The 288,358-nt window shown below is 43.5% G+C and overlaps 5 protein-coding genes and 1 pseudogene across 13 annotated transcripts; 3 read left to right on the top strand and 3 right to left on the bottom strand.

The window, feature by feature from the left end:
* The first annotated feature begins 102,117 nt into the window (after positions 1-102,117).
* On the top strand, positions 102,118-218,256 carry CDON (cell adhesion associated, oncogene regulated). Of its 2 annotated transcripts, none has more exons than XM_037841902.1 (20): positions 102,118-102,271; positions 143,787-143,923; positions 145,508-145,780; positions 147,055-147,201; positions 148,004-148,147; positions 148,809-149,093; positions 150,414-150,683; positions 159,560-159,913; positions 164,650-164,948; positions 167,204-167,378; positions 169,519-169,650; positions 172,862-173,065; positions 175,066-175,247; positions 175,734-175,833; positions 182,111-182,233; positions 185,940-186,161; positions 188,759-189,039; positions 191,717-191,796; positions 208,154-208,425; positions 214,482-218,256. In XM_037841902.1, exons 2-20 carry the CDS (start codon positions 143,848-143,850, stop codon positions 214,643-214,645), a joined length of 3,783 nt encoding a protein of 1,260 aa, XP_037697830.1. In that variant the 5' UTR covers positions 102,118-102,271; positions 143,787-143,847; the 3' UTR covers positions 214,646-218,256. The 2 variants fall into 2 exon arrangements, with proteins under 2 accessions (XP_037697830.1, XP_037697831.1); XM_037841903.1 differs by having other exon boundaries at positions 102,122-102,241.
* LOC119538757 lies at positions 124,231-125,513 on the top strand (annotated as a pseudogene).
* Positions 218,257-219,271: 1,015 nt separating the features above from the next.
* Positions 219,272-228,731, bottom strand: VSIG10L2 (V-set and immunoglobulin domain containing 10 like 2). The gene is made up of 12 exons (XM_037838059.1): positions 228,650-228,731; positions 226,752-227,102; positions 226,255-226,530; positions 224,612-224,887; positions 223,812-224,060; positions 222,878-223,138; positions 221,370-221,660; positions 220,709-221,005; positions 219,958-220,080; positions 219,669-219,693; positions 219,509-219,561; positions 219,272-219,369 (listed from the first exon to the last, which is right to left on the bottom strand). The coding sequence occupies exons 1-12, from the start codon at positions 228,729-228,731 to the stop codon at positions 219,272-219,274; spliced, it is 2,382 nt and encodes a 793-aa protein (XP_037693987.1).
* Positions 228,732-254,944: 26,213 nt separating this feature from the next.
* On the bottom strand, positions 254,945-268,698 carry DDX25 (DEAD-box helicase 25). Its single transcript, XM_037838957.1, has 12 exons — positions 268,623-268,698; positions 267,901-267,967; positions 267,603-267,647; positions 266,962-267,097; positions 265,784-265,876; positions 265,570-265,672; positions 263,945-264,059; positions 262,477-262,654; positions 260,963-261,200; positions 259,633-259,795; positions 257,342-257,530; positions 254,945-255,204 (listed from the first exon to the last, which is right to left on the bottom strand). Exons 1-12 carry the CDS (start codon positions 268,683-268,685, stop codon positions 255,143-255,145), a joined length of 1,452 nt encoding a protein of 483 aa, XP_037694885.1. The 5' UTR covers positions 268,686-268,698; the 3' UTR covers positions 254,945-255,142.
* A 1,344-nt stretch (positions 268,699-270,042) lies between these two features.
* Positions 270,043-280,519, top strand: PUS3 (pseudouridine synthase 3). 6 transcript variants are annotated; one of them, XM_037841897.1, is made up of 6 exons: positions 272,004-272,092; positions 276,566-276,788; positions 277,558-277,970; positions 278,079-278,638; positions 279,563-279,753; positions 279,890-280,519. In XM_037841897.1, the coding sequence occupies exons 3-6, from the start codon at positions 277,596-277,598 to the stop codon at positions 280,198-280,200; spliced, it is 1,437 nt and encodes a 478-aa protein (XP_037697825.1). In that variant the 5' UTR covers positions 272,004-272,092; positions 276,566-276,788; positions 277,558-277,595; the 3' UTR covers positions 280,201-280,519. The 6 variants fall into 6 exon arrangements, with proteins under 6 accessions (XP_037697821.1, XP_037697822.1, XP_037697823.1 ...); XM_037841892.1 differs by having other exon boundaries at positions 277,554-277,970; XM_037841893.1 differs by lacking the exons at positions 272,004-272,092; positions 276,566-276,788 and adding an exon at positions 270,043-270,072 and having other exon boundaries at positions 277,554-277,970.
* On the bottom strand, positions 272,127-285,017 carry HYLS1 (HYLS1 centriolar and ciliogenesis associated). 3 transcript variants are annotated; one of them, XM_037841899.1, is made up of 3 exons: positions 284,886-285,017; positions 276,866-276,988; positions 272,127-273,445 (listed from the first exon to the last, which is right to left on the bottom strand). In XM_037841899.1, exons 2-3 carry the CDS (start codon positions 276,877-276,879, stop codon positions 272,515-272,517), a joined length of 945 nt encoding a protein of 314 aa, XP_037697827.1. In that variant the 5' UTR covers positions 276,880-276,988; positions 284,886-285,017; the 3' UTR covers positions 272,127-272,514. The 3 variants fall into 3 exon arrangements, with proteins under 3 accessions (XP_037697827.1, XP_037697829.1, XP_037697828.1); XM_037841901.1 differs by having other exon boundaries at positions 272,127-273,442; XM_037841900.1 differs by lacking the exon at positions 284,886-285,017 and having other exon boundaries at positions 276,866-279,355.
* Between the last annotated feature and the right edge of the window lie 3,341 nt (positions 285,018-288,358).

Below are 288,358 nucleotides of genomic sequence, written 5' to 3'. Positions count from 1 at the left end.
AGGATTTGCAGGTGAAAATATCTGATGGGGAAACTAAGCCCTGGAAGTTGTTAGAAGAGGGAAGTTTGTTAGCCTTGTGTTCTAGCAAGGCAGTCATGGAGTCGGGGCTGGAACCCAGATGTCCCCACTCTCCAGCTTTGGAGGTCAGAGGATGGGAATAGCCTGAAGGGCCCCAGGATACCTGAGTTCTGGCTCAGGCCCTAACTTGCAGAATGAGCATGGACCAGAGTTTTCTCCTGCCTGGGTCTCAGATTTTTCATAGCAATGGGAGGCTATTTCTGCTTTTGAAGGTATTCCAGATAAGTGACTGCACGGCAAGGTGCGATGATTACTAGCAGCCATTCATACGGAGGTGGAAGGGTTTGAAAGCATTTGGTGGTGGGGCTGAGCTGCAGTGTTTTGGGTTTAAACACAGACAGTTCCTGCGGAGAGGTTGTTGGCCCTGGTTGGCAGGGTTCAGGGTTGATGGTGACAGCGCTGACCTAGAGAAGCTTGCCGTGACATGAATGAGCGAGCAGGTGCTCTTTCCAGGCAAGCTGTTCTAGAAGATTTGTTTCCGCTCCCAGGCCAAGTCGGAGGAAGCCAGGCTTTGTGGGCACAGAGTCTAGAAAATTGCTCCTTGACTGTTAGGGCAAACATGAGGTTTTAAGGTTCGTGGCCATTCAGAGGGGGCCCTCTGGGACCTCCCCCCTGCCCTGTCCCCGTCTTTCCCTCTCTGATCTCTGTCTTTCTGTCTCTAGGTTGTCTTTACCTCCTGGGCCACACTGTCTCCCAGTCTGACTTGCTCTGTGGGAAACTCCCCCTTTGGGACCCAATTACTGGAACCCCCAGGAAAGTTTAATTGAATATTTGTATTGAAAACAGGAGCCCACGGTCCTGATTAGAGCATGCAGGGGGACAAGACCAGGGCTGTGTTTGCTTTTCATTCTGGGTTAGGGGCCTTTGTTCTGAGAGCAGTGATTGGGGCTGGGGGATAATGAGTCTGAAGTTTGTTTGCTCACTCAGGCCGCTCCTCCCTCTCCACACTCTGTAGGGAAGGGGTGGGGTGCAGGCTGGCTGGAGGGGTGGGGGCAGGAGCCCCTTGCAGCTGCAGCCCACTGGGCTCTCTGGGGCTCTGGGGCCCAGCCCGGATCTGAGAAGCTGGAGACGACCTGCAGGCCTGCCCCATGGCGAGGACAGCGTGTGTAGGTTTTTATATATGTGCGGGCTCTGGCCTGGGTGCTTGGCTATGGTCCATCCGAAGGATCCTCTGTGCATGCACACCTCGGGTGTGTGAGAAAGATGCCATTGTCCAGGACCCCCAGTGCTCACCCAGCTCACCTGCCAGGTGGCCACACATGATTTATGGAGACCGAAAAGTACCCTAAATCTCTCTCCCTGGAAGGCATCGGATGCCATTCTGGTGAACCCCTCTTTTCCATCCCCTTCCCCTCAGGCCACGGTGGGGATGTGCAGCTTCTTGTTCTGGCTCATTCCTCTCCCCTGGGAGCACGGCATTGACTGGACTCAAACTTTCAGAGTGGAAGCCGTCATGAATCCTGGGGTCCCATGTCCCCATCCATCTCCCCAGACCCCTTTGGACTTAATTCCTTATTTTCTGGGGAGATCTGAGAGCAGATGCAGATCCTGCACTGATTCAAAGGCTTCTGAGCCCCAAGGAGAGGGAACCACCATCTCCCAAGGGCCTGCTGCCGAGAGGGGCCACCATGACGCATCGTCTCACCTCTCAGCTCTCCAAGTACGATAGGTGTTGTCAGCTGTGGGTTTATAGCCAAGGAGTGTTCAGCCATTTAAGCCACTTGTTAAGGCCATACAACTAGCTCTGGGCAGCACTGGGATGTCAACCCAGGCTCGTCGGCTTCCAAAGCCCATGTGTGTTCATTTCTTGGGGCTTCTGCAACAAAGTTCCAGGAACTGAGTGGCTCAACACAACAGAAATGTATTGTCTCACAGTTCTGGAGTCTAGAAGACTGAAATCAAGGTGGCAGTGGGGCCAGGCTTCCGTAGAAGTCCAAAGGGGAGAACCTGTCTCTTGCCCCCTCCAGCAAGCTATGGTGTTCTCTGCCTCAGTCCTCAGAGAAAATCCACGGCCACCTTCTCTGTATTTGTCTATGTGTCCAAGTTTCCTCTCCTTATAAGGCCACCAGTCGTATTAGATTAGAGCCCACCCCAACCAGTTTGGCCTCATCTTAACTAATAGCATCTTCAACATGCACAAGACTGGGGGGTTGGGACTTGAGCGTGTCTTTTCTGGGAGACACAATTCAATCGAGAGTATCATACTTTCACTTTATGGCATCCTGAGCAGCAGAATCAAAGGGAAGAGGGACAGGGGCTGAAGGATTGGGTTGGAGATGAGGAAATTTCTCTACCTTTTTTTCTAAAGAAAGATTGTGAAGAGAGCTGTGAAATTCTCAGCACTGATTGCAGCCTTAGTCACGAACCATTTGGAGCCTGGGGAGAAATGAGAGCCACAGCCTCCACTGGCCCCTCTCCCCACCCACCCTGGGGTGCCCGGCCTTTGTTGAGATAGCAGCCACTGCCCTTACTGAGCACTCACTACCTACCAGGTCCATTGTGAGTGCTTTACATGTGTTAGCATGTTTAATCCTTGCCAGTATAGAAAGTCATTCCTTATTCCAATTTTAGGGGGGAAAGCAGAATCTCAGAGAAATTGAGTACCCTGTTCTGGATCACTGGGGTGGGGAGCCAGGCTTGGCAGGCAGACTGCCTTCAGGTCCTGTGTGGCTGCCAGGAGGCCTGAGGGCCCCCAGCCGGCTCTGCCCACAGGAGCCTGCGCCATGTTTCAGGGCAAGGCTTGTGGCTACCATTTTCTGGTTATTTCCCGTAGGTACTCGCAGTCCATAAACTTAGCCCTGCTTTGGATGGGGAGGCCACTTCCTCTCCCATCCCGTCTTCCTGGTAGCAGCAGGGTGACACCATGGGTGGCTGGGGCTCCAGGGCTGTGAGCTTCCTTAAGACAGCAGGCCCAACCTTCCAGCAGCTCCTGGGCTGGGATTTCGGCTTCTTTGGGTCCAGCTAAGAGAATAAGGCAAGGGTGGTCTGCGTTCCTGTCTGATGGTCTGGGACAGCTCCCATCCTTCCAGTGCCACCTGCAGAGTCCTCTCTCTGCCACCCTTCCCCAGGGCTGGGCTCTGGCCTCACTCAGCCTGGCTCGTCCTTGGGAAGGTCACTGAGAGCAACTTGGGGGTGGCTGTAGAGGTGTGGGGGGCAGGGCGGGGTCCATGCACTTCCAGTGCGCAGCCTTGCAGGGAGATGAGAAGACACTAGGAAGCTCCTATGGGGTTCTTTTGCCCAATGAATGATCGAACTGGCCTCCATTCTTAAGCCCTTTATCCCTATATTGGCTTATTTATAATTGGGTGGGATAAAGGATGTTTGGAAAGAACAGAACTCAGAGTACAGAGGGATGGGAAACTAGGAGGAGACTGGATAAAGGATCCAGTAAAGGATCCAGGAGTTTAGCGCCTCCCCCTCCTCCCCCTTCCCGCTCTACCCCCCCATGACGCTTCCACTCATCAACTAGCCCTTGCTCTCCCAGGCCAGCCAAGCTGAGCTTAAAAACCCACCACTGAGGCCAAGCCGAGCTGGGAGGGGGCTGGAGCTGGCTCCCTTTGCAGTAAACAGTAGTAGAAAAATGCAGCTGTTTGCGTATAAACTAAAGCTTGTGATAGTACTGGAAGCTTCCGACTGGGGGGCCACAGGCTTGGAGCAGAGAACGGTGCGGGGAGAAAAATCACGTGTGAGTTGTTACTGCTGGACCCCAAGGATTCTGCTTTCCCTGCCCCCTCCCCCACGCCCTCCCTCCACTCCCTGGCCCTGCCCTCCTGCTCTCTCCTCACTCCTTCCAGAGCCCAAACCCCCAGCCCAGCTGCAGGAACAGCAGCCTGGCACTCCAGTCTCCTCAGCTCCTGCACCACCACAGCAGCTCTGGGGATGCTGGAGGGGGGCAAGGCCGGGAAGTGGGGGTTTGGCTTTGCTCAGGGTATGCCAGAAACGTGCTAGAGGAGGGTCACAGCCCCAGGGCAGAGGTGCCCTCTGGCAGGGAGCAGACACCCAATCCATGGTCCACGGAGGCCCGGAGCAGCCCCCACCCTGGGGACAGGACGGGAGAAGCGAGTGGAGCGGGAGCTGGGATTTGGGCTCAAGCCCATGCTACTGGGGCCCGGGGCAGAAAGTGGGGGAAGTCCTGGGGGGAAAAAGTTGGTGACTCAAGGCCACTGAGGAAGGCTGCAAGGGGATGGGGCAGTTCCTTCCATCTTGGCCTGGACTGGTTATGTAAAGAATAGGATCATTGGCTCTTTATTGTTGTCGCGTCAATAGCCAAGCATTTTTCATCTCTGAGCTGAAGCCTCGGGGGTCCCTGGAGTTCCCAGAAGGTCGCAGGGTAGAAGGTGGGAGGCTGGCGGCTTAGAAGAAGGAGGAAGGGAATCCTCGCTTTCCTCTGCCCAGGAGCTGTCACACGGAGGGCGCTGCAGTGGGGACTCGGCAGCTCCCACAGTTGCAGGCCCGAGGAGAGGGATGGGGCAGGGAGGACTGTGCCTTCCTGATGGATGAGCCCTGGCAGCAGCTTCAGCAACCCTACTGAGGCTGGGGGGGCCCAGGCTGGGCAGAGCAGGGTCAGACTGAGGCCGGGTGGATGGAGCTCCTGGGATCCGAGGCTTCATGGCAGGGGGTGATCAGCAGGGGCTGGTGGGTGTCAGGGTGTGGCCCAGCAGCCACCTCATGGAGGGAGGAAGACCAGGGCCCCGTGGGGGAGGGGAGGCTGTTACGCTCCCGGGGGCATGGCAAGAGGGAACCGTCTCCAGTTGTGTTTCTCATCTTTGTAAAGGACTGAAGTTCCTGTGTGTCTCCTGGGTGCACGTGGGGGAGGAACGGGGTTGGAATGTGGTGTGCAAAGGAGCAGATATTGCTTTTTTTGTCACCACCCCCTACCTGGCCTCAAACACACACACACACACACCTTCCTTTCATTTTTTTAAAAATAGAAATCTAATTTTCACGGAAACCTGGCTGTTTAGGTAACTGGAGTATCTGAATTTACAGTCTTGTGTGCAAATAATGTCCCTCCACCCACCCATTTCTCCAGTGTCCCAAAATACAATGTATAAATTCCCACCTGCTCAGAAGCCCAGAAAGTCCACTCTATCCTATTCAAGTGCCCCAGCACCACCCCCCCACACACCTTATATGTCCAAGAGTATGGGGGTGGGAAGGGCCTGGGAGCAGCCCTGCCTGTCCCTACCTCCCGCGGAGGAAACCGGGATCCTTGGAGGCTGGACACGCAACCACAACCAGAGACAGTCACTTATCTCCGGTGAGTGTCCAGCCCTGGAGAAAATTTGCTTGTGCCTGAGTTGGGGGTGAATCGGGTAGGGAGTGAGTGGTAGGCGGTTTTGGACTTTTGTGAGAATTCAGGAAGTTGCTGCCACTGTCCTCTCCCTTTCTGGCTAGTTCTAGAATCCGTGTCTTGGCACGTGCCTCAGTTCCCAGAAGCCCCCCCCCCCCCCGCCAAGTATCTGGGGTCCTGGGCACTTGCCCAGCTCACCGGCCAGGACCAGTGGGTCTCATCCCAGCAAGGAGAATGCTGGCCAAGATGCTTTCAGGATTTGAGGCAACAGTGTTGGGGCCTGGCCAACAAACAGACAGCTTGTCAAAGCCGCTGCCCCCTCACTTCATAAATTCCCCTGCCATTTCCCAGGGATACCTTGAGTCTGACCTCGGTGCAGGGAGCAAAGTTCTTTCTTTGTCTCCTAATAAACAGCCTCGGTGATTGCTGGCGTCCAGCTGTTCTTTGGCCCTGTCGGCCCCACCTCCACTCACCCAAGATGCCCTTTCTCCCTGTGAAGTCTCATTAGCGGGAGGCTGGGGCCCAAGGCAGGGCTCTTGCCGCCCCCTCTCCTGATTAGTGCAATCATCTCTGGCCAGCGTGACGGCCTGAGCTTCTCCCAGGAAGCCTGTCTGCAGAGCAGCTCCTCCGAGGCTGCTGGAAAACCCGGTCCTGTGTCCCCAGAGTGACAGGGCATTTCTGTCCTGCAGTCAGTAACCCAAAGCGGGCATGGGTCTGGGGGATTCCGGAGGGCTTTACAGGACCTACACAAAAGCAGCTACTGATGGTTCAAATCCAGGAATGGTAGGTGGTGCCTCCTTCCTGAAAGTTCCCCAGGAGGTGTGCCTCTGTGTGTCCAGCCCTGTCCCTGACACAGCTCTCTCCCCACCTGAAGTTCAGTGCAAAGCCTCAATGGGTGGAAAAATCTCATGAAGGAACTTGGGATGAACTTCTCAGGGGGGGTTTTTCCAGAACATCCAAGTAGGCAGCTGGATTTTAGACTCTTCTCTGTCCTGGTCCGCCTCTCCTGTAGACATCAGTCTGCAAAATGCAAAGTGCCTTCTACTTCCTCCTTCTAGAAAGAGTTGTGTAGCGGTTACGAGTCAAAGATCCACAGTCAGTCAGGCCTGGGTTCAAATCCCGGTTCTGCCACTTACTTGGGGGGCACAGGGGAAAGTTTCCCAAGCTCTCTGAGCCTCAGTTTCCATTTCTGGAGCATGCAACTTGTCATCTGGGGATGACAATTTTAGTGCTGGTCTTAAAGTTACAAGGAGCATTATAAGAAAGAGTGCATATAAGACACACAGTATTAGCGATTGTTTCCCTGAGGACAGTGGAGTCTCAGGGAAGATTTTGCTATTCTGCATGGGCCAGGAATTATGTACTTTTCTTTTCTATGCAGGCAATGCAGCATAGAAGTCCCAAAAAATGGCCCAGAAAGTTCGCTTCTTTTTAAAGAAGACATGCAGGTAGGATGTCTCTGGAAAGCAACACAGCCTTGGTAATACTGGCTTGGCTGTCTCCAGGAAGGGGAGCTAAGAGTGACAGGGGCAAGAGGAAGACTTTCCAATATATATCCTTTTGATTCTTTTTGTTCTATGCCTACGTATAAAACCTGTTTTAAAAATTAATAAAATCAATCAAAAACTTATTAATGTTAGAAAAATATAAAAGAAGACACACCAGAAAAGACGTGCCTCAACCTTTCTTAATTCTTGAGAGCTCAAGTGTTTGGCTCCCAGAGTTAGGCAAAGGACCGTCTGAGGAGAGAAAGTTCTGGGGGTACTGGATTCAAGGCCATGGGGAGGCTGTGTGTGTATGATCGGAGTAATTTCTTCTGCTGGTTATTTTTTCACCCAAGTGCTTTGTCTCAGCACCTCTTCTGAGAACTGGACATGAATCCTCTATACTTTTCCCCATCATATTTTATATTAGCCTAAATCATTTGGATACCTGTGTCTCCTATTACCTTTAAAGCTCCTGGGGACAAAGACCATGGCTCATTCACATCTGCAAACTCTAGAGTTCCTAGCTCAGTACTTAGAATGTAATTAATTCTCCATCGGTGTTTGCCAGTGCATGAATGCATGAGTGAGTGAGTGAGAGAGTAGCTTCTAGGCTTCAGAACCTTCTGGATGGGCCCTGGTCTGCCCTGACTCTTTGGACCTCAGTTTTCCATCTGTAAATGGGGATGGTAATTTCTCACCTAGGCTGTCCTAGGGGTTCCCAGCGGCCCTATTGGTCTTGATGGATGTCCAGTAAATTTGGGCAGTGCTGGCTCTCCTTTGAGACCTCCTGCAGTGGTTTGCATACAGACCTTGCCTTCTGAGCACTCCCCACAGGACTGCTCGATCTCACAGTCATAAACTTAGCTGGACACCTTGGAGCCTATCACCCCCAAGCACAGAGAAGTGACCCTAAGCCCCCTCCCACAGCACTGTGCTCTTCCAGAAAGCCTGCCAAACCATCCACTCTCCAGTGGGCCCTTGATGCAAAGACTTCCTGTCCCTGCCCTACCTGCTGAGGGTGTCAGGGCCTCATGCTTGGAGGTGGGTGCTGTGAGGGGCTGGTCTGGAGGCCTTTGGGGAGCACCCACCTCTGAGCAGATTAATGCCATCGTCCTGAAATGCCAACCTCATATTCTTCCTTCCAACCCCCTCCCATTCCCAACTCTTTGCTTTTCCTCTCCTGTTTTCCTCTGCTCCCAAATTTCACCCAGCTTGAAGCTGCAGACGGAAGAGGGGCAGATCAGAATGCAGGTAGAAGAGGAACTGGGGTGGGCAAGGAAAGCACCACCAGTTCTTTCATGGACCACCCATCTCTGGCCCATCTTCTGGTCCTGCTCCTAGTAGGTTGTAGGTTATAGTGAGTGAGAAAGTGTCCTTTTTATACTATGAGTCATTCTGCTGCATCCTCCTATCTCTGTCCCTAGGAGGCCTGCTGGAATAGGGGTCCTGCAAAGATTCTTCTGTAAACACAACTTGTCTGGGTAATGGGTATGAAGGTCTTAGACTTTGGGTCTACAGACTCCATTCATTCCACCACAAATGAGATCACAGTCTTTCTTTCCCCATAGTACAGTACCTAAGGAGTTGGACATTGTGGGGTTGGGGGACAGAGTACAATGTCACCAAAGTTGGGACTACCACCAATATAGGGCTATGTCTTTTGCTTTCCCAATCACAGAACAAACTCCCCATATCCCCCAGAGTAGCAGAGACCCAGGGTGAAAGGAACAGCAGCTGGTCAGAGTGCTACACCCTGCACCCGTAGCTTTGCCCTGGCAAGTCCCGTCTTCCTTTGCTTCACCTCTATCTCTCTGGCCATCCCCAGCCCTGGCCAAAGCACCTTCAGATTTATGTGGTGCTATTTACTGGCCCTCTGCCAATTAGTGACACTTTGAAACTCCCTTATATGACACACTGCTGCTCTGACAATAAACAAGTCATTAGCTGGGTCGGAGGGCAGCCTTCCAGCTGGTTTTGATTCATTGTTTCTGAACCGGCTCAAGAGGCTCATTAAGATGCAGGGTCCCCAGTCCAAGGCTCAGGAAACCCCAAATGCTGGAGGCAGACAGGTTTCTGGCACCCAGGCACTGGGTCACGGTGTCATCTGCTCTCCCTCAAGGCCCTGTGAGGCTCATCACCCTACCACGGGAGGGGTGCTAATTGCCACCACAGTCTCCACCCCCATTTCCTAAAACACAGACTAGGGCAAGGAGGCAGACAGACTTGAAGGAACATCAGGGAAAGATGAAGGAGAGGATTAGGTGCTGGGAGGAGAGTTAGGGGGAGAAATCAAGCTCCAGTGGGTAATGGGGGGTGGGCAAAAGATGGGAGACCTGAGAGAGAGCCAGGAGAGTCATGTCCACTTTTTGCTCTTAACTTGTAGCCTTCAAAGCTGTCAGACCTGGACAGGATCTTGGGATCTCCAGGCTTTCCCTCCACCTCCATTTACAGATGCAGAAGTCAAAGCCCCAGGAAGGCAAAGTGACTTTTCCAAGCTTACCCAGCTTCAGACTAGAATCAGGTCTAACTCTTGTTCCAAATCTCAACTTCTGGCCCTCACTACTTCCTAGGAAAGAACCCGTAACTCTGATCCCAGGCTAGTCCTTCCTTCTGCCTTTCCTCCTTTCCCCTCTTTCCTTTGATCACCTCGCACACCCCAGTGGCTTTCGGGATTCCCCATCCATGAAGAGGTTGCATATGGATATCTAAGGATGTGGTGTTTGAATGGATATGTAGGCAGCTTGTGACCGAGCACTGTAGGCATGGTGGGAGAAACAAAAATGAATCAGACAGGATTTTCAAGGAGTACTTGATCCATTTGCAAAAACTCACGAACTAGAATACAAAGCACGGTGAAAAAGTGATCAGTGAGCAATGAAGAACTTAAAGTCTGAATGGTAAATCCATTAGTTGAAGTCACAGTGATGGTGCCATGGGGGACATCAGATTGGATGTAGCCCTAGGCACAAAGGACTGTAGTCTTGATGCCAAAAGGGGGTCAGGGGGCATGATCTCTATTTGATGAGAGGCAGTGAGCTAAAATTGAGACCTCTGCAAAAACTAGGACCCTGTGAGGATGTGCACTCCGGAAATCAGGACTAGGAAACTAGTCCTCACAGGCTCAGGATAGTGACAATTATGCTTGTCCCTTCTGGGACTCTGAACAGACAAAAGGTATCCTGTAAGAAATAGACACTCCAGGTTTGAACCATATGTGATGACAATGTCTAAATGTGCACTGAGAAATTAATGTGAAAATAGGTCCCAGACCAGTAAAAATCACGGGATATGACGCAGAAGGAAATGCGAAACTATTCTGGAAGAATGCACCTCATAGCAACAGCATTCTCATGGCAAAATATAATTCCCTTTGAAGTTACACTAACAATAAAAAATTACAAACCACATAAGGAAATGATATGCCATTATGAAAAGTCAGCAGACATATCAAACTGGTTTAGTGTACCAATAACATAAAAGAATATAGCAATCTGAAAGAGACTTCAAAATAACTTTGTTTGAAGTGATTAAAGAGATTAAAAGGAAATAGAAACTATAAAGAAAGCATAGGATATTTTGAAAAAGAATCTGCAAGTTTGTAAAAAAAAAAAAAAAAAAAAAAAGCCAATAGAGCTTTCTAGTCATTGAAATAAAAGCTCAATGGATGTGTCAAACAGCAGATTAGACAGTACTGAACAGAGAATTAGTGAAATGAAAGATAGTTTGAGGAAATTACTCCAAAGCACAGAAACATAAGGAGACAGAAAATATGACAGAGAAGCTAAGAGGCATAGAGAATAGAACATGAGGGTCCAAACTACCTCTACAAGGAAATGCAGAAGGAGAAGAATTGAGAGAATGGGAGAATGGCAATATCTAATTTTCCAGAGTTGATGGAAGACATTCATCCTCAGATTGAGGAAATACAGGGAGTTTTGAGGAGAATACATAAACAATAAATCCACATTTAGATATGTTATGGTGAAACTGCATTCAGAGAAACACAGTCAGTGTGTCATGGGACTGAAAAGAAAGGAGGGGTTACTTCTGTCCAGGAATATCTATGAAAGCTCATGGAGAACTCACACTTGAAGGTTGAGTAGGATTTGAAAAGGCAGAGAATATGGTGAAGCTGGTGGGGAGCTATAAGAGTTGGGGGGTGGGGGGGGGTGTGAGCATCCATCTTGTCTGACTAATTTCCTAGCAGTTTTTTTTTTTAAACCTATTTTTTAAATTGTGGAATATAACATATATACATAGAAAGGATAACTTTCCAAGTGCAATTTAACAAGTAGTTAGCAAATCTCAAAGAATATTATGGGTTACGGTCCCACAGTTTCAGTTATTTCCTTATTGTGAAATATAACATATATGCAAAAAAAGGTAATATCTTTCAAAGTATGACTTAACAAGTAGTTATATAGGAAATTTCTTAAGTCTTTATGAGTTACAGTACCATAGTTTCAGTAATTTCCTTATTGTGAAATATAACATATATACAAAAGGTGATATCTTTCAGTTTACAATTTAACACGTAGCTATAGAACAAATTTCAAAGGATGCTATGGGTCACAAATCCACCATTACAATTCTTTCCTTCTAGCTATTCTAATACCCTAGCAACTAAGAAGAAGAAAATTATATAGAAATTCAGTATTCGTAATCCTTTGTTAAATTCCATCTTGTCTGTTTCTACCCCTTCCTCTCGTTTAATCACCTTCCCAGTCTTCAGGGGTGTCCAGGAAGTGACCACCCTAACTTGTCCATGTCCGGGCAGGTTTTAACACAATATGTTTTGACTTAGGTTACCTGTCTGTTAGCTAAGGGTCTCAGGCTACCTCTGTCTGCCTGTACCTTCACTTGAACTTAGTCTTTGTTCTCTGTTGGGTCCCCTGCCCTGTCTTAGAAGCCACCACACCTCGCCCCTGCCCCTCTGGTCATCCCAGCCGACCCTACACCGTATTGCCCTTTGAGGCCTCCCCTCCTCTGGGGGAGGAGTTGATACTGGACCATCCAACCCTCCTTCTGTCTGTTCACCATCCTTTGGGACAAAGAAAGCCCCTGCTCCGAAGTGGACACCAGGCACGCCCTGCCCCATCTGTGTCTCGTTACGGTGTCAGTGGCTTCAGAGAAAGCAAACCTGGGCCTGGTAACCGGTTCATGAAAGCTGCGTGTTGCTGGAGGGGGAGGGAGGGCGCCTAATGGGAAGCAAATGCGTAGAGCAGCCCCATGCGGACCCTCCCGCAGTGCCCCTAGCATTCCTTGGACACCTGCAGGCACTCAGAGCTGGCCGGGGCTGGGATGTGCCGACTCTCTCCCCGCCGGGGCACAGAACAGAAAGATGACGTTTGGTTCCAATTAAGGGGGCAGGGAGCAGTGGTGGGCGCCGAGCAGGAGACCCCTTTCCTGTATTCTTTAACAGCGCGTGCTTTGAGTCGGCAGTTGTCAAGTTCTGCTTCACTTTATGGTCGCTTATGGTGTCTGGGAAAGAGCACTGGGCTTGGGCAGGAGAGAAGCCTGGGTTTGGACCCCTTCCCCAGCTTTGCAAGTGCAGGAAAATGGACCTAATCTCAGCGTCTGCCTCTATGAGAATAATGAGGGACTAAGAGCTGCTGAACAGGGTTACTGAGAAGGACAGAAAAGGTAGACCACCCGAAAGGGCCCAGAACAGCTTATTATGGGATGGGCACTCAAGGAATATCAGTTCTCTTTATTCCTGGGTTGTAAGTACATTTAGGGGAAGAACTATGTCTTATTTGTCTTTATAAATGTAATGTCTGACATGCCTAGCACAGTGCTAGGCACACATGAGTGAGTGGCGCTCTGCACACCCGCTGAGCTCCCCCACCCCCACCCCAAAATGGTACAGTTCAAAGGTCAGCTCAGAAACCCGGGGTGCCAGGACGGAAAATGCCTAAATCCTGTCACCTAGTCCCTGAAGAATCATCAGAATCAGCATGGTGACGAGGACTCTGGCCAACCAGTCAAGGGAAGTATTACGGAACTTACTCCACTCGAATGCCCGGAGACTCTAGGTCCCTCCTGAAGAGAAGAACCTGGGGCTGGGAAGGAGGAGACCGCTTTGGCAGAGGGACCCAGCCTCCTCCAGGAGGGGAGCCCATCCTTCTCTCCTTCTCCCTGCTGACACCCCACACGTGCAGGTGCTGGGTGCAGGTGAAGGGCTAGGCTTGCCTGAGGCTGAAGGTGGAGGGAATGGTCTCGGGGGAGGGCTCCCCTCGGCACAGAGGCCTCTCTGGCTGGGGCTTGAGTCCACCTGCTCTCCAGCTGTTGCTGGTGGAGCCCTTGGTTGGCCGGCATCTTCCACGCATCTTTAAGCTGTCTTCCCTGGGTGCCAGACATCTGTGGAGGGGCCACGCCAGCCAGCCAGCCGTTTATTTTCTATTTATCTTGGGTGCGACAGGACGTCCATTCTTCACTTAATGACTCTTCTCTTTATTATTATTGTCTTAACCACTCTGTTTATTTGCTTTCTTCCGGCCCAACTACTTTCTCTCTCCTCTCCTAGATTGGCTAGGACCCCTGCCAACCCTCCCTGCCTCCTCCACTCCCCCGACTCCCCCTCCCCCCCCAAAATTCCCAGCCTTCTCCTCTGGCATTCCAGGGCCCTGCTCTGCCTGCTGGGAACCTCACTCCAACCAGATGTGGCTTGCTTCTCCTTCCCCTGATTTGCTAAGGACTGCAGGGGGTAGAAGGAGAGGAGAGGCCCTCCACCCACATCCTGTTCCCTTCCCCTCTGCCTCCCTGCCCAGCTCTGCGGCCCACGCCAAGGAAGGGAGGGAGCGAGCAGTGCGTAGCAGGACAGCCACTCAGTGCCAACCGTGGGTAGCAGCGGGGGATGCTGGGTAGGAATCTCACCCTTGGCCACTCATCAGCAGAAGGCCTTGGCCCCCTTTTTGCAACAGAGCTGCAGTGGAAGGGTCTGAGCACAATGCATGCCATCAGGTATCCTTGGGTTTTACCAAAGGCCTCTTTGCGCAAATATTGTCTGATTAGCAATATCTTACAACTGTTTAGTACTCATTGGCTTATGAAATGCTTTTACATCCACTGACATGCAGGCTCTTTTTTTTTTTTTTCCCCATCCCACCCTGTTTTTCATTCAGGTTTTGTCCCCATTTTTCTACTCATCCATTCATACACTGGATAAAGGGAGTGCCATCCACAGGGTTTTCACAATCACACTGCCACCTCTTGTAATACAATTGTCTTCAAGAGTCAAGGCTACTGGGTTGGAGTTTGGTAGATTCAGGTATTTACTTCTAGCTATTCCAATATATTAAAACCTAAAAAGTGTTACCTATATAGTGCATAAGAATGTCCACCAGCGTGTCCTCTTGACTCCGTTTGAAATCTCTCAGCTACTGAGGCTTTATTTTTGTTTCATTTCTAGATGCAGGCTCTTTTAACAGATAGAGTGTGGGTTTGGAGACCTCAGCCAACCTGGGACACACCTCTCTGTTTCTGGTATTCTCTCTACCTCTGACCACAAAGAGTCATTGGAATCTGACCTCTCAGATTAGCACAGTGATTGCTAGTGGTAATGTTAGCGCTCCCACTGTGCAAACAATATTGGACTACACAAATGATGGGGAATGCAGGAGAATTTGAAGGTGAACATCTCGTTAGAGCTGGGAACTATGACAAAGACCTAAGACTTTACAAAGAGTCACACATCAACTAGCTTAACCCAGGACCAATCCAGGTTCTGTGGGCTTCTGCACTTTGGGAGGGCTCTCTCTAAGAAAAAGAATTCTGAAGTATGAACAGAAGTTTACCGGGGCTTAGTCCAGGGTCCTGTGCAAAGGTCATTAGCTTCCTGGGAAATCTGCCCCCGGGTAGAGTTAAAACAGGTGCAAACTAAGTACGTGGGCAGATTGGTGGTTAAAACCGTAGTTTGGAACAGATGAGGACAAGGGTTCTCAATAGTTCATGGGCCCAAAAATCACCCGGCTTGTGCTTTTCCCCCCAGGGAGTCTACTTTAGTAGATCTGGGCTGGGGACTTTAGGTCTGCGTTTTTAATGAGTCCTGCAGAGGATTCTGATATTGAACATCTGGGGACTAAATGCTAAGAAACACCCATTGTTCCGGTTTGCTAATGCTGCCGTTTTGCAAAATACCAGAAATGGATTGACTTTTATAAAGGGGGTTTATTTGGTTACAAAGTTACAGTTTTAAGGCCATGCATATGTCCAAACTGAGGCATCAACAGTAGGGTCCTTCACTGAAGAACACCAATGGTGTCTGGAAAACCTCTATTAGCTGAGAAGACACGCGGCTGGTGTCTGCTTGCTCCTATGTTGTGTCTCAAAATGGCTTTCTCCAAAATGTGTCTCTAAGCTGCAGCTGCTCTGAGGTCCTTCTGTTTGTGAGCTTTTATACGGCTCCTGTAAACTAATCAAGACCCACGCTGAATGGGTGGGTCACACCTCCATGGAAACAACCTAATCCAAAGATGCCAACCTAATCAACACTAACACATTGGCCCCAAAAAGATTGCATTAAAAAACATGGCGTTTTGGGGGACATAATACATCCAAACCAGCACACCCATCCAGCCCAAGGAGGTTCTGAGGAAGTGATCCTGGAGAGCAGAAATGCCTTGCCCACAGTTGGAATGGCTGAGGCAGAACTAGAACTAAGTCCTGCAATCGCAGTTCCCTGTTCTTTCAACTTGCCACGCTATTTCTGATCAAGCTCTCCTTCCTGAAGTAGGTGGGTTATTCGTGTGGGGCAGGGATGTGGGAAGCAGAGTGCAGCTGGTCAGCTGAGGGAGGGAGGTTCAGGAGGGAGTCTGTCGGAGGGCAGATGGCTTGCTTGGGCAGCTTCCCTGAACAGAAGCCCACAACCAGGTTACTGGGCCCCTCAAAGGGTGAGAGACCCCAACATCCCAAAGGAGGGGCCTGGGTCACGGGGAGGGGACCTTTAATTGCCGGCAGGTGCCTCAGGAGCAGGCTGGGTGGAGCCTCTCCCAGAATAGAATGCCAATGGAATGGCAGTTCAAAAGCCTTCCGGAGCTCCCCAGGCCAAAGGTCACCATCAAAGACCCAAATGTCAAGGCAACACTCTCATTGAGTCAAAACGCCGATTTGTCTCTTGCATGAACTTTATTTGTTTCGTTAAGGCTGGAGGTTTAGTCTAAATGTATAAATGACGCTCGTGCACTGATTAATTAATCTCCTCTTCCCCAGAGTCTCTCCTGAAGACGCTCTAGGCTGGTGTGGAGATTTGAAGTGAGGGTAAGGTGACTGGAAGTTGCTCCTCATTGTCCTAAGTTGTGGAGGGAACTTGAGGGGATGGGGACAAGGGACAAGGGAGAGAACCCCGGGCTGAAGACAGACACATCCACTTGCCTTGTGTGTCTGAGGGGCTGCTCCTGGCTCGCCCCTCTTCAGTCCTGTGTGTTTGAGGGGACACCCCATGCCTGCATCCCTTCGAGGCTCCTCTAATGAGTTGGGGGGGGGGGCTGAGAGCCAGCACCCTCCTTGGCCCAAGGAGGAGGAGATTGCCCCAAATTTCACAAGGCCTGGGGAGCCCTGGGCCTAGAGGGTCGGGCTGTGCTGCCCTCCACCGGGGTCTCTTCATTGCCCACCCCAGGGAGCACCTTCACGAACTATTTTGGGGACCACTGTGACTCCTTGCCTGGTCACAGGAGCAAAGTGCAAGGAAGGGAAGAGCCAACCTGCTCTGCCGCCCGCTGCGTGCCGGGCCCTGAGCTGGGCCGCTGAGATGGGCGAGCGGAGGGGAGGCCGCCGGGGGAGGGCCGAGCCCCCTGAAAGCTGCTATTGTCTGAGGCCCCTGCTCGGAGAAGCCCCGAGTCAAAAGAGCTTGTTAGAGAGGGGCAGGCTGGAGACAAGGCCCTCTCAGAGAGCCAGTGAACCGTGCGAAATGACTTAAACTAACATCCCTGACTGCACCGGGCCGGGACCCAGGAGTCAGGGCCGCGCGCTCATCAGAAATTCATAGAAGGTGCCCCACAGCTCGGCTTTCTCTGGCTGCCTTGTTCCCTGAGCGTTTTTTTCTTTCCAGGCCCGCGGCTCTGAAAGGGAGACAGGGGCTGCCTGATGGGGAGGACCAAGTGGCCTTTGAAAACCTCTCTGGGAGTTTATTAAACCCCGGGGAAGGGGCAGGCCAACCTGGAGGCCCAGCCAGGCCCAGCTCCGCCTGCCCCGGGCTCCCTGTGGGGAACCTGTCCAGCTCTCCTGTCCCGACCTGGGCAGGCCCGAGCAGGGGGACAGGGCTGGGAGTGCGGGGTGCTGGGGAATGGGGGGTTCCGAGGGAACAGCACTGGGTCTTCTACCAGAAGAGGGGCAGAAAGGAAGGCCTGTTGCTTTTCGGGAGCCTCCTCTCCCTGGGCCCCAGCCGACACCCTCTGCTCCCTGCAGGAGCACTTCTCTGCACGACCTCTCCCAAGAGTTGGTGCTGCACACAGAGGAGGGAAGGGACCGGAGGGTGTCCAGGCTCAGCAGCCAAGGAAGGGCAGTGATGAGGCTTCTTCTCAGAGGAAGCCTGAACCATCCAGGATCTTGAAGCCCCTCAGAGGGACTGGTAGGGGCTGAGAGGGCCCACAGAACCACCCTGTGAAGGTAGATGTCCAAAACCCAGAGAACTCCCCTGAAGGTGAGGTGCTTTGTAAACTGCAAAGCTCTGAGTCGATATAAAGGAAGCTCATTGTAGATTCCTTCATCTCACATGTGTTTACTGGGACCTTCTATGTCCCAGGCCCTCTTCCAGGTGCTGCACATACAGGGGTGAGTGGAGCAGAGGACCTGGTTGGGAACTGAGGGCCACGGTGCTGCAGAAGTGTCAACATTGTACTTGGAGCCAAGTTCTAAGTCTGGCTGGATGACCCCAGGCAGAAACTGCCCTGGGCGGGGAGTGAGGGGTGAGGAAAGTGGGAAGGGGGGGGACATCAGGGCCCATTCTCCACGTTGAACCAGAGCAGCTCCTTTTTACTATTGTTCTAGTTTGCTAATGCTGCTGGAATGCAAAACACCAGAGACAGATTGGCTTTTATAAAAGGGGGTTATTTGGTTACACAGTTACAGTCTTAAGGCCATAAAGTGTCCAAGGTAACACATCAACAATCAGGTACCTTCACTGGAGGATGGCCAATGGGGTCCGGAAAACCTCTGTTAGTTGGGAAGGCACATGGCTGGCGTCTGCTCCAAGTTCTGGTTTCAAAATGGCTTTCTCCCAGGACGTTCCTCTCTAGGCTACAGTTCCTCAAAAATGTCACTCTCATTTGCACTTGGGGTATTTGTCCTCTCCCAGCTTCTCCAGAGCAAGAGTCTGCTTTCAACAGCCGTTTTCAAACTGTCTCTCATCTGCAGGTCCTGTGCTTTCTTCAAAGTGTCCCTCTTGGCCGTAGCTCCTCTTCAAAACGTCACTCACAGCTGCACTGAGTTCCCTCTGCCCATCAGCTCATTTGTACGGCACCACTGATCAAGGCCCACCCAATGGGCAGGCCAACACTCCATGGAAATTATCCAATCAGAGTCATCACCCACAGCTGGGTGGGGTGCGTTCCAAAGAAACACCCAAAGAAATCTAATCAAAACTGATAACATCTGCCCACACAAGATTACATCAAAGATAATGGCATTTGGGGGACACAATATATATTCAAACTGGCACAACTATTTACTGGTTTCTGTGCGGGAGATCTGAGATTTCTTTTGAAAAGACAGTTCTGCTTACTTAAAAGTTGAAAACTCTCAATCTAATCCATATCCCCGCCACCCCTGACACACACACCTGTAACACACCTTTTTTTGTCTTGATTCATTTAGTGGGCCCTCCCACTCTCCCCCACCCCCAAATTGTTCCTGAGCTCCCCGCTTTTACTCCCTATGCCCCTTTGCTGGATGCTTCCAATAAAATGAGATTGATCTTTTCCAAGCCAGCCTTGGATTTGGAAATCAGTTCTGTGTCTGTCTTTTTTTATACTTCCCCTTTATACAAGTTCAAAGATATTTAAAGTTTTTCCCAGCAGCCTGTCTCTCAGTAACCGCAGAGAATAAACAGATGGGGACCCTCTCGAGATACAAAGCTAGAGTTCAAATTCATACACGGTAACCGCCCCTGAACCTGGAAGAGATTGCAAGGTGTGTGAGATATGGCCGTGGTTTCCCTGGACCTCTTTCTCCTGGCAGTTAAGGCCAGGCCCAGTCCCTTGTTGGAAAAATGGACCAACAACTTTTCCTAAAGCCAGGAACCAGGACGGACCCTGGCACGGGTGACGATGGTGTTTGTCCTTCCACCTTGGCCTTCTTGGCGTCAGCCAGCCGAATCTGGGCTAGCAGGGAGGTTTCGACTCATGCACCAACTCTTCCTGGAGGGCTGTCAAGAAAGGTCCCAACACCGTTGTCCTGGCTCCGTGGGAGCATGTTCTTGTGATTAGTGATGTCTGCCGAGGGCACAGACTGGAGGAGTGAGTGGTGGGATCCATGCAAGAGAGGAGGGTTACAAACACGCATGCCGATCACAGTTTCTGAATAACAAACAACAATCACAAACCAAGAACAAATGATCTGGCAGCAGGCCAGAACATTTGAATCTGGGAACTGTGCCCCAAAGTTGATACGTGTGTGTACTGCATGTCCTTTCATTGAATCGTAGCTCTTAAAGCTGGTGGGGAATCCCAAGAGAAAGTATACCTTAGTGGTTTCCAAATGACTGAAAAACAACAACAAAACAAGAGCAGGACTTTCTTTCAGGGAAGTCTTACACAGAAGCACAAGCAAATAAAACAGCTAAAAATGAGCTGCTCTGGATGAAGCTGGGACTCGCAGTAAGACTCCTGCCTGCTTCTGAGCCCCTCCTTGCCCACCGCCACCTGCCCCTGCCCTGGGATGCCCTCAGAGGAGCTTCTTGTGCTCCAGGAGCCTCATTTGAAAACCACTAATCTAGCCCACTCCCTGCTTTCAGGGGGGCTGTTTAAAAATAACTTTATAGAGATGAAGTAATTGAGGCTCTGGAAAATATGGCTGAGTTAATTGCACAAATATAAATATCCTAGTGGTTGTCTCACCTTTACACAGTTCGCACACACCACCATTCCCCAGACCAGCGTCCCCAGACTCTATAGTCTCCTACTCCCAGGGAGTGAATGACCTTGGGCTTTTTGTATTTTGTTTGTTTGTTTTTTAACACATCCATCCTGGCTGCTCCCATGCTTTGCTGTACACACACTTGGGATATTGGATGTCCCCCCTCCCTCTCCAGAGTCCTGGTCATCAGTCTGGGCTGCCTCTTGGTATCCTGGAGGCCCCTTCACCCTCCCCACCTGTGTACCTGGAATTTGCTGAGTGTGGTGGGTGAGGGGCAATGGTGGCAGTCTGGACAAGCTTCTGGCCCGGTGCCCACGCACGCCCTCCTTCTCGTAAGCCTGCTCTTGGCTCTTTACCCATGCTCACTTTCTGCAGGCACCATCCCTCTGGTTCTCTTACCCCCTAACCCGTGCTTCCGTCCACTCCACTTCCCAAAATGCCCTTCTGGCCAAACTTTTCTCCTGTTTCATGTAAGACCCTTTTGCAAGTCAATTTCTTCCCAAGATCCTCCGTGGATTGAAGGGAAGTAAAGCTATTTTCCCCCATAGTGCAACCCATTTATCCTTCCTTAGCCCAAAACCCACCGGCACACTGGGCGGGCATCCTGCCAGCATTCATTTATTTTATTCATGGGTGCTGAGCTCTGATGTCTTCCTGATTTATTTTGCGGTCTGTCTGTCCTTTGCGTCCATCCGGAGTAAGCGTGGCTGTTTGAGCCTTTACCCCCCATCGGCAGGGTTCAGCCCACCATTCCACTGGTTAGACATTTAATAAAGAGAGTAGGACGAGGGAAACAAACAGGCTACGTCTGCAGAGGGAAAGTGGCTGTGCGTGGGAGGAAGTGGCCTGGAGTGGGCGACTTGTGTTTTAGGCTCTTCCTCCTTGATGGGGAACTTTGGGTCTATGTTAGCTGAACTTCACAGATCCCATGCAAGTCTCCACATCCTGATTTGGGGTCAGGGACCCAGGCTTTGCTGCCAGCCCTCTATCTACCTCCCCAATCTCTGCCTTCCCAGAAGACAGCAAGGGGCTGGCTGCAGTTCAGTGCCTGTCGACTAATTCAGTGGGAAAGAAACATTAAACACTCCAAACTCCGCTTATTGGCGCTGGGTAAACTCAGCACACCACAGTTTACTTTGCTGTCAGAAATCCCTTAGCTTACCGCAGAGCAGAACCCCCCAAGAAACCAGACTCCCACCTTTCGGCCCTCCTCTTACCCCAACCACCACCTGAATCCTCCTCCAGACTTGGCTTCTTTCAGCAGCTAATGTCTAGAGGGGTTCACCACCAGCAGGAGCAAGGGGAGATGAGGTCCAGGCACTTCTTAAGAGGCAGAGAGAGATGGGGAGTCACCCCCCTTTCTGCTCCCTCATTCCACACAGCCCTGGGCTCGGGACCATTGACAAAAGAGAGGCATGAGTTCAGGCAAAGAGGAACTGGAACCTGGGGATTGGAGGACATTCGGATGAGAACTAGGGGAGGCAGCTCTGCTCCTGCCATCCCCTGGGTAGGTGCTCCGAGGACTTACAAATTGGAAAAGAGGGTGTTGCAGACTTTGGACCTAGTTTTTCCATTAACTCAAATGGCCTTCATCACGACCCGACCCCCATCTCTCCTAAGAGATTTGCAGCGGAGCCAAGGTTTTCTCTTTGGCTCCACTCGGAACTGCAAACCTTGTGAGCTTGAGATGAAACATATGCTGTTCTGGAATGTGGCTATTAGCCAAGGGAATGCTCAGAGGCCCCTGCAGAATCTGCAGCCATCTGCCTGGAGTTGAGCTGTGACGGGGAGAGGAGGGCGGGAGACAATTTGGGGCCAGGATAGAGCAATGGAGGGCGAGGACCCCTTCCTTTTGTCCACTCCACTTAGGACCCAGTGTCTTTTACAACACACGAATGGGACTCAATGGACTGTGTTTCCTCCCCTGGGGAGATCCAAAGCCAGGCTCAACCTCAGATGCATGAGCCCAAGTGTCTGGCTCCAAAGAGAACAGGTGCTGATTAGTGTGGCATTTTGCATATTCTTTGAATGTTATTCATTTCCTGCTCCACCCCACCCCACCCCTCCAAAAAAACCCTCAAAAAATGTCCCCTGCTCCTGCTGTCCTCCCTTGGGAAACCACCATGTTTTTTTACTCTCCCTGTCCAGCATCTTCCAAGGCTTTTGCTGATCCCTTGACTATAAAGATTCTGCTGTCCTCACAGCCTCTGCTGGCCCGACCAGGAAAGCTCCCGGTGGGATGAGTTCGTGGCACCCAGACTCCCCTCCCCAGTGTGGCCAGGGAGCCAGGCTCAGGGCCCAAATGGACCTCTCAGAAGCTTGGAAATAAATTTGCTTCTGGAAGTCAGGATTCCTGCACCCCCTACTCCCACCCGAGCCCCTGGGAAGGCCCTGGACTTTCTTGGAGGGCTGGAGGGCTGGGCTTGAGAGCTTTGGACAGGAACTAATCACCGGGGATGTGTGGTTTGTCATGGGAAAGAGGCAGTTGGCGGAGACCCCACCAAGATCGTCAAACAGCTCCTTTCTAACACGGTTCTGGGAAATTGGTGCAGGGGGCAAGGATAGAGACTTAAGGGATTCTTAGGGGTTAGAAGGGAACTTAGAGATTATTTAATTCAATAAAAATTTCTTTTAAAATGGATATCCTAAGGCCTAGAGAAGAAAAGTGATGTTCCCAAGGCCACTCATGGGTTAGTAGCAGAGCTAGAATCAGAAGCCAGGATTTTTGAACCCCAGCTGAGTGCTATTTCCCCAGGACACTATCTCCTCAAGCTCTCTTGAGAAATTTTCCCTATCCCGGAGTCCATAGAGATAGCGCTTGCTTTGTTGGAGCTGCTGCCCCCCACCCCCCACCCCCAGCTTTTGGCCTCCGACCCCTGCCTCTGCGGAGATGGATGGATTCACTGAAGATGGACACGGAACACTCTTTGTCCCTCTGATGAGCACCGAGTGGGTGTATTAGGCATGGCTTGAATGGGATCCCACTTTCACCTGCTTCAGGAATTTGTTTCCCCACTTTCAGCCCCATTGGTAAATAAACATGTTTTGTACCGCATATTTCACTGCTCGGCCAAGGCTAATTGAGCAGGAACAGATATCCAAGGCCAGCCAATTTATTGGCTAGACAGTTATCATTTGGTTCTTCTTTCTGAAGAGTTTGTAATTTAAAAAAGCACAGATTCTGTAGCCATTTAGTTGTAGAGAACGAAACTAAAATTTCACATTCAATGAGAACTAGAGTCAGGGCCATATTTCGAAATCATAGCTGAACCAAAATTTGGAGAAAAGATGAGACAAGAGTCTCGGTTGCCGGGAGGAGAGAGAAGAGAGGCCTCTCTTAGGTTGGTTTCTCTGAGGACTGGTACTTTATTTGAAATCCCTTTATCCTCATAATAGATGACTTGTTATATGGGCTGGTGTGAATGTGTTCCTGCCCTTGCAACCAAGAGCATCGGAACAGAAGTGATGAGCATTTCAGCATAAAATTCCCCAAATGAGCCCAACTTAAATAGGGTTGGACAAAAACCTCTGATGGGCAAGGCACGTTCTCTCTCTGTCAAGGCAGAGATGGGACTTCTGAGGGTGGAGACCCGGGGACTGGCGCTTTCTGATACGGTACCAAGGGAAGAGAAGCCAGCCGCTGGTCACTGCTCCCACCCTCCATCTTCCTTTAGGGAAAATGCTTGGATGCGGTGAGGTAAACCCTAACCCGAGAAGCCTCTGTGTCCTGTTTTACCTCCATGAGAAGTGTCGCAATTAATTCTTACCAAGTTAGGAAACATCTAGTGTTTTTGTGGCTGTTATCCCTATTGTCCTCCTCTCCCCTGGAAAGACAACTGTGTGTGTGTGCATGTGCATGCATGCATGTGTGCATGTGTGAGTTGTATATACGAGACTGTGTGTGCATGCATGTGTGTGCACGTGTGAGTGTACACGTATAAGTGTGAGAGAGTGGGTGCATGTGCCTGGGTGTGTGCATGTTGGGAGATGGTGGGGGTGGAGGGTCAGCTGATTGCTGATGAGGGCACCATCAATTATGTCTCCATTGCCTCAAGGACCCCAGGGTTCTGGAAGGAGGTGAGAGACCCAGGAATGTGCCCCACACTGGCTTCAAGCAGAGAGAAACCAGTCCTACCTCCACATTCCCAACTTCCCTCCATCTGGAAGACAGAGCTATCTCTAGCAGCAAAGCTACATCTGCCTGCCAGATGAGTGGTACCTGTAAAAACTTCCTACATCAAGTCCTGTGGGGCTAATGCCTCTTCCAGAGCCTGCTGACAACAGGAAAATGATCCCAGAACTACACTTCCCAAAGGATTCAGAGATTCCTGCCCCTGGAGCATGGAGTGAGGAGTCTGACCTTGTCCCCAGACATCTCAGAAAGGATTGGTTGCAGTGGAAGAGGACTAGGATGAACAAGATGATGGATGAGGAGACAAGAGCAGATTCTCAAAAAGAGGTCAATAAATATCATCTGGTTGCTTAGTATTAGTATATAGTGGCAAAAACACTTACCATTTCCTGAGCACCCCTAACACATCCAAGCCCTTAAAGACATCACTTTATTCAATTCTCACACTCCTGGTGAACATATATTATTATCCTCGCTTTACAGAGGAGAAAAGTGCAGCAAAGACCACAGGAGTGCACCGTTCCTACCACTAAATATCTGAGCAAAACTGAGTGGAGGGTTCAGGGAGTGACTTTGACCTCCCAGACACCAGAAGACTGGTTCAGGGCAGCATTTATAATACTGCAGCTCAGAGAGAGAAATACAAACGCCAAACCTTGCTCTTCGCCCTCTTGATAGTCTAAGAAAGAAAAGAATGAGTAAGAGCAAAGAGTTCCTGAAAGTAACATGAGTGTCTTTTTTTAATAAACAAGCCAAAGCTTGACTCTGCAGAAACACGTGCTATGCTTTTGCAAGCAGGCCCCTTGTAAAGCTGTATTCTATCAGAGCTCAAACATTTTTAGAGCTCTTCTCTGGCAATTGCCTTCAGAGCTTGCGGCACATTCCTTTGAAAATCCTCAGTTGTGGCAAATCTTCCTTTTCACCCTCTGGGGCAGATTTGATTTTTGGGCAAGAGCCAGAAGTCGTATAAGATTTGGGTGAGTCTTCAAACTGGATTGGGTTATTTAGGGGTATAGATGAGGTGTGACCCTGATGCAGAAAAGTGCCGAGTGCTGGATAGAAACACAGGAGTCTTGGGGCTCGGTGGCGGGATGAGCCCAGGAACCCCACAGGGGCAGCAAGGGCTCCTTTGCCACGCCCTCCACCCTCCAAGGGGCACGTGGCGGGGGGGCCTTGGTCGAGGTGGGAAGGTTGCTCATGGGGGAAGGCGATCGAACCCAATCAGGGCATAAGTGAAAACACACAGAGTCCCATAAAGTGGCCTGGGAAAGACGCCATGTTCATAAAAGGCAAAAATGCAGAGGAATGTGTGAGGAGGGAGCTGTTAAGAAATCGCAAGTGCCTATAAACTTTGCTCTGCATGCAACTCCCCCCCCCCACCTACCCATCATGGCTCCAACTTTGCTTTTCATTAGGACTCAAGAAAAGCCTTAAAGAAACCAGACTGCTCCGCAGAGGCAGCAGGGGCTGGAGCTGGACACCTGGGCTCACGTCTCGTCTGTGCTGACCCACCCCGTTTCCCTTGCACGGCTACTTCTCTTCCACATATCTCTGGGCCTGACTGCCCCTGAGTGATTCTCCTCCAGGAATGCCTTTGGTCTCGGCTGGACAGGATGCTAGGTGCAAGGGAAGAGGATTAGAGGGGATTAGGGTACAGGCTCAGGGACCAGCCAGTTGTTGGCAGCTGGCCAAAGACTTATCGCATTTCCAGTCCCCTGGACAAATAGGAAATGGGCTCCAACTGTTGTATGAGGGTTAGCTCTCAGGTGGCACTTCCTGATAGTAATCAGAAAGGCATGCACCAATAGTTCAGAAAGGAAGGAGGAGACCTGGTCTGCACCCTGGAGGAGCTCCCAATATATGGACTAGGTAGGAGAGATGCAAATACGAGAGTAAAAACAAAAGTGGCAGCCAATGCCTGTGCATTGCAAAGGTAAGTACATTTGAAAAAAATATCAAGTAAGCGTTTAGTACTTAGGAAGCTGGAAAGAAAGAAAAATGCAAATAAGTAGTCAAGCTAGAGTCTCATGATATCATAAGCAACAGTTTGGGGAGGAAATGGGTCTTATGGCAGAAATCTGCAGCCAAGAAAAGGAAATGGAGGAGGATATTTCAGTGTGGGGGATCTGTGGGCAACATCTTGAGAATGGAGGGGAGCTGAGCTGGGGAGACAGGCAGTAGGTTATGCCTTGCTGAAGGGGAGTGTTCAAACTAAGGGTTGTACAAGTGGCTTGACTGTGTGGGGAAGATTAGAAGATTCCTGTCAGAGTGGTTGAACACCGAAGAAGGGAATCTAGGAGCCCACAAAATCATATTCCCAAAGATTTCTGAAAACCAAACTGTGCTCCTGTCCCTGTGCCTGGCTGACATGCCAGAGGCAGAGGACCAGGGGCCCTTGATCCTTGGGGTTCTTTTCCACCTGGGAAGACTGACTCCCTCACTCTGAGATGATGGTAGACCTCTTTCCATGCCCCACTCCCACCTCCACTTTCTGGGGACTCATTGTCTTCGCTTAGGAATCTGCTCTGAGTCTCAAGGAAGCAGGAAGCAGCTGAGATGCCTCCACTTAATACTGCAACCCGAACACTCCCTAAAAGAGGGCTCTGTGGGAGACCTGACAGAATCTGCCTTATTCCAGCAGGACAGCTGGGAGCAGCTGCAGGGCCCCCAGGGTCTCCCAGAGCAGGGGGTTGGTGAATGACCTTGAGCCCAGACTTGCAGACATCCTGATGAGATCAGGAAAGTGCCAGGCTGTCTGGGGTGGTGCCAGGTGGGGAGACAGTCATCCGTCAATGAGAATTGAAGACAGAGGACTTTAGGAGCTCAGGATCTTACCTCAAAGCTCAGAAGGCTGGAAAAAGGAGCCAGGAATGAGGGGACCCGTTGGGGCAGGGTTGGGGACAGGATTTGCCTCTCATCACTGGAGCAGCTCTCCAAGTGCTGCCCATTCCCAACCCAAGCTCCAGATGGCATTGAAAGGGCAACAGGCCAAGTCATTTTGCCAAGAGGGAGCCCAATCAGGAGTTGAAGCTGGCTAGTTTCAGAGCTAGAAGTGATCTCAGCGTCCATCCAATCTATCACCTCCTCATTACAATGCCCAGAGAAGTGGGGTGACCTGCTCAAAGTCACCCCACTCGTTCATAGCAGAGCCAGAACTTAAAGCCCACGTCTTCTGACTTGAAGGCAGGTGGACGGTCCTTTGCTAATTTGGAGGAAGCTGATCACCTCGACACTCCAGGGACTGGCATGGGAGAAGACAAGTCGACTGGAGTGGGAATCAAGCAAGAGAGCATGTATATTTCAGCATAAAGTGATCAACATACAAATGAGACGCAAAATTAGAGGCAAATGAGCATTATAGATTTGGGAGAGTGAGAAATGGGAGAAAGAGCATGGGGTTTTGAGTCAATAGACCTTGGTTTAAGTTCCCCTTTCATCACTTGAGAAATATGTAACCAGGAAAACCTTAGTTAATCTCTCACAACCACAATCTATTCATCTGTTAAATGGGGCTCAAAATATGGTATTACAGGATTATCGTGAGAAATAGCATATGTAAAATTACTTTGTAGACAGTAACGGGCTTGGCAACTGTTCGCCCTGGTTATAATTATTGGGATTATCAAGGGATAGGCTGTTGAGTTTGTAGGCTGGAATCGATTAGAGCCGGGACTCCCCTAGCACTCTGAGCTTTCCAGGAGGAGAGAGAAATGCAATAATTGACAAGAGTTTCTACTTCATCTTGGACCTGTGCAGATGTAGCAACAGCAGCTGAATTGGGCTGAAATCCAAGGCCCAGCTGGAGGTTCAGTTCCACAAAGAGGAACCTTCACAAGGAGGGTGCACAGTCCCTGGTTTCTGCCCCAGGTGTCCTGAGCCTTCCTGGAAAGGGCGACTTTTGCAGAAAGAATGAAGCTCAATGCTTTTCAACCTGGATGGGCTCTCTCTGAACTGGTGTCGGGTGTCAGGAGAAGAGGGGAGGAAAGGGGGCTGCTTGCCATGAAGGCCACGTTCTTCAGCCAAAGCCATTCAGATGGGAAGAGACAAAAGCACCCACAGGATCTTCCCAAGCAGGTCTGATGGCACTGCCCTCCTGACATTTGGCACTAGCCATAGGTGGGAACTTGTGAGCCAGGGATTAAATTTGGGAGTGCAACATGGGGTACCTAGAAAGGGGAGGGTTTGGAGAGGGTAAATTCTGGGCAATCCAGCCCAGAGCAGCGGCTTTTCATAGGTAAAAGCCCTGCTGTGCAGGCTGAGGTCATTCCTGGCATGAGCTCCCCACTCTTGTAGCAGACGCCTGCAGGTCTGTTTTAATATCTGTAGCAACTGCATTCCTAAGCAGGGTGGGTAAGAGACTTTCTGGACAAGACTGCTTTCCATCAGAAATTATTCCAATTCACCAGGGTCAGATATTTTAGAGAGAGCTGGAATTTTTTTTTTTTTTTTAAGGAGGAAAATAAAAATTCAGTGGAAATGACTAAATGCAGGAATGAGCAGAGCAAGGTCCCCTGAGGACCGAGGCAGGGAAGAGGGATCTGGGATCCAGCGAGGGAGAGAAAGGGACAAAAGATATAGGCAGTAGGTACTGGGAAAGAGCCTCTCTTTGAATCTAGCTCCAGCCATGCTTTTCTCAAGTCAAGATGAGTCTACTTATTAGTCACCATCATTCATTCATCCACCCATCCACTCAACCACACTTTACTTCCATTCTATGCCAAGTGCTGTGCTATGAGTACCGAGAAGTTGTATTGATTGTTGGTTATCTATTGCTGCGTGACAAACTACCACAAAACTTAGCAGCTTAAACAAGACACATTGGTTACCTCTCAGTTTCTCGGGCCAGGAGCCTGGGCACAGCTTAGCCTGGTCCTCTGTCTTAGAGACTCTCGCAAGACCAGGGTTGGGGTCTCATCTGAAGGCTTGATTGGTTGATCCTTCAGGTGAGACCAAGCTCCTGTGGTCATGGGCAGAAGCCAACCCTTCAAGGGTTCTTGGACTGAGGGCCTTGGTTCTCAGCCTGCTGGTATTCTGAGGCTGCCCTCAGTTTCTTGCTACGTGACTGTCTCCCACGTGTTCCCTTGCTTCATCAAAACATGCAAGCTGAGAAAGCGATAGGGCGAGTCTGCTAGCCGGACAGAAGTCACCACCTTATGTAGCCTAATCATGGAAGGGACAGCCATCACCTTGGCCATAATCTATTGAGTAGAAGTAAGTCTCCCACCCACACTCTAGGGGGGGAGAACCACGCAGGGCGTGGGTACAAGATTGGAGGATAATCAGGTCCATCTTGGAGTCTGCCCCCCACAGAAGCCCCTCAGGGAACTCCAAGTCAACAATAGTGACAGTTTTAATCGTGGTTGTCTAACGATAATAATAATAATGACCAATGCAATGTGTTTGTGCTTATAATGTGCCAGGCAACGGTGCTAGAGTCTTTTATTCATGCTTTCTCTTTTAATCCTTGCTAAGTAGGTACTATTGTTACCCCTGTTTTGGGGTGAGGGAACAGATCTCAGAAAGGCCCATCATAAGTGAGAGATCTAGAAGTTTCTGAACTCAAATTTGTCAAACTTGAAAGTCTGCGCTTAACCCCTTCATGGTCCACTTCCAGGATCAATGGAGATATAACATGAAAAGGGCTATAATGGCCCTTCTGTTTGGGGCTCAGGGAAGGCTTCTCAGAGGCGGTGACATGGAAGGAGCACTGGCCACTGCAGCCTGCAGGACGGTGGTGCGAGGTTCAGGGGACAGAATAAACACAATCCTTTGCTCTTGGGGAGCCCTTGGGGTTCGAGAGGCAACCAAACACAAACACAACTCCAAGGGCACTTGGCGGCAGCAAGTGCAAACTGAACAGCTGTTTGAAAGAGCTCTGAAGAGCTCTGGAAGCCAGTAGCTGTTTAGATTAGTTTTCTAATTGGCCAAGGGTTAGCAAAGCCTCTTGTGTATACAATGAGAATAGCTAATCTTGTCTATTTGTATATCCACTCATGTTCTTTCACTCCCTGATCCTCTCCGCTTTATGATGGCTTAGACCTAGAGAGGGTTTAAGTCTGCGGGATCCTTTCTGCACAGCCCCCAGCACGGTGGGCAGCAAGAGGAGAGGGACAGAGAGGAAGATGGGGGGCACTCCTCCCATCCACCCTGGCCGCTTCTGCCTGGCTTGCTGTAACACCCCAATCCACAGAGCCCAAATCCCCTCGCACTTATTCCATCCCGGGCACCTCGGTGCAGTTTCAGTCATCATAGTCCATACATTTGCATCAAGGGGACTTCTGTGTGTCACCTCCTAGCCTCTCAACCAACCTGGAAGTTAGGCTTTATTTTTCCAAATAAGAAAGCCAACAATAAGTATCATGCCCAGCGTCACTTGCACAGCCAGTAAAGGGCTGAACCAAACCTTGAATATGGGGCCTGCATTCTCTCACCTTCCTGCACTGTCTCTAACACCAGGTTCATCATCTGATTTCCTGGCTCCAGAAGCCCTAAGGCTCATCTTTCAGTGACCAACCCTCCACGTGCTTCTGCCTTCCTCGTAATTGCTCCCAGGCCTTTCCCAACGTGCCCCGATGTTGACCCCGCTCATCTCCACCCTGAGCTTCTGCTGCAACGAGGCAAGGCTCTGATTTCTCTGAGAGAGCCCAAATTTGTGTGTTCTCACTAATCAGACCAGGTTATAAACTTCTTCCACCATAATCCAAACCCTGGGACAAAGCGAATGTTTGTGGCTTGATTGATAATGAAGAGGGAAAAATGAAGATGAGCTGGGAGGACGTGTAAGGAGATGGAGGTCCTCTTTCAGATGTAGAAGTGGCTCCTGTCTACACTGTCATGCATTCCCCATCCCATCTTGTCCAGACAGTCTTCCTTGGCCCCCTTGGGTCTGTGAACGTTTTTCTCTCCATGACCTAAGTGTAGTCAGATCGCTCCTCATAATTGCTCAGTCTCAGCTGGACAAATGTACACTTACACATAGGCATTTTTTTTTTTTAGGAGGGTGAGGTTTTTATCAATGCTGATAAGCCTGTCAAAGACTTGGGGATAAATGGCAAGGAGAAGGTCCATTATTCAACAACCAAATGAGAGTGCCGTGAGATTTGTTTTGCGGGAATATCGTTCAGAGAATTATAAACAGATGAGGATTCAAATGAGATTAACAGAGTATTGGAGAGGGGTCTTTGTAGAGGGGTTGACTTGTCCAGTCTCTACTGATCTTATATACAACTGTAGCTACTATTGATGAAGTACTTTCTATGTGCTGGGCACTTTATTAAATGCTCACAGAAATTATCATCTTTAATCTTCAAAACAATTCTGTAAAGTAGCATTAATATTATCCCTACTGAAAACTGAGATTACATAGATTGTTCAAGATAAGAATGAGCCAAGACTTGAGCCCAGACTTCCTCCAAACCTTTGTCCTTAATCCCTGACTGCAGTGAACCTCTTTGCAGTTTTTTTGCTGAGAGGACTGGAAAAAATCACCTATTGCTCCTCTGAGGCTGGGAGAGAGAAGAGAGAAGCTGGGGTTGAGGTCTTCCCACTTGTAGGAGGGGGTCTGAGGTCTGGGTTCCTTCCTCCATGTAGCACAGCCCTCTCTCTGCTTTGCAACTTTGCAGAAGCAGGCAGCTGGCAGGAGAGCTGCATTTTTCAGGCCCCAGGTCATGCCTTCTTATCTCAGGGAAGCTTGATTTACGTCCCTCTATCTTATCTGAGTCCTGGCCTGTAGTGATGGATTTCACCTACAGCATTTGAAGCGGCTGCTCCTTGCCAGGGGCACTGCCCCGTAGATGTAGATAGATGGAGAAGGAGACAGCTCTGGGGCTCCCTGCCTTTTGGTTCCACCCTGCACCTCCTGCCGCTCCCAGTTCAGATGGAGAGAGGAGGAGGATGCTGGTTCTGATGGGAAGGGTGAGATTAGGCTCCCCAGTTTAGCAAGGATCAAACTGCCTTTCCCCAAAGCTGGGTTTGGCCCAGGCCTGCCCTTATTGGAGCTGTGGTAGGAGAAGGGAAGAAAGAAAAAACATAATAGCAGGATTGCTGTAGCATTTTCCTCCCTATTGTGATTGTTCAGATGTCTTTTCAAATTTAACCTTCATACCAACTAAATGAAACGGCTTTTGTGTTCTACTTTACAGGTAAGGAAACTGAGATTCAGTGATCATGCAGGCAGTAAGTCAAGCATAGTTTGGAGTGAGTTTGTTTTTTAATTGAGGTGAAAGTCACATTACATACAAGTAACCATTTTAAGGTATGCGATTTGGTGGCATTTAGTACACTTACAACGTTGTGCAACCACCACCTCGCTCAAGTTTCTAAAGTTTCTCAGCACCCCAGAAGGACAACCTGAGCCCTTTAAGTAAGGGTTCCCCATTCCCTGTGCACTGCACCCCCCAGATCCAGCAACCACTAATCAACTTTCTATGGATTTGCTTATTCTGGATATTTGATGTAAAAGGAACCATACAATATGTGACTTTTGTGTCTGACTTCTTTCATTCAGCATGTTTTCAGGGTTCATCCAAGCTATATCAAGTGTCAGTATTCTATTCCTTTTCATGACTGAATAATATTCCATTGTGTAGATAGACCACAATTTGTTTATCCATTCATCCTTTGAATCCTCTGCCTTAAATCCTGGGTGTTTTTCATGATATACCAAGGAGGAGAGAGTTTTCTCTCTTGGGACTCCAACTCCCCTTCCCCTATTATTTCCTCTTTTTCCTTCTTCAAAACAGATAAAATTGTGGCTTATATTCTGGCAGCTCTTGCGATGGTGGAGTCAGAGGGCAGGAGCTTGGCCAGCGGGAAGGAGTGTTGTATGGAGCCACAGTCAGAGGACCTAAGTTAGGTAGACTGGGAAGTCTGAGAAGACTAAGTTAGGTAGACTGGAGGTGGGAAGTCACACTCAGAAGGCAGACGGTGAGAACCCAACCCCCCTGCTCTGTGCCTGGGAGGGAAACAACAGTGAAACCCTTTAGAATGTGCCCTGCTGTGGGCCACCCAGTCATAAAAGACCAGAACTCAGGAGAAAGCAAGGCAGGTAGCATTTATTGAGGTCTCCCGTGTGCCAGGCATGGAGCTGGGGAATTCGCTTCTACGATTCTCACAAGACCCTTCCCTATAAAGGGAGTTTCACTATCCACATCTCAGAAGCTGAGGCTCAGGAAGATCAGATAATTTGCCTATGTTCTCTTAGCTGCTGAGTTGGACCATAATTCAAATCTCAGTTTCTCTGAGTCTAAATCTGTTGGTAAAATAGAAACCTCTTCTTAACATGGGTCCTAGAGTGGGGGAGCGGAGGGTGGGAGGCCTCCCCTCCAGAACCCAGAATAGCACCTAGCACACCCTAGCTTGACCTGGTAACCTCTGCTTCCTAAACTGCCCTGCAGAAATCTTGAAGATCCTGGGGGAAAATGGGTCTAGTGAGCAGGAGGGGCTCACAGTACTTGTCATGAAGAAATCCAGAAGCTGCCTGCTGGCGGGGACTCTGCTGTATTCACGCAGAGCAGGGCCATAGTAGGGGCTCGGTAAATATAAACTTCTGACTCAAACCAAGGAAACCTTAAGGTCAAGAGATGGAAACTTCTACCCCATGGAAGCTACGATTGCAGATGGGTCAAAAAGACATGAATTTATTGAGCAGTACCAGTGAAAGATACTGAAGGAAGGGGGTGGTGTGAGGAAAGAGAAAGGGGACAACCCAATGGGAGGCCTGGAGGCAGCTGGTACAGGAAGTGCGTCTGACTCAGGACGTCTGGGTTCTAGTCTCGGTTCTGCCACTCACCAGCTGAGGGATCCTGGGCAAGTTGCTTCCTCCCTGTGAGCCTCATTTATTGTTTTATGAATTGGAGGGTTGGCTCGGCATTTCAACTTTAACATACTATGAGTTGTGTGTGTGTGTTTAATTCAGTTTTATTGAGATATATTCACATACCATACAATCATCCAAGGTATACAATCAGCTCATACTATGAGTTTTAAATAGAGCTAGGGCCCCTCAATAGATTCCTGGGGGTGGGGCTGGGATGGGGAGGATGGGGTAGGATAAAGAAGCTTTTCTTTTAAAGCGGAAGAGGCTTGAACTTCCAACCAGGATGAGTTAGGGACGGTCCTACCTGTAAGTCCCAGGATAGGCTAGATGATGACATTAGCCAGTTCTTTTCAAGCCCGGGAGGGGCCGATTTTAAAACAGATAGACCCTGCCATTCTTAAGCACCGGTCTCTGTAGATAGTTTGACTCAGCCCTTGGAGATACCAGAGAAGCTGCAGTGTGCAAAGACAGCCCGAGAGGGGAAACCGCCACCCCTCTGGGTAATTCCCAGCTCCCTGTGCTGACTATCTCCCACCAGGCTTAATTTGCACTGCTAATCTGTTATGTCTTTCCTGGTAATTTAGCACTTTCAGACAGTTATGGTTAGATTCTGTTTATTTTTCTAAACCTCACAAAAACCTTACAATACACCAAGGGAGCAAGCTGAGGGGCCAGGGGAGGAAAAAAGGGGAGTTTTTCTAGAAATATAAACTTTAAGTTTAAATGCTCTTTCCCATCTGCAAGGCAGCTGCTGCAGTGTCCCGTCCATCTGTCCGTAAAGCCCCAGCCTTCCATTTCACGGATCTCGCACGGACTCCCCGCCCACCACCATTCCTTTGAGAGACCGTGGCCTTGAGATCAAGGCATGGAGAGTTGCCAGCTTCCACCACCTGACACAAAACCTCATCACCCTTCCCTATCTCTTCCTCCTGTACCCTCACTATGGGCTCAAGAAGTGGGTCATTTCTTCCTTTTATTGGCGGTAAGGGCAGGGGAAGTCAACGATAGGAGAAGAGACTTCTCCCTCAGTTTAGGAGGAGGTGTAAGGTCCTAATTTAATTTCTGCCTAATTCTTTGGTCCCTGGAGCCCCGGATGGACTTATTTTCTTTCCCAGGAGTTTACCCAGCTCTAGCTGGAGTGGTGGAGGGAAATTGAGGTCAATGAATGTTTGCTGAATGAATGAATGAATAGCAGTTTAGAGAAGTGACTACATTTTGAGCAAGAACTAGGCCTGAGCTGGGAAGGGAAGGTGGGCATCTTCCAGTTCATTGCATGCCCTCCTGCCCCTTGAGAGGAAAAAAGATGAATATGGAAGAGGCAGAAAATGGGCAAGTTTAAATTGAGACATAAAGGACATAGTGCTAGATAAGTTAGATCCGAAAAGGTCCTTAGTCATTGTATTAGTTAGAATTCTCCAGAGAACAGAACCAGTAGGATATGTGTGTGTGTGTGTGTGTGTGTGTGTTTATCCATATAAATAGAGAGATTTATTACAAGGAATTGGCTTACATGATTGTGACGGTCGTCAAGTGTGAATTCCAGGGGGTATGCCACAGGCTGGAAATTCTGGTAAAGTGAGGTTGAAGTCTTGAGTGTGAATTTCCTAGCTGGAACCCTAGGGAGGTGTGGTGGATATAGTTTTGAGGCAGAATTCACTCCTCTTTCTAGAACCCTTAGTTCTTTGCATTTAAGGCATCCAGCTGATTGACTGGGTCCCACCCGCATTACTGAAGATTTCCTTTTCTTAAAAACAACTGATTGTTGATATCAATCCCATCTACACATATCTCCATAGCAACATCTAGACCAGTGTTTGACCATAACCTAGCCCGGTTGACACATAAAATTAACCATTGTGGTCGTCATTGAATCCAAATCTGCTTTTTCTCCGGTAAAAGCACCAACACTGAGAGGGCATAGCGATCTCCTTAAGAGCACAGAGCCAGCGAAAGAACTTGGGTCTCTCGACTCTTTACTTTGTCTCTAACAAAACATTGGTGTCCCCCTCTCCACATTCACCCCAGATTCATTCATTTCAGAAATGCACCTGCCATCTGTGGGAGTCCAGGTCCCAGGGCCTTCCCCAAGTGTCTTGAAGGGAAAGGGCAGTGCTCAAAAATCTCAAAGCAGAACTGTTTCCGTGAAGACACTACGATGTCGCACTGGATGTCTTGGCTTGAGCTACCAATGTCCCTTCTCTTCCCCTTCTGGGACACCCATGACATGTACATCCATGTGCTTCATGTTCTCATTCAGTTCCCTAAGACATCGCTCATATCTCTCCATTCTTTCCTCCATCTGTTTTTTTGTGTGTAGGGTTTCAGATGTCCCATTCTCCAGCACAGCAGCTTGCTTGACCTAGGACAGTTAAGGTTTGACCTACTCTCCTTGTAGGACCAGGCCTCTGGCACTAAGGTGCTAAATGTAATCCCTAGCTTGCCTCCTCCCTGAAACTCCCTGAGGTACTATTATCTACAAGATAATCAATAAGCCTCCCCTCTTCCCTGTTGACTACAATCCATCCCTCCCTGCATCACAAGACCCCTGCTCCTCTCACACCCATTTGAATGTATTTGCCCTAACCCTTATAAACTACCCCCTGCTTTTGCAGAGTATCTTCATGTTGAGCTCTGAACCTGCCGCCATTCAGAGCAGTTCCTGAATCCATTCAGAGAAGCTCCTCAATTTAGGCAATGTGACTGACTTCCCACCCTGTAGGTAGGCCCCAAAATAAAAGCTCATGTCTCAGAACGTGTCCAGTGCTCTCTTTAGTCCTTTAGCTGCAAAAGCTCTCTTGGGCTGTAACAGCATCTAACTTGGAGGGGTCCTCATTTTTGGACTTCTGAAGACTAAAGAAGGGATCCAAACTTACATGGATCTTATTGTCCTTGAGGTCATTTTGGCATCTTCCCTGTGGTCCCGGGTGTGGCTCCCACTTAAACAGAAAGAAGGGATGAAGGTAGCGGAAGTCAGCCATACAGTGCTAGCTTTGCCCCAGGCTGGCCCCACTGGAGGTTTGGGTGGGGTTAGTAACACAAATCTAGGTACACAAGATTTGCTTCCTAGGCATTGGGCCCAGTGGCCTGGAGTGTGGGAACTTATGCAATCTTGAGCAGAGGTTTTCAGACCTTGCCCTGAAATCCAAAGACTGGGACATGAACACACATTTTATCCCTTTGCAACAACTTGAGTGTCCCCAACAGAACTCATCACTCTCAAGTCCCAGCTCTAGGATTTTCTAACCAAGTATGTAGCTACAGGAAAATTTAATCCACATGTATCTGACTCACTGATCTCTAAATCATCCTAAAGTTTGTTTCTGGGAATGTACTCTGCTTTCTTTCAACTTTTGGAAGGGTGAATTGGCCCAGACAAAATAAATGGCAGGCCTGAGAGATGGGAGGAAGCTTTGAGTAGAGAGGCCTTGCCTGCAGAATGCTCCCCCAGGCCTAGCTGAGGAAAAGAAGCAAGTGGGCAGGGCAGGGAGCAGGCCAAAATCCCATAAACACACCCAAGAGTAACCTGAGCCTCAGCTCCTCCCTGCTGGACTTCTGGGCTGCAGAGCCTGTGCCAGTTTGGATGTACTATGTCCCCCAAAACGTCATTATCTTTAATCCAATCTTGTGGGATATTTGGATTAGGTTGTTTCCATTGTGATGTGACCCACCCAACTTTGGGTAATACCTTTTATAAGATTATTTCCATGGAGGTATAGCTCTGCCCATTATCATGGATCTTGATTAGTCCACTGGACCCTATAAGAGCTCAGACAGAAGGAACTCAATACTGCAGTTTAGAGAGACATTTTGGAGGCGGCCATTGATAGAAGACTTTTGCTGACATGTTGGAGGTACTAGCCCAGAGTTTGCCCCAAGAAGTTGATGCAGAGTCATTTTGGAGAACACCATTTTGAAATGTAACCTGGGAGCAAGCAGACACCAGCCACGTGCCTTCCCAGCTAACAGAGGCTTTCTGGATGCCAATAGCCTTTTCTCAGTGAAGGTTTACTCATGTTTAGGCCTTGGTTTGGACACTTTTATGGCTGTAGAACTTTAACTTTGTAACCAGATAAACCCCCTTTGTAAAAGCCAATCCATTTCTGGTATTTTGCATAATGGCAGCATTAGCAACTGGAACACAGCCTTACCAAGGAAAACCACCAGTCTGCAGATGGCGTCACCACGTATTTGCGGAAGGCAGGCAAATCTTTTGCTCCCGCAAGAGATCACAGTGAACCCCTCACGTGAGTCCCCAAACTCTCTTTCTCAACAAATTTCTGTTTCACAGAGAAAAAGAAGTTGAACAGAAAAGAATCTCCCCAATTGTCTGTCTCCCTCTTCAAACCTAACTGCCTCAGCAACCCTTCTCAAATCCTTTGTCTCAGAGGACAAGTTGTCTTAAATTCCTCTCAAGCTACCCACTACTTTCCACTTAGCTTTTCCTTTAGTATGTATTTATTGAGCCCTGGCACGTGAAGGGCCATGGTACATAATCCAGGCCTAGTTCACTCTCAGAAGGCTGTGAATCTGATGGGAAAGACCAACTCTAAACACTCGCCATACCCTTATACTGAACTGCAGTTGCAATCAATTCTTTGGAAGAGAAGGAATAAATGCTCCATGAGGGTGTTGCTGAGCAGGGGCTGGAGCAGGGAGTGGGAGGGCATAGTGACCTGTGAAGGTGTGCCTGGGAAGGTCACACTTTGGCTGCTCGCTGAAGGATGCATGGAGCCAACTAGAGCTGGTGGATGCCATCATGGGCCTCCCTGATCCTCCTGCAGGACCCAGGCACCCATTCCTGCAGCTGCTGGAAGCAAGGAGGAAGGGCATCTCCTTTGGCCAGAGAAAGCTGCACTGCCTAAATTCATGCCCCCTTCCCAGGACCAGCTTCATTCAACAACTGTGTGGAGCTGCAAAGGCCCATCCCCTCCTCAGTTAGGGACATTTCAGAAGGGGTAACCCAGCGTCAGAGCTGCCCGTGGGATCGGCTAATACAGCTGTTCTAACTGCATCATCGTTTGACTTCGCTTTCGGCTCAATTCTGCTTTCTTTGCTCCCTCACTGCCGGTGTTCCCAAAGGCATTCCCCAATAATTCTTCTGCACAAAAATCGCAGAATCTCAGACTCTGTTTTCTGGCAGTATTTGACCTGATACGGGAAAGAGTGTTTCAGGCAGAAGGAACATCTGTCTGGATCCCATTTCTGCCTGGGTTCTTTGCCATTTCCTGCATTATCTCATCTTTTACGTGATTGTCAAGTTCCCCCTTGCCTTATGTGTATGTCATTTTGTGCCACTTTGGATATATTATGTCCCCGAGAAAAAGCCATGTTCTTCAATGCAATCTTATGGGGGCAGACATATTAGTGTTGATTGGGTTGGAATCCTTTGATTGTTTCCATGGAGATGTGACACAATCATCTGTGAGTGAAACGTTTGATTGAATTATTTCCATGGAGACATGGACTCCACCCATTCAGGGTGGGTCTTGATTTAATCACTGGAGTCCTATAAGAGAGCAGCTGAGAGACACATTTTGGAGACAGCTGTTGAAAGCAGACTTTTGCTGATGCTTTGGAGAAACTAAGAGAGGACAAACTACCCCAAGAGCAACATTTTGAAGAATGCACAAGAGCTGAGAGTGGAGCTGGAACACAACCCAGGATCATCAGAACCATGTGCCTTCCCAGCTAACAGAGGTTTTCTGGACACCACTGGTCTTCCTTCAGTGAAGGTATACTCATATTGATGTCTTAACTTGGACATTTTCATGAACTTTCAACTGTAAATTTGTAACCAAATAAACCCCCTTTATAAAAGCCCATCCATTTCTGGTATTTTGTGTAACAGCAGCATTAGCAAATTGGAATAGATTTATTCAAGTCCTTCCCATAGTAAAGAACAAAAATATTAAAACTTCCTTTCAAATGAAGTCCCTCTCTGGCTATTGCCCCATCCATGTTCCTTTGCTTGGTCAAGTTCATCCACTCCTCTACCCACTGTCTTCTGAGAAATCCGCTCTCTGAAGCCATCAGCAACCACCAGCGGTTGCTGTTCAGGCTTTCCCTTACTTGTCGTGTCAGCAGGATTTGGTGCCATTGACCTTTCTTTCCATCTTTACATGCTTTCCTCCTTTGGTTTCCATGATACTGCTCTCTTCTGGATTTCTTTCTACTACTTTAGAGGATTCTTTCCAGACTCTTCTGTGGCCCCTCTTTTTCTGACTAGAGTTGTAAACACTGGTTGGGATTCCCCATGGCTGCCCATGGCAGTTCATGCCATCTTCTTTTCTCACCCTGCACACTCAGCTAAGCTACACCCTCATGCCAAGACCCCAAATCTGCACTCCTGGCTAAGACCTCTCTTTTGAATGTCGCCTTATATTCTCTTGGTCCAAAGCAGGACTTGTGAGGTCCTCTACCCTCTGAATCTGCTCACCTTTCTGAAGACCCTCATCTCAGGGAAGGGTGCCAACATGTCCCAGGGCCTCCCCCTGACATCCGATCAGTCACTGACTCTTGTCAGTTTTACCCTTTGTGGTGGTTTGGAGCGGTATGTACGCCAGAAAAAAACATGCGCTTAAACTTAATCCATTCCTGTGGGCGTGAACCCATTGTAAGTAGAGGACCTTTTGATGAGGCTCCTTCAGTTAAGGTGTGGCCCGCCTCATTCAGGATGGGATGTACTCCTCTTACTGGAGTCTTTTATAAATGGGATGAATACAGAGAAAGAGAGAAAGCCAGGAAGCAAGAAGCTGAAATCAATGAAACCCAGAAGAGACGGGAGAGACTGGCAGACACTGCTGTGTGCCTTGCCATGTGATAGAGGAGCCCAGGATCACTGACAGCTGGTCTTTAGGAAGAAAGCATCACCTTGATTTGGATATTATCCCAGCCTCAACTGTGTGTGAATAAATTCCCATTGTTTAAACTGAAGCATTTCATGGTATTGCTTTGAGTAGCCTAGGAAATGAAAACACCTCTTAAATATGGATCCCTTCTGCTCTAGCCCTGTTCCTATGGCTTTTGTTCAGCCTTCATTCAGGCTCTCATTTCTTGATGGCTACTGCTACCATCTGCTAACTGATTTCACTTCAGCTGGTCTTCACCAACCCCAGTCCGCACTACACATAGCAGCAAGAGTGATATTTTTATGGTACAAATCTTATCCATCACTCCCTTACTTAAAATTCTGCAGTGGCCTCTCCTCACCTTCGGGATAAAATCTAAATTCTTCAACATGGCATAAAAGATCCTTTCCGAGCCAGTCCCTGTCTGTCAGTACAGACATATCTCTCATCCTCCCTCCAGCTCTTTATGCTCCAGCAACACTGAAATTCCTTATTTTAATGCCAAGAGCAAATCAGTTTTCTCATAGGTCTGTGATTGGTATTTGCTCCTTGCTCGGCCTATTAGAAATATCTAATACCCTTTCTTGACTGGCCTCCCAGAAAAATTTCTAGTCATCTTTCAAACTGCAAAGTATGTGCTGCCTCCTCCTGGAAGCCTTCCCTGATTTCTCAAGGCAGATAGATCTGCGCACTCTTCCCCCCATCCCCATCCCTCCACTCACAGCACATCATACTTGCCTTCGCTGGAGTAATGATCACACTGAACTTTAATTGCTCATTTGAAGGAGAAGCCTCTGCCCACCCCTTAAAGTGTAAACTTCTTGAAAGCAGTGTCCCTCTATTTTCATTTTCATACCTCCTGTACAAAGCATAGGATCTGGTATATAATAGGCACTTGATAAGTGTTCAATTAGTAATAATGCCCAGCTTTTACTGAGCACTTTCAATAAGGCCAGGCAGAACGCTAAGTACTTGAGCATCCATTATCCCATTTAATTCACACAATTATAATCACCCTGAGGTAGGTGCCTCTATCTCTATTTTATAAATGAGAAAACTGAAACGTAGAGAGATTAAGTAATTTCTCTAAGCTAGTAAGTGGGTAAGAAGAGAGGTGAGCCAGGTTCTTCACTGCCAGTGTACACTGCATTTGCAGTCATGCTATCAGCATGTGGTCTGGGGTGTAGACCTCAGGGTCTGGTTTTCATGCTGTATGCCATGTCCCATGTCATCCAGTGCATCCATGCACCCCTACCCAGGAGGCCTGTGCTAAGCAAACAAAATCCAGGCTTCCCAACTTATCCAGGCTTTGGTCCCACATAAAAATGCTCCCTTGCTGCCTTCTTCCAGACTCTTCCTGATCTGCCTCCTGGTTTTCTGGTCTCCTGGCTGAGAGTTCTGCTTCCAAGTCCTTGGACTTGCCTAGCCAGTAGTCTGTCTGGTCTCAGCCTGGTGGGCACCCCAGCTCTGCTCTGACCACCCCCAGCTCAGGCCTCCCTCCCCACCTGCCTTCTCACCAGACACCTGCAGTTGGGGAATGCACACCTGGTCTCCTCTGTGGCCGTGGGCCAGCTTTGCAAGCTTGCTTTCTGGTCACTGCTATGTTCTTGTATAGCAAAATTACAACACAAGTAAAAGGCCTATGGTCTTGACTAACAGGACTCATATTTTGTATTCAGTTTTTATTGCCATGTTAATGATGATTCGCACCTGTCTATAATTATTATATTATATTATTAGCAATTTACAGTCATTAATGAATAAGACAGACTTCAGGAGCACGTGGAGGTCTGAGTAATCTGAACTGTAAAACTATTTTAAATAATGCCTTAATTTCATAGGTCATTTTTATTATAGTGCACTTTCACTCATATCATCTTGTTTTTTACTCCGTGAATGGTTTTTCTTTTTCATCCATCACAAGGGGAATAGCGTTAGCGTTTAAAATCATACATATTCCTCCTTCATCATGACAGGATCAGCCATAGAGCTACAGGTTTATTATACAGCATTTTATTAATGTTTACGGCAACCACACAACAGAGGAATTATCCCCAGTTTAGACACCAAAGACTGAGGTTAGGTAAATTGCTCAGTGTCCCCACTAGTAAACAGAAACTTGGAGGTCTGAGGCCAGATCTCACTGATGCTAAAGCTCATGTGCTTTCTGCTGTCCATGGATGTCCCATTTGTCCCATTTGTCTTCCATTGTGCTCTGAGCTGGCATACAGGATTAAACCTCACCCCTCCCGTCGGTCATCCTGCGTTACCTTCCGTAGTCAACACAGCTTCCCCGTGTTCACCTCAGTCCCTTTGGCCTTAGGTGACTTTGCCTTTCCTATCCCTTCAGTTGGAATGTCAGCTCTAAGTGTCTGGAACCCTCTCACCTGCCTTACAGGTGGGGCAGGCTCCTGTCATTGTAGAGCTGAGCGTCATAGGAAGCCAAGTTTTCCCAAGAAGACAAGGGCACTGCACAGGGCTGACTAGCGTCCCCTTCCCCTAAAATTCATGTTCATCTAGAATCTTTGAATGTGACCTTATTTGGAAATAGGGTCTTTGTGGATGTCATCAAGTTAAGATAAGGTTGTACTGGATTAGGGGGTTTAAGCCACCTGGTTTATGGTTGTTTGCTGTGGTAGCCCTAGAACACCAGGGGCTCCTCTGGGGAAGCTCCAAGATGGGGGTCAAGACAAATGGACAATGTGGTGGGAAGGCTCTTCCTCCATGTTTCTTTGGCCTTGTGGAGAACGTCCTTCCAGAGTCGGGCAGGGGATTTCACTTCCTTATGGTCAACCCTTGAGACTTTGCTTGTCCCCTTTCTTATCCCCACCACCAACGGCAACAGCTAGTGAAAATAAACCACAGGCTTGCAGGGGAAGGGTCCTTTAGGTGGGAAGTGGAAAGAGTTCTGGCCAAGAGTTCCAGTCCTGGCTCTGATCAGGCCTTTCTTGAAATCTTGGGCAAGTTGCCTTCCCCCTCCCCAGGGCTGTTGTTTGTTACAAAAAGGGTGAGTGAACTAGTCACTAGAACATCTGGAAACTCCCTTTACTTCTGTGATGTTCTGAGTTTCTAGAATCTCATTCCAGTGGTGTCCCCAGGGTTATAGTTCTCAGAAGAGATCCTCTCTGCTGTGCTCCATGGGGGTGCTGGAGCAAGCCTCGCACCCGGGGCCTGGGTCTGAGGTCCCCAGGTTGTCCTGGGATCCCAACGGAAGGTGGCAGGCTTGGACACAACTTGGAACGTAGCCTGTGTGTTTGAGCCTGGGGCCCGGTGGGGGGCTCCGTGAATGGCAGGGAGCAGTCCCTGGTGCGTGTGTGTATCTGTGAGTGTTTGTTTATTCTAGAAGCTGTTGCTAAAGTGGGGGCGTTTGCCGGCGGAGCTGCCTGAGTGCTGTGTTTGTTGACTTAACAGAGTGCAGGAAAGGACAAGAACGGGGACAAGTGCAGGCTAAAGCCGTCTTGGGGGCCACATAGAAGCAGAGTTGGTCTTGGGGCCATTTTGAATGGTCCCTCCTATGGGTGTGGCTGACTCCAGAGAACCCCATCAGGGACACGGGCTCCTGATTGCCTATCCCCATCTCAGCCAGCGTGGAATCACTCCTTCCCCACCAGGACGGTGACACAGCTCCCTTCCGTACTGGGGGCATCCTGGCTCCTGAGTTCCAAGGGCCTGGAAAGGAAGTGGAGGGAAAAGGGAGGAGTTGGGGGTGTAATGACAGGGCGATTAAATTCTGAGTCTTGGCTCCACTGACCAGTAACTGCACGGCCTGTGGCAGGAACAAGTTGCTTATTTCATGGGCCTCAAATCCCTCTTCTGTAGAAAGAGGGTGAAGTCAGAATTTCCTTGCGGCCACACGATTTATTCTTTCAAGATGACTCGGTGATGTGCACCAGCTCCTTCCCAGCCTGCTGTACCTGTGAGCACAAATCCTCCTCTGTAGTCTCAATGCCACCCCTGCCCTAACACTGACCAGTTCCACTCCCTTGGCTTGGACTAGGCTTTCCCAACAGGCGATGACATCTTCACGCGATGGAAGGCTGTGTGATCCTGGTCCTCTATCTTCCAGATTATGTACTCTCTGCCTTCAGGTGAGGGAGAGAGAAAAGACAAGCTGACAACCCACCAGGAGACCCTCCAGCTTCCCTGTGCGCCCAGGCCTGGAAGGCTTGTTTCCCCAGAGGCTGAGTGAGTGAGGCTGGCTGAATTTCAGGGTCAGCTCTTCCCAGCTGGGTGACCCCAAGGACTCCCAAGGCCTCTACCTCCCTCCGCCTGCCCACAGCTCCAGCAGGGCGTCTGCAGTATCGGAGGCTGGCTGGCTGGCAGCTGGGGGTGGCACTCTGGCTCCCACACCCGTCAGATGGGGTGGCAGGAAGGCACCGTGAATCTCCCAGGGAGTCTCCTTGGCAAATGGAAAAAAGTGGCCCCCTGCACTGTGTTCCTTCCCTGCGGCCGCAGAGCACTGAGGCCCCAAAGTCTTCTGGGAGGCTCAGTGCTGCCATGTGCCCAGGCTGGGGTCCCAGCGGGGCCCATGGGCTAGGGGAGGAGGGCTGGGTTCCTCCTTCTTGCTTGCCCTAGATCCTCTCACAGAACTCTGTGGAAAGCAGGTAGGGAGGGCACTGTGCCCCAGGAGGTTCCAGTCTTCTCCAGCGCCTTGACCTTCCCTGGCAGTGTTTGGGAGGCTACCAGGGCTTTTGGGCTCAGGGTTACTGATTCTGTAGAAGGGGCACTTCCCAAATCTGGGTTCATCGCTTGGTGCGGCCAATAGAAGTCACACGGAACCAGGCTGAAGAGAAAAGAGGGTCTATTTTCTCCAGGCTGGGGTCAGGGGAAGCTTTCCCAAATCTGCCTCCCTGAAGTGTTTCTTCAATTGGTTTTTATACCCAGAGACAAAGAGAGTTAATCATTTAATTAAGATGCAACAAATGTGATCCGACAAAAGGCTTATCTATATCTGGGAGGTTTGGGGCCATCTCCCCAAAATGATTTTTTAATTGGCTAAACCCATTAGAGACAAAGGGAGTTAATTATTTTAGTTAACATGTAACAGGTTTGGAGAACTTCAGTAATTTGTTATTTCCTGTTTTCTTCAAGAACTAGGTGACACCTGGGAAAGGTGTCTCCAGGTGCTTAGGGACCTAGATAAAAAGACTTTATTCATATCTGGGTGCAGACTTTACATTTGCATACTGCTTCAGACTTTACATTTACAAATTGCTTCTTTGTGAGAATAAGAGCTTCCATTACAGCTTTGAAAGTAGCATTACAATTTCCTGCTTGCTTACAGTTTTGAGACTACATTTAAAAAGTAACTGTTACAATTCCTTCTCCTCCTCCTTACCCCCCCACCCCCATCCAGCTCTGCTCCCTACACACGCTTACATGCTCACTGTCATACACTCTCACACATACTCACATGTGCACACACTCCCATGCACACCCACACGTTTATACACACACACCCATACATGCTCACACATCATCACCCTCTCGCACTCCCACACACACTCACACGTTTATACACACACCCATACACGCTCACACATCGTCATCACCCTCTAGCACACTCCCACGCACACTCCCTCATGTCCTCTCACACGCACTCACACCCACACACAGCCAGCCTTCTGGCAGTGAGCCTGTCTGTCCTGCTGGGACCACGTAGAATCAGATGACGAGCTGGAAAAATCACCCCAGAGCCAAAGAGCATCAGGGTGGAAAAAGCTGGGGAGGCGACTGAAACTAGATACAGAGCAGGCAGCCCCTTGGAAATAGGGGCTGGGAGGGGGTCCGGACCCAGCCTGGGTCTGCCCTCTTCTCTACACATCCAGCTGGCCTGGCACCTGGGAGGGGCTGTCAGCTTCCAGCTCCTCCAGTGGCCCAGCCTCGCCTCGGGTCTGGGAAATGGGGTTCCTGACCCCAAAGGTGATCCCTCCCCGTGCTTGGCTTTTTCTGGATGAGGCAGGAACCAAGGCTTGAGCCATTTCTTCCTTTCCCCTCCCTTTCCTTGCCTTACCTCTACCGTCATCCCTCCCTGCAGGTTGCCAAAGGAAAGCATTGAGCTTGGGGGTTGAGTGGGGGTGAATTTTGCACTTCTCAACAGCAAAGAGGAAGCAAACTTGGTCTTGGAGGAGGCCTGGTCCTTGGTTTGTGAGATCTCCGCATTTCCAGTGGAGCTGGTGCCGTCCCCCGACTTGAGCCTAGAGGGTCATTTAAGGGCTGCATCTGGGCCTGTCCCAGTGCTCCCAGTGCAGGAAGGGCTGCCATTATGGCCACTGGAGAGGGTCAGAACCGTCCCCTGATGTCCCCAGGCCACGGCTGGGTTCCGGCATCCCCAAGGGGCATTCTCCAAACCAAGCAAGTTCCTCTGTGTCCAGGTGGACCAGCCCTCAAACCTGTTGCTATCATGGATCATTTCCCAGAAACTTTCCAAGAGGGGAAATCACAACTGAAGATGGTTGTTTGGATCGGAAAACCTGGGTGTAATGTCGTTAGAGAAACCAGTAAGTCTCCTCACATGAACCTTTGCCAGCAACCTCCCCCCGTGTCCTTGGCCTGTCCACTCCTCCCCGCCTGAGTCACGAGGGCAATCAGCAACTTGGACACAGAATTTTGCAAAGTGCCAAGTGCTCCCCGCTGACCCTGACATTTACTCCTCCCAACAGTTATCTCCACCCTACGGAGGGGCCCTGGCCAGGTTGTATCAGCAGTAAGTGGCAGGTCCTCTGACTTGAAATCTTGTGTTTATTCCACAAAATTATTTCCACTAGCAACCCCGAGGCATGTAGAGGGATTTCCAGGCCCTCCACATGGAAGTGCTACGTTGACCGGCTTCCAGCTGAGTCTTTGGTGGTGGCCCTTAGCCCTCCCAGATCCCCAGGGAGCCTTCTGAGAAGCATGGCTCTGTTCGGAGACCCCCTCCTTCCTTCCAATCCTTCCCCAGATGCCCTTGTGTGTGCATATCAGACCAAAACCTGTCCTTGTCTTCTCTTTCTTGGTTCCACCTGCCCAAAAAAGAACCCCTGCGCCTCCTTCCTGCCTCTGCTTCTTCCCACGGTCATCGTAGCCCTTGCTTTGCAAATGGGGTGGGGGTCCCACCAATGGAGGTGCCAGCATCCCAGGGTTCTTGGCTCCCACACTCACCTGGAGGGGAGACAGGCTGTCCCAGGAGCTGTCACTTTAGCTTTGGCATCACCAGGGAAACTCAACTCCTTAGGGCTGCTTTTTGGACTCATAGAGAACCCCCCAGTACCTTCCCTCTTCCCTCAGCCTGGCTACGTGACTGTGAACAGAATTTAGACCCTTCAGACCTTTGTGTTCTGGGGCCGAAGGATGTGGGTACCCAAATCTAGATGCAGGGAAGCAGAAGTGAAGGGAGAGGCAGGAAATGCACCTTTTTTTCCTGAGCAAAAATGTGCTCTGGGGGCCCACCTAGCTCCCTAGGCGGCTGACCCTTTCACCCGGTGACCCTGGAGTCCCACCCCGGGCCGCTCAGAGAAGGTGACTGTGCAAAAGCCAGATTTACCCAAAGTCATGTGCGAGGATGTTGGAGGGGGCAGGGTGGGTGGGGAGGGAGGTTTTATCCAAAACACATGTTCTTGCCACTATTCTAGTTATCTTGGATATTTCCTGCATGTTTGTCACCATGGCAACCAGCTCAGTGGGAACCTCGTTTGCCAGGCCCTGGGGCCGGCCTAGTGTGGTATCAATTTGGGCCTCTCCGTACTTTTCTGTCTGTCTGTCTGTCTCTCTGTCTCGCTGCTTTTTGCCTTTGTCTCTGTCTCCACTCTCAGCCTAGCTCTGGGCCTCTCTGTTATCTTCTTCCAGGAAATGGCTGTTCTTGAGTCTCCAGGTGGTCCAGGTGGAGATGGGGCCCTGCCCTGCCCACCCCAAGCACCCCCACCCCTCTCCTGGCCATCCTTGATGAAGGACACGGCAGAAGGAGCGGGAGCACAGGGCTGCATGGCACCCCAGGAGGTGGGCCTGGAGTCGAGAAAGGACCTGGCTGGGTTCTGGGCTGTTCGTTTGAAGCAGGTGGTGCTGCCTGCTTTCTGGGGTGGGTGCTGGAGGCCCAGAGGGGAGGGTGGGCTTGGGTTCTGTGGAGAGGCCGCTTAGAAAGATAGGGGCTTCTTCAATGGACTTTCTCTGTGTGTGTGTGGCGGAGGGGGTGTAGGGTGGGGTGGTGTATAACCACCTCACTTCTCAGAGCCCTTGTTCCCTGGGCTTTGGAGAAGAGATTGGGAGGGTGGCAGGGAAGGGGAAAAAGAGGGGAAACTCAAAGGAGGAAAGCAAAGGAGAGGTGAGGACAGGCTTGGCAGGCATGGGGCTGTGGGGGTTCCCGGATGCTCTTGTCTGCCCTGGGGTGGCGTCCCCACCATTCCTAGTCCTCTCCCTCAGGGTTGGGGGGTGTGGCAGAGCCATGGCAGACTGCAGTGTCCCTCTACAGTGCAAGGGAGTGGGCCTGTGAGCAGACAGAGTGTAAACAGGCAGCTCTGCGGGAGGAGAGGGCAGCTCCTGGGCCCTGCTCCTCCTCCAGGTCTTGCTTCCTTCCGTGCCCAGGGAGCCCAGGACTGGGCAGCCCCTGCCAGCTGCTGGCTGCCAAGTTCCTGCCTCCACACCCATCCCGAGAGGCCTGCCTGAGCCCACCTCCCCAACCTGATCCCTGAGGGAGGTGGGCCTGGAAATTCCAGTGAACCCCAATCTCCAGGCAGGGTTGGCATCCCCTATGGAACTGCTTGAAGGAGAGAAGAAGAGCCAGAGCCAGACTGTCCCCATCACACCTTCACACCTTCACACCTTTGGCAGGCTCAGCCCCAAGGCATGAAGGGACACCCAGGGAGAGAAGGGGAAGGCCAGGATGAGGCAGCCGTTTGCCAGGCCCTGAAAGAAGCATTCTAGTGCTCTGTGGCCAACATCCAAGAGGCTGTGGCAAACCAGCCTTTTTTCGGGCCAGTGTCATCCCAAGGATGTCCAGGCTTATGGATGGGGCAGCTACTTCCTGACTTGGAAGCAGTCAATTGGGTGCAGGAGTCAAGAAGACTTTGGGGGCCCCAGGGGCCAAGTGCCAGTCCCAGGAGAAGGGACTGCCAAGAATCAGGTGGTGTGCGGGGCTCAGTCCTGTTGGAAGGGATTCAGGAAGAGATGCAGTCTCAGTGGGGAATCGAAAGGCCAAATGGGAAATGGTGGCAGGACCATGTCAGCAGAGTTTAGGACAAGAGAGTGGGTCAGCAGTTGTGTTAGCCGGGGTTTTCCAGAGAAACAGAACCAGCAGGATTCCACATTTAAGGTATAATATATATACTGATTATTATCTTAAGGACTTGGCTCATGTGACTGTATTTGACAAGTCTGAATTCTGTAGTGCAGCCCGCAAGCTGGAAACTCCAGTAAAGGTGATGCTGAAGTCCTTAATCTGACTTCCCAAGGGCATCTGGTTGGCTGGAATTTCTGGTAAGAGCTGATGTTGAAGTTGAGTCCAAATCCCTTTTTTGACTTCTGAAATTCTTAGTTCTGGCTTTGAAGACCTCCAGCTCTTTGGATGAGGAGATGTCCCATGTTGCTGATCAATCTCCTTTGTTCATTGTAGATGCAATTAACTGATTATAGATGCAAATCCCATCTATGAAATACCCTCACTATGGTAACAAGCCATAACCTTGCTGTGCTGGTTTGAATGTATTACGTCCCCCAGAAAAAGCCATATTCTTTGACGCAATCTTGTGGGGCAGACATATTAGTGGGGATTAAGTTGGAATGTTTGGATTAGGTTGTTTGCAAGGAAATGCACCCCACCCAACTGTAGGTGATAACTCTGATTAGTTATTTCTATGGAGGTTTGGCCCCACCAATTCAGAGTGGGCCCTGATCAGTGGAGCCATATAAATGAGCTGACGGGCAGAGGGAACTCAGTGCAGCTGTAAGTGACATTTTGAAGAAGAGCTACAGCCAAGATGGACACTTTGAAGAAAGCACAGGAGCTGCTGATGAGAGACAGTTTGAAGACAGCTGTTGAAAGCAGACTTGCTTCGGAGAAGCTGAGAGAGGACAAATATCCCAAATGCAACTAAGAGTGACATTTTTGAGGAACTGCAGCCTAGAGAGGAACATCCTGGAAAAAAGCCATTTTGAAACCAGAACTTGGAGCAGACACCAGCCATGTGCCTTCCCAGCTAACAGAGGTTTTCTGGATGGCATTGGCCATCCTCCAGTGAAGTTACCCGATTGTTGATGCATTACCTTGGACACTTTATGGCCTTAAGACTGCACTGTGTAACCAAATAAACCCCTTTTAGAAAAGCCAATCCATCTCTGGTGTTTTGCATTCTGGCAGCATTAGCAAACTAGAACACTAGCTATGCTGGTTGTATACATTATGTACCCCAGAAAAAGCCATGTTCTTTGATGCAATCTTGTGGGGACAGATTGATTAATCTTTTTGATTAGGGTGTGACCTTTTGATTGGATGTTTCCATGGAGATGTGACTCAATCAACTATGAGTGAGACCTTTGATTGGATAATTTCCATAGAGGTGTTACAATTCAGGGTGGGTCTTAATTGACTCACTGGAGCCATATAATAGAGCTGATAAACTGAGGGAGCTCAGAGCAGCTGAGAGAGACATTCTGAAGATGGCCGTTGAAAGCTGACACTGACATTTTGGAGAACCCCATTTTGAAATGCAACCTGGGAACAAGCAGACACCAGCCATGTGCCTTCCCAGCCCACAGAGGCTTTCCGGACACCATTGGCCATCCTCCAGTGAAGGTACCTTACTGTTGATGCCTTACCTTGGACACTTTATGGCCTTAAAACTGTAACTTTGTAACCAAATAAACCCCCTTTATAAAAGCCAATCCATTTCTGGTATTTTGCATAACAACAGCATTAGCAAAGTGGAACACTAGCCAAGCTGACGCTTGAAATTAACCAGCCTGAGGTCACTGTGTTAGAGAAGAGGGTCCCACAGGAACGTAGGCCTAGAGTGTAGAGGCAGGTAGATGCACGAAGCAGGTAGCAAGAGTCAGAGTGTGAATCCAGTGGTGGGGACAGAGTGAAATGCACATGGGATAGACAGCTGGGTGAGGCAGTACAGGCTCTGGGCAACATCTGCCAGCCTTGCTGTCTGACTCTGGCCTTGTCCTACCGAACTAGATGTGGGGATCCAATGGTCCAGGCTGGCAGACATGTGCTGGGGCCATACTGATTTCAGGAACATTCCCTCTTTCAAGTGTCTCCAGCCAGAGTCTCCAGTTCTATCCAATGTCAAAGGTGCAAACGCAGGGTCCTCCCATGGCTCTTTTACCTGGAGGGTGTCCATGGTCCCCCGTAGGCCTCTATCTTCCTGTTTGACAAATGCAGCTGGGGTGAGAAAGAAGAGAGGCATAAAGGGGAAGAGGCAGTGCTCTTAGAGAACAGGACGGACCCAGGAGGTAGAGCTCAGAGGAAGGCACCGGGGCTGTGAGGTCGGAAATGCAGCTGCAAAGGACTCCTGAGCTGGGAGACGGGGCTCCAGCTTCCTGTCCCGGTGGAGCTATTGGAGGGAGGGCTGGAGGGAGGGGCTGTTCACTCCTCCCCACCCTCACAGCACCACCACCCCCCGCCAAGACCCCAATTACAGACCCTGGAGAAGCCCTGCTCTCCCCTCCCAGTGACTCAGACTTGGGCTGCCCCTCCCTTGGCCTCCTCGGCCACCCCACCCCGCCCCCAGGGCCCTGTCCAGTGGCCCCAGACCATGGAGGCTTGGGGTAGGGGGCTCAGGCAGAGAAGACCTTGCACCTTCCTGGCCATGTCACCCTGGGCAGCCTCAGGATGTGGCTTGGGGCTGTGGCGGGGTCCGTCCTCCCCGCTCTGCACTGAGTACAGGAGGCCACTTCTTCCTCATTAGCAAACTGGGGATGTCGCCAGAGGGTGGGTATGCATTTTTGTCCTATTTGCTGGAGCCGTGGGGAGATGGGAGTGAGGGCTGGGGCCAAGCCACCGGGAGGGCAGGGGAGGTCGGGAGAGCTCACCAGGGCCCAGGGGGACTGGGTGGGGGCTGTGTCCACCTAGGGCATGGCCACTTGGAGACCCAGAAACCACCATCCCTGCTGGGACCCAGGTGCAGCTGTGCTGAGATACAGGGGACAAGGAAAGGAGAAACTGAAGATGCTCGTGGTAACAGTTGTTGGTAACTAGCATTTACTGAGGACGAGCCTGTGCTGGCTCATGCATCTTACTTCTCTAATTTTCACAATGATTCTATTTTATAGATGAGGGACAGGGGGCTCAGAAAGGTTAAGTAAATGAGCTCATTTCACAGCAATTAAGCATCAGAGGCAGGATTTGAACCCAGGTCATTGGATCTTTCTGATGTCTTCGTTCTGCATCGCCTCAAGCTGGGGTCTTAACCTTTCTGTGCCATGGACACAGTCTGGTAGGACCCCTTCTCAGAATAATGTTTTTGTTAAAGAAAAAATACACCTACATTTACAAAGGAAACAAATTAAATCGAAATACACTTATCAAAACACTAAAGAGCAAATGTATGATATAGTCACACAAGTACTTCTTTATCAATGCACTAAATCTAACAGGAACTCATAACTGCCATAGACGCAAACACTATTTTGCAAAATCTGCAGTAACTCTTATATGTGATTTCTAATGATGACAAAGTCATGGGTCCTGCTCTCCCCTGTATGCTCTCCTCCTTTTTTTTTTTTTTTTTAGGGGTTTCAAAAATTTTGCTTTATCCAACAAAGCTCATAACTATACTCAAAAACACATAGTGTTTGCTGTAATATTGTGAAGAGATGCAGAAGACACAACTCCTTGACTCTTTTCCTGTGTTCTTAAGTGAAGGAAATATGAAGGAAATTATACCTTTATATATTATTGTTATTATATATATTAAAGGAATAATATATTTGTATACCTTTATTTTTCTAAAGTTAGAGGGTAATGAAGATAAAGGTATAAAGTTCACTGACCCCTGGAATTCTGTGTATGGACTCCGAGGGGGTCTTTAGACTGTAGGTGAAGACCCCTGCTATAGAGGGGAGTTGTTACAACCTGTGGGTAGAATGCTTGGGCTCTCAGAGCTCATCTGGTAACAGTGCGTGTATACTGTTGCCAGGCTGTGGAACTTTGTACCAGTCAGGGAAATGTCTAGTGACTCTTTGGCCCGGCTCTGAACAAGTCTGCCCCTATGCCAGGCTGGTCAGAGTCATGGTAGCCCAGGATTTAGGTTTGCCAGATTCAGAAGAGAAAAATACAGAATGTCCGATAAAATCTGAAATAGAGATATAGGCAGCAGATAAATTTTTAGTGTAAGTACGTCCTGTGCAATAGTTCCACTTAGTTCTGTGGCTGTGTAACAAGCAGTCACAAACGGAGCAGCTCCAGCCAGCACAGATTTCACAGTGTGGGGGTCAGAAGGGACATACAGCCTGGCTCTCCTGGGTCTCCTGCTTGGGGCTGCACAGGCTGAAACCAAGGCACTGGCTGGCACGCATTCCTTTCTGGAGGCTCTGGGAGGAATCTGCTTCCAAGCTTCTCCAGGTTGTTGGTTGAATTCCTTCCCATGCGGGTGATAGGACTGAAGTCTTATTTCCTTGTTCTCACCTGGAGGCCCCCCACATTCCCCACCGTGTGGGCCCCTCCACCAGCATGTGCTTTTTCTCTGTGACTTCCTTCCCCTCTGCACCTGCTGGAGAAAGCTCTCTGCTTTGAAAGGGTTCTTGTGACTCCATTTGGTCCATGCAGAAGACTTTGTAGTGACTCCAAAGAGACTGAAGTCATGGGGGCCATTAAAGAATTCCACCTACTACACTTACTCTAGAACAATTTTTGTTGTTTATCTGAAATTAAAATTTCACTGTGGGTCTTGCCCATGGGCTGTGGGTCTCACCTCATGACTGGGGCCGACTCGTTTCTCTCGGAGCCTCAGTTTCCCTCCCTCGGAGAACTCAATTTAATTCTTCTAAAACCCACATGTATGAATTGGGCACAAGCCACCCGGATCACCACATGCCTAAGGCACTATTTCTGCATGGAAAGGAACCCGGGCACAGCAGCTGGAGGATGAGGGCTCCTGTTTCGTTTGGGGGGGATGGTACATGGAGGGGGGTTAAAGTGCAAATGAGAGGCAGGGGTCAGACTGGGGCCTTGACATCCCCACAGTTTGCAGAGAGCTCATTTGGGCACTGAGCTCTGTGGAAACGACACGCTCCCTTGGCTCCGGCAGGAAGGAAGGCTGGGACGGGGCCGTCAGGAGGCAGCCTTACGTGGTGGGCAGAGTGCTGGCTGAAGGGCCAGGAGTCCTGGGCGCCTGCTGATTTGAGAAGAGCAGATGTGGGGGGCATGGGGAGCTCACGCAGGGCCTCACAGGCCACCAAGAGGACTTCAGCTTTTATCCTGATCAGATCTAAGTGTTAAGTGGTTAATGGTGGCTGCTGTATGGAGACCAGATCGTGAGGGAGGTTTGTGCCTGGCAGTGCCAGCAGGTATTTCCGTCCACAAAGAACAAGACACACCCCAGGCAGCGTGGGGCAGTGCTTATAAGCCAGGGCTTTTAAGACAGAAGGATCTGAGTTTGTGTCTTCCTGGCACTCCTTCCTGCCTAGAAATTTACGCAAGCTCTCTAGGTCTCAGTTACTTCAATGGGAACGTGGAATTACCCCCTACCTGTGGGGTGACTGTGAGGACAGTCTCACTCTCTAACACCTGGCACAGAGCAAGCACTGGGACAGAACTAGGTGCTGGTGCAATCATTTAAATGTTAATACAAAATTGCGATAAACTCTGTATGAAGGTATCATTGGAAGCCAACCTCCTCAAGGCCAGGGGAGAGATGGGACCTCCAAAGACGGTGGGAACCAGGTGAGGAGAGGGGGGCATTAGAGGACAAGCATGGAGGCAGGAAGGAGTCCAGAGATGTGAGTGTGAGGGTGTGTGAAATTGCAAAGCCTAGAGAAACTGGCAGGCGGGGAGGGCTGGGTGTTAGGTGTTGGATTAAGCTGGTAGGAAGGCCAGATTCTGAAAGGCATGGATGTGAATTACCTAATTGGAGGTGACATGGAGCAGGAGAGGGGCTAGATTCAGGGGCAGACAGGAGGAGGGGGGCATGGCAGACACACAACCGGGGCTCAGGGCTTTCCCATTCCGGGGCCTGAGGCAGGGGTCCAGAGACACCCTGGGACTGCTTTGCAGGCAGAGGTAGGCCTGTTTTTCCTGAAACCTGATCTTTCAGGCAGCTGTCCCCCTCAGCCCAATGGTCTGCGGGACATTCCTTCTTCCGAAGTTGTCACCCCCACAACCTCCCTCCAGGGCAGGCTCACTGAGAGGACAGGAATGGGGGAATGGAAACCTCAAGGCACCTGGGCACCATCTTTGGGTCTGTGCAGCCTCTTCAGGCTCCAGGCAAGCAATCCCCTACCCTGGACACTCCAAGTGTGTCCCTGGAGCTCATCATGGAGGTTGGGGAACTCTTTTCAGTATTTATTAAAAAAAAAAACCAAAAAAAAAAACTTGTAGAAACCATATATTATATTTTCTGCAATAAGGCTAGCTCCTACTCATCCTTCTGCTTGAACTGAAATGTCACCCTTCTGGAAAGCTTCCAGGGGGACTTCTCATATAAGTCAGGAACAGACAGCTGGCTTATTCTGGTGGGGAAATTGAGGGGCATTTAAAGCCTTTGGCAGGAGTAAAACACCAGCAAGGGGTGGTGAAACAGCAGCAGCAGCTCAAGCCCTCACCCACCCTAGCCTACAGGGGCAAGGGAAGGGTGTAATTTCTAGAACCCTGTGAGACCTGTAGCCCACAGAAAGGGCTGCCCTGCAGCAGCTGGGGACGTCAGCCTGGCCACAGGATCTGATCAGAGAGGCTGACCTCACCTTCCTCCAGCCAGGACCTCCCCTTGGCAGGATCCAAGTGGAAGCAAGAGGGCAGGGGAGCTCCGGGGTGCCAAGCAAGGTGGATACGGGCTTGGAGAGGGCTGCAGAGATGAAAAGAGGGTAACTGGCACACCTCCCAAGGCTGCCTGCTGCTCCCGTCCTGCCTCGCGCTTGCTTCCAGCATGCATGACCAAACTGAATTGTCATTGGCCACTTCCTTTTCTGCATCTCCTACAAGACTTAAATCTCTCCATGGGCAGGGACTATGGTCTGTTTGTGTGTGCTGAGTAAAATGTATTGGGAGAAAGGAACAAAAAGCCTGTTCGGACCAGCAAAAACCTCACATTGTTTTGCTTTGGCTGGAATTAAATGATCTCCACGTGGTAACCTGTGATCCGCGGCTCCGATGACCAGATAGGCCCGACTCCTACATCCCGCGACAACAAAGTTAATTTGTAATTTAATGAATTCATTCGTTTAGTAGACAAAAATCCTTCAGAACAATTCACGGGGTGAGAGGGACAGCAGTGAAGGAGTCCTCGGAGCTGAGCTGGACACCTCTGGTCTGGTCTTCTGACAGTCAATGTGACGCGAGTTAAAAATACCCCCCAAGGTTATAGGTCATTTTTGTTTTCTCCCTTTTTGCTGCTCTGTGCGCCTTATTATTATTGAGCAAACATACATTGTGTATGCCATTTTAAAAAACAAGTTAAATTTTACAAATCCCCCATCTGTTGGGAAGGGCCAACCCACCGATTACAACCTGGGTTCAGACAAGCAGCCCCAAAGGGCCTGGATGCTTCTCTCTCTCTCTCCCTCCTGGCCCCTGCTGAAGCCCAAGTCTCCCACTTGCACCTCCAGCCTGGACCCCACCCCCCACCGGAGCCTGGCGAGGCCCCCCATCTTCCATTCCTGGCCACCCCCCACCTCCTGTCTTTTTTTTACCCAGTACCACTGGATCCACTCATGCTGCTGGAAACCTCACGTGGCTGCTCATGTCACTCAGCATACAACCCAGCATCCTCTCATACCTTAGATCTCAGCTGAAATGTCAGCAACTCAGAGATGCTTTCCCAGAGCCCCAGAGTCCTCCGTTGCAGTCCCGAGATACTCTGTGCTTATCCATTGTTGCACTCATTGCAACTGGAGAAACATACATACCTGTGTGTGATGGGTGAGGGCCTGTCTTCCCGCGCCACTGGAGGAGGTGAGAGCAGTAACGTTGATTGCTTTCTTCCCTGCTGAACCCCTGCACCCTGTGCAGCTCCCTTCAATACATATTTGTTGATTGAATAACAAAGTAAAAGGCCTTTCCTGGATTGCCAACCAGCTGCTGGGGGGACAGAGACTGACATATAAAAACATCAGAACAACACAGGGCTGTCTGGGTAGGGATCTCTGCTGAAAGCTGGGCCTTCATTCTCAGGGCTTTGGGAGTTAAGGGAAAGGAGTAAAGGAGTATTAAGAATCAAATGAAGACTGTTCAAAGCCACTCATTCCAGGGGGAGGGGAAGAGGACAGAGAAAGGAATATTTTTCATGTACCTATGACATGCGAGAAACATATTCTATAATCTCTTATTTAGTCTTATTTATCCTGGTTTTACAAATGTGGAAACTGGGACCAGAGATGTTAAGTCAGTCAACTGAGGTCACACAGCTAGTGAGTGACAGAACCAGGATCCAAACCAGGCAGGTCAGATGTCAAAGTTGCATTCTTTTAAGAAGGCACAGGACAGGAAGGGGGGGTGGTGGTGGTAAGCTCCACTGCCAAGCTAAGTGGTCAATGGCTTAGACGGGGGCTGATGACCAAAAAGCATCTTGTCTGTGAAGGCTGGGCCTGTTCTGATACTGACTGCAGATAGGAAACATTATCTGGGTACCTGGTATGAGGGTTCAGAGGGGTCCGACAGCAAGCAGGGTATAGGGCCCACTGCAAGTCCTTGGAGGTGGTCCCAAACTGGACGAGCCCTGGAATGAGGGCCTGGGTACCTCTCCCAGCCTCTGACTCTGCAAGGAAGCAGGAGAGCTGTGGTTTGGGAAATTTCCTTCCTCAACTAAGACTCACCTCAGCCTGTGAAGAGGGATGCAGGCAGGTAAGGGGACCTAGGTGGTGTGGGGTGGGTGGCTCTGTCCCCACTGTGGGGGGAGGAGGTGGGGGTATGCAGCCAGGATGACCTCAGCTGGGTAATGTGATCAGTCTGTGATGGCTCTGAGCCCTGCTTTGGGAAGAACAAAGAGGCCAGGCCCCTCTGCCTCCTCTGGCTCAGGAATGCAGCTGGGGGCCAGGCCGTGACCAATTGGGAATGCAGGTTGGGAGCGCAGCGAATGCAGTTTGCACAGCAAGGCTTTCATGCGCTGATGGGAGCCAGGCTCACAAAGCCCGGCTGACATGCCCCCACGCTTCCAACTTTGATATCCCAGCCCCCGCCTCGGGGGAGCCGTGCACCCCCAAGCTGTCTGGCCCCAGGACTGGCCTGCTGTGGCCCTCGATGTGGTAGTGGGATGGTGGGGGGAGTGCAGACTCTAAATCCATGACCCACCTACCACCAGTGTTCCCATGCGCCAGTGTCCCCTCGTCCATCACTCTCCATCCTCGGGAAATCTAAGAAATAAGCAGGGGGGTGGGTGGGGGATGAAGGGGCTGCTGCTGAGCCTCATCTCTGCTCCTTAGGGGTGGGGAGAGATGGATGGATAGACAGACAGACTGACCATCAGAGAGTCTGCCAGGCCTCAGGCTGTGACTGTTCTGAGCAGCTCACAGACACCTCTCAAGGCCACCCCCTCCCCAGGGAAATGGAGAAAGTTGGGGTTGGGGGATCTGACTCCTGGGCTGGACATCTGGATGCTTTTTGCATTCCAGAGCTCCTCATTCCCCTCCCGGGCTGTAGCCATCCATTCCCACTGGCCAGTTTTATTGCTGTGCTTCCTGTCTTGCTTGGTGCTCATGATAGCATGACTTCACAGTTTACCGAGCACTTGTATAGACTCTGAATCATGGGATTCCTAGAAGACTCCTATGAACTAGGTGCCCTTATCCTCATTTTATGCAGGAAGGGAAGAAGGAAGGGAGGAAGTGGAGTCTTCTGGAGGGGGAAAGTTGAAGGGTTTGCAGCATGTTGGATGGCACGCTCACAGGGATGCTGTAGATGCCCCCATGACAGCAGTTGATGGAGAGGATGCTGGTGGTCCAGGGGCCAAAGCTTGGTAGACGTCCTGCCCGTCTTTCTACCTGCTTTCTCCAACCCTATGCCTAGAGAGCTGGAGGTGCTATACATGTTTGTTGACCAACTGACCGTGTCAGTGTTCTCAGGCTCTCAGCCCTCTCCTTATAAAAGTTTGCTCTCAGGAAGAGACCTGGAACCAAGCAGGAGCCAGAGCTTTCAAATATCACCTCTCCAAGAAGATGGTTCTTAAGTTATCAATGGAATTTCAATGAGGAGATCCTGGAGAATTTCCAAGAAGGACAGAAGGAAGGGTTTCCCTGAGAGAAATCTCTAATCTTCCAGGAGCTCAGAGGCCCCCAGCCAGGATGTTTGGGACATTAAAATGGGCTACATGGAGGAACCTTGGGGCTGGAGAGTCACAGTGACCCTCAAGGGACTCCAGGCAATTGCCCCATCTTTAACCACCCTCCAGTGTCCTCTCACACAGTCACTGAAAGTTAGAAACAAAAGTGCCCTTAGGGGTGATCTAGAACTTTGGTTAAAAAAACCAAGTCTTCCAGGTCTTGCCTGCTCTCCTTGTTGACTTCAGTCTCTCAGGCCTTCCAGCAGCTTCTCGGTTTTTGTTGTCAGTGCTTCCCAACCAGAAGGAACACAGGGCTTCTCTTTCCTGGCCCCAGTGAGACGGTTCTGGGAAGGGACCCTGCATTGGCCCAGCATGAAGGGGGTCCACCACGCTTGGACCACCACGATGGCCCTGCAAGCAGGATGCCCCAGGGCATCTTTGGACCACAGGTTAAAGGACTCAGGAGAAAGCAACGGTTCCCCCAAAAGAAGGCGAGTGTCACAGGCCATGCCCCTGAGGGAGTCATGAATTTGAGTTGATCCCAAAGCAAATTTGTTACAGCATTTCTTGTAATAACAAAATTTTTAGAAATAGTCTCCATTTTTATCAACAGGGAAACAAGAGAAGTTATGGTACCTCCTGTGGGATCCCATGCAGCTGTTAAAAAGATTGAGGCAGAACTGCACCTATTTAGATGGAAATATCTCCATGGCATTTTAAATAAAACAAGTAAGGTTCAGAGCAGTATGTGTACTTTATCTCATTTACATAAAACAAAGCAAAACAAAACTGTACACATTTATACATTTATGTATTCAAAATTCATTTTTTAAAAGTCTGAAAGGATATATACCAAACTGCTAATCTCAATGACCTCTATATAATTCTATATCTAATTTTTTTTTACCAAAGGCAGATATTATGTTTGTATTAAAAATAAATAAATAAATAAGGAAAAGGAAAAAAGTCCATCACTTGTATTCTGTAAGTAAGGAATATGTAGTACAAAGGAAGGAAATGACCTGTACAAGATAACATAGAAGAAACCAGTGGTGTTTAGGACCCTGATCGTCTACACAGGAAGCAGACTTTCCCTAAGCATCTGTCCAGGCTGGCGGCAGGGAAGGGAGGCACTGGGCTTTTTTTTTTTTTTTTTTTTAATTAAATTCAGTTTTATTGAAATACATTCACACACCATACAATCATCCATGATATACAATCCACTGTCCACAGTATGATAACATAGTTATGCGTTCATCACCACAGTCTGTCTCTGAACATTTTCCTTACATCAGAAAGAACCAGAACAAGAATAAAAAATAAAAGTGAAAAAAACACCCAAATCATCCCCCCATCCCACCCCATTTGTCCTTTAGTTTTTATCCCCATTCCTCCACTCATCCACACACTAGATAAAGGGGGTGTGATCTACAAGGTCCTCACAATCACACTGTCACCCCTTGTAATCTACATTATTATATAATTGTCTTCAGGAGTCCATACTGCTGGGTTGGAGTTTGGTAGCTTCAGGTATTTACTTCTAGCTATTCCAATACATTAAAGCCTAAGAGGTGTCATCTATATAGTGCATAAGAATGTCCACCAGAGTGACCTCTCGACTCCATTTGGAATCTCTCAGCCACTGAAACTATTTTGTCTCATTTTGCATCCCCCTTTTGGTCAAGAAGATACTCTCAGTCCCACGATGCCGGGTCCACATTCATCCCCGGGAGTCCTACTCTGCATTGCCAGGGAGATTTACACCCCTGGGAGTCGGGTCCCACGTAGGGGGGAGGGCAGAGAGTTCACCTGTCGAGATGGCTCAGTTAGAGAGAGAGAGGGCCACATCTGAGCAACAAAGAGGTACTCAGGGGGAGACTCTTAGGCACCATTACATACAACTTCAGACTCTCCTTTGTGGTAATGGCACTGGGCTTTGAGGGAAGCCAGGCAAGATGGTGGCAGGGACACATCCCCGAGGAAAGAGCCAAGGCTTCAAGCTGAGGAACGTGGCGTTATTTCTTTTCATATCCTGCTGATCCCAAGGACTCCTGCCTCCCTCTACTCTCCCGGCATACACTGGCCTGACGACATACACATCTGAGGGCCAGGAATGGGTTAAGCCGGAGCCCTTGCCCGGAGAGGGAGAGGCCTTGGTCTCCAGACATGAAAGGCACTCAGGGGCTCCTGGTGGTAATAAGAAGTGAAGAGGCTCAGGTCTGAATCAATTAGAGTCACCGTCTGAAATGCAAACCAGGTTTCTAACCGATTGCCCCCTGCCCCTCATCCTGGTCCTGGAGTCCCAGAGAAAGGAAAAGAGGACAATTCAGCCCTTGGAGGAGCTGCCTGATGGGAACCCTGCCCCATGGGGAGCTCTGGCGGTTCAGCCACCTCCCTTTCTGGCTCTGATGTCAACCCCTCAGTAGCCAGGATTGTCCGTCCTGACTCCTTCCAGCTCCAGAGCCCCTTCTAGCACCCAAGGGAGAGGCAGAGAGATCTGGGGCTCAGAGCAAGGCCGGATGCTGGGGTAGCTGTGGCACTAGAAACCCCCAGCACTAACCCCAGATGCCTGAGACTCTCCCAGCCCCACCTCCCCACCCCCGCTGCCGTGTTTCCACAGTCCAGGGCACTCAATTTACAGTGCCTGTGTAGCCTGATGTGGTTTGGGCTCCATTACCTTCCCCACTATTCCACTTTTCCTTTTTGTTCCCTGGGATCCTATCCCTTTCTCATCCTCACTTCAGACATCACTAACTCTGAATCAGATGTGGGAGAAATTTCCATTCCAGCACTTGCCAGCTGTGTGAAAACCCATGGCACCCACACAGCATTTCTTAATTAACCTTTCTGGGCTCCAATTTTTCATACAGAAAATGTGGGTTAAATAATATCTATGTTGTAGAATGAAGGTGAGGAGTAAATAAAGGAATGTCAGTAGAGCACAGCCCATGGTGGAGGCTCAGTCAACATCAGGTCCCTCTTTCACTTGCTCGTCTGAGCCTCATTCCCACTGAATTAATAGAACCTGCAAAAGGACAACTGAGCAGCTGGGGAGAGGAGACTTTTGGGGATTTGGGGAGCTTAAATCAAGAGAGGGCATTTCCTGAGTGAGAAGGTGGGGATCCTGGCTTAGTGAACCCGTGGGTGGGTTATCCCAAAAGCAGGGTGCAGTGGGCAAACTGCGAGAGCTCTCCCTGTAGACGTGCTCAACCTTCACAGTTGCTGGGCAATGGGATAGAAGATCTCACGGAGACTCTGAGGTAGTTTTAAGCATGTGCAAATAACCTAAGAGAAGAGGCAGCCACTGGGCGTGATTGTAGCTGGCAGGGCAGGGTCTGGCCCTCTAGGGCCAAGATGCAAAATGAAGGTCTTGAACCCCAGGTTCAGGTGGGAACCACAGGGAAGAAGCAAGAGGAGACCAGGGCTCAGCCACACTCTCACTGTGCAACTCTGAGCCAGTGACACCTCGAGGGTCTCCTCTGTAACTTAGAAAAGGGTGGCTGCTTCAGGGTGGTTTTACAGCTGGGTTCTAAGGAGGAGGTCCCACAGCCCTGACAGGTGTTCATTGTCTACCTATAGGGCTTCCGAGCCTAAATTTTGTTGGAAAACCCTTTTGGGAGCAAGAAACAAAGCAGAGTGATGAGATGGGGAGTTTATACATGAGAAAGTCTCATGAAGAAGAAAGAGAATCTACTGAGAAGACAAAATAGTCATCAGGTTTGGATTAGAAGAGAGGAGTATGCAGAAGATGGAGGCAAGGGACATCAGAGGAAAATGGGACCAGGTCAGGAGCTCAGGCTCAGGGCCAGACTATCTCTTCTGAGTCCTTTGCAACTGTGTGACTCTGGGTATGCCAGTTTAAATGTATTATGTCCCCCAAAACATCATTATCTTTGATGCAATCCTGTAGAGGCAGACGTATTAGTATTCATTAGATTGTAATTCTTTGATTGAGTGTTTCCATGGAGTTGTGACCCCCAGCTGTAGGTGATAACTCTGGTTCGATAATTTCCATGGAGATGTGGCCCTGCCCATTCAGCGTGGGCCTTGATTAGTTTACTGGAGCACTGTATAAGCTCAGACAGAAGGAGTGAGCTTGCTACAGCCAAGAGGGACACTTTGAAGAATGCACAGGAGCTGAGAGAGGAGCTGCAGATGAAGGACATTTTGAAGATGGCCATTGAAAGCAGACTTTTGCTCCAGAGAAGCTAAGAGAGGACAAATGTCCCAAGAGCAACTGAGAGTGACATTTTGAAGAGGAGCTGTGGCCTAGAGAGGAATGTCCTGGGAAAAAACCATTTTGAAACCAGAACTTGGAGCCGATGCTAGCCACGTGCCTTCCCAGCTAACAGAGGTTTTCCGGATACCATTGGCCATCCTCCAGTGAAGGTAACCAGTTGTTGATGCCTTACCTTGGACATTTTATGGCCTTAAGACTGTAACTGTGTAACCAAATAAACCCCCTTTATAAAAGCCAATCCATTTCTGGTGTTTTGCAAAAGGGCAGCATTAGCAAACCAGAACACTGAGCATGACTACTTTCTGTGCCTCAGTTTCCTTACCTGTGAAAGCGAGATAAAAACACTTTCCTTCCAGGGCTGCCATGAGAGTTCAATCAGGAAATACACATAGAGAAAGAGACAATCAGATATTAACAGAAGGGTAGGGACGCAGAGAAAAATACAGTCAGGGAGATGAAGGGCAGAGCCATGGAGAGACACAGAGAGAAGTCACGAGGCAGGAAGATGTGTGCAAATGTGCACTGGGGCCACAGGACAGCACTTTCCTCCCCTCACCCCAGACTGTCTCCACAACAGGGTCTCCCAAGTCACACTCACCCCAGGACACACACACACGGTGGGGCGGGTTGTCCTTCTGTACTCTCTGTTCTGGTGCCTTTTGTTTGTTTGTTTTTCTGAATGTTTCCTATTTGCTAGACACTGTGCTGAGGGCTGAAAAATGCATTTATGTTATATAATCCACATACTAACCCTGAAAGACAGGTGGGTACTATTAGCTGCATTTTTTACAGTTGTGGATACCAAAGCAGAGAGAGGTTTACTCACTTGCTTAAGATCACATAGCTGGTAGGTAAGAGGTGAAGCCAGAGTTTGAACCCAAGTCCTCCAGAACCCACTATTTTAATCCCTAAACAATTCTCTAAGTGTTCATTCAGGCTTCACTGGGGTAGGGGCCACCAGGCTTTCACAGTGAGCTCAGCTAGAGTATACGATTAGTGATGGCTATATGCTTAAAATAGTGCCTGACAGATCATAACATCTTAACAATTATTATTATTATTATGAATTATTCTATGGGCCTGTTTCTTGGGAGGCAATGTACAGTAGTGGAGTTCAAGTTCAAGCACTGGCTTGAACTTCTGGTTAAAGATGGCAGACGAAACCCACTCTTTAACTTCATTTCTCCTGAAACCCCATTAAAACAAAAGTAAAGAATCTTAAAAGTCAATAAAAGTATAAACTCACAAGGACATGGAAAGGAGACAATAGCAACAAAATTTCGGTATCTAGAAAGCACATTAATAAATACCAGTGTGGAGGTTTGTGGCAGTAATAAGAGGTAACTGTCTAAGCAGACCTGAGAAAGTTGAATCCTCACTCAGACATGGAGCATCCCAAATGATAGCTCAGAACCCCCAAAGATTCTGGAATTGGCGGCACAAGTTGCCTCGGGAAGGGGGAGGGGTGTTGTTAGCCCTGAGAGGAAGGATGGTTGAAAGTATGCTAGAAAAGCTGGTAGGCCCCTAGACTCTTTCTCCTTCCCCATGTACGCATCTCTAGCAAAGACTAGACCTCTACTTCTAGAGGAGGTAAAACAATTCATAGATCGGAGGATTCCAGGCACAATGAAAGGAATGTGAAAACAGGGCAACCGAGTATACATTTATGCACCAAATTTGGAAAACGCTGGCCTTCTTCTCCGGAATGGTGAAGGTTAGGTTTACTCTCCCTGGGAAACCTGATCAACTGTCATGAATGTTTCCACAAGGGAAGGGCCTATCAGATCACTCTCCAACAAAAACTTTGGTTGGTGAGCCCTACCCTGACTGATAAGCATGACCTCACAGATTTTTAGTACTCTGTTCATAAACACTCAGGCAAGAGCCACCAAACATTTGAAGAAGACATCTTAACATGAAAAACAAAGGCCCCCAAAAAACAAGCTAACAGAAGAAAAATATCTTGGAGAAAACAGAATATGCAGAAAGATATGAGATTGCGTCTCAAAAATAAGAATTGGGTGCTACAGAAAATCAATTCTCAGAGAACAAAAAGGAGCTCTTGGGAATTAAATATGGTAGGAGAAATTTTTAAAAATCCACAGATTGAAAAATAAAGTGGAGGAAATTGCTCAGAAATAGAAGGGAAAGTTAAGAAATTTTTTTTTAAAATGAGATACATTCAAGAGAGCTAATATTCTAATGTTAGGAATTCCAAAAACAAAGAATAGAGAAAATGGAGGTCAAAAAAATAAGTAAATGAGTGTCAAGTTTGGGGCTGTCTGTAAGACCATCTTTGCTTCTGACACCAACTGAAGTTTTGGGGGTCTCCAAGATGACCCTCAGGTTTTATAGTTTGCTAGAAGGACTGACAGAACTCACTGAAACCTTCATACTCATGGTCATGGTTTATTACAGAGAAAGTAAACAGATTAAAATTAGCCAGGGGATGACATGCATGGGCCAGATTCTAGCAGAGTTCCAAAAGTGGAGTTTCCAATTGTCCTCTTCCAGGGAGGCATAAGTGGCACTAACTTTTCCTGGTTGAGATGTCTGACAATACACATGGAGTATTGCCAACCAGGGAAGAGCACCTGAAGTTGGTATCCAGACAGTGTGTTGGGGCTCAGTCATGCAGACATGGTTGGCTGCCCACATGGCTGACCTTCAGTCTCCAGCCCCTGTGGAGGGTGCACTGACAACACATACCCCATAGCCCTCACCACAAGTCACATTGTTGCCCTCTGTTTGAGTAAGGTTAAGTCTTTACTATAATTGAAGGTACAATTCAAGAAAAGTTCCCCAATCTTGGAGATATGTGTTTCCAGGTTGCAGTAACCCACTGAATGCCCAGAACGGTTGAAAAAAAAAAATCCCACAAAAAGGCACATCATGATGAAATTTCAGCATAGTAGAGACAAAGAGGATCATACAAGGTCCCAGAGAGAATACACAGGTTTCAAAAAAAGGAATAGAATAGCTGCAGATCTCAGGCAGCAACACTGGAAGCCATAAGACGATGGGGAAAGTTCAACTATTTCCTAGCTAGAATGTTCTACATAGCTAAACTCTCAGTCAAGTCTGAGGGCAGAATAAAGGTATTTTCATACCTACAAAGTCTTCACCTTTTGTCCACCACACGTTCTATCCCAGGAAACTACTGTGAAGCATATGGCCCACCAAAATTTGGGGAGTAAACCAAGAAAGAAGACACGGGGCCCAGGAAAAAGAGGACCCTGTAGAAAAGAGAAGGAAAGCACCAGTAAGATACCTAAGGAGACCTAAGGAGATTCAGTATTTGAGAAGATTTCCTCACTTCAGGAAGAATTTGGGGTTTAATTAGTAACAAATACATAAATAACTAAACAAATAAAAAACAACCAACCATTTTAACTTCAGGAGGAAAAATTAGCAGGAAAAGGAAAATAATGTACTTACGGTTTGACTGTTTATAGTCTTTATGTATTCATGGTAAAGTAAATATTGAATGCTGATCTAACCGAAATTATGATCTAATTATATGGGCAAAATGGCAGGCTGGGTTGGAGCAGTGTTTCAGTTTGCTAAAGCTGCCAGAATGCAATAATCAGAAATGGGTTGGCTTTTACAATGGGGATTTATTAACTTACAATTTACAGTTCTTAGGCTGTGAAAATGTCTCAATTAAGACATCAACAGGATGATACCTGGACTCTGAAGACGGGCTGCTGCCATCCGGGACCCCTCTGTCACATGGGAAGGCACATGGCTGGCATCTGCTGGTCCTTTGCTCCTGGGTTTTGTTGCCTTCAACTCTGGTTCCTCTGAGGCTCCTCTTTTAACTTCTTTGGGGCTTTTCTCTCTAAGCTCTCTCGAATTTTTCTGTCTTCCACCCTCTCATAAAGGACTCCAGTAAAGGGATTAAAACAACCCACCTTGAACGGCATGGTCACATCTCAAATTGAAATAACCTAACCAAAAGCACCCACCCACAACAGGTCTGCACCCACAGGAATGGATTAAAAGAACATGGTCTTTTCTGGGATACATAACAGCTCCAAACCAGAACAGGCAGAAAATGTGTGTGTGTCTGTGTGTGTGAGTGTGTGGGGGCAGTAGATTTGGTGAGACATAACTCCTCTTCCATAATGGGAAATAAAGAAACACCTACAATAAGGGCATTTAAAAAATGCCCATCATGGAAAAATTAGGAAGTAGTAATGGAAGCCTGCTATTTATCATGATGAAAGTGAAGAGTCAGTGGGAAAGAATTGAAGCGGTTACTCCTGGAGAGCAGGAATGGTGGCAGGCTTGGGGACTACTGAGCTTCTTAACAGACCCTGCAGATGCTTTTAACCAGGCTATGAAAAACTTGGATTAAAGAAATGTGCTCAAGGAGGGAAGGAGGGCCAGGAGGAGGAGGAAGAAAAGAAGAAGAGACAATGCTTGGGAGAGTCCAGTAGTCTGGGCTCTGATGTATGTTGGGCAAATTATTTAATGTCTCTGATTTCCTCCTCTGAAAACTGGGATGATAGTATAGAAATCACAATGTTCTTTTTTGTCTCTGTAACTCTTATTATTGGAATTACAGATCAGTCCACCAAAGGATCAATTCATGGGTTTAGTTTACTCCTCTGGATGGTGGGGAGGGATGGATAATCATCAGCCTCAGTAAGCTGTTGTGAGATTAAACAGGGAAGGAGGTTAGACCTCAGATTCACTGATGTCAGTGTCACAACCAACACAGCACCTGCTAACAGTGCTGGTATGTGTTGAGAGTTTACTCAAGGTAGGTCTCTGTGCTGGATGCTTCACGTGTGATTGCCCTCTATCTTTACAGGCAGAATGCTCTTAATTACCAGACCAGCTGCCTGCTACTGGGGAAACAAACAAACAAAAAATAACCATTACAACACACACGAGGAAGCACAACTGGACAGGGTGTAAGGCACCAAGGCCAGAGGAAAGCGTTCTCCCTACTGTGCAAAGCATTTATTATTTCTACTTTGCCTACTTCCAAGACAGATTTGTGATGGCATCGCCAAAGGAACCCAGGGCTTAAAGGCAGAAAACCAGCTTCAGATTCTGTGCCGGTTTGAATGTATTATGTCCCCCCAAACGCCATTATCTTTGATGTAATCTTGTGTGGGCAGACGTATCAGTGTTGATTAGATTGTGATTCTTTGAGTGTTTCCATGGAGATGTGCCCCACCCAACTGTGGGTGATGACTCTGGATAATTTCCATGCAGGCGTGGCTCCACCCATTTAGGGTGGGCCTTGATCAGTGGAGCCATGTAAATGAGCTGACAAACAGAAGGAACTCAGTGCAGCTGAGAGTGACATTTTGAAGAGGAACTACAGCCAAGAGGGACACTTTGAAGAAAACACAGGAGCTGCAGATGAGAGACAGTTTGAAGACAGCTGTTGAAAGCGGACTCTTGCTCCAGAGAAGCTAAGAGAGGACAAATACCCCAAGTGCAACTAAGAGTGACATTTTTGAGGAACTGCAGCCTAGAGAGGAACATCCTGGGAGAAAGCCATTTTGAAACCAGAACTTGGAGCCGATGCCAGCCACGTGCCTTCCCAGCTAACAGAGGTTTTCCGGACACCATTGGCCATCCTCCAGTGAAGGTACCCAATTGTTGATGTGTTACCTTGGACACTTTATGGCCTTAAGACTGTAACTGTGTGACCAAATAAACCCCCTTTATAAAAGCCAATCCATTTCTTGTGTTTTGCTTTTCAGCAGCATTAGCAAACTAGAGCACATTCCCACTTCACTCTCTGGGCAAGTAATTTCTTGAGATGCCACTTCCTTAACAGTAGATTTAATCTGATGATACGAATATTGATCATATTATATGGTTATCATGAAACCTTATATGTATATGTGTGTGTGTGTGTATATATATATATATGACTGCTTTGTATATAATAAATTATTATCCAAGTGCTTGTTAGTAGCTGTACTAGAAGTAATGGTAATGGTAGAATACATTTATAATAATATATAATATTATATTTTATTGTATATATAATAAGGCTTAACATAAAAACAAAAACCAAAGCCATATAAGGAGAAAGAGGAAAGCAAAGCCTAATCCTGTATTTAGTTTAGTCGGGCTTCCTAGCAACTAAATGAAAATGAAAATACCCTGAGTCTCATTGATAAAAAGCAAACAAAAATAAAACTCCTTTCCTGCTGCTAAATTCAAAGCAGTTTATCCTGAGTCTTTCATCTAGGACACTGAATGAACGACATAATGGACAATGTCTTCAAACTAGACTGTTTCAAAAGATGCAGGATATGTCTGATAACTTGTTAAGATAATTCTTGATACAAATTGGTATCAAAACATTGAAACAGATTCTACTTTGTAAGAAATATCTAAAAGTAGGCAAATTAATAGAGAAAGAAAGTAGATTCGAGGTTACTAGGGGCTGCAGGGAGAGGGAATGGGGAGCTATTGCTTAATGGGTACAGAGTTTCTGTTTAGGGTGATGTGCCAGTTTGAATGTATTATGTCCCCCCAAACACCATTATCTTTTATGTAATCTTGTGTGGGCAGACCTACCAGTGTTAATTAGATTGTAATTCTCTGAGTGTTTCCATGGAGATATGCCCCACCCAACTGTGGGTGATGATTATGATTAGACAATTTCCATGGAGGTATTGGCCCACCCATTGGGTGGGTCTGAATTAAATTACTGGAGCACTATATAGGATCAGACAGAAGGAGCGAGCTTGCAACAGCCAAGAGGGACACTTTGAAGAAAGCACAGGAGCTGCAGATGAGAGAGAGTTTGAAGACAGCCTTTGAAAGCAGACTCTTGCTCTGGAGAAGCTAAAAGAGGACAAACGCCCCAAGAGCAACTGAGAGTGACATTTTTGAGGAACTGCAGCCTAGAGAGGAACGTCCTAGGAGAAAGCCATTTTGAAACCAGAACTTTGGAGCAGATGCCAGCCACATGCCTTCCCAGCTAACAGAGGTTTTCCGGACGCCATTGGCCATCCTCCAGTGAAGGTTCCCGATTACTGATGTGTTACCTTGGACACTTTATGGCCTTGAGCCTGTAACTGTGTAACCAAATAAATCCCCTTTTATAAAAGCCAATCCGTTTCTGGTGTTTTGCATTCCAGCAACATTAGCAAACTAGAACAGGTGATAAAGAAGTTTTGACGATAGATAGAGAAAATGGTTGCCCAATATTGTGAATGGAATTAATGTCACTGAATATACACTTTATAATGGTTAAAATGGCAAATTTTGTTATATATATTTTACCATTAAAAAACACATTCCAACATTGCTTAACAAAAACTTCTCTCAGAAGCATGGCCAGCATTTTACATGCATTATTTCTTATCCTCATGACAGCCAGCAAGGTAGGTGATATTATACCCTTTTTACACAGGAGAACACAGAGAGGTTAAGCGAGATTGCCAAGGCCATGCAGCCAGTAGCTGTTGGAACCGCCATCTGGCTCATATCCTTTCCATTAAACCAGGCTACCTTAATCTTGATACATAGATTAGGTTTATAATATGAGTGACCAGAATGCCCCTTAGCCTATCTTCTCAAAATAGCAGTGGTCTCTGCCAGGCTTCAGAGAAGAACTGGACAGCAGGCAGTTCGAGGTTCAGCTCCCTAGTAAGTGTGCAGGGCTCAGATACTCCCCTCAAATGGAGAGCCTGCAGCTTCTTTTTTGTTTTCCCCTTACTCAACTTTTTGCAGCATTTGATGATACGGAATATCCTTTCTGTCCCAGAAATAAAATTAAATTAATTGTCTTTAATAACATTGTGTACAATGTCTTCTTAACAAATTGTAGCTTTGTGTTTCCTAGGCCAGTAGTTTATGTGAGGAGCAATCAGGGATTTGCAGCATGGCCACTCTCTGTCTGTGATTGAGAAAGAATCTGTCAAAGCCAATATAAGATTGTTTGAGGCTTTTACTAGCGTTTCATTAGCCTCAACTCAATGGACATGAGGTGGATCACAGGAGAACAGTACAGACCCCTAGTTACTAATGTTCATATAAAACCTGCATTTTGATACCACCATGAGCATCAAAGTTCACAGGACCATTTCCCGACAGAACAAATAATGGTTCAGAGCACTCTGAACCAGAACAATATTTTGATCCCTCCTTTTTCCTCTGGTCCCCACCCCCCCCCCCTTAAAATTTTAAGTTTAAAAATTGTAAATACTAATTACCTGCTCTTGGGTTATTTATAGATGGTGCCTTTTCCTTTAGAAATAGGAGGACAAGGAGTCCTCTGAATGGAGATGTGATTGACATAATCTAGGGGTAAACTCAGGGGACCAAGGACCCTGGTTATCTACCCATAATCAGGAAGAGCGACAAGGTTATCCTACAACAAAATTACTAGTTTAGGCAGATATTTTCCATAGTTGAATTGAGCCCCACAGTATAATCCCACAGATCAGGTTGATCAATCCAGCGATTTAAGGGTAACCTTATGATTTATTTTCCTGGTAGAGTTATCAGAACATGGCCCCAAGCTAGATTTTCCATGGGAGCATTTTTGAGATTTTTCTATGGCTGTGTGGGGCAGTTGACTGGCAACATTCCCCTCTGAACATTTTCAAGGCCCAGATAATTTTGATCGTTATTTCTGGGCAAATGTTTCAACTGGAGTTCATATAATCTGAGGGAAATATGCAACATACTAAAGGGTATACAAAGCCACAGAACAAGCATAGTTAATATACTAAGAGCATCATTTTATTTAACATATTTAGAGAAAAATTTCAGTAATTTAACAGATAAGGACTTTATCACAAGTATGGTATAAAGTAGAAAAAATGTTTTTGTGCATTTTTAAAGTAAGATGTGGAATTTTAAAGGGATTTCATGCTAAGGGCAAGCTCTTTCAGGTGAGTGGTTCAGGTTCCTTAGGTTACACAAAAGATTCTCTTTGTTGGAGAGTATGGATCCTGGAAAACGGTCACTTAAAGTGAATCCACTTAAAATGGGAACTACTCAAAATTAACCAAATATTTCCCAGTAAATAATAGGGGAAAGATGGCTCTATACTGAAAATTAAACAAATTTATGAGAAGTAAGTTCATCTTATCTTAGGTTTAGCAAAAGTTAAGCTATAATTGCAACATGCAGTATTTTTTTGTTTGTTTGTTTGGTTTGGTTTTTAATGCATTTTTATTGGAACTTTAACATATATACATAACAGTGATAACTTTCAAAGTATGATTCAACAAGTAGTTAGGCAGCAACTTCAAAGAATGTCATGGGTCACAGTTCCACAACTTTAGCTATTTCCATTATTATAAAATATAACATACATACAGAAAGGTGTCAACAAGCAATTATATAGGTAATTTCAAAAATTGTTATGGGTTACATTTCCACAGTTTCAGTTCTTTCCTTATTAAGCAATGTAGGGTACACACAAAAAGGTGAAGCCCCTCAAAGCACAATTCAACAAGTAGCTGTAGAGCAAATTTCAAAGGATGCTATAGGTTACAGCTCCACCACGTCACCTACCTCCTTTCAGCTATTCCAACACCCGAGCATCCAAATATATATATTTATATAAAGGTTCCGGATTCACAGACCTCTGTCAAATCCTCTCTTGCCTGTTGCTACCCCTTCCTCTCACTTAATCTCTTTCCCCATCTTCAGGGGTGTCTACCCATTGCACACCCTAACTTGTTCATATTGAAAGGGGGTGTCGACAGTATGGGGAAGGGGGCTGCATCTGATTGTTGTTCTTAAAGAGGCTATTGCCTCTGGGTTTTAGGACTTGTCTGGCATAGGAACACTCTAGAAGATTTAAGTTTCTGAGAGAAAAAACCTAGTGAGTGAATCTTTTTCAGAATCTCAGGTAGGGCCTAGGTATTTGGGGACTATTTTTGGTAAGAGCATGGCATAGTGGCCATTTGGGATGTCTGGCTAGAGCTTGCATAAGAGAAACCTCCAGGATAGCCTCTTGACTCTATTTGGGATCTCTCAGCCACTGTGACTTCAGCTTGTTACCTTTCTTTTTTTCCCCTTTTGTTAAAGTTCAATCCGTTGCTGCCAGGGCCAGGCTCATTTCTGGGAGTCATGTCCCATGTCACCAGGGAGATTCATTCCCCTGGGAGTCATGCCCCTCATGGGCGGCGGGGAGGTTAATGAATTTTATTTGCCGAGTTGGGCTTAGACAGAGATAGGTCACATCTGAGCAACAAAAGAGGTTCCCTGGAGGTGCCTCTTAGGCATAATTACAGGAAGGCTCAGTCTCCCATTTACAACCCTAAGTTTCACAAGTTGAGGGCCTGATTTACTAAGTAGTGGGTTCTTAATTTCACTTAATATATATTCTACCCCAGAATAAATGGTCAGTTCCTTACATTATCTTCACTTATTTGTACAATCATCATCACTCTGAACTTTGAACAATTATTATAACATAATACATCCCAGAGCTCTTATCAGCTGCTAATTATTCATCCCTAGTATTAGTGTAGTGTTGATAAGATACTCCTATTAAATATAGTCTTTAATACATAATGGGTGGTTCTTCCATATACCACTCTGTTGTTAACCCTCTGCACTAGTGTCATGCCTTATAATATATCATGCTAACAGTTATTTAGGTTTGTGGTGCTACTGTGTGTTAAATGCCCTTAAACAACTATCTACAAACATGTTCACCTTCAATGTCACTGATACTTATAATCTCATTAACGAAACATAGATGCAATATATATTTTTTTAAAACAAACGATGATTTAGGTTTTGGGAGTATTCTTGGCATGATATACAATGCCAAACCTGTGGCATGATACAACATCTTCCCTTACTTTTTGACTTTCACAGAGTAAGCATAAAGAAGGTTATGTTTGCAAACATTTCTGGTGTTCCATCAATGTCCTCAAGGAAGTTATATTTGTTATTCAAAAATTCTCTTGAATTAGCACCCAAGTCAAAAAATTTGTCAATTTTCTCTGTGATTGTTAGTGATCTGTCATTTCCCAAGGGCTTTGCATGAGTTTCAATAATCATCTAACACCATTTTCATTAACTTCAAGGAATCTTGCATTAATTTTACAAGATTTTCCATTGTCTTTGCATTATTTTGTCTTATATTCTCAACAACTTCCCATCAACCCATCAGGCAGAGGTTGACTGACAATGATGCTGGAACTGTGCACCCCAGGAAAACATGTTTTTCATCTTAGTCCATTCCTGTGGCTGTGAACCCATTGTAAGTAAGACCTTTTGACAATATGACTTCAGTTAAGGTGTGGCTCAGCTGAATCAGGAGGGGCCTGAATCCTGTTACTGGATGCCTTATAGAGAGGGCCACAGAGAGAGAAGCCAGGGGTGCAGCTAGAAGCTGGAAGTTAAAAGAATCAGAAAGGGAAAGGAGAAGAGGCTGCCATGTGCATTGCCATGTGATGGAAAAGTCAAGAACCAAGAATCGCTGGCAGCCAGCCCCAGAATGCCACAGTCTTTAGGCAGAAAGCATTGCCTTGCAGATACCTCTTTTGGACTTCTCCTAGCCTCAAAACTGTAAGCCAATAGATTCCTTTCGTTTGCACCCTTCCATTGTATGGTATTTGTTTTAGAGGCTTGGAAACTAAATCAGATGCTGATGTAGGGGGCAGGATGCAGAGATCTATCCTAGGGTTAAGCAGGAGGCTAATTTTATAAGTGGTCAATTCATTAGAGAATATTTACATATTATGATGACATTTTTTCCCTACATAGCCTTGAAAACTGCAGGGAGTCAAATGGAAACACTTATATAATGAAGACCCCTATACAGACATTTTTGCCCTTAAGATTGCTTTGGTGGGAAAGATAGTAGAGTACTCTATAGTGTAGAACTTCGGGAAATTGACCAATCGTTCATGGACTAGAGGAAAACAAGTTGTTTCTTAGGGAAAATTCTGCCTTTACTTTTGAGTACCCCTCCAGCCCTCCTTTGTGTTGCAGTGGAATCACCCTTCACATAAGTGAGCGTCCTGGTTACACCCTTTAATCTTTATAAAATGACACCAAGATTACTACCTGCTCACCTTGTTTTCAAACATAGGGATCTATCCTTGCTCATCAGTAAAGAATATCAGCATTCCAGGGTCTCCCTACAGAATGCAATACTGAACTATAGGCCTTCCAGCATCCATCAAAAGTGATTTTTATAAAAGATTATCTGAAGAATATGGGATTTGTCCATTTCTCCAAGTTTTTAAATTGCTCTTTGTGAAGCAGGGGTGCCAACTCTGGTCGAGGCTGCATCTGTCATTGCAATTTGAGACATGTCTAAGCGAATTTGGCAGACTTGTGGGGCAAGCCCGCCCGAAGCCTATTTGCATGAAGGACCAAAAAGCTTCCCAGGAAATAATTAACCCCAAGGGAAAAGAGAGAGAGAGAGAGACAGGTTTGATCTGGTAACGAAGTTTGGTGTTGAACGGGAAGAAAAAAGTACGTCTGAATACAGCTTGTTGATGGAGAGGAATAATCTGTTTATTCATCCCCTGCTCCAGTCTGGGCCTTAAAAAGGAAAAGGAAGAAAGTCATGTAAAAATCAAAGGGTTTGTCTTCATTAAAAACGTGGTCGATATCTGGACACAGGGCTGTGTTAATTTGGGGCACCTCTGATGGAACATAATGTAAGTGGAGAGAAAGGCATTCTCTTGTTTTCAGCTGAGAACCCAACGTGGTTTGCTGAGGGCTTCTGCAAATTCCACCTTCCTCTTATTGTCATGGCAATTCCCAGAGACGAGGTGGCAGTGTCCAGTGAACTGACCTGGAGCTGCTTCCCTGTGCTGATGCTGCTGCCCAGCAGAAAGGGCAGCTGGCCTGGGGCTTGGTATGAGCTGTTCCCAGCAGAGGTGGCAGTGCTCACTGGATGCCACGGGGTAGCTGCCTGGACTGCTAGACACTCCCTGGGTTCTTGCAGAAATCACTGTGGAGAGACTGCAGAGAACGGGAAGACGTTTGCTTCAGCAGGTCTGGGCAAGAGCCAGTAAAACACGAATAGTCGCCCCTGGCTCCTGGGACCTGAGAAGGATGGAGCTGCCGATGCTGTTTGGACCCTGCCCGTTGGCCTGTGCCACTTCCGGGCATGCCAGCCAGCAAGCACCTGCCTCTCGGCTTGAGGGCTTCCTCGGCAGGCCAGAGCCTGCTGTGCCCACAGCAGCTTTCAACCAGTGACTGACGGGAGATGGCATATGTGTGCCCAGCTCACGCCTCCTGCAGGTGGAAAAACCGCGAGGTGGTCAGCACTCCCAGAATCCCCCAGTCTGCACTCTATTTGCCCTCAGGAGTAACTAGCTTGATAACGCTTGAGGCGTGTTTTCCTTCCCTGTCTGACTTGCCTACTTCCCCACCGGTGTCCTCGGAGATCACATCCCAAAAATATACTTGAATTTGAATCCTTTCATCAAGCTCTTACTCACTCTGTCATCCTGCCCACCCTCCCCCACCCCAGGCCCCTGAGCACCACCTCCTGAGCCTTAGGTCTCTGAGGAGAGCAGGTTGACAGCGTTAGAGGAGGCCCAGCAGTCTGTGTGGGGCCTCAGAGGCCAGGGGCTGTTCAGTAAGAGACGGACCCCCGGGCTATAGGCCGCCCCCCTCCTGTGCACCTCAGCCTGGGCGGGCGCTTACCCCACAGGCCAACAACTAGCCTAGGGGCAGCCCCCGCCCCGGCCCCTGTTGGTCCTTCAGGCCACCTGAGGTCTCCCCCTGGGAACTGTGGTGATGACAGGAGTGAGATTGCTTCAGAAGAAAGGCTCAGGGACTCGAGAGGACTTCGGGGGCTGGCTGGGTGAGGGGATAGCCCCACAGGCCTCTGGCACTGCCTCTTGTCTGGAAGCTCCCACTCCCAGCCCAGCTGGGCATGTACCGCACCCCACCTCCCGCCCCAGGCGCTGTTTGTCTAAGAAGGAAATCTTTTTGACCCAGCCAGTTAAAAGTCCCCAGCCCTTCGCCTCATTACTGCGAAACCCAGAACTAAAGAGGTGAAAGCTGGCAGCCTCAGGCTGCCTTCCACTTGGCAACTGTCCCTCAGGGTCTGTGTCTCAGAGCCCCAGCCTCTCAATAGGGCAGTGTTTTCAATCCCAGTTAAACAAAGCCCAGCGGTCTCTCTCCTGGGCCGGAGCTCTCCATTCTCCTCTTTCTCTGGGGGATTAAGAGCTGCCCTCTTGTTTGGGTGTCACTCCCCCTTTGAACTGCTGTGGCTTCATCTGGTTTCAAGCTCCGCTTCCTGCCAGGAAGTGGACTCACCTCGGATTTGTTGTTACTCTCCTGCAGGATGACACTGGGGGGAGGGCGCCCCTTTCCCCCTCCCTAATGCCTCTCTCTCTTCAGTCCCTGAAATAGCAACCAGAGGTCTCCTCCTCCCACACGGACAAAAGTGGGGACTTGAAAGGTAGGGGGTCTCCATGCCTGCCCACTCTGGGGGGCATGAAGGCAGGGAGATGGAGGTGGCCCAAAGCTCACCCAGGTGTGGCTGCAGAGGCCTGGGCTGAGCTGGAGGTTGGGTCTGCACTCTTCGCACTCTTTCTGAGGCAGGAGCCCTGGAGCTAATCACACTCACTTCTTGAAAACTCCAGAAAATGGGGGAGAGAAATGTTTCCATATAGGATGCTAAGCTAGACGGCAAAACAGATCTCGAGTGCAAATCTGGGGATGTTTCAAAAGTGTACTTTATTTGCAATGGACAGAATTATAGATATAGGCCTGGGATGGTGTGTGTGTGTGTGTGTGTGTGTGTGTGTGTGTGTGTGTGTGTGTTATAGAGGAAGGAGGACAAAGGTCAGTTGATTTTATGATCATCGTCATCCAGACAAAAGAAAGAAGGTTATTCCTGGAGGGGAAGCTGTTGATTTACTCTAGGAAGGATCCAGAGAAATATGAAAGTATAGTTAGGTTGGCAGTTGCCCAGTGGCCTTCAAGATAATCTTGTTTTGTTAATTCTCAGGGAAGGGTGAGTTGTGGTGGTAAAAGACTCCGCAGTGACCCCGTATTTCTGGAAATCCTTATCTGGGGCCTGTCAGCACAGAGTAGTTCCTGGAGAGTTTTCAAGATTGCAAGAAGGAACAGCTAAAGAAAGCTGGTGATCTTGCCCAGGGTTAGGGCTACTTTCTCTGGACCGGGACAGGTGCTTTTTCTTGTTTGTTTTTTCTTTTTAATGGGCTACCCCCTGCATCACCAGGTAAAAAGAAAATTATGCTCCCAAATTGGGGGTGAAGAGTCTGAGGAGCATGGAGATTAAATCATATTGTGTATGAGGAGGCATGATGTGGAGAGACAGAGAGAGAGAGAGAGAGATGGAGAGAGAGTCAGAGAGAGACAGAGTGAGGGAGAGAAAGAAAAGGAGGGGATGGTAGCGGAAAGGGTCAGGAAAAAGCAAGCCCTTAGCTGAGGGCAACCTGGGAGGATGATGATGGTGTAAGGCAGCTAAACCTGAGGGGCAAAAGAGCAGACAGAAGCCCAGCCAAGCGGACAGACAGCAGCAGAGGGAAAGCCTGTGACAAGGGCCTGCAGACACTGCCCTCCAGGGCCGGCCCTGCCCCGCAGGCCTGGCTGTGGGCCCCCAAGGGTGCGGGCTGGGCCCCCTCTGCCGCCCTCCTCACAAAGCCTGGGCTGTGCTCCGGGCAGGGCTGGGCCTCCCCGTGGCTGAGGTCCTGGCCGGGCCGCAGGCCCCGGGAGCCTCCCTTGCCAGCCAGAGGCCCCAGATTTGTCCAAGTGCCAATACCTAATGAGGAGCTCATTTGAATCCATGCAAAGTACCAGGGAGCAAGGAGACATACTAATTAAAGTGGTTGCTGTTCTTTAATTAAGCAATAATTCCCCCAAAGAGGACATTATCATGCAAATAGAGCCCTCTTGGGTGAGGTAAGGGCTTTGGGCAACAGCTGAGGTCTGTTAATGGGGCCCCCGGAGCCTTGGAGGGCAGGGATCCCGAATGCCCCATTGAGCTGGGTGATCGAGCACGGGAAACCATCTTTCCGCCTGGAGCAGCCCTTTGTCTCCCTAGGCTCTGGCTGCAGAGTTGTGGGAGGCAGGGACCCTGCACCCCCTGCCGCTCCTCCAAGAGGCGCTTTCAGAGCTGTATGGGGTAGGGAGGATTGTAGGACAATGTCTGGTTTGGTCCTCCATACAAGCTCTGTCCCAATTACCAGGGCTTCTGCACAGAAGGATGGGGGTGGGGGAGGGGGCCTCCTGAAGTTTCACAAACATGGAAGACGCTGGGAGAGGATGAACGTCCTTGAGCCACTGTGATATAAGGAAAAGTGCCCCGAAGTTATACATTACCTGGGTGAATCTCAGTTCCCTCCTCTGTAGTGTGGGTTGCTAATCTCCACTGCACACAGGTACCCTGTGAATCAGGGATGGGGAAGCACTGGGCACAGGAGCTGGTGCTTAACCCGGGGGTTCCCAGTCCATGGCGATTTGCTCCCCGCCAGAGTAGGGCTGCCACATAAAATACACTTTCGAAATTTTATTTGCCGACTATAGCCACCCTGGCCCAGAGGGCATTGGAAAATGTATGGAGAGATTTTGGGTTGTTACAACCTGGTGTGGGAGGGGGAAGTGCTAGTGGGTCCTGGGAAGGGACTGGGGATGCTGCCCGACATCTTACAAGGTACAGGAGAATCCCACCCTCTGCCCCCACCCCCAACAAAAAATTGCTAAGCCAAATAGTGCTCAATAAATCTGAGTAGAATGAAAAAATTAATGAGGAGAGAGTGCATTTTCTGGCCCGAAGACGGCAGGGCCATCGTGGCGCGATTCCAAATGGCCTCTGGGACCAGCTCTTTAAGGTACTTCTCTTTTCTCTAAAGGAAAACTTCAGACGATAATTGTTTCTTGAATAACTGTACAAGGAGACCATGTTTGAGTGATGCAAGCCGACGCCGGGCAGGATTGAATAACATGCTGTGAAGGTCTAAACTGGTTATGATCTTAAGAGCTGCCCTGGAAGAGGCCCCGGGGTTCAGCCTTAGGGGCTCTGGGAAGCAGTTGGTAGCAGGTGTCAGTGACTCCTGGACTGTGGTGGAGCTTAGAGCCCAAGAGGAAACTTTGTACTCATACAGTAATAGTAAAGTCTAGCAGACAGTGACATTGAGCTTATGTTCTGGTTCTCCCAACAGCCTAGGAGGTAGTTACTTTTATTATTCCCATTTTGCAGGTAAGGAAACGGAGGCAGGGAGAAGTTAAATAACTTGCCCTATGCCACACACCCAGTAAGAGCTGAGGTTTCAGCCAAGGCAGTGCCTGAGGACGGTACTGCTGGGGACCTCCGTCTGCTGGGTGATTCTTCCTCAGTGGTCGTGGATCTAGCTATAGGCCATCTGCAGCCTGGGAGGTAGGCCCTCAGCACAGTGCCTGTGTGTCTGGGTAGGCAGCTGGGTGGGTCTCCAAGGCATGTCTGCATTTGGGACACCATCACTTGGCTTTTGAGTCCCCAGTCAGACAGCTGGCGGGCAAAGGGAAGGAAAGGGGGAAATGAGTCACCAAAGCTGGTTTCACCCATCAGAGCACGTCTCATTCGCTGAAAGAAGGCTCATTCTCATCTGAGCTTCTGGGGCCCAGGAGGGGGCCATTTGGTGCTTCCAGAACCTGCTTCCTAATAGCATAGGTCTCAGGTAGGGGAAGGCAAAGTCAAAAAGTCAACAAAGCAGGCAGTCCAGCAAGAGGGGAAAACTGTCAAAAAGTCAACAAAGCAGGCAGTCCAGCAAGAGGGGAAAACCGTCAAAAAGTCAACAAAGCAGGCAGTCCAGCAAGAGGGGAAAACCAAGCCTCTTTCTCCCAGAAATCTTGGATCCCTTACAAGTTGGTGTTCACTCGCTGCAAAATAAATGTTTTGTGTTACAAGGAGAGGGAGATAGTATCTCGTCAAGCCCTACTAGTTTAGCACTGCCTCTGCCAACCTCTCACTCTACTTTTGGCAGGGGGAAGGAGCGTGGAGAAAAACAGGACCAGGTTCTGTTTGCAAAACATTTTCATCAGTCAAAAAACTGCCAGGCTTGCGAATATTAAATAAACCCTGACTCAGGGAGACATATACCTTGCTTTGCTTTGCTGATCGGCTGGCTAACAGAACTGCATTACTTTGGAAGTGACAGCTCTAACATTCTGCAGACTTCTCAGAGCTGCTCTGGCTTCCCCCCCCCCCCGAGCAAAGAACAATCCACAAAAATGCCCATGGTTTGCAATGCCGAGGTGTCTGCTTATGGGATCACAGACTCAGGCCCTCTCAGTGTTCAAGAGGGACTTGGGGAAGCCAGCCATTTAATTGCTGCCCACCTCCAGGTGGGGCTGGGTGGCCCTAAGGTCTTCCACCACAGAGTTTAGTGAGAACACGGCTCAAGTCTCAGGCCCTTACCGGGAGCTCCCTAAGGGCCAGTCCCGCTTTTTCCATTGCAGAATTTATAAGCGGGTTTGAAATGAGAGCATAGTGTTGCTTTGCCAGGAACAAAGATTTTCAGTGTGTTTTAGTCACTAACCTAAGACCCCATAATATAAGCCAGGCTTCCCTGCCCCCCAGCACTAGCAGGTCCCCAAGTGAAACAGCTTATCCAAGAACAGTAACAGTGACAGTATAGCTGACACTCACCTTGAGCTTACTCCATGCGAGGCAGTTTTCATCTGCACAACAATCTAATACTACCCCCAGTTACAGAAAGGAGATTTCTTATTTTCCTTATTCTTAAGTTGGAACAGATTCCCACCCTATCCGTGGCCTTTCTCTTAGCTTCCCTTTGGATCTCCAAGTTGTTCTCTCCATTCTGCACATGAACAATATCTTCCATTAGCTTCAGAATAGCCCCACCAGCTCTTTCTGTGGTCCCCTTCCCAAGAACCATTTCCTTCTCACCCTTCAAACCCATGACCTCAGCCTGCCTGCTTATTTATATGCTGCTTGCGTGGCTTTCTAATTGTGTCAGAGGCATGTTTGAAAGGCCATATGGCCCAGTGGTTTGGTGTATTGACTCTGAAGCTCAATGGGTTGAGTTTATGTCTCACTCTCCCTCTTATTAGCTGTGCCACCTTGGGCAAGTCATTCGACCTCTCTGAGACTTGGTTTCCTCATCTACAAAGAAGAATATAATGATGCCTATATCACAGGCATATTAGATGAGTGTTCAGGGAAAGTGCTAAGAACTCTGCCTGGCGCTTAAAAGCTACTACATAAGTGCATATCTTATCTCACCCACAAGACTAAGTATCTCACCCACAAGGGCAGAGGTGGTATTACATCCTTCAGCAGGTGCCAGGTTGGTGATAAACAAAGAGAAGATTTTTTGAACATACCAAACAAACAAACAAACAAACAAAAACGTGGGGGAATATATACTGACCCCTTTTGAGGAAAACAGCAGAATACGTGGCAAACCCAAAGAACTGGAGAAATGTTACGTTTTGCTTGATAATGTCTTGCACATAGTAGGTGCTAAACACATGTCACTGAAAAATTTCTTACACTTAAGAATCTGTAGAAAATTGATTGAAATTGAGGACCATGGCAATTTCAGTGCTTTAAGGTAGAGGGAAAAGTAGAGGAAGAGACAGAAGAGGGGAGGTGACCTATTCCAACTCGTTTTGCATTTGGCTCCTTGTTAAGTTGAGGACCTTCTGAGCCATTTCATGGGAGACCCTAGGGTGGAAGGATGCACAGATCCAGGCACAAGAGAAAAACACAAGGTGAAATTTCCAAACTGTGGCTGCTAATGTGGGTAGAAAGAGAGGCTGAAGAAGGGCCACCCAGACAGATAGCTGGGCTCCAAGATAGGGACATCCCAAAGAGACCCCCTGTGCTGGTTTGGATGTATTATGTCCCTCAAAACACCATGTTCTTTAATGAAATCTTGTGGGGGAAGACATTGGTGTTGATTAGGTTGGAATCCTTTGATTGAGTGTTTCCAGGGAGATGTGATCCACTCAACAGTGAGTAATACCTTTGATTAGATTATTTCCATGGAGGTGTGGCCCTGCCCATTCAGGGTGGGTCTTGTTTAGTTAACTGGAGCCCTATAAAAGCTCACAAACAGAAGGTCCTCAGAGCAGCTGTGAGTGACATTTTGGAGAGCAACTGAGAGAGACATTTTGGAGATGGCCACTGAACGCAGACTTATGCCAGTCCAGAGTTTGCTCTGGAGAAGCTAAGAGAGGACAAAACACCCCAAGAGTAACATTTTGAAGAATGCACAGGAGCTGAGAGAAGAGTTAGAACATAACCTGGAATCAGCAGATGCCAGCCATGTGCCTTCCCAGCCAATAGAGGCTTTCCAGACTCCACTGGCCATCCTCCAGTGAAGGTATACTCATGTCGATGCCTTAATTTGGACATTTTCATGGCCTTCAGACTGTAGCTTTGAAACCAAATAAACCCCCTTTATAAAAGCCAATCCATTTCTGGTCGTTTTGCATTATGGCAGCATTAGCAAACTGGAACACACCCAAAATGAGAGAATAAAGTCAGACTTCTTGGTCTAGAAGGGACCTTGGGTGTCATTCCATTGTCCCCCATCTTGGATGATCATCTCAGCATCATCATGGCCTATTTGTAAAAATCCAGAAGGAAGGAAACTCAAGCCATCAAATATTTCTATGTGTGAGACTCATCCATTCTACAGGATGTACAAAGACAAGGAAGACAGAGCACCACAGAGCTTGCAGTTAAGTTAGAGAGTTAAGACCAGGACACAGGTGTCTATGGTACAAAGAAGCTTAGCAGTGACAACTTGCATTTGGGGTGTGTCTTAGCATTTACAAGGGTTTCACATGCACCATCTTGGGAAGGTAAGTACCACAAGAGAGGGTCAACGCACTCTGGAATTTCAAAGGAGGGGATGGTTCTCACAGACAAATACAGTGAAAAGGTTGAGGTTATGAAGATGAAGGAAAGCTACTGGAGTTAGCAATTAACTTCTCACCAGTAGCTTTGAGAGAAGAATTCCACTGGAATAAGATGAAAAACGGAAAGTGGGCAGCAAGAGGTGAAGGATGAAGGGGTGGGCAGGGAGATAGAGAAAGCGGGATTGTAAACTATTCTGTTTTTCCATTTTTTAAAAGTGTGAACTTTAACATATATACATAACAGTGACAACCTTCAATGTACAATTTCACAAGTAGCTAGAGAGCAAATCTCAAAGAATGTCGTGGGTCACAGTTCCACAACTTCAGCCATTTCCACTATTCTAATATGTAACATACTACAAAAAAGTGTCATCTCTCGATGTACAGCTCAACAAGCAGTCATATAGGTAATTTCAAAAATTGTTACAGATTACAGTTCCACAATCTCAGTCCCTTCCCTATTATGCAATACAAGGTATATACAGAAAGGTGACAACCTTCAAGGCACAATTCAATGAGCAGCTACAGAGCAAATCCCAAGGGATGCTATAGGCTACAGTTCTACCATGTCATTTACCTCCTTCCAGCCATTCCAATACCCCAGCATCCAAATATATATAATTATATAAAGTTTCAGTATTCATAGGCCTTTGTAAAATCTTACCTTGTTGCTTGCTACCCCTTCCTCTCACTTAATCTCTTTCTCTATCTTCAGGGGTGTCTAGCCAGTGAGGACCCTAACTTGTTCATATTTAAAGGGGGTGTTGACAGTATGGGGAAGGGAGCCTCATCTGATAGTTGATCTTAAAGAGCTGTTGCCTCTGGGTTTTAGGACTTGTCTGGTATAGGAACACTCTAGTGGATTTAAGTTTCTGAAAGATAAAACTTAGTGAGTGCATCTTTTATAGAATATCAGGTAGGGACCGAGGTATTTTGGGGTCTACTTTTGGAAAGGGCATGGTATGCTGTGGCCAGTTGGGATGTCTAGCTGGAGCTTGGGTAAGAGAAACCTCCAGGAAAGCCTCTCAACTCTATTTGGGATCTCTCAGCCACGTGACCTCAGCTTGTTACCTTTCTTTCTTTTTTCCCCCTTTTAGTCAAGTAGGCATTTTCAATCCCTCACTGCCAGGGCTGGGCTTATTCCTGGGAATAATGTCCCATGTCGCCGGGGAGATTCATTCCCCTGGAAGTCATGTAAACTATTCTTTAATCAGTCTGGCAGGAAAGGGAGGGTGCTTGAAGGGATATCAGGGTCAAGGGAAATCTACTTTAAGATAGGAGAGAGCTGAGCATGGGTGAAATCAGGAGAGGAAGCCCATAGTTACAAGGAAGAAAAGAGAGACCTGAGCGAACTTGCTCCAAGGGTAGAGAGGGTGAGGTGGCGTGGTTGGTGTGTGGGGCGACTAATGCTTATAGATAGAGCTCCTTTTGAGAAACAGCAACCATGCCCCAGCCCTGGATTTACAGTATTCCATTTAGTCCTCAAAACAGCCCTGTCAGGTAACAATTATGATCCCAATTTTCCAGATGAGAAAAACAGACGCAGAGAGGTTAGGCAACTTGTCTACGGTTTAACAAAGAAGAGGATCACTGCTTCCTCAGAGTTGGATCAAAAAAATAAAAACAAAACAGAACCAAAAAAGAAAACAAAAAACAAAGAAGGGACTGGTCTTGCACAGAAGTAATGTCCATCCTGTCACCTCAAAGACTGAGCAAAATTGTGCTAAACCTGTGCTTTCACCCATCTCCCTTCCAGATAACTTCCTCTCTCCTCGGCCAACACACACACACACATACCCCATGGTTTACATGGCTTTCCTGGATACTTAAGGCTCCTTGGGGTTAGGCCACCCCTAATCCCTGATCACTGTACTGCCATTGTGACTTAACTTCTAGTATTCTGCTTCTTCAGAGTACTATCCTGCTAATGACAACAAACAATTTATCAGCACCGTCTTCAGAGTTACTTGCGAGGGTGTTATCCCTCGCACTTAATTTAGTTGCCCTCCCCCCAGGAGCCAGGTGAAAACAAAGAAGAATTTGAAAAAAGAGATTGTGGGATGGGCTTGTGGAGTGGAGGTGTCTGTGGCTATTTGGGGCAAGGGAGACTTTGGGCTCCTGGAGCCTTCCAGGATGGCTCCCAGCCCTTGTGGCCAGGAGTGGAGATCCACGTGGGAGAGGGGAGGTGGCAGAGGGGAGCCAGCCTTTTCTGAGCCGTCCTCCATGCCTGGAGGCAGGGGAATGGAGCTGATGAACTCATAAGGGCACATCTAGTCCCCCCAAGTCTTGGCTCTTTCCTCCTGATGGTTTGTTAAAAAGAAAAGGATCTCACTTTGGGAAAAAGCCCCAGTGTCCCCAATTTTTTTTTTTTTTTTTTTTTTTTTTTTTGTATGGTTTGGCTTATTTGGGGCTTATTTCCCTATACTCTCACCCCTATTCCTTCCTTCGACCTTAAGGCCCAATTCCCACTGCCTTCCTGCCCTGGTGTTTGTGGGGAATGGTTAGCTGGTACCGCCTGGGGTGGGTGCCATCTTTTAATTAAGGTGGAAGCCCTTTGAGAGGGACTCAAAAGAGGCTGGGCTGCAGGAAGGGCCAATTGGCTCAGTGTTGAGATTTTGACAAATCCACGAAACAAATACAACAGAGGAGTGGGAAAGGAGGTGCTCCAGAATGCAGGTGGGGGCCTGAGAAGGCAGGGAGCCCGTGAATGGTTCTTTCAAGTTGCTTCTCATGCCACCCCCGAGACGGGACCCTACACGGGCTGGAGTGGCTAATACAGCTCCTGCAGAGAAAGTGCACTGAGCATTCAAAGGGTGCAGACTCCCCTAATCCAAGATATCTCCCAAGGGATCTGCTATTGTATCTGCAAGTCTCCTCCTGGAGATTGATTTCTTAGATTTGTGGTGGGGTGGGGGTGGTAATTACAAAGCTGTTATCAGTTTTGCACACCTTAGAATGAATTAGTTCACGGAAGACCTTTTCTTTCTTTTTATCGTGGTTAACATACATATGATATAAAATTTGCTGTTTTAACTATTTTCAAGTATACAATTCAGTGGTATTCATTACATTCACAATGTTGTTTTGCCATCACCTAAACTCTTTCATTACCCTAAACAGAAACTCTGCACCTATTATGCAATAACTCCCCATTTCCCCTCCCCACAGCCCCTGGGAACCTCTCATCTACTCTCTGTCTCTACGGACCTACTTAATCTAGATATTTCATAGATGTGGAATCATACAATAGCTGTCCTTTTGTGTCTGACTTTTTCACTCCACGTAATAACTTTAGGTTCATCCATGCTGTAGCATGTATCAGAAATTCGTTCCTTTTGGTGGCTGAGTAAGAGTCGGTAGTATGGATCTACCACATTTTGTTTATCCATTCCTCTGTCACTGCACCCTTGGGTTGTTTCCTTCTGGTGACTGTGAATAATGCTGCACAAGGATCTGAGTGCCTGTTTTCAATTCTTCAGGGTATTTCTGCAAATTCTTTTTTACTGAGGGGTCTTCCTGATTTTTCCGCTTGGGTAGGGGCCATCCCTCCTCATCCAAATGTCCAAAGCAATTTATTTCTAACTCTCAGAGGGTCCTGGCATGTCAAGCATTGGGTTGGCAGATTTGGGGGCCCCTGCCTTGCTCTTCCTGTCATTCACTCCTCCTCTTCAGGGTCATGTGTGTTGGACTCTGCGTGCCCAGAGGCCTTGCAGTCTGCTTATTCATGGTGTGTGCTCGATAAATATTTGCCAATCCCATGATCGATGTGCAAGCACAGGCTTTGCAGAGTTGGCTTCATCTTCCTGGAAGCCTTCTGAGTCTAAAAATACACTGAAAAGCACACAGCCAACCTACACTCCTGGAGAAACCTGGAAAAAATCTCTTTGCCTCTTGACGGTACCCCTCCTCATTAACTATGGCACTCCCTGATGCAAGGAGGCAAGGGACAGCAAGTGACAGCGAGGGAGGGATTGCCAGGGAGAGGAAAATGTGGCCCCACATTGAGTTTTCCATCCCAACAGCCCCTTACACTTACACTAACCCCTTACACTTCCCTCATTCCGGTATCCAGCCTCCATCTCCTTTCTCCCTAAAAGCTTCATCAGATCAAAATCACTCCCCTTTTCTGACATAAATGTGAATGTAAAACCTCTGTCCAAACTGCTTTGAGAAGAGCTCACGGCGGGAGCTACTGGCTTCTCTACGCTGAATGTCACCCATCCTAGCCCACTGCTTACAGGTTCTGGGTTTCGGCAGATTTCATCCATTTCCTACAATCCTTTCTCTTGTCTCCTACCTCTGACCCGGGATGCCAGAGTTCTAGGGTTTCCCTGTCCATACCCGGGTCCAGGGTCTCTCTAGCCCCCAGGGGGGTGATAGGGCTAAGAGAGCAACACAGCATCAGTGACTCAGTTTCTCTTTCTCCTAGGAGATTTGGTATAGACAGTGACTTGGGAGCAGGCAGTTAGTAAACGAGCTGGTTGAGGACCTGGTCAAGGGGAGAGGGTAGGACATAGAAGAGGGAAAACTGGGATGCATAGGGGCTAGTACAAGGGTGTGGATATGGGGGAAGCCACAAGGAACCTGACTTTTATAGGCTCAGTTCACAAACATTGCCTTTTAGGGGGGTGTCAGCATTGATGCTATTTATGAGTAATTTTAAATAACCAAGGGAAGAATAAAGCACTTGGTTAGGTAATGTAAAAGCAAGACTCATGATAATAATTCATGAGATTTCCTTGTCATTTTATGTATGTAGGTATGTGTTTATTTTGTAAACAAGCACTTCTATAGTGCTTACTGTGTAATCTTCATGATGTAGTGCATTTACATATGCATCCAATCTTTATAATGATCCTCAGAATTTATGTCTTTTATGGATAAGTTATCAATATGAAGAGCAAATATTATCCATACCACTGATAAGTGAAAGACTGTAGCACAAACTAATCACTCACGTGTGCTCAGTCTTTCATTGCTCAAGTAGCATGACAGCTGCTCACAGCTTAAAAAAAAAATAAGAGAAAACTGGTTTATAGGAAGAGAATTAACAATGGTTTTTACTACAATGATGATGACGATGATAAAAATAATAATGGTAGTTAACTTCAACTGCTTGTTATGCACTGATCTCTGAGCCAAGTACTTTATATACATGATTTCACTTAATCCTTACAACAGTTATATAAAATCAGTTCTAATACTGTTTCGTAGCTGAGAAAACCAACACACAAATCACACTAAGTAATTTGTCCAAGAGGCAAGGGAGTTTTAATGACATCATTTGCTGCTGATATTAAGGAATATTCACAACTGGTAATGACCTGTGGTTGTTGAGACCATGATGATGGATAAAAACAGGAATCAGGCATGGGGTGCTTATTCTGTATAAGGGACTATAAAAAGGTGCTTTATACACATTACCCAGAGTGCTGGTTTGGATGTATTATGTCCCCCCAAACGCCATTATCTTTGATGCAGTCTTGTGTGGGCAGGAAATGTATTGGTGTTGGTTGGGTTGGAGACTTTTTTTTTTTTTTAATTCATTTTATTGAGATATATTCACATACTATGCAGTCATACAAAACAAATCGTACATTCGATTGTTCACGGTACCATTACATACTTGTGCATTTATCCCCCAAATCAATCCCTGACACCTTCGTTACCACACACACAAAAATAACAAGAATAATAATTAAAGTGAAAAAGGGCAATTAAAGTAAAAAAGAACACTGGGTGCCTTTGTTTGTTTGGTTGCTTTTTTCCTTCCCCCATTTTTCTACTCATCCATCCATAAACAAGACAAAGGGGAGTGTGGTCCATATGGCTCTCCCAATCACATCGTCACCCCTCTTAAGCTACATTTTTATACAATTGTCTTCAAGATTCATGGGTTCTGGGTTGTAGTTTGATAGTTTCAGGTATCTACTGCCAGTTACCTCAATTCATTAGAACGTAAAAAGGGTTGTCTATATTGTGCATAAGAGTGCCCATTAGAGTGACCTCTCAGCTTCTTTTGGAATCTCTCTGCCACTGAAGTTTATTTCATTTTGGGTTGGAGACTTTAGATTGGATGTTTCCATGGAAGTGTGGGTGTGCACATTCAGCATGGACCTTGATTAGTTCACTGGAGCACTATATAAGCTCAGACAGGAGTGATCTTGCTACAGCCAAGAGGGACACTTTGAAGATGCATGGAAGCTGAGAGAGTAGCTGCAGATGAGAGACAGTTTGAAGATGGCTGTTGAAAGCAGACTCTTGCTCCAGAGAAGCTAAGAGAGGACAAATGCCCCAAGAGCAACCGAGAGTGACATTTTGGAGAGAAACTGCAGCCTAGAGAGGAATATCCTGGGAGAAAGCCATTTTGAAACCAGAACTCCAAAGCAGACACCAGCCATGTGCCTTCCCAGCTAACAGAGATTTTCTGGATGCCATTGGCCATTCTCCAGTGAAGGTACCCGATTGTTGATGCATTACCTTGGACACTTTATGGCCTTAAGACTGTAACTTTGTACCCAAATAAACCCCCTGTATAAAAGCCGGTCCATTTCTGGTGTTTTGCATTCAGGCAGCATTAGTAAGCTGGAACATCCAGCATGCTCGAAATGCCCTGGCAACCTATGCTATGTGTATATCTGTTTCACTGATGAGGACACTTGCCCATTTCCCTACAGCTCATGGACCACAGAACGGCATAGATTTCTGGCTCCTCCAGCTGCCAGCCTGGTTGGAGCTGCCTTGGGTATGAGCGGTCCTGAGGGAACATAAAACAAAATCCTTCAAGCAGTAGCCAAGACATGATATGGGAACCTTGTTGCCCCAGCCTCCACAAGCTCTGTTAAAGTCAGCCCTTTAGAGACCTTGATGTTCCATAGCTCAATTTCCTTCTTTAAGAGAAGAGAAACCCTACCAAAGAGTCTCAGCGATGGGTCCAAGTTCACATGGCAAGACAGGAAGACAATGAGAGATCTGGGTATACATTACCCGGCACAGATTTTCCAGGTCTCAGTTCTCATTCGTTAGCTGCTGCCCTTTGAGAATATCCCACCTCCTTGTCATTTTCTTTCAAACCCTCCTCTTTCAAGCCACAATCAGGGGCTCTTTTGCCGCATGGAACAGTATGAAATGGAAGGTGGCTTCAGAGGCTGCTTAGGGCTGGGCTCCCCAAAAGACCTTTCTTTTTCCTGTAAAATGGTCTCCTCATTCTTTGCCAGTGTAGAGAAGATATGTAAAGTCCTTTTCTGCTGACCTGTTGTCTGGGTAAATTAATCTAGCATCACAAACCCGTAACAGAGTGAGGCGATCTGTGTGCAATAGGTTTAGGCAGTGAGTCTCCAGGAGCTTAGCCTGCTCAGCATAAAAAAGGCCACAGAAATCTCTCTTTCCGTGAAATCCTCTTGCAAACAATTCAGGAAATGTATAAGACATTGAGGGTACAGTCAACCTACTGGGATTTCTTTTTGAAGGGAAAAAATATATTGCAGAGGAAAATGGATTATCAACCTCCTAGCTTTGTTAGGAGGGTTATTCTGCCTGCAGTGGACTGGACAGCAAAATTCCAAAGACTCAGAGGAGCATCGGGTCATTTAATAACACGTCAATATTAAATTACATCATAAATAATCAGAACTTCCTGCATGGTTACTGGGAACATTGTTGTATAAATTTGGAAATCATCCAACAGGAGACAAGTGACTTCTGCTATTGTTTAACCCTCTGGGTCCAACGTACTGTAGGGTTTAGTTGTTGTACACTTTGGAAACCTTAGCAGAGAGTTAAAAGAAAAGCCCCAAACCAACTGACTTTTCGATGATCATTTTCCCTCCTTTTTTTGTTTTGAAAGAATTAATGCTTTTTCCTTAGGTAAAAATATTAAACATAATCCAAAGCCACGACCAAGAGCAAAACATGTGAAATCACTATTTGGTCTTGAAAACGTTTAACAGATCGAGTCTGTTGGGTATTGTAAGAGGGACACTTTTTGACATTTGCCACATCTATCAGATGCTGTCAAGCCCAAGAATATTTGAGGGGCTCATAAAATTAATTTGAGTTGGTGTCAAATGCAGACCAAAAGATTAGAGTTACTACTTGATACAGGGATCTACAATCCAGGTTCCATAAACCATACTATAGAATGCAAATGTAAAGATTAATTATTATTTTTATTATGGCTCAGAGAATAAAGTTCCAAGTCCTTATCTATAATTCAAACCCTCTCCTATGTGACTCCATCCAATCTCACCATGTCATCTACCACCACTTCTCTGCACACAACTCATATAAGCAATCCTGTTTTCACGCTTTGATCTCTTTGCCTCTCCCAGCCCCCATCTGGAATGGTCCTTGACTTCTCTACTTCTCTGAGTCTTTCCCAGCCTCCAGGCTTAGGTGAAGCTCTCCTTCCTTCTTGAAGCCTTTCTTCTTCCACTTCAACTGGAGGTTATTTTTGTAGCCACCATTTATTATGTATGTATCAGGCACTGTGCTGGGACTTGGACACACATCTCATTTACTTATGTCTTGAGGTGTTATTTTCATTTTCAATTTTTTCATATTTCATTTCATTTTGTTTTCGATATTTAACTAATTTATATGGTTCAAAAATCAAAATGAAATAAAAAGCCATACATTAAGAAGTCTCAGTCTTATCTTTATTCCTGACAATCCTTTTATTCGCTTTTCACTCCACAGGTGTGCCAGTTTCGATGTATTACGTCCCCCAAAATGCCATGGTCTTTGATGCAATCTTGTGGGGGCAGACATATTAGTGTTGATCAGGTTGGAAACTTCTGATTGAGTGTTTCCATGGCGATGTGACCCACCCAACTACAAGTGACATCTTTGACTAGGGTGTGACCTCTTGATTGAATGTTTCCATGGAAATGTGACCCTGCCCATTCAGGGTGGGTCTTGATTAGTTCACTGGAGTCCTATAGAAAGAGCTCATAAACACAGGGACCTAAGAGCAACTGAGAGTGACCATTTGCAGAGGAGCTGCAGCTAAGAGAGGAAAAAACGCTCCAAGAGCAACATTTTGGAGAACGCCATTTGAAATGCCACCTGGGAGCAAGTGGATGCCACACACGTGCCTTCTGAGCTAAGAGAGGTTTTCCAGACACCAATGGCCATCCTTCAGTGAAGGTACCCTACTGTTGATGCCTTACCTTGGGCACTTTAAGGCCTTAAGACTGTAACTTTATAACCAAATAAACCCCCTTTATACAAGCCAATCCATTTCTGGTGTTTTGCAAAATGGCAGCATTAGCAAACCAGAACAACAGGTTATCATTTTTTAACATGTTCTTTGGATGCTTCCAAATGGTTCTTTATTTAAATATCAAGAAATACAAATATATATTCTTAGTTCACCCTCTTAGAAAGCAGGGAAAAATACTCTACACATTGTTCTACAATTTTTTTTTTCCATTTAACAATTTCCCATAGCAGGTCTCTGAAAGCTTCCTTCTCCTTTTTCTTGGCTACATAGTATTCCATTGTGTGGATGAGCTATAGTTTCTAATAAGGGACACACGAGCTGTTTCCAACCTGTTATAAACCATGTTGTAGTGAATGGGTGTCCACATCCATCATCCATATGAACACAAGAGTGCCTGTGGAATAAGTTTCCAGAAGTGGGGCTGATGGATCCAAGGATAAATCCATTCTAAATCTTGACAAACATTGTCAAATTTCCCTCCATGGAGCTTATATCATTTTTCACTCCCACTAGCAATGTGTGAAAGTGCAAACCAGGCATCAGTGTGTGAGGACATCGAGGCATGGTAACACAAGGTCACACAGTTAACACTATCCAGGCTGGGACTCAAACTTGTGCATTGTAGCAAACCTATTCATTTGGTATTTATCAAATAGCGATTTGTAGAGTTACTTATTTGATATATACATGGGAATAATTTCTCCAGAGTTTTAGTATGAACTCCATCTGTTCAGAGACTGTCTAGAAAACAGAGGCAAGACTTAAGTCAATCCAAGTGAGAGTGAGGGAAATGGGAAATGGGGTGGAAAACGATGGGGATTGAATACAAGGTGACTTACCTCGCTGGCCACTGCTTTGTAACATCACAGAGACATGGCTGGTCACTCAACAAATGCCCCTGCCTGGCCAAGAGGGATGTCTCTGACAAGTCATATGGATAAAGCATGCCTTGGAACAGGCAATCGGATGGCGCTTAGTTTGCTAAAGCTGACAAAATGCAATATTCCAGAAATGGGCTGGCTTTCACAATGGGGATTTATTAACTTACAAGTTTACAATTCTTAGGCCGTGAAAAATGTCCAAATCAACGCATCATCAGGAGGATACCTTTATCCTGAAGAAAGGCTGCTGGTGATCCTGGACTCCTCTGTCACATGGGAAGGCACACATTGATGTCTTCTGATCTCTCCCTTCTTCCCGGATTTCACTGATTCCAGCTTCTGGCTTCAGTGACTTCCTCTCTGAGTTTCTGCATTGTTTCTCTTTTTAGCTTCTGTCTCTCTTATCTTCTGTGTCTCTTTTATCCTCTTATAAAGGACTACAGTAAGAGGATTAAGATCCATCTGGTATGAGGTGTATCACATCTCAATTGACATAACCTAATCAAAGGTCCCACCCACAATAGGTCTACACCCATAGGAGAGGATTAAAAGAACTTAACTTTTCTGGGGTACACACAACTTCAAACCATCACAGATGGGAATGGGGAAGGAATTTATTTGTTGTCCTCCTCTCACATCCTTCTCCCATTCTGGAGAAATAACATTTCCACACCTTTGGTTGGTGTCACTTGGCCTTCTCAGCAAATGCTGGGGAAACAGATCCCAAGCTTTGCAGTGCCCAGAAATGGTGGGGGGAACACAGAGAGAGCTGCGATGGTAGCTGATGGTCTCAGAGACAGGTGAAGCAAAAGAGAGTCTGAGGAGGCCCATAAGTTAGATTTGATACAGGCATTTTCTAATATTTCTTTAATTTAGTGCTTTATACCTAAGAGGTTTGATAAAGGTTTTCTAATTGATAAATTCATTTGTAGGGATATTAATAAAATAAATATTCCTGTTGTGGGGAGGCATTGATGTATAGCAGTTACGGGCCCAGCTGCTGAATACAGTTTGAATACAGTTCTGACACCGACTAGCTGTGTGACCTCAGTCAAGACACTTCACGTCTCTGTGCCTGTTTTCTCATCTGTAATATGGGGTTGATGCTTAAATAGTACTTGGCACGTAGTGCTGTATAAGCATTAATCATTACAGTTGATCCTCATTATTTGTGAATTCGGTCTGTGTGAATTTGCCTACTTGCTAAAATTTATTTGTAACCCCCCCAAATCAGTACTTCCTGTGCTTTCACAGTCATTTGTGGATATACACTGAGCAGCAAAAAAAATTGAGTCCCCAGATACACACATTCCCAGCTGAGGTCGAGCAAGACGATGCTCTGCCTTCTTCTTTCAGCTCTGATGCAGTTAACAAGTGCTCTATTTGTATTATATTTGGAGCCACCTTGTTTGCATTTTTGTTGGTGAGTTTGCCATTTGAAATGGCCCCCAAGCATAGCACTGAAGTTCTGTTTAGTATTCTTAGCACAAGAAGGTTGTGATGTGCCTTAGAGAGAAAATACGTGTGATCGATAAGTTTCATGCAGGCTTGAGTTACAGTGCCATGGGTTTGATGTCAATGAATCAACAACATATATTAAGTAAACAGAACCACACAAAACAGTGTTATGTATTGATCAGTTGATGAAAATGTTGCAACCAGAGGCTACAGGAACCTAACCCTGTATTTCCCTTAGGAGCATGGTTTAGTGTTTGTTAATTGACTGTTGATGGGGACTCTATAGAACTATCACAAATAATGGGAATCGACTGTATTGCTATGTCTAGCTTTTATTTGGTATTTGCTATCTGTCAAGCACTGCACTAAGTGCTTATATGAGATTAATTAATCTCAATCCTCCCAGCAATCCTATGAAGTAGGTAGTATTATCAACCTCATATGAAGTATTATTTCTTTCTGTTTTACAAATGAGGAAATCAAGACTCCAAGAGTTTAAGTAACTTGACCAAGGTCAATGAGGTAGAATCACAATTTGAAACAGGTCTGGTTGACTTTAGCGTGTGCACTCAATTATTGTGTTACTCTTGAAGGACTAGTTTTTAACGTTTATTTGATATTATAAAATGCTCAATTCAAGCCTAAAATTCATTGAATGTGCATCCTTGTCACTCAGCATCTATCAACTTTCCCACAGTCACTGAGGACTTGAGCACTTGCTCACAGTGTTTCACTTACCATCCCCTTCGTCCTTTTGACGTCTGTCCATCTCTCAAGCTCTAATGCCCCCTGGTCTCCTAAATTCTGATGACCTTCCATCTCTATGCCATGTCATCCACCAGCATCCGTATCATACAAGATCTAATCATTACCCGGAACCGTTTCACTTCCACATAGTAAACTCCAATCATAACCACAGACCCTTTGACTTTTTCACTACCATAATCCCATAACAAGTGTTCATTTTTTCTATCATTTTTCTCCAATCTTCCCCAGCTTATAGCCTGGATTCTGTGACTGATTATTTAAATTATTTTCTCATCAATATCCTTGTATTATTCTCCTTCCTGCACATCTTTCAGCAAAACTCCAAATTTGAATCAGTGTTAGGCTTTAGATTCTTTCCCCTTATACCCGAGGGGTTAATTTTTAAAATTGTGGTTATATATATATGCATATAAATACACATATATAATATTTGCCATTTTAACCACTTAAAACGTTTAAGTGTACCACTCAGTGGCATTAATTACATTCACAATGTTATGTTTCCATCGCCCCATCCATTACCAAAACTTTTCTATCACCCTGAACAGAAATTCTGTAGCCATTAAGCAATAAATATCCACTTATTTCCTCCCCACTCCCCCCAACTATTTTCAGTGTCCTCAAATTTACTAATTATAGATATTTCATATAGGTGGAATCATACAATATTTGTCCTTATATGTCTAGATTATTTTACTTAGCATAATGTTTTCAAGATTCAACCATGTTGTAGCATGTATCAGAACTTCATTCCTTTTTATGGCTGAGCAATATTCTATTGTAAATATGTACTGTATTTTTTTAATCTGTTCATCTGTTGATGGACACTTGGGTTGTATCCACTTTTTAGCTGCTACAACTTTCTAGATTTACATATTCTTTCTCAGGGATCTCCTCCATGTCTATGGTACCAAATACTACACAATGCTGATGCCTTTCAAATCTATATCTCCAGCTTGGATGTGTCCACCCCATGGACATCTGTATATGAAGGTCCCACAGGAACCTTAAATTCAAAATGTTCAAAACTGAATACATCATTGTTCCTCTACAGCCTTATCTCCTGCAGGGCATCAGTCTTCCCAGGGCCCATGGGGGAGAGGGGCATGACTATTACCTGCCCAAGCCAGAAGGCTGTTGTCATCCTTGAGTCCTTTCTCTTCCTCACCTTCCACATGCAATCTATTTCCATGTCCTGACAAAATTTCCTCTTGCTTCTGGGATTTTCCTCCTTTTCTCTGGCCTTGTTACTGTTGTTCTAGTCCAGTCTCTTGATTGAAGTGGATTGTCTGGATGGCTTTCAGAAGCTTCCAAAATTTTTGACCTCAGCCTTGGCTTCCCCGAATCTAATCCTCATCACTAGGTGATCTTTCTAAAACACATATCTGACCACATAGCACCCCCACTTAAAACCCCACAGCATTGGGTCCCCCTAGCCCATAGGATAAAGTTCTGGCTTCGAAGCATGCCTATAAGGCTGTCTGTAACCTGGCCTAGGATTCTTCCTGCAGTGCCTTATTCATCCCTTGGTGGCCCCTTACACTTTAGCTACAAGGGAGAACTTGCAGTTCTTTTGCACTGCATTGTCATTTCTTGTCTTTATGACATTGTTCATAATGTCCCCTCTGTTTAGACTGTGCTTCCACTCCTTCATCTTTACCTGGGTAGCTCCTACTATGCTTTAAGACTTAGTTCACCAGTCACTTCTTTTGGGAAGCCTATCTTGACAACCCCACCCCCAGACTCCAGACAGGACTATTAACACTGCTGCTGTGTACCCACAGCTCCCTGTTCCTTGCCCTCAACATGTCTCCAGGTACTTACCCATTTGTGGACCTGTATTATAATTAAGATTGTGAGCTCCTTGAAGCATGGGACGGTGTTGCATTTCTCTATGTACCTCTGTGCCTAGCACTGGCATAGCATAGAGCAAACGGCTTAATAAATACTTTTAAGGTAAATGTGGAAGAAATGAATGAATGATTCAAGAATGAAAAACTATTTTGCATCTGAAATTTCTCCACAAATAAGGCAGATGGGAAGTAATCAGTGCCAACAAATACTGTGATTATTTCTACTTCAGGTCTGATGGTAAGCAACAGAAGACATGGTGATATTTAAACGGTACTATGAGATTTGGGGGTCCCCAGCATCAATTGGGCCCTGTTGGAGATTGACTCATGTCCTCCACAAAAGGCATGGTCAAGTCCCAGTCCCTGGTCCTGTGGGTGTGAACCCCATTTGTAAATAGGACCTTTTAAGATATTATTAAGGTGTGTCAAAACTGAATGAAGGTGGGCCTAAATCCAACATGGCTGAAGTCCTTATAAGGAAAGGAAATTGGACACAGAAAATGAAGCCACCAGGAGCATCCAGAAGCTGGAAGTCAATGGAACCCAGAATAGAAAAGAGAAGACACCACAATGTGCATTGTCATGTTACAGAGAAGCCAAGGAACCCCAAAGACTGCTGGCCAGCAGGAAGATAACAATGCTGGGAGGAAGCTAGCCTTCTAGCCCCCAAAACTGTGAGCCAATACATTCCTGATGTTAAGTCACCCATTGTACGGTATTTGTTTTAGCAGCTAGGAGACTATTACCACCTCAAGAGAGGAACCTGGCAGCCTCAGTAATGGAGCTGCTGATGTAGGGGAGCACTAGGATTGTTTCAGAGTGCCACAAGAAACCTGCAAGATGTCCATTCTATCCACACAACAGTCTCATTTCATCTAAACTATGTTTATAGGAGGTCTTATTCACTGAATGACATGCCATTTACTACATCTTGTTAAAGGTTAATAACATGTAGATTCTTTTTTTTCTTTTTTTTTTTTGATGCACAACCTCATTTTTAATAGTAACTATTAATAATAGAACTGGAAATCAAAACCACAGTAAGACACCATTTTATAACCATCAGATTGGCAACAAGGAAAAAAAATCATATAATAGCACATATTGGCAAGGTTATATACTACTGCTGGTGGGATTTAAGTTGGTACAATTACTTTGGTACAATTACTTTGGAAAGGAATTAGGCATTACTTGTTAAAATTGAAGATGCCCGTATCCAACTACTCAGAATTTCTACCTGTAGCTTCACATCCTAGAGAAACTCTTGCACTGTGCACTAGTAGACAGGTACAAGGAAGCTTATTGGCATCACGGTTCATAAGGGAGAACAGCTCAAATGCTCATTAATAGTAGAATGGATATATTCATATGGTGGAATATTACAATAGTAGTGAAAGTGAATGTTCTACAGCTACATTCATCATCATGGATAACCTGACAAACAATAACATGTAGATTCTTGGTTCAAATAAGTAAAAGATAAAACCACGGAGAAAAAACTAGAGTTGGAGTTTTTTGTCCTCTCTCTCCTGACTTCCTTAGGACCAAAGATTTTCACAAAGGCCCTGCACCTAGCTCAAGCAGAAGCTAAATCTGTTTAAATAACACCATACTTTCAAGGCACTTCTGTGAAGTTCAACTAAGAAAGTAAGGGGGACTGATGTATTTCTCTTGAAGTGTAGTAGTAAGTGTTTTCGAACGTTAAGTACCAGTAGGGCTCCTTTAATAATTAAACTAATAGCAAGTAATGATGATGATGGTAAAAAAATGAACTACCGCTAATAATAGTAGTGATTATATGAAAGTGACAGTTATTGAATGCCTTCTGCATGTCAGGTGCTTTTCACAAAGAATATGCTTCACAACCACCTTTCAAAGCAGAAATTATCTTTCCTTTTTTCTGTTTGAATAACCTAAGTTCAGTGTGATCAAATAACTTGGGGCAGGTCCAAGGCACAAGCTGGGAAGACTGGGGCCAAAGGCCACCAGGCAACACTTAAGCCTCTCTCCTAGCGTCTGAAAAGCTGTTACCTGCTGTGTGTGGGGAACGCAGAGGTGGGTGTTTTGGAGAATCCGATGAAACGGCCTAAAATAACCAAAAATCAAAAGTAGTGAAATAGCGAAGGTGGTGGGAAGTTGCGGCTGTAGAAAAATTACGGCATAGGCGCCCAAACAAGTGATGGACGAACTCACCGATAAGAGAAATTAGGTAGAGGGCCAAGGGGCGTGGCCTGGGCGGGGAAAGGGAGGGAAGAGTGTAGACCATTTGTGGACAAGCCAGAAACGCCGCCTGTCCCGGGGAAGTTACAGTGAATGCAGGCATTACGGGCATCTCCGTGAACTGCTACGACAACTCGTTGTCATCTGTGGTAGACCAACGAAGAGATTTACCCTTACGTGCTTGGGGCAGCTCCCTTGTAGAGCAAGCAGGGATGTGACTGGGAGGGTCTTGAGCAGAGCGCTCACCCCCGTCCTGCGGAATTGGTACGGCCCGTCCCGGGGCGCTGATCTGGCAGGCTGCGCGCGCACCCTCCGGCCTCCGGGGCCCCCCACCCCGCTCGCTCCTCGCGTGCTCCGCGCTGGCCGGGCGCCCGCTGGGGGACGCGCCCGCGCGCCTCGGCGGGGAGGAGCGCGGCCGCGGGGGCGCGCCCCGCCGACTCCGCCCCCCTCCCCGCCCCCTGAGCCCCGGTGCCCCGCGCGGCGTGAGGAGCCGGGAGCCCGCCGCCCGCCCGCCCCGCGGCCCCGCCCCGGCGAGAGGCGCCGCGCCCTCCCGCTGCCCCGGCCCGGTGCATGGAGGGGCTCGTTCGGATCGCAGCCGCCGCCGCCACCGCCCGCGCGCGGGGGGATGTCCTGGGGGTGGCTCTCGGAGCCGGCTGCCGCGCAGGAGGTCTGGGGGCTTAGCCGGCCCCGCGGAGAGGTGCGGGGTGGGGGGTCCCACGGCAGCCTGGGGGCGGGGAGGGACGGCCCAGGGGTCTGGGGGCCACGCGGCTGGGGGGCGGGCGGGCCGGCGTCCCCGCGGGCGTGGGGGTCCCGGGGCTGAGCGCGGGGTCTGGGGAGCGCAGTGGGTGGATGCCCAGCGGGGGCGCTCGGAGCCCTCCGCGTGGGGGGAGGTGGGGCGAGGTGTCACGCTGGCGCCGGCGATCCCGTCTCGCCTTGGCTGTGATGCGCCCGGGCAGGTGAGGTGCAGCGTGGTGGGGAGCGAGGCGCGCCCGCGCGCTTTCCCAAGGGAGCCGGGTCCCTCGCCTCTCTCAGTCTCGGTCCCCGCCGAGCGCCCGCGAGAGACAGTGATTTATGCGGAGGGAGAAGCAAGAGAAATTTCCCGCACAATGTATCTTTCTCTGTCTTCACACGCTCAGTGACTTCCCAGCCCCAGGGAGTGTATTTTCCCTTCTTCTCTGTCAGGCTTTCTGTGGATTGCATTATTTGCTAAATACATTACAGCTCGCTATTTATTTCAGTCTGCAGCTTCCAGACCTTTGTTGCTTTCTCTCCACATCTAGGAATTTCAGTAATAAATCAAGGGGGTGGGGGTGGGGGCGAGGGGTGGGTAGATAGACACGCTCGCCCTTCCCTTCATTGTTCTCCCTAACCCCACCAAATCAGGTGGAAGGCTCTCGGAAAGGAGCTGTTCTCCAGAAAGCCTGTCTTTCCTCGGCCGGACTACAGAGGGTGGCAGGTGCTTTCAGGGCAGGCTGCTTTCCAGTCGGGGTCTAGAACTTAGGAAACCTCGTTAACAGAAAGTCAGCCTTTGTGTCCTAAAACAAGACACCTTGGAAAACAGGAAGTTGGACCAAAAGGTAACATGAGATTTATTCTCAGGCCAATGGCCAGTAAGGATGCGAGAGGCCGTTTTAGTTCATACCCCACGCCTCACTGATACCATAGCCTGGGATTCCCAGCCCACTCTTGACGTACAGAATGGATAGGGTCTGTGTGAGAAGGGGTGGGGTGGGTGGGGCAGAGAATGAAATGGGTTTATTCCCAGTTTAATTTTAAGCTTTGTGCTACATTTTATAGCTCTTTTCCTTTGTAATCTCTTTTTTGCTGAATGTGTGGGATGGGGTGGGGTGGGGAGAGGTTAGTTCAACTTTTAGGACATGATGAAAACCTTCAGAAAATTTCTGGAAATTTTAAATTAGTGCTTAGCTAGAAAGCACTCTTAGGAACCCAGAGAGGCACCAAACATTGTAGATTCTGTTATGCACATGTTAAAATGAACTACCTCATACTTTAAGTTATATGAGAAGGATGGAGAAAACCTGTTTCATTTTGTAAAGGCGTGCCTTTGGTGTGTGTTTGGCAGTGTGTAAAGGAGAAACATTTGTATTTCTATATTTAAAAAAAACACAAGTGTATATTGTTTAACTGTCATACAAAAAACTCTGCTATAGTCTTTGAGAAATTTGGCTTTGTTTGAATAGTTTAGTCAACCAGGAAAATCAGTTACTAGAGGTACTGTGCTATTGTTTGTGTAGTAACTCACTTGGGATGCTTTGATTGATTGCTATGGTTCTCTTCAACCTCCTGTACTGTGGAAAGTATTTAAACAGCTTTGACTCTCAAGCCACGAAGTACAAAGAACCCTTAGGCCGTGGAGCATACTCATCTAACTTGTGTAGGTTGGCTTCTAAATCAATCTTACCCCGTGCCTTCTTTACAGGTGGTTTGACTTTGCATGAAAGGAATTAAGTTCACTTTAAGATGGAACTTCCCAACCCCCCCCCCCAGATCTGCAAAATGTATGTAGATGAAGGCAGTGTGCAGGCATAGGGCTTTGCTTTGCAAAGGTCAGATAAAATTTGTTGACCAGATCTTGTGCTGTCCTCTTGTTTTTCCACTTTGCCCATAGGCTTTCATGATTTTCTACATGATTTCACTTATGGGTTTGTCAGAATGTAAGTTGAAGTAAAATTTTACTGCTCTAGAAATGTGTGTCTGTTTGCTAAACATTTACACAGCATGGTGATTGTTTCTAAGTAAAATGCTGGTGAAGTGATTTCAGGAATTCAGCATTATCTTAATGAAGTCAGTCTAGGGACAGAAAATTAAAAAAAAAACTAATTGAAAAGCTTGTTATTGTAACAGGTAGTTACATTAACTACCACCTTGTTATTAGCATTTGCACTGTGTTGAGGTACAGATAAACCACAGGTCAGGAATACTAACTAGTTGGATTTGAAAGGGAATTTGGAGTCCAGTTCCTTTGCAGGACTTGCTTTTATGGTGTTTTTCGGTAGGCACTTTTTCAGTATATTTCGTTAACTTGGACTGAATTAGAGAAGCTTTTACTGAAATTTTTATAATGTATGTAAACACTCCATTTGATGAATTTTTGTTGTGTATTGGCATTCATCCACTCTCAGGAGAATGAGGAAGAGGGCTTTTACTTGATTCTTTTCAGTTAAAATGAAGAGATGGTGTATGGAATATACTCAATGTCACTTTAAAAATATTGGATTACATTGAAATGAAAAACTGTTTTTTTTTTGTTTTAAATAATCCTTCAAGTTTTCCTTCATTGTTTGTGCTCTTTCCCCCATTGTCAGGCTTAAAACATACAGTATCATTGTCATCTGTCCCCTGAATAATGGTCCTGAGGTGATATTATTAATGTGGCTTTTTAAAATCAAACTAATTATGCTTGCCTAAAAGAGCCACATGTGTGTGATTCTAGCTGCCTGGTGCCTTTTGAGAGCCCTGGAGACAAGCTAGTGAATAGAGCTGAAAATTCATTCTGTATTTGATTAAATGGAACAGACTCGCTGCTCCTTACCCCAGCAGGGGCTATGAGATCTCTTGATCCCCGAAGCGGCTCCAAGACCCTGGGAATTCCATTAGCGAGCACCTGAGGAATTTCTGCCCTGCAGTGCCTTTTTTGTATGTGTGTATGTGTGTGTGTGGAGAGGGAGTGGAGCGGAGTGGTGACGGGAGGGGGGGGCGGCCAGAGGGCTTCATTCGAAGACTCCATATGTTAGCAGATCTAAAATCAAGGCATGACTTAACATCTTATCTTGTAAGAGAAAAGCCCAACCCAAAGGCAGATTGCTAGGCAGGGCTTTACTATAAGCAGGACTGTGGGGTGTGTTTTTAGCACTGAAGTGAGCGCCACTGTAAGTACAGAAAGCCACTTCTCTGCTGCTTTCCCTCCGAAGCACAAGCATATACACGTTGCAGACTTGGTAAGTTTTTCTTTTGGAATGATCTTTTGATAAATATGTAAAGTTGTGTTACAGTTTGGTCTTGCCTGTAAAGGTGAATGTATTGTTTTTATGACTTTTTAAACTGAGAGCAAAATCAGACTTTTGGGAGGCAGACTTTTGCAGAGATGAAATGCTTATTTGAATAGGCATATTTTAGTTTGCCCTTTTGGTTTTATATGCTTTTCTTGTGTTTTTGTTACATTATGATAGAATTTAAATTCATTTGGGGTATATCTTTCTTTTCTGTTGTCTTTTTAAGAAGTCTGTCTTATTTCTAGTCTTTTTAAAGCGTTGCTTTGCAGACTTGCCAACAGCCACAAGTAAATGAAAATCTATCTACCAAAAATATTCTGTAAAATCTTTGGAGCAAAATTTCTGAGGAACATTGGCGTGTCTTCTTCCCTCTCCACCCCCAAATCATTTTTGGATACAGACATTTTTTTCAGAGTATTAACCAAGTTTCTTGTGTACTTTTCAAGGAAGACCATTTCTGAATGTTGGGTGGTGTAGTTATTGATTTTCATTTTCCTGGAATAGTTAAAAGTGAATGTGAATTCCAGTGCTTGAAGTTTTCAACAAATGCAGAATGCAATAGCATGCCTGCTGGTTAATTTGATATGTTTTGTTCCTGACTGAAGTCATGCTGTATGTAGTACCCAGTTCTTTCCACCCGGCTCCCACATAGTCGTCCAACAAATTCTTCTCACAATACAGAGTGTTTAGAAAATAAAGAAGTCTTTTTTGAAGATATGTTTAATTTTTTTCCCACCTTAACCCTGGTGTACCTCCTAATGGTGAGGCCACATTGAAAGGACTCTTGAATGGACTGGAGCAAACACTGACTTTAGCGTTGTGTTTCTGTTGATTCACAGTTGTTTTGTTGCTTTGCTGTGTGCTGTATTTTGATGGCCATAGACAATAAAAACTCCCCCAAAGAACATTTTGTCCTGCTGCATACTGGTTGGAAAGTGAGTAGGGGCTTCATTGCTTAAGAATTTGTGCTGTGCCTTTTCATGATAGAAGGAAGGAATCATTAAGCAAGCTTGAGCCATCTTGCTTGAGAGAGAAAAATACTGGTTGTATTATTGAACTTAGGTTACATATTCTGCTTAGGATTTTTTGTGCTAGGAACTGCGTGGTTGATTTCCTTTTTATATTACCCTAATGCCCACAGAGAATTAAGAAGTTGACATGAAGCTGGCTTTTCAGCTATTCTTGTTCAAACATTAGCTCACCTCTTATATTTGTGACCTTGGACAGTGATCTTGACCTAAGCCTTGTTTTCCTCATCTGTAAAATGGAGATTATAGCCATAGTATCTCTTAGCACGTCCTGGGGACTAAATCAGATAATGAAAGTAACGCACTTGGCAAATAGGAAGCTGTCTGTAAATGCTAACTGCTTTTGTTATTTTTGTGAATCTCTGCTGTACATGTTAGTGTGTTACTTTGATCCAAACATGATTTCTTTGAATTACTAAATAATGAGGTGTTCTCAGAATTTGGTAATAGATTGGCACATGTAACTGCTACAGTTTTCTTAATTTTGCAGTTGCAACTTAAAAGGCACTTGGCAACAGTGTTCTTTATTTTTCCTATTGAGGTATAATATGCATATACATAATAATATATATAGTATCCTAAAGAACAGCTAGATGAATTTTTATCTGTGCACATATCTTTGGTAACCTTGACCCAGATCATGATATAGGACATTTCCTTTACCTCGGAAGACTCCTAGGAGCCCCCTCCATTCAGTTACCCCAACTCCCCACCCCACCTTCCTTTGCCTTGGAGGCAATCTTTGTTCCTACTAGTGTAGGATTGGATTTGCCTGTTCTTGAACTTGATAAAAATGGACTTATACAGTATCTTAAATCTGATTTCTGGCATTGTTCATTATACAGATGAGAATCATCCATGTTATTGTGTACAATAGAAATTCATTCTTTTATTATTGTTGTCAAGTCTTTTGTGTTGTTTTGCAGTTCTTAGTAGTTCATTTCATTGGCACATCGGGTACATGGTCATTGGGAAAAAAGAAAATAAGAACACTTTCCTAAATTATTTGAAAATCAGATCTTGGTGGTTATCTTAGAAAAATAACCATGACTTTATTTTTTTTACATAAGCTGGGTTGAAGGTAATAGAATTATCAGTCATAATTCCATAATCCAAATCCTTTGATAACTGTATTCATTTCTTTGTGTGTTTTTAGGAGGGAAGGGAGGGAGCCTCAAAATAGGGAAGAAAGACCATGTAAGGCATCTTATATCCTTCATGTTTCGGATATAATGCCATGGTCAATATTTAAAATTGTATGGAAGTAACCTTTAGCTTAAAATTAATGTAATATTCTTTTGGTTGTAAACAACACAACACAATGAATTATGAAATTTGGAAAAAAAAAAAAAAAAAAGAACACCAAAAGTGGGAGAAGTTATTATACAGGAAAGTTTTGAAGGACAGGATTGTATGATTATATCAGGAAAAACAGTTTTGCCTACTGACCTTAACAATTGCTGTCATGCTATGCTTATACATTTTGAATTTCTGTTCTCTTTTTGGAATTCCTTAGTATGCTAAATCAAATTTATTTCACCAAATAGTGAGGCAAGAATACAAGATGATGAATCAAACTTAAAAAAATTTTTTGGATGGGACTATGGTTGAGGTTGATTGTTTGTATTACTGTTTTCAGAAATGTTGATGAAGAATTTTCTGGATTTGCTGCTTGAAAACCAGCCACTTGACTCTCAGGAGACATTGCATTGTTCAGTGTTTGTGATTTTATTAAATCTTACTGTTCACACACAGTGTTGTGCAGGAATGGGTCTCCCCTGGACCCCAAAGGGGCAACTTGTCCCCTTTTCTTAAATCAGACCACAAGTGGCCATGATTTCAATGGGGCTTAGAGAGTTGAAACTGTGATATAGGAGTCATCTTTTGTTATATAGGGGCATTTAAAGATACAAGGTTTGTTTCAATAGAAGGAAGAACTATCTAATAAATAGAGCTTCCCCACCATAGAAATGCTGCTTTGAAGAGCCGTGAGCTCCTCATTTCTGGAAGTGCTGTGGAGGTGTTAGCAGAGGATAGTGTGGAAAGAATCTCTCCATTGGGTGAGAGATTGGACTGAGAGCCTTTGCAGTACTGCTGCTCTTTGAAATAGGCTTTTATGGGCTTGCTGGGCTACATGATCACCCCCTACATCATTTTGGAGGAAGAAAATGTGTTAAAGTCCCAAGCACCCACTAGATAAATCAACTTTTCAAACCAATCCTAGTTTAAGTTGGGGATCCTGTCTACCTGCTGGCTCTTTTCCCTTTCAATGTAATCCTTAGTTTATCATTAATAAGTAAATATCAAATATTCTCTGAATCTTTCTTACTTAAAGGGGAAATAGAGTTTCCAAAAAGTGTATCAGTGTCAGAAATAATATTTTGTGTATAGCACTTTTCTAGGTGTACATCTGAGGAGATATATGTATACCGGAGGCTATTGGGGCATAATAAGTTCCTTTTATTTTGCACTCAATTGATCCAGATATTTATTCATTCTTACAACAAATTCGATGTAAAGTAAAAATTAATTAATGTGTCTCTTGCTTCCCTATCTTCTCTCCCCTACTCAAACTTTCCTACCCTTGAATTTGGAGAGAAATCAATCATATGGGGGAGAAAGACTGATATCAGTGATTTATCCAGGAAAACAAAACTGTATTCAGGGTATTTTCTGGGGTCCATGGATATTTAATCTAACCTTGTACACTTCTTGCATCCACAGATATGATACTTTATGTTAATAATTGATATTTAGGATGATTGAAGGGAGGGTAGAATCTGGAATCACCAAAAATAATGTATTCTCTGTCCTATACAGCTGGAAAGTATACTGAGTTTTTACTCTTTGAATTTTTATATTTACATATGTAATCCTTACTACCCTCCCTGGAACCTATAAGTGGGGCTCCCTTATTTCTTCTTAACCCTCCTCTCTTCTGTTCAAAACTGGGGAGTGGGAAGAAAGGAGATTCAGAACGGGAGACTGTAAATTACCTTTGAGACTCCCTGCTTAAAGCGCTACTGCCTCGGTGCTCTATCCCTGTCTTGGTTTCCTCCACCTGGGCACCTGTTTTTCCTACCATGCTCCAGAATAATGATCTTCCTGAAACACAGATCTCATCATGAGAGTGCTCCCCTTAAAATCCTTCAGAGGCCCCGAATCTCGTCTTGTTGTGGGGTCCGCGGGCTTCCTTACCAGCGCGGTGCTTCTGCCATCCTCAACTGCCTTGCGCCCCAGGAAGGCATTGTGCTTTCTCTCCTGCAGGGCTCGGAATGTCCTCCATGGCATGATCGTGGGCACTTGTCTGTCTCACCCTCAGCCCATTCCTCCACGGTGGACAATTGTGATTTTCTTGTATCTGTGATCACCCCTCTTACCCCTCTCCTTGCACCGTCCCTAACAAATCCTGAACACTCAAAGGTCCTGTATGAGTCATTGTGCTTTGACAGCGCGTCTCAAACTTTAATGTGCATTGAATTTCTTGGGGGATGTTAAATTGCAGATTCTGATGGGGAGCCCGAGAGTCTATATTTCTAACAAGTTTCCACATGTTGATGATGCTGGGCTGATCACCACACTGAGAAGCAAGGCTAATGTATCTTCTCTAGGTCTATGAGTTACTTCAACACACTTGTGTTCTTAAAAAATCCAGCGAAAGCAGTGACCCTGTCTAGTTCGGGGATACCAGAGCTTCAAATAATAAAGATTAAAGAAAGCTTGAGATAGAAAATAAAATAGTTAAATGATGAAGATACTGGGCCATCTGTTGTCACATTATTATTGGAATGCTTGTCAAATAGTTTGGATATTTTAAGTTTTATATATTTAAAATGTATAAGTTGTTTTGTGCAACATTATTCGGTTTCTAGAGAGCTGATGTCATGTTGTTCGTTTGTTTTTTAGATACTCCATATCATAGGGGCTCTCCTGAGTATACAGGTACCATAAAGTGCATTCTGGCTTCTGCTTCTTGCCAGGGAAATTTATGACAGTTACTAGCTTTTTATAGTATCAGAATGAAGGTAATTAGTATTTTCTATTTTATTATAATTTGATATCTGTTCCGTGAGCAGTTGCATGCACCGCCTGGTTGGGGGGGGAGAATTGGCAAGGGGATGAATGCTTAATGGATAAAATACTAGTTTTACCAGCCCATGAAATTACTAGAGTGACGTCAGCACTTGGCAGCCCCTTCTACTCTAATAAAAAGAAAAATAGCATCACAAACTGGGGATAACAGTTTTTTCTTTCCCATTTATTTTGGCTTATTTTCAGGGTTGAGGCCCCAGGGCGTGTGTATAACAAAAGAACAGCAAAGCAAATAATGGCTCTAAGAAGTAGGGAGGGAGCATCGTTTCAGCTGGTGCGGACATGCTAATAATCACTCATCTGTGTCTCAGTAATTTAATGAACCCGTGTTGGTGACTACGAGGGCACGAGAGTGGGTATAAGGAATCCCCATCTATAAAGTGGAGTTAAACATCTTTATTTGGATTGATATATTACACAGCCTGCAGTATATTAAACAATTTCAACAGTTGGCTTATAACATGATCGTAAATATTGTCAGCCCGACATCAAGGTCATATGTGAGTGAATGTCTGAATGTGGTCATGTAGGTGACAACTCAGTTTTGGAGGAAAGGTGCTATTTATTCCTCTGAATTAAACACCAGTAAAATATTATATTACCTATCAAATCAGATTGATTTGATATCGTGTCTTCCCCCCTTCCCGTTTCATCTCTTCTGCCTTTGTCGTGGAATTCAAGTTTTAGATGTTACCCTGATTTAATGACAACTCACACGTCGGGGTTTCAGTTTGGTATCTTAGCATTCCAGTAGTCCTCGGGACTAATGAATACTGAGGAAAGGTTTTTATAGTTCTTCATATATTAGTAAACGGCTGACTAGAACCACATGAAGTCATGCTGATATGTTTTAAATCTCATGTTCTAGCTTGTAGGTTCATCTTCTGTGTGATCACCTTTTTAATAATGTCATTTTATTGTTCTTCCGTTAAGTCTTCTTGAATGTTAAATCCGAAATGAAACAGTAAGTTTTGTTCTACAGTAAATAAGATGATGTTGAGATTCTGCTGAGTTGGTCCTGATGGGTTAAAGTATATTTTAAACCTAATTCTAAATGTATAGCTCTACAAGTCATGTTACAATCTGATTAGAATGGTTCTAATCAATTTTTCAATGAATTCTTTTGATTCCTATTTCATTGAAAAGCATATTTTCTTTTTCTGTGCACAAGTCCTTTTTGAGGTTAAAACAAAAAGGAACAGATCAAACTTCTACCCTGGGTACCTAATTCCAATCTTTAGTCGCCATGTTTTGTTTTGTCTTTTAATTAGATACCTCCCCCCCATTATTAATACTTTATATTCGTGTGGTGCATCTGTTACAATTGATGAGAGAATATTATTCTGATTGTGGTGTTAACTATAGTCCATGGTTTACATTAGGGTCACTTTTTCTGTTGTATAGTCCTCTGTTTTTGTTTTGCTTGTTTTAAATTTTTATTCTGTAAGATATACAACCTTAAATTTCCCCTTTTAACCATATTCAAATATATAATTCATTGCTGCTAATTATGTTCACAGTGTTTTGCTACCATCACCACCGTGTTTTAAATTATTTTGTGTTGCAGTTGTGTTTCTTTTTTTACAAGACATTGCAGTAGTCTCGATTTGACCTACATGGGTCTTTCATATAATGTTCATCATACATTTTAGGGTTAAATTTTTTTTTTCAGTCTATGGTTAACTAAAACCAATTTCAAGTCATTATAAGATGAGTTGTTAACTGTGGTCTCCTATTAGACTAGCAAACACAATGGCCATTATTTGTTACTTCTCTTGTGTTTGAGGATACATTTTAAAAGAGCTATTGTCACAGTGGTTAGGTCTTAAAATAATACCGCATTTTTTTTACTATGACGGCAGCCACAGTGGGGTTTTTAATCATGCAGTACAGTTTGTGTTGAGATTTGCTATCAGTGTTTTGCAGCATCAGATAAATTTTAGCTCAGGGATTTGTCTGCATGTATCTTACTGAGGCTAATAGGAGTCTTGTAGCGTAATCCATCCTTCCTCACTTGAAAATAGCAGTAAAAATTGTTTTAAAGAAAAATTGCCAATGTTTGACTTGTTATTTTGGAACTTCTCTTCCCAGCTAGGCAGGTTACCAGGGGGAAGATAAGGAAATTATTAGCCCTGTAGAACAAAGACATTAACGTTTGATCAGATTCATGTTTTCTTAGGCAGGTAGTAAATATAGAGAGAAGCCACAATTGGTTGTTATAGATGTCAGCTGACCATTGAATCGCCAGAGGTCTTCAACAACCAAGAATGAGTAACTTGATTTTGAGTTTTTCCTTTGTACAATTAAGGATGTTTTCCCCTTTGTGTTGAAATGTGAGTTTTCTAAAAAATACTCCTTTCCTTTGACAGTTAGCAGATGAAGTCCGCATTTGCGTGTAAAGGTTCTGTTTAATTCACTGAGAAATCCTAGCGTCTTTTGTGTGTGATTCACCTAGCCTGAATGTACAGAACATTCAACACATTGTACTTGGGCAATTTAACAATAAATAATATGGCATAGACACTTTATTTGGTGACAAAGGAGTGAAGTGCTGCTTTTGCAGAGCAAATCCTTGTCTCTTTGGATGCCCTGCAGACTTGTAAGAATCGGGGTGCCTCCAGGGGATTGGGAAAGGAGAGTTGGGACTTATGTCTGAGCACAGACAGCCTGCCAGGAGTGGCGACACATCCTGCCCTCAGTTTTCCTGCTAGGGAGCTACTGTTTCAACAATCACGTCTTCAGTGGTGGTTCTTTTTATTCCATACACAGAACAATTTTCTCCTTCCCTTTGTTTCTGATGCTGATCATTTCTTAAATAACATTTCAAAAGCCCTTTGTACTCTGCATGGTGTTTTACAGTTTGTTTTTTCTATTTGTAATAAATGTATGAGATACTAAAATTTTCATGAGAATGGAAATCATGAAGACAATAAATGATTGAATATTGGTATCAAATATAAACATTTTAATCTAGTTCAAAGTCAGGTGAACATTAAAATCTGTCTCTGTCCAGTGGTGGAAAAGGGTGTTATTTGAAATGTTAGTTTTTCTTTCTGCGCATATTTTAGGTAATAATTGCACATTTTTATGTGAATGTGCTTAAGACTAGACTAAAATGGTTACATTCAGTTAAAAAAATTTTTTTTTTGCATTTCTATACTGCAAACACTGGATTCTAGTTTCTGTTGACGTAATAGGAAATATTGACATGAGTTTTGCCTGAGATAAAGTTTACTCCTTGGTGTCTTGTATTTTTAAGCTCTTTCCTCTAATGAGGTCATTTCATTTTTGTTTCTAGCCAGTGGAATCCTTGCTTTCTAACACTTTTCTTCAGAGCAGATAAAATAGTCTGATGCTTAGAAGTTCTTTAACAATATATGTTGGCCTGAAATGAAATTTGAAAGTCCTTTCCAATTATATGTAAAGTTAGGAAAATTTGCAAAGGGGACTTCCTAGAAGTAATGCTCATTTAAGTGTGTCTTTGTGGAATGAACATGAAATTTAAATGAATTCCCTCTTTCTCCCATTTTAAAAGTTTTTCCCTGGTACCCCTGCATCTAAAACCTGACATAACGATGTTGAAACAGAGTTTGGTGTTTAATTTCTTGGCTATGTTACAAAATGAATTCAAACTTAGCAGTTTTAAGTGATTCTTCTAATATTGCTTTTGTCAATTGTTAGTTCTTTCTGTTTTGTTTTATATCATTGTATAAGATTAGCTAAAATGGAGATGTTAATGGTAAAAGTATTTAGTGGTAAGTAATTTGTATTATTTTGGTGGAAATTTTTTTTTAATGATTAACTGCTTAATCAAATAGTTTAAAAATGGTTTTGATGACCAGATTGAGAAGGAAGGAACGAAAAACGGGTATTCCTAAAGCCAGAGTTTGCCACTCCTCCTTAGAGTGAAGACTGGGGTTGTAATAGCAAGAAGTCCAGCTCCCAGCGAGAGGTGTGAGGCTGTTTATTTTCACTCTGGAGATGTATATACTACAGAAGGAAAACTCTGGCCTCGCTTAACCTAAGCAAGTCATTACTTATCTACGATCTGGCAAGCGATTTGATTAAGGTTGACAGAGCTCGTATAATATCAGAACCAGGCCCTCTCTTGATGATTGATGAGGCTTGTCTGTAAGTTTTTATGTGTTTTTTGTATTTGAAAGGAGAAAAACTGAAGAAGAATAAATACTCGTTCAGATCTCTAATTGCCAAGTAGAAACCAAGTCCATAATGTAGTTTAAACTACAGTGAGTAATATGCATTAATCTGTAAGTTATGTTTTTGGATTTAATTAATTGGCTTTAAAATAATAATATAACCTTTTTAGATGTGCAGGTTAATTTGGCTTTTAAATGATTAAATTGTTGAAATTTTAGAGACCCTGGTCATATCTTAACATCTTTCTATACATGGTATTATTCGATGTTATGTGTTCTTTAGTATGGTGTATAAGGAATTTTCCTCTTGATCCGCTAATGAAATTGAGTCATTTGGCTTTAATTTAGGGCATTTGCAACCCCTAGCTTTTATTTTATTTTAATTTTTTATTGTAGGAAAATATACGTAATATAAAATCATTTTAAGTGTACAACTGTGACATTCAGTACACTGACAGTGTTGTGTAACCTTCACCATTATCGATTTTCAGAACATTTTCATCATCCCAAACAGAAACTTGTTCTTAAGCAGTAACTCCCCATTTCTCCTTTTCTCCAGCCCCTGGAAACCACTACTCAAGTTTCTGTCTATGAATTTGCTTTTTTCTGAGTATTTCATATAAAAGAAATCATACAGGATTTGTCCTTCGTTGTCTGGCTTATTTCACTCAACATGATGTCTTTAAGGTTCATTCATGTTGTAGCATGTACCAGGACTTCATTCCTTTTTAAGGCTGAGAAATGTTTCATTGTATGTATATACCACATCTTTATTTACCCATCTGGTGATGGACATTTTGGTTAGTTCAACCTTTTGACTATTTTGAATAATGCCACTGTGAACATTCTGTATGAGTCCCTGTTTTCAATTCTTTGAGGTATATACCCAGAGGTGGAGTTGCCAGATCGTATGGTAATTCTATGTTTAATTTTCTGAAGAACCGCCAAAGTGTTTTCTGTAACAGCTGCACCTTTTTACATTCCCACCAGCGATGTACAAGGGTTCTTGTTCTTCTGCATCCTCACCAATACTTGTTCTTTTGTGCTTTTTTAGTAGTAGACATCCTAGTGGCTGTGAAGTGGTATCTCACAGTTTCGATTTGCATTTCTCTATTGGCTAGAGATGTTAACCATTATTTCATGTGTTTATTGGACATTTGTATATCTTCTTTGGAGAAATGTCTATTCCAGTTCTTTGATTGTTTTGAAATTGGGTTGTATGTCTTTTTGTTGTTGAGTCATAGGAGTTCTGGATATTATACCCTTATCAGATGTATGATTTCCAAATATTTTCTCCCATTATGTTGTCTTTTCACTTTCTTGATAAAGTCCTTTGATGTACAAAGGTTTTAAATTTTAATGAAGTCCAGTTTATCTATTTTTTTTCTTTTATTGCTCTTACTTTGGAGTCATATCTATGAATCCATTTTTGAATATACCTGCATGCTTTTTCACTATCAGAAAATGATTTGGACAGTTGTAATAGCAAATATGGGCCATTGAGAGTTGTTGCTGACCTCTTTGCTAAACTATTTGTTCCTTTCTCATTCTCATTACCAACAAATTGATTCTATGTGTGACTGGAATGTGTGACCATGTTCTTGGCAACAGTTTAACTCACTAGTCTATACAGTGCTGAGTCCAACTGATGAAGACTTTTTTTTTTTTTTTAACCATTCATAAACTTCTTAGTGGAAATGGATATAGTGCTGGATGACAACCCCACCCTTATTTTAAGTGAACTCAGCTATGTGGAATTCCCAGATTAATGGAATGATTGAATGGGGAACACATTGGTTTTATATATGCCTTAACTTAGGATTTTCAGCCAATGCATCACAATGACTTAGACCAGGGTAGGCCCTGGAGTCCAAGTGCCAGGAATCAAAGCCAGACCTCACATTTTCTAGGCGTGCAACCTGGCGAGTGACCTCTGTGCACTTTGGTTTCCTCCTCACTCTAACGGGGATGGTCCCTCTTAGGGCTGTCGGATCATCTCCACCTCATGGGTAAAGTGCTGTGGGCGCTTGGCAGGTGCCCAATGAATGTGAGCACTTGATGCTGCTGTTATTACTGTTCTGTATGAAGTGTACCCCGATACTACTGAAAAAAATTTAAAACTCAATGAAAAATATTTAATATTGAGTATTAATGTATTAATATTTACTTATTTCTAATAGACCATATTAAGATGGGATCTGTGCAATATCTGTACTCCTGATATTGCATAAGGCTATGCCATATGCTGTTTTTTGTTTTTTTTTTTTTTAATTAGAGCAATTGTAACATCACAAAGAAGTCCAGCGTTCCTTATACCCCCCTCACGCCCGCATGCTGTGTGTCTTTTGCGTTCTCAGGCACACCATTTCTCCTTACCTGTTTGGGAACTTTCTTTGGGCACGTTGTTGTGTACATCATTTGATCTTTGCATGTCACAGATAGGATCCAAAACCACAAATTCAAACTGGGCACTGAAATCTGGGGGCGTGTCTTACTGTCTGGTTGATGACCCTGAGTATGCTTAAAATAATTTGAGTATCAGCAGTGTGAAAAGACAGTTAAATTTTTTTCAGAGAATTTCACACCGTCAAAAATCCATCCGCAAGTTTGAATAGAGAAAAAAAATGAAAGCCTGGTAGGTTTGAGAATATTTCCAGAATGAGAAGTGTCTGTGGACCTGAAAGCAGACATGTAACCAAGGCCTGGCTTTCATTTAGGAAGCTGCGGGTAGACCCGGGAAAGCTTAGGCTTGGGATTGCCCTGGGTTCAAACCTCAGCTCTGTCATTTATTAGCTATAGAATCTGGGGCAAACTGTCTGAGCTTTCTGTGTTTCAGTTTCCTCATCTGTAAAATGTAAATAAAAATCCATGTGTTTAAGTTTGTTGTGAGGATTGGTAGTAATATATGTAAAGTTTTTGATCTGTAAACTTAATAATTGGTAGCCATTATTATTTTTTTAAATTCAGTTTTATTGAAATATACTCACATGCCATACAATCATCCATGGTATACAATCAACTGTTCACAGTATGATCATATAGTTATGCATTCATCACCACAATCTATATCTGAACATTTTCCTTACATCAGAAAGAATAATAATAAGAATAAAAAATAAAAGTAAAAAAAGAACACGCAAACCATACCCCCCATCCCACCCTATTTGTCATTTAGTTTTTATTCCCATTTTTCTACTCATCCATCCATACGCTAGATAAAGGGAGTGTGATCCACAAGGTTTTCACAGTCACACTGTCACCCCTTGTAATCTACATTATTATATAATCGTCTTCTGAAGTCCAGATTACTGGGTTGGAGTTTGGTAGTTTCAGGTATTTACTTCTAGCTATTCCAATACATTAAAACATAAGAGGTGTTATCTATATAGTCAATAAGAATGTCCATCAGAGTGACCTCTCGGCTCCATTTGAAATCTCTCAGCCACTGAAAGTATTTTGTCTCATTTTGCATCCCCTGTTTGGTCAAGAAGATATTCTCAATCCCACGATGCCGGGTCCAGATTCATCCCCAGGAGTCATATCCTGCGTTGCCAGGGAGATTTACACCCCTGGGAGTTGGGTCCCACATAGGGGGGATGGCAGTGAGTTCACCTGCCGAGGTGGCTCAGTTAGAGAGAGAGAGGGCCACATCTGAGCTACAAAGAGGTACTCAGGGGGAGACTCTTAGGCACAATTACATGCAAGTTGAGCCTCTCCTTTGCAGTAACGAGCTTCATAAGGGCAAGTCTCATGATCGAGGGCTCGGCACATCAAACCACCAGTCCCAATGTTTGTGACAACATCAACACCAGTCCAGGTGAGGAAGTCCAACACTTCTGCACCTTCCCCCAGCTCCTCGGGGTGGTGGGGTGGGAGGCTGTAAATGTATTTTTTATTCTCTGCCCAAATTACTTTGGAATGTGTCACTATTTCACTCTAACCTATACTAACCAACTGTACTTCACTTCCTATTCGAAGTTCCATGTAATTGTGGTGTTTGAACAAACCAACTGTAGAGTTATACTGTTTATAAAATATAGATTCTGCACCAAATAGACATCTCTTTCCTTGGTCTCATATGGAAGTTGAAGTTTTAAAACACAGTTTCGACCTTTACCCTTTGGCCCGGTTTGCCCTAGTCTTAACCAGATCTGCTTCATTCATATCACTAATTGAAGTCTGGGCTCTTTTTCAGCTTTTATTTTAACAGTTTCTATATGCACTAATACTGACATTCATATATGCCGAGCTCTAGCTCTGAGTTTCAGGTGTCTCAGAGATATGTATTGTTCCAGAGACCAGTCAGGTTATACACTAAGGGATCAGCATCTCATAGTTTGGAGATAGCCATTACAATTCAGGAATAGAGTTGACTGCTGTAAGAGCTTACAATCTAGGGACTATTACAATAATCATGTCCACATTAGGCTATGTTCTAAGATTCAATTCTGAGTTTACACATTGTAGTTAGTCCATATTGGTGAGGCATTATAGTGTTTGCCTTTATTTCTGGTGTACTTCACTCAAATACTGTGTACAGGATCCATTCACCTCATTGTGTGTCTCACAGCATCACTCCTTCTCGAAGTTGCTCAATATTCCATTGTATGCATATGCCACAGTTCACCATTCTGTTCCTCAGTCTATGTACTCTTAGGTCACCTTCACCCATTGCAAATCATGATTACTGTCTCCATGAACAACAGTTTGCAAATGTCCACTCATGTCTCTGCTGTCAGATCTTCCAATGGCATACCCCATAATGAGGTTGCAGGACCTTATGGTCCCCACATACTTAACTTTTTGTGGAACCACCACACTGACCTTCAGGTAGCTGTTATTATTGCTTTGAATAATTAATCTCGTAAGACAGATATGTAGTAAGATGTGTATTTTTTTTCACACAAACCAATTATTCTCTGCCTAATGGAGGCAAGAGGCAGGGGTGAAGTAGAGTATCAGAATTTCTTGGTAAAGTGACGCAGAGATTGGTTTTGGTTGTCTGAAATCATTTCCACGTGACCCACAGTTAACAATTGGGGATGTATCTTGATTCTCCTTGCTTGAGGCAGAAAAATGACTGAAAACTACTGAGTGAAAACATTTGGATCTTTCTCTGATAGTTCTGATTGAATCACTGTACAATATTCTAAAATCTTTATTTCATAACTACTTATGAAGACAGAACTTGCTTATTTAGGTAAATAAGTAAATTGAATTATAATGTCTTACATTGACAGGGAAAGACTAATCTACCTCACATATATGGTTAAATTATGTTAGCTTTGTAGCAGATTGCACAAAAGGTACTTTGCTTAGATGTTTGTTTACCAAATTCAGGACTTAAAGAAAAAGTGTTGGCAAGAGGTGGGACAGATTAAACTGATGGTTTTAAGACGATATCTAAAATCGTTTGCGGTTTACCCCAGTTTAGTTTGCCCAATACTCTTTAAGTGTATTTAAAATTCTTCCCAATGACACGCCCTTCCTAGTTGGTGCTAGTGTTAGGTGGTACAATTTTGTCCCAATGTAGCTTGCTGTTACATGATTTTGATGATACGGAAGTTCATTTTGTGTTAAAAAGCCTGATATTTTAGCCTGCAATGCTGATCTCTGTTGTAAGTTAACAAAGTGAGAAATACTTTATAGAAATCATAAAAGTAGATTTCCATTCATTCACTGTTGGCAGTATGCCTTTAGAACTTTTAAGCTCGTGATGTCTGTTTTGTATCCTAGTCATTTCTATTTGTGGGCAAAGTAATAACGTCTTTGGTGTTACCTATAGTATGTTTCCTTCTTAGGTTCAAAAGGGACCTTTTGATAACATCCCTTATTTAAAAACCTAGGATTTTCTGTATCATTGTGTCATGCTCTTTGTTAGTCATTTTTACCTATATTAAGTTGTATTTTATACAACTATTAGCTTCTGATTTTTAAAATTTGGCATGATAAAAAATAAGTAACAGTTGGGTGTTCGTGACCACAGAAGACCAAATAAACTCAGTGAACAGTTGTAAAGTATTTAGTACTGTATCTCTTAAACAGTTGTTTAATAATGTTAGACCATTCCTATCATTTCTCTTTTGTCTCATCAGAAAAGTTTTTCCACATATTAAACCGGTAGTTTAAGTAACTTCATAATTGCCAGGAAACATTGGGGGACTTCTCTCGGCGTAAGCTTATTCATATATCACAATTTATGAAGCACCCTCTATGTACAGAGTCCTTTCCAGGTATTGGATATACAGTGGTGGGCAATTCGAACATGGTCCCTGTCTTCATGGAACTGAGAAACCAGTGGTTAATTTTGCTCTGCTGGGAACTTTTTACGTTTATGTGACCTATAAATTATCTAGGCTACTTCTACAGTATCGCAAGTCAGGTAAAATCAAATTCTGCACTTTGCCTTCTTGACTCCCCTTGGCTACGATTTTTATACAGGCAAAAGATTAAAATGAAAATCGAGGCTGTTATTGAAGGAGGAAAGACATTTTAAAGCCTGAAGTTTTAGGGTGATGTGTAGAGAATACAAGGGTAGCCTTTCTCTTTGCCATGGGGTAGTGGGATTTTATTTTTTTTTTGAGTTGAATGTAGGGATGTAAATGACAATGTTCCTGCCTCCAAAATTACCAGTAAGTTCTAACAGTTTGGTCTGTTTTGCGGGGAAAGGTTAATGAAGAGTGGAGGTGAGGTCCTGAGACGAGACAAAGTCTTTCTGAGTGGCAGAAACCCTTCAATACTGAGAGGAGTGATGTGGCTGCTGTAGGGAGATATGTTGGCTGGTGTTCAGGACGCAAAGCTGAGGCATATCTGTGTTGAATGCTCCACCAGAGAGCACGTGACTTAGCCTATTTTATAACCAAATGTGTGGCATCAAACTGTGTTTTAACATGATCCTTCTGAATTAAGACAGTGAAAACATGTCAGTCTTCAAATTAGTCATTTGCTAACGTTGATCTTTGAACCAGTATGATTTATGTCGAAAAATTTTATACTTGGCTGGAGTGAGATGAGAACCAGCCAACCAAAAGACATGTAGTGATGGTTTCCTAAAGCTAAATTTATTCTGAAATTATGTCTTGCCTATCATTTCGGTATATTCTAATGCAACAGGGATGGTAGATGGCAGCTGTTAATTTGAAAAAAAATGTTCTCCCTTGGCAAGTTGTTGGCAATCTTATATAAGATTTACAGGTGTTTCTTTCGTTTTGCTTTGTTTTTAAAAATTTGCTGGTTATTGAAATCCAAAAGTCTTGGAACCACTGCTGTGGATTAAATTGTAGATAATTGCATCAAAAGACAATGAATTATATTGGGATATGGTTGCTCTGCTGTTTCTCATGCTAGATGTGTCTCTACTAGTGAGATTTATGCCCAAGGGTTTATCGTGCATTGATATAAAATAGGGTGCTCTTTCTGGCCCCAGACTGAGTTAAGTTGATTTTTGTTTTTAATCCTTCTCTAGCAGAAAAGGAAATAACTTGTATTTGTTCCATTGTTCCATGTACTGAGGTCAAGAAGCAAGCACTTAAAAAGCCTCTATATATTAAAAAAAAAACAACCAAAAAAAAAAAACTGTTTTTTTTTAAAGATGTTTTATTAGTACTGGTATTGGTTACTTTAATTAGTAGTATGTTTTACTTGCACCCTGAGACTGTTCGAGCCAAGAATGTAATTCAAATAAAGAAAATAATATCTATTGTTTTGGAATTCCCACACCTGCCATCTGGGCTTTGACTTTTAAGTTATTTAGACTGGCCAAGAAACTAGAAGAGGAAAAAAGATGATTATGGGGAGATATGAAATATTTTAAACTTAAAATTCTTGAAAAGCTTGATAACTAGCTAGTTTTCAAATTGGTAATGCTGTCTTGTTCACAGCCCATGATTCTTTTTTTAAGATAAAACTGAGTTTTCATGAGAAAGCCTGTTTTCCATGGTATACGTGTTTCTGGCCGAGTTTCCAAAATTCTGTGAATACTTCACTGATAATTTCACCATAAAATGGTGGGTGACACCTTCACTAAGTTTTGCTAGGAAACTTGTCTAATTTTGTTACTTCAGTATAAAGTAAAGGATATGCCTCTTCACAGTCTTACAATGCAGCTGCTGTAAACTAGTTAACTTCTCCTACTTATTTTTTCTTTTCACCTTAACTTTTTTTTTTTTGAGTGAGTGCATCCACTCTTTTTTGCTTGATGCTAAAGTGCTGAACTATATGCTTTTGACTTAATTTTTAGAGCTGAAATTTTGTTGACTTTGGATACCTTTGCTGTTATTTTATTTTCCCTTTCCTCTTTCATAATGCAGTCTTTTGGGGAGAGTCTGCCAAAGATGAGGCAAAACTATAGTGTAAAAGGTGCATACAAGCTTTTCAGTGTGTTTTCATTTAAACATAACACTTGTAAAATGTTCATCATAGAATTTTAAAGCTGAAAAGATTTTGGAGACTTTTTTTCCCCTGCAGACAGAACCAAAGCCACACTGTTCGTAAATGTTCACCTCACAAACATTTTGTAGGAAAAAGTAATACTCACCTTAATTTAGACTACCAACTAATAATTTTGTTTTAAATATATTTTAAAAATTAGGGCTCCTGTCACTTTTTGAACCTTTTTTCTACCAAAATTAAAAAAAAAAAATTATTCCTTATATATGACTCAAGAGTTAAAGTTGTCAGAGATTTAGAGTTTTAGGAAGTGAAGAAAGGGCGTCTTATTCTACTTTATCCCTCCTGTCCCCTACATCTTTTTTTCCCCAGTTACCTTTATATTTAGGTGCTCAATAAATATTTGTTGTTTAATTGAACAAGAAGCTGATTTTTTGTTGTTTTTAAGCTGCAGATCACAACCCCTTACATAATCTGTACTTCGAAAATGTGATAAATGTAGAGATTTTAGAAAATTAAGCTAAGGATCCCAACCCATAATATTCTTATGATTCTAAGACCCAAACTAGCCATATGACATTGTATAGACAATAAAGTTGTAGGTCTTATTTGAAAGCCCTTGGAAAACACCAACTCTCACGTCATGCATAGAAGCCAATGATGACAAATCCTTAAAAGAAGAGTCAGGCTTATAAGGGTTTGTAAATATATCAACGGATATAAACTTACTCTACAAATGTAAAGTATGACTGTTGTTACATAAATTAGAAATATGAGTATGTTGTAATATAAATTTAGGAAATATACCAGAATTTATATATTTAAATAAGAAATGTGCCTCTAAAGTAGCCAGCTGGTCACCTTGGGAAGCTGCATATTTAATCTCACAGTGTTGTCATTGTGCAAAGAAATTTTGAATTATCTTTACTGGTTTTGACACAGTTTTTTTAGATTTTGGTGTTCTTGATTATTTTGGAAATGGCCATAATGATTAAATTGAGTGGTAATGTTGGGGTTAATACTTTATGGGGTTAAAGTTAGGTGTAGGCGTGCTATGTGTGGCATTCGGCATGCATCGTGAGTGCCCTTGGCTGCCCTTGTTGCTGTCTAAGCCTCTGACCAGGCAGATGTGAAGGGGGAACAGCTTGTCCTGATGGTGGACTTCAGTGTTCCTGTGAAGAACAGCCAGATACCTACCAACGAGAGGCCCAAGGCTGCTGTCCCAAGCATCCAGTTCCGCTTGGGCAGTGGAGCCGAGTCAGTTGTTCTCACGAGCCACCTGGGCTGGCCTGATGGCGTCCCCATGCCTGGCAAGGAGGCCTTGGAGCCAGTTGCTGCAGAACTCAGATCTTTGCCGGGCAAGGACGTTCTGTTTTTCAAGGACTGTGTGGGCCCAGAAGTGGAGAAAGCCTGTGCTGACAAAGCTGTTGGCTCTGTGATCCTGCTGGAGAACCTCAGCTTTCCTGTGGAGGAAGGAGAGAAGGGAGAAGACGCTTCTGACAACAAGGGTAAAGCCAAACCAGCCAAAATAGAAGCCTCTGGGCTGCTCTTTACAAGCCAGGGGATGTCCATGTCAGTGATGCTTTTGGCACTGTTGACCGAGCCCATAGCTCTATTCTAGGAGTCAATCTGCCATGGAAGGCCAGTGGCTTCTTGATGAAGAAGGAGCTGAATTACTTTGCCAAGGCCTTAGAGAGCCCACAGTGACCCTTCCTGGCCATCCCAGGCAGAGCTAAAGTTGCAGACAAGATTCAGTTGATCACTAATATGAGATGATCATTGGTTGTGCTCAACAACCTGGAGATGGCACTGCCCTTTTGATGAAGGAGACCAAGATCATCAAAGACCCAATGCTCAAAGCTGAGAATGGTATGGCGATTACATAATGTTGCCTGTTGATTTTGTCACTGCTGACAAGTTTGATGAGAATGACAAGACTGGCATACCTGCAGCCAGATGGAATTGGACTGTGGTCCTGAGAGAGGCCAGAAGTATGCAGAGGCTATAGGTCAGGCTAAGCAGATTGGGCGGAAGGGATCTGTGGGGGTATTAATGGGACGCTTTTGCCTGAGGAACCAAAGCCCTCACGGATGAGATGTTAAAACCGCTTCCAGGGGCTGCATCATCAACGGAAGTGGTAGAGACACTGCCACTTGCTATGCCTAAAGGAACACGGAGGATAAAGTCAGCGATATGAGCACTGGGGGCAGGGCAGTTTAGAGCTCCTGGAAGATAAAGTCCTTCACGGGGTGGATGCTTAGTGCTTTCCTGCCTTTTGGTTCCTGTGCAGAGTTCCTAAATCAGCTTTGTGGTCTCCGAGTCTCTGCTTGGCATTAGCTATAATGTCCCCCCAAATCACAGTTCAGCTAGTGGCCTCGAGACAACACGAGGAACCCTCAGGTAGCTGCATCTCAGCTCTCCTTCCCTCCCTCCAGGGTTGGCCTGCAGTCTGCTCGAGCCCATTTGAATTTCTTAGTGCCTGAACCATTCTGGCTTTCTAGAGTGTGCATGGTTTATATTTTGCCTGTTAAATGAAAGTGAGTTGTGTTAGCCTTTTTGTTCTGTTTTTGAAGTGGTTTACTCTGATTAGCTCACTTCTTGGCATGGAAACAAGATGAAATTCCAGTTGCAGGTAAGGAGGGGGACGAAGCTGATGATGTATGAAATAAACAGTAAAGGTGCCCGTTTAAACCAGGAAAAAATGAGGTGTAATCATAACATAATGAGAATGATTTTCATGCCTGATTTATACATTGGCATGGAAAATGATTAAAGGATTTTTGGAAAAGCTTTGTCCAGAGGGGCATCATTGGAATAAGTTTATCTGTCTTCCAAGTTGGATCTATTTACTGCTGTTTTTTTTTTCAGGAGTGCGTGTGCATGTGTGTGTATATGTGTGGTTTTGTGTGCGTGTGTGTATATGTGTGGTTGTGTGTGTGTGTGTGTGTATAATCCTCTACATCACTGTATCCTTGAATTATTTCTCTGGACAGTTTAACATCACAGGGCAGCAGCTGCTGCTTTGTGCATATTCAGCTTCACAGACTTGTTCCAGCGAGCTTTGCTTCATTTCTGGTATCCAGTCTGTACCTAATGCTAAAAACAATGTCTTGGTGTCTTCCAAGGGGAGTAAAACTTCATGTTATATCATGCTGTCTTCACAAAGGTACCCTGATCTTAATTGATGTGTCTTTCTATTTCTAGATATTCAGGGCATTGTATCCCAATCATTGCTTTTGTTTTAACTGCCTTTCATTGACTGAACATTTTCTCGGGTACAAGCTTTCTTAGTACAAGCCAGTGTTTTAAGTTATTTTTAGATTTATCAATCTGTGGCGTTTCTGTACTGATTTACATAATAATTTGAGATTGATTTGTATGTCAGCTTATGAATGGGTCTGAAGAGCCTGATTAGCAAGGCATGGCCACTCTTCTGTGGTACTAAGCCAGTGCTGACAAAGCTGTATCTGACCTAATGCCCATCACCAGTTGAACAAAGCTGGGACTCCTAGTTAATCTAGACTAATAGAATTATTTTATGTAGCCAAGTTTAAAGATGGAATAAGGTCCTTGGAAGCTACTGTCAATATGTTTCAGGTCTCTAGGAAACTCATAACTCAGCAGGTAACCTAATATATAAAAGTCATCATGTCAGAGATCCATTTTTCAGCCAGCACTGATTCAAGTTTATTTGCCGCAAAGACATTTTTCTTAGCTTTCCAAATTTTTCTTATTTGCCATCACTTAAACTTTTGACTGTACATATTAGAACATACTTCATGGAAATGAATTTCTCCTTGAGATTTTTTTCCTTTGCTATTAAAATGAAATACTAAACAAACCCCATAAGGGTAGATCTTTTGTAATGCTGTGCATCTAATGTTAGTTCATTGTATCATTTGGTAAGGTTTAGGCAAAGCTGTGGGCTTAGTAGCAACTATCTTAATTGTATACCTAACCCTCATACAGAGCGCTGTCTTTTTCGAATGTTTTCTTAATCTCTCCTCTTTATCCTCCATCAAAGAAGGTTAGCCAGATATCTGAGTGGATCTTTACAATGTCAGTCTGTTCAAGTTTAGCTATTTCTTAGCAAACTTTAAAATTTTACTTTTAGTTTGTTTTGTGGTTACCATAACTATTATTTTTTTCCTCATGAAGCCAATTCCATTGGCAAACTTGAAAATCTGAGTGTTGAATTTGCTGCAGGGGTTGACTCTTTGGTACTTACAAACTAATCCCCTTAAAACTTGTTGTATTTTGTCTTTTTAATAATTTCTCCCAAGTCTCTTTTTAGAATTTTATGCAGCTATGCTTTTAAATCTTTGTAATGCTCCTGTACAATTCACTTTGGTGCCGGAATTATCTTATCTGTGCAATTCTTGGTTTCCTGTGCTCTAGAGACGGGAAGAGACAGTCTTCTTGGGGGAATAGTGGAACAGGAGCACTTGATTTTTTTTTTTTTGTTTAGCCAAACGGATACTGTGAATAGAACCTAACTCAGATCCCCTTCAAACCCCTTCTCCTTTGGTGTGTAATTACAACCACATTGATTCCCACTGCAGCTGGCAGCCCCTCACTGTTGCCTTTTTCTGCTTGTGACCTTTGATCTTGGTGACCTTTCCTGGGGTTAGGCCTAGGCCCTTTTCATTGTGTTGGAGCTGAAGTGGCTCATGGGGAGTTGATTATTTCCTTGCTCATTTGGCTTTTTTGGTGCCATAACTCCAAGTCACTTCCATTTTCTTCCTCTGCTTTTGGCTGTCCACAGTGAAAGGAAATGCCTTTGCAGGCAGTGGAGCAGTTTGTATGCTCGAGTGACTCGACTGAGATGTGGAAGAAGTGGGGGAAAGGTTTTGGAGTCTGTAGGTGTCAACATATTTTTTAAAAGTTGATCTGAATGATTGTGCAGTCATTAAGTGCTCATAAAATGGGTAGTGTGGAGAGCCAACTGCCTTTCAAACTGAGGGGTCTGTGTTCTGGGAAGAAGTGAGTACTGCCAGTTATTGACAGTAGACTGGATATTTGATATCCAGCAGCTCTACTTTTCCAGGCTTTGTATGTTCATCCTACTGACTCAGAGCTTTGTGGCAGGTCTGAGAATACAGCATTGTCAGTTGCACACAAGTACTTTCAGGGACTCAGCTGAAAGAACCAAGAATAACCCTCAGAGGTTAACATGGTAACTATTAGATAACATATTTGTTGCAACTGGACTTAATGGTAGAGCTTTCTTTGCCTCTCCTCCCTGGCTATCCCCCTGCCCCACTCACTCCTGCAGGCTGGGTGCCAGCCATGGCTCGCATTTTCTCCAGACCCCATGTGGGCAACATGAGGACAGCCACTGTCCAAAGGCGTTAGTGATCACAAGGCGGGGCAACAGCTCAAGGAGCATGTTGGATCACCCTACACTGTACCACCTTTGAAAGGTAGACGAGTGTGACATCTGATGACATCTTGAAATTCATTTTTTTAAATTCAGTTTTATTGAGATGTATTCACATATCATACAGTCATCATGGTGTACAATCAGCTGTTCACAGCACCATCATATAGTTATGCATCTGTCACCCCAATTTATTTTTTGAACATTTTCCTTGTCCCAGAAAAAGTGAAAATAAGAATAAAAAATAAAAGTGAAAAAGAACACTCAAACCATCCCCCCCACCCTATTTTTCATTTAGTTTTGTCCCCATTTTTCTACTCATCCATCCATACACTGGATAAAGGTGTGATCCACAAGACTTTCACAATCACACTGTCACCCCTTGTAAGCTACATTCTTATACAATCGTCTTCAAGAGTCCAGCCTACTGGGTTGGAGTTTGATAGTTTCAGATATTTACTTCTAGCTATTCCAATATATTAAAACCTAAAAGGTATTATCTATATAGTGCATAAGAATGCCCACCAGAGTGACCTCTTGACTCCATTTGAAATCTCTCAGCCACTGAAACTCCATTTCGTTTCATTTCGCATCCCCCTTTTGGTCAAGAAGATGTTCTCAATCCCACGATGCCGGGTCCAGATTCACCCCCAGGAGTCATATCCAGGGAGATTTACACCCCTGAGAGTCAGGTGCCACGTAGTGGGGAGGGCAGTGAGATCACCTGCCGAGTTGGCTTAGCTAGAGAGAGAGAGGGCCACATCTGAGCAACAAAGAGGTACTCAGGGAGAAACTCTTAGGCAAAATTATAAGCAGGTTTAGCCTCTCCTTTGCAGTAACAAGCTCCATAAGAGCAAGTCCCAAGATAGAGGGCTCGTCTCACCAAACTGCCAGTACTCAGTGTTTGTGAGAACATTAGCAGCAGTCCAGGTGAGGAAGCCCAACATCTCTGCATTTTCCCCCAGCTCCTCAGGGGCCCCCGCATATATGTTTTTAATTGAAATTCATTTTTAAAGAAAGTCTGAGTGTTTGATTCCATTCCTACAATATCTTTTTTTGTTTTTCCTTTTTTTTTCTTTTGAAATGTTTTATCATAGTCTTGATAAATGTGGGTAATTTTGAAGGAGGAGCTGTATAGGATTCAGCCAGAGGCACCCATCCATTATGGGGGTCCACAGTTCCATACATTCACTGTGGCCTCCAGGATCTCCGCCTGCCAGCCCAATCTCTCTTAAAAAACTTTCAGCTACTTTCTTCTTGCCTGCTACATACCTCCTCTTAGAGTTGCACTATGTCCAACTCAACTGATTGTCTCCATGCCTTCAGATACTCTTTCTTCCTTCCCTTCCCCACCCTCAAAACAACAACGGACCACAAGCAAAAAATAAGAAACTCTGCTGCTTCTCATGTGTTTCCTGTCTTGGTAAATGCTCAGTCTTCCATTCACTTGTCCAAGTCAGAAACCTGGACAGCAACCTTCATTCTTTATTTATAGCCAAAGCAGTGGGGACACAGAGAAGTGGATAGATGAGTGGATTCCAAAGTTGTCAAAGAGGTGTATTTTTGCCAGTTATTCACTATCCAGGTGTGCCACTTTGAATGTATTATGTCCCCCAAAACGCCATTATCTTTGATGCAATCTTGTGTGGGCAGACATAATAGTGTTGATTAGATTGTAATTCTTTGAGTGTTTCCATGGAGGTGTGACCTGCCCAGCTGTAGGTGATAACTCCGATTGGATGATTTCCATGGAGGTGTAGCCCCGCCCATTCAGCATGGGCCTTGATTAGCTTACTAGAGCATTGTAAAGCTCATACAGAAGGAGCGAGCTTGCTACAGCCAAGAGGGACACTTTGAAGAATGCACAGGAGCTGGGAGAGCAGCTGTAGCTGAGAGATGGCCGTTGGAAGCTAACACTGGCATTTTGGGGAACGCCATTTTGAAACACAACCTGGGAGCAAGCGGACGCCAGCCACGTGCCTTCCCAGCTAACAGAGGTTTTCTGGACACCATTGGCCATCCTCCAGTGAAGGTACCCGACTGTTGATGTCTTACCTCAGACACTTTATGGCCATAAGACTGTAACTATGTAACCAAATAAACCCCTTTATAAAAACCAATCCATTTCTGGGGTTTTGCATTCTGGCAACATTGGTAAACTGGAACACAAAGTCTTATCGATTCTTCTCCAGTGTCTTTTTAAATATGTCCATATCATAAAAAAAGGTTCATCTTTTAAGTTCATCCCCAATGGTATTTCTGTAGCCCAGGTCACCATACTCATCTGCAACCGCCTTCTGTCTTGTCTTCTTATCTTTAGCCATTCTCCACATTGTGGTAGAAAATATTTCCCCCAGGCACAAGTCTGATCACCCCCCTCGCCTGCCTGAAAGCTATCAGTGCTCCCCTCTCAGCATAAAAGCCAAGCTCCTTAACATCACTTATGGGGTTCTTCAAGCTCTGGCTTGTGCTGACCCCCATAGCCTGACTTCTCACTACTTGTGGTCCTCCTGTTCTCACTCTGCTGACCAGCCTTGCTTCCTGGTTGCCCTGCTTCTGATTCTGCACACACATTCTTCATTCCTTCTGCTTGGAATACCAACACCCCTGCCTCTGCTTCCCTTCCCACCATCCCCGAGGCTTATCCTTCTGGTTTCACCTAATACCGTTTCCTCGAAGTAGTCTTCATCAACCCTCCAAGTCTGGATCGGGTGCCTGTCCTGTTTTCCCTATAGCACCTCTACTTGCTTTAGTCTGTTGTTAACATTCTTCACTTAACTACTTTAATTCCTGAAAACCTTTTTTTCTTGAGAACACTGCCTCTTAGTGAAAAACATTTGTGTTAATTTTAATGGAGATAGCCAGTTTTCACAGATAGAAAAATACATCAGTTGAACAATGAAAACAGATTTGTGTAAGTGATAAACAATATTTAGAAAGTGAGTAAATGCAGTTTGTTCTTAAATATAATCTAATGAGTTTGTTATGTTCACCAGAGGAGAAAGAGAAGACTTGATGGTGGTGCTGGTGAAGGAGGAGGGTTGCCAGGGAGGAGTCAGTCTTGGGAAGGTGGTGGAGAGCCAGGAAATCGACTTTCAGCCGGGCAGTCTTTCTTAAGGATCATAGTTGTCTTACAATCAGACTACACTGTGATAGCACAGGGAAACACCTTAGCGCAGAAGAAGGTTTGACACATGTAAGTGGTGCTCACACATTCCAGACAGAGGGGTGGTATAAAAAATGCTAACCATCTTCCTTCTCACTTGGAATCTGTATGCAGAGCAAGATGTTTTTAGTTCATCCAAACATAGCATGTAATTCACATTTTCTGTTGATTATTTTCTGGCCAGATAACTGTGGTGCCCTCATGTAAATTGGTGAATTTATCTTTGCCTGAAGCTGTGTTTCTGTTTCCAAGGCTACTCAAGCAAATACCATGAAATGGGTGGAGTTAAACAATGGAGATTTATTTGCTCAGGGTTTTGAGGTGGAAAGAAAGTCCAAATCAAAGCATCATCAAGGTGATGCTTTATTCCTGAAGTCTGGTGTTCTGGGGCTCATTGCTGGTGATCCTTGGTCCTGGGTGCCTCTGTCACATGGCAATGCACATGGCGGCCTCTCTTGGCTTCTTTCTCTTCTGGGTTCCATTGATTTTCAGCTCCTTGCTTCTGTGGTTTTTTCTCCCAGTCTTAATTTCATTCAGCTTAAAGGACTCCAGTAGTAGGATTAAGACCCATCCTGATTGAGTTGGACTACACCATAACTGAAGTAATCTCTTCAAAAGGTCGTACTTACAATGGGTTCACACCCACAGGAGTGGATTAGATTTAAGAACATATTTTTCTGGGGTATAGAGAGCTGCAAAACACCACAAGCTGTAATATCCAAGTATTACTTGTTAGAGTGCATTTCTTTAGTTTCTGGTTGGAAAGTTGTTATACTGAATGAAGTCATCCAAATACTGGTATGACTTTTCAAGAGCCATTATGGCAAAAAGCTGCTGTCTGAATCGTCGTTATGTTAGAGAAGCCTGTATTTTAATTGCTGCCCTAGTGGCTGCTTTCTGTCACCTGACTGTAACCTCATGGGGCAGCCTGGATGTCTGTTTTGTCTGTGGTTGAGTTTCCAGTGTAGCACAGTGCTCAACACATAGTAGGCCTGCAGCACGTATTTTTTTTTTTGAATAAAAGATGAATTCTTCTGTGTTGAACTCTTTTCATACTTTTTATCCCCCCTTGCCCTTAAGACATTTTTCTTTATTCTGAAGTTAATTGTGTACATGCGCCTTTTGTTCAATAGGCTTCAGTTCCTCTACTACAGGGATTACACCTTCCTCATTCCATTGGATCTTGCCCAAAGTAGACACACTATATATTAAATGACTTATTGAAGGAATACTTCCTTGAAAAAGTAGGATTCTTTGAGAAGTTTGTGTAGGAAGTGATGTCGTTAGCTTCTTAGTTAAATTATTTAAATATTCAGAATGAGAAAAACAATTCATGTAAGTGATAATTGTTTATTAATTATATGACTCTGTTTTCATTGTTCAACTGATGTATTTTTCTGTCTTAAGTTGGATGAGAGAAAGATCAAGGTAGTTCAATGGGTTAAGGAAAGCATATTGTATATTTTGCTTCCCTAATTGAAATTATACTGAATTAGTCTTGATAGTCCTTAATCAAGAATTTTTACGTAGGCATGTTTTACTCTTTCTTTGTTTAGTGCCTACAGACATCTCTGTTTTTCTCAACAGCTGATAAATAGCCTATTTTGAAATAGATGGTTTGACTATAAGGATCATTGTGGTTTTTTTTAGAAGGAAATTACTATGTTTCATGCAGAATGAGAGTCCATTAAAAAGGAGACTAACTTAAAAGAATTTCCTATTTTGAAAACTTATGCTGATCCCAAAGCCAAGTGTTTTTGCTCACAAATTAATCACAGTTAGTCACAGGCCTTTAAGAAAACTAAGAGTTAGTTTGATATAGAAATCTAGGGAGGGGACTAATTCAGGAAGGCAGGCTTGATCATTCCTACGAAAGCAAAAGCATTGCCTCAGAAACAAAGAAATCAAATCTAGAAATTCAGGAAAGACTTTTCCCAAAGGATTATTCTGGCAGCATGTTGAAAAGGGGTTATAAAAGCAATAAGTTCACAACCTGAACAGTAAGTTAAGTAAACATTAGCAAAGTATTTCCTTTCTTATTCTAAGATGAGGCATACCTTTTTCTTCCTTTTGCCAACAGAAATGTTCCTAAGCCTGGAATGGCATATAAAGTACAATATGTTATACACCACAAATTGCTTTCTATGTAGATTGAGGGAAAGGCTTAAAGAACATAATTTAGAAAATACCAGTAGAGTCAGGACAAGTCTCAGGAGCAACACACACTATTCATAACTGGGGAGCCCTCCAAAGATTTTTACAGCATAAAGAATTCTTCCTTCGTTTGTATGTTAAATGAGGAATTACGCTTAGCTGGTGTGTGTGTATTTTTTGCGGGGTGGGTGGGTGGGGGGGTCCCTTGAGTTGCCTGTAAGCCCAGGTGCTTTCCCTGGAGCAAAGAGATCAGCATCTTCTCTGGTGCTTATTTAGCCACTCAGAACTACACTGTAAACACGAATTGTGTTGGCCCTTGACTCCATCTGAAGATGTGAAGGAGGTAGAGGAAGTTCCTTGTGGACATGTTAATTCCTTCTGAGACCATGCAGGAGATAAGCCTTAACAGTTCCATTTTGCACATAGGGTATTGATTGGTCTTAGCGATAGTCTAATAGTAAGTTGATATCGGTAAAATCCAGCCCCTTGGGTTAGTTTCCTGCCTGTAGTTGTTTCGGGAGTATATATGTGTACATATGTTATATGGACAAGAAAAGCAGTAGGAAAGGAAGAATAATGTTTGAAATGAATGGGAATTAATGTTTTGAATGCCAGTAAATGTTCCCATAAAGTGTGACATTTTTGTATTCAAATTTATTTAAAGCGAAAATGCGTGTTAGTTAAAACCACACAGCATTACAACAACAGTGATCCTCCTAGCCTACTGTATCATAGGTTTTGGATAAAAAGTTGAGGTTTTGTGTCCGTGGTGTTCTTTGTAGCTGGAAGTTCAGGGATTGACCAGATTGGAGATGATGTGGCCTGTGATGTCCTTTCCTTCCATTGTTTTTGCATGTACTTTTATGTAAGTTCAGAATGTTCGAAAAATTACTAATAGATTAGATAGTGAAAGTTGCTCTATGCCCTATCGAGTATTTTAATTAATTGCTTAAATTCATGTTTTGTATCCATGCTTTGCTTTTCCGCAGTAGAAGGAGCTGAACCACATGCTGGAGAGGGGAGAGCTACCCTCATGTGCCGATGGTGGTTTTGTGGGGCTGGTGGGGGGTGGATAGAGTGGTACATCAGTGCTCTCATTTTTTTTTTTTTTAATTTAGTTTTATTGACATATACTCACATACCATGCAGTCATCCATGGTGTACAATCAGCTGTTCACAGGACGATCATACACTATGCATTCATCACCACAATCTATTTCTGAACATTTTCCTTACATCAGAAAGAATCAGAATAAGAATAAAAAATAAAAGTAAAAAAAGAACACCCAAACCATACCCCCATCCCACCCTATTTGTCATTTAGTTTTTATCCCCATTTTTCTACTCATCCATCCATACACTAGATAAAGGGAGTGTATCCACAAGGTTTTCACAATCACACTGTCATCCCTTGTAATCTACATTATTATATAATCGTCTTCAGAAGTCCAGACTACTGGATTGGAGTTTGGTAGTTTCAGGTATTTACTTCCAGCTATTCCAATACATTAAAACCTAAGAGGTGTTATCTATATAGTGCATAAGACTGTCCACCAGAGTGACCTCTTAGCTCCATTTGAAATCTCTCAGCCACAGTGCTCTCTTTTTGGAAAACAACTTGACAATACAGATCAATAGTCTTAAAAACATTTATACTTCTTGGCCCGATAAGTCTGCTTCTAAAAATCTATACTAAGGACAAAGTTAGAAGAGTGGTTAAATATTCATGGACAGAGATAGTCATAGCATTATCTGTAATAGCAAAAAACACATATATACATATATACATACGTATGTAAGTAAGGAAAATAGCCTAACTATCCAAAAGGGAATGGTTAAATAAAGTATATCCATTCAATGAAGTATTTGGAGCTGTTACAAATTAGGTTTTTTGTTTTTTGTTTTTTGTTTTCAAATTTGAAATAGTATTTTAAATTATGAAGGAAGAAAAAACATTAACACTCTACATATATTGTCTTATTAAATCTTTACAACAGCTAAGTTGAGTATTAATATTTTCACCATTTTTATTCTCAGTAACTCAATATAATTTATCTGATTCTCCAACAAATTATGTTTATGAAGAATTTTAATTAGGAAAAATGATCATGAGATATTCAATGAATAACACTGTATTACATCTATGTTATGGTATCAGTTATATAAATAATTACGTATTATCTAAAATCAGAAGGAAATACATCAGAGTATTGATGTATTATCTTTAGGTGGTGGGCTTGCCATGTTTGCTTTCTTTTTTATATGTTTTAGTATTTTCTACATTTTCTATGATGACTATTTAAGATTTTTTGCCATGAGTATTGTAGAAACTTCCTGTTAATTTTCTCTTTGTGAAAGTAATATATTCATTGTAGAGTACATGAAAAATACCTGAATATTTTGTTAGGGATAATACTAGGCATTATGTTAATAACACTGGGTGCTTCAAAAATTTCTAAATGAGAGACACTGAGTCTAAAAAATGACAATGTAATTTTAATCAGAATTCTATTGTATGTGATAGGATTTAAACCAGAATTATTCTTTTTAATTTTTGGATGAGAACATTTGGATGTTACTTTTGCTAGAAAAGAGGTCATATGTCAAAGTAACGTGTGGTGTGTGGTGGGCCAGCTGTGCTCTTTCTGGGGGCCTTTTCTCTGCTGCCCAGTGTCTCCAGATCAGAAGAGAGGCTAAGAGGAGGATGGGATAACCGCGTTGGTACACAGGAAATTAAGGGCTTTTGTCACCCTTGCCAAGGCCAACCTTTGTGGGTGAGAAAGGTGATATGCATATTAAGGTCACTGACTGGTATGTAAGAAGATGGCAGGAGACTTGTTCATTTGTGGTAAATTTGGCAAGCAAGATCGTTCATTTGCTGGGGCAATGCCGGGGAAATTATGTTTGGTTTTGGTTTTCCAATAACTTGCTGGTCAGACAGCAATAACACTAATTTCACCAAGGGTTTCCTTTTTTGACAAACATAGTACTTATGAAGATGACATCGCATTGAAGAATTTTCCATGGTGCTAATGATGTACTCATTTATTCATATAATATCATCTAACTGTTTTGTGGTCAGTGATGTTTATTTGTGAGATTGGGCCAGGAGTGACACTGGTGGCTTTTGATTATAATTTCTAACTCCCTGACCCACAGTCCACTATTCTCATTGTCCTTATTCTCATTGTCACAGTTCTCTAACACCTGCACAAGCTTGCCACGGGTAAATATAAACCAGGACAACAGATATTTATAAAGGCCTAAGGCCATAGATTCATGCTCCCCTCCAAAATCAGCTGAGAGGGTGTTAAGAGTTGGTTGATAGACATATATAGAATTAATAAAGGAGATTGCCATGTGATGGTATTTATCACAGCAACAATGAGCTGTGAAACTGTAAAGGACAGCTGTCCAGGAACTTGGTAGATCAATGTGCTAGGGTTAAATGGACTCTCTGTGTTTTTTTCACTTCTTTTTCATAAATAAATAGTTGAGGAAAGGTTTGGCAAAAGGAAGAACCCATCCTCCTTGTCCTCACTCTCTTAGGGGACTGTCTGTTGTTAACAAGTCACTTGAATGTTTACTTTGCCTTCTGGTGTTTTCCAGTGGCTGTGGCACTTCTTAGCCTTGAACCAAGTGAGAATTCAAATGAACCGGATCAGTATTCACATAACTGGCCCCCTCTACCAACTGAGTGATCCCTTCCCACTTTTAAAAAGAAGTCATCACAAAAAAAATCTAAAAGGCAGACCATGAGCTGGCATTCCGTGATCTAGATGAACTTCAGTTTACGACTTTTAGATTTTGGAGTACCTGGCATAAAGGAGATGAACAGATCCTGGGAAGTACGATCTGATTTATTAACAGCTATGTTTATGGTGCTTTGCTTTGTATTACCAAAGCTTAGAGTTAACTTTCTTCGAGATAAAGGAATCTGCACATAAAATCCTGCCTTCTAGAGGTCGTTAATGTAGCCCTGCTGTTGCATTTTATTGTGCTTCATGGCCACAGATGCTCCGTCCAGCCCTGGCCGAGGAGGAGTGTGGGAGAGAATTTGCAGCCACAGTAACCACTCTAGCCTAGCATGGTGTCTGGCGTGTTGTAGGCACCTAATGGTATTTTTGTTGATCTTTTATCATATGGATGAGTAAATGAATGAAGGAATAAAATTCTGTAGTATCTTGAATACACTGAATTCAGATGAGATGGACGGTCTCATTAAATACCAGTCTTTAAGGTACATCCAGGAGTTGCATTATATGAAGGTTCCTTTTAAGAAACATTTATTAAGTGCCTACTTTTTGTTAGGCATTCGAATTTCACAAAGTTGAATATGATGCCACACCTGCTCTCAATGAGGAACTCACTATGTAACCAGCTCAATTACAGAACAGAGTAATGAGGATAGCGATCATCCTGTTTCCAAGGTGCAGAGGAGAAAACAAAGCAGAGCTGGAGGAGGGCATGTGTGGTGTTGTTGATTGCTGCCCTTTTATAGCATAAGCCTGGAAGGCACCATCCTTACCTGCTCCCTTCCCATTCCATCCTGAGCCCACCCTTTAGTTTCTTCTCCTCCACTGAACCCACTCTTGTCAGTATCACCAGTGATCTCAATTCTGCCATTTGTTGATGTCTCCTCTTACTCCACTTCTCAGCACTGTTTGAGACAGTTGATCATGCCTTTCTTCTAGAAATGTTTTTCATTTCTCTCCCTGGACACTGCCTTCCCCTGGAGTCCTGTTTCATCAACTGCTGCTCCTTCCTCTCCATTGCTAGTCCTTCTGTTCTATTCAGTCTCTAAAGGCTGGGCTACCCCTGGCTTGGGCTTGGTCTCTCCCCAGCTCTAGCTCCATTTTGCCTTAGAGAGAGCTCACCCACTGCTTAGGTAGATTTTAGGTCTAAAATCTACATTTCCAGCTCTGGCTTGACCTCACACCTACAGACTTGACAGCAGCACTTGGATGCCTGACACCTCAAACTCACCTTGGCACAAAGAGAACCGTTGTCCATTCCCCACCTCTTTAGTCTGTCTTCCTGTGCTGGTTTGAAACTGTTATGGACCCCAGAAGAGCCATGATCTCTTAATCCAATCTGTTGGGTGGAGACTTTTGATTGTTTCCATGGAGATGTGACTTACCCAATTGCAGATGAGACCTTTGATTAAATTATTTCCATGGAGGTGTGACCCCGCCCATTCTGGGTTGTCCTTACTTAGATCCCTGGAATCCTTTAAGGGAGCTCACATAGAGAAGGAGCTCAGAGAAGCTGAGAAAGACATTTTGGAGAGAAACTAAGAACCACCACAAACACAGATGTTTGCAGACACTGGGAGATGCAAACAGAAAGACATTGGGAGATGCTAAGCTAAAAGATGAAGCCCTGAGTTTGCCCTGGAGAAGCTAAGAGAGGATTCCCAGATGCTTAGAGAGAAATGCCCCAGGAGAACCAAGCAGAGGACTGAGAGAAGCTAAGAGAGACAGCAGCCCAGAGACATTTTGGAGAAAGCCATTTTGAAAACAGGAGCAAAGGACCAGCAGATGCCAGCCATGTGCCTTCCCAGCTGACAGTGGTGTTCTGGACGCCATTGGCCTTTCTTCAGTGAAGGTATCCTCTTGTTGATGCCTTAGTTTGGACACTTTTATGGCCTTAGAACTGTAAATTTGTAACCTGATAAAGCCCCTTTATAAAAGCCAATCCATTTCTGGTATTTTGCATAACAGCAGCATTAGCAAACCAGAACCCCCCCCCCCCCCAGTCTTCCCCATTTCAGCATATAGAGCTATCCATCATTCTCTTAGACCTAAAACAGGAGTTATCCTTGACACATCTCTCCATCTCATGCTCCATTCCCAAGCCGTCGGCAAGGCCTGTTGACTCTACCTTCAGAATATATTTGGAATCCAATCACTTTTCACCACCTCCACAGTGAACTCAGCTGGTCTGACTCATCACCCGATCTCTCTCCTGAGTGATTATAAAGCCTCCTAATTGTTCTCTCTGCTTTCACTCCTGCCCCACTTCAGTCTGTTCTCTACCAGCCAGTGATTTTTTTTTTAATAGCATATATCAGATGACATCATTCCTCTTCTCTAAGTCTTCTAAAGGGCTTGCCATCACATACATACATACATTCCAAAAATTAGAAAAAAGTTAATACCTTACCATTGCCTTCGGAGCTGGATAGGATCTGCTCCCCCTTCCTCTCAGACTTCCTCCCGCATTTCCTGGCTCAAGCCTCTCTCACCTGAGCTCTGCCCCAGTGCTGGCTGCACATGTGGTCTTCTCCCTGTGTGGAGCAGTCTTCCATGAGCCTGAGAGCCCTGTCAAAAAAGGGAAGCCAGGGGGGACTCGGGCAAGATGGCGGCATAGAGAGGAGTGGAAGCTAAGTAGTCCCCCTGGAACAACTACAAAAAACCAGAAACAACTAGTAAATAATCCAGAATAACTGCGGGGGGGCAAATGAAACCATCCATTCATCATACACCAACCTGAATTGGGAGGAATGCCCGAGAACACAGCATAAAATCTGTAAGTAAAACCTGCGGAACCAGGTTGGGAGACCCCCTCCCCCATAGCCCGTGCTGTGGAGCCACGTGGTGCCACAGAGAAGCTCTCTCCCAGCAAGCGAATACAGCTCAGCTGAGCTCCAACTGGGGTTTTAAGTAGCGAGTATGAACTGCTCACTACAGGTACGCAGCCCCAAAAAACAGACAGAGGCTTTGGGTGACGACTGACCTGGGAGAGCTGGAGGGTCGCCTTGGACTGGGTCTGAAGGGGACTATCTGTTTCTTTTTTGGCTCAGTGGAGAAAGCCCCAGTCATTTTCAGTTTCCAGGGCTGTGACTCTGGGAAGGGTGGAGACACCACAAGCAGAGAGCGAGACCATTGAAATGCTAATGACCTCCACCTGGGGGCTCTGTCTTCTCTAGGAGGAAAGGGGTGGGGCCCTTGCCATTCAGAACCAGACCCCAGAGCCTGTGGGAACAAGGCCATACCTCCTCACACCAGTCAAGAATTATAGGCTAACAGGCATCACCTGCTGGGCAGAAAAGCACAGTGACCTGAGGCATCAAAGGGTGGAGCAATTTTCTAAGACACACCCTCAGGGAAACCAGATACTGAACATTTCTTCCCTCTGGGACCTGAGCCTGTTCTGGTCTGGGAAAACCTGATTTGGATAACCAAGGAAACCATGCCTAGACAACAGAAAATTACAACCTACACTACGAAAAAGTTATGGCCCAGTGAAAGGAACAAACGTACACTTCAACTGAGATACAGGAATTTAAACAACTAATGCTAAATCAATTCAAAAAGTTTAGAGAAGATATTGCAAAAGAGATAGAGGCTGTAAAGGAAGCACTGGACATGTATATGGCAGAAATCAAAAGTTCAAAAAACCTAGTAGAATCTATGGAAATGAAAGGCACAACACAAGAGACAAAAGACACAATGGAAACATACAACAGCAGATCTCAAGAGGCAGAAGGAAACACTCAGGAACTGGAGAACAAAACACCTGAAAGCCTACACGCAAAGGAGCAGATGGAGAAAAGAATAAAAAAATATGAGCAACGTCTCCGGGAACTCAAGGATGAAACAAAGTACAATGATGTACATATCAGTGGTGTCCCAGAAGGAGAAGAGAAGGGAAAGGGGGCAGAAGCAATAATAGAGAAATAATTAATGAAAATTTCCCATCTCTTATGAAAGACATAAAATTACAGATCCAAGAAGCGCAGCGTACTCCAAACAGAAGAGATATGAAGAGGCCTACGCCAAGACACTTAATAATCGGATTATCAAATGTCAAAGACAGAGAATCCTGAAAGCAGCAAGAGAAAAGCAATCCATTACATACAAAGGAAGCTTAATAAGACTATGTGCGGATCTCTCAGCAGAAACCATGGAGGCAAGAAGGAAGTGGTGTGATATATTTAAGATACTGAAAGAGAAAAACCACCAACCAAGAATCCTGTATCCAGCAAAGCTGTCCTTCAAATATGAGGGAGAGCTCAAAATATTTTCTGACAAACAGACAATGAGAGACTTTGTGAACAAGACACCTGCCCTACAGGAAATACTAAAGGGAGCACTACAGGGTGATAGAAGACAGGAGTGTGTGGTTTGGAACACAATTTTGGGAGATGGTAGCACAACAATGTAAGTACACTGAACAAAGGTAACTATGAATATGGTTGAGAGAGAAAGATGGGGAGCATGTGAGACACCACAAGAAAGGAGGAAAGATGGAGACTGGGACTGTGTAACTTGGTGAAATCTAGAGTATTCAACAATTGTGATAAAATGTACAAATATGTTCTTTTACGAGGGAGAACAAGCAAATGTCAACCTTGCAAGGTGTTAAAAATGGGGAGGCATTGGGGGAGGGATGCAATCAGTATAAACTAGAGACTGTAACTAATAGAATCATTGTATCATGCTTCTTTTAATGTAACAGGTGATATACCAAGGTGAATACAGATAAGGGGGGGATAGGGGAGGCATGTTAGACACTTGACATTGGTGGTGTTGTCTGATTCTTTATTCTACTTTGATTTAAGGTTATTTTTCCTTTTGCTGCTTCCTAGCTGTCATTTTTTTTGTTTCCTCTTTCTTTTGCCTCTCTACCTTCTTTGACTCTCCCTCCTGCCTTGTGGAAGAAATGTAGATGCTCTTGCTTAGTATGAGCAGAATGTTCAATTAGGATGAACTTAAATGTTTGGAAATGAACAGGGGTGTTGGTAGCAAGATGTGAGAATAACTAACAGCGCCGAATGGTGTGTGAATGAGTGGAAAGGGGAAGCTCAGAGTCATATATGTCACCAGAAGGAAAGTTGGAGGTCAAAAGATGGAAATGTATAAAACTGAATCCTATGGTGGGCAATGTCCATGATCAACTGTACAAATACTAGAAATCACTTCATGAACCAGAACAAATGTATGACAGTACAATTAGAAGTTAATAATAGAGGGGCATATAGGGAAGAACTATATACCTATTACAAACTATATACTACAGTTAGTAGTATTTCAACATTTTTCCATAAACAGTAACAAACGTACTATATCAATACTAGGAGTCAACAATTGAGGGGGGTTGGTTAGGGATAGGGGATGTTTAGAGTTTCCTTTTCTTTTTTTCTTTTTTCATCTTTCACTTTATTTCTTGTCTGGAGTAATGAAAAGTTTCTAAAAATTGAACAAAAATTAAGTGTGATGAATGCACAGCTGTATGAGGGTACCCAGAGGCAAGTGATTGTACACTTTGGATCTTTGGATAATTGTATGGTATCTGAACAATCTCAATAAAAATGAAAAAAAAAAAAAAAGGGAAGCCAGTAGTGCCCATCTCATAGGGCTGTCGTGAAGAACAAACTAGTTGGTAGATTAAAAGCACTTAAATGGTGAGTGGCACCAGTAAGTACTATATGAGTGTCAGCTATTATTTTGTTGCTTTTGTTGTTATTTTAGGGAACATAGAGGAAGAATACATTGTGTTGAGCTTTAGATGCTTGTGACATGTACAAATAGAAACGCACTCTAGGCAGTTGGATGTGTTCATTGGGAATGGCTAGTTCTGTGTAATAGAGGTACCCTAGAAACATGGAAGAATGAGTGAACCTCCTACCCGGAATTTAGCTTGCAGAAATCAGTTTGAATTGGAAAGATATGAACCCTTAAGTGCCTTGTATTTGACTTAACTCTCCGTTGAGCTTTCAAAAGAGGTGGTAAGACACCATGCTGAAAACTGGCTGGTCAGTTCAAGATTCCAAGAGTTTGGGTGGTTTAGTTGGTTACTTGTTTTTGTTTTGTTTTATTTTTTTTTTAGTGAGTCAAGGCCTGGGTTTGGGTCTGGAAGTCTGTCCTGCCTGCCTCTGTAACCTGGAGCTATGCATCCGGATCCTGGATCCTTACAGACACTGCTGTGTATTACTTGTATGATTCTGTGTTCCTCTGTAAGTTCAGGTAAGTGTATAAGAATGGTGGGGTTTTTATTGAAGCTTTATCTCATGCTTATCCTATGCAAAACAAATTTCAACTGCAATACTTGGCTGATAATAGTGTTTCTAAATACATTTCTAAAATTTGTTTGACAGGATACATTATTTTAACACTTTATTAATATACAGTCATTTGCTTAGATGCCTCAGTTGTGCTTCTGGGCGTTTGCAGCCCTTCTCATCATTTCTTGGTAATTCATTCCTTTTATTGCCTTAAAAATAAGTATTTTTCAATTATGCTTTTATTCAAAAGGAGGATGCATTACAAATTTCAGCTATATGAAAATTCTGAATTTGGAAATTATAGCAGGAATGAAATGCTTACATTGTACCACCAAAGAGAAATTTAGAATTAGAAAGACATAGGACTCATTTTAGGTGAGAGGACTTGGTTTAAATCCCAGGTCTGCCTCTTTGTCCCATGACCTTGCCAAAGTTGTTATCTGCCACTTGGGGTTTATTGAAAAGCTTCAGTGTGTTTATTGTTGAAAGTATATTTAAACACCAAGTCTAATACCTGGTGCACATACATTTCTTTTTATTTTATATTTGCATAAACATATATATATGAGATATATACAAATACCGTGATGTTTATTAAATAGTATTTATTATCTTTGTTAAAAATACTGTATAGGTATATTAGATTTGTTAAGGAAAAACATACTGATTTAGTGATTTTATTTCTGTTTCGGTTTTGCTAAACGGCCACCTCAGGTTCAGCCAAAGATGTATTTCCCTTAGTCCTCATTCTGATTAAATGTCCTGTAAAAGTAGATTCAACAATTTATTGCTTTTTTTCCTTTTGAGAATTCTGCCAGATTAACAATATTCCTGCTTTCCCTTTTTCTTTGGGGAATCTATTTTGATACTTTAGTGCAAGAACTTCCCTCCTTCCCCAAATTCCTGAAGGAATAGACACAACAAATGAAACTGTTTCAAACATCAAATAAAAATATTAAGGTAGTTTGTTACCTTATTTAACCTCCTATCCAGAAAAGGATAGACATTGCATTTCATCTGTGGCTTTCTAACTTTCCGTTTTTCTACATGTTGAGCATTAGTTTATATTAAAGGGAAGTAGTAAAGAAGTACCATAGCCTTTATTTATATAATAAGTTGCTCTCGTAAGTCAAATGCTGTGTTTAAAATAGGAGAGGATTTTTTTTTTTTAATTTGAAAGTCATCTTCAATTTTTCAGATCTTTAACTCCCATTTCTTACAAGCGTCTATTTCCCACTAATAGAGTTGGTATTTTGTTTGGTTTACCTCTAATTGTGAAGTCCTGGGCTGATAATGTTTTTTTTTTTTTTTTTTTTATTCCCAAAATGGACTATAACAATGTGGCTAGAACTTTTTCAAGCGCAAGAACTGTAATGTATAGATAAAATAAGACATTGCCTTTAGTTCCATGGGGTTCAGGTGAACTATGTTTAATATATTCTTCTGTCTCTTTTTCCCTCCTTCCCTCCATCCCTCGTTCCCTCCCTCCCTTTCCCTCTCCCACTGCCTGTCCCCCTCCTTACACATGGGGAATGCTACCTTGTAGACTTGCCACCTTATTTTATTTCTGAGCCACTCTCTGCTGTCCAGAAACTTGGAGGACCCATAGTACTACATTGTTCTGCTAAACCAGTGACTGCTCATATCTCATGGTTGTTTAATGGAAAAAGACTGGATAGAAACATGGAAGAGATTAAGATTCATCAGGGGACTTTGACCATTCTCTCTCTTAACCCCTTCCTCTCGGGTTCCTACCAGTGCATCGCCAACAACAGCATCGGTGCAATTGTGAGTGGTCCTGCAACAATATCTCCTGCAGGTGAGTGTAATTTTGTGCCCCCCCCCCCCCGAAATTAATGTTAGTAATTGCATTTTTGAGTAGAGGGAAGAGCATGGGCTTTGCAGTCAGTCACACATAGGAGTTCTCATCCCAGCCCCGACTCTTTCCATATGCACAACTTGAGGAAATGTACTTAAACCTTGTGGTTTCAAGCCTAGTGTCTTCACCTGTAACAAGGGTATGGAAACAAATTTTTTTTTTTTTTAAGTTACAGTTAGGACAGTTTTCTAATGTGAATTCTGAATAATTTCTTTGTAAGTTTTTGAAAGTCCTTAATGTCAACAACAACAAAACTGTCCTTTCTGACACCTAGTTAAAGTTATTTTGGGCAGTTTTTTTATCTTTCTTTCACATCTGATTGTTTATTTGCCTTGATAACTGGATGATTTTAATTTATGTAATTAAAACCGGGCTGAAGAAGCAGGAAAAAAAAACCTGACTATAAAGAAAGGAATGTTGAGCATTGAACTTATGGAAAATCTGGAATGAGTGTTTTTTGCGTGTGTGTGAGTTTGAGCCATCTGCCTCTCAAAGGGTGATGGCTTCCAGTAATGGAAAACTTCTTTGTGAGGGCACCCCTATTTACAGAACAAATCTGGATTCCCCAGGAGTAGTGAGTCTGTCATAACTGAGAAGAGTAAATGTTTTTTTAGAGCTGTGACCCATGGACAGCTCCAAGGCACACACATTGGAGGGCTGGATTCCTAGTGGCAGGCTGCTGAATGCTTTCAGCATTGGAGATAATAAAGAACTGCTCTGTGCAGGCTCCATCTGTAGTAAACTTAAGCTGAGAAGAATTGAGACCCAAGTTGGTATATTCAGATAATTCAAAGAGTATAATACTTTGTTTTTCGATGTCCTAAGTTAATTCCCCTGAACTGTTTTATTTTAGTATGGGTAGGTACAAAAAGAATAAAGATAGTTTTGATGAGGGGCTGGATTGAAAAGGATTTATCTTGACAGAATGGGAAGAAAGATGCTTTCTAGTTCTCCTGGATGTTTTAAGAGCAATTTGTTTTTCTTCTAGTCCCCTGGAAGCAGTGGCTTCTGGAAAAGGGTGCTGGGACTTAGCTCTGTGTCCTCAGCCACGCACCCCTGCCGTGGCTGCCATCTGAGGTCAAAGAGTGGTGCTCCTTTCTGTAGGATCTGCTGCCCCAAAAGGCCATGCTGCTGGCGTTGTATCACATTTTAAAATTTCCTCTAGGAAAGAGGATTCAGTTGTTTTTTTATTATTATTGTTATTTTTTTTTTAGTTCTTGGTGATTTTGGTTCATCAACAAAGCATATTATTACAGCAGAAGAAAAAAGTACTGGTTTCATTGGCTGCAAGGTACCGGATAGCAACCCCAGAGCCGAGGTGCGCTATAAAATCCGGGGAAAATGGCTGAAACACTCCACAGGTGAGAATTTTATGTAAAGCCAATGGCGCATGCAGTACAAATGCTCATTGAGCAACCTGCTCTCTAGCTGTGCATGCTAGGTGCCGTGGATACAAAAATCAGTAAGATATATTGTCTGTTCTCAGGAAGTCCAGTGGTTAAGGGCATCAGGATGGTTACAGACCACGGGGTTTGCTCCCTCAGTTCAGGTTCTTTATGGGTCCTCCAAGAAGACCTGCTCTGAGCACCTAGGCTTTGTTTTCCTTCATAGAATTTATCACAGCTGACTTTGTGGGATATATCTTTTTCTTTACTTGTTTTTTATTTATTCCCTCTCCTCCCCACTGGAATGGAAGCTGCCCAAACGCAGGGCCTTTGTCGGCTTGGTTTGTGGCTGTGTCATTGTGCCAAGGCCAGAGAACAGGCACTCTGTACATATTAGTTGAAAAAATGAGTGAATAAATAAACAGTGGATGAGGACTGAGCGAGCGATCAGTGCTATAGGTAGAAGTTTGCACAGGCTGGTAGGGTGTTCCTTGTACCTTGGGCTAAACGTGTTTCTTGTGTTTTCTTTATTCTCAATGAGTGGTCTGTGGCTAAAATGCTTCTGATGCTTCTGATTTGGGTTACTTCTCAGACTGTTGACTTTCTCCTTTTCTGCCTTTACTCTCCTTTTCCTTCATTTAATGAATTTTCCTTGTTGGCTTGTTGCTTCTGGTCTTATGTCTGCACTTACAGCTATAAACCTTTGTTGGTGTACAATTGTATGGTGACACCTTTCCTAAAGGGAAGAGGCCTAACTGCAGTCCCCTTTCTTCCTCAGATAATTATCTAATCCTACCATCAGGAAATCTTCATATTTTGAATGTATCCTTGGAAGACAGGGGATCATATAAGTGTGCAGCTTTTAACCCTGTCACACAAGAATTAAAAGTTGAACCCACTGGCCGAAAGCTCCTTGTGAGTCGTAAGTATTTGAGACAATAGTGGTAACTAGAAAAGGAAAAATCCTCAAAAGTATTCCTCATAAAAAGTTGGGAAACAAGAGTTCCATTTTCTTTCACATTCTATTTATCATAAGAAAATCATTAAAAAAATAAACACACGAATGCATTTGAGAATAGTACTGCTCATGTTTTTAATATATATCAACATTTTAGAAGAGAATTTTGGCCAAGGTGACAGAGTGAATACATGTGGAGAACTTTGCCCTTTGCCAAATATAAAGAAATTGTAGAGAAAATATAACTTTAGAGCAAATTGGTGACTGACTATGAATTATGCAAAAAATAAAGCTATATCTGTTTCTTTGAACTGGTATTTTTTAATCATGGGAGTTGAGTTGATGCAGTGCCAGTGGCCAAAGCACAATGAGATAGTGGTTTCTGAACTCCTAGAGAATTCCACAGTTCCAAACTGCTAATTCCAAAATTGTCCCAAAGGACCATGAAATCTTTTAATTCCAGTGTTCAACTAACAATAATTTAGCTACTACCTAGATTTTGTTGTATAAACTAAATATAGCATAAGAATAACTGGCACCATTTATGGGGATGCCCACAGCTTTGCTAGGGAAGAGTTTGGAAGCGAACACTTATGAAATTGTTGGTTTCCCCTTCCTTTTCCAGGCCCTTCTTCGGGGGATTTCCACATCCTCCACCCCAGCCTTCCACAGACGTTATCTGTCCCGTCTCGTAGCCCTGTGACCCTGGAGTGTGTGGTGAGTGGGGTCCCAGCTCCTCAGGTGCACTGGTTCAAGGATGGCCAGGACGTGCTGGCTGGCAGGTGGAGAAGGTGGCGTTCTCATCTCACCACAGACAGCATTGGCCCGACGGACTCTGGAAACTATTCCTGTACGGTGGGAAACAAGCCTGGGGACATGAAACATGTGACGTACATGGTTAATGTACTTGGTAAGATGTTATCCTTTTTTTTTCCCAGTCAGGCTATTTTTCTGTTTTAATGGATGTTTGCATGGAAGATCTATTAGTGAACTAGAAGTGAAATATCAGTACTGGTAGCCAGAACAAGCTTCATTTTTCTAAAGGACTGAGGTATTTCTGGGTGGCACAGAACGTTTCACATACAATGTTCCTGGGAGCCTCACCCAAACCTGTTTACATAGTGCAAAGCATGTTCTCCCATGTTTGTAACCTGGGGAAAGGACCTGGAGATCAGTAGAAAAACTATGGAAGATTCTGGGCTACTTCAGTGTGTAGTATCCAACTGATGAGAAAATATCTTGTCATGAAATCTCTCTATTTCATTTTATTTTTCCTTTTGTGATGTTTTCACCTATAGTCAGCTTACCTTTTAGACTCATAAAATTTGCATTATTTCCACCCACATTTCTATATTCAAAGTTATTCTTTTCGTTTCTTTACCTCAAAGTTAGTCCTTTTCTTTCCTTTTTTCCGCCTACCTATCTCACTGTTATGTGTGGCAACACATAATATTTTCCTTTATCAAAACAGAGTTTCCTGAAAACCAGAAAAGAAAAATAGGTAGAAAATGGATTTATGGTAAATGTAATTCCTTTAGATCCTCTGCAGGTGTTTATTTCCAACACTGGCCAGATGTAGGCCAGCAAGGCTGGAATTAATCTAAGCATACATAATGGGCTTTAAAGTTCAGTGATAATTAGGATGGGATTAACATACATAGTCAGTTAATTTGGTCTACAGTATACATGTTAATGAATGATTTACTTTGTCTAGGTAAAAAGTGACTTTAGAAGTCCTAAAACAAGTTTTTTTTGCCTAGTACACACCTAACCTCAAAGTAGAATTTACCGTAAAAAGAATTTAACCGCTAAATAAACATCATCCTGCTTTGGCTCCCGGTTAGTGGGAAATCCAATGAAACTTATACTTTATTTCAAACCAGTCTCCTGGAACAAATGCTAAGAGAAGCTCAGGATTAGAAACTATTTATGTGTACGTGTGTGTGTGTGTATGTACATTTGTGTGTGCTGGTGGGAGGTGAGTGGGTGGAGAGTTCTATAAAAAGAGACTGTGACTTATTAGTAACATATGATTTATATATCCTATTAGAGGAAAGTCAAAATACATTTCTAATTTTTTCTTGATGACCACAGCAGATGGGAGAATGCGAGTAAACAATGCAAACTGGTTTTAACTAGTTATTGGTGGAGAGAAGATTTTATATGACTTGTGAAAATTTAAAAAGTACATCTTGAGGGCTAGAGTTTAATTGGTATGTATTATTTTCAGAACATGCTTCGATTTCTAAAGGACTGCAGGATCAGACAGTGTCTCTCGGTGCCACAGTGCATTTCACCTGCGAGGTGCATGGGAACCCAGCCCCCATCCGCACCTGGTTTCATAATGCACAGCCCGTTCAACCTTCCCCTCGGCATCTAACTTCAGGAAATGGACTCAAAATCACTGGTGTTACCATGGAAGATTCTGGGCTATATCAATGTGTAGCAGATAATGGGATTGGATTTATGCAGTCTACTGGGAGACTTGAAATTGAAAAAGGTAGGCTTTAGTTCATGTAATCATGAACTGAAAAGGTAGGCTTTTGTCGTGATTAAAAATGGAATCATTTTTATTAAAAGAAAATAATCCTATCACCATCACAGAACCATGTTCATTTTCCATGTTCCTTTCTAATTGCAGATAGGCATTTCCACGAAGAAGCAACGTTATTTAATCAAGTTCATTCAATACATACTGCATAGTTTAAAAGGATATGTGGATATATGGATATATCCTTATAAAGGATATGAGGATATATGGAAAAGGCTCCCTCACACTTTTGTTCCCCAGCCAGCCAGGTCCCCTCTTCCAAACTAACTAGTTTTAACAAGTTTTATAAGTTTCTTGAATATCCTTGTATGTGCATATAAAAGTATTTGTTGAAGGGGCACTTCCCAAGTATGGGTTTATTGCTCAGCCAATAGAAGTCACGCTGAAACCAGACTGAAAAGAAAAAGAGGGTTTATTTACAGTGGCGGGAGGACATAGGAGGCTTTCCCAAATCAGCCTCCCAGAAGTGTTTCTTCAATTGTTTTTATACCCATCAGAGACAAGGGAAGTTAATCATTTTAGTTAACATGTAACAGAGGTCTGGAGAATTTCAGTAATTTAGTTATTTCCTATTTCCTTTAGGAACTTGCTGACACCTGTGACAGGTGCCCCCGGGTGACTAGGGAGATAGATGAAAAGGCTTTATTTATACCTAGGAGGTCTGGGGACCATAGATGAAAGCTTATTTTTAGGTGCAAACTTCACATTTACATATTGTTGCAGACTTGACATTTACATCTTGCTCTTTTGTGAGACTAAAGGTTTTCACCCCCTGCCTACTTCTTGTTTTAAGATTACATTTAAGGTTAATTTACAATTTCCTCCTTGCTTACAGTTTTACGATTATATTTAAAAAGTTAATGTTACAAATTTACACACACATGCACACATACACACACACACCCCATAGTGTGTATTTATTTTATAACAATGTCTTTTTTTTTTTTTTTTCATGAACAGTGCAGCATTCTTTACTCAGATTTTTCACTTAACATATATCTTGGACATCTTCCCATATGTTACATAAAAGGTATTCACATTCCTTTTTAAAAATGGCTGCTTAGAATTCCATTGTATGGTTGTAAAGAATGTGATTAGTCAATTATTTATGGGTGTTTCTAGTCTTTTGCTATTACAAATAGTTCTATAAAGAATATCCTTCTACATAGGCTGTTTTGTACATGTATGAGTTTCTGCAAAATACATTCCTAGAAATGAACTCGCTGAATAAAAGCATATGGGCATTGGCAACTTTGATAGATATTACCCAGTTGCTCTCCATAATCATTTACCAGTTTATGCTTCTACCAGCCTGTTTTCTAGTACCCTCTCCAATGTAGGGCATGTAAGTTTTCTGATATGTAAAATAAACTTCTTTGAATATGTATTTCTTTTATTATGAGTGAAGTGGGGCATCTTTTCATATGTTTATGAGCCATTTGAATTTGCTTTCTTGGGGCACTGGGTGGTCATTGTCTTTTGCCCATTTAAAAAATGAAGTTATCTTTTTTCTTATTGACTTATAGGAGTTCTTTATATAATAAGGAAATTAATCTTTTGTTGTCTGTGATATGAATTATAAGTATCTTTTTACAATTTTTTGTTTATCTTTTAACTTTGCTTGTTTTTAACATCCAAACATTTCTGATACTATACAGACAAATTTATCCTTCTTTTTCTTTTATGAGATCATATATTTCTTGCAAATATTTTGCTGTTATAAATTGCCTAAAATGTCTTTAGGAAACTAGGGTATCTCAGTATTTTATACTTCTCATGTGTCTTTATTCTTCAGATTATGTTCCCTACCTGTTCAACAGTGTAAAGAATCCATTCTTTCCTTGTAAATATATTATAAATTTGTACCTTCTAATTTGGTGGCCATTGTCCAATAGCAGCAGATAAATCTATTGAGAGCACATCTAGCCAATAGCTTTACAAATAGAGTGTGTAGTTAACTGTAAAAAAAAATAACGCTTCTGGTAGCATGCCAGATTAGATGCTTAGGGAGGGTCCTCCCACTACAAAATAACTAGGTATAAATTTTAATGTGCTGTGGTGCTCACAGGAAATAATGAGTTCTCAAGGCCTGGCCACAAGAAGGGTAAATAAGCATTGAACAGAGTTGTGAGGGATGAGTCCACCTGCAGGGTGGGGCTCCCCTTAGAGCAGGTGTGGGTCCTTAGTTTGGGCCTTGAGATGATGGCAAGGTGGGAAATGGCTCCAGGAGTGAACCCGGAGACCCGGAAAAAGGCTGTAGTAGCCCAGGTCTAGGAGTCCTTAGTTCCCAAGAGAAGCAAACTTAAGCATCTCAGTGGAAATTTTAAACAGTAGAAAAGGCATAAGAGAAGAGATGTTTAGTGAGCTGGGTAATTTCTTGACATCTGTCTTCCAATACAGAATGACAAGGAGAGATTAAGATCAAGGAAAGAGAAATTAAGAGATGGGGGTACAGAATAAGACTCTTCAAGAGATCCAAGAGGAGAGAGTAGGGAGAAGAAAGGAGAGACTTTTTGTAGACTTGATGAAAGATGTCAAAGATTCAGGAAGCCCAGCCTGTACCACGCAGGGTAAATGAAAAGAAATCCAGCCTAGACACATGGTAGTGAAATTGCCATCAAAGACAAAGATCTTAAAAGCAGCAAGAGAGAAAAGACAGATTACTTGCAAAGGAATAGCAAATGGGCAGCAGACTTTCAGTAGCAACGGTTAAGGACTGAATGCAATGTGATGATTTTAAAGATACTGGGAGAAAAACCATGTCTGAAGAATGAGGGTGAAATCAAGATGCTTTTTGAAAGATAAAAACTGGGAGAATTTACCATCAACTGATCCTTATCGAAGGAATTTGTAAAGGTGGTTGTACTTCAGGAATAAGAAAAATGATCCTAAAAGGAAGGTTGAAAGTATAAGGAATGATGAACAAAGAACTTGATAAAGATGTAGGCAAATCTGCTTAAAATAGATATCTTATTCACAGGGGGGAGAAAGAGAGATCTAAAATACCAACAAAAAAAAGGTATGTCAGAGTTAAAGTGTTTCCATGTCCTTGTATTGGTCAGAATGGGGATAAACAGCTTTATTCTGAGCTTTGCTAAGCTGTGTATTCTGTGTAACGTGTCAAGGGAAACTACTTAATAGAAATGAGGGACATAACTACCAGATCAACAGAAGAGAACCAAAATGTAAGAAGAAAAAGGCCAACAAAATTTTTTTTAAAAAAGAAGAGGAAAAAAAGTATATAAAAAACCCCAGAGCAAATAGAAAGCAAAAGTATGATGGTAGAAACAAGCCCAAATATCAGTAATCACTGAAAATCTCAGTGGATTAAGCCTACTCATTGAAAGATTGGATTTTCTAAAAATTCAGAAAACAAATCCCAAATATTTGGGTAAATTTATAGAAAAAGATGAAATAATTTATATTAGACAAATACTAACAAAATAAATGCCAGAATTTCCATATTAGTATCAGACAGACAAAAATCATTTTTATAGCTGGAGAGGGTCGTTTAAATGATAAAAGTTTCAGTCACTAAAAAGAATAAGCACCCAATAATATGGTCTCAAAATATGTAAAGCAAGAATTGCTAGGATTAAAAGGAGAAGTTGACCTGCTCTCTGTTGTCATAAAAGGTGATGTCAACATACCTGTTAACTTTTGCTGTATAACAAACTACCCCAAAACTGAGCGGCTTAAAAAGCAATTTATTATTATTTTTCATGGTTCTGTAAGGTTAACGCTTGCTTGAGGTCTTTTATGTGGTTGTGGTAAGATAGAATCTCGGTTAGAGTCATCTGAAGGCTCAGCTGGACTGGACATCCAGTTCTTTACACATATGCTCGATGGCTGGCTGAGATGGCTAGAACATCTGGGGCCCGGCCAGGCATCTCTCTGTGTTTCTCTGGCTGGCTTGCCCTTCCCCACAGCAAGGCAATTTCAGAGTAGTCAGTCTGCTTATGTGGTGGCTGCTTCCCCCAGAGCAAGTGTGCCAGAAAACCCAGGTGGAAGCTGCAAAGTTTCTTAGGACCTAACCTCAGAAGTCATGTCACATCACTTCCACTGCCTTTTATCAGTCAAACGTGACTCACAGGCTGGCCCAGGTTCTTGGGGAAGGAAACTCCAGCAGGGCATGAGGACTAGGAGGTTCATTGGGGAACCATCTTTGGAGACTGGTTGCCAAATACTTCTCTCAATTATTGATAGGTCTAACACACACACACACACAATCTGTAGAGGGACAGAAGGTGTGAACAATACAATTTACAGTGTTGATTTATGGGATGTCTAGAGAACCTTGCACCTAACAATTAGAGACTGCTTGTTTATCCTAGGTACACATGGAATATCATAACATTTGACTATCCAGTCCACTGGGCCTTAAAGCAAGTTTTTTTTTAAATGCAATTTTATTGAGATACACTCACACACCATATAATCCATCCAAAGTATAACAATCGGTAGCTCACAATATCATCATATAGTTGTGCATTCATCACCACAATCAATTTTCAAACATTTTCATTACTCCAAAATAAAGGAAAAAAAAGAAAACACCTAAACCATCCCATACCCTTTATCCTCCTCTATTATTTATATATTTTTGTCATTATTTTATTACTCATCTGCCCATACACTGGTTGAAGGGAGTGTCAGTCACCAGGTTTTCGCTATCACATGGTCACCAATAAAAGCTATGTAGTTATACGGTTATCATCAAGAATCAAGTCTACTGGATTACCTCTCAACAGATTCAGGTATTTCCTTCTAGCTATTCTGATACACTAGAAACTAAAAAGGAATATTTATAGAATGTGTAAGAATAACCTCCAGATTGATCTCTCAACTCTATTTGAGATATCTCAGCCACCAAAGCTTTATTTTGTTTCATTTCTTTTCCCCCTTTTAGTCAAAACAGCTTTCTCAGTTCCATGATGCCGGGTCCAGGCTCATCCCTGGGAGTCCTGTACCTCTTTGCTGGGGAGACTTACGCCCCTGGGAGTCATGTCCCACATAGGGGGAGGGCAGTGAGTTTACCTGCAGAGTTGGCTGAGAGAAAGAGGCCACATCTGAGCCACAAAAAAGGTTCTCTGGGGGTGACTCTTAGGCAAATTATAAGTAGGCTTAGCTTCTCTTTTGCAGGAATAAGTTTCATAAGGGCAAGCCCCAAGATCGAGGGCTTGACTTATTAAATTGGGACTCCCTAGTGCTTGCAGGAATATCAGGAATTCGCCAGGTGAGGAAGTTTAATATTTCTACATTTTTCCCCAGTTCTTCAAGGGGACTTTGCAAATACTTTATTATTTTCTGCCCAAAGTACTCTGGGGTTCACTGGGGTATCATATTAACTTGTACAGAATAACAAGATCTCATTCTCCATTCTAGGTTCCACGCAACCATGTTGTTTAAATAAACTGACCATACAGATTATATTAGAAAATGTGCTACAGAGCATATGAATTCTGTACCAAATAAATGTCTCTTAAATAACAGTCAAAACTCAGGAATAGACGCAATTGCTACGAGAGCTTACAGTCTATGAACCTTTACAACAAGCCTCATTGAACACTCCGCACTTCTGCATAGTCAGTTGCCCAATCTCTGCCCATATTCTACACCCTGGTAACTATGCTCTCGAATTCAATTCTCAGCATCTGCTCATTGTAGTAATTTTACATTAGTGAGGTCTTACAATATTAGTCTTTAAAGCAGGTTTTGAGGACACAGGATGATACAGACCACATTCTCTGACCTTAGTGTAATTAATTTAGAAGTTAATAACAAAATGACAATTACTTTGAAAATTGCCATGAGTTTGGAAATTTAAAAATATGCTTCTCAATTACTGTTTCAAAAAAGAAATCAAAATGGAAATTTAAAATACTCTGAACTGAATAATAATTAAAATGTCACATCCAAGTTTCAGATGCAGCAAAAATGGAACTTAGAAGGAAATTTATAGGCTTAAATTCTTATAAAAGAAAACTAGTAAGACTGAAAATTAGTGAGCTCAGTGAAAGAAGAAATTCAAAGAAAGCAGAAGAAAGGTGATGATAAAGATAAGGACAGAATTCAACTAAATAGAAAATAGATAAAATAGAATCAGCAAAGATAAAAGTGGTTCTTTATAACAAGTCTAATAAAATGGGAAAATCTTTGGCAAAATTAATCAAGAACAAAGAAAGCATGTACAAATAATTTTAGGAAAAAAATGGGACTATAAGTACAAGTCTTTTAGAGATTAAAAAGAAGATAAGACTGATAAACTTTACGCTAATAATTTACAAATATAGACAAGAATGGACAGATTTTTAGGGAATATATAATTTAGCAAATCTGACTTACAGATAAATAAAAAGCCTGAGTAGCACTGCAACTGTGAAAGAAACCTAATTAAGGCTTCCCACAAAGAAAACACAAGGCCAGATGTTCTGATGGAGAAGTTCTACCAAGCTTTCATGTAACAGACCATTCCAAATATTATATAAACTCTTCCAGGGAAAAGGAAAAGAAGAAACACTCCCCAGCTAGTATAATCTTGATTACAGAATCACTGAAGGATAGTACTAGAAAGGAAAATTAAAGATCAATGTCATTTATGAACACAGGTACAAAAATCGCAAGTAAAATATGAGCAAGCCAGCAATGTATAAATATGAAAATACACCAGTACCCCATTATAAAATTTAAAATATCATTCACACTATTTATTGAAAAAAGAAGAAAAACAATATAATCATTGTACTAGAGGCAGAAAAACATTAGAAAAAATCCAGTAGCTGTTCATATTAGACACTCATAACAAACTAGAAATAAAAGGGGACTTTCTTAACTTGATAAAGAGTATCTAACAAAAACTTAGGGGAAACGTTATTTTTAATGGAGAAATGTTAGAAACTTTCCCTTTAAAATCTGTTCTCTTCATCATTATACTGGAGAGCTCAACCAGCACAGAGTACAAGAAAAAGAAAGGAAAGATGTAAGGATAATAAAGAAAGAAACTAAATGCTATTAGTTTGCAGATGATACGATTTTCAACATAGAAAACCTCAAATAGTTTGCTGGCAAATTATTAGAAAGAGTGTTTAGCAAGGTGGCTGGATGAAGGCCAACAAAGAATTAATTGCCTGTCTATACACCAACAATAAATAAATTTTTAAATGTAATTAAGAAATCACCTTTTTACATTAGCACATTAAAGAAGACTCAACTACATGGAAAATTATACCAGTTCATGGACACCAAAATTCACTACTGTATGGCTAGTTGTCAGTTCTTTCCAAAATTGTTCTAGTAGATTCATGCAATTCCAATTAAAATCTCATCAGAATATTTTGAGTATCGTGACAAACTGTAAAATTTATATGGATGATCAAAAGCCCCCAAATGGCTAAGAACTCCTAAAAGAAGAAGAAAAGGAATGTGGGGGCTTACCTTGCCAGGTATTCAAACTTAATAACAATCTATATTAATTACAGCATTGTTGTATTGGGGCAGGATAGATTTGTAGAACAAACTAAAGACTGCCCAAAAGACATTTACACTTAAGGACTTGACTGAGTTGTGTTGCAGATCACCAGGGGAAGGATATCCATTTCAGGTCATGATGTGGAATACTTGGTTATCAAATTGGAGAAAAATGTGTACTTAAATCCCTAAAGCACATCACATACAAAGCTAAATTCCTAGTGGATTCAAGGGCTAAATATGAAAGGCAAGATGTAAAAACTTTCAAAGAAAATATAGACTATCTATATGCTCTGTGGGTAGAAACTTTAACAAGACATTTAAAAAGCCTAAATTGTTTTAAAAAATGGATATATTAGACTTCATTGGAATTAAAACAGCCTCTTTATTAAATGATACCATTAGAAAATGAGAAGAAAAGCAATAAACTGGGAGAAGATAATAGTAACATATGTAACTAACAAAAGAACAATATCTGGTATCTGTAAAGAACTCCTTTGAACCATTAAGAAAAAGATAAATGACCCACAGAAAAACTGGCAAAAGGTATTTCACAGAGGAGGGAAAATGTGATGCTCATCTCGTTAAGTACTCAGGGAAATACAGGTTTTGATCAGTGAGATAGCATTTTTACACACACTAAATAGCAATTCAGAAGTCTGATAATACCAAGTGTTGGTTGGTTTTATTAACCGTGGGAAGTTGAACTTCAGTAGGATTGGGAAAAGAGAGAGATCTGCTGGAGACAATGTCACTTGTGTTGATCAGTATTCCATTGTAGGCTCATGTAAAAATACTCCCAGAGAAGACCTGGGACCAAAAGGAGACGAGTTGGTGCCACTTTAGTTTTGAAACAGGAGTTTTGTTCATATAGATGACAAATATGTTTATCAACTTTTATTCAGATCTGGTTTCCCCTGTATGGCTTTTGGTAATCAGATTTTTTTTTCCCCTGAAATTGACCATTTTCTCAAAAGAATATTCTTTAGTTTTATACTTCTTTACATCTTTTTTGCTTTTAAGGACCCAGATTTTGGCTTCACATGTTCTATATTTACTGAGTTAAATATGTATAATATACCTATTGAAAAGCTCTCAATAGATTTCTTTATATACATTTCCTTCTTTCTGAAGGATAGGAAGTCTACTTAGGAAATGTCCAGGAGCCCAAGACTAGGAAAAGTTCTACCTTTTATTGACATTTTTACTTAGAGACATTGAAAAGGAAACTAATCAGGAGGGGCATATCTTTGTTCTAACCATTACTCTCACATTTACTGTGATAGGATGAAATTATTTTGCATTGTATATACATAATGTTCTTAATTTCTTGTATGTGAATTGCTTTTTTTTTTTAGACAGTGGATCCAAGCCAGTTATAAATTCAGCACCAGCAAGTGTAGAGGTGATGGATGGAGACTTTGTTACTTTGTCCTGCAATGCTACCGGACGGCCAGTTCCGGCCATTCGCTGGTACGACAGTCGTGGATTGATGACTAACCACCCCTCTCAAGTTCTGAGATCTAAACCCCGAAAATCACACTTAGGAAGGCCTGGAGGCTCTCACCTGGAGCCTGCCTACTTCATCATGTCCCTAGCCGGCTCAAGCTCTCTTTACATTCAGGCTGTTACTCAGGAGCATACTGGGAAATACATCTGCGAAGCTACAAACAAACATGGCACCACGCAGTCAGAAGCATTCCTTACAGTTGGTGAGTTGCCCTTAGTATTTTTTTCTCAGTTGAAGTTTCCTTTTATAGGAGGGGATAAATAGTTTTGAAATCTGTCGTCACGAATCCAGCAATCTCTAAATGGGCATTTCTTTTTCAGACAGCAGTGAAATGTTAGAGCTATTTTTTGGTATTTGGGCTCATGTGAGTCAGATGAACCTGGGTCTGCGTTCTTGGTGTGTTTGTTAGCTTGTAGTTGTCAAATGGAAAGCTGTCATTTGGGAACAAGATAGGTCCTCTTGTTTGGATTAAGCTTTAGTTTTCTAAGCTACTGGAAGGGTCATTGCTGACACTTTGGAGGTGAACTTTTGATAAGTACAGAAAAGTCTAAAGGATTGACTGTCATTGAGGATGTAAAGTTGTGTACTATGAAGTCTGTCTTATCCAAAGTTATTTTTCTAATAGGGTTGTAATAATTTATTTGTTTTACTGCTTTTTAGTTATGATTTAAAACTATATAATTTTTGAAGCACTGGTATATAGAATATCAATATTACTTTAAATTCATTGAAATTTGAGTTAATTCAGGTTCGAACTTTAGAACAGTGGCCATTTAGAGCGGCCTTCCCTGGTAACTAACCAGTTGCTGGAGATGGTTGCCGTATTTGTCACATGCGAGGCAGAGGATCACGGGGCTGTACTGCCCTGGGTCCTGGGTATCCAAAGCCCCTGCCCTGGGCCTGTGCTGTAGGGGGCTTCTGCCTGGGTCCCTACCTACACATTGAAGAGTCCATGGGGCCGAGGAGACGAGCTCATTTATGAGGGTGCCAGAGCCCACATTCCTCCTAGACAACCAGTCTGGGGCCTCCAGTTCCCTGCTTTAATTAGTTCACGGTCTGGCTCCACACCAGTCTTTTTCCCGGGTGCATCCACCAGAGAGTGGACCATGCCACCAACATGTGTACCCCTTTCCACCCAAGGGGTGGCCACAGGGTGGTCTCTAGCAGGGGAGTGGTGGTGGAGTAGACAGAGCTGGGACGTGTACACTTCTGCTCACATGCATACAAGGTCCTTCTAACCCTGCATGGAGCTGGGCGTAGGATGAAGTACAGAAGGCCAGGGACTCCCGTTTGTCCTCTTGGGCTGCTCTACAAGCGTCAGAGATGGCAGGGATCTGGAGGCTGAGCTTGGAGGCTGGGTTAGAATCCCAGCTCTGCCACTTAGGAGCTGTGTAGCCCGGGACAAGTTCCTGAACTTCTCCATACCTCCTTTCTCATCTGTGTAACGGGCGATGACAGTGCCCTACTCATGGGGTTAGTGTGAGAACCCACGGTGCTGATAGATGTAGGATGCTCTGAGTAGTGTCTGGCCATAGAAAGCCTTCAAGAAATACTAAGTGTTAGATTATAATTATTGCTATCTAATTACTATTAGATTATAATTATTGCTATCTAATTATTATTAGATTATAATTATTGCTATCTAATTATTTTTAGATTATAATTATTACTGTCTAATTATTATTAGATTATAATTATCCCTTGTGGTAGTGTTTAGGGGAGGAAAAAATAGTTACTGATTTTGTAAGTATCAGAATCCTCAAGTAAAGAAGATAGTTGAGTGTTGTATAAACATATGCAAAATTATGTATAGGTACAAGTACAGGTATAGTTATAGGTCTGCATATGTTTGTATGTTTATATATCTCTTCCTCCAAGAAGAAATAAGAGTGGTTCTGCTGAAAATTGAGTTGCAAGACAGGTGTAGTGCCGGGGCAGCTTGGGTAAAATTCGGCTGAAATGATTTTTTTAATGTAAGTAGCGTGTAAAAGAAGACATAGATGACGTAGTCATAGCTGTCCAACTGCCTCACTTTAAATATGAGAAATCTGAAGCCTTTAGAAGTTACATGAGCTACCTTGTTTTTTAATTTCTCTGAATTAGATTAGATTTTTGAGATGTACCCCAGCCCCTGGCCCAGGATTTTGTCTTCACAAGCACTATTTTTCTGTAGAGTAACCCCATCAGCTTCACTCACCTAAGTGGTCCTGCACTGCCTCTTTTACATGCTCTGTAATAATTATTAGGGATCCAGCTGAGTTTATTAAAGTTCAGAACAGTACATAACCACCTGCTTCTTTCCATAGGCATCTGAGCCTTATTAAATTCTAGCACAGTCACAGCCCTAGTCCTTTACTCTGTTTATGGTGGCGGCGGCAGTAAGCAAGGTCAAAGAGAGAGATCCCACCCTCCCTTTTTTCTTCTTTCCAGAGACCCTAGTTTCAGAGGTCCTGCATGTATAAATATTTGTAGTGTGGATTTAACTCTTTGGAATCCAATGGCAGCCAGCCTGGGTGTCCTAAATAGTTTGGGGATGGCATTGCTGGCTTGAGAAGTCTTAGTGGGGACATCCTTGACAGATCCAATTGTATTTCTTGTTTAGTAAGTTTCAACTCAGAATCATTAAATCCCTCTACATTGCCATAATTATAGTACTTAGAAAGCCAAGGTTTACCAATCTCTTTTTCAATTCAAAAAACATTCTACCTCAAAAAATGCTAGTTGTCTGTTCGACCCTTTCACAGAGTTGTTTTGAAGATAAATTGAGGTAAAACATGTGAAAACTCTTTTGAAATTCCGTTTGAAGGCTTTTAAAATTGTATCTCGTATCTTTTGAGTGCCCAGATTATATTACTGGGAATAGTAGAGAAAATCTATATTGAAGTCCCTTTTTAATAAAAGTTGTAGAAAATGAAAAAAAGTTGAGTTTTGATACTTACTCAGTGGACAGGCTACAACGTAGAATTTTTCTCATGCCTCTGTCTGAACTTTTCAACCACCAAAGACCACTTGCCCTTGGTAAACTGCCCTGAGGAGCCACGAAACTATCAGTGATTGAAAGGTGCCTCTCCACTGCCCTGAGACCCAGCTAATTACCTCCACTTTCTCTGTCCGTTTCTGTATATTAGCAGGCGCCCGATCACACCCTGAACATCCAGTCCACCCAGTGACTCACTAGATAAACAGAGCCGTTCCAGAAGCAATATTTTGAAATTGTCTCAGTGAACTTAATTTGTTTTCTTCTACATCATTTTCTCACTTGCTGCTTGTTTTTTCCGAGGGAGGATGCTTCTGGGATACATTTTCTCCCTCTTAAATAAACAGAGACTTGACCCAACACTGTTAGTCCTGTTTTTTTCTTGTTGTTGTTGTTGATTCTCCACTAAAGTACAGTAGGTCTCCTGAAAACACCCCCACCGTTTACCAGGAATCTGACTTCATTGTGGAAAAGAAACTAAAATGGTGTTTCCTCCGCTCCCTTCCTCCACAAAAGTAGTCAAAAATAGGAGACTTTTGCCACCAGTGTTAATAATACTTCAGAAAAACGAAACTCTCAATCCTTAGGCTATATTGTGCTGGCAATATATATATATTTTTATAAATGGTGCCTTCATTTATTTTTTTTCCCCACAACAGCAGTGCTGCTAAACTCTGTCAGCTGTTGTCACTTAATCTCTCAAAACCCTAATTTCTTCATCTGTAAAGTAGAAGTATTAATATCTACCTAAGAATGTTGTTTTGAGAATTAAATGAGATTGCTTATTAAATATCTAGAACAATGCTTAGCACATAACCTGTTCATTAATTTTCTTTGGATATATGCAACCTGTTTGTTTGTTTGTTTGTTTTTTCAGTGCAAATAAATTATTCTTACCTTCTTCTGCATATTCTGTATGTCTTTAGTATTAAGTAGTAATGCTATCTGCTTTGTTTTATCCATCTTCAGGTTGGCAGTTTCTTAAGCCAGCCTTCAAGTCTATGCAGAAAGAGGACTCATTCTGGAAATAAGTAAACCCTTCCTTTATGCGTGCCAGTAGTTTCATTAGTTGAATTTTTGCCATCTCCCTTGAATGTAGATCATTTGCTGTGTACAGAGTAGGTGCTTTCTTATTTATTGTTGCATAACTACTCACCCCAAAGACTAGTGGCTTAACACGACAGCCCTTTGATTGCTGCTTGTGAGTCTATGGGTTAGCTTGACAGCTGGGCAGTTCTGCCAGCCTTGCTTGGGGTCTCGTGTAGCTGTAACCAGATGGTAGCTGGGGCTGGAAGGGCCCAAATGGCTTCACTCCCATGTTTGGCATCTTTGTGGAGGCTAGAACCTCCCTCTTTCCACGTGGTCTGTCCACACGGCTAGCCTGGTAGTCCACAGCGTGGAAGTGCCCTGCCTTCTGAGGGCTTAAGCCCCGAATGGGCAGAGCCTCACTTCTGCCATCTGTTGGTTAGAGCGAGTACTGAGCCAGCCGGATCCAGTGTGGGAGGGGATTGCCCAGGGGTGCGAGTATCCCGAGGTGTCTTTGCAGGTGAATTGCACAGTAGCCAAAAGCCCAACTCTCGACCAATTCCTTCTCATCCATGGCACCTTATTCCCAACCTGGTGTTTCTTTTACCAACTGGAGTTGGCCTCTTCAAGTTAATATCTTCTGAGGTTCAACTAGCAAATTAATATTGCAAAGAAGAAAATAACAGTGTAGAGCAAGGAAAAAAATAAAATCATATAATTCGTTTTTTACACAATTCATCTGCTCCCCCCATGAGCACAAGATTGCTATTGGAGGTTAGATGTTTCCATGAATCATACATTGACATGTTACCGGTTTTAACTTCGAGCCTCCCGTTGTGCTACTAATATGTGTGGGCGGTTACATCACTAACTGTGTAGAAGACACCGAAATAATGAACTTCTTCAGGCTCGCTCTATCTGTCCTCTGTCTGCAGTTCCTTTTGAAGCAAATACAAAAGCAGAAACAGTCACCCCTTCTGAGGCTACTCTGAATGATGAGAGAGATGAAAGAGAAGGTTCGGAACCTGGGTTAGTGCGCTCGTTTCCCGGGAAGTCACGTTCCAGCACAGTGGAGTCAGCATCAGAGAAAAATGCCAGTGGAGCCTCCGCTCCGGATGCCCCCATCATCCTGAGCCCCCCGCAGACCCACAGCTCTGATACCTACAACCTGGTCTGGAGGTCGGGGAGAGACGGCGGGCTTCCTGTCAACGCCTATTTTGTGAAGTATCGGAAGGTAATGCCTCCTCATTGATCGTCCTCGTCTCACACCTTAACACCGTTGTATAATATATGCTTACTGTCCTTTACATTTATGAAGTGGCAAGAAATAGAACAGGAGTGACTCAGAGTGACAAGTTTGTGGGAGGTAGCCCAGCAGTTATGCTGTATCCACCGATCTTATAAAAATAATAAGAGTGAAGTATAACCAGTTTCCCCCAAAGTTTGATCCTAAGAATCCAGTAATTTCTTGACATTTTTTATCAAACATTTAACATTAGAACCCTCACAGGCTTCTAAGTAACTGTCTTTTTTAAAAAAATTCAGTTTTATTGAGATATATTCACATATCGTATGTACACCACAGATGATTAATCATCTGTTCACAGCACCATCATATGGTTGTGCATTCATCACCCCAATCTGTTTTTTGAGCATTTTCCTTATACCAGAAAAAGTAAAAATAAGAATAAAAAACAAAAGTAAAAAAGAACACCCAAACCATCCCCTCATCCCATCCTACTTTTCATTTAGTTTTTGTCCTCATTTTTCTACTCATCCATCCATACACTGGATAAAGGGAGTGTGATCCACAAGGTTTGCACAATCACACTGTCAGCCCTTGTAATCTTCATTATTATACCATTATCTTCAAGAGTCCAGACTACTGAGTTGGAGTTTGATAGTTTCAGGTATTTACCGCTGGCTATTCCAATACACTAAAACCTAAAAAGGGTTATCTATATAGTGCGTAAGTAGGAATGTCCACCAGAGTGACCTCTCAGCTCTGTTTGGAACCTCTCAGCCACTGAAACTTTATTTTGTAAAAACCACTTTTTAAAAAGTAATTCCCTCTCTCTGAGATATTAGAATACAGTTTATTTAATAAAGCAGGTTCTTATTAGAGAAAATCTGAACAAAGTCCTCTAGTACAATCTGACAATTGTTTACATTTCAAATTGCCTTCTTAATTACCTTAGACTCTTAGGTTGTTGGATCATTTATTTTGGTAAAGCCTTGATCCTCTCTCAGTTGACTTTTCAGATAATGCTTTCCTTTCTTGGGCTTGTATTAGAGCAAAATGAAAAATCTCCTCTCTTTGTTTAATGGAACTAGTAAATGAAATGGGAGGGGATGCACTCATCTTTAAAATAATTTTCTTTATCCAGGACTTGTTTTGACATTCATTGTTTAATAGTAATATTTTTAACAACTGGAAAAATTAACATGGTGATATTTTAAAGTTTGTCCACTGTTTCTAACCTGATGATTTTAGATGAAGAAAGTTAAGTTTCACTGACACCCTAAAGTCTCCATGTACTGCTATCTCTTGGTTCCATTAACCAAGACACAACTGACTGGTTCTGTTTTTATTTATTTCTTCCAACACATACTGAGCAGAAGTTATGTGCCAAGATATGAGGGGAGATCATGGAAATAGGTAATACTTAATCACATTATACACACACACACGCAGATACACACAAACATATAATAAATATTTTAATTTCTCATATACTTATATATTGCCAATAACACATAATTATATGTGTATTTTATTATTCCTTTAACCCAGTAAGAAGGGAGATGTTATCTCCATTATAAGTAAAGGAAACCAACTCTGCAAGGTAAAATAACTTGCTTGAGGTGACTGGTTAGTGGTAAGTAGAAGAGCCTGAAGTCTTTTTACAGGGAGAATTCCTGAGTTCTTGCCACAGGTCTCTTTACATGTCTTTTCTTTTTTTGGGGGGTGGGGGGGGTGGGAGGGCAGAATATTTTGTTACTAAAGGTTTTTCAAACAGCTGGAACCTTCCTTAAGAGGTATGCCTGATGCAACCCAATGTTAAGAGCCTGGGATAAAACACTAGTGCACAAAGCCCACTGCCATGTTAAAATGAACTGGTTGTTCATGTACTTGTAGTCACTTAGACATCTGAGCACGAAGCTAGTGCACCAGCACAAGGCGAGTTCTGGGGGAAATTGTGAATGTTTGGACGGTTTCATCGTGATCCTTATATTTCTTTTTTTTTTTTTTTTTTTTTTTTTTATTTTTTTTAAATTGTAGAATATAACAGATATACATAAAAGTGACAACTTTCCAAGGATCCTTATGTTTCTTAATGTGAACAAATCTTGCCTCTTCTTACAATGCTATATCGCATCCCCAAATTCATCTAGAATCAAATAAATTCTAGTTTTTATCAAATTTGGATGAAAGGTTTTCCTGCCCTTCATCCCCCGTTTTTCTTTGGTTTCTTCTCCCTTGAGCAGCTAGATGATGGGGTCAGTATGGTGGGAAGCTGGCACACGGTACGGGTCCCGGGAAGTGAAAACGAGCTCCATTTAACCGAGCTGGAGCCATCTAGTCTCTATGAAGTTTTGATGGTGGCAAGGAGTGCAGCTGGCGAAGGACAGCCTGCCATGCTTACCTTCCGCACCAGCAAAGGTGAGTACTGTCTTCCTTGGGAGGGACCAGCAGGCTCTCGGTGTCAGTTTATTAGTACGGGTCCTGAGTCCCTTTGGATAGTGAGATTCTTATATATAAATTCATTAAATGAGCCTATTCTAGCACCTTTTTGGGGACCACATTGGATGGTTGAATTATTTCATTCCACAAATACTTTTGAGAGTTTATGTTATGTAAGGCATTAGAGTAGATGCTGCAGGGAAAACAAAGGTGAGCCAGACAAGATCCATTTGTAATGGAGCTTACACTTCGCTGAGGAAAGTTAAGACATGTACCTAAATACAACTACATATGCCTAAAATTTAATTCAGTTCAGCTAACATTTAATGAACACCTTCTGTGTGTTGGGCAATAAACAGAACAGACAAGACTCTGCCCTCATGGATCTTACAGTCTAGTTGGCAGAGACTTATTCCTAAGTTATAAGTATATTAGTAGGTGGTAAGTGTTAGCAAGAGAAATAAATTAGGGGACAGTATGGAAAGTGGATGGGGTAGGAGTTGTTGCCGTTTTGAGCAGGTGGTCAGGGAAGTCCTCAGTGAGGTAGAAGCCATGTGGACACCTGGGGGAGCAGCCTTCCCAGCAGAGGGACTAGCTCATGCTGAGGCCATTTGGCGGGAGTCTGCGTGGGGTGCCCTGGGACTCCCAGGAGCCACCGTGATCGGAGCATGGTAAGGGGGGTGGTGGCGCTTAGGGAGATAGACGACAGAGCCAGATCACACGGGGCCTGGTGGAACATGGCAAAGACTTCGCTTTTACTCCGAGTGAGCTGAGAAACACTGGAGAGTTTTGAGCAAAGGAGTGGCACAATCTGCTGTATGTTTTAACAAGGTGATTCTGGCCATAAGGTGTGAGGACAGGCTGTAGCGGGCAAAGGATGTAAGCAAAGAGACCAGAATGTGACAAGTACTGTAAGAGATTTATAAAGAAAACACTGCAGCAGCACAAAGAAAGGACATTGTTTCTCTGAGGTATGCCACTATAGCTTGGCCTTACAAAACAAAAAGACTTCAGTGGGTGGAGATGGGATTTGAATCGATGAGTGTTTCAGTATGGCATTATACTAAAAAGGAGGTATGGTGATTGGGAAGAAATAATCCATTGGCTTTTGAAAAGACCCTTTCTTCTAATTACTGAGACTGGCCAGAAAAATAGTGGGTATTTCTTTTTTAAATGTATCTTAAGTTAATTTCCCCAATTGGTCCTTAGTCATTTATAGAGTCTGACCCATGAATACTGAAGAAACCCAGAGAAAACTCTTTAATAATGGATTTTATGTTTTAGAATTAATGAGTATGTGCATTGCTTGCTTCAGCAGCACATATACTCAAAATGGAACAATGTATACAGGATGACACATAAATTTGTAAAGTGTTCCATATTTTTCTTAAATTGTACAGAATTTCTGTTTAGGTTGATGGAGAAGTTTTGGTAATGGATGGTGGTGTTGGTAGCACAACATTGTGTTTGTAATTAATAGCACTGAATTATATATTCAAATGTGGTTTAAAGGGGAAATTTTAGGTTGCATATATGTTACTAGAATAAAGTTAAAAGCAACAACAGCAACAGCAAAACGTAGGACTGTATTATACAAACAGTGAACCCTAAGTAAACCATGGACTAATGGTTAATAGTACAGTTATAAACATGTGCTTTTATCAGTTGTAACAAGTGTTCCACACTAATGCAAGGCATTAATAATAGGGTGGTTTATGGGAATTCTATTTTATGCATGATTTTTCTGTAAGCAAAACAACCTCTCTGAAAAAGAAAAAATATGTATACAATAAAAAGGAAAACAGATTAGTCATTTGAAAATCTTCACTCGAGTCTTGGCTTTTTCCCCTGTGTTGTTTTTTGAACATATAAACTAAAGCTAGTATGAGGGTGAAAGACACAGTTCAGCTTTCCCTTAAAGATACTAGAAAAAGACAAAGTAATTTGTTTTTTAGTCAGATCCTCTGATTAGCTAAATATTTGCAACGTAGGTCTGAAGTTTAGACACTGCGGAAGTATATTTATTTTTATAAGCCATTGGAAGCTTCACAGTACTCTTTTATTTAGTATACATAAGCATGTGTTAGAGTATATGTTTGTTGGTTTTTAACATTTCTAGAGAAAACAACATCATCAAAAAACACCCAGTCATCCTCTCCACCCATGGGCATCCCTAAGCATCCTGTTGTTTCGGAGGCTGCAAATACCAACTTCGGAGTGGTGCTTACAGATTCTTCTAGGCATAGTGGAGGTAAAGAAGAATCGTTGTCATCTTCATTTTGTGTGTCTACAAATGTTACTGCCTTGCTTCAGATTATTTGGAGGTTGAGGTAGAGTGGGGTGTTAATTATTCAAATTATGCCCTACCCTATAGCTCTCATTAAGTCCTATTTCAGCTATTTTTTAATCTTCTATATTCATATCTTGTTAACCCAGTATCACGCTTAGGCTTAAGTTAATAAACTCATTCAAAAGATTTCTGGTACTAACTTTTTATAACTTTTGTAACTCAAGAAAAGGGTTTTCCTGTCTCCTCTCTGGCAAAGGAAACCAAATTTATGTCTTGAACTTGGAAAATCTCTCTCTCTGAGATATAAAAAAAAATTTTTGGTGATGCATCCAGATGTGTGGTGTTATGTATGGTAAGAGTTAGTTGTTTTTACTGAAAGAGTGCATGTCATGCTCAGTTTTATTGCTGTATCTAATCAATCTTCTGATTTTTAAATGTCTTGGCAGTGAAATTTTCCAAAGGCTGCATTTTAGTATTTAAATTTCACACTTGCTAGTGGTACAGTTGGAACAATGTAGTTTTGGTGATTGTGCTCATGTGTCATGACATCTGGGAGAGACTTAAGATTTCATTGCTGAGTTCTAAGAACTTTCAGACTTCTTTCCCACGTTTTTTCAGTTTTCCATGAATTGGGTTCATACAGACGTGGGTCGTAACAGTTTACACTCCCCTCTGGGGTGCCTCTGCCTCTTTAATACCTCTCTGACTTAAGTGCTTTCACCTCTGAGGAACATTTCAGCCATTTTAGCAGATTGCATATGTGGATATCAACTTCATATGAATAAATCTGACCTCTGAGAAACAAAACCATTACTATGTATTTAGCATGAACTGTGGGAGACATTGTCCTGAAAGCTGGAGCAGCAGGGGAAAGATCTTCCTTGCCTACAGGGAGTTTACAGGGGAGTGGGTGATCTAGACAGATGACGGTAACAGTGGCAGATCAATAGCAGTGATTGGACCCATATGTGAGAGAGCAGACCTGGGTATCACAGAACCACAGTAGAAATATCCAAGTCACCCCGCTTCGAGTAGAGGAGGCGAATGGTGCTAAGAGAGGCTTCCCTTAGCCTCTTGAGCCAATCCTCAAAGGACAAGAATGATACAGCTATCCAGAGACACAGGAAAAGAGTGTTCTGGGCAGTGACAGCTCCTGTGCAGAGACCAACAAATGACATATATTCCCTTTAGAGATTTCATGTAGCGTGACTTGGTGCTGCAGGAAATGAAGCTAGGGTGTGGTAGGCAGTTAGCTGTATAATAAACTGAAAGTTTGACTCTTTTCCAGAAAGCTATAAAGAACCCTAAAGGATTATAAAGAGGGGGAAGGGAGGATAGGCAGAAGATAAGACTGGAGAAATAATAGGGATAGTGGCAGTGTGAATGGAGAAGGAGCACACATTTCACGGATTAGTGGGATTGGATCCACAGTGAATGACAGGGAGAAACCTGGTTATTTAGGCTTAGACAACTGGGGTAGATCATAAGGATTTTTGAAGGTTATGGATTCAGGTCTGGAAGTCATGAGTTTGGTGTTATCCAAGCAGAAATAGCCATAGAAGTTATTTATTTATTTTATTTTTCACAACAACCTCTTGAGAAGGCAGTACATCTAATTTACAAGTTAGGAATCTGAGACTCAGGTTGGTTAGGAAATTAGCCTAAGGTCATCCAGAAAGTAGTAGAACTGCTGTTCAAATCCAGATTTTCTCACTCTGAGTGCACTGTTCTTCTACACCTTGTGAATTGTCATGTGCTATTTCTTTTACTTTTAGATATTGAAGATATTCTCTATAGAGATATTTTTCCTAGTAATTTTCTTTTGTTATTTGATCTGTGGTATTCCTTGATGAGTTTTAACTTCACATGATACAACTTAAGGACATTGTCTGGTTGTCTAGAATAAAAAAGCCAGATTCACTAATAGTCTTATTCATTCTGTTTCCATTGCTTTCTAACTTGAAAGGAATACAGTAAGTATTACTCAAAGTTGCCTGCTTTGAATATATTCCTCTTGTTATCCTTCAAGCAATTTGTTGTCAAATGCCATCATTTTCTCCAAACAAGGGCCTAGTCAACATGGTTTCCTTCCTTATGTATTCATAAGGTGCTTTGAAGAGGGGTTGAGGCAGGGGGTGATGCTTGGGGTGCATGGCAAGGGCAGGACTCCTGGACAGGCTGTGTCTCAGTTCTAGAAGCTTGATGGTCTGCATGCCCAAAGATAGCCATTCTCTCAAGAACCACCTCCCCTTTACAGAATTCGCTGGTGATTAATGTCAACCAGAATGGCAGCTTCCTAATTTGCTACCAGATTCCTTCTTTCAACATTCTTTCTTTGTAAGAAATGAGTGGGAAACCAGTTGTAACCATGAGAGTGCTAGCTCTGCAAAAGCAGCTCTATGTACCTGAGTTAAATGGGTGAAGAGCCTGATGTTTCCACCTGCCCCAGATCTAGATGGTCTTATTTGAGGGTTAGGACATCCCCTCCCTTTGGCAGTGCTAATTGAAAACTGCTCAATATTAGTTCTCAGACCCACTTTTTCTCCATATTCCTGTGGATGATGATCTCTTTTCTGATAGCATGTTTCTTTAATTATTTAACAACTACCCTGTCTTCCTGCTTTCATTCTGAGCAGCATGCTTTCTTCCTGTTATTAACAGTATTGATTTTATGAAAGTTTTGTCTCTATTTACCACCTCCAGTCTGTATTTTGGAGTAGCATTACTGTAGCTTTGAAATGTGTTAAGATAGTACATAATAGTAACTGCCAACAGCAGATTGATAAAACCATTTACATGAGAACACATTTGTGAAAACATCATAAATTATAACCATAATCAAACTCGAAGTTCCCAATAATAATTGTGTTGATGCTGTTCTAGCCAGGAACCCCAAATAGCCTGGTAATGATGATCATACTCATTAACTTTCAGTTTTTCAGAGCGAATCATCAAGTCTATAGCTTATTTTGCTTTTCATGCCCATATTTGCTCATCTCATTTCCCATTAGCGCCTTTAACTGAGGATTGGAAGATACTCATGTTATTAGCTCTGCAAAAGGGTTGGTGAAGAATCTTTAATAAAACTAGACTCGGGATTTATAGCTTTTAGGTTGTCTGGGTCACTCTGGCTCTGCTGCCTGCTCTACTGAAGGAACATTTCCATTTTCAGTTCCGGAGGCGCCAGACCGGCCCACTGTCTCCACTGCATCAGAGACGTCCGTCTACGTCACTTGGATTCCTCGGGCAAATGGGGGCTCCCCTATCACTGCCTTCAAGGTCGAGTACAAGCGGATGGGGAGTAGTGAGTGGCTGGTGGCTGCTGAAGATATCCCTCCTTCCAAGCTCTCTGTGGAAGTTCGTAGTTTAGAACCAGGTAGTTTCTTCAAACAGTTCCTGTTCTTTTTTTTTCTTTTTTTTCTTTTTTTACCATCAGTGTTGACTTCAGATGCATGTTTTTAATAATCTTGTATTTTTTTTCTAATTCTTAAAGTAAGTAATGCATACTTATTGCATGAAAACTTAGAAAAAGAAAATATAAAGAAGAAAATAAGTCACTGGAATTCTACCCATTAATTACATTTTGGAAGATTTCTTCCTAGTCCTTTTTTCTTTTTTTATGCAAACCGGGATCATGCCATAAATATTGTTCGTGTCATCCTTACCCAGATTATATCCTGTGTATTTTCCAATATCATGTGCATATCATGTCCAATATCCTGTGCATTTTCCAATATCATTAAAAAATTTTTCACAGCTAAATTTTTTAAATGCGATTTTATTGAGATGTACTCTCACACATCATATAATCCATCCAAAGAATACAATTGGTGGCTCACAGTATCATTATATAGTTGTACATATATAGTTGTGCATTTGCCACAATCAATTTTTGAGCATTTTCATTACTCTAAAATAAAAAAAAAATTTTTAAAGAAATAAAAAAGAAAACCCAAACCATCCCATCCCCATTCTCCCCCTTATTATTTCTTTTTTGTCATTTTATTACTCATCTACCCATATACTGGTTAAAGGGAGTGTCAGTCACCAGGTTTTCACAATCACACGGTCACACAATAAAAGCTATATGGTATATAATTGTCAAGAATCAAACAACTCAATTTTTAAAAGCTGTGTAATCTACGATATAACTACCATAATTTATGTAACCCATTCACCATTGCTGGGTTTTAGATCGTTTCTACTTGTTGACAGTTAGAAATAGTGTGGTGGTAAACATCTTTGTGTGAGTGCATGTTTTTCTATGAGTTAATATTTTAACAGGAATATTCAAATTGCCAAAATAGTCAAATTGTGATTTGACTAAAATGGTTTGATCTGATGATGACAGCACAGGTTTACTCAGTGGAAATGAGAACACCTTTTAACCCCTCTTTGTTCTCTCAGTTTTGTTTCTACGAAGAAAACTGCACCTTCCCCCCATACCTTGATATGATATGAAAGAAATTATACCTTAAACTAAAGCAGTAATCACAAGTAAACTTCTGTTACCCTTATTTGTTTCAATTTCATGACCATTTTTGTTTATGGAGTTTGAAATGTACTTTAGTAGCAAATAACTTCTGTTCATCTAACCAAGTGACTTGAAGAGCATAGGAACATATAGGTTGTGAAAAGGTAGTAGTTTTAAATATGGATGAAGCTAAGTAACATTTTACAGATTGAAAACCTTGTCTTGATAAGCCCAAAAAAGATTATTTTTGAGCTGTTGGGAAACTTTCATTGGGATTCTAATTTATTCTTTAGATTCAGGTTTTCAGAACAATCCTTAGAGTTTTGGGTTGTTGGTTTTTTTTAAGTTCTTAATATCCCATCCAAATCCAAATAAATTCCTTCTGTTGCTCTTCAGATCTGTCCCTGTTACCTTGTTACCAGTGGAGTGAGAATGACATCTTCCGTCACCCACTCAGTTCATAAATGTATTCACCATATTAAACTTTGCTTCAGTTGTTTCTTTCAAAGCAAAAAAAAAAAAAAAAAAAAAAAAGTCTAGTCTACAGGACAGATACCTCAATTAATACTATATTTTGATGGGAATGACTTTAGAGCCAGCTGATAAAAAGAATATAGATGCCTCCATGCCCTTCCGTGTCAGACCTCATTGGGGTTTTCTAGCGTTCTTTCCCAGTGAGTCCTTATAAGGTCTTGGAATCTTGAACACTCCGTGCGTTCAACAGCCACTACCAGCAGATTGAAGTTGGCGAGTGGGTTGAAATCCATTTGCCACTCATGCTTTAGAGTACGTTATCGTTATTGTGGACACGTTCTCAGCACAACTGTCATATTTTGAATACTTGCTCTTCAGTGGACTTTTTACTGTTTTTTTAAAAAATTATGTTTATTTTTACTCCAAAGGTTCTACATACAAATTCAGGGTCATTGCTATCAACCACTACGGTGAGAGTTTCCGGAGTTCAGCATCTCGTCCTTACCAAGTAGCTGGGTTCCCCAATCGTTTCTCCAACCGTCCAGTAGCTGGACCTCACATTGCATACACAGAAGCTGTCAGTGATACTCAGATCATGCTGAAGTGGACGGTGAGTAAAACATTTCTCATTGGAATCTTTTCTCTTTTGGTCATGCTAACAATTAATATCTTAAATGACATGTAACTGTGAACAGCAAGTTTTTTAACTTTTAATTGAGATTCAAGGATGTTTGTCTAAAGGCACATATTATAAATGGGGTAAGGTTAAAAATAAAAGTATTTTCTCCTCGGCTCTTATCCAAGTGCTGTTACCTTATTGCCATTTCATGATTTGCTCATTTTGTACCAAATGTCGTTTTTTTCCTTGGGACCTGGTGCAGTGTATTGCTTCATTTTGGTTTAGCCCTTCAGTAAGCTAAATGTTCTTAATACCTTTGAATATATCATTGAAAACTTTTGAATTAAATTAAAAATGGCCATCAAAAATGTTTGAGAAATGAAGCTAGAAAGAACAATACTGCAGAGATAAACATTAATGGATGTGAAAGTTACATTTGTTTTTGTTTTTGACAAGTCTTTGCTTCTATTTTTTTAGTACATTCCATCAAGTAACACACCCATTCAAGGATTTTATATCTATTACCGGCCAACAGACAGTGACAATGACAGTGATTACAAGAGGGATGTTGTAGAAGGTAAGTCCCATTGTCAAGCTGAAATCCCAAAAAAGGAGCTTGAGAGGGAGAAGGTTTATAAATATGAGCAACATCATCCCATGTTAAGATTCAGTAAAAAATGAAATTATAAAATGAAATGGCATATGCACTATTGCTATTCAATTTTATCCCAAAGGAAAAAAATTTCCCCATCTAATATATATATATCCTATCTATTGGTTTCAGAAACAGCCAGTTACAAAAGTGTATGTGGGAAATAGGATTTGTCAGTAGTTCATCTGAAAAAATTTTTTGTTTTCCATTTTGTTTAAATAAATAGTGACTCCTGAGTATAAAAACCAATTGTAACTTATAGCTCATGTTTTTTTTTAGAAGTCTCAGTTGAACAGTTTCATTGAAGTCTATATTAGAAAGACCACATCTTTTTTATGCAGTTTTATTGAGATATAATCAGGTAATATACAGTCATTTGAAGTGTACAATCAGTTGTTCACACTATCGTCATATAGTTGTGCTTTCATCACCACAATCAAACGTTGAACATTTTCATTACTCCAAAAAATAAAATAAAAATTAAAATAAAAAAGAACATCCAAAACATCCCATTCCCCTCCTCCCCTCATTATTCATTTACTTTTTTTAATACAGTTTGAGATATGCTCACACACCTTACAGTCATCCATAGTATACAATCAGTTATTCACAACTTCATCATACAGTTGTGCCTTAATCACCAGAATCAAGTTTTGAACCTTTTCCTTACTCCAAAATAAAAACAAAAGCAAAAAAGAGCACCCAACCCCCTGAGTACCTCTTTGTTGCTCAGATGTGGCCCTCTCTCTCTCTAACTGAGCCATCTCGACAGGTGAACTCGCTGCCCTCCCCCCTACATGGGACCCAACTCCCAGGGGTGTAAATCTCCCTGGCAACTCAGAGTATGACTCCCGGGGATGAATGTGGACCCGGCATCGTGGGACTGAGAGTATCTTCTTGACCAAAAGGGGGATGCAAAATGAGACGAAATAGTTTCAGTGGCTGAGAGATTCCAAATGGAGTCGAGAGGTCACTCTGGTGGACATTCTTATGCACTATATAGATAACACCTCTTAGGTTTTAATGTATTGGAATAGCTAGAAGTAAATACCTGAAACTACCAAACTCCAACCCAGCAGTCTGGACTCCTGAAGACAATTATATAATAATGTAGATTACAAGGGGTGACAGTGTGATTGTGAAGACCTTGTGGATCACACCCCCTTTATCTAGTGTATGGATGAGTGGAGGAATGGGGATAAAAACTAAAGGACAAATGGGGTGGGATGGGGGGATGATTTGGGTGTTTTTTTTCACTTTTATTTTTTATTCTTGTTCTGGTTCTTTCTGATGTAAGGAAAATGTTCAGAGATAGATTGTGGTGATGAACGCATGAACGCATAACTATGTTACCATACTGTGGACAGTGGATTGTATATCATGGATGATTGTATGGTATGTGAATGTATTTCAATAAAACTGAATTTAATAAAAAAAAAGAAAAAAAAGAGCACCCAAAACTTTCCATCCCCTCCATTCCACCCTATTCTTCATCTAATTTTTGTCCCCATTTTTCTACTCATCTGTCCATAAACTGGATAAAGGTAGTGTGAGCCCCCAGGTTTTCACAGTCACACTGTCACCCCATGTAAGCTGCATAGTTATGCAATCATCTTCAAGAATGAAGGTCACTGGGTTGCAGTTTGACAGCTTCAGATATTTCCCTCCAGCCATTCCAGCACACTAAAAACTAAAAAGTGATATGCATATAGAGCATGAGAATACCCTCCAGAGTGACCTCTTGACTCCGTTTGAAATCTCTCAGCCATTGGAACCTTATTTTGTCTCATCTCTCTTCTCCCTTTTGGTCAAGAAGATCCTCTCAATCCCACAGTGATGGGTCCAGGCTCATCTCCAGGAGTCATTTCTTTTGTTGCCCAGGGGGATTTACCCCTGGGTGAGAAAGACCACATCTTAAGCGTGTTACCTACTTTTAGGGAGATACTGAGAAATTGGAATGCACTTAGAGAAAAAACAGCTGAGATGGGGAAGGGTGTTGAAACTGCACTTAAGATTCCATCTGGAATTTTGCATATGGTCTGAAGGCGCCACACGATCTGGCTGGCCCCTGCCTACACCATGCACCAGGTCTTATGACCCTCTCCCTTTCCCACACCAGCCTTCTTTCAGTTTCCTGGTGTGCACCAAGGTTTTTCTGGCCTCAGGACCTTTGTGCACGGCAGTTCCTGCTGGCCAGTTTGCTTCTCTCCCTACTCTGTGCAGGTGTACTCCTCCTTTTCTCCGTTGAGTGCTTAGGTGTCACTTCCTCAGGTGCACCCTTCCTGGCAACCCCCTCCCGTTTACATCAGGCACCCTTATTTTAATCTCTAATCGTACCCCTTATGTTGATTTCATAGAATTCATCATTGTTTTCAATATATATGTATATGTGTGTGCTTATAGATAGATAGATATAGATATGGATGTATGAAATTAATTGCTTAAAGTTTCTCTCCCCCACTAAATGTTAACCTCCTTGTGGGCCAGGGACCTTTTATTTTCCCACGACTGTATCCCCAGCCCCTATAATGGTGAGGTGTTCAGCATTTATTGAATGAATGCATGAGTGAGTGGAGTCTGAAAAGAACAATGGAATGGCTAGGGATGTTTAGACTCGTAAAAAGAAGACTAAGGGAAGCAACATGACAACCGTCTTCAAATATTTAAGGACTATTATGTGGAAGAAGAGCTAAGTTATTTGGGGGGAGGGAGGAGTTACAAGGAAATAGTGCAAGGAAAAACTTTTTCTAAGGTAGCTGCATAATGAAACGGGTTCCCTCACAAAGTAATAAACGCCCTAATTTTGGAAGTATTTAAGTAGAGGCTGGGTGCCTCTTTTTCAATAGTATCTTGAAGGTATGCTTCTTTTGTATGAAGGATTTTCTTGCAAGGTCTTTTCTGCACTCCAAGATTCTGATTCTTTGAAATAATAAATGCCCTAGGCCAAAATTATTTTCGTATGACTTCTGGACATCAAATAATCACGTATAGTTTCTGTTACAAATAAGTCATAAAAAATTACCGTGAATATGCTAATATCATGTTTCTTTAAATATTGTAGCATTCCTTTTAATGTTTGTTCAATGGAATTACTTTTGCCTATTGTCATGAAAAATTTAGTGGACTGAATTTTAATATCTGACACATAGTAGGTGCTCAATGAATATTTGTTGAGCGAAGGAATGATTGTTCCTCTTTTCTCAATTTGGAAAAGTTGGAAGAAAATTAGTCCTTAAAATCTAGTTTAAACCTAAAGAATTGGAAAAAACATGGAAAAAAGATCATTGATAGTGGCAAAACTAATCTATGTTCTTACAAGTCAAGACAGTAATTACCCCTGGGGAGAGTGGTGCCTGGAAGGGTTGCAGAGGGGTCATTTGGTGTGCCAGTCATGTTCTGTTTCTCGACATAGGTAAGAGGTATGGGTAAGTCGAGTTAACATTTATTCAGCTGTACAATTAGAATTTGTGCACTTTTCTATATGCATATTAATTCAGTACAAAGATTATAAAAAAGAAATGGAAAGATGATAGTAGTGACAGTTCTGCTTTCTTCATTTTAGTTTAGCAGGGTGAGGGGAGGAGGGGCGTCAGATTTTATTTTTAAATTTTTTGTTGTTAAACATTTGTTATAAAACAGTTTTGAAGAAGGCAAACATACGTAAAATGAGTACCTGTCTCTTTTTCTCTCTCGTCCCCGCCCTTCCTAATTCTACCCTATAGAAATACTCATGGGTAAACAGTTTTAAAACTTTATTCTCTTCTAGTTAAATCTTTGAACTTTTACAAACTGCTGTAGTGTGAACAGTGAGCCTAGAATTAGGAAATTATTTTAAAGAAGATTTTGTCTCTCATAGTGTTATCTGCAAGTGGGAATTTTGCCTTGTGTTTCACAGGGAGCTTGTTTATAAATGTAATACACTGAGCATTTAGATGTTTAAGTGGGCTTCACTCTGCTGTGTAATTTGCTTATTCCTTATTTTCAGGTTTATGCATTTGAAATTCTTTTTGAGGCAGTTAGAAACTATTGGTCTGTTCTCCCAAACCCAGAAACAAAAGTATTCATCCCTTGCATGGGAAGTTTTTTTTAAGGTGAAGTTTCATGAGGATTGACCCAAAATTTTTTAAGCTTTTGAAAAAAAGCTGAAACTCAGTTGAATTCTAAAAGAACAGAGTAAAAGAAGGACAATTATATTCTTTAAGTTGTGTGTTCTGTGTTCTGAATTAAGTTCCACATTTTGATCAACCATAAACATTTTCCAGTACATTCTTGCTGTCTGATGAATGTTTTAATGGATCTTTGGTTTGAGTTCCAAATAAATCAACGTACCAGTCTTCTTTTTTTTAAATGCAATTTTATTGAGATATATTCATATAACATACAATCATTCAGCGTGTACAATGTTATTCATAGTATCGTCATATAGTTGTGCATTCATCACCACAATCAGTCTTTGAACATTTTCATTACTCCAAAAATAAAATATAAGTTAAAATAAAAAAGAATATCCAAAACATCCCATTCTACTCCTCCCCCCATTGTTCATTTACTTTTTTAAAATACAGTTTTATTGAGATATATTCACACACCCTACAGTCATCCACAGTAGTACCAGTCTTTTTGATCTTTAATCTAGCTTTCTCTCTGTTGTAAATCCTTACCTTTTTTAAAATACCCTTTGGGAAAAAATTTCCTCTTAACCAAAGGATATGCTGGCTGGTAGGTTTTAAACTAGTAATGCACTTCTTTGTCTTATTCATCGATATTGCTAAAAAAAAAAATTCCATCTTCCTGCTAATATTTCCAGTTAGCCTTTGGGAAAACTGCCATAACAACTGAATATTAATCTAACAAGATATGTGTTATTTTAACTCCTTTTTATTGTTGGTAACATTTCAGAAACCTGGTTTGGTAAGTATAAAGCCTGATCAGAAATGACCTAAGGGTGGAGAAAATCAAGGAGTCTTGTGGAAAGTTTTGGGGGTTAGAAATAAGTCTATTATAGTTTCAGCCAGTATTTGAGCCAAGATTCTTTTTGGGTCCTCTCGGGACTAGAATTCCTCCTGCTTGAGACTTTCAAAGGCCCTTGATTAAAAAACAAGCAGATTTTCTTTCTTATAAAGTATGGGTCTATATGAATGAGGGGTTTTGTACTGGTGATCTGGAAAGGGGGGCTGTGCTTCCGGATTGAAGTATTTTGTTTCATGTGTCTCAGAAAGGAGCCTGATGATATTGGTCCTGTCAGCCAAGTAGATTTGACTTGGGTGTGTGCAGTTTTGTTTTGTTTTTTTCTCTTCCTTTGTAATTAATTCTTATAAATCAGTTGGTGGTGATGTTGAGTTCTTAAGAAACAGTGGAAATAGTTTGAAGAGATACTAAGAGGGATTAAAAGTGCTTGAAGAGTTCATTAAATCTGGCAAAAGTGTCCCTGTTTATTAAAGTTTGTCACGGGTCCATGGAAGTAAAACTGGAGTGGGATTTATACTGGAGTGTTCGATTTGGGAGTGTTTCTAAATGAATGTTGGCTGTGTACCATGGATGACAATTTTTCTATTAGAGATACTTGTGTCCTTTGGAGACCCTGACTCAAAAGACAAGAAATAGTGAGCAATAGCTGAGAGTTTCCCAGAGTAGATTTTGCTTTTTGATTATTCTCAGTATCATTAAAAGGAATTTTTCCAGGCATTTGTTTGTCAGTTCATGTTGCTTCCATGACAATGGAGCTGAGAGCTTGGGTGAGGCCTTTCTGTAAGTGGTCTCTTGGTTTGGGTACAACACCATTTGTTGATCTCACAAATAGTGTTGCTGTTTGGTTGGTGGATATAGTGGATTGACTTGCTGGGCTAAAAAGTTATTCAAAGGACTTGAGGTTTTTTGTTTTGTTTTGTTTTTTAATCCTATGCATCAGATTAACATATATTTTAAGACTGACTTACCCTTAATTTTTTTTAGTGAAATTGAGTTCATACTCTATCAACAAACATATACAGTTTTAATTCAGTGTTTCTCTTCTCTTTATTACTTTTTTCATGCCTTGTAATAGAAATGCTATCTATTTGTGGAACATTACTAAGATACTTATGTTAAATATATTTTTATTGTACAGATTGCATTATAAGGTGATAGATGCAGAAAACCCTAAGTGATGATAGTGACATTGTCATTTAGGATATAAAGTTTAACTTGTGTTTTTCCTTTCTAGGTTCAAAGCAGTGGCACATGATCGGCCACTTGCAGCCAGAAACCTCCTATGATATTAAAATGCAGTGCTTCAACGAAGGGGGAGAGAGCGAGTTCAGTAACGTGATGATCTGTGAAACCAAAGGTAGGAGGGGGGTGAGAATTTGTACTTTTTCCCTGGATGGTGCTAGAATCCCAAACTCTTGATGATTCCTTCTGACTGTAGATATATATATTTACCTAAAGACATTTCTACTTTGGACCATTTTCTAGGTGCATACATTTAGACAGTCTCAATGCTTGTCTTAAAAATAGTTTATTTAAGCATTAATCTTGTTCATTAATTTCTGTGTAACTCTAAGTCACTTCCCTTCTCTTTCTCTGCGAAGAGAATAAAAATATTTTCTGACTACTTTCTGAGATTTCTGTGAGAAATAGAATATTAAAAAATGTTTAAGAATATTAAAGAAAGTGCTGCTTGTGTTTAAAGTGGTTTTTTGAATGAAAGATGTGCATAACACTGTTATAGTTTTCTTGGCTGCTCAAGCAAATACCGTGCAACAGGTTGGCTTAAACAACAGGGATTTATTGGCTCATGGTTTTGAGGCTAGGAGAAGTGCAAAATCAAAGTATGAAGGTAGGTGCTGTTTCTCCCAGAAGACTGTGGTGTTCTGGGGCTGGCTGCCAGCGATCCTTGATCCTTAACTTGTCACGTGGCCGTGCACATTGCGGCTTCTTCTGCTCTCTCCCTGCTCTTCGGGGTTCTGTCGACTTTCAGTTTCTGGCTTTTCCCTCTCTCTCTGTTTCCATCTGAATTTTGTTCTGCTTATAAAACAGTAACAGGATTAAGATCCATCCTGATTGAGGTGGGCCACACCTTAACTGAAGTAACCTTATCTAAAGGTCCTCCTTACAATGGGTTCACACCCACAGGAAAGGATTAAGTTTAAGAACATGGTTTTCTTGGGTACCTAGCTCCAAACCACCACAAATACTATTTACCTAAACATGGATCTGTGACATCCGTAGATTAACTATATAATGTTACCATATTTAAAAACAGAAAATGCCACACGTGGATAAAAGTACAATGACTTTGAGGGATATATTGTCAGAAAAATCCCTACTCAATTGGCTTCAACAATGAGGAAATGAATTTTCCCCGTAACAAGAAGCCCAGAAGTAGATGACCAACTCTAAGTTTGTTTAACTCAGTATCATTGCTGTCACTGAGGACCCGGTACTTCCCATTGGTTTCCTTTGCCACCTTCTGGTTACCAGCTGGGTCCTGAGACCCCCACCACTCATGGCTGGCTTCAGGTCCGGGCTTCCTACTACATGTGGAAATGTCTGGCAGAAAAGAGAAGACTGGATCCTCCTTGTGTTTCCCTCTGTCTTTTTTGTTAATAGACTTCATTTTTAGAGCAATCTTAGGTTTATAGAAAAATGACACAGGAAGTACAGATAGTTCCTGTGTACCCTCCACACACAAAAGTTTCCCCTATCATTAACATCTTGCATTAGTGCAGTGCATTTATTACAGCTGATGAACCAATATTGATACATGATTATTGACTAAGGTCCATAGTTTACGTTCACCATGGGCTACCCCCAAACCAGGCATGGGAATGGCATGATTCATCAGGGTTTCCTCCAGTGCTACGTGGGTTCGGCTGCGGTGTAAGCAGCACTGGGGCTCAGCTACATGGAAGAAGCAGTGCATGGCTGTTGAGTGGGCAGCCAGGAATGTCTGCTGCAGGTGATTCTACTCCACCTATTTAAAAATGAGGAAACTGAGGCTCAGGTTAAATTACAAAGCCAAGATTTAATTCCATCTTTTTTAGTCTACATGTGTCTTTTTATATATTTTGAGAGCCTTTTTTGTGCCAGACACTGGGATATGTTAGTGGTCATTTCTTGCCTCTACAGAGGGCTGTGATAATGAGTAAAATTAAACAGAAATGAAATAGATCTTCTTTGTCCTTGAGCCATACCAGAGTCTAGGTAGGCAAAACAAAAAACAACATAAGCAACAACTTCGTATCTGGGTTTTTAGTAGTATAGTAGTATGGCTGTGTTTGTAACAGTATGCATCATCTTCTGAGTTTGTTGGGGAATACATGAAAAACTTTCAGATCAGTGAAAAACAAACAAACTTCTTAGAAATGGTAACTGCCCATTTTGGATGGCTTTCTAAAATGTGTTATGCAATTCCCAGCCTGCTTAAATAGAAGATATGATATATAATTTAACCTTTTTAAAGGTTGCTATTATCAATGATTTCATTGTTAGTTCAGTGAGTTTTTCGGGAATGGCACCTGGTAATGAGGAACTGAAGGCCAGCCATCTCCTCTGCCCTTCAAGAGCTTAGACTTCTATGATGTTTTCTTTAGCTCTTCGATTTCTCTTTGTTTTTCATCTCTCCTTTTCCTACCAGACTCTTAACTGTCTCTTCTTATTGAGGTTAATGAGTCTGCCTCACGCACCCTTCACCGCAAGCCATCTGTCCTCAGTTTTTAACTTTTGCAAGGGGTCAGAGACCAGATAATCAAGCTTGGCAAGTTTATGAATAAATTAAGAGTAAATAAAAAGTGCAAAAATCCAAAGGACTTGCCCTGTGAGTCATCATGGATCTTTAGTGTATGCTCTCTGTCACATCCATTTTGCCTTGGAAAACTTTTGTTTTCTTTCATGTTGGCAGAAACCTTACAGTTCCATGACCCCACCTACCACCTGAAGCAGAAATCTTTAGAACCTCTTTGCCAAGCATTCGTGATAGAGTATCCCAATGATAGAGAGCTCATTCCTTTGAAAGGCGGCCTCTCCTTTCCCCATCCTCAGCTCTGTTCTCTGTATGGTGGTAGTTGCTAGCAAGTTGAACCTGAATTTAATGTTGCTTTTTGAAAATTTTTTATAAGACCACTTTGCTGCTGTAGCTTGTTAAGAGCTGTAGCAGGAAATATAGTGTAAGAACTAATAACGGCAAAACTGATTGAGCATGTCCATGTGATTTGCACTGATGAACTCATCTGATCTTCATCACAGCTTTATGATAGAGCTGCTATTAGCGTCTCCGTTTTCCAAATGCAGACACTGTGGTTTGTGGAGGTTAAGTCTAATAATAAGTTGTGGACTTGGGACGTAAACCTGTGCAGCCTGGCTCCCATTACCACCTTCTCAACCACTCTGCTCTGTTGCCTTTACATGACATTTGGAGCATTCAGAGCATGTGATTGGGGAACAGAGAACACGGTTTAAGTCTATCCTGCTATTTGCTTTTGTTATTGCTATTACCCAGAATATCAGTGCATTAAGTAAAAGCACTGCATTTACGTGGACTCCAAAAATTTTCTTTTTTGGAATGCTTAGTATTATGTACGAGGTTTTTGGAATGGTATATAATTTTCAAGTAGTCCAAAGTCATATCTTCTACTATTGATCACATGGTGGAGGCACAAAATATCTAATTCTGAGTCTTTTTCAGCTCAAAGTGAAATGCGTTTTTGCCCCATACATAAGTTGTCAATCATATTCAACCCATTTGGGAGTCTTGTAAAAGTACAACTAAGCAGATAATCATACGGCGATTTGGGTTAGACCAAGTGGGTATGCTTCTCTGCTTCTGTGATTTCTCTAAAATGTGTGGGCTAATGCTCTCCAAGACCTAAAACGTTTGCCCATCAGGTTTAAACTTTTGAGCCCTCCTGGTGACTCGCTGGTACTCAGATCACCCCGGTAACGAGTGTAAACAGCCTGGCTTGCTTTCCTGACCAGACCTCCTTCAGAGAGTAAACCATCTCGTAGGGTCGGCACTCACTCTGACATCATGTTTTCCTTTACATTTCAACTAGTGAAGCGTGTTCCTGGAGCTTCTGAGTATCCCGTCAAAGACTTGAGCACCCCCCCAAATCCTTCAGGAGGTGGAGGAAATGCTGGGCCGGCCGCCGGCCCCGCCAGGAGCAGCGACATGCTGTACCTGATCGTCGGCTGCGTGCTGGGAGTCATGGTCCTCATCCTCCTGGCTTTCATCGCGATGTGCCTGTGGAGGAACTGCCAGCAGAGCCCCCTACAGAGTGAGTAGCCATAAATAGTTCTCTTTTCCTAAGGATGGGTAGAAAAATACCGTCAGGATAAATATTGAGCTCTGACACTTGAACGTGTTAGTGTTATGGTATAAAACTCGCTAGACTCTTCATTCAGAGGAGGTGACTTTAAAACCGTTCTAGCTGTCAGCCAGAGTAAGTGGAACATCAAATTAAATTGCCTGGGAGAAGTAAACAGCAAAGCCCAAACTAAGCAGGTCTCTACATAAAAAGCTGGGTTGGTGCTGGGAAACTCGGGCTTTGTTGGACCACCAAAGAGGATGAGTCCTTGAAGCGGGAGCTTTGCAGTTGCTGCAAGAGCATCTTCATTCTGGTTCAAATCATGTCAGTTGTGAATAGAAAGCACATGTTGGGAACCAAGGTAATGAAGACTTTTCCAAGTTACCGTGACCGAATAACACTCACAACTGAAGATAGCGCGGTCCAGTTTCTCTACCCGATGTACCCAAGCTGCCCATATTGGCAGCTCCTTCTCCACGTATGCCCAGTAACAGGTTTGCTTCAACCATCACGGATGGCAGTGATTTGAACAAATAACCTGGAAACCTTTTTCCTTTTCCCTTTTCTCTTTCCCTTCCCACCTTCTCTCCTTCCCCAGCTATTATCAAATAGGATAGCCAAGCAAAGAGGGACCCTTTTTGCTAGGAAGTTTTCTGGTTTCCCCTTTGGCCCCAGAGCAAGGGAATGAAGGAAAAACAAAGGAAGATGCAAGCAGTGATAGCACTTCCAGCAGCTATCAGCCAGTTCCCACTTACAGTCTCCTTCAACTTAACAGCTCAGGAAAAATACGTGATCTATTTCGATTGGCCTGGTGCCTTCCAAGAGATTGGTAGGGACACAACAGCTGGTGATGTCAGACTGAGCCTTTTTTCTATTTTTTAAAATACTTTTTCTTTTTTTAAAAAAATTTTATTGAAATATATTCATATACTATATAATCATCCAAAGTGTAAAACACTTGTTCACAGTATCATCATATAGTTGTGCATTCATTACCACAATCAATTTTTGAACGTTTTCATTACTCCAAAAAATAGATAAATAAAAATGTGAATAAGAATAAAAGTAAAAAGAATACCCAAAACATCCCATACCCCTCCTCCTCCCTATTACTCATTTACTTTTTGTCCTCGTTTTTCTGCTCATTTGTCCATACACTGTCACCCCTGTCACCCCTTGTAAGCTATGTAGTTATACAGTCATCTTCAAGAGACAAGGCTACTGGGTTGGAGTTTGATAATTTCAGGTATTTACTTCTAGCTATTCCAATACATTAAAACCTAAAAAGGGTTATCTGTATAGTGCATAAGAATGCCCAGCAGAGTGACCTCTCAACTCCATTTGGAATCTCTCAGCCACTGAAACTTTTTTTTTTTTTGCTTCATTTCACTTCCCCCTTTTGGTCCATTAGGCTTTCTCAATCCTATGATGCAGTCTCCCATCTGGGCCTTTTTGTAAACAGTTTTCATGCTGTTCCCTTTGGTTGTGTGAGTGTGTGTCAAATCTTTCAATGAGAAGTATTAGTCTGGTTATCTGAGCCACATTAATCTGAATGAAATCATTTTCTTTTGTGATCTGATAATGTATTTTAGAATGAAAATTTATGATAGTGTTAATTCTTTCATCCATTCAAAAGGTATTTATTGGCTAGTTTCTGTGTGCTGGGCACTGTGTTGGACCATGGAGATATCTTGGTATGTAAAATGGACGCGGTCTCTGCCCTCTCCAAGTTTATAGCCTGGTGTAGAAGGTAAACAGGTAGACTGGCAATACCACACCTGGGCGAGAGTGTCATAACCAGAGAAGGAGTAGAAAGAAGGGACACATAATCCAGCCTGGGCTAGCTCTGAAACTTTGAAGAATTTATCAAAAGACAAATCTTGTATCATTTAAATACTGTACTTTCTAAGGGATACTTCGCTTTTCCTAAGCATGTCTGGAAGGTGTGCCCCTGGAAATTAGAATTTTGAGGCAGTTGTTCAAATGCTTTTAATCTAAGGAAATGGAATACTTAGCCTTTTCCTTTGGTACCCCACAGCATCCAAGTAGGCTTTAATGATCACAGAACTGCATGAATTATCGGTGAATGTATATTCACAGCTCCGTCCTTTAACTGAAAAGTGTTGTTTAGTGCTATTTGAGATAGCCTACCTAAAGTTAGTCTTTTTTTTTTTAATTGTGGTTTTATATGATTTGTTTCTGCACTTTGAGTGTGTAAGAGTTTAATCACTTTTTCTTAGAGTTGCTGCTATTTTGATAGTTTCATCTTGTACAATTTTAAAATTCTCTTTGAGCAATTTCTCCTTGGTGAATTTCTCTTCCACTGACAGTCCTGATTAACTCAAAGTTCACAGCTGCCTCCACACTGTAAAGGAAATAACAGATAGCAACAACTTCATTAAAGCATACCTCACAAGCAAGCTTTAAAAGAACATTGTTAGAATGTTTTATTTTAGTGTATTTGTAGCTTCTTAGGGGTTTCATCAACAAAACTTCCTCAGCAAGAAGATTGTCCTTTTCAGTATCTCCCTTAAAATTTTTTTTAAAAAAATTTTTGTTCTCAACAGAATATGATCCACCAGGATATCTCTACCAAGGGGCAGCTATCAATGGGCAGGTGGCGGAATGCACCGCTCTGCCCGGCACAAACCGGGTTAACGGGAACGTTCACGGAAGCTTCTTAAACAACAGCAGTCTCGGCAACGGCTGCTCACGCCTTCACCACAAGGTCCCTGGTGGGCTCGACGGAACCCTGAACGGCAGCGTAAAGGGAGGGCTCTACCCTGGGCACGCCAACTCTCTGAGCAGGACACACGTGGGTTTTGAACATCCTCCTCATCTACTGAATGTAAGAGACCTTCTGATTATAAGGAAAAGCCTTCTGTGGGCCTCAGGGTGCCAAGGTACAAGGACAGGGCAGCACGTCTGGCTTTTTTAATTATAGAAACCCCTCAGGTGCCCTTGAATGGCACTAGTATGTACTGCTGGCAGCCGCTCCATCCAGAGTCATCTTGATATGTAGCCTATTGTCAGATAATTGTTGTATTCATCAGTTTAGTTTATATTTTTAAATTACTGAACACTGAACCTGGAAGTCCATTGAAGAATAGACTGGGTCTTGTTCTTAGATGAAATGGAGATACCACTGGGTGTAGACCAGACCAGATACTTCCAATCGGGTTTATTTAGAGAGAGGTCTGAAAACTCATCTGCCTGGAAGAGACAGGCAGAGAATGAAACTGAGCGAGGCCAGTGGGGTGAGACGGCCGCGGTAGGGGCGGTCACAAACTGGAGAGTTCATGTCCTGCCAGGGCCCGTGGGTCCTTGCTGTGCAGAAGTGAAGGCCCAGTGGTGCCAGGTTTTCTGATGTCTCAAAATGTCCATTAATCTAGGTGAAATTGCCAGATTTTTACACGTTGACAACTGACTGAAATTTTTGAAAGGACTGTGTAGGCCAGGTTGCCAGTTGGGAATTCTGACCCACCCTGGGTTTCTTTTTGTTGTTTTTTTACTCAGTGTATTTTGTTGCTATTATAGTTGCCTATAAAGATTTATGCATTTAATGATATTAGTATTAGTATTCTTTAACCACAAGGAGTGAAAAACCGTTAAAACTGTGTATTTTATTATTTTTTAAAGAGATAATTAGCTAAGATACTTTACATTTAGAAATGGGAAGAGAATGACTTAAATTTATGCTGGTTAAAGAGGTTCCCTTCACTAGGAAGTTTGATTTATTACATAGTTTGGATGCATAGCTCCGTTATTTTTCAGTCAAACAGGGAATGCATATAGTTGTCAAATTAAGCACTCATTTAGTCTTTGTCCTTATTATCATTACAGATTAATTTATCAAAATCCACAATGTGGTAAAATTTGAAGAAGTTTAGAATTTTCTTCATCTTCAGCTTTAATAAAGATTTATTAAAAGATTACATTTGGAAAACAAAGTTTCACATTTTAAAGAAATGTAATAGCTTTTATGTATTGTAGAAAAAATTATTTAATTTGCTTTGGTATATCTCATTACTGAAAGAAAATAATAATTTCATTAGTGTGGAAGTACATGGCTTATATTCAGACTTTCTAAACTTTTGGGGGGGGGGGATCACTATTCATAGTCCAAACTACAAACTTTGTCTAAGAAAACTGAAGGAGAGAGCATTAAAGTTTGAATAGCACATGCTGATCCATAGGAAGGAAAAATAAGGTTCATGTTTGCTTCAGCATTAGATCACACTACTTTTGGTTTTGTGTTGTTGCTGTTGAAGTAATAGTTGTCCCATCACGGGTACAATTTTAGAGATTACCATCTGTGACTCTAACCCATTAGTTTTCTTACTCTCATCTTCTGAGTGGAAGGAAATAGGGGAATTTTAAAAATGTTAGTGATCATAAAAACCATTGACTTAACTTTAATATGTTCAGCTATTCAAATAAATACATCACCCTGCAGGTTGTTAACTTCATTTTCTGGACCTTTGGAGTCTGTGCTCATGGAATGAATGTAGCAAAAAAAGATTCTTTCTCTCAGTGTTTTCTTCATTATTCCTGTCAGCTGGGTCAGGAACGCTGAGAGAGATTCTCAGTCCTTTTAGTTTGCTTAGATTCTGGATGTTGTTATGAGGGGAATGGAAATGGAAAGTATTCTAGGGAAAAACAATTGCCTGAACTTTTCCTAACCTTGAACGCCTGCAGTGTAGCAGCCTCCCCACTCTTATCAAACTCGGTTCTGCTGCTTCTCGTCAGCAAGGAAAATCCTGACTTTGATCATAAGGCAAGCTCAATTTTTAGCTTCATGTTCAAAGCACTCTTGCCATCGTGCTTGTCAAGTGAACATTTTACAGTGAGGTATGTGTTACTCTGGGCATTTTTCTGAATTGCTGGGCAGTTTCTGCCAAAAGCAACATCAAAATATTAATACTCCCTCCAAGTCATGGCTGGCTGAGAATCCACTCCATCTGGAAAAACAGAACATGTTTTAAAACTTGGCTTAATCAACTGAACACAGTTAATTGAAATAATTTCAGGAAAGTGAAGATGGGGTTGTCTTGTGACATCATGCATACACATTTCACACCCGGTGTCTCCTCCTGGCACCACATAAAATTCTTCCATGACTGCTAAAAAAGTAAAAACGAGTAGGAGTTTAGAATGTATCCTAAACTTCTGTTAGATTTGAAATCTAACAAAACTTCAGCTAGATTTGAAACACTGAAGGGAAGTGATTAACTTCTCCCTCCATTTATTTGCTTTTTTCCAGTACAGAAATAACATGGAAAGACATGGCAGTTGGGTTTTTTGGAGGACAGTTTTAGTATTGTGCAGAGCTCCACCAAACTCACTGGTGAATATGGGTAAATAACGATAAGCATAGCGTTGCTTGAGGAATTGGTTCGATTACCATGTAAATATGCGTTTATTTTCAACATGCCTTTTAGACTTGGGGTCATTTGATTACTGAGCTATGCCACCTTCAGCCTTCTTTTTTTCTTCTCTATTTCCTGGACCTCCTTTCTGACAAGGGTGGTGGTATGTACGTGGCAGTGCCTCAGACCGACCCATTGGAGTGCCATAGCTGTCGAAACTGTAGAAACAACAACAGGTATGTTGATGTGCATTTGTTCAGGTTGTTGAGAATAAGGTCTCTGAATTCTTTTCTTTTCCCTTTGGCACATGAAGTTTCCTGAAATTTTACCTAAGGTATAAAGTCCTGAATTTGGAGTCTTAACATTTAAAGGCTGTTACTCTATTTTTTGTCTCTGCTTTACAATTTTTATCTTTCTGTGCCTCAGTTTCTCTTAGACGTATAGTCACAATAGTAAAGCCTTTGTTTCCCACTGAGATACGATTTAAAAGTTTAATGTTTTTAAAATCTATAAATTAGAGTCAATCCCTGGAAAGAGACATTATCTTTTCTCCCCTGTTATTTTCTACCCTAAGATACGGGATATGAGGATGGATAAGAGCATATTTGAAGGTTAGGGAAAAAAAATCCCTGTGTATATGGTCATGTTTTTCATAGTAATATTATTGACGTTTTCTTGCAAGATTATGCAGTATTTTAAATCTTAAAATCTTTAAATAGTTAAGTAACAAAATCTTGCCATTTAGTTTTCTGTTTTTTTTTTTTTAAATATAAAAGTAATATGTACTCACAATATTTCAAGCAAGATGGAAATATGTAGAGTGACCTGTGCATTTAAGTTTTGACAGAACATTCAGAAAACATTCATGCTACCTCTAAATATGTTAATTTCAAAGGATTATCAAACTTTTTGTTGCATTAAAATGTGTCAGGGTCAGAAGTCTTCGTTCCTTCTTTTACATAATGATGGTATTGGATTTAATAGTCACTAAATGTCCCTCCCAGTTCTTAGCTTCTACAATTATACTTTTGCCTCAAAGTTACTACCTAAAATAAGTGGAGTATGGACTGGAGTTTGGATATTTCATTATCAATATGGGATTTGATCTGTATTTTTAAAAATGAATGCAAAGATCAAAAGTTGTCTCTGGGAGTTACAGAAATCTCAGCTAGGGGATGGCTCTAGTAAAAAAAGACAAGATTAAAAGTATTTTTTTAAAAAGAAAAAGAAATAGTTTCTGTATGACTTTTGAGAGTTGCAGAACTAAAAGCAATAAAGCCTCTTGGAGATTTTTGTTGTCATTTCCTTAATCCATATTGGGGTTCCTCTGTTAGCCAAGAACCCAGTACTTGTCTGTTTAAATTCCAGATGACCCTGCCTTCTAAGTTGTTTGTAATGTTGAAGGCACAGTTTTATTCTGAGCCTGTCTTAGATTTTACCTCAATTGGTTAGGAACATGCTAAAGACCTGGAAAAGGAGGTTCATGCACCTGATAAATAATCAGATGGATTTAATTAAAACAGACGGTTTTGTGGAAGTAGGTAATATGTTTTCCTTTCTGGTTCTTTTGGCCATCAGCAGGTCTTGGCTGTGCCTAGAAGTTAGAATGGTGGTAAGTGAACCCGAGCTCTGCTGTCCTGAGACCTGTAATCTGGGGAAGTTATGTAATCTCTCTGAGGTTATTTCCTTATCTGCAAAGTGAAAGATTGCCCTAGATAATCTAAGATTTCTCCCACCTCTAACATTCTCTGATTATAAATCTGTTGGTAATTTGCTGCCAGTCATTTCTTTATCTTAAGACCAAAAATGCATCCTGTTTCCTTAAAAGGATTTAAATAATCTCTACCATCTCACATTCATGGCCCTTGTGCGTGTGTGAGAAAGTGAGTGTGTGTGTGTGTTCATTTGGGGATTTTTATTACACATCGTTGTTTTCCTTTAAGACATTGGACAATTGTATTTCTATTGATTTTCAAGTGAGTGACTTCCCCCATTTCATGTCTGGGGGTTTTACTTTTTTCTGGGAACATGGATGAATTTTCCTCAACCTGGGAACACCAGCTTCTGTTTCTGTCTGGTGTAAATTTTCTCTTTGCATAATTTGGTTAGGGCAAATCTTTGCTTACACACACTCACACACATACATATATATTTGTTTCCAAGGTTAGCCCAAAGTCTCACCTGACTCCCAGATGTCATTGTGAGATTTCTGACACTTAATAATTGGACAGTTAAGTATCATCTCTGGAAAATTGGAGAAATTAGCTTTTAAGCTTTTAACTCTTTTAACTTTGAAATTGAGAACAGGTACCTTCCTCAAGATCACCAAAAAATGACAAAAATTTTTAACAAGTTTTGAAGGCTGGGAGGTAGATAATGTATGATTTACCCCAACATGTGCTGAAATGTAATCAATTTACACTTTTTGGATATTGACGTTTTTACTAAGAATTAGTTTTCATTTCTTGATGCCAACTGAAATAGTGCTTACATAAAAAGAGGCATGATTCCATTTAAGTTTTATGAGGACTGTCAAATGGGTACTGTAGAGTTTGGGGCTTGATTTAATCAAATGACATTTACTGAGCACTGCCCAGGCACTGGAATAGGTCCTGACGTGTTTCTCTGCAGAAGGAATTTTAAGAGCGAAGTCATGGAGGTAGGAAGGACAATGTGTTTACACAGGAGCTGAGTGGTTCTCAAACTTGGATGTACATTAGAGTCACTTAGAGGCTTATACAAACAGATTGCTGGGCCCTACTCCCAGAGTAGTAGTCATCCCAGAAGGTCTGGGGTGGAGCCTGGGGATCTGCATTTCTAACGAGTTCCACATAAGGCTGACACTGCTGGTCCTAGGAACAGGCTTTAAGAACCACTGGAATAATTTTGCTGTCTGGTGAAATGCAGGTAGACAGTCGTAGGATATAAAACTGGAAAGCTGGACTGAGCTTATATCATGGAGGTCCCTGAACATCAGGGTTTAGTGAGTTACTTGATCGAGTGCCCACCATGTCATAGACCTTGGCCAGTCTCTACCTCTGGGAATCCACAGTCTGATAATGATGATTGTTGGACAAAGCTAGGAACATGGCAGTAGGGTTTGAAAAAGCACATTGAAAAAGCACGTTACATATAATTTTATGTTTAAGCAATGGAAAAAAACCTATAATAGAAAGTACAAAAGGGGTATGAGGTTTTTACATTTATCAAAATGGGACGTGGGTTAAAGGTTAAGATGCACTGGTCTAGTAGCATCATAATTATTTTGAAGGTCTTTGAGAAGGGGAGTGGCCAATTATTCAGGCTTCTGTTCAGGCTTGATCGATGCTAGCAAAGCATGGGTTGGATTGGAGGCAGGAGACAAGTTAGACAATTGCTGTCTTGGGAATGAAAAGGAAGAGATGAGTAAGATGGCAGAGTTGGAATCTCCAAGACTTGGCAATTGATTGATAGTGATCAAGAAAACAGGCAAGTTGAAATGGTCAGGAGGTTTCAAGCATGGATTGACATGGTAGCTGGAGAGACTTAATAAAATGATATGTCTAGTAAAGGTGATGAATTTGGTCTTGAGCATTTTAAATTTAAAGCTGCTGGTTAAATTTCTAAGTCAAGCAGACAAATGAAAATGCTGGTTTTGGGGCCAGGGGTAGATTGGGCCTAGACAGATTTTAGAAATTGTTTGTATCAAAGTGATTTCTAGGACTTAAAAATGGATGAATTCACCAAGGAAGACAATAGACATGGCTGATGGAATGTTTTTATAAATTTAGTTATTTAAGATATTTACTTGCTTTGTTTCTTAAGGATTTAATATGGTTAAATATTCTTTTTTTATGAGATGACATCTCTTTTATTATTATTTTTTTATTGCCCTGATGTATCTTCCAGAGAAAAACAGAGATGGGGAAAGAGGAGTGGTAAAATAAGGAGAGTGAAAAAGAAAAAGAAGATTCATTCATTCTGCCTTCATGGAATTTATAGTCTAATGGGGGAGACATATCTTTAAAATATGTCATAAATAAACCATATGAATAAATATATAATTAAAACTGGATGCTTTAATGGAAAAAAATAAAAAATGTCATCCAAGAGGAAAGAGCTCCCTGCACAAGTGGCATTTTGCTGAGCTCTGAAGAATTTGTAAAATTAGGTAAAAGCTTTCCAGGCAAAAGATACCATTTATGCAGAATCTCTAAAGCAGTAGGCCCGAGTCTTCAAACAATTTGAAGAAGGCTAATGTAGCAGGAGCCTAGTAAATGAGAAGGACAGAGGCAAAAGATGTGGAATCTGATCACACAAGGTCGTGGGAGGTGTCGAGGACAGCTTCGAGGTAGCTGGGTGAATTGTAGTGCCATTGTTGAGCTAGGAGACAGGGAGGAGATGAAGACAAACTCTCTGCCCCTTAGTTTATCTTCAGGGGTCACCCTCTTAGAACCCTGTGGTGCCCCATCAAACTTGCCTTTAACTTGGATATTTCTCTAATTCCACAGCTACCTTGGACTTGGAGAAGTCTTGCCTAGGCCTTTTCTTTATGGGATCTTACCTGCACCCTGTCCTGCCACCCAGGATTCTTTTTTCTCTACTTCTTTGGTTTAAACTTAAATGTGTTCATTGGAGTGGGCTTTTAACAAACAAGTCATTGCCAACTGTAGACCCCTTTTTAAAATCACTTCTCTATTTTAGTGATAACTGTCTGGAGAGAACGTCTTGCCTTTATTGTCTAAGCGGGAGTAGAGATGTGAAAATTTGAGAACAGGTGGCAAAGGAGTGTGCATTATAGCAATCTGTTAAGTTTTAATTTGATTCTGGCACCTTCATGGCATGTTACAAATGACTGTCTGCCTCACTGTGCTCAGTTCATTTGACCCTTTGCAGGTTTTAAGAGTAACATGAAATAGCTCACTCTGAAGAGCCGGGAAGAATCATATTTAGTGCAGTTTTGTAGGGAGCCAGTTTCCTGCCTTAAGGCTTAATTGAGAAAGCCTTGTGCAGTCTGGGCATTTGAAGAGTTAAATAGATTTTAATCAAGTTTCCTCAGTTCAAAAGGCAGTGATGCAGTTCTGGATATGTAATCAAAGGTGGTCTCTCAGTTGCTTGGCTAGTTTTATGGGAAGGGATTGATATTAAATCTACTCCGTTTACCCTCAGTCTTGATAATTTGTAAGAGAGAGTAGGGAGGACACTGATGAAAGTCACAGATGAAAACTGAACCGAGAGGTCCCGTCAGGAAGGAACGAGAAATTAACTTTGAGGGTCCTAGAAAGATTGGAGGTGGACAGGAAGTAGCCAAGTAAAAATCAGCTTGGAAAATTGCATATAATCCATCTGGGGACAAAATGTAAGCTCCGTGGTTGATAGTCCGGAGGAGAATGAAACTATTGGGAATGGTGCTTTAGAAAACATGGACATGACAAATGATTTCAAAGTTTTTGTATAATGATAACCTTAAAGTAAAGGTCTGTGCATTGTTGGATTTGGGGATGTTCTTTTACCAAATCGAAAACGGTTACACTCAGATAGAAATAGTAAGTAGAGTTGAATATGAAAAAAAAGTTAATTGTAATAGTGGTTCTTTCGGGCCTAGGGTTTGATCCATCTAGTCAGTTTGTTAAGTATGAAAACAACTACTTGTCCAGTACACCTAACTCTTTCTTCTAAAAGTCAGTTTGTTATGACTGTCTCTCTTCTACTTCCGACCATTTAATGACTTCGTAACTGTCCATGAAGCAAAAGGGAGTAAAGACATGAAACCTAAGATCCTGCTTCTCTCCCTTCTGTGGTAATCTGCCTCATTCTCTACAGAAAGCTTCCGGAGCTGTGTCTAACTTTTTCCCATCAGTCAACACCTTCCTTTTCGAAACGTCATCTTGTCTCCCCTAATCTATCTCCAACTTCTAATAAGGAGACAAAGGGCATATTGTCATGGAGGCAGGTGGTTAGGGGGAGTGCTTTTGGTCTTTTATTTATGTGCTTGGGTGTGTGTTCATTACCATATTCAGTAGTGTATTCGGTCATTTATTGTCACCCAACGTTGGTCACCTATTACGTAACTCTGATAAATGCGCCCCCCCCCCCCAAGGAAACCACCATTTAACTGCTAGGGTCATTGCAGCGTCCAGCAGGGAGTGGACAGTGAGGATGGAGGACAGGCATGGCCCTAGAGGAGTGTCATCAGGGTTCTGCTGCATAGTAACTGACGAGCTCCCGTGAAGGGGGACTGAGTTAGTATTCCGAGTAAGGTGAGGGACTGTGTAATAAGGCAGCCTTCCAGAAAACTGCTAAGGGTATGATAGAGCCAAAAATGACTTGGGCAAGTCCAGCTTGGTGAGTAGATAGAGCATTTATTGGGGGCTTATATGGGGTTCCCATCCTTGGTGGTGGGAGGAGAGACAGCAAATTCCTTGCCCTGATGGTCCACACTGATCAGAGGGGAAGGCAGGGCTTTAGACTGGGAATAGACAAAGAAGGCATGGAGCCAAGAGAGTGCATGCACATGATTGCCAACAAAGCTAACTGTTTCTAAACGTTTGTCTCTTAAAACTTGGGGAAAGATAACGAAGGCACAGAGTTAAGAGAGTACATGCAGGAATGTGCATAATTGCTGAAAAAGTTGGAAGAGATGGGGGGTATTGGAAAGTGTGAAAACATTACTGTGGTACAGTTAGCAAAATGACAGACACTCAGTGGCCAAGAGGAAACTGCAGAGATGAGCCAATATTAAAACTAACAAACTACCACCATGATGTGACTGTTTCAGCAATCTCAAGAACATATTAATGAAAATAAGTATCACATAGTCAAGAGATTTAGGTAGAGTTAGTTTCTGCCCTTGAGGGATAATCAGAAGAGGAAACTTAATGCAAAATATAATCATCTAATCAAAGTAATTCTGTACGTAATCATGCTTAACAAATATTCAGCTGTGTGAGTGGACATGGAATACTTCGCTAGAAAATATTTAAGAGGTGCTGCATAGTTTTACAGGAATGTCCAAAAATATGTTTAATCCTGTATGGCTATTCCAATCTCTTATTTCCTAGTGTGTGCTATTCAGATGGTGAGACAAAGAATATTCTATCATTTTACCATTTCTTAGGAGACCATAACAGAGTCAATTTCAGAATTATTTTCCTGTGTTGCAGGTTGGTCAAAGAGGCATTTCCTATTTACTAAAAGGTGTTTTGGGCGCAGTCACTGACCACCTGAGTTCTTGCAGACAGTACAGATTTTGTATGTGGTCAGATGCAAAGAATTCTATTTACTCAGTGTTTTCAAACTGAAAATTAAGAAAAGTAGTTTCATTGAGTCAGAGACAACTCAGTGAAGTTTCACCTCACCATAACCCAGTAATAGGTGCAATTGATAGCTTGTTTGGGAAGCCAAAGATAGTGGAATTGCACCTTATTGTGTTGCATAAATAATAAATCGTGCCTTGTGAAAGCATCTTTATGGATTTACTCCCTATAGATTTGCAAGGGCCATTATTTCCTGTTTCTTCATTTGTCTTATAATCTTTTGTTGCACACTGTATGTTTTAATATTTAAAAATGTTAACTCTGGGACCCTCTCCTGGGAAGTTTGGAGCTGGCTGGCTGCTCCCTTTGTGGGTCCCTGGCCTTGTGCTGGCTAGGAAAGACTGACTTGGGAAACTCCTTTTTGGCAGGCCGCCCCTCCCAGAATTTGCCCTCCAAGCAAAAGCAGCTTGAGACCATGAAAGGAGTGTGAGAAACGAATGAAGTGGGCAGCCTGGGGTAAAGACTAACCTACTTTAAGTCCAGCAGTGCAACACCTGGGAGAGGGAGAAGGTCCTGGGAGAAGGGGGTATTCAAATGCCTGTAAACAGGGGAGCTCCCAAGCCCAGGAAGAGACATGGGCCCAGAAAAGACAACAGGGACCCTGCACTTTGCATTCACCTTGGGCAGACCTTCCTGACAGGAGGACTGACACTCAAGAAAATCTGTCATATCACCAGCTGGTTACAAAGTCAAGAAACAGAAAACCCAAGGAATAAATCTCCGAGTTAACATTTTAAGATATTAAAATGTACAGTGTGCAACAAAATATTACAAGACAAACAAAGAAGGAGGAAATGATGGGCCTTCCAAAGAAAAAGGGTAAAAATCCAGAAAGCATCAGTGAAGAAGATCAGACTTTGGATATACCAGACAAAGACTTAACAAAGTGACCTTCATTATGCTCAAGGAGAGGAAGGAAGATATAGAGAAAGAACTAAAGAATATCAGGAAAACAATGAATGAACAATATGCAAATCTTAGTAAAGAGAAAGAAATTTTAAAAAAGAGCCAAACAGAACTACTGAAGTTGAAAATGACAATAGCTGAAAGGAAAAATTCCCAGGAAAGTTTCAACAGCAGAATGGAGCTGACAGACAAAAGAATCAGCGAATACAAAGACAAGACATTTGAAATGAGTCAGACTGAGGAACAGGAGGAAAACAGAATTATAAAAAAGCAAAATACCTGAGAGACCTCTGGGACACTATCAAGCATACTTATATGCAAAATAGGAGTCTCAGAAGGAGAAGAAAAGGGCAGAAGGCATATTCAAAGAAATAATGACAGAACCCTTCCCAAACTTACCAAAAGATGCGAATATGCACATCCAAAAAGTCCAGAGAACACCAAATGGATAAACTTGAAGAAAACTATGCCCTGTCACATACTGATCAAACTGTTGGGCAAATGACAAAGAGAGAGTGTTCTGAAATCTGCAAGAAAAAAGCAACATGTTATGTACAGGGGAATCCCAATTAGATTAAGTTGTGATTTCTCTTCAGAAACCATGGAAGCAAGACGGCAGTGGTTTGAAATACTTGAAATTCTGAAAGAAAACAATAGCCAATAAAGAATTTTATATCATGCAGGACTTTCAAAAATGAGGGAGTGATTAAGACATTCCCAGGTAAGCAAAAGCTGAGGGAGTTCATCGCCACTAGATCTGCCTTACCGGCAATGCCAAAGGGAGTTCTTCAGACTGAAATGAAAGGATACTAGACAGTGGTTCAAAGTAGCACGAAGCAATAAAGACCTCTGGTAAAGGCACCCATTTGGGTAATTACATATGCCGGTGCTATTGAATTGTATTTTTGGGGCATGTAACACCACTTTTTACTTCCTACAGGTGCTAAAATGCAAATACCTAAAAAATAATGATAAATCTATGATTTGGGGTATACAGTGTTCAAAGATGTAATTTATAACAAGTACACAAAAAGATGGGGGGCCTGGGGAATATAGGAACAGTGTATGTGTATGCTGTTGAAGTCAAGTTCATATCAAATCTGATGCGACTGTTATATATTTAGGATGTTAAAGTTTAACCCAATGGTAACCACAAGGAAAGTATATGAAAAATATACTGGTTAGAAATGAGAAGGGACTCAATATGGTACAATACAAAAAAAATAAATAAATAAATATGAAGGTAAGCATTAATGGAAGAATTGAGGGATGAAAATATTTCAGACTTACAAAGACTAAATAGCTAAATGGCAGAAGAATGTCTTGCATTATCAGTAGCAACTTTAAATATAAATGGATTAAACTCTTCAGTCAAGGACAGAGATTGGCAGAATGGATAAAAAAGCATGACCCAACTTTATGCTGTTTGCAAAAGACTCACCTTAAATTCAAAGACAAGTAGGTTGAAAGTGAAGGGATAGAAAAAATATACCATGCAAGTAGTAACCAAAAGAGAGCTGGGGTAGCTATACTAATAGCAGATAAAATAGACTTTAAGTCAAAAATAGTTACAAAGGACAAAGACAGTCATTGTAGACTGATAAATTCAACAAGAACACGTAACAATTGTAATTATATGTGCACCTAACAGCAGAACCTCAAAATATATGAAGCAAATACTGGCAGATTTGAAGGGAGAAATTGATGGTTCTAAGTTACTTGTTGGAAACTTCAGTATACCACTTTCAATAATGGATAGAACATCTAGATAGAAGATGAATAAGGAAATGCAAGACTTGAACGATACTTTAAACTAACTAGACTTAACAGACATATATAAAACATTTTACCCAACACCAACAGAAGGGACATTCACATAGATAATTCTCCAGGAGAATTATATTAGGTCATGAAACAAGTCTCAATAAATTAAAAAAATTTTAAATCATACAGTGTATCTTCTTGGAACACAATGGAATGAAGCTAGAAATCAGTAACAGAGGGAGAAATGGAAATTCACAAATATGTGGAAATTAAACAGTGTACTCTTAGACAACCAATGGGTTAAAGAGGAAATCACGAGGGAAATTGGGAAATATCTTGAAGTGAATGGCAATGAAAATGCAACATACTCAACTTATGCAGTAAAGGCAATGCCAAGAGGGAAATACATAGCTTTAAATGCTTTTATTAAAAAGAGGAAAGATTCCAAACCAGAGCCCTAACCTCAAAACAGGAAGAGCTAGAAAATGAAGAGCAAACTAAACCCAAAGCAAACAGAAGAAAGACAAAGATTAGAGCAGAGACAAATGAAATAAAGAATTAAAAAAAGATAGAATCAATAACACCAAAATTCATTCTTTGAAAAGATCCATGAAATTGACAAACTTTTAACTGGACTAAGAAAAAAAGAGAGGATACAAACAATTAAACTCAGAAATGAAAAGGGGAACATTATTACCGACCCCACTGAAATAAAAAGAACTATAAGAGTATACTATGAACAAGTATATGCCAAATTAGATAACCTAGATGAAATAAATTTGTAGAAACACACAACTACCTACATTGACTCAAGAAGAAACAAGATCTCAACAAACCAATAAGTAGTAAAGAGATTAAATCAGTCAACAAAAACTTTCCAACAAAAGCAAATGAATGTCAACCATGTAGAGAGTTGAAAAGGGGATGGTATTCAGGAAAAAACATAATCAAAGCAAACTGGAGTCTATGGTCAACAGTAACATTGTAATATTCCTCCATTAAATGTAACAAAGGCAATATGCCAATGCTAAATGTATATGAGAGGGGGATATAGGGGAGGAATATGGGATTCTTGGTAGTGGTGTTATTTGCTGTCCTTACTAGTATATTGTATTGTATGACATGTTATTTTTCTTTTTATCATTTTTTTATTGCTAAAAAAAAAAAAACAATTTTTCTTGTAGTAATCAAAAGAAAACTTTCCAACAAAGCAAAGCCCTGGTCAGATGGTTTCATTAGTGAATTTTACCAAACATTACAAGAAGAATTAACACCAGTCCTGCTCAAACTCTTCCAAAAAATTGAAGTGGGAACACTCCCTAACTCATACTATGCAGCCAACATTATCATACCAAGGCCAGATAAAGATACCACAGGAAAATAAAATTACAGACCAATATCCCCTATGAATATAAATCCAAAAATTCTCAACAAAATACTAGCAAACAGAATCCAACAGCACATTTAAAGAATAATACACTATGATCAAGTGTGATTTATCCTAGGTAAGATAAGAAAATCAATTAAGGTAGACACCACATTAACAGAATGATGGGGCTGTGGGGACACATGATCCTTTCAACTGATGCAGAAAAGGCATTTGACAAAATCCAGCACTCCTCCTTGATAAAAACACATAGAAAACTAGGAATAGAAGGAAACTTCCTCAACAAGATAAAGGGCATATATGAGAAACCCACAGCCCATATCATATACTTAATGATGAAAGAGGGAAAGCTTTTCTTCTAAGATCAGGAACAAGACAAGGATGCTCCCTGTCTCCACTGTTGCTCAACATTGTACTGGAAGTTCTAGACAGAGCAGTTAGGCAAGGAAAAGAAATTGGAAATGAGGAAGTAAAATTTCCCCTATTTGCAGATACATGATCCTATACACAGAAAATCTTGAAAAAATGTACAACAAAGCTCCTATTGCTCATAAATGAATTCGGGAAAGTAGCAGGGAACAGGATCAACACACAAAAATCAGTAGTGTTTCTATACACTAGTATTGAACAACCAGAAGAAGAAATCAAGAAAAAAATTCCATTCACAATAGCGACTAAAAGAATCAAATATCTGGGAATAAAATCTAACCGAGGATATAAAGAACTTGAAAACTATAAGATATTGCCAAAAGAAATCAAAGAAGACCTAAATAAATGGATGGGCATCCTGTGTTTATGGATTAGGAGACTGAATATTGTTACGATATCATTTTTACACAGAGCAATTTATCAATTCAGTGCAATCCCAATGAAAATTCCAACAACCTTGTTTGCAGAAATGGAAAAGACAATCATCAGATTTATATGGAAGGGTGACAGACCCTGAATAGCCCAAACTGTTTTGAAAAAGAACAAAGTTGTAGGACTCACACTTCCCAATCTTAAAACTTATTACAAGCCATAGTAATCAAAATAGTATGGTATTGGCACAAAGACAACATATAGACCAATAGAATTGAATTGAGAGCTCAGAAATCAACCTTCATATTTTTTGCTGATTTTTGACAAGGGGGCAAAGATTACTCAATTGGGAAAAAATAATCTTTTCAGCAAATGGTGCTGGGAAAACTGGGTCTCCATTTGCAAAAGAATGAAAGTGGACCCCTGCCTCACACCATGTACAAAAATCACTCAAAATGGATTGAAAATCTAAATAAAAGAGTCAGAACTGTCAACCTCTTGGAAGAAAATTTAGGGAAGCATCTTCTGGACCTTGTTTTAGGCAATGGTTTCTTGGACTTTACACCCAAAGCACAAGCAAACAAAGAAAAAATAGATAGATAAAAATTAAAAACTTTTGTACCTCAAAGGACTTTATCATGAAAGTAAAACAGCAACTTACTCAATGGGATAAAATATTTGGAAACCACATATCTGATAAGGGTTTAATATCCAGAATATATAAAGGAATGCTTCAACTCAACAACAATAAAAGGACAAACAACCCAATTAAAAAATGGGAAAAGACTTGAATAGACATTTCTACATGGACTATCATTAATAGTACAGTTATAAAAATGTGCTTTCATCAGTTGTAACAAATGTATCACACCAATGCAAGGTGTTAATAATATATTAACATATTATTTATGATTCTTCCGTAAACACATAATTTCTCTAATAAAAAAATTACTGTAATAGAAAATTTATCACTGTTTCACTTATCATGTTAAAAATTTGAGTTGTAATCACTTTAAATATCTAAGTCAAATCATGATCTTACATCAACACCACTCTGCTAATTGATGTTAGTCATTTGCAAAAGAAAAGTAACTACTGCTATGGTTTTCTATTTCAGTTATCTGAAAAACAGATACTAAAGAATAGGTAATAGGAAATTGTACTTTTTTCTTGCTAAATGTTTGTAGTTTCCTTTAAAACAAATGCTTGTTTACTCTGGCACATAAAACCTGGCAAGTGTATCAGCACACTAATTACCATACCTTGTACTTGGCCCTTGCTTTCTACCTCGCCAACTCCTTTAAACCTCTCCCATCATTATAATTTACTTCTCCAATCATTCGGACATAAGTACTTCACAAACTGCCATTGCTACCCTCAGACTTCATTTAAAAATCTCACCCTACGACTTTGCATTAAATTGAAATAATGGGCCAGAAAAAAAAACAACTAAAAGAAGGAAGCAGAATTTAAGTCATTACATTGTCTGGTGAGTTCTTGTTATTTTGTTTTGTCAACATTATAAAATTTCATTTATTTTAGAGCCATATAAACAAATTATTAATTTATATGTATTTAAGGGGATTCCCTGATTTTTCAAATTCTGTTAAGTATGTATTTTTTTTCCTACAGACAAATTTTACTTTTTTTAAATTAAAACTTTTTTTTTCTGATATGATGCTTTTTTGTCTTTTAAATATAGGTTTTTAGTACCTTTCTATTACTTTCAAATTCTTGCAAAGAAACAGAACATCAAGTCAGAGTCTTACTCATTAATTTAATAAATTTACTTGAATGAGAAAAAACGTATAAAAAATTTCTGGTGTTCATTACTTATTTATTCAATACTCTTGTGGTCCTACTGTGTTTCAGTTACTGTGTTCTTGGTGCCAGGCTTTGTGACTTTAATTAAAATCTAATATAGACTAGTATTTTTATCACTTCATAGACAATGCAAGTGCCTTAGAACATTTTAACTCCATTTCCCTCTCCAGTGTTTTATGTTATTGTTATCATAAGTTTTATTTTTACAATTATTTAAATCCCCTAAAACATCACAATTACTGGTTTGTTTTTGTGTGTGTGTGTGTGTTTTTTTTTTTGCAGTGAATATTTATTCAGAATTCCCTATATGACCTTGCTTTTTCCTTTTCTTTTTTCTCTTTTTTTAGTCTGAAAATCTCTTTTATTCTTCTTCCTTTTTGAAGGTTCTTTTTTGCTGTTTACTGAATGTTAGGTTGGCAGTTATTTTCTTTTATTACTTTAAAATTGTTGTTCCATTATGTTATTGCTTCCATCATTTCTGTTGAGAAATCAACTGAAAAGCTATTTTTGAGTCCTTTCGGGGAGTACGTCTTTTTCCCTTGGGCTACTTTTATGATTTTTCCCTTTGTATTTTGCTTCCAGCAATTTAACTATTGACATTTGAAGGTGTAATTTTCTTTGCGTTTATTCTGCTCTATTCTCAGAGAATTTCTTGAGTCTGTGGCTTGAGCTTTGTTCATTTTTAAAAATGTCTTGGCTTTTATCTCTCCCAGTATTGCTTCTGTCCCATTCTCTCTTTTCTCTCCTTCAGAGAGGTTTTTAAAGTCTGTCTGCTTTAACTCAATGTTATTATTTACAAACAAATGCCTGACAAACTTTACTTTCATTCCAGAGGACAAGTGTCTGGATTCCATCACATGTATAGTGAGTGTATTTTTCTATATGAAATTAAAAGTCGGAGTTATTTTTATTTTTATTTTTTCATTGAAAGTGTCTTGTGCATGCAACAAGGATTGATTTTGAAATGCATCTTCCATGAGTCACTTGAAAGATGGTTTCTTTGTCTGAGAGAAGCCCTGCTACCACCAACTTAGGCGAGTCTTTCCCAATGTTGGAATTATTTAAATGAAACAATTATTTTACTGATAGATATCTTTTTCTCTTCTAGATTTAGTTCTTCCTTCTTGCTTAGCATTTGATATTTCCAATAATTTGAACCAACAAAATTGCTAGCAGCAGTTGAATGGACTTCCTTTTACTTATTTTCATATTGCCCAGAAATATACCATCCCATGTTTAAAGGATGGAAATCCAAAAATTTATTATCTTTATTTTCTAACCTATCGTGTTCCAACATACCCCTGGACAAGTCCTATGTGTTTCCCATCTAATACATGCAAATCAAAGCGAAGTGCAACAATATCTCCAAACTTTTCTTATTCCAATTTTAGGAAAAAAAAAAGAATGTATTTCTGAGGTTCCAGCATCCAGTGATGGAGTAGCTTGAAAGCCCACAGATCATAACTATAAAATCTAGATAATTTAGAAAATTTTGGAGAGTAAACAGAAGTGGCAGAAACTGGATGAGAGTCTACCCTTGAAAGACAGCCACTGAAATTTGTGTTTTGAGGGTGTTTGCTTGTGGACTTTCTTCCATCTGAGGCAAGGAACCAAGCAGAAGGTGTCAGAGGATGGATTCTGAGGCTCACAGAACCAACCAAAAAAAGGGGGGAAAAAATCACTAGACAAGTGACGAAACAGAAACATGTGATTCGTACTCAAGAAACAAAACTAGTCAATAGAAATAGACCCGGAGATTACCCAGATGTCACAATTAGCAGACGATGGCTTTAAAACAGCTATTATAAATATATTTACACTCTTACCAGGAGATATGCATACAAAGGATGAACCACGCGGAAATTCCAGAGCTGAAAAGTACAATAAGTGAGATGGAAAATTTCCTGGATGGGCTAAACAGAAGACTGGAGACAGCAAAAGAGATAGTCAAGGAACTAGAAGATAGAGCAATACAAATTATCTAGTCTGAAGAATGGAGAGGAAAAAAATAGAAGAAAACACTTCCCTTAGGCTGGGAATAAAAGTAGGGCAGAATTGAAGTGAATCCTCAGTGCTAAATTCCAACAATTTATACTGCAATGAAATAATTGAAAAATAAACAAAGAAAACCTGGATTTTGAATGTCTAATCCTTGTGGGGTTTCCTTCAAGGGTGAGGGAACATGTTATCTGATATCAAAGCAGTGCATTTTTGTTGGCCCCAAGTTTCATAGCTTTCTGTCCTCTTCCTCTTTATTACCCTCATTCCTTCTTGAATACAGTACCTGCTGTGTACTTTATTCAAGAGCCAGTTAATTATGAAATAAAGACAACTTCTGTCATGGACTAAGACAAAGGAAGCATGAGGGATAGTTTGTCATAAAAGGTCTCATTCTTGAGTGGGTTGCCTTTTGATGCATTTTCCTGTTGTGTTCCCCTTCAACTGTATTTTTTGAGTTCTTAATGTTTCAAATCATAGTGTATTATTTAGCTATTTTGAAGCCTCGGTCTTTCTTAAGAATCTGTGAATGCAGAATACCAAATGATAGTTCAAAATAAGACTCTTCTGTTGATCCCTTTAGACACAAGTCTTTTTCTTTTGATGTAAACTTTGTAGGTGTTTCACCAAAACCAACAGCACTTTCCCCAGCAACGCCCTTCCTGTGGTCCCCGTGGTGGCGCAGTATTCTCCGGATGGTTTGGAGATGAAGCCCCTCGGTCACGTGAAGTTGCCTGTGTGTCTGGCCTCCACAGTCCCTGATTGTGGCGAGTCACCCGAGGAGAGCATCAAGGACAACGTGGTACAAGAACCTGTCCAGCACGCTCGTGGTCAGGACAATATAAACGAGATCTGCTCTGATTCCACAGATGCTACAGCACAGGACAGAGGTACAGGAGAGGCAGTAGAAATCTTATGTTTCCAGATAGGCTTCAAGTTAGCTAAAATCTACACGAGGGAAGATGATGCTTTCAGGGTTTCCTCTCTATGATCAGCTCACTTATTTCTTAAGAGTCTGGGAAGGGTGTGTGTTGGATATGCCATTACAAGATGATTGGGTAGACAATTCTGTGAAATTCTGTTATTATTCACATCCTTCACCTTGGGCTGTTGACCCCATTACATTTTGGAATATAAAGCCAAATAGGCTTTGATTCAGATTGTAACTGAACCGATGACTTGCTGACCGTGTGCCCCTTTTTCATTTGAGTCGGTCCTGGCACAGTAACCTTTCTGGAAGGTGGTTATTTTGGGCCTTTCGAGGAGTTTAACTCTCAGATGAATTGTATAATTCTTAGTGAGAGTTCAACTTTATTGTTTCCCTTTTATTTATTTATTTTAGGGAAGTTGTAGGTACATAGAAAAATCATACAGAAAGTACAGAGTTCCCATATAACCCCCTCTCACATATACAGTTTTCCTTAATATTAACACTTTATATGAGTATGGTACCTTTGCTATAATTATACTATTTACTACAATTATACTATTCACTATAATTATATCATTAACCATAGTCCATAGTTTACATTAGGGTTCCCATTTGTATAAGTCTGTGGTTTTTAAAAATTTTTCCTCTGGTAATATATATACAATGTAAAAGTTTCCCTTATAACCGCATTCGAATATACGCTTCAGTGGTGTTAATTTTGTTTGCAAGGTTGTGTTACTATCAACACCATCCATTTCCAAAACTTTTCCATTACCCAAAACAGAAACTTTATATTAATTAAGCATTATTTCTCCATTCCCTACCCCCACCCTGGTCCCTGGTAGCCTGTATTCTACATTCTGGCTATGAAAATTTATTTAATATAAAATGAGATCATACAGTATTTGTTCTTTTGTGTCTGACATTTCACACATGAGATCTTCAAGGTTTATCCATGTTGTCACATGTATCAGAACTTCATTCCTTTTTATGGCTGAATAATACTTCCTTTGTATAGATGTGCATTACTCGTTTTGTTTGTCCATTCATCTGCTGATGGACACTTGGGTTCCTTGCATCTTTTGGCAATTGTGTATAATGCTGCTGTGAACATCAGAGTGCATATATCTGTTCAAGTTCCTTCTTTCAATTCTTTTGGGCATATACCTTGAACTGGGATTGCCAGGTCATATGGTGATCCTGTACTTAGCTTTCCCTGAGAAACTGGCAAACTGTTTTCTGCTGCAGCTGTACCATTTTGCATTCCCACCAACAATGAATGAGTGTTCCTATTTCTCTACAATCTATTCAACATTTATTATTTTCCTTTTTTTTCTTAATAGTCGGCATTCTAGGGGATATGAAATGGTATCTCTTTCTAGTTTTGATTTTCATTTCCCTACATGTTTTCTTGGCCATTTGTATATCTTCTTTGGAGAAATGTCTATTGAAGAGATTTACCCATTTAAATTGGGTTGCTTATCTTTTTGCTGTTAAGTTGTAGGATTTCTTTATATACTGTGAATATTGAACCCTTATCAGATATGTGGTACCAAATATTTTCTGCCATTCTGTAGGTTTTCTTTTTACTTTAATTATGACTTAGTTCTTTGATGGGCAAAAGTTTTTAATTTTGATGAAGTCCCATTTATTTTTTTCTTTTGTGGCTCATGTTTTTGGTCTGAAGTCTAAGAAACTATTGCCTAATACAAGGTTCTAAAAATGCTTCCCTATGCTTTCTTCTAGGATGTTTATAGTTGTAGTTCTTACATTTAGGTCTTTGATCCATTTCAAATTAATTTTTATATATGGTATGAGGTAGAGGTTCCCTTTCATTCTTTTTCATGTGGATGTCCAGAATCTCAGCACCATTTGTTGATGAGAGGATTTTTTTCTCCATGTGTGGACTTGGCACCCTTGTCAAAAATCAATTGGCCATAGATGTGAGGGTTTATTACTAAACTCGCAGTCCAATTCCATTGCTCTATATGTCTGTCCTTCATCTGGTACCACGCTGTTTTGATTAATGTAGCTTTGTGTAATAAGTTTTAAAATAGGAAATGTGAATCCTCCAACTCCATCCGTCTTTTTCAAGATGATTTTGGCTATTTGGGGCTCCTTATGCTTCCATATAAATTTGATGATTAGCTTTTCTATTTCTGAAAAGAAGGTTGTTGAAATTTTGATTGGAATTACTTTGAATCTGTTTATCACTTTGGTTAGAATTGACATCATAACAATATTTGGTCTAATTCATAACACAAAATGCCATTCCATTTATTTAGGTCTTCTTTGATTTCTTTCAGCAATGTTTTCTAGTTTTTCATGTACAGTGTTGAATAACAGTGGTGACGGTGAGGATCCTTGTCTTGTTCCTGATCTTAGTGGGAAGGATTTCAGTCTTCCACCATTAAGTATATGATGTTAGCTGTGAGTTTCTCATATATGCCCTTTATCTTGTTGAGGAAGTTTCCTACTATTTCTAGTTTTCTGAGTGTTTTTATCAAGAAGTGCTGGATTTTGTCAGATTTCTTTTCTGATCAATTGAGACAATTGTGTTTTTTCCCATTGTTTTTATAACGTGGTGTTTTGCAGTGATTGATTTTTCTTATGTTGAACCACCCTTGCATCCTTGCAATAAATCCCACTTGATCATGGTATATTATTCTTTTAATATGCTGATGGATTCAGTTTGCTAGTATTTTGCTGAGAATTTTTGCATCTATATTCATAAGGGATATTGGTCTGTAATTTTCTTTTCTTGTAGTATTTTTATCTGGCCTTGGAATGAGGTTGATTTGGCCACATAGTGTGAGTTAGGGATTATTCCCACCCCTTCAGTTTTTTTGAAGAGTTTGAACAGGATTGGTGTTAATTCTTCTTGTAATGTTTGGTAAAATTCACTTCTGAATTTTTTCATTTTTCCATTTTCATTCACTTCAAGATATTTTCTAATTTCCCTTGTGATTTATTCTTTGACCTATTGGTTGTTTAGGGGGGTGTTGTTTAATTTCCACATATGTGTGAGTTATCCACATCTCCCTCTGTTGCTGATTCTCACTTATTTCCATTGTGGTCTGAGAAGACACAGTGTGTGATTTCAATATTTTTAAATTTTTTGAGACTTACCATATGGTTGTGACCTAACATATGGTCTGTCCTGGACACTGACCCTTGTTCACTAGAGAAATTGGGTGAAGTGTTCTTTGTATGTCTGTTAGCTCTAGCTGGTTTATAGTATCATTCAGGTCTTTTATGTCATTATTGGTCTTTCATCCATTATTGAAAATAGTGTATTGAAGGTAGAACCATCTATTTCTCTCTTCAAATCTGTTGATATTATAATTGCTATGTCTTCTTGTTGAAGTGACCTCTCTATTAATTTATAGTGTCCTTCATAACAGTTTTTGACTGAAATCTTTTAAATCTGATATTAGTATAGCTACCCCAGCTCTCCTGGTTACTATTTCAGTGGAATATTTTTTTCCATTCTTTCACTTTCAACCTACTTGTGTCTTTTGTAAACAGCATATAGTTGGGACATGCTTATTTATCCATTCTGGCCTTCTCTGTTTTTTGGCTAGTGAGTTTAATCCATTTATATTTAAAGTAACTTCTAATAACCCATGGCTATTTTCCACCATTTTTCTATTTAGTCTTTGTAAGTATTATACCTTTCATGTCCCTCAATTCTTCCATTAATGCCTACTTTCATATTTATTTGATTTTTTTGTATTGTACCATTTTCAGTCCCTTCCCATTTCCTTCTGTACACATTTTTTCAGACATTTTCTTTGTGGTTACCATGAGATTTAAATTTAACATCCTAGATTTATATTTGATATGTCTGATTATGTTTGATTTGCTATCAGTTTAACTTCACTAGCATACACAAACACTGTTCCTATGCCCTCTGTCCCCTACCTTTTCGTTGTACTCATTAAAAATTTTATCTTTATACATTATGTGTCCAAACCATAGACATATTCTTACTTTTTTATGCATTTTCATTTTAGGACCTGTAACAAGTAAAAAGTTGAGTTACATACCAAAAAATAACAATTCAGTAGTACTGGTATTTTTAATTACTCATATGGTTACCTTTACCAGATGCTTTTATTTCTTTTTCCCACTTTGATCCATTCTCTAGTGTCCTTACCTTTCAGTCTGAAGGTAAGAATAGCTGGAGATGGTGACAGACTCCCTCAGGTTTTTTTTTATTTGGGCATGTCTTCATCTCTCCTTCATTTTTAAAAGACTTGTCCATTATAATTCTTGGTTGGCAATTTGTGGGTTTTTTCAGTACTTTAAATATTTCATCCCCATGACTTCTTTCCTCTGTGGTTTCTGATAAGAAATCAATACTTAATCTTGTTGGGGCTCCCTCGCACCTAACAAGTTGCTTTTCCCTTGAGCTTTCAGAACTTTCTCCTGGTCCTGGGCATTCAACAGTTTGACTGTTATGTGCTTGGGTGTGTCTCTTCAAGTGTATCCTGTTTCAAGTTCGGTGGGCTTCTTGAATGTGTATATTCATATCTCTCGTTAAATTTGGGAAGTAGTCTACCATTATTTCTTTGACTATTCCTTCTGCCCCTTTCTCTATTCTCCTCCTTTAACTCACATAATGCGTATATTGGTATGCTTGATGGTAACCCATAGGCCTCTTAGATTCTTCGGTTCTGTTCTCTTTTTTTTTCATTCTTTTCTTTCTGCTGCTCAGCCTGAATCATTTCGATTTTCTTATCTTTGAGATTATTGATTCTTTCTGCATTTGAAAGCCTTTAAGTCATTTTTAATTTCAGTTATTATGGTCTTCAATTCCAGTATTTGTTTGTTTCCTTTTTAAATTTTCTGTTTCTTTATTGGGATTCATACATTATTCCTTCATCATTTTCCTGATATCCTTTAGTTCTTTCTTTGAGTTTTCCCTTATCTCTTTAGGCATATTGAAAATCATTTCTTTTAAGTCTTTGTCCAGTATGTCTGAAGTCTAGTCTTCATGGATGTCTTCTAGATTTTTGTCTTATTTCTTTGGAGGGGCCTTCTTTGCTTCTTTCTTTGTTTGTCTTGTAATATTTTGTTGCATATGCACATTTTAATATTTTAAAGTCTTAACTGTGAGATTTAGTCATTGAGCTACTGTTCCTTAAGTTTGTGTCTAGCTGGTGACATGACAGAGATTTCCTTGAGTGCCAAGGAGCTAATGATAACAAAAGAACAAATACTAAAGAAAATGCAAAAAACACTGGCCTTAGGCATTCCCCCACTTACAGGAGTTTCAAGTCCCCCTTTAACTACTTATGAGTTAGAATCCCATCACTAGCACCATGTTCTGTCTTAAAGCAAGTAATCCTCTGTTTCAGGCCAATTTGACTTAATTATTTTTATATTGTTTTAGCTATCCACAAGCTGCTTCTGTCTGCAGAGCAAGTTCTTTGTAAGCAAGTCAGAGATGAGTTTCCTGGTTCATTCTTTCCAACTGTGATCCAGTAGATTGCCAGTGATCCAAGCACCCCAGTGTGTGCACAGGGGTTACTCTACTCTCTCCAGAACAGGGCCAGGGACCTACAATGGGAGCAAAGGCCAGTTCCACACAGTGCCACAGAAGGGCTAGGGAAGGAGTGGGAAAAGAGCCAGAAAAAGTGCCAGTGACTTCTCCTACCATTTTTTTTTAAGCTTCATTTACTTGATTCGACATTCGCCCAATTAATACAGCCCTTTAACCCTATTTTCTGGGAGTTTTGAGGATGATCGCTCTGCCAGTTTTTGCTAGTTGTTCAAAGATTCTGTAGGGGAATGGCATCCTGGAGCCTCTTATGCCACCATCTTGGTTGACCATCAACTTTATTTTAAAGCTTTTAAACCTGTTTTCTCCCTCAAATACAAACAAAATATGATTGGACTCTACTTTTGTAGGCTATTCATTCTTTCTTGCTTAAAGTAATGTTTTTAGACTGTTTTGTCAAAATCAGCCTTTATCATTTCATAATATTCCCTAACTTTTCTGTTTTTCAGGAGATGGCTGTGTCCATTCAGAAGTAGAGAACAAAATTTTAAGTTGGAATCCTCTTATTTTGCCACCTGTCTCAGAGGAATGTACTGAAAAGACAACAGGGTCTCCTCCCGGCAGTACTTTAGACAGCCCTTCAGGGGTCCTTCAGCACTCCCAGGAAACCTGAGGACTTGCAAATGGCTGGTCATGCTCCCACTCCAAGCCAGTAACTGCACAAAACAGGCCAGGGGACAGACTGTGTCATGGACAGTGATTCAAATCAGAGGAAATCGTTATTTATTTTTTGTAGTCATAATGTCATGTGAATGTAGCTTAAATCCCCTTCCCTATTCCTTCCCCTCCCTCAGTAGGAAGTACCCTTGTTTTGCATCATTTTCAGTCACCTGGAGAACAGTGGGATCATTCCATGTTTTCTAAGAACCTCAGTGACTGGAATTGCTCCTCGTGCAAAAGATCCAACCTATTGGCCTATTCAGCTGAGAGGAGATTGTACAGGCACTTTGAAGTTTGCCACCAGTCAGGTTTTCAGATAGAAAGCTGTCTTTCAATATTGTGTTACCGGTCTCTCTGAGAACATTTTAGAATCAATCACACTTGTGTCCCAATGTTTATTGTAGCAGATCTGGCTTATGCATTTTATAAGCGTGTCTTTCACAAAAGTGGTGATCATGTGACCCACTGATTTACCCTCTAGCTGCTCTCAGGCACAAGTTAGGTTCAGTTTTCTAGGCAGTCATCAAAAACTGTGTCTTGGGCATGATTGAGTTCAAGGTCTCTTTGGCTTATGGCAGTTTTCAGAAAGGGAACCAAGGCTAGTGAGGAGAATCATGCCTTGACGTTCGTCTACTTTTAAATTGCATTTGTTTATAAAAATGGACACCACAGGGCTCTTTTTGACTCTGTTTCTAAGATAGGAACAAAATAAGATTTTAAGGTGGTGCCAAGACAAGGAAGGTACACATTTTAAGAAGACAGGGGTGGTTCAAGGGAGCCCATCTTGACAGAAGCTCTCCAGTCTTTTCCATTAATAGAGGACTGTGTTCATGGTAAACATTCACTGAAAAACGTCATTTTCTAATTTCCAACATGGGCAACAGCCTGGAAGATGTGGGTGTTAGGAAAGACTTAATTCAGAGGGAAAGGGCTATGGGTGATTGGGAATTTCCTGACATTTTTCCAGAATGTCATCATTACTAGCAGCAGAGCTCATAAATCACAGTTACTGCTGCCTCTGAGTGGCAGAGACATTTGCAGCTGCCTTTGGAAGGCTCTTCTTCTCCACATTAAACAACAACAATATAAGTGCATTTTATAGCTTGAGTCAAGCTTTACTGGCTCACTGCTGCTTTGGGGATTATATGCATCTCTTTGGGGAAAGAAACAGAAAAGGACTCTCTTTAAGTGGAGTCAAGCAGTTCCAGCATATATGAAAAAATTTTACAGTTTCCCAGAAATTGCAGTGTGAATAGAACAGAATACTGTCTTAGCCAACTTCCTATATAAATGCATTGGTATTCCCGTACGTATGTCTATATATTTTATAAATAGAACTGTTAGTGAAAATACACTGTTTAAGCTGGGTCACTATGCAACAGTTAATTTGAGTAGAATATAGCAAATATGATTTCATACTAGGGTATTAGATGTTGTAGAAGCATGTTCTACATTCCAGGTGTCCGTGCCTATAGTATACTGGGTCCATTCTTTGTGTTGCTTACATGCAATTAGCTTTGGAGGGGGTAGCTGCACCCCTTACTTCTGTGCCTATCAAAGGACAAAGTCCTAGTACACAGAAGATGAAAACATACCCTGTGTTTGCCAATCAAATTACAGCGATGCTGTCACAGAGGCAGTTTTAGAAATCTGGGGAGTAAATGTTTGTAGGTGGTGGTTTTGATTCAGGAAACAGAGGTGTGTTAGCATGAGCCTTAGGTCATGAACTGCTTTTCAAGATGGAGTTTGAAGATGGGATTGGTCCAATAGGGAGAGAAAATGGCTTCTTTACCTTTAGGGCAACCTCATTGTGGACTGCTTTATTTATATTATTCGTAACGCTGTTTTAAGTGTTATCCCTTTTATTGTATTTTATTTATAAAAATGCCTTTATATATTGAGATATATAAATCTATCTATATATATATAATTGCCTTTATGTTTAGGAGTTGTGAGTTCTTAATCAGTGCGTTGTTCTGGACTCTTAAGCCCTGCACGGTCATCACCCAAAACAGTCCTGCCCGATGTCACTTCACCAAGAAATAAGAGGACGTATAGTACAATGTGGGAGATGGAACTAAGATTTGCTGAGTAACTACTGTGTACCAGGCACTTGCTAGGTGCTTGATGCTGTTATCTCATTTAACCCGTGAACAAGTGCAAAGTCGGTCTTAAAATCCCCAAGTCACCTAATAAGCCTCAGAGCCTGAATTTGAACCCAGTTTATCTGGAGCCGTCATCCGCGCCCCTTTTGTTTTCCCGTACTGCTTTCCTGAGGCATTGCCACTCACGCTTTGGTCCGAACAGGTCCAGTGACGCATGCTTTTGCTGTTCCGGCTGTGTGTCTGCCAAGGCTCTAACTCTACAATGACAGCACTTGCCCTCTGTCCTGAATTGGTCTCCCGGGGTTCAGTGTATTTCCCGTTGACCCCACCTTCCCACCTCCTGCTCCACCCAGGAATTTGGTCAGACCTTGTATTGTTCCTTTTATTCTTAGAATTCTAGACTTAGTCTTAGAACTCTCCCCCACTCCTCTTAGATCATTTCACCATCACCCCTTTTTTTCCTTCTTCTTTTCTGCACTGATAGTCTGGTAAGAGGTGCTATTTAGAACGCAAGCTTAACTGCAATGTTTCCCCCTTTTGAGGTGGTGTCTTCAGAAAAGCATTTTGGCATGGGTTTTGTTTTTATTGAACGAGTCCCCAAAGACCAGTGCAGCCATAGCAAGCCGATCGTGTCACAAATCTCATTCCATCTACAGTTCTGCCAAGAAGTTAATTTTCTATTTGGATTTTACCTGTGTCTCTCTCTTTTAAAGCAATGACTTTAAGATGCATGTTTTGTATCATATGGAACAGTATGTATTATTTCCCTTAAAGTTGTAATATTGTATTTGACATTGTACATATTTTAAATGATGTAGCTTTGGCAGGTTTTATTTGGTTGATGTGAGTTTATATTAAAAGAGAATGCTGCTTTCATGTAGCAGGTGACGAAGGGGACACTCAGATACTCTCTGTTTGTATAAAGCATGTGTATAGATTGTAACTGGGGCGAATATGTCTTACTCTGAAATTCTTCAGAATGTCCACACTGTCCTCCCTTATAAATCTTCTGTGCATACCCAGGAGCCAAGAGAATAGACCCTGAAGAAACAATACCAAGGCAGAAATGCTTTTGGGGGAGGCTGGGAATACCTGCGCCCAGGAGCTGTGTTGAAGCTGGTAGACCCCCTTAGGATAACTCAGTGTTTCTTTAGAAGGGAGAGAGGAGGGGGAGAAGGTGGTCAACCCTCACCTGTTAGTTTTTACCACTAAACTGGGGCAGCACCTGTATAGACCCCAGTACAGAAAGTTACCCTCCTCAAGAAGGAGTTTCGTTTGCCCTAAATACTCGAACTTTCTGGGGCTTTCACCAAAAGTCAACAGAATCTTTTGTAGGGTGCTTGGCTCATTATATTTTATTCTCTGATTTAAATAAGCCCTCCTTAAACCTTAGCCCCAGTCCCGAGAGCTTTGAGGGAAGCTGAAACCCCTTTTTTAATAAAGCCAAAATCTGTGAGAACCTAAGCAGCAACTTAAATTTCTGTCAGTTTCCCGTCTCCTTTCAGGCGCCACTTCCCTAATTCCTGGCAGGCTCATCCCTTGGCTCTCTTGAGTTTCTTCTCATCTGAGTCCCCCACGGAGGCAGCTCTGAGCAGTGACTTCCCATCAGCTGAACAAGCTTTCATTTGTGTCTCCCCGAGATCTTAGACACACATGCACACTTGGAGCCAGTGAGTCATGCTGGCAGCTGACAGAGTTGTAACTCTGGAACGGCCCTGCTCCTCTGTCAGCCAGCTCCCCCAGGCCTGGTGGCCCGGAGCGGAGTCTAACACCTCTGCTGGGTCTTGTGGCACAGAGCCCTCGAGTCTCAACCACTGCAGATGGAATGATGTCCCTAAGCTAAAGGCGAACGAGACAGACCCTGGGACCAGCACTTAGCTGTGCTCCCAGCTCCAGACAAGGCAGGGCCTGTCGTAAAGAATTGGAGAGTGGGTGAGTCAAGAACTCCTAGAAAAGCACATGGTTTGTTACAGTTGAATGGAGGGAACATGTGCCTCCATATCTCCTGCTTCCCATCTCTTAGCTTCCTCCCAGTGGGAAAACCTGGGACTCCCCAAACAGCCTCTGCCTGCAGGTGTTATAATGAAGATACAGTACATCAGGTATGGTTTATTTAGGAATTGCTGGTTCGCGGACTTCTGTCTGGAAGCAGCTGGCTTGCACATCCTGCTGCAGCACCCAGGACTTCCCAGGACCTTCATTTTCTCTTGCCCTCTGCCACCTGGCTAGTCTTTTTCCAGTCGTGTGTCTTTCTCGTCTTTCCACCTCTGCCATCCTGAAGCCGGGCCAGGGCTTCTCTTGTAAGCAAGTTCTCGGGGCACTGCAGCTGGGCCTGGCACCAGTTGTAAGTAGAGTAGGGGTAGTTGGTGTCTAGGCTCCCTTGGTTTTAAGATCAAAGTCTGCCAGGCAGGGGTCTTCCCACCACCCACCCCTTCTGCTTTTGCTGAGCATATATGCACCTTCCTCTGGGGGCCTCATGGTGATGCGGTCACTGTGATGGTGACATTTACCGGAGCCTCAGTGGATTCTTGTGCAGGAGCCGAAGCTGTGTTGCTGGCTGGTGTTCTAGTGCCTACGAAGAGAGTACGTGAACAAGGGGGAGAGGGCTGCTGGATTGTTCTCCGAGGACAAGAGAGAGGAGAATGGTGCATGGCACCTGGGGCTGCACCCCTTAGACATGAGCATCATCTCTGGGATGAGGTGGTCCTTACCTGCTTGTGCCCCTCTGCCTTCCCCTGTACCCCCACGTTGGTGAATTCGCTCTCTGAGGACAAAAGAGGACAGCAAAATCTGGCAACTGTGTTTCCCCAGTCTCCCTTTCCAATTAGAAGCAAATCCCAACCCACAGAATGACCGGGTTTCCCCACTCACGTGGGAACAAGCAACTGAGCAAGGCCTGTAGGAAGAAAAGGAAAAGAAGCTAAGCACAACCCAGCATCAGTCCTGGGAGAATAGCCCTCCTTTTCCTGATATGCTCTGTACTAGAGTCACTACAACCAGAAGGAGCTTGGCTTCCGAGGCCGGAGGTTGGGGTGGAGCCCTGTGGAACGACATCCAGCCTTGGGGACTCGTTCACAACCAGACGCCCAGCCCAGGGGAGCGCTCTATCTCTCCTTCCCAGCGGGGCCAGGCAGCCCATCCCCTCCCGAGTCCCACTCACGGGGGAAGGTCTCTGGGTGCCGAGCGGCAAACTGGAACACCAGGAGAGAGGCCACCGTCGCCACCACCATGCCTGCACCTGCTGCGCCCAGCACTGCCGGGTAGGCACTGAAGGGGGGGTCCACTGGGCGGGGAGAGGACGGGTGGCATGGGAGAGGATTAAAGCCTCCGCTGGACTCGGGCAGAGTGACTCACGGGGTCCCGAGCAGACCATGCCATGCCCATCCCAGACCCTCTCTGCCTGACATGGGTCAAGAGCCAGGCTTGACCAGAGAAACCGAGACCATGTCTCCTGAGGGGAGGCCCTCTGTCTGCCTGGTGCTCTGGAGGTTTGAGGCCCCAGCCTAACTCCCTATCTGTGGCCCAGAAGTTGGAAGCCTGGTTATCTCGGCAGCTCAAGGAATTCCTTGGATGGAGTGAGAGCAGCAGGAAGCTGCCAGCCCATCCCTGTGCCCCTGGAAGTAAGACTGAGGCACAGAGTTGGCCTCCTGCTCTTCTGCAACCACCAGTGCCCTGGGCCTCCCCTGCCCCTGAACTGTGGTGCCCACCCCTGGGCCTGGAGCTTCCTGAGCCTCCCTGGGAATGATGGGAAGGACAGCTGGAGGGATTCCCTGAGGACAAGAGGACAGACTGGGGGAGGGAGGCGTGCAGCAGGAAGGACCGAAAGGCACCAAGGTGGTGGGGGAGCTGCAGAGAGGAAGTGGAACCAGGGAGAAAAGCGAGGCCCTCCTCCGTGGAGACAGCCCCAGCACCTGGTATCTTCACCTCGGAGGGCTGTCCGGCAGTGCGGTGATTCAGAGCCAGGACACGGAAGGCGTAGAGGACCTCTGGGTCCAAGCCCCCCAGCCGCCGGCCCCGGCTCTCTGGCTCGATGTCGCCAGCAGCCGTCTCCCAAGCACCGGCTCTGGGGCCTGGGCTGCTGGCCCTGCGCTGGACCACGAAGCCCGTCAGGTTCCCGGGGCCGCTGATGGCCCAGTGGAGCTGCACCTCCCTCCGGTGCCTTGCATAGACCAGGCGGCTGATGGTGACATTGGGGGGAGCCGGGTAACCTGAGGGTGAAGGGGGGTACACACCTGCAGGACAAGTGCATGGGACCCCAAGTTTATTCCCATAGAGAGCCTGGTGGTGTGGAGAAGGCACCAGACGGGATTGTAGAGCTCAACTGCATGCACTCTTGGTTCTGGGTTGCCTTAGATTGACACTTCTGGGCCTCAGTTTCCTCATCTACCAAGGGAGGAGAGGGGACTGGCCTGCTGGTGGGAGGTCCTGATGGCTGTGTTCAAGATTGCATCAGTTCACACTCAGCTCTGCTGAGTCTGTGCCCCAAACTAGGAGCAGGGTTTCCTGTGCTTTCATGCCTCTCTGCCCAGAGGCTCCCCACCCCTTCACGAATTCACATGGCCCCTCACTCACTCAGGACCTCCAGCAGGACGCTCCGGCTGCTGCTGCCCACGGCATTCTGGGCCACACATTGGTAGATGCCCGTGTGGTGCGCTGGGTGGACATCTGGGATGGCGAGGTGGAGCTGGGCACCCTCGGGGTGCAGCACCAGCCCAGCAGTGCCTGGTTCCACCTGCTGCTGCCCGGGGCTCAGCCAGAAGAGCTGGGCAGGGGGCGTGCCCCACAGGAGGGTGCACCCCAGCCAGGCAGCTCCCCCCTCCAACACAGACACCCGGGGCTCAGCCACGGCCAGCTGTGGGGCTTCTGCAGGGACAGAGAAGGGGAGGCTGCAAGATGTCCCCTGCCTGGGTGAGGGGGAAGACTGGGTGGGAAGGAAGATGCTGAGCAGGGGTGCAGAGGGTTGGGGAGGGGGCTGCGGGGCTGCAGACTTGACCATGCAGCTCATCTTAGGCCGATCTGCCTCTTCCTTCAGGCCCCCATTCTCGACCAGTTTCCTCTCATCATCGGCTCCAAAGTTACTGACAATGGCAGTGTCCCTCTGTGCTCTTCTTTCCTGCCCTCTCCGAGCTCCTGCTTGATCCGTCTCTGCACTAAACCTCCCCCAACCCCAGCACCTGCCTGGGGTCCTGGGCCACAGGGCAGGGGACACCCGGTGCGTGAACCACACCCTTCCGCGCCTTCCCCTATGGCCCCGCCCCGGCTCCCTGTTCAGGGCTGGCCCGCTGCAGGGTCCCAGTTTCTAGGGAGGGACCAAGGCTGTCAGGTGCCAATGGTGCTTCTAAGGTGGAATTTCCAGGATCTCCCATGATGGAATATTTTAGGTTGAGGACTTCCTGAGGGCACCTGAAAACATGCCACTTTTGGAGCTGGAAGGGTATATCATTTTGTGAGAATTGTTATACGTGACAGCCCCTCTGTCTGCTCTTCTCACACTTTTTTACTTCATACTTGGTTCTTTTTTCTTGAGGTGGGAATAAATAAGACCGGCAGGGCCAGATAAGGACAGAGAGGAACGCAGACCAGAAATCAAATAGAGGGAGTGAGAGAAAATGACAGAGAGAGACAGCAGAAACGAGAATACAGGGCAACACGTCCCTTATGCAAATTAATGCAAATGAGGGACACAATGACTTGCGCTGGTCCAAACAGATGGACTTAATCTGTAAATGCACGACACCAGATTTCGAACACTTAGCATGAAAAGAAAAAAGAATGTAAAATATCTCAATTATGTTTATGTTATTGCACATTGAAATGATAGAATTTTGGATATGCTGAGTGAAAGAAAACATTTCACCTGTTTCTCTTTACTTTTTTAATGTGGCTACTAGAAAACTTGAAATTACTGTCTATGGCTCATGTTCTGTTTCTATTGGACGTCACCGATTTAGACCAGCACGTCCCTGGCAGGGGAGGGGACTCAGTGTCCTGACTTGCTGTCCATTTCAGCACAGCCACCCGCTAGAGCCCCTCCCGCTTCTCCCAGTGGGCCACTCCTCGGGCCCCCAGCCCCTGCTCACCCAGCTGGACCCGGCAGCGGGGGGCCGGGAGCCGGAGAGGGTGAGCACCCCAGCAGGTAAACTCGCTTCCAGCCAGCCCTTCGTGGGCCTTCAGGAGGAGGACAGCCGGCGAGGAGCTGCGGCCGCCCAGCACCTGCTGCTGTCCATCGTGCCAGCTCAGCAGGGCAGGGGGCTGGCCGCCGCGCCACCCACAGCTCAGCGTGACGAACTGGTCTCCTCTGGTGCCTACGGCCCAGCAAGTGGGGCTCCCAAGAGGTTCCCCTGAACAAGGAAGTACAGCTTAGCAGGAGGAAGAGATTGACAGCACCCCCCCTTCCCTCCCTCCTTCATTTATTCCTTCAATCACCCAGTCCTCCACTTGCTCACTCATTCATTTATTCTGTCCATGCCCCAGGCAAGGGGTGGGAACAGACACTTAGCAAATAGCATAAGTGCTAAGGTGTAGGAAGACAGACAGGCATACTCTTTGGGGGCTTCTGGGAGAGGGACAGACAGGATGACACTGACATCTGAACTTGGGCTTAGTGGATGAATAGGAGTTTTCCAGGCAGAGAGGAAGCAGAAGAGCACACAAAGCAGGTACACTAAAGGCCTATTTCAAAACCAGTAAGTGCTGTAGCAGCAGCAGGAGCAGGTATCGTCCAGGAGAGCCTGCTGTCTTGGGGACTAGGGGCTGCCCAGGAGGGTGTCGTGGGCCAGGAGCCCAGATGAGGGCAGGAAGAGTAAGGATGGAGTCCAGGGAAGTGCAGAGAAGTCCAGGAGGTGGAGAGTAAGAGCTGAGTGCTGCCTGCCCCCTCGGTGAAATGTCTTGGAGCCTGAGATCTATAGCTCCAGCCTGGATCCCAGCACCCTCTCTCGGCCTCTGGCTCCCCCCAGCCCTTCCCCATCCTCCCCTGGGAGGTCGGAGCCCCGGATATTTCCTGTATCCACTCACAGAGTGTGGTCCTGCAAAGGGCAGGCAGCGCCAGGGATGGGTGCTGGCCAGTGCAGGTGAAGACGCTGCCATTGGGGAGCAGGGAGGCAGGATGGCTCCAGGTGACATTACTGGGGGCAGTCGGGCCACTTCCCTGGGGCCCTTCCCACTGCAGCTGGGCAGCTGGCAGGCCCCCAGGCCAGGTACAGACCAAAGTCACAGCCCCAAGTGTGGGGAGAATAGCACAGGAGGGCTGCCCCTCCGGGGGATCTGGATGGGGGAGTGAATGAGGAGGGAGCTGGAGCACAGGCTTTACCGCCAGTGCTCAGCAGCCCTAAGGGGGCCCAGAGGCCTGAAATGTCAAAGAGGTAGGGCAAGCAGGGAGAGGTGGGTAAGCAGGAAAAGAATGGGTCCTTCTGAGGGCCAGTGAGGCAAAGGCTGAGCTCCCAGGTCCAGGGGCAGGGGCATATGGATGAGTGGGCAGGAGGAATCCAGAAATCCCCCATGGAAGCCCCAACGCTCCATTCTTTTCTTTTCCCTTGGGCACCTAGGAGCCAGGACCCCTTGCCTCTCTGCCATTACTCTAGCCTCCTCTGTGCCTCATTTCAGTCCCAGGGCCATTGGAACAACCTTGGGGAGGCAGGGAAGTAGGTCAAAGGTATCCCCCTCCCATGCCACTTCTCATGCACAGTTTTCTTGCCCTCCCCACCAGCCCTGCAGCTCCAGAGCTGCACCCCACTTCCCCAGGCACAGGGGTGTCTGCCAGGGCACCATGACCAGGTGTGGCCCCAAGGTCAGGTGTAGGCCTGCACCCCACTCACAGTAGACGGTGAGCTGGACGGCGGCCTGTGTGCGCACATCCAGGCGGCTGTTGCGGGCCAGGCAGGTGTACAGGCCCGTGTGGGCCCGGCCAGCGCTGGCGATGACAAAGGTTGGCCCAGTGTGGACCTGGGTGTGCTTGTGCAGCCACACGTAGTCGCTAGGAGGGTTGGATGCAGCCAGGCAGCTCAGGGTCACCTCTTCCCTCTCACTGGCCCAAAAGCCACCCTCGGTGAGTGCCAGGGGCTCCACGGTGATCACAGGCAGGTCTGGACCATCTGCAAGGGCAGGGGAGGCCCATCACACCTCCCAGATGATCACTCCTTCATTCATTGGAGGGTCAGCGCTGAAGTCATTCATTCACCCAAGCGTGCATCAAGCGCCTGCTCTGTCAACTCTCATGGATGCTCAGCCCTCGAGGAACTGAGTACAGGGGTCCTCGGCACAAGTTGGAACAAGTCCCAGGGGGAGCATGCTGGGCTTTGGGAGCTCAGCAGGGGAGCCATGACCCCCTTCCCTGAGGGACTGGGAGGCAGAGTGAGATGGGGGGACGTCCGCAAGTTTGCTGGGCAGAGATGTTGGATACCTGCCCTCCCGATTTGCCCAGAACTGGGGCTTGTTGGGACATGGGGCTTTTACTGCTGAAACGGAGACAGCCTTGGGCACACTGCAACATGGGGTGACCCCAGACTGGAGAGGGACAAGAAAACAGTGATGGCAATGCCCGGAAGCTGATACCAGCAGCCTGTCCTTCTCCCCCAGGAGCTCCTTCTCCTCTCTCCCATGTCCAAGCCCAGCGTCCCCGCCTCTGGGAAGCTCGTCTGACTCCCAGAGACGTCCCAACTCTGCCTGCTTCCATTCTACTTCTGGCTCTTTCCCAAGGGCTCCTCCTCCCCCCCTCCTCCCCAGCCCTTGGTTTGCAATTCCTGCAAACTACCCCAGTTCAGACAAAGAAGGAGGTCTTAGTCCTGGTTCCTTAAAACCCCTAGACCAGCACTGCCCAATAGATACACGTGAGTCACAGATGCTATTTAAAATTTCCAAGTAGCCATATTTTAAAACATAAAACCAAAAAACTCCACACCAATAGGTTTTGATAATTTAATCATAATTTTATTTAATCAATTGCATTCATATTTCAAAATATAATCAATATAAAAAAGTATTGGTGAGTTATTTGACGTTCTCTCTTTCAGACTAAATCTTTGAAACCCAGGCTGGGTTTTCCCCTTGGAGCCCATCTCAATTTGGATGGCGCAATAGTTTGAAAAGCCAGTGCAGGTCTAGGGTGACCTCGCCTTCATTCCTCACACAAGCTTCTGCTCCTAACTTCAGGCTCTCCCTCTGACATGGACCAACCTGCTGCCCTCTCTTCCCACAGGGGCCCTGAGCTGTTTCCAGAATGTCCCCCTGGTCCCTTAGAGCCCAGAAGGACAGACTTCATGGGCCACTGCATTTGTGGGAAGAAGGGCCCATGACCCCATCGGTTAAAAACCCAACACCTAGAGCAGATTTGGCACCAATTTGACACCAATGGCCTATTGGAGGCCTGGGGCACCCTGCCGAGAAGGGCTTGGGGGGTTCTGAAGTGTGGCAGGAGGCCGAGGGTGAGTGGGTGGGGCCGCCCCCTCCAGTTCCGACTCACAGATGACGTCCAGGAAGACGCTGTCGCTGCTCTGCCCGTTGACGGCGTTTTGGGCGCTGCACAGATACCAGCCCAGGTGCGTCCTGCTGACTGGATCCAGCCGGAGCAGCTGCTCCGTGGCCCCCTCCAGGTTCTCTCCGGGGCCTTGGGGTGCCCGGTGCTGCCAGGCAAAAGTCACCGGCTCCGTGCCCTCCCGCAGCGCGCACGTGACCACCACGGAGGCTCCCTCCACCGGGGACGCGGCGCTCAGATGCACCTGGGGCTTCGCCACGGGGACTGGCCGGGGAGGGAGAGACCCTGGGTGTGTCGCCGCAGCCCCCGCGGGCTGGGGGCTTGCCCACCCACGGGGCCCTGAACATCCTGACGGCATCCCCTCCCCGCCCGAGATCCCAGGGTTTCCCACTCCCTGGGGGGTGGGGGCGCTTTGGAGCCTGGGCCCAGCTGAACACCAGGGGGCAGCCCATGCAAACAGAGCAAAGCAGCCCCCGGCCCCTCACCCAGCACGAGCAGCGAGAAGAAGTAGTAGGCGGCGTGGAGCTGCCCACCGGCCACGCGCAGGGCCTGGCACAGGAAGCGGCCACGCGCCCCCTCCCGCAGCTCTGCCAGCACCAGGCTGCTGTTGCGCAGACTCACGGCCCCCAGCACCGAGGCCCCGACCTCCACCTTGGATGTCGCCCCGTTGACGACCGCCACCGGCTGGGGCACCGGGGAGCCCGGTGGGGTGAAGCTCCAGAGGGCCACCAGGGGGGCAGCCCCGGGGCCACAGGCCAGCTCCACCGAGCTGCCACGTACCCCTTGGACTGACACGGCCTCCTCGGTTGGGGCCCGGTGGGTCGGGTGGGGCTGGCCTGCCGGGGAGAGAGGGGGACACAGCTCCTCTGGGTTCTCCTGCCCTCCCTCCCTCTGCAGTCCCAGCCAGACCCAGACAGGGGACAGGTGAGACCACAGAAGCCCTTTTGGAGTTGGTGGGCAGGAGACAGTTTCTGGGAAAGCCTGTGGGGTTTCCTGTCTGAGTGTGCTGTAGGAGGGGATAGGGTGGGGAAGGCTTTGGGTGAGATCAGAGAATGGGCTAGAGCAGAGGTGTCCACTCCTGAGTGATGCTCATGATCCTTAGAAAACTTGATAAAAAGACAGGTTTCCGGGCCCCATCCCAAAGTAATGAGTCAGAAGCTCCAGGGAGCTGGGACCCAGGACTCTGTGTTTTTTAACAGGCACCCAAGAATAAGTCAGATGATCAGCCAGGTTTGATGACCCCTGAAGAGGCAGGAGATCTACACGGCCATGGGAAATTCAGGGCCTTTGGGTTTCTAAACAAGGATTTTGGATTCCGCAGTCTGACCCTGTCCTGCCCCATTGCGACAGCCTGCCCGCAGCCCACCAGCATCCATGAATTCATCAACTATCTATAGGGCGCCTACCCTGGGGCCTGCACCCAGGACACAGTGACAAAGGAGTCATCTCATTCATGCCCTCATGGAGCTTTCAATCTTCAGGACCTCAGGCCTTAAGTGGTCATCAGGTGGTAAGTCAGTGCTCAGGGCAAACACCCCAGGCCCCTGCATGGAGCCCCAGGATCTGCCCAAGCACCACGTTCTCCAGCCCCCTTGCAGTCATCCTGAACACAGTGAATTGCTTTAACAGCCCTCACAAATTTGAAAGAAAGTAAGTCTCTCAGAGGACAACCAAGCTACAAGAGTAATTTATAATAGCTTCCCTGTATTGGATGCCTCCTTCATGCTGGATCAGCCCTGAACTCTTTATAGGCATTGCCTGTTGGCTTTAATTCCCATAACTTTAGGAAACTTACTACCTTAGGGGCCCTGAGAAACAAAATCACTGTCCCCAGAATCCCACAGTACATGGTGGAGCTGGGCTTGGAGCCCTGTCTAGGTCCCAGTTCCAGACTTCCCACCGCTATAGGTTTCCCCAGAGAGAGAAAAGGAGAAGATAGGCATTGAGTTGAGTGGGAAGGGTGGAGGGCAAAATTCTGATGTTCAAGAATACGTAACCCAGAAACCAATTCTTCCCAATGTGGTGGACACTGCTTTAGCCCGAGACAGTCTTTCAACTGCTCTCAGCTCCCTTAAGACCATCCACCTTTCTGAAATCCAGACCTGACCGTGTCACTCCCTTGCTTACAACCTGACCCATGGTGGCCTTCAGGATAACACCCAGCTTCTTAAGGTGTTGCAAAGTGCTCCCGATCAGCAGCTCAGTGCATGCTTGTGAAATGTCTAACATGAATGAATAGGCTTCACTGAATGGTTACGCAAGTGCAAAAGGAGCCCCACTCCCAGTGATCCCAAGGAAGAAAGGGAAAGAAACTAAGGGATGTGAGTGGGGTATGGAACACCTAAAGATAGTGCCCAAGGTGGGTGGTGGGAGTGTCACTCACCCAAGGCCCCCAGATGCAGAAGGCAAAGGCATATCAGCAGCAGGAGGCCAAGCGGACTGGATTGAGCCTTCCGACCCAGCATGGCCCCATCTCCTTGGGCGGACACCCACCTGAGGCTCCTGCCTGACTCTCGGGCCCCCCTGCACGGAGCAAAGCCGAGTCCCAGCAGGATGGGGGTCTGGCTCAGGTTGCCAACCTCAGCCCTTGGATACCTTGCTCCCTGCTCTCCTGTTTCCCTCATGGCCCTGGTTCCTCGTGAATTATTTACACTGGACAATTCACTCTGCATCCATGATGTGGAGTTGGGGAGGGGACCAGGCTGGGAAAGTCCCAGGGGAGAGGTCCCTGAGCTCTGACATTTCTATTTTGATGAAATTATAAAATCAGAGAGTCACTGAACCTAGCATTGAAAAGCCCCCAAATGGCATCAAGTCCAACCACCTGCCCCAGGATGGAGTCACAAGCCCTCCAGCCCTGCTTATATTTTACTCAATTTTGTTGGAAGGAGCTGGGAGGAGCTCTGGAGTGAAACAGAGCTGAGCTTGACTTAAAAGTGGTGAAAGCTTGGAAATTTCTGAGATTGTCTGAGTGTAGTGTCTTCATTGATAAATGGGGACAGCAACCCCTTTGTTGTAAAGATGACTGTGAATGTTAAATGCAAAGCTTTTATGAGCATCTGGGGGCTTCTTGGGTGCTGGTGATGTTCTAGTTCTTGACTTGAGTACAGGGTGCAGTTCATCAAGTGGTACATTTATTTTTTATAAACCTCTATATATGTTTTTTATAATTTACATACACACAGACACATGCACACAGGTGAACTGTGCTTGGCATGCAGCAGGTGCACCTTCCATGCCTCTGAGCTAGATTCCACCTGCAAAGGCTGGGCCCCGGAGCTGGAGCTGGAGCCCAGTGCCCCGAGTCCCCCACACTCTCAGAGTGTCCTGCTGCCCTGCTGCCTTTGAATGATAGCCTGAGAGGGGTCAGATTTTTCCATCCTTTGGTGGCAGAGCGGGGTGAGGAAGGTGAGATTCCTGGACACCAGCGAGAAGGGGGATCTGATGTCAGTTGTCAGGTTCATCAGGACATAATTAGAGAACCCTCCGTCCTGTGCTCAGCCAGGATGGGAGCTGTCAGACCTGGGAGCCAGGCAGTCTCCCCCTGGACCCCGAGATGCTCCCCGGGACCCTCCTGGCCTCTCACTTTGCCCCAGGAGTCTCACGGCTCTATGGACAGACCCCTGTCCCACTCTCGTCCAACCCATGGCAGAGCCCCCTCCATGCCCTGCCTTAGGCTCCCTCCTAACTCAACTGGGAGCAGAAGGGCAGCTGGGTCCCTGGGCGTCGACATCCACTTGGTGGGGATGATGTGTTTGCCTGACCCTAAAGGACAGTCTTTGTGGACCCTCGTTTTAATCACCCCCTATACCCTGAAAAGTGAATGCCTTCAGACTCCATTAAATGTTCCTTTGGGCGCAAAGAGTGGGGACCCAGCACTGCTGTGTACCTCCATGTGGGCAGCAGCCCCTGTCTTGGGGGAGAGTGTGAGAGCTCAGCCAGGAGGGACAGTGAGTTGGGAAGCACTGAAGGGCGCTCTGCCCTGCAGCGAGGCTTGTGCTGCCCTGAGGTTAGTCTACCGCGCCGGTGGGCTTGGCCCCTTCAGCCTTTTCTCATCGAGAGGCATCAGGGTTCGGGGAGGCTCTGGAGGTGCTCCTCAATCCACTCTTTCTCCTTAGTGAGGGAGACCCCAGAAAGGGCCTGGGAAAGTCAGGAGGGGAGTGTATCCCCCAAGCTGCCCCCCCTGGTTCTGCCACTCAGGGACCCCTGCAGAACCCCCACCCCTCTCCTCACCCCACCTGCCCATCTTGGCCTCTGTCTGGAAGGGAAGAGGAGGCTCAGGGAGCTCCAGGGCTCGGGCTTTCACTTTCGAGAGACCAGAGAGTACAGTGGTCAGAGCACAGCATTACCTCTTAATTACTGTGTGATCTTAGCATGTTAATTAACCTCTCTGAGCTTCAGTTTCATCATTTATGTAACGGTTTTTCTTGAGGGAAATAAATGAGATAAATGAAATGATAGACATCTATCTATTAAAATTACTTGTGCCCATTGGCCTGTAGAATATAAACAATTAATTCAACAAGCATTCCCTGAGCATCTCCTGAGTGCAAGGCCTTGTGCGGGATGTAGTAGGATCCAGGTCCCCCAGGCTAAGCACACCCTGGTTCTACCCAACAGTTTTCCTAGGAAGCTGTTCTGAGGGTGTCCATATGTGACCCTGGGTCAGCCTGCAGGGAACATTCGCTCTCTCTCTTCCTCTCTTCCCCAAGGAGAGCGTCAAGCCACACCAGGTAACCGGATCGCATGCTTTGTTCTGGGCACGCTCAGCTCTCAGGCTCTGGGCAGATGCCGCACTGAGGCCTCCCAGGTGTTGGTGGCTGCCTGGAACCTTCCCTCCTGCTCAGGCCCGGTGCTCACCGCTCTTATCAGCATCTGCAGCCATTGCTTTGGCACATCCTGGATGGGCAAGAGAGGAAACCGTGTGGGCTGCAGAGCAACCTGGGGGTCTACTCTGGAGTGGTCTCTCACTGAACCCAGAAATAAGGAGTTTATGAGGATGCACTGAGGATCCAGGTTCTTTTTTTTTCTTTTTTAATTCAGTTTTATTGAGAAATATTCACATATCATACAGTCATCCATGGTGTACAATCAGCAGTTCACAATACCATCATATAGTTGTGCATTCATCACCACAATCTATTTGTAAAAATTTTCCTTACATCAGAAAGAATCAGAATCAGAATTAAAAAAAAAAAAAAACCCACCCAGATCACCACCCCCATCCCACCCTATTTTTCATTTAGTTTTTGTCCCCATTTTTCTACTCATCCATCCATACACTGGATAAAGGGAGTGTGATCCACAAGGTTTTCACAATCACAGTGTCACCCCTTGTAAGCTATGTTGTTATACAATCATCTTCAAGATTCAAGGCTACTGGGTTGGAGTTTGATAGTTTCAGGTATTTACTTCTAGCTATTCTAATTCATTAAAACCTAAAAAGTGTTATCTATATAGTAAGTAAGAGTGTCCACCAGAGTGACCTTTCGACTCCATTTGAAATCTCTCAGCCACTGAAGCTTTATTTCGTTTCATTTCACATCCCCCTTTTGGTCAAGAAGATGTTCTCAGTCCCACTATGCTGGGTCCAGATTCTTCCCCAGGAGTCACAGAGGATCCGGGTTCTTAAGTAGTCTGAGGCAAGATTTCAGAGAGCTAGGCTGAGGGCTCTGATGTGCCACTGTGCCTGCCCTTTGAACCCCGGAAGCCCCTCTGGATGGAGAGATGGCTCCTCCGCCTCTCCCATGGGTGGACCCTGGGAGCATGACCTTGGGAAGGCTACTTGCCCTTCTCTGAGCCTCCTGTGCCTCTTGTTTAAGATGAGAATAATAATAACTACCTCTTCAAGCGACCGTACACATAAAATGCAGCTGCACTTACCAGACCCCTTGTAAGCACCTGGCACATAGGAGACCTCCACTAAATGCGACTTCTTCCCTCTTTCTCTTTATGGTGAACTAAAATCTGCTGCCCTGTCACTTCTATCCTTGAGACTGAGTTCTTCCATGGGAGCCTCACAAAATGACTCAAAGTTCCTGCCAAGTGACAGTCATTCAGTATTTGAAACAAGCGTGCCCAGCCCTTCTCTTCTCTACCATTTCTGGAATCCCTGCCATATGCCAGACCTGTGCTGTGTCTGCCACAACTCCTTGTGCTAGTGCTGCTGTTCACAGTCTGCAAATGGGCTCAGAGTCTCTACGCTTCTCTTGTGGACTTGATTTCCCATGGCCTGTGTTGGTCCCCACCTTTGGACATCCTCTCATTTATCCCCGTCCACCCTGAGACTGTGGTTTGCTCTGGTCTGGCTGGTAGCCTGTGGATTTGCCGGGTTCCTTCTCTTCTGACAAGGAGACTCAAAGTCTTTCTCAGTTACATGCTGTGTTAGTTTCATTTATGCGTCGAGTGAACATTTGTGACTCAGCTGCCCTGTTCCAAGGCATTCTAGATGCTGGAATGTTCACCTGTCTGAATCCTTGGACCCTCAGTCCAGCCCAGGGGGAAGGCTGGGAAGACATTGCTACTCCTAGAGGAGGCAGCTCCATGAGTGTCCCCAGGCCTTCTGGCTGGGGTTGGTGTGGCTGGAGCACACGCCCAGGTTTCCGCTGCTGGTCACTTCCCAGGAACCCCCACCTGGCTCGAGCAGCAGCCACGTCAGGCTGTGGGTCCTTGTTAAACTCCAGCCAGGTGGCTCTCTGCAGGTTTGTCCCTCCACCTCATCCCCTCTTGCACCTGCATCTTTGGCTTCTTTGAGCCAACGTGCAGGCTCCTCCCTTCGTCTGGTGTGTTTTAAGCCAGCCCTCCAGCTTGTTGAGACCATTTTGGAATCCCAGGCTTTTAGAGACACAGACTGTGGAAGGATGGGGCAGCTGGAGCAGAGGAAGCAGATATCCTGGAGACAAATGGCTTTTCCATGCGTGTCTTGTCAGAGGCCAGCGCTAGGCCCTGGGGATCCCAGCAGGGGATGAGTAGAGGGCCGGAGAGGAAATGGCTCAGAGGCTCAGCACCCAACATGCCCCACACTGGGTTGTTCTCTGAGTTAAGGGGAGAGGAGGGCAGGAGGGAGGAGGACCTGGCAGGGGTCCCTGCTCAGTCACTTTGCAAACAGCTCCTTGGAGGCCAGAGAGGAAATGAATGGGGCCTTGGTAGGAGAGGTTGAGAAAGGGAGGTGAACGGGGCGGGGGGGGGGGGGTGGAAGAAAGGGGAGGAAGAGGGAAGCCGAGGTCCAGGCTGAGGCTTACCAGGCTGAGGCTTACACTAGAGGCTCGAGCATGCCCTGGGGCTGCAGGAAAGGAGGCCTGGCTTCCGGCACCAGCTCTGCCCAGTAACTAACCTTCTTTCCACCGTGGCCCTCTCATGCCCGGCCCTTCCTATGCCAGCTGGGGCAAAACCCTTCATTTCCCTGGGCCTCAGTTTCCTGCATTTTGTAAAGGTCTGGGCATAATACCCACCCTCTGACTGCCTCTCTGGGTTATGGTAAATGCTGGATGAGTTGGGAGTGTAAGACTCTGAAAAGTACAAACTCCTGTACAAAAATGGGGGTGTGGAAAGAGAGGGGAACTTGGGATCACATTAAGGGTTCAAATCCTGGCTCCACTGCCCAGTTGCCAAGTAATGAACAGGTTACTAACCGCTCCATGCCTCGGATTTTCATCCATAATATGGGGCTAATTGTTTATTAGGCAATATTGGAAAATTATTGTGAATTGTACTGCTAATAGTTTTGTCATTATGCAAGACAACGTTTCTGTTTTTTTAAGGGAATACTCAAATGTTCAGGGATGAGATGTAACGATGTCTTTAATTTACTTTAAACTGCTTCTGCAAAAATAAAATCGACGAAGCTTTCACCAGGCCTTCAGCTCTACGTGGCCTGAGCGACTTTTACGGGGCAGAAGGCAGAACCTGCCGGGCAGCAAAGTTAAAATGCTCCTGTTTGTGTAAAAGCCTAAGTTCATTGAAAAGTTGGGTTAGGTGCGCTGGGTGGGAGGGCTGGGAGGGAGAAGGGAGATGCCTTTGAGGGCAGTTAGAGTGGAGAGAAGGAGATCTCCCTGAGCTTGGGGATAGGTCAGAGGTCAGCGGGTCCCTGGCAGAGGACAACTCCGGAGAGACCAGGCGGGAGCTGGACAGGGGCACCAAGCATAGGTGTCGTCAGCTTCAGGTCACCGAAGGCCTGGCAGTAAGGAAGTCAGTGGCAGCTGCAGTGGACTGGAAGACAGATGTCTGGTGGGATCCTGGTGGGGGCCTGGGGGTGGGGTGGGGACGGGGCCCTTGTAATGTAGTCAGATTTTATTCAATTTTAATAAAATAAAGGAATGGATATTTTTACACACCTAAGTATGTGGAGTAAGTTTCCCACTCACTGCCCTGTTGGTATTTTATTTGTGTCAATAACAATTATTATTGTTGTTGTTATTACTAAAGGGGCTGGAGCCCAGGCCATCAAATCTGGTTTCAGTGGGTGCTGAATGCTGTTTGGTGTGAGCGAAATGTTCAGGAATGGCTGCAGTGCCTCCTCCAGCAAAGGCTCCAGGCCCTGCAGCTTCCTGGCTCTTTCCTGCTGCTGCTGGCCATCAGGCTCCTACCACGCCTGGAGTGACAGCGCTAGGACAGCGTTCTGTGGTTGAAGGCCCAGGTGAACGCCGCAGCCTGGGCTAGCCCCAAAGGCTGTTTGTCTGGACAGGGAGGAGGGGAGCCCGGCCAGGCTGGCCCTTAGCCTTCCAGGGCTGGGCCAGGCACTTGAGGTGTGTAGGGCAAGCCAGGGCCCAGGGGAGCCGCTAGTCTTTCTCTCCATCTTCGGGCCTGATCTGCATCTTACTCCCACCACCCTCCCCTACACCCTCCATCCCAACCTGGCTAGATTCTCCAAGTCCCCTGGCTGGGGAGCAGGAAAGAGTAAGGAGTTTCCAGAATGTCTCTGTGGAGCTCTAGGGGGAGGCTTGGCAACTGGAAATTGTCAGCCGTCTCCTTGGCAACCAGCAGCCAAACACTGCTGGGAATGGAGGAGCTGGGGAGCCAGCTCTGCAGGGCAGCCAAGAGAAGCAGCCCTCGGGCTCCTTCCCCAGAATCCTCGGTTCCTCTCATTACCTGTCAGCGGGGGTCTGGTCACCAGGCAGAGGCCACACCAGTTAGTCCAGCAGACAGAGTTTAATAGAAAGACTTGATAGCTGGGTATAAAGTTGGGTAACCAAAAGGGTAAAGAGAAAATGCTATGGAATCTCACAGGCAGTACCCATGGGGGTAGCTACCAATCCCAGGACTGGAAACAAAAGGAGGTATATTCAACCTTAGACATTTAGAGGAGGGGTCCCAGAGTCAGGGGCCCAGGCCTCTGAGGAAGGGGTGCCTGCCAGCTGGTGCTGAAATCAGTAAAGTGGAAGAGGCATGAATGATGAAGCAGCACATACTGGAATATCTGCAAACTGAATCCAGCTGCTGCTCCAGGATGGGATGGAGAAGTGTTGCTGGGGTGACCCATACAGGAACACACAGATGCAAACAGGGACGCGCAGGCCTGGCCTTCCCCCTCCAGCCTTGCAACCTCTCTCTGGTGGCCCCTGTTGACAAAGACTAATAGGGAGTAGCTGGCAAAGCAGAAATGTAGTTTGTGGGGTCCAAGCCCAGCATCGCAGAGCAGAGAAAGGGGTGGGTCTGAAGTTGAGAGGCAAGACCCTAATAAATGGCACGTTCCCTTCCAGCCCCATCTTTAGTGGAAAGAGCTGAGCGCATAGTAGGTGCTCATCTAAGACCACTGTCTGGCCTCCGTCTCAGGTGACTCCTGAAAGAGCACATGAGCCCCCAGGGGACAGGCCCTCCCCCTGCTCCCGGCCTCACAGGAGTTCCTGATTTCATAGCCTCTGAGGGCTGGATGGAATTTTAAAAGCGGTAATGATGGAAACAGCACAAGGGAATATTGAGGGGAGCGTGGCTTTATCTGCTAGGGAAACTTAACCATAAAATCACTGTGATCAGATTACACATTAGTTTTGTGTAGCAGAAATAAAACCAAGTCCAGAAATGTATCCTAGTATATACGGATTAGTGTACAGTAAGGTGATATTTCAGCCCAGTGGGGAAAAGGATAGTTTAATTAATTTTGTAGGCACAGGTTGCTGTCTGCTTGAAAGAAAATGAGGTTATTAAAAGAAATTCAGGTTTCTCAGAAAGTTGAGCATAGAATTACCATGTGACTTTGCAATCCCACTTCTAGGTATATACCCAAAAGAATTGAAAGCAAGGGTTTGAACAGATATTTGTACACTAATGTTCATAGCAGCATTATTCACAATTGCCAAAAGGTGGAAACAACCCAAATGTTCATCCACAGATGACTGGATAAACAAAATGTGGTATCTGCACACAATGGAATATTATTCAGCCCTAAAAAGGAATGAAGTTCTGATACATGCGACAATATGGGTGAACCTTGGCGACAACATATTGGGTGAATTAAGCCAGACATAAAAAGACAAATATTGGATGATCTTGCTTATATGAAATACCTAGAAGAAGCAAATTCAGACAGATAGTAGATAATAGGTTACCAAGGAATGGGGGAAATGGGTCGCTATTTCTTAATGGATGAAGAGTTTCTGTTTGAGGTGATGAAGAAGTTGGGGTGATGGATGTTGGTGATCATAGCACAATATGGTGAATGCAATGAATACCACTGAACTGTACACTTGAAAGTAGTTAAAATGGGCAATTTTTAATTGTATGTATGTGTGATGGTTAGGATCATGTGTCAGCTTGGCCAGGTTTTGGTGGCCAGTTGCCTGGTCAAGCAAGCACTGGCCTGATTGTTACTGTGAGGACAATTCATGGTAAGTAAGCTGATTGCATCTATAGCTGATTATGTCTACAATCAACTGAGGAGACGGCCTTCAACAATGAGGGACATCTAATCCAATTAGTTGAAGGCCTTAAAAGGAGAAGTGATGACTTCAGCAGACAGAAGGGAGAATTTCCATCTCTCCTTCAGCCAGCTAGCTTCTCCTGGGGAATTCATAGAAAACCTTCCTTGTAGTTCCCAGCTTGCTGCCTGCCCTACAGAATTTGGACTTGCCCATCCCTACAGTCACATGAGACAGTTCTTATAAAAATCTCAATATTTACAGATATCTCCTGTCAGGTCTGTTTCTCTAGAGAACCCTGACTAATATACTATGTTACTATAATAAAATGTTAAAAATTAAATTTCAAATTGGCAAAAGATTTAAATGTAACCATTAAATGTAACCAAACAATGTCATGGGGAAAAAGTAGGCACATATTGATACAACCTGAGGCTTGAGGAGACTTTTCTAAACAAAACAGAAAATATCCAAAGCTATAGAGAAAAAGATAAGATATAAAATGTTCAAATTTTAGAAAGACAAAAGATACCATATACAAGGCGGGGCAAGATGGCGGCATAGAGAGGAGTGGAAGCTAAGTAGTCCCCCTGGAACAACTGCAAAAAACCAGAAACAACTAGTAAATAATCCAGAATAACTGCAGGGGAACAAATGAGACCATCCACTCATCATACACCAACCTGAATTGGGAGGAATGCCAGAGAACACAGCATAAAATCTGTAAGTAAAACCTGCGGATCCAAGTCGTGAGACCCCCTCCCCCACAGCCCAAGCTGCAGAGCCGCATGGTGCCACAGAGAAGCTCTCTCCCAGCAAGCAAATACGGCTCAGCTGAGCTCCAACTGGGGTTTTAAGTAGCGAGTGTGAACTGCTCACTACAGGTACGCAGCCCCAAAAAACAGACAGAGGCTTTGGGTGACGACTGACCTGGGAGAGCTGGAGGGTTGCCTTGACTGGGTCTGAAGGGAACTATCTGTTTCTTTTTTGGCTCAGTGGAGAAAGCCCCAGTCATTTTGAGTTTCCAGGGTTCCAGGGCTGTGACTCGGGGAAGGGCGGAGACAGCACAAGCAGAGAGAGAGACCACTGAAATGCTAATGACCTCCACCTGAGGGGTCTGTCTTCTCTAGGAGGAAAGGGGTGGGGCCCTTTCCATTCAGAACCAGACCCCAGAGCCTGGGGGAACACAGCCATACCTCCTCACACCAGTTAAGAATTATAGGCTAACAGGCATTACCTGCTGGGCAGAAATGCACAGTGACCTGAGGCATCAAAGGGTGGAGCAATTTTCTAAGACACACCTTCAGGGAAACCAGATACTGAATATTTCTTCCCTCTGGGAACTGAGCCTGTTCTGGTCTGGGAAAACCTGATTTGAATAACCAAGGAAACCATGCCTAGACAACAGAAAATTACAACCTACACTAAGAAAAACAAAGTTATGGCCCAGTGAAAGGAACAAACGTACACTTCAACTGAGATACAGGAATTTAAACTAATGCTAAATCAAATCAAAAAGTTTAGAGAAGATATTGTAAAAGAGATAGAGGCTGTAAAGGAAACACAGCATGTATACGGCAGAAATCAAAAGTTCAAAAAAACTACTAGTAGAATCTATGGAAATGAAGGGCACAACACAGGAGATGAAAGACACAATGGAAGCATACAACAGCAGATCTCAAGAGGCAGAAGAAAACACTCAGGAACTGGAGAACAAAACACCTGAAAGCCTACATGCAAAGGAGCAGATGGAGAAAAGAATGAAAAAATATGAGCAACGTCTCCGGAAACTCAAGGATGAAACAAAGTACAATAATGTACGTATCATTGGTGTCCCAGAAGGAGAAGAGAAGGGAAAGGGGGCAGAAGCAATAATAGAGGAAATAATTAATGAAAATTTCCCATCTCTTATGAAAGACATAAAATTACAGATCCGAGAAGCACAGCATACTCCAAACAGAAGAGATATGAATAGGCCTATGCCAAGACACTTAATAATCAGATTATCAAATGTGAAAGACAAAGTGAGAATCCTGAAAGCAGCAAGAGAAAAGCGATCCATTACATACAAAGGAAGCTTAATAAGACTATGTGCGGATCTCTCAGCAGAAACCATGGAGGCAAGAAGGAAGTGGTGTGATATATTTAAGATATTGAAAGAGAAAAACCGCCAACCAAGAATCCTGTATCCAGCAAAGCTGTCCTTCAAATATGAGGGAGAGCTCAAAATATTTTCTGACAAACAGACAATGAGAGACTTTGTGAACAAGACACCTGCCCTACAGGAAATACTAAAGGGAGCACTACAGGATGATAGAAGAAAGGAGTGTGTGGTTTGGAACACAATTTTGGGAGATGGTAGCACAACAATGTAAGTACACTGAACAAAGGTAACTATGAATATGGATGAGAGAGGAAGGTGCGGAGCATGTGAGACACCACAAGAAAGGAGGAAAGATAAAGACTGGGACTGTGTAACTTGCTGAAATCTAGAGTTTTCAACAATTGTGATAAAATGTACAAATATGTTCTTTTACGAGGGAGAACAAGCAAATGTCAACCTTGCAAGGTGTTAAAAATGGGGAGGCACTGGGGGAGGGATGCAATCAGCATAAACTAGAGACTGTAACTAATAGAATCATTGTATCATGCTTCCTTTAATGTAACAAAGGTGATATACCAAGGTGAATGCAGATAAGAGGGGGGGATAGGGGAGGCATGTTAGACACTTGACATTGGTGGTATTGTCTGATTCTTTATTCTACTTTGATTTAAGGTTATTTTTCCTTTTGCTGCTTCCTAGTTGTCATTTTTTTTTTTCCTCTTTCTTTTGCCTCTCTACCTTCTTTGACTCTCCCTCCTGCCTTGAGGAAGAAATGTAGATGCCCTTATATAGATAGTGGTGAAGGTGGTGAACACATAAATGTATGACCATGCAGAGAACCATCGATTATTTACTTGGGATGGAATGTATGGTGAGTGAACAAAACCATATTAAAAAAAAAAAAAAGGGTTGATTACAAAACCTCGAGGGCAATATACTGAGTGAAATAAGCCAGACACATAAGGACAATTATGGCAGGGGCTCACTGATAGGAATTAATTATAATATGTAAACTCATAGACATGAAATATAAGGTACCAAGATATAGGACGAGGTTTGAGGATGGGGAGTGGTTCCTTAGTATGAGCAGAATGTTCAACTAGGATGAACTGAAATGTTTGGAAATGAACAGGGGTGTTGGTAGCAAGATGTGAGAATAACTAACAGTGCCGAATGGTGTGTGAATGAGGTGGAAAGGGGAAGCTCAGAGTCATATATGTTACCAGAAGGAAAGTTGGAGGTCAAAAGATGGGAATGCATAAAACTGAATCCAATGGTGGGCAATGTCCACGATCAACTGTACAAATACTAGAAATCACTTCCATGAACCAGAACAAATGTATGACAATACAATTAGAAGTTAATAATAGAGGGGCATATAGGGAAGAACTGTATACCTACTACAAACTATATACTACAGTTAGTAGTATTTCAACATTTTTTCATAAACAGTAACAAATGTACTATATCAATACTAGGAGTCAACAATTGAGGGGGGTTGGTTAGGGATAGGGGAGGATTAGAGTTTCCTTTTCTTTTTTTCTTTTTTCATCTTTCACTTTATTTCTTGTCTGGAGTAATGAAAAGTTTCTAAAAATTGAACAAAAATTAAGTGTGATGGATGCACAGCTGTATGAGGGTACCCGGGGCAAGTGATTGTACACTTTGGATCTTTGGATAATTGTATGGTATCTAAACAATCTCAATAAAAATGAAAAAAAAAATAAAAGAAGTTCAAAAAAAAAAAAAGATACCATATACAAAGTCAAAACACAAATTACAGCTAGGGAAAAGATTTCAATCTATTCCAATGATGAAGAGTTAGCATCTGTAATACACAAATACACCAATAAAACAGAGAAAGAACCCAGTAAAAAAGTGGGCAAAACATATCAATGGCAATCATGGAAGAGAAAATTGAATGGCCAATATTTTTAGGGAAGGATGCTCAGTCTCACAAATAGTCAAGGAAATGCAGATGTCAAAACTGATATACCACTTTTCATTTACCAGAATAACAAAACTTAGAAAGAATGGCTACACCTAGTGGAGAAGATGTGGACAAAACAACACTGAATCATAGCTGGTGGATATGAAAATTTCCACAGATCTTTGGGAAAAGAAACTGGTGACATACATTAAAACTAAAAGTAGCCACCTGTTTAATTCATTTATGCCATTTCTGAGGATCTATACTACAGGAAAAAATACCCTCCAGTATACATGAATGTGCATGCAAAAAAATTTTTTTACAGTACTTTTTGTATTGGCAAAAATATTTTCAATGGTTGATGATAAACCCGTATCCATATAATAGAACATTATGCAACTACTAAAAAGAAGAAGTTAGGAGGATTTTCATGATGCTTTATTAGGTGAGAAAAGCAACTTGCAGAGAATGCTTTGTGGTATTTATACAATAAATGGCAACTTGGTCCATACATGTATCCATACGATTGTATTAAAATGGAAAAAGTTTGTGTCAATATTCTCCTACTTTTTCCTCATGTAAAAGGAGATATACAGGCTGTTAATGTTGATTCTTTTAGAGGGAGAGGAGAGGTTATAAAAATGAAAAATATTAAATACATAATTGGAAAAGAGAACACAGATCACATATGCATTTATTACAAATGCTATTTATTATGGTAAAGATTAGGGGACAACTTTAGAGCTCAGATCTAGTAGTTAGTTATGCTAATTAAGATAATCTTACTAGAAATAATCTGCAGCTTTTAAAAATGACTGAACATGTGCTTTTTTCTTTTTTTCATAAAGTATTACATTTAATATATGTAAGTATATATAAGTGAAAATATATATAATATATATGTGGAAAATCAGGGTTAACAATCAATGTATTATGCGATCCCATTTATTTATATGTTTATATTTGTGAAGAGGATACTTCGAGTGGATAAATACAAGCCAAATATTAAAAATACTCATGTACAATTGTAAAATTTTGTTTCCCTCTCACATTTTGCTTATTCATATATACTATTTCCAAAATAAACTTGTACTTATTATGCACATATTTAAATAATGTAGTTATTTAAAATGCAAATGTATTAACAGCAGCTAGGCGCCAGGTACTGCGCGAAGACTTGAATGCGAATCGCTTCACTCATTCTCACCGTCCTCCTCCGCAGAGCGTGGTGTTATTGTTCCCTTTTACCACCAAGAAAACTGAGTCAGAGACGCTGAGGACTTTGCCCAAGTCACACAGCCAGTGATTGCGTCAGGCTTGTGGCCTCGCGTGGACCGACTCCCGCAAGGGGTGTCGCCCCTTGGGCATGAGCACGTCGAGCGGCCGCCTTCGTGCCCCATTCATCCTTGCGCCTGGAGCGCCTCAGTATCTAGTCATTCGCTGACCCACTCCTTGCTCCTCTCGTTTGTCCTCTGGGGGGAAGCAGTCAGATTCTTTCATCTAAGAAATTCAGACAGACACGTCCTCACCGGCAGAACTTAGCTGGCTGGGCGCCAGGCCCTCCGCCACGCGCTCTCCCTGCACTGTCGGTGATTAAGTGCCGTTATCCTCACACCCAGATCGCAGGACGGAGAAACTGAGGTTCAGCCAATGACGGAACTATCCCCCCTGTCACAGAGCGGCAGGGCAGCCGAGTGTGGACCGGGAAACTTCCCCTGCCTCACTGCAGACCCACCTGCCGCCGCTCTCCTCTCCCGGTTCCTGCTGGATGAATGCGCTCCTCGTGCCTTGGCATATTTGGGTGGTTCCCCTCTGCCCAGGTCTGATGCTATTTTGAGCACTGAAGCTGAGGGAGCTGCTTGTTGGTTTGTGTTACTCAGCGCCCTTGTTTTGGGAGGAGTAAGTGCCTCTTAGAGAGGGAGGGGCTGAGGGCAGTCCTTTCGGAGGCCCTGGCATGGAGGCAACTGATGGATGGCTTTTAGGGACCCCCAGTTTCCAGGAGGATGTTCCAGAGAAGGAGAGAGGGAGAATGAGCATTTTTCTGAACAAATAACTGGCAGGTTCAGCTAAACCTCGCACGTCCACAATCTCACAAAAATTAGCTCCTCCCAACAGCCAGGTAAGATATGCTTAACTGGAACCATTTTACAGATGAGTAAACTGAAGTCCAGAGAGAGAAAAGGGCCTGACCAGGTTCACCCAGCTGGTTTGCTGGGGAGTCTGGACTTTGGGCACAATTGAGACTTGAAGAGGCCCTGGTGCTGAAAAGATTATGTGTGCTGCCACTTCTTTAACATATAATTCAAAATAAAAATGACTGTCACATAAAATAATTATTTTACTTATTTTTCAAAGTGTTAGAAGACTTACATGCACACTGAAATTAAAATATCTTTCCTGTGGGTTTTCGCTCTGCATCTTGTCCTGGGGCTCTCCTGAGCAAGGGGCGTTTGGTCGAGGGCAGCCTGCCTGACCTAAGTCATGTGACTGCAGATCACCCTCCATCCCATCATCAAGGCCTAAGAGTCCTGCAGGGGCTGGAGGTCAACGGAGTGTACTAGCTTTGTCCACTCAAGAGTGGCAGAGCACTCTGTAAATAGACTCCTGCCCGGGTGTCCCCATCCCAACCCTCCTCCCCGAAAGCCTAGGCCCCCAAAGGTTCTGGCACGGCCAGCCGAGGCTCACAGCTGTACCCAATATCCTGTGTAAACTTTATTGAGATGAGAAACACCATTTATCATCCCTGAGGCCCGGGCTCTTCCTGATTAGGTACATATGACCTGGGCTGTGAGCAGGGTCTGTGCCAGCGATCAAAGAGGAGATTGTTCTGAGCTTGGAGGAGAGAGGAGCAGGGGCCTGGGAGCTGAGAGGAGCCCAGAGAAGGTGGGATAGCTGCAGGCAATGGAGAGAAGGCAGGGCAGGCTGAGTGAATTCTTCAAGGGCCCTTGGGCCGTCATCTTCGCTGGCCACACCTGTCTCTGGCTTCCAATCTTCCATATGCTAGGACAGGAATACACACCCATCCCCAATCTCTAGAGCCAGCCTTGGTTTCTCTTTTCTTTCCTCTCTTAGCTCTACCAGGAAACCTGCCTGGGCATAATAAGAAGAAAGGATCTCTCTCCCTCCCTGCCCTTCCACAATTCTACGCTTCCTAGAGCTGCCGAATCATCGAGTGTCCAATACTGAAAAGAATTTAGAGCGTCCCTAAGTCTCAACTCCTCCAGATTATGCTCGAACACTCTAACCTGTGTTGTGCTGTCCTAAATGGCATCCTCCCAGCCACAAATTAAAAGCAAGTTTAAATTAAATTAAAAATGGAGTTCCTTAGTTGCACTAACCACATTTCAAATGCTCAAAAGCCACATGTGGCTCGTGGCTACCATATTGGACAACATGTCAAGAACTTGAAGACTCAGACTTCATTCTCTTGCAAGCTCAGAAGTCAGCCTGTCAAAGTTTCATGGAAACTTCCAGACACCGCAATAGTAGTAGCCAGAGTATCAGTATTTTCTCCCTCCAGTTCCCAGAGTCCCAGTTTCCACCGGAGGGCCAGATGACACACACACACGCACACTTGGTTGCCATATAAGAGAACCCTCAGCTTAGACAACCCAACTCTTTTATAACGGGTCATATTAGATGCTGCTCTTTCTCCTGGCGAGGACACCATCTCTAGCTTCCAAGTCTGTTTGCTATACAAATATCCTGGAAAAGAGTCTGCAACAAAGGCAGTCAGTGCTTCTGCTGGCAAGAAGTACAGAAATGCAGAGACCCTCGGGAGGGTTGTCTCCCAACACAGCACAGATTTTGGAACATTTCTGTCATTGCTCTAGGGAACGGGGAGCTCACTGATTTCAGAGGTAGTCCATTCTTCTGCTAGATGGCCCCGGCTACTGGAATCTTCTTTGAGCCACAATTATCCTCCCCCATACTTCTGAATGGAGTCACAAAAGAAAACGAGGATGCATTTGCTCTTTGTATCCGTGCATGTAAATTTCAGGGAGTTTTCCTTGACTCAGATGCCATTCACATCACGCTTGTCTTTCTTGAGACATGAAAGGCAGTGTCTGATCTGATGTTTATATGGCACCTTTCCAGGGCTTCTGTGTGCCCTTTCCTCATAACAACACTGTGAGAAGAGGGGTTGAGGGCAACCCAGGAAGGGCAGAGGACTTAAGCCAAGGTCCCATGGTGGGTGAGCAGAGTGTGGTTGGGGGCTGGGATGAGGCACACAGGTGACAATCAAGACATTTGAGGGGTCCGGTGCTCCAGAGCGGTGGTTCCCAACCTTTAGCATCATCTGGAAGGTTTGTGAAAAGATTGTTGAACTCTACCCCCAGAGTTTCCGATTCAGGAGCTGTGGGGTGGGGCCTGAGAGTTTGCACGTCTAAGTTCCCAGGCCATGCTGACATTGCTACTCTGGGGGCCCCACTTTGAGAACCTCTGCTCCAATGTAGTATTTGCATGACAATTGTATCTTGCAAAAACATATATTTATGCATGTTGGGAAAACTATGATTACGCTCAAACTAGCAGGCATTTGAAGTAAAAATAAGTTGACTTAATATACTGAGGTAGTATGAAGAGATAACCAAGATGGTGAAGGCGTTAAGAGACTGACTGAAGGGCAAAACAATCCCCTGAGGAGGGGCCGGCAGGCAAAGCCCAGCTCTACTAGGTGATGGCAGCTTGGAACCGCTGGGTTACCTTATTTAGAAAATGATGCTATTAAAAATGAGTCTTGCCCAGGACCCGGGAGAGCCAACTAACAAACCAACCAACCAATCAACCAACCAATCAATCCAATCAACCAACCAACCAACCAACCAACCCTTTCCTTCCTTCTTCCCTCAGTAAGCAAGGCACAACCCCTGCCCTTGCACCCTGCATGGTGGTCAAACTCTAGGAAATTGTGAGGGGTCTCCCTCCCTCCACTGAAGCCCTGGAGGACCCTGGAAGGAGGGACAAACCCTAGCATGGGGCAGGGCGGAGAGCTAGCTCAGTCATCTCCTGGGTTGGGTGGGAGCAAATCCTGTGCCTTCCAGCTCGCCCCCTCCCTCTGCTCAGCCTTTGGGGCAGCTGCTGATTTCCTCCTGGTGCTGCTGAAGGACAGTAAGTCCTGACTATACCTGTGTGACCAGGTTGGATCTGGGCCTGGCCCAGAAAATCCACCCATGACAGAATCCACATTTCTTTTGCTGGAGCAACAACGCCCAGGCTTATTGGTAGAGTAACAGCAGGCAAGGGGAAAAAAAAAGAAAAAGAAAAAAGAAATGAGTGCGATAAAGGAAAATAAACTGGGTTAAATTTTAAAATAATCTCGTGATTGTTGAGGAATAAGCTTTTTGGAGAGCCCTCCAAGGGGCTCAGACCTAAGCCGACTGGTCTTCTTCCTTTCCAAAAGATCCAGAGAGTCTCTTCCATGAGCCTCCTGAATTCCTACTCCAGGCCGAGCCCTCTAGACCCCAAGTGATGTTTGCAGCACACTGTTCCTTTCTTGGGTCTTTCTGCTGCCTGCCCTCCTTGGTTTAGTGATATCAGACAGACATAAAAACGGCTGAGCTCAGCATCAGTGACTGAGACCCACAGGTTGCCTCAGGGTCCCCGTGGACCCCAGCTGGTACCAGGCTGCCCTCAGCTCCATCCTGCTGGGATAAAGTGAACTCATTGATTCAGTTGTTCTAAGTGAGCTAATGCTGGGCAGTGCCAGAGAACCGAGACATAAATCATTCCCCGAACACCGAGTCACTGCCAAACACCTTGGCTAAAACTCGCTGCCTGTTTGAGACAGTTTTTCTTCCCCTCTAAAAATGAGGAGGGGGAAAGTACTAAAAGTCTAAAGGAGCAGGGGAAGGTGTTAGCAGATTCCAGGAACAACAGCCTTGTCACTGCTTTGGCCTAATAAAAATTCTTCTTTTCCAGTGAGAAAGGCGAACTCTCCAAGCAGAGCCTTTGCCGAATGCTCCCGTGGGTGCACAGGGTGTCGCCGGTTGTTTGATTTGATTGTGGATTAGCTCTGCTGAGCAGGAGGGATTCTCTTCCCTGTCCAGAGGCTGATTGGCACTGGGGTCTGTGGTTTTGCCTCACATGATTCTAAACTGCAACAAACTCAGGCAGGTGGTTTGAAACCATTTTGAAAACCTTCCAGCTGGAGTGAAACCTCACCTTCCAGCACAGGGCAAGTTGGAGAAGAGACAACCAGGGGCATCCTGCACAGGCCCCTCTGTGGCCCACTGGGGCCGGAGTGTGCCAAGATGCTTTTCGTTTGTCCTTCTCTGAGAGGTTTCTTTAAAGTTTTTGTTCTTTGCACAAATTTCACAGCAATAATCATGTAGGAGAGTCACCCACAGCCTTACTACCCTATTACATGCTTTTGGTGTGCCCATCTTTCTTGTCCACACTTGCTTTTAAAGCATCATTGTGACTGAGCTGCTGGAATACTCACTTAGATTTGTGCACTCCTTGAAGTGGGAGCCCACAACATCAGAATCGGCTTCTGCATTTTTACGAGATCCCCGTGGGATTTGTATTCATATTTGTTTCGGTGTGCTAATGCTGCCATTAGGCAAAATACCAGAAAAGGATTGGCTTTTATAAAGGGGGTTTATGTGGTTACAAAGTTACAGCCGTAAGGCCATAAAGTGTCCACGATAAAGCATCAACAATAGGGTACCTTCGCTGAGGGACAGCCAGTGACATTTGGAAAACCTCTGTTAGCCCAGAAGGCACGTGGCTGGTGTCCGCTTGCTCCAGGGCTCTGGTTTCAAAACGGCTTTCTCCCAGGACGTTCCTCTCCAGGCATCTGGGAGTGTTCTCTTAGTTTCTCCCAGGCAAACTCTGGACTAGCAAAAGTCTGTTTTCAATGACCATCTCCAAAACGTCCCTCTTGGCTGCAGCTGCGAGCTCCTTCTGTCTGTGTGCTCTTATAGGACTCCAGTGATTTAATTAATTAAAACCCACACTGAATGGGCGGGGCCACACCTCCATGGAAATAATCTAATCAAAGGTATTACCCACAGTTGGGTGGGTCACATCTACATGGAAACAATTTAATCCAAATATTCCAGCCTAATCAACACTAATATGCCTGCCCACACAAGATTGCATTGAAGAACATGACATTTTTGGGGACACAATACATCCAAAACAGCACAATTTTGAAGTCTGAGAAAGAGTGATCTAGAACACCCTGCCAAGACAAAACCCTTCTATACCTGGGGGTGCACAATTTCTTCCTCCCCACCCTCTCTCCTCTAGCCGTGGAACATCATGAGGTGCTAGGCGCTGAGTTGTGGGCTCTGACGGGCCCTCAAGCCCTCACGGCCCTCAGAGGTTCCAGGCTGAATGTCATGGCTGTGTCTTCCACTATGCAAAGCAGGGATGAAGAGTTCTGGAGCTGGACGGTGTCCTGGGAGGTGAGGCCATGGCCTGTGAAATAACCTTGTGAGTGGCCACAGAAGAAGGAATGGCAGAGGCAGGGCTATAACCCAGGTCTTCTGCACCTGCTCCCCCATGGATGCCACTGCTCCCAGGTTCACACTCTGCTGGCAGATCTTTACCTGGATGGGTGGCGATGCAGGGAGATGAAATGGCCCCGCTTGCTACAGCCTCCTCCACCTGCTGTGCACTGCTGAGACCACATCGTCACCAAGCTCCCTCTCCCCTTGGGAGTCACAGCCCCTGGTCCAGCCTGTGCCCAGTCCCCTCTGTGTTTTTGCTCTGAGCGTGCCTCCTGACTTTTTTGAGAGAGGAAAGATATAACAGGCAATTAGATATTGTAAAGAAATCAATTCTCCCTAAATTAATTTATGGACTTAACAAATTCTTACCAAGAAATGGATTCAGAAAAAAAAAAAAAAAATCCAAAGGACTTTTTGGAAATTCATAAAAACAGATCAAAAGTTACTCTTGAAGAATAAACTGGTCATGGTGTTCTTAAAAATATGAGAGAATTAGAGCAGCCAAAAGGGGCTTTAATCAAAATCCATCATATAGCAATAATACTTAAAGCTGTGGTACTGGCAGAAGAGTAAATTGGGATTAGATAGATAGCCAGATTCCTATTATAAGCGTTTAAGAGTGTAGAAACTTAAAATGATATAGGAAATATCACAAAAAAATTGAATACAAAAGAGCTTTCAATAAATGGTGCTGGAATTGTAAGTTAACATTTTTCTAAAAGAGAAAACATGATCAATTTGTAATCACACCTCACACCAGAATTCCAGATGAGTTGACGACAAATATCTTTTTAAAGACAAAATCACAATAAAAACCAAGGATAAAACTGAATATAAGTTTTTAGAGTAGTGCTAACATTCTAGAAGCAGAAGACAAAAATCACAAAAGGAATTATTAATACCTTTCACTATAAAAAAAAAATGAAATAATTGCGTGGAAAAGAGCCATAATCTAAATTTAAAAAGGCAAATAGACTGGGAAAACATATTGTCAGAAAAAATAAAATCTTTATTTTATTTCAAAAAAATCAATTCACACATTTCACACAAATCAGTAAGGAAAAACACTGAAATCTCTTTAGATAAATGGGCAAAGGACTCTACAGATGTTTTCAAACCTACATATAAAAAAGTATTCAATCTTGTTTGTAATGAAAGAAATGTAAACCAAAAAGAGTCATCAAGCAATGTAAAAAGGAAAATATCTGTTGCTGGTAAAGTGAGGTGAAATCGGCTTCTAATACATTTATGGAGCAAAATACGTTGGTATAGACATAACCCCTTTGGAATTTGGTACTACGTATCAAGACCCATAAAAATGCTATTTTTGTTGTAGTTTTTTTCTTATTTATTTTATTTTATATTTTTATTTATTTATTTATTTATTTTAATTTTTAATGCTCCTGTTTTTTGACCTGATATTCGAACTTATGGTCTCTAGTCCTAAGAAGTAATTCAAAATAATGGGCACAAGGATGTTCACTATAGCATTATTTATAATGTTGACAAAACTGGACAGCACATAAATAAATGTTCAACAGAAGGTGTGTAAGCATTGTGCTATATCTGATAGAATAATCTGGTCAGTCATTATTTTTAAATAATAATTCCGATTATGTGGCAACATAAAAAAACTCTTGAATGTTTCATACAAAAGGCTTTAATAACACACATGCACTATGGTTAACTAGAAATATTCATATTAAGCGGAAAAGACTGCCCCAAGACCAGAATTGTTATGACAAAGCAAGGAGATTTTTGATAATTTTTCCCCTACTACTTTTGTTTTGCTGCTTTCTTTTACAATATAATATTAAAATTAAAAAAATTGCATCCTGCACAAACTGAAGAGGCTTGGTATAAAGAGGTAGTCACGTGGAGAAGAAGCCAGTGAATTTGGACTTCTGCAATAAGGAGTTGATCTGCAATTAGGAGTTGATCATTCCACTCTTTCTTCATTTGTGGAAAATACCCTTCCTCTGTGCAAAGCTTCTAAGGCTCGTGTTCCTCCACGTGTAAGGCTGTGTGGGATGGCGTCACCAAAGCACCATATCTTAGGATGGGCAGATCTCAGATCATTCTATTCCAAATTTCCAGCTAATTCAAGAACCAGAATGACAGCATCCAGTACATGTAACTGTCATCTTCTGAGGGATTGAACATTCCCAGGAATGGGGAGCTCACCACCTCACAAAGTTGCCTGTTAAGTCTACGCCTTCTGAGTCGTGCCAGAGGCTACACCACATATCAGGCCTCCAACCTTCACATGAAGCCAGACTTTTTATTCAATTACTTCCTTCTAACTGGGACCTCAAGCCACGAATCACAAACTAAGAGATGTCTTGGGGGATGGTAGGAACATATTGGAAGCAATGTAGTTATTTTAGGATATTTGTTTTTCTTATTCCTTTGTTTTGTTTGAATTGTTTTTTTTTAAATTTTTTGATAAATAAAGTTAAAAAAAGTTAAAAAAAATAGTGACTTCATATGATAAGGAAAAAAAAATAAGGGATGTATCATTCTTCAATGCATCAGTAAAAAAATATTACCCTAAATATAGGAGAGTATCCTTAGTCATAAAAAACACAGTCTAGATACTGGAATATAGAAACCCATGGTTAGAAGAGATGAGAAAAAAATGTGGGTCAAGATGACTTCCCAAAGAAAAAATTCTACATGTAGTTGCCCAAGTTTCTTTCTAGAGAATAAAGACCTTAGACTCTCCACAGACTCTAGTTTTAAAATTTTTTTAGCTCTTCTAAATATGAGACAGAGAGAGGAAGAGGGCCTCTGCCTGGTGCTCCCCTGTATTACAAGCTTCTGGTTGTCTCCCACCTCAGCAGAAGCAGCAGAAGGCGGATAAACTGGTGCAGGGAGGCTGGGTGGGACCAGGCATGGGCCGGTGGGACCCTCTTGGGTTTGCGACCTCACAGTGACTTCTCTGAACCAGTTATCATCCCCCTTCAAGAGTGTTTCCTTGTATTAGACTGTAACAGTTGAGTGTGTAAAGGAGGATGGTGCTTCAACTCCAACCCAAATTTTAAAGTGATAATTTTCAAAGCAATATGGGAAACTCCAGGGGAAGAGAGAAGGGTCTTCAGACAGTAGCTCAAAAAGCCTGAGAGGAGGCCAGGCAACACAGCGAGGGGCTGGGAGGGAGAGCCGGGAGGCGGCTCTCCTTAGAGACCCTCCTTAGAGACCCAGGGGCATGCAAGGAGCAGCAAGCGAGAATGCAGAACCCAGAAAATGAAAACATCAGCATTGGGTGTGAGCAGCAGGACTGAGGAGCAGGGAGTCAACAGATGGGAGGTAAGAAGGGAAAGAGGATTAAATAATAATGATGATAATAATAATAATAGTAATACAAAGGATAGAAAATACTGGGGCAAGTTCCTTCTGGACTCTCTCTAGAGCAGAAAGTTGGTATTCCCGGCAGCATGTGGTAAAACTGTGAGATTTCCCAGTTTGTGGGTTCCAGTGATGGGAGGGTCTTTAATATACATGAGCATTACCCGGAAGTGGTGGTGGGGAGGCAGAAGGGGTTTAGCTCCTTGGCAATGCAACCAAGTGCCCAACTGCTGGCTCTGGAATGCCTGCTCGGGTTGGCGTGCAGGGGCTTCTCTGCACCACAGTTGAAGAGCAAGACCCTCTGGCTCAGAGGACAAGAAGTGCAGGCCCAGGCAGAGAGGTGCTCACTCCAGCCTCCCACTCAGCTTCCATCCTAACAGCTATGCTTGGGTCCTCTTTCTGATCTCAGCCCCACTTTAATAAAGGGAAGGAGATTTAGCATCCCGGAAGACCACAAGCAAAGGCTTGTCAAAACCAGCTCTATCCCCGCCCCCTGTCTGGAGAGGCACTGCTCATTCCCCCCAGCCATCCTCTAACTGTTGATCTTGTGTGCAGATGGCCAGCAGCTCTCCCGGTGACCCGGCTTTGCTGAGGATCAACACTGGCTCATGACCGAAAGCACCGATGTCTCCTGAGAAGGGGCCGCCAGATACCCTTCTAGACGATGACCAATGCATTTGCCTCGCCTCAGATCCGGCACCTAACCTCAAAGCTGTGCTGCAGGCTAGGCGTTCACTCTCAGCTCTCGTGGGAAAGCAGAGCCCTGCTCAACCTAATCATGCGGCACACTATGCTAACAGGATGAAGCTGGCCAAGATAAAACCTCATGGATCTGGTTTAGTACTTGGGGCCAAGGAATACAGAGCTGATTAACCCAGCTCACAGATGCATTGAAAACATCTGGTTCTTCTGTGCCTCTCTATCTGCGTCTTCCTCAGTCAGGCATTGACCGCGAGAGTCGACCTTGGTCAGGCTACGCATGGAAATGGGAAAACTGCTTCCAGCTTTGGGCAGGGAGCCGCACCCCTGCAAACCAGCTTTTGGCTTGTTGACTCACCCAACTGGACAGCGAGTGTTAAGGCCGCTGTGGTGCATGCAGGAGAACAGGATGGCTTTGCTGCCTCCTACGTGGCAAGACAAAAGGACATGTGGAGAGGGACAAAGGGGACAGTGGAAGAATGCCCAATATTTACAGACCCTGTGGGAACAGTTACCAGATGGAAGTGACTGGAGTCACTCATGAGGGTGACTAGTAAGGAGGTGATCAGAGATCTGAACTGGAAAGGGAGGAGGTGAGGTTTTATTTGGGACACCCTAAGGTTGAGTGAGGATGGTAGAAAATCTCAGTTTTCAAATACTAAGTCAGAGCAAAATATCTTGCTACATTGTTTATTTAGCCTGTGCCATATAATGGGGGTTCAAAACTAGGATGAAAAGTAATAGGGAAAAACATTAGTGAATGCAGAAATGGCAAAGAAAAGAAAGAAAAATATTTACTAAGAACAATTATTTATGGAGCCCCTATAGGTGCTGGGCACTGTGTGAGATGCTGGGCACTGAGAAGCAAATGAGACTGAGCACAACTCGCAGCCCAGAGAGGCAGGTGGCACAGGTACGAGGAGAGCTGGGAGCTTAGTAAAAGCAGTCTGCCCCCCAAAACTGCAATGGAAGTTCAGAAGTGGGAAACCCACTTTTACAAACTCTGTCTCTTTGGACCTCTCTTTGCCTCAGTGCCCCCTCCCTAGAACAGTGATTTTTTATTGTGTCTTCCAGGGTTCTGCCCTCAGAGAGCCTGGTTTTGTCTGCAGCGGGGAGGGAATCTGTATTTTGTGTTTCAAGTTCTCCAGGAAATTCTGGTGCGGAGCTTGGGCTGGCTCCGTGGTGGATAGCTACAAGGCAGTGTTAGGGCTACATCAGTCTCCTGTCAGGGAGACCCTAAGGGTCCTCCGTGTGAGCCTCCTCTAGCCCCGTCTATTCTGATGCTGACTCTGGGGTCTTTGCGGTGGGACTGGGCTGCAAGCTGACTGCGGCACCTCGTTCAGCTCCATTCCACAGTGTTTAGCGCAAGGGGTGCATGATGAGTGTCTGGCGTGGGTTGAAGCTGTTGATGTTTGTGTATTCCTGAACCCTGCTCCTGAGGATAAGACGTGGGCAGGGAGGCAGGCGGGTGGAATATAAAGAGACGTGCCCGGAACCACCACCCGAGCCAGGAAGACCAGGCACACGCCACAGGGGCGGTACCCGGGCTTGGCTGCACAGCTTCCCAGGGAGTATCGATTTACCCCATTTTCTCAAGCTGTTTCACAGCTGAGTGGCAAATGTGAAAAATGAAAAGCATCTCAATGGGTCTTGCAAGAAAATGTCCAGGATTCTCAGAAATACCTTTACGGTCTTAAAAGCAAAACCTGTGGCTCCCCATGGACTGTTTCTTTAATGGGGCAATGGGCATTTAAAAATTATTATTTTTTCCCTCTACCTGTCTTTAAGAAGTGCCTATAATAAAGCCACATATTCAGAGACCATTAAATAAGTGATGATGGACAAAAACCTTCCCTTATTTTAAGACACAAAGAAGCAAAACAGAAATATACTTTGAAGTTGTTACTTGAAGCATTAAAAAAGCAAAATGAAATGCTTGTTTCATTTCTTAAAGATCTTACCCTGCACCCTCACCTAAGAACCTGTGCACGTGTGTGTGCGTGTGCACACATGCATGGGGAGAGAGGGATGAGGAAGGGGAGGACACAAATGGCTGGGAAGGGCAGCCTGTGGGTGAAGTCTGAAGAAATGTGGCTTTTTCATTTGCCCTACCTGCTCAAATTCCCAGACCAGCAAGGTTCTACCGCCCTCTTGTGGCAACAGAAAATGTTCACAAGCGGCAGATCTGCTCAGATCATATAAACTAAATCCAAAAACATCCCACCAGTTCATGCAAAGACGTCTACTGGTAAAAAGATTAGAACAATCATCTTGTTTTTTTTTTTTATTCGAAAGGATCACATGCATCACATCAATTTGGTTTCAAGATCTTAGGTCTTAAGCATAGGGTGACCATAACATTTATCTTCCTGTATGTGACAGTTTCAGGTTGAAAACAACCTAACATAAAAAATTAGCTTCAAAACCCACTGGGACATTCTCACATAAACTAGGATATTGCAAAAATGATAAAGTTCTTTCTTCAATATTCAATCTTTTCAATTTCGTCCATGTCTTCAGGGTCAAGTTGCTTAATGCAGCTGTCTGAAAGAACGAAAGAGAACAAACCAGGGTTATCTCAGGGCTGAACGGACCTTCATTCTGCACAGCTCTGAATTTCTGAAGTCGGTGACACCTTGTACAGAAAGCCTTGAGACAGGAATGTTCTTGGGATTAGGTGAGGGGAGGTGGCATCAAGATAACCAACCAAAACTAAAATAACATCAAATGTTCCAGACAACAGAACATTCATATCTAGATACCTTGGGGTAGGAAAAGGGCTGGGTGAAAGCGAGGCAAGCCTGGGGGGGGGCCTGGCCAAGCCTTCAGGTGCTTCCCTTAGCAACGGTGAGCCTTAATGGTCCCTCTGCCCCTGCCCTGCCCCAGATCCTTCCTCAGTGATCCTAAAACAGCGCTGCTGACCTACATTCCCAAAGGGCCCATCAATGGGCTACAATCAGCTGCAATCCTTTTATCAAAAGCTCAGCACCACTGTCCCAAGAGGTGAAATCGGGGATATACTTGGAGTCACCCAGGTTCGTCTTCCCTTGCTTCCCAGCCACATCCTGGCTTTTGGGGCATGGAGGAATCTGAGCCGTGGACATCCCAGGTCACGAGGCCCTTTGGGTTTCCATTGGAGTGCCCTGGCAGGTGATCTGATCGGAGCCTGCCTTGTTTAGATGGGGGGCTGAAGAAAGGACAGCAGATCTCGAGATTTAGGACTGTCCTATTTGGGACGATGGGGCAAGAAGGAGGGAAAGGGTAAAAGAGGGAGCTGGGACCACAGTATAATCTTGAAGGACTTTCTCCCTTTACTTAGGGTAGTCCTACTCCCTTTCAGCTGAACAGAAAGAGGAGGTGGGTACAGAGAGGCCTCCGTAAGGGGACCACAGGCAGTTCCACCTTCCGTGATGTATGAAGGCACTGCCCCTTATTGTGACCTGCACACATGCAATTCCACCCTGCTTCACTTATTGGTGCCTTTTCTCCTTGTAGTCTTTCCGCCTGACATGACCTCCACCTCCAGAATCCTGACAAATTCATTCCAGGCATGAATCAAATGTCACTTCCTCTGTGAAGGTTCCTCCAACACCTTCAGCCAGAAACAAGTGTCCTGTGTTTTCTCAGGACTTTGTACAGGCCTCTATTTTTGCAGACACCCTTCCTTAGGTGTTGGAGCTGGCATCTCTCCCTGACTTGACTGTGTCTTCCGTAAAAGCAGACATGGTAGTTATCTAGGTGAGTATCCTTGTTCTTAGGAAATTACATGGCAGTGTTACACGTCCAAGGAGCATGGTACATATGGCCTACACTCAAATGTTCAGGAAATGGATGGATGGAAGGATGGGTAGAGGGATGGATGGAGGGATGTATAGCAAATGTAGCACAATGTTAAAATTGGTGGATCTGGGTATCTAGGGTCGGGAGTTTGGGGTATGTTGGAGTTCTCTGTATGAGGTTTGTATTATTTTTGTTAACTGTCCTATAAATTTGAAAGCATTTCAAAATAAAAAGTTAAAAAAAAAGCAGAGATGATATTTCAGTTTTCTATGTGGAAACAGTGCCTCATGGAAGCTAAATAAATGCTGGCTGCCTGGGTGGACAGATGGAAAAAATGGAGTGTCATTTCCAGAGGAAAAACTAGGAGAAACCCCACAGTACCACCAGTTTCTAACCATGAGCCTCTGGAAGCAGCCTGAGTTGGCACCAGCAACTCAAGTTTAGAAGGAGGGCTGCCAGGGTGTAGGGGATGAGGAAATGAGCAATGCTAGCAATAACGGTCCATAAACATCACTGAGCTCTATGTGGTGGAACAGGGACTGGAAATCTAGGTCTGTCTCCCAAGTCCGCGTTCTTTCCAGACCATAAGGAAAAACTTATTTGACTAGGGTAGTTCTTTGCAGGACAGGAATATCTGCTCCAGATCACAGAACGAGACATAATGTATAAATTGGAGCTCACATGAGTTCCACTTGATTTCAGCTTTTCTTTAGCATCATTTACAAAAGACCGACCCAGGTGTCCCGCGCGAGGAGCCCAGACCTGGGAATCGGGAGCCTTCTCCCCCAGGGCTCCGGCCTCCGTGGTCTCGTCGGCCTTGGGACTTGAGCTCCCTGGCTGCCACCCCCAGCACCACTGTTAGCAGGTCTGCAGCTCATGGGGTGGAGGCTGCGCTACTTACTAAAGTGGTCCTGGATCTTCCTAAGCAGGGGCAGCTTGTCCACTTCAATCATGTTGAAGGCAAGGCCTTTCTTCCCAAAGCGCCCCGTCCGCCCGATGCGGTGCAGGTAGGTCTCGTAGTCTGGCTCTTTCGCTTGGTTGACAGGGAGGTCGAAGTTCACAACGACCGTGACCTGTTTCACATCAATCCCTAAAGAGGAGAAACACTGTGGAGTCCTGCCACCTTTCCCCGAGGACACAGCTGCTCGAGGACCACATCTGCTGAGGTAATTCTCATTTAATAGAGACAACTTATTCATCAAACCTAGATGTGAATAATTGGAATAGGTACTTTGGTCAGGTGGTTTGGTTGCACAGTATGTCCACGATGCTGCAAATTCTAGAGAAGGCTGAGTATGGACAAGGAGTGAGTGAGTGAGTGAGTGAGTGCGCGTGTGTGTGTTTTGGGTAGTGCTCTCACCAAGTCTGCAGAGCTCCCCCCTAACCCCCTGCTCCTGCTAGGCTAAGCCCTCAGCGTGGGCCCTTCTACTCAAGTCCCCTTATCCACCACAGGCTCCAGTTTCACTCCATCCCATGGCCCTGGCTCTAGCTGGGTTTTTTTTATTCTCTTCCTCAATGTTACAACACCCTCCAGGCTGGTTTCCCCACCTTCTCCCTCCCCGCTCCGCTGAGCTCTCCAAAGGAGGTCACCACAGCAATGTCCAGAGCCCTTGAGTTCAGAAGCCAACTGCCCCCATCAAACAGGACAGAGTGCAAACCACCCACGACTGTCTAACCACCTCAAGCTTCATCTCCTCCTCTCCTGGCCCACAAATCCAACACTCCAGTCACAAGGTCTTGCCATTTCACAAACAAACTGGTAACTCTTATCCAACAGAATGGCTACTCTTCCTTCAAAACCTTTCAGATCTAACGTTGCCTGGAAAGAAGTCTGTGATCCCCAGTGCCATCCATCCCCCAGCGTTAACAAACCGTGGGCCATTATTCCAGCCCTCTGGGCCTCAATCTGCAGCAATCTGTGCCCTCTTTCCTTCAGGGTCGAGAGCCGTGCTATCTACTAGAGCAACCACTAACCAGTCCCATGAGGCTATTAAAATTTAAATTTAAATTAAAAATTCAATTTCTCAGTTGCACTAGTCACATTTCAAGTGCTCAGCAGCCACATTGGCCAGTGGCTGCCAACTGACCAGTGCAGAATAGAACTTTTCCATTGTTGCAGAAATTTCTATTTGACAGTGCTGATCTATAGAATCTTGGCTAAGGTCTCATCCTTTTCCAGGCAACCCTTCCAAAGTGCCAAGTTCAGCGCTCACTTCTAACATGGAAGTTCTACCAGCTGAACCAAGAATGGATAAGAAACATAAGAAACATGGCTAGAGTATGGGCTTGGCAAAGATACAGGATGGAGGAACACAACAGGAAGGCCCTCTCTCTCCTCTCTCAAAAAAAAAAAAAAATTCCCAGTAGTCAATAGTTATACAATTAAAAACACCTGAGAGATGCTCAACATCATTAGACATTAGGGAAATGCAAACGAAAACCACAATAATATACCACTTCACACCTACCAGAATGCTTAAAATCTTAAAAAATGACAATACCATGTGCTGGCAAAGACTCTCATGTATTGCTGATGGGAATGCAAAATAGTGCAGTCACTTGAGAAAAGTTATGCAGTTTCTCATAAAGTTAACCACTAAACACTTACCACGTGACCCAGCAATCCTACTCCTAGGTATTTTCCAAAGAGAAATAAAAACATTATGTCTACACAAGGACCTATACATGAATGCTTATTATGGCTTTATTCAAAATAGTCTCAAACTGGCAACAATTCAAATGTCCATCAGTTGGTGAAGGAATGAACAGACTGGGGATACCAAATGAGGGACAACTACTCAACAGTAAAAGGAACGAACTACTGATACATGTGACAGTACTGATGAAACGCAAAAGCATTATACTAAGTAGAGTAAGCCAGAAACAAAAGGCTACTTACTGTATGATTTCATTTATATGACATTCTGGAGGAGACAAAACTAGAAGGACAGAAGTCAGGTCAGTTGCCAGAGATAAGGTGATGGGGGAAGGACAGAGACTGAGGACAAAGGGAACTTTTGGGGGAGATGGAAGTGTTTTATATTCTGATTACAGTGGTGATTACATGACTGTCTATATTTGTCAAAACTCAATGAACTGTCCACTTAAAAAAAGAATGAATTTTATCATACGCAAATTACACCTCAATTAAGAAAAACCTGACTTTAAACAGACAGACACACACACACATACCTCGCGCGCAGACGTTGGTGGTTATGAGAACTTTCTCTTTCCCATCCCGAAACCTCTGGATGATGGAGGCTCGCTGATCCACTGTCAGTTCCCCACTTAACAGAGACACCTGGTGTCCATCCTGCATCATCTCCACGGTTAACCACTTGGCATTTCGACGAGTCTGTTGAAGACAAAGAAGACCCACCCCACCCCCCAATATCCCACGTGAAGGCAGCCTGGCTATGTCTGCAAGTGCCTGTGAATGCAGGGTGGGGGTGGGTGGGAGCAGGGCGTGGGAGCAGGGGGTGATGCAGAAGAGTTTTTGTGTTGCCTCTCCCTCCGTCCTGTTGTAATCTTATGATAGGTGGCATGGGATTCTCCCTCCCCTGTGCTTCTAAGGGTCATGTTCTCCCAACCTGTCAGAGCTTTGGCCTTCTGTGAAATGGAGCTAGGAAAGGGCTCCACCTGCCTCACATGTGACGATGATAACAAGGGACTTGGCACTTCATACATGCCAAGCACCTTGCTGAAATCCTTCATGCATTGTGGTCATTCGCTATAAACATGGCAATTTAATGAAACAGCTGCCTGATTTCATATTAAAAATTACAAAACAAACAACACCCCTCCCCCCAAACAAAAACACACGAAAAACAAAACTCCAAAGCGTAAGAAAGCTGTGTAATTTGCCTAAGGTTACATGATCAGGCAGTGGCAGAGCCGAGCTTTCTTTTATGCTACAAATATGTTTTTGGTGCTGCCCATAAGCCAGGCGGGCACTTCTCTAGTGCAGGGATACAGAAGTGAATAAGCTAGATGAGATCCTGTTCCCATGGCACTCACAGTGTGAGCAAGTACAACAAAGTGTGGCAGTGAAAAAGTACAACAAAAGCAGGAACGTGAAAAATGTCAGAGGGCAGCCATGCCATACACAGAGAATTACAACGGGGGTATTGACAGCGAGTAACTCAGTGGCTACTACACTCTCAGTAAGTTAGGAACAGAAGAGAACATCTTAACCTGATAAAGGGCACGGGGGAAAAACCCTACAAAAACATCAACCCATATGGGGAAATGTTAGAAGCAGTTCCTGTAAATAAGGAACAAGACAAGTGTATGTGTGGGGCACTACAGCATCCTACTGAAGTTCCTACTCTATCACTTCACCTTTCTAAATGTCCTCCATAAAATACAGATAATTCTATGCTGCGTTCTGAAGATGAAACTGGACAATGTGCAGAGTGCTGAGCACAGTCGTGGCTCTACGGCACTCATCGATCTTACGGCCCCCCGACTCTGCCTGCTGGTGCAGCCGCAAACGCTGAAGACGAATTTCAGCACCATCTACCTGGCAGAAGATGATGGCCTGGCCGATGGTGATGCCGCCGTAGATGTTGCACAGAGCCTGGTATTTGTCTGTCCTGTTCTCGCACAGCACATAGTACTGGTGGATGTTGTTCAGGGTCAGCTCCTCTCTGCGCAACTTGATGACGTTAGGGTCAGGAATGAGCCGCTCTGCAAACTGCCACACGGAGTCCTCAAAGGTTGCTGAGAAGAGGAGCATCTGGCATTCTGAGGGCAATGCTCTGCAGACGAGGGGAGAGGGCTGTCACCCACATGCCCTCCTGGGCACTCCCACGTGGAGACAGCAGCAAGCGCTTCCACGCCCATGGCCCTCGGTGGCTCCACAGGCATCCACCCCAAAGGGCAGCCTGTGATGACATGCCCACAGGCCAAGAGCCACCTGCCACGCCACTCTGTGCCACTAAGAATTCAGAAAAAATATGTGAACTGCCTATGGGGCTCAGGCACAAAGTTTGGATAGATATTCTGGATAGTCTGAGGTTTCTTGTGCCAGTTTTCTCCTTAGAAGAGCCAGAAGCATAGAGCCAGAGTGTTGGGCTAGATGATGTTTATGGTTATAATCTCACATGAATTTAGACGGGGAAGAATAAAACAGAGCCTACTTATTTGATGGCACGTGTTATCGATCTTGGGAGGGAAAGAGTGGCAGCTGCTACTAAGTTTATTTGGGAGGGAAAGAACTTGGGTAAGTTTGGAGCAAAAGGAGGGGGAAAGACAATGCAGTAACTAAATGTGCACTGAACCCATAATGAAAACAGCGTTCATTTATGGAAAGCTCAAAAACAAGCAAGATGAATCTACAGAGTTAGCAGTCGGGACAATGGTTAATCCCGGGAAGCGAGGGGCTAACAGGAAAGGGGCTGTAAGGGGCTTCTGGGTGCTGGTGAACTCCTAGTTCTTGGCCTGGGTGGTTGTTATGCAGGCAAGTGGTCTCTCTGTGATAGTCTGTACATTTTTCTGTACGTATTTTCTATATCAGTAAAAAAGATAACTTTTTAAACTAAATAAACGAAAGAGACCAGAGAGAAATCACCTCTTTTGAGACAAAGTGCCCTTAGAAGAATAAGCTGTTAGTGTTAAAAGGGGATGGTGGGGTAGCTGTCCAGTGATCCCCCAACACTGGTTGACTAATGTATGGGGCCTGGACCGCTAGGGAGCTTTGTGACAGAACAGCCCCACAGCCTTCTGGTTAACTGTGGCTGGCGATGCACCGATAGTACCTTTTCAGCCTCCCACATCCCACTCATAGATTAAAAAAAAAAAAGATGCAAATCCACAAAAACATGGAGAAGAGGAAACTCATGGACAACATACTTTGGTACATTTCTGAAGATGGCAAACAGTCTGAAGGCCCCTGGGCTAGGAAAAGTTATGAAAATGGGTTTTTAAGTGTTGGAGGAGGTGGGGAAGCATAAGCAGGAAGGATAATGAGGAGCAGCAGGGAAATGAGCAACTGGGACAGCAGGCCCTGGAAGAAAGGATGCCTTTGGAGAGTACCTCTGGATACGAATGCTCTGATCTGAGAATCCCTGCGTGTCGATCATCACATCTGCTTCATCCAGTACAAACACGCGGATCTTAGTCAAATCGATGAGTTTTCGCTTGAAACACCAATCTAGGACAGTTCCAGGAGTGCCGATTACAATCTGCTTGGTGATGTCCGTGCCTCTGGGAACTAGAACGAGAAGGTTTCCAGTGGCCCTTCAGCGGCAAAGGGTCTCTCTCTTGCAGTTCAATTTGGGGCACTGCCGCCGAGACTGTTAAGCAAAAGCACAGCTCATGATGATTTCCCAAAGTATAAACCCGGAGGGTCACTGTGTATTTTTATTTTTTTTTAATTTTATCGAAAAATTAAAACAGACAAACAACAACAAAAAAACACATTTCAAACAAAACAAAATATTAAAAAAAACAACCTAAAATAAGTATTTTGCTTCCAACAAGTTCCTACCATACCCCAAGAAAATAAACCATATCCAAAAGGGATAAGAAAACAAATAATCTAAAATAACGATGTTGCTTCCAAAACGTTCCTACCATACCCCCCAAAAATTAACAAACCATTATCAAACACACTGTGGTTTTTGATGTCGCAGAGATTTAGGATAAATTCCTGAGTCTCTAGGCTTATGATAATGATAATAGCGTTGTGCATCTCATTCTTCCCCAAGGCTATTTAAAAAGCAGCAATCCCATTGTCCTACAGAAACACTGTCACAGCCATGAGAAATCCATAAATATTCCCCAAACAGAAAACAACTGAAATGTCCAGCGATAAGCTACATTAAATAAATGATAGAACAGCATGACACTATTCAAAAGAATGAGGTGGGATTCTATGTACTGATACAAAAAGATGTCCAAAACATCCAAGTTTTTAAATGGACTGACAAATTGCTCTGCTTTTTGTAAAACACTCTCCAGTGAAAACCTGTGTGTGCACACACACTCCTATGTGTTTGTGTAAGTTCAAAAAATAAAAAAGCCAAAAAAAGAGGTCTGTTATCAGTAGTACCGTAGTTATCTTTGGGCACAGGACTTTGGAAGGCAAGGAAGACCAACTTCCAATTTTTCCTCCTAAGCTTCTGTATTTTTAAGTTTTTTCCACTATATGCATGTAATACTTTTAATGAAAAAAAAACTGAAGAATAAAAGCTGTCCTGAACAAAACTCCCGAGTCTCGCGGAAAAAAACGTCTAAAGGCTCCCTCTTGCAAGAAGTGCCATGACGCAGCACATGTTTCCTCAATCCCGATTCCATGCCAGGTGAGGGCACGGTGCTTTATGTAAATCATCGCCCTTGACGCTAACAACACAGGATATAATACTACGTAGTAATAGTACAACCTAGGTGCTACCATTCCCTCCTTTTCAGAGATGAGCAAACAGAGAAGTTATATAATTTGCTTGCTAGTGGTAATGCCAGGATTTTAAAAACCAGCCAGGACTGGGTTACCGGTACATACTGCGATTCCCTCGAATGGCATACATCACTTGAACGTCCACACAGAACTTTCCCATCTGTTCGACCACGCGACCAGTTTGCAGAGCCAGTTCATATGTAGGGGCCAGGCAGAGGCACTGCAAGGAGAAGAGAAGGGGAGGAGAGAGGTCCCCTGAGCCATCTTCCAGACATGAAGTACAATCAGCCTGTGGTTGGGGAGAGGCGTGGGAATGAAATGGGAGCGTGTGGGTGAATAAACGTATTTAAAATTGAATAAAATTTAATGGCTGATCCATCTGCATTGGATGTTGAGTACGGGGGAGGGAAGGAGGGACTCAAGGATGGAGAAGCAGCTGCCTTTCTAGATTCCTTTCTAAGGGGTTATGAAGAGACGCAAAGTACTAGTCATGCTTTCTGGTGGGGGAAGAGTGGGATGTTGGCAAGCTGAGAATCAGTAAGAAGCCTGAGCCCATGCCTCCTCGCCTCTTCCCTGCTGTAAGTCTGCCCATTTCCAGAACATGCCCTGCTTAGTCCAATCCATCTGTATACACTTATATACAGCTTATACTGCCAGAAGAATATTCCCTCAAACGCTTTCATTTGTTACTTTCATTCTCCCTCCCCCACTAAAAATGGAGGTTGTTGATGAATGATGTTGTTGATGGAAGAAACTGGTGATATTTAATGCATTTATGTGCTTCAGTTAGGGATCTGTGGGAGAGAGCACAGGAAAATGTGGCTGAGTGCTAAAAGCAGTTTCTGCCCGCTTTTCTCAACATCTGTTCAAGCATGGCTTTTTCCTGAAGGGTTTTCATTGAGAATATCAGACCTCAAATATAAAACTTCCTGAACTTGTCTAAAATGCACACGATTTCATCTGCCTGGCGCTAGTCACCCACATTTACAGCTTGTCTTGCTGACCAGGCTGTAAGCTCCCTGCAAGAATCCTTACCTCCCCCACACCTCAGCTGCACTGCTGGCACTCAGAAGCTGGTACAGCAACCAGCTGATGAGTGCAAATTTGGAGAAGGAAGGAGAGATTACTAGATACTTTCCATGAGCGGAAGCCAGGCCAGGAGAATGGTGAGCTCGGTTCCAGCACTTGTGGAGCTGCTCTCTGACCACGTGGCCTCATGTAACACACTCCCCTCTCCAAGCCCATTTTCTCTTCTGCTAAACATTCGAGGGGGATGGGATGATATTCTAATCCTCCAGGTGGATAGCTCCCATTAGCTTGAAATACCTTATTCCATTTCCTTCTCACAAGAACCCCATAAGGCAAGTATTCCTTCCTTCCAACATTTATATCACTTAGTGCTCACTGAGTGGTTTCTACGACGCAGGCAGCATGCTAGGTGTTGGATTCAAGGGTGAAAAGAACAACCATGGTCCATGCCTCTAGAGGTGTTCTCTCCATTCTACTGTCAAGGGAACTAAGATTCGGAGAGGTTTACTAACTTGCCTAAGACAGTCAGCTAGTAAGCGGAAAAGCTGGGATTGGGACCAGTCAAACCACAAAGCCTATGCTTTCAGACACTGCACATGCTGCTGCCCCATGCACTATGATTTTATGAAAGAATGTCTGCTTGTTACTAAAATATCATCAGCTCTGAAAGCAGTCCTGTCTCTCCCTCAGCCTTTTCTTACCTGTGGGAACAATTCCAAGGTGTTAACTCTGCTTAGCATTGCCAAGACAAAGGCAGCTGTTTTTCCTGTTCCAGATTGGCTCTGGGCTATGAGGTTCTGGGGTCTGCAGACAGAAAGACCACTGGGCATAAAGTGAATACAAAAGCCTGGGCCTAAACTGAAAATAAGAGCATAAAAACAACCATGTTGGAATACCACTACCCTGGAAACTCACGGATGTGCCAGCATCATTGGAAGAGCCATCTCTTGGATTTTGGATGGTCTGTTAAACCCCATTGCATAGATCCCTTTTAGTAATTCTTCCTTTCTGTCAAAAAAATTTTTAAAAAAATCAAACCTTTCAAGCCTCAAACTGGTCAGTAGTCTCAGAAACACACACTTGAAAGATCCATTTCTAAATCAAGCTACTTTGTAACTGAGCTTAAAAGTGATATTAAAAAAAATATCATCCATACCTCAAGTCCCAAACAAGTACAATTATGCCTGTACAGCTGGAACACTAAAATGGCAAGCTCTGCTATAAGCCTCGGCTAAGGACAGTGGTGAGAGCCTAAAGCTAAACTTTCTGTTGAACAAAGCAAAGAAGGAAGAATTCGTCTGATAAACGAAGGATATCCGCTTGAAGAGAGTTCTATTTTTTCCCACAAGCAGAAAAAAAAAAGTGAGTGTTATTGTTTAATTCCTTTTAAGGAATAACAAACACTTACTTTTTAAACTGTAATTTTCAGAAGGAGAAAATTTTATTGATGTAATTCTTGTGTCACTTCTCTCTAGGAGCAGAAGAGAATATGCTCTCTGGGCCAGTTAAATGCATCCTTCCTGGGGTCTCATGATAGGTATCAAAAATAGATCAAGTGACATGGACCAGCAAACTTCCACCCCTCAGAGATACTCACACAGATTACTCACTTGGCACATTACCAGCAGCCAATTTTTAATCAGAGTGAGGCTTCCCCAATAATTTAGAAACTATCTGGCCATCGAGATTTTGGATTTTTACCACCCTCAACATCAGAGGGTGTGGGTAACTTTCCCTTTCTGTTAAAAAAATCTAAACACCAATTGTTATGTCCCTAGGGCATGCAAACTCCTCTGGTAAAGTTCATTTTAATAATATCTGAAACAAAATACAATTAGGAAGGTTAGCTATCCCCCTCAGCACAAGGAGTAACTATCTTATCATCAAAAATGTCCTCAACAGGCTGGAAAACACAGGTATCCCAGTAATTTCCTTTGAGCTATAATTTAATTACCCACAAAATGTGTACATAGGGTTTTAATCTGAATATTAGAACACAAAAGAGATTCTGATGGTTTTTACTATTATCACATTAATTTGTCCTGTGCTTTGATTTCCACGATTTTCCCACACTGAAAGATAAAAATACTCACAGCCGCAACTCTTCAAATGTTTTCACTGAATAGAGTGGAGAGCTGGGATCCTTCTGTAAGACTTCAACTCTATGACTGGATTCCACTAAGGACTGCCGAATTAACTTGTTTAAGAGGGAATTAGCTGCCAAATCCACTAGGAAAGCAAACACAAAAAAGGGGTTGCTTCATGGGAGAACACAAGATCCTGAATGACATCTAATCAGCTGCTCCCTCCATTCAGGGTTTAATATCAACCAATTGCATCCACCCTCTTCTTTCTTTCTTTTAAAAGGCCCTAGGAAGATGACATAGCACTGCAAAGCCCTTCTTTCAAGAGGATCCGGTTTCTCACCCTATGCTGCTACAAACAACTCCTAACCCTTAGCAAACCCACTTCCATCTCCAAGAGACCTAACCCTTCCTTGCTAGTTGAAAAATTCTTAACCCACTCCTGCGTATTCCTTTTCAACTTTCTCTGAAGAAACATGTCCCACTCCTAATTTAGACTTTCTACGGATATTCACAAATTAGAAAGAAAATAGAAGCAAACGCGATTCTTTTTCAATTGAGATTATACGACTCACTCAACACTGGGAAAAAGTGATGATTCACTGAAAACAGAATGCTAGTAGAGACGTGCAAATGAATTTATCTCCTACCTACATCATCATCGTCGTCTTCTTCCACGTTATCAATTAAACCGTCTAGGAGGATGGAAAAGAAATAATAAATGTAAAGCCTACCACCCAATTTCTCTCCCCGGCTCTGCAGTGCACACTGACAGGGAGTAACGGAGTAGAGGGGCAGGTAAAAAGATGTGGAAGGTCATGGAGGTCCTCGAATGTTAAATCAAGGGCCCAAAGGTGCTTCAGCTGGCAGGGACTAGAGAGAAGCAATGAGAACAGACTTTCCAATTAACTGAGAACACGCCAATCTACTTTACCCAAAGACACTCACCTATGTTTGGGATTGCAGCGCTCTTAATAACCCGAAGGTTCTTTCTGGGGTGGATGAGGTTTGAAAACTATTGAAAGACACAAATTTCAACCAATATTAGGAAGTAAAGCTTCAAGCTGCCCAGTGCTCCCCTAACTGGAACTGGAAGGGACGCAAGGAAGATCAGCCCAGGACTTTGTTTCCTTTGCAATTTTAGGTATCAATGGATTTCTTTCAGGTGTACATCTCCTGTATGAATTACCCTAAAACTTGATAAGACTTTCTGCTGCCCCTGTAAGTGAAGTTTCTCTTTTTTGGGACTATTAGAACAAATGTGGGAAGTAGTTGGGAAGGGAAGGGGTAACAGCAGGCACAAGGGGATGGAGAGGAAAACATATCTGCAGATATAAGACAGATGATAGCCGAGGCTTAATGGACAAATTAAGAGAGTAGAGAGCTCAGGGCTTGACTTCGGAACATCAGTTGCTTTCCCTCCCCCGGCTTCTGGGGACCTCTGTGCTTTAATTTTGCCCTTTCAAACCAAAGGTCTTGTTTCTCCAGGGGCTCTGCTTTCCCGTGCCCTCTTCCAAACTCTTCCCACATCTTCACCCCCACCCCCTTCCCTATTTGACACCCCAGTCCCTATGCTAGCCAGGCTCTCCCTCCCTTCGCCAGCGAATTTCCCTCTGGAAGTCACTGCTCTGGCTTTTTTCCCTTTGCCCTCCCCGGTCGGTGGCGGTTACTTGGCTGTTCAGCCGCTCGCTCTCCGCCGCCCCGGCGTCGCCTCCCCAAAATAACGACGCCATAGCTGCGAACGCTGCTCCCGCCCCCAGCACGTGCTTCCACCCCAGGCACGAGGAAGCGCCCGGCCCCACCCCGTGGCCAATGGGCTTTCTTGGGGGGGCAGGCTTAAGCCCACGCGACCGCCGCGATGCAGTGCGCAGGCGCCGGGGTTTCGAGGGGGCGGGGGCAGGGAGGAGTCTGGGAGGCCGGAGGACCCGCGAAGGGGAGAGCGGGGTGGGGCCGTGAGGAGGAGGAGGAGATGAAGTGCTGTGTGGATCCGCCAGGTTTGGGGTGGGCCAACCCCCGGTCCGCACAGGGAAGGGGGCGCTACGGCAGCGACATGTCCCCTGCTGCTGACCTCATCCAACCGCTTGGGACTCCGAGCGGCCCCAATAGGTGTACTGACCTGAGAGTCCCCCCCCACCCTCCCTTGCCTCACCATCCACTACCCACACTGTGTTTCTGGTGGCGAGGCCGTGTCCGCGTTTTCCCGGATATTTCCGCCACCGTATTACGAGATATAAGGCGCGCGAATCACACAGTGAAGGGACGAAATGGGCGGGTTTGATCTGACAAATGAATTCGAGCGCGAAAGTTGGGGAAAGGAAGCAGAGTTGTTCCAGTTCTAATTGCTGTTCCTGTTCCTAGGTATATGCGATGTTCCCACATACCTGCTCATTTTAATTATCATTATGTGGCCCCTGCGTGGAGCAGTCCCCAGGGCACTCTGCTTTCCTTGCGGTACAACCTCTACCTCCTAGCTGCAACCGCATAGTCCAAGGTAGATCTCTAATGATTGCTAAATTGGGACAAAAGAATCAGATTTTTTTCAGGCGTCTAAGTGGAATTTTTTTGAGTCGGCGCTTCTGGGCAAAGGGGCGGGTGTGGCTGAACCCCCCAGCCATGACCTCTCCGTGGTGCTGAAGCAAAGCTCCCGAGCACTGTGCGGTCCTTCTCGGGCACCTCATCGTTTGCTTTGAGATGATCATATTTCTTTTCAGCCTTTTTATCTGGATTCTAATCGGTTTTTTTCTCGATGGTAGCTTTCTACTGATTTAACGAGGTACAAAATCGGGCCAGTATCTTTAATCTCTAGATCTTTGTATAAGGATGGCAGGCAGTTGAAAAATGACGTTTCTTCTATTATTTTAATGCAGCAGTAGGATTTCTCCTTTCTCTTCTTTTTGTACTACCACAGCCCCCAGATTCTGCCTCGTTGGGGTTGGAGAAACGGTGGCTGGACTAGAAAGTGTCAGGTAGGGTCCGGCGTCAGGTAAGCCTGCGCGTCCAGCTTTCAGAACGGATTTCCCGCCGGGGAGGACTACATCTCCCATGAGGCCGCGGGGCGCGCGTAACGACGCAGAGCGACAGTTTCCTGTTTCTAAAGGCTGCATGGCTGACGGCCGGGAGGTAAGTATCGGGTTTTTTGTTTTTTGTGCTTTTTTTTTGGGGGGGGGGGGGGTTACTTTTTGGGTTCTGCAAAGAGGAATGGACAAACAAGTGAACAATTATCTTTGTACTTCCCTTCCCCATACCTTGATAATTTCAGGAAGGCGCCGTGGGTCGTCGCTTAAGACCACGTAATTTTCTTTGTGATTGGTTCTTTCTGGGGCTCTTGGCGGTAGCGCACAGCAGTAGGAGCTTAATTCGGTGCCGTAGCAGAAGCTTAAAGGGCTCTTGGGCCGTGGAGTTAAGTCTCTGTAGCCCCAGTTAGAATTCTGTTTGCTTTTAAAACTAAGCACCGGTGGAGGGAGGTCAGGATCCCAGTAGTATGGAGGGTGGGAGGGAAGCATGGCGACAGTTCAAAATTTTCGGGGGGGGGATTGCCTTAGACGCCACTGTTAGTTTTCAGTGTTAGTGATTTTAATGCGTGCCTCCTCATCCTTTGGACTCCCCCACTTCCCTTACCGCCTTTGTTTTAAGATGAAGTTTATCGCCAGAAAACTGGTTCCTAACCTTTTCGAGATTAAGAAGCTTTTTTAACTTCAAAAAAATATACAGAACCACTGACGGTGGCTTTCCAATTTAGTCAGTGCTTAGCACACATATGAATTTCCTCGTTGTGGTGATTTGGCGTTCCCCTCCCTGGTGTTATTTTACTGTCTGCTTAGGAACCACTCTGCACGTCACCCTGAAAAGGGTATGGTTTTCTGGAGAGGAAACTATACGAGTGGCTCAAGTGTCATTTTTGCCACACATCTGCTGTAATACCAGGCCAACCCCTCTAGGCTAGTTCTTTGTTAAGTCAATTAAAGGGTTGAGCTAGATAAACACCTTGGAAACATTTTGATCTGGTAATATTGGGCTTTAACATTTGTATAACAAGGCTATTAAGGTAAATCACTAGAGTGTTTTGCAAGACTGTTAAAGTAGATCACTGGAGTGTTTTGCTGTGGGCAAAAAATGCCGTGTAGTAATATTTTAAAAAGAGAAATAAAAATTACTTTTAACCCCACTACCCAGAGTGAACATTGTGACCATTGTGCTTTGAGTGTGGATATGGGTGTATGACCAAGATCAGACCGTATTAGTTTGTAACCTGTTTCACTTAATTTGCATTTTTCCATATTAGCTTTTTATAACATGATTTTCTGGTGACTAATATTCTAATGTCTGTTTAACCACTTCACTATTGACATTTAGTTTTCAGTTTTACTTATTTGCAGTGAACATATCCTATATATATCTTTTTCTGACTAACCAATTGTTTTTCCTGATAAATGCCCACCAATGTAACTAGGTGAAATTTATGACTTATGAATTCTGGAGAAAAGGTATTTTAGCAGACAGTAATGGTCCACGTTGAGGTCATTCATTTTCATGTTAAACAGCTGTTTTTCCTTGAAGAGGCAAACTGTTTCTGTCATCCTGTGGCTTAAAATGTTAAAACTGGCAAATTCCAGAACAGAAAATTCCAATTTAAGGCGAGCAGAAGTGTTTTGGTCCATACTAAAAAGGCCAAATTCATTTTGGGTTTTATGCTTGAATCTGATTCCAGATGTTATTGTTCTGGAGTTCTACTGCAGGATCCAAGTAGCCTTAGAGAAGCAGGCATAATTCTCAGGGCAAATTACAAAGGGCATTATATTCCAGAAGTGTCAACTTCTGGAGTGAAGTTGACAAAACTGAAAATTTTGTTTCAATAACTCTGAAACAAAATTTAGATTGTATGCCATATAGTACTGTTATTGGGCATGGATTAATAACTATTTAACATAGCTATCTCCATTTTCTGTACAGTATTTCTTTAGTAATGGAATGCTATTTATGCTGTTATCCTTTTCACTTCCTTCAGGACTGTGTATAAAGGACAATTTTTTGTTCCTTTACTTTGCCTCTCGTTACTTAAGTGGTGTGTGCTGCCTGATGGGGAGTATAGATGGAAGCAGAATCATAGACCAGGTTCTAGATCATCACATATCTTACTTTGGTAAGTAGAAATGAGTAAAAGTAAGGTCAAGCTCACGAATTTCCAAAATTCTTTATTAAATAAGTTTAATACCGAGTAACTTTAAAACACATAACTGCTCACATTGGCCAAAGGAAAAAAGGTTATAGAACAGAAATGGTGCTTACTGACATTGCTTACTAATCTGACAAAGAAGAATTACCAGGTCTGTTTTTCTTTCTCTGGCATGACTTTTTTCAGTTGCTGGATTTGAGAGTGTTAATTTGGAAGGTAAGTGGTATCTGATACCACTTGATATATAGCTAGGGAAAACCAATAGTGGGTGAAGTCCTTACTCTATAATGTTACAAAGGTTTTTAAAGCCAGTCATTTCTATTTAAAAAGAGATATGAAGACCCATATTATCCCAAACAATCCTGTGAAAGGACAGAGACAGATAGGACTTAAGAAGGAGAAAGAGAGAAGGGAAGCTTCCTGGGCATGACACCATTTGCAAGGTCACAACGAATACCCCAGCGAAGGGCAGATCTTTTCTTCTCAGTTGGTACTAGGTAATTATTTGGAACATATACATGCTGAGGCTTGGACTGGGGTTCTGCTCGACACAGCATCTGCTCTCGGACACCCCAGCGTAATTCCTTCCTATGATCTTCACCAGGTAATCGTATTGAGTCCCAGTCTCGTTTGTACTCAAAATACCGGGCTACCCGATCTATTTTGGCCCGGTTTCGGTTTAACTGATCCATCCTTGGGAGAATGAAGGACTTAGGACGGCTGGCAACGATCAGGTCTTGTTCATAAGCTGGAGGGCTCATTCCTTCTTTTCGTAGATAGCAAATGAGCTGATCTTCTTGAGAAATTCCTTGGTATTCATGTGGTAGATTAAATTTTTGTGAAATACCAAGTGGAGACTCCTTGTCTTCCTGCAACTGCAGGTTCATCAGCCTTTGTCTTAAGTCCCAGAGATCTATATCACTTTCTGTACCAGATTCTGATTCACTGATAATTGATTCATCTGTCACTAATACTTCCCCACCTGGCTTCCTACGCAGCACCTTTCTCTTCATCACTGGCTTCCGGAGTCTTTGGGAGGCCTCTGAAGCTATTTCTGAAGGGATGTTACTTTCCAAATGTGAGTAGTGCTGTTGCACAGGAAGAGCAGGTCGCTTCCCTGGGGTTACTGAAGCTTTACTGTAGGGATCATACTGGGTAGAATGGGCTTCTCTCCTAACATCTCCCTCACCCTGCCCTGCACAGATTTGGGTAAAAGTTGTAGTAGCCGCTGACATTTGTTCTTTTGGATCCATGTTGGCCCATATTTGTCCATCAGGTCCCATGAGTTCTTCCACTGATTCCCCTATACTGTAGGACCTTCTGCAAGAAAAAACATTGATCAGGTATTCATAAATTGCTTATCCCCTTTCATGTCTATTACTTTTTAGCAGTCAAATGGAAAAAGATGGCTAAGGCAATTGTAATAAGTGCTATGATAGAGATTAGTACCAGATAGTATGAGAACACGTTGGAGGGGCATTAACTCAGCTCTACGGAATCTATTAACTGTTTTCATTTCCACTGTCTTCTTATTCCTTTCCATTTTCTATTGCCTGGTAGTTCTTATCACCTTTAGTAGCTCCTAGGACTGGACAGGTGAGTTCTGACATAAGAAAAACTCAGGACTACATGATATGGGGCAGTGCCCACTGTACATTATGCAACACTTGGGGGGCCCTTTTATGTACTACTGGGCACTGTTCTATGTGTAAGTTACATTTATTAATTCATGTAATCCTCACAATCATGGGATAGGGAACTCTTATTGTCTCCTTTTTTCAAATGAGTAACAGGAGACCCAGAGAGATTAAATAACATGCCTAAGGGTACACAGCTAGTGGAGCTGGAATTCTAAGGCAGTCTTGCTCTTAACCATAAGAGTAATTTAATTAAAAAAAAAAACAAAAAACAAAAACCACAAAAGCAGGATTATACTCATATACACACTTTGTGTGTGTATGTGTGTGTATGCAAACATGCATACTCCCTTTGCTAACTTAAGTACTTTTAATCCATCTTTAATTGCCAAGCTAAATCTGCTCATACTGGGAAGAGCAGATTAGTATTCATACCAACCAACCAACCAGTGCTCGTTTCCTGACTGAATCTCAGATATCTAATGCCCACTATTTCCTTGTTAATACATACCTCCTCTTCCCCACCAATTTCACTTCTCAAAAGCAATTTCTTAGGATCCCTCCAGAAATTTTCCATGTTCATATGTACATTTGTTTTTTTTATACCATACATAAGCATATTATACAACTTTTCTGTACCTCGAAGATAATCTTGGTGACCCAGCACATGTAGACCTACTTTACTTTGTTTAAAAGTTGCATAGAATTCCAATGTACGGATGTACTACAGTTTATTCAGCCAGTTCCTTGCTGACAAAACTTAAGTTTATAGTCTTCTGTTGTTAAAAACTAATGTTAGAATGAATATCTTAACATAATGCTGAGTGAAATTAGCCAGACACAAAGAGAGAAATATTATATGCTACCACTAATGTGAACTTTGAAAAATGTAAAACAAATGGTTTATAATGTAGAATGTAGGGGAACTAGTGACAGAGAGCAATTAAAGAAGGGGGAATAATAATCCAATAAGAACAGATAAGCTATCATGGGTAAATTTAACATTCTGGGAATGCCCAGGAATGACTATGGTCTGTTAATTTCTGATGGGTATAGTAGGAAGAAGTTCACAGAAATGTTGCTATATTAGGTTACTTTTTTGGGGTAGAGTAGGAACGTGTTGGAAGTAAAGTAGTTATCTTAGGTTAGTTGTCTTTTTCTTACTCTCTTGTTATGGTCTCTTTGAAATGTTCTTTTATTGTATGTTTTTTTAATTTTTTAATTTTTTTATTTTTCATACAGTTGATTTAAAAAAAAAAGTTTAAAAAAAAAAAAAAAAACAAGGAAAAAAAATATGCAGAGCCCCTTTGAGGAGCTGGTGGAGAATGCAGGGGTATTAGCCTGCCCCACCTCGATGGTTGCTAACATGCCCACAGACATAGGGGACTGGTGGTTTGATGGGTTGAGCCCTCTACCACAGGATTTACCCTTGGGAAGACTGTTGCTGCAAAGGGGAGGCTAGGCCTCCCTATAATTGTGCCTAAGAGCCTCCTCCCGAATGCCTCTTTGTTGCTCAGATGTGGCCCTCTCTCTCTACCTAAGCCAACTTGGCAGGTGAAATCACTGCCCACCCCTCTACATGGGATCTGACACCCAGGGGAGTGAATCTCCCTGGCAATGTGGAATATGACTCCCAGGGAGGAATGTAGACCCGGCATCGTGGGACGGAGAACATCTTCTTGACCAAAAGGGGGATGTGAAAAGGAAATGAAATAAGCTTCAGTGGCAGAGAGATTCCAAAAGGAGCCAAGAGGTCACTCTGGTGGGCACTCTTACGCACAATATAGACAACCCTTTTTAGGTTCTAATGAATTGGGGTAGCTGGTGGTAGATACCTGAAACTATCAAACTACAACCCAGAATCCATGAATCTTGAAGACAATTGTATAAAAATGTAGCTTATGAGGGGTGACAATGGGATTGGGAAAGCCATAAGGACCACACTCCCCTTTGTCTAGTTTATGGACGGATGAGTAGAAAAATAGGGGAAGGAAACAGACAGACAGACAAAGGCACCCAGTGTTCTTTTTTACTTTAATTGCTCTTTTTCACTTTAATTATTATTCTTGTTATTTTTGTGTGTGTGGTAATGAAGGTGTCAGGGATTGATTTTGGTGATGAATGTACAACTATGTAATGGTACTGTGAACAGTCGAATGTACGATTTGCTTTGTATGACTGCGTGGTATGTGAATATATCTCAATAAAATGAAAAACAAAAAAGAATGAATATCTTAAGTTTTTACAACCTGTGCAAAATATCTGTAGGTTAAATTTCTAGAAATGGACAAGATGGGCTAAGAGGTATGTGTGTGTTCAACTTTGATAGCTATTGTCAGAATGCCCTCTAAATAAGTAATTAAGTTGCACCAACAGGGTATTATAGAGTTTATTTCTCCATTTCCTTTCAGTCAGTTTGGTGAAAAACAGTTCATATAAATTTGAATTTCTTTGAGTAAAATTAAGCATTTTTCCCCCTTTTTGTGTGAAATGCTTGTTCTTTGTCCATTTACCACTTGGTGTTGGCGGACTTTTCCTTATTGCTCTTTATGTTAAAAAATATATTAAGATAATTAGCACTTTACCATCATTTGTCGTCCCCCGTCCTTGCCCCCCTCCCTCCCCCCCCGTTTTTACCTTTTGACTTTTTTATTCCTACTGGGCAGATTTTTTATTTTTAGGTAGTCACATTTTTTGGCTTTCTATCTTAGAAGTGCCTTTCTTACCCCAAGTTTATAAGAAAAAAAAGTTATTCTATGTTTTCTCTTACTACTTTCATAGCTTCTTTTTTTTTTCTAAACAGAAATTCAAAGAGCAAAGAACTGAAAGAGCTACCTAGACTTAGATACCATTGTCGGCCTTAGAACGGATGTAGGGATTATCTTCTATTAACCAAAGTAACCACCAGTCACGGGTTATTTGGACTTTCCCAGTTTTAAAGATGTTGTCATCAAATTATTGAAATATGCCATGAATTCTGACATTAAATGACATTATCCAGATGGACTCTAGGAAAACTTTTTGAGGTACAGAAATCTTTTATTAGAGTATGCATTAATATGGATTTAAAAATGTATCATCAAAGCAATGATGCTTTAATTACCTTCTTTCTGCCATCAAGACTGCTTAAAGTAGGCAAAATCTCGTCTCCAGGTTCTACTTCCAAAGTGAAGTAAATATAATCATTGATAGGTTTCTTCAATTAGTCTAGCTTCGATTGTACCACCTTTAAGACAGAACTGAATATTAGATGGTGAAACATAAAAGCCATTTATTTTATCTGAAATACTGGAAAGTAATAAACCTCAGAGTAGAAATATGTATTCTATATAAAGAGATCTTATGATTAGAAAAAATGGACAAATATATAATGAGAAACCAAAAGGAAATGTTTGGGGAAAAATATGAATAAAATTAGCTTTCAGTGTTTTGGCTAAGGAAGAACACAGAAATGAAATCTACAAGCATTTCATTTCCCCAACTTTATATTTAGACTACTCAGAACAAACCTTAGCAATGATAGCCGAATGATTTTTGATGTTACTTTGTTTTTCCCCGTGAATTGGCCAGATAGGGTGGAAAAGAATAATATTTGAAATAATACACAAGGTGGATAACCAACCCATATTAACAAGCGTCATAGTTGTATCCCTGGGCAGAAGTGAATGTCTATATTCTTTGGGCATTAAGTCTTAGGTACAATTAATTTAAGCATAGTGGAATACTGACAGTATTGACATCACCAAAGGAATCAGCACTGAAATTGTTGTAGCCTTGTGCTCTCTTTTCAGGTAGGGTGGACCTGTGTTGATTCATTTATTCCTGGGGTTATCATGGCTGAAAATGACATAGACAGAAAACAGACTGAGCAGCTCCTAAAAAGAGTGCAAGAACTGGAGGAAGAGGTGCAAAGGCTTAAAAAGGAACAGACCAACAATAAGAACTCAAACACTGGAGAAGATTCTTCTGGAGCTGGAAAAGCTAAGCGTGCATTTGATTTTAGTGCTCATGGCCGAAGACATGTAGCCCTGAGGATAGCCTATCTAGGCTGGGGATACCAGGGCTTTGCCAGTCAGGAAAACACAAACAATACCATTGAAGAGAAACTGTTTGAGGCTCTTATCAAGACTCGACTAGTAGAAAGCAGACAGACATCCAACTATCACCGGTGTGGGCGAACAGACAAAGGAGTTAGTGCCTTTGGACAGGTAAGGACCAATATGTTGTTTCTCAAAACAATATCAAGGTATTCTGGGTGTACATACTGAGGATTCAAGTTAGTTATATCTCTAAAACATCTTTCTCTAATTCCACAGGTGATTTCTCTTGACCTTCGTTCTCACTTTCCAAGGGACTGGAATTCAGAGAATTTGCAAGAGGAAGTCAATGATGCTACTAAAGAAATTCGTTATACCCACATTCTTAATCGGGTGCTCCCTCCGGACATCCGTATACTGGCCTGGGCCCCTGTAGAACCGAGCTTCAGTGCCAGGTTCAGCTGTCTTGAACGGACTTACCGCTACTTTTTCCCTCGTGCAGATTTAGATATTGCAGCCATGAACTATGCAGCTCAGAAGTTTGTCGGCACACATGATTTCAGGAACTTGTGTAAAATGGATGTAGCCAATGGAGTGATTAATTTTCAGAGGACGGTTGTGTGTGCGCAAGTACTGCTAGTGGGCCAAAGCCTAGGCGAGGAGAGAGGGCAAGAACCTTTCCAGTTATGTCAGTTTGAAGTGACTGGTCAGGCATTCCTTTATCATCAAGTCCGCTGCATGATGGCCATTCTCTTTCTGATTGGCCAAGGAATGGAGAAACCAGAGATTATTGATGAGTTGCTAAACATAGAGAAAAATCCCCAGAAGCCTCAATACAGGTAAGGTATAAAAAAAAAATCCACAGCTATTGCCCTTAGAATATTTTTTACTTAGCTATCTTTAAAACAATATGTATCTCCTCTTCTCCACCATGAATGCCTAAATAACTAAGTCACTGATTCTGTCTTTCTGAAGGCTTCAATCTAAACTGAAGAGTTTAATCTAACTTGTAAAATGTTATGAACATATAGGAGGGAGTGGTATCTTTTAATTACCCTCTTAAATTGTTCTGTCTCGTTAGTAAGGAAACAGGTGTTTGGACCCCCTTAAATAAAATAATATTCATTTTCACATCTTTTTCTGTTTCTGAATTTATGTTGAGGTATTATTATCGTTAGATTCTGGTGACCTTAAAGCAAGCATTAAACTATTCATATTTGACTTGTTTATTTGTATTACTGAGTAGTATTCAGTACCACTATATTTTTTAATCTTTCCTAATTTTCAGTTTCTGAAATGGTAGAAAGGGCAGAAAGAATAGTAAAACTTTTTTTGGGGAACAGGCTGAGTATCAAATAGATACTCCTAAGCAGTGAAATCTCGTTTTTAAACCATTTTGAACAAACTTGAAATTCCATTAACAAGCCTGGAAATTACCACCAGCTGTTTTTACTTTTACAGCAATATGGTGGAGCCAAGACAACTCACTTTTAGGTGACTTGTTATTATTGAGATTTACCCTTAATGTATAACAAGTCAAACCAGATGATCTATGATTTGCTGCCCCCTTTTTTGTTTAAATTATAAAACTGTCCAAGGTTAGGGATGATGTCTTTTCTTAGCCATTGGATATTCAATATTGACATCAGAAGTTCCTGCCTGCCACCCAACCAGCTAACCCTCAGGTTTTTTTTGTTTTTGTTTTAGATTTGGTGGATAGCTGCCCTGTGGTCTCATACCATTTTTTCCTTCTCTCTCTCTAGTATGGCTGTAGAATTTCCTCTAGTCTTATATGACTGCAAGTTTGAAAATATCAAGTGGATCTATGACCAGGAGGTTCAGGAGTTCAATATTACTCACCTACAACAACTATGGGCTAATCATGCTGTTAAAACTCACATGTTGTACAGTATGCTTCAAGGACTGGACTCAGTTGCAGTACTGTGTGGGACAGGTATGACGGGGAAATTTAGGGATAAAATTATTCACCAGAACCAAAAATTATACCGGGTTATGGGTGGAGGAGGTAGTTTGGAGGTGATTCTGTTGTGGTGAAGTATCCATGTAATGCTTGATTGTGTATATTATAGGACCAAAGGTGGATGGAGTGATAGAGTGGAGAAATGTTAAGCCCTGTGTCATAAAGCAGACCAGTGCCTTTGTAGAAGGAATGAAAATGCGCACATATAAGCCTCTAATGGATCGTCCCAAATGCCAAGGACTGGAATCCCGGATCCAGCATTTTGTACGCAGGGGACGCATCGATCATCCACTTCCATTCCATGAGGAAGAAATCAAAGCCAAAAGAGACTGTAATGACACACTAGAAGGAGAAAATACTATTTTGGACAAACCAACGAAGAGGATCTGTGTTGATACGGAAATGAAAAGAATCACTTAAACATAGAAAACTCACTAGGGTTTAGGAAGGCACAACCAGCTAGTGGTAGGTGGGCAGAAAGGAAATATAAAAAAAAGTTTACTGTAAAGAAATCCTGGAAACTCAGATGATCAGGTATTAAAAAAAAAAAAAAAAAGACTAAAGGAAGTTCTTAACAAGAAAGAATTCAAACAATTCTGTCATCCTTGTCCTAAAGGATTAAAATCAAGATGGAAGAAGCAAGAAGCATACAATGCTAAACACAATGATATATTTAGGTACACCCTAGAAACCTGTGCCTTATATTCAAATTTATTAAAGCCTGACCTGCAAGTGTCAACTTTATTTTGCTGGCCTTTTTTTTTTTTAAAGCAAAGTAGATATTCACCATTCATCTGAATTTTCAAAAAGAGCTTTGCCTAAGTGTTTTATTTTTCAAAGCAAAATTTAAAAATACTAAATTCAGTCAATTAAATATTTGGCAAACTGGTCTAATGCCAGGCATGATGCTACCTGTGCATCAAGAGAAGGCCCAGCTTCTCTTCTTACAAAGCATATTAGTGTAGTGCAGTTTAGTGCAGTCTTGGCAACCTTCTTTTCTAAGGGACCAGAAAGTAAATATTATAGGTTTTGTGAGCCATATGTCGTCTGTTACATACTCTTCTTTTAAAACGCTCCACAAATGTAAAAGCCCTTCTTAGCTTGTAGGCTGTATAAAACAGGCACTGAGTTATAGTTTGACCACCCCTGGGTTACAGGTTTAAGAAAGGCTCTTATAAAAAAGAGATATGCAAGCTAAATCTTGCAGAACAAATGGGAGCCAGATAAAGTGAGAACAAAGAACTGGAGTTTTTAAGTGTGTCTAAGGCTGAAATGCAGTTCGTATAAAGGGCTAGAGATTAAAGCTTGTGGATTCGGGACTGTAAATATCTTTGTATGGCTTAAGTGGTGGGGGGTGGGGGAGCTGACAAGAGCGTAGTTTAGAAGGTAAGCAAGTCATGCTGCCTTGTAGGCCTTCCTTAAGAAAAGCTTAGGTTTAATCCCAAGGGGCCGGTGGGGAAAAAAAATCAAGCCAGGCAGAATTGTGTAGCAAAAATACTGCTCTGGGTATACTATGGATTAAACGACTGAAGGCAGTGAGGCCAATAAGGCTGCTGGAGTAACTAAGACAATTTATGATGATGGTCTAGACTATATTTGTTTTAAGGAGAAAAGAAGTAGATGAATTTGAGATTAAGGAAGCAGAAGCAACAGGATATGGTGGTTGAATAAACGTGGAGTTCAAGAACAAGGGAGGATTTCAGGATAACTCCTAGGTTTCAGATTGAAGCAGTAGTGGTTAGTAGTACCATATATAGACGGTAGTACCACATAGGTGGCTTTCCTTGTTCTCAAAGTTGATAAATAACCCTCAAAATATTATTTATAAACACCAGGATTCCTTCAAAAGAGCTCCAGGTTCTCTTAATACATCATCCTTTGAAGTATAAACGAACGAAATAAATGGACTCAGACCTTCAGTCTCCATAACATTGGTATTTACTTATCCACATTTGTAATATAATTATACATTTATGAGATCCAGAGTTTTATTTACTCACTCACAAGTCCTTGGTTTGTTCCTAACTATGTCCAGAACTTTAGGGTATACAAATATGGTTTCTATAGTCAAGCTGTTCGTTAAAATATAATTAATATATGGAACAGTTAGAAATAACGCTAATGTATAAATAGTAAAGTTATGCTTCGTAAGTGCCATAACTTAGTGGTGGGTAGACTGCAGAAGTAAGACTTCAATGAAAGATTTCCAGGTTGAGGAAGTAAAATAGCATAAGCCAAGGGTAAGAAGGAGGCACGCTGTAATCGCTTTTACACCCCAGCAGAGGAGTAAAGAGATGGAGAAATAGTGGTATAAAATAACCAAGATTTATGCAAAATAAGTCGGTTGTATGATCCAGGTCCTCTGGATTTTGAATCATGTCCTAGTTTTTTGGGGGCCTGATCTGCCAACATTTGAGTGTTCTTAAAAGTATCATTGCTTTGTTCTTTAATTTTGACGTAGGGATCTGTTTTTAGTGGAATCACGGAGCATGCAAGAGTATTCTTACTTCAACATGTAAGGACAAGCCCCCAAATATTTTATGTCTTTCAGCTTCCTGCCTTATTTCAATGTACCTTGATTCGTGTTAGTATCTAAGTTAAAGAAAAGGACAGAGTTTAAGAAATGACTCATTTTTTTTTAATCAACTCCACAGAGATAGTACATAAGATGAAAAGCAGTAACTGCTTTGCTTGGAGATTCTTTAGAAGGAGTTAGAAGATCAGTCTTAGATCCTAAGTAAAATTCTTACAAGGTTGACTAGATTATACCATAAAATTAGGAAAGAGTAAGGATATGGTGACATTATTTTTGGTGGTTTTTATAGAAAAATGTACAGAGATGGAACAAGTGAGAAGCCCCAAAATGAAACTTTGCAAAAATTCCCAATAGTCCCTGATTGACTAAATGTTAGAAGAAAGTAAAATAGGGCTTAGATCTTACTTTCTTCATTTGAAAAACGGAATTTATTTCAATAGGTTAGTTTAAAGGACAATATATATGATGGAACTTCTTGAGAATAAATTAACATTCATTTCAATGTTTAATACAAAACTACTCAAAAAAGATAGACATAGAAGAAAGTGGTACAGAAATGGAGTAGGAATCTTTTGGGCTCAGGGATCTTTGTCACTAAAGCCAAAAAAGTTTTTTTTTTTTTTTTTTTCCCAATGGCATGTGTACTATACACTACTTGTTCAGTGATTACCGTGTTATTTCCCTTGTATTTAAATTATGGCACACTCCCATTTTTTCCCTTGAATGTGTGAACACAGGTATTTGCTGCTAGTAAAATATAAACATTCCAAATACTATTTATAAAGACAAAGCTATGTTAAAAAAAAATCGGTAGGTCTTGAATCACATGCAATGCCTTTTTATTTTTAAGGTATCCTGCTCCTTCAGCATTCCAGGTAACAATCTGATTTATTTTTTTCAGTTCTCTAGTTTTGACTTCCTAAGATTGTATTATTTATTACTGTCATAATAGTAATAGAATAGAATAAGGTCCACAGGTAAACTGTTAGTTCTCTTTATTTTTACTATGAAGACCTGATAATCCTGTTATTTAGTGGGAAAACTTTCGCATAAGCTAAAGCAGCTTATATTTTGTAGATAAACACAGATAACATTGACCAAAAGGCCCAACTGTACCTTATCTTCAAAAATCTTAAGTGACTCAATGTCCCAGATTTAGCTGGTTGGTACTGAAAGGACTTTTAAGAGTTGGGAGGAGGGAAGGATTTTAAACTGGAATAGATGCCCTGGGCGTGGAGTTAGTCTATTAGCTATAACCAACTCCTCTACTTCTGCGGAGTTAAGCATGCAGCTCAAAGATTCACAGTATTAAAACAAAACCAAAGCACACACTCTACTACCAAGAGGTAAAAGACACCATAATCAAGGTTAAAGAGGCAACAAAACTGGGAAACGATTTTTACACTGCAGGTGAGGTGGGGGCGCGGACGTTTTAAAATCACTAATCCAAATTCCTCCCAGAAAGCTATAAAAATCACAGCAGTAGAATAATAGGGAAAGGATAGACAGATGATATACGAAAGAAATAATGACTAAAAAACACAGAAAAAAGATCAATCTCAAGAATGCAAATAAAAACATCAAGATTGGGGATTTTTGACTACCCAGTGCTAGTCACAGTGACTAGCCAGTGCCACTCACAGAATATAAGCACCATTATATTCTGTGAGTGGGGGATAGCAATCTTTCTAGACGGCAGTTTAGCAATGGTATAATTCTAAGGCATAATCCATTTCCAGGATATTGGTTACATAAAATATGGCACCGTACTGACATGTACAGCCATGTACTGTAATGGATACAATGCTTCCATTAAAAATGATAATGCTCATCTACAGATAACATTGAAAAGTGTTCCCAATGTGTTAGACTGCTTTTTAAATATTAAAAAGCATTAATAAGATACAATTACATGTATTTTGTATACTATTGTAAATATAACATTCATAAATGGATATATCTGAAATAATTAACGCAAATGTGACCAATTTTTTTTTTGTTTTGTTTTGGTGGTTCAATCTGTGGCTGCTGGATTTCGAATATATTTTTTTCTTTATACGATTTATCAGAGCATGGATTTCTAAAGGCAATGAGGGTGCATGACTTCTATAATCAGAAAAAAAGGACTACGTGATTCTTCAATTTTGCACCCAATCCCAACTTATTAGGAAACCAGCTTCCTGACCGGATCAGTTGTCTGTCCTACATCCAGAAGTCCACCAAAGGTGACGTGACTTTCACCTTTCTAACATCAAAACAGCCAATAGTCCAAACCCTTTGGCCTCGGGTCTCCAAGGAACTCGGTTCGTTTCTGGACACCCATTACCCTGCCCGCAGCCTCCACCTCGGTCCCAAAGGCTCCAGCCCTGGGAGCGTGACCTCGGGGGTCCCGGGCACCTTCCACCTGCACAGCCCAGCAAGCACACTGCCTTGGGGAGGGCGCGGCGGAGACAAGTCGGTACTGTTCAGGACTAGGCCTCTCCAGGCGGTGGGAGCGGACCACGGCCCAGGGTGGCGGGCAGCCCTTAGGTTCCCGCGCACCCTTTCTCTTTCACTCGCCCGAGCTTACCCGACTCGCCGAGACCCGCGTCGCTCCTCTAATGCTGCAGCCACAGCGAGCGCTGCGCCGGTTTCGGTTAGCGGCCTAACTACTTGCGCAGGCGCACACGCCGCCGCGCGCCCGGGCGCCCGTTAACCGCCCACCTTGGAGGTTTAAATCTGCAGAGCGAACCGACTTCCTCGTCCCCGCCCACTCACTATCCTAGTGGTCATGAGGGTGAACGTCCTCCACTTCTACATTCTGATTGGTGCGCATTTTCTCGTTGGCCCGCCCCCCGAGCCGGGAGTAAGCCCGGGAACTTGGGTGTGGCGTCAGAATATTCCACCTTTGCTGTGTCGCGTCGCGTGATTCCGAGCCGTTGCTGCGTCGCTTTCTGGTGTTTGAAGGCTGGAGGTCGGGTTAGGACTTCGGTGGGGTGAGAAGGACTGTCGGCCCTCAGTTAACTGCCACGTTCCTGGATCTTTGGCGAGGCTATCCACCCGCCTCAGAGGTCTCCGCCTCCGCCCTCCCTGACTCTCGGCATTTGCGGGGTCTGGTGGCGTCGGGAAGGCGCGGGTGGATCCCATCTCGGGCGAGTCTCCCTCCTTACCCGCCGCTGGATAGGGGCAGGTTCTGTTTAAAGACCGGGAATGCATCCACGCGTTGAGTCCATTCCGTGGCTTGCCAGGCTCAGTGATTTGATCCATTGCTGCGTCTCCATCGTCGGTTCCTACCACGTACTCTAACTGCGTTCCAGCTATGCTGGCCTCCTCGCTGGAACATGCCCTCGCTGGTTTCCCCCCGAAAGTTTTCACCCTCCTCTGCACGAAGGGCTCACTCTGGGTTCATATGGTCTTTCAAAAATTTCAAAAAAATTTTTTCATCCCTTGCGCTATTTGTACATGAACCCGGAGGAAAAAAAAGGCCTAGTGCTTTGGGAATTGCTGAGGATGAGATCTAGGAAGGGAAAAGAGTAGTGGCCCCTACAATTTAATATCCTAGTCATTGTCATGCAACTTAAATAAACAACATGTCCTCCAAGTCCTGAGCATTTGTATTTCCCACATCACATATGTAGGCAGGTGCTGGTTGTCAAATTCAATTTACACTGTTTCTTAGAGCCAGGATCCAGGGGGAAGATAAAAGTAATCCGATTCTTCCGAACACTCCACATTAACCTCTTCCTCTTCCTACTTTGACTCAGGGCCTTTACACTACCTCTAAGGCACTTTGGATTTGTTGCGGGAAGGAAGCAGGAATGAATAAAGGGAGGAGAAGAAGGAGGTACTTTGTGGCAATTGGAATGATCCTTCCACTAGATCTCCAGTATCATAACATTATTTTAGTGCCTACATAATCTTTTCCCATAGACAAAAACTCTATGTTCGGGTTTGGTCCTCTCATACCTGCATGACTTTTTCTTTGGCTTCAAGTCTACAATTAATCTGTTCTAGAAACAGAAAAGTAGACAATCATTTTCCTTGCTTTTGATCATTTAACATACTCTTCCCGCTTTCCCTCCACAGATAGTTTCTTGTTGGCCATTATGTTAAGTTTTATTTTGGAAACCTTTAATAGGAGCTTGAATGGTCTATCTGTTTTTGTTGGATCACTTAGTCTTCCAAGTTTGCGTATGATTTAATAACCCTGGTAGTTCCCTAAAATATAGTGACCACCTCTCCCCCCAACACCCATCAAGAAACCTTAACCAAGACCATCTAAAATAAAGTATGTTAAAGAAAATCCTATTCTTGAAAACCAAGTTGCAGCTTTTAAAAATGTTTTTATTGCAGATTTCATACGTATTTTCAGAAAAGTCTATCAAGGCTGATGAAGCCTTCTGAATCCAATACCCAGCTCCAATATTAACTCAAGAACAATCTTGTTTCTTCTGTAACCCTAACCACAACCTACTCTTGTGTTATTTTTTTATCTTCATTTTATTGAGATATATTCACATACCACGCAGTCATACAAAACAAATCGTACATTCGATTGTTTACCGTACCATTACATAGTTGTACATTTATCACCTAAATCAATCCCTGACGCCTTCATTAGCACACACACAAAAATAACAAGAATAATAACTAAAGTGAAAAAGAGCAATTGAAGTAAAAAAGAACACTGGGAACCTTTGTCTGTTTGTTTGTTTGTTTCCTTCCCCTATTTTTCTACTCATCCATCCATCAACTAGACAAAGTGGAGTGTGGTCCTTATGGCTTTCCCAATCCCATCGTCACGCCTCATAGGCTACACTTTTATACAATTGTCTTCGAGATTCATGGGTTCTGGGTTGTAGTTTGATAGTTTCAGGTATCCACTACCAGCTACCCCAATTCTTTAGAACCTAAAAAGGGTTGTCTAAAGTGTGCATAAGAGTGCCCACCAGAGTGACCTCTCGGCTCCTTTTGGAATCTCTCTGCCACTGAAGCTTATTTCATTTCCTTTCACATCCCCCTTTTGGTCAAGAAGATGTTCTCCATCCCACGATGCCGGGTCTACATTCCTCCCCAGGAGTCATATTGCACGTTGCCAGGGAGATTCACTCCCCTGGGTGTCTGATCCCATGTAGTGGGGAGGGCAGTGATTTCACCTTTCAAGTTGGCTTAGCTAGAGAGAGAGGGCCACATCTGAGCAACAAAGAGGCATTCGGGAGGAGGCTCTTAGGCACAATTATAGGGAGGCCTAGCCTCTCCTTTGCAGCAACCGTCTTCCCAAGGGTAAAACCTGTGGTAGAGGGCTCAACCCATCAAACCACCAGTCCCCTATGTCTGTGGTCATGTTAGCAACCATCGAGGTGGGGTAGGCCAATACCTCTGCATTCTCCACAGACTCCTCAAAGGGGCTCTACATATTTTTTCCCTTGTTTTTTTTTTTTTTAAATCAACTGTATGAAAAAAAAAAAAAAACCATACAATAAAAGAACAGTTCAAAGAGACCATAACAAGGGAGTAAGAAAAAGACAACTAACCTAAGATAACTGCTTTACATCCAACATGTTCCTACTTCACCCCAAGAAATATAGCAACATTTCTGTGAACTTGTTTCTACTATATCCATCAGAAATTAACAGACCATAGTCATTCCTGGGCATCCCCAGAACGTTAAATAGCTTATCTGTTCTTCTTGGATTACTGTTCCCCCTTCCTTAATTGCTCTCTATTGCTAGTTCCCCTACATTCTACATTATAAACCATTTGTTTTACATTTTTCACAGTTCACATTAGTGGTAGCATATAATATTTCTCTTTTTGTGCCTGGCTTATTTCGCTCAGCATTATGTCTTCAAGGTTCATCCATGTTGTCATATGTTTCACGAGATCGTTCCTTCTTCCTGCCGCGTAGTATTCCATCGTGTGTATATACCACATTTTATTTATCCACTCATCTGTTGAAGGACATTTGGGTTGTTTCCATCTCTTGGCAATTGTGAATAATGCTGCTATGAACATTGGCGTGCAGATATCTGTTCCTGTCACTGCTTTCCGACCTTCCGGGTA

Source organism: Choloepus didactylus, chromosome 6, assembly GCF_015220235.1.
Source record: "Choloepus didactylus isolate mChoDid1 chromosome 6, mChoDid1.pri, whole genome shotgun sequence".
Taxonomy (NCBI): Eukaryota; Metazoa; Chordata; class Mammalia; order Pilosa; family Megalonychidae; genus Choloepus; species Choloepus didactylus.
Note: the sequence above shows the minus strand (reverse complement) of the source record. Positions and strands in the feature narration are given on the sequence as shown.

Coding starts and splice junctions, on each gene's coding strand:
- CDON (XM_037841902.1), top strand. CDS start 143,848: ATGCATCCGGATCCTGGATCCTTACAGACACTGCTGTGTATTACTTGT. Junction 186,162..188,758: donor CCAGCAGAGCCCCCTACAGA/GTGAGTAGCCAT, acceptor TGTTCTCAACAG/AATATGATCCACCAGGATAT. Junction 189,040..191,716: donor ATCCTCCTCATCTACTGAAT/GTAAGAGACCTT, acceptor CTTTCTGACAAG/GGTGGTGGTATGTACGTGGC.
- VSIG10L2 (XM_037838059.1), bottom strand. CDS start 228,731: ATGCTGGGTCGGAAGGCTCAATCCAGTCCGCTTGGCCTCCTGCTGCTG. Junction 223,139..223,811: donor CCTTTGCAGGACCACACTCT/GTGAGTGGATAC, acceptor TTCCTTGTTCAG/GGGAACCTCTTGGGAGCCCC. Junction 219,694..219,957: donor GCACCCAGAGACCTTCCCCC/GTGAGTGGGACT, acceptor TTCTTCCTACAG/GCCTTGCTCAGTTGCTTGTT.
- DDX25 (XM_037838957.1), bottom strand. CDS start 268,685: ATGGCGTCGTTATTTTGGGGAGGCGACGCCGGGGCGGCGGAGAGCGAG. Junction 267,968..268,622: donor GCGAGCGGCTGAACAGCCAA/GTAACCGCCACC, acceptor GTCTTTCAATAG/TTTTCAAACCTCATCCACCC. Junction 265,673..265,783: donor CCAATGATGCTGGCACATCC/GTGAGTTTCCAG, acceptor TTCTGTCTGCAG/ACCCCAGAACCTCATAGCCC.
- PUS3 (XM_037841892.1), top strand. CDS start 276,750: ATGACATTATCCAGATGGACTCTAGGAAAACTTTTTGAG. Junction 276,789..277,553: donor CTCTAGGAAAACTTTTTGAG/GTACAGAAATCT, acceptor CTCTCTTTTCAG/GTAGGGTGGACCTGTGTTGA. Junction 279,754..279,889: donor TGCAGTACTGTGTGGGACAG/GTATGACGGGGA, acceptor TGTATATTATAG/GACCAAAGGTGGATGGAGTG.